Genomic DNA, 224,381 nt, shown 5'->3' with positions numbered 1-224,381 from the left:
ACTATCCCATTTTTATAGGTAAAGACATAGAGCAACACAAGGTGACCATAAGTCTGGAAACATGAATGGTTCATTGATATAACATTTCAATACATGGCACTGTGTGTATTGTGCTTTCCTTTGCTGGCAATGCAAGCTTGCAATGAAGAAGATGTGTTGACACATCGTCTGTGTCACTCTCTGCATTTGTATCTATGATGCACTGCCTCAGATAATTTGGTCTCTTGATTTCCAATGAATAAAACTGAGCTTTTGACAACCCCCAGAGGAAGTAACCAAGGGGCTTCAGATCTGGCCAGCATGATGTCTACTCCATATAACCATATCAACCAATCCAGTTTTGGAAATTATCATCCAACCAGTCCCTCACCTTTCTGGTTTAATGGGCCATGTACTAGCCTGTTAGAACCATTCCTGGTGTCCTTCTCCTTGTCCAAGAAATGCAGGCATTAATTGGCCACTTTACATGGTAAAATATATCTCACGTTCAGACACATTATTTCAAAGAAAATGTTCTCAAGACAAGTGCTTTCCACGAGCCGCACCACATCATCACCTTTGCCTTGTATTTGGGTGGCGGAAGCCCAGTGTGTATTGTCTCAATTGTCTTCTAACTCAACATCTCATGCACTGTATTGTTTACTTGTTTGTCTTTTTACATAAAAAGCAGCTTGGTCTCTAAACAGATAATGTCTTCAGAAAACTGGTGTTCTTAACCAGGAGATCTGAGCACCAGGAGCACATTTCCACACAGTGGGGATTATCCTCGGCAAAGCTTTGCAGGACTTGCATCTTGAACTGGTGAAAGGCACCTGTGTCGAGAATATTTTGTGTAGTACTTTGATGAACCCGTAGATCCTAGAATCCTCCTCGGTGAGCTGACTTTCTTTGGGCTGGCTATTATGCTCACAGTTACCTTTTCGTTTACCTCTTCAGAAACATTTATCCACAGAGAATTTTACCCAAAACATTGCCTATATCCTTGTATATGTGAACCAGTTCTCCAAAGGTGCTGTGGGAGACTGTCTGCCAGAAGTACATGCATTGGAGCGCTCTTTAGATTCACTGACAGGACCGGCCTTTGCATCCACTTAGAAGTAGCAGCTCATTGTGTTCATCTTTCGTTATTTTCAACCTGTAAAAAAATAAAAAAGTATTATCTATATTATTAGATATTACATCCAAGGTCAAGGATTAAACCAAACTCCATTTGTGATCTTAACCACTATACTAGTAGGTGCTATGCTAAAACAAATAATAATAATAATAATAATAAAAAATAATAATAATAATACTTTCAAAAGGCATATCCTTTTGATTTTTATCTCTTTTCCTTCTTTCATCATTGTATGAATTATAAAGGGACCAGCAAAGAGAATCAATTTCCTATTGACAAACTACACCACCACCACTCCCATTTGGAGGCACCTATAACTACAGTCACGTTTTTGTGTGTGCGTGTCTAGAATTCTGTGAATTCAGACACATGCAGATTTATATAACCACAACCACAATTAGGATACAGAACAGGTCCATCAGTCCAAAAAACTGCCCTTATAGTTACACCCTTTTCTCACCCTAACCCCTGGCAACCACTGATCTGTCCTTCATCACCATAGTTTTGTCTTTCCAAGAATGACATATAATTGAAATCAAACAATATGTAATTTTTGGAGACGGGCTTTTTTTCACTCAGCATAACAACTTTGAGATTCGTCTAAATTTGTGTACAGGCTTTTGTGTGAACTTAAAGTTTTCATTAATTTAGGGTAAATACCTAGGGATAGAATTACTAGGTTATATGGTAAAAGTATGGTTTTATTATAAGAAACTGCCAGAATGTTTTCCAGAGGGGTGCATGCACCATTTCTCATTCACGATAGAGTTCTAGATGCTCTGTGTCCCACACAGTACTTGCTATTGTGTGCATGTGTGTACACATGTACATATGCGTCTATATAAACATATGTATTTGTGTATACACACGTATTATCACCATTTGAATAGACGTGCAGGGGTGACTCATCATAGTTAATTTGCATTTTCCAAATGGCTAGTGATATTCAACATCACCTTTCATTCCTGAAGTTCCAAATTTCCCTCTAAGAAAATTCCTTTGTAAATATTTTTTGAGCAGATCTGCTGGCAACAAATCTTCTTAGTTTTCTTTCATCTGCAAGTGTATTTATTTCATGTAAATTCCTGAAGGATATTTTTGCTGGATATATAATTCTGGATTGCTAGTACTCTCCCCTTTTCTCTGTTACCTCAAATCTGCCATTGAGCCCATTCAGTAAGTTTTCCATTTCAGGTATTGTATTTTTCAGTCGTAAAACTTTCACTTGATTTCTTTTTACTCTCTTCTATTTCTTGGATGAAACAGTGTTTTTCCATTTGCTTCAAGAGTGTTTATAATTGCTTACTGGAGCTTTATATAATGGTCTCTTTAAAGTCTTTGTGATACAATTCTGATATTTGTCTTCTGGGGTTGTCTTTTCCCATGCAATTTGTGGCACTTTTATTTATTTATTTATTTATTGGGGGTATGGTGAGTTATTTTGAATTGGATCCTGAATATCTGAATATTATGTTGTGAGATTCTGGGTCTTGTTTCAATCCTATCGAAAGTGTTGATAGTTTTGTTTTAATTGGCAATTAACCTGGGGAGAATCAAGTTATAAGATCCAACCAGTTTTCTGCAAGCATCGGTTCAAATTTCAAAGTTTTTGCAGTGCTATTAAGGTTTTTCCTGTGTGTGAGCCCTGCAATGTCAATTTGGGACCTGGATGGTATTCTGTTTAATAGTTCAGTTATTATATAGATCAGATCCATGCATGAGCAACTCAGGAGTGAGCCCAGGAGTTCCCAAGCCCTTTGCTCCCCAGATCTCCCATTGTATTCTGGTTTTCTGGGGCTTCCTTCTTCAGACCTCTGCCCCCGAAGCTGGGACTCTAGTTAATCCACTCTCCTGAACAATTATGTGAATATGCTCGCATCTGGGCCAAATGGCAAGAGGACAAAAATTTTTGCCCCATCCTCCTGAATTTACTTCTTTGTCCTCCATGTTTTATCTCTTACAGATTCCTGTTGCATTGAGGCCTCTGCCCTAACTGCTGCTGCCAAGAGATTGCCTGAGGGATTAGAAGCAAGAAAACAAGAGAGAGGAAAAACAAACAAGCATGCAGGGAATTTTTACCCCCTTCCCACTCTCTGACCTAGAACTTCAATACCTCTTCTGGAGCTCCGTCTGCACCAGTGCCTGCTGTTGGGTTTCAGGCACTGTTGAATTAACTCCGAGAGATCCTGGAGGCGAATAAAAATGGTAAACTCAGTGCTACTTCAGGGGTACTTTGAATTCTGCTCTTCTTCCTCAAACCACCTACTATTATCAATTTTTCAGTGTCCTCAAATAGCAGCTCCACACATTCCATATAGATTTTTTAGTTGAGTTCAGTGGGACAGATAGGATGGAGAGCACTTACTCCATTTTACGCAGAACTAAAATCATTACTTTATGTTTTGAATGTTATAAATTTTATTTTCCTCCCTTACTCTTCTAAGGTCGTCTGTTCATTTCAAATTTTATACTTCTTGAGAAAGTTTTAGCAATTTAAATTTTCTTAGAAAATTGTCCTTAATTGAAATTCATACATTTAAAAATTTATTAACATCAAGATTTAAGTAGCATATGCATTTAATTATTGTATTCTCCTCCATAACTGTGGTGTTATTTAGTTTCTTCCAATATTAAATATTGGTAATTTTGCTTTTTTTCTCTTGCGTCCACTTGTGAACATTATATCAGTTTCATTATGTTTTTAGAGGACTGACATTTGGACTCTTTGTTTTCTGATACATTAATTTATGCTTTTATCCTGACCAATTTCTTTTGTACTTCCTTGACTTGAACGTTTTATTCATTTATTTTCACTTATTCTGTTCATTAAATAGAGCTTTTGCAGGTATAATTTCTCACTGAGTATAGCTTTAGCAAAATCTCATGTATTGTATCATTGCTATTTTTGAAACAACCTGTAATTGGAGTTTCACTTTCTTCTTTGGGCCAGAAATTATTGAAGTGGTGGTTTGTTTTATTTTATTTTTATGTTGTTATTTTAAGTCCAAGAGGTGTGTGTGTGTGTGTGTGTGTGTGTGTGTTTTGTTAACCTATTTTTAATTAATTCCCGAGTTTATTTTATTGAGGTTCAAGAACAGACCGGTACATCCTCTGTTTTCATTGAAATTTCTTGTGACCTAATATATGACATACAGTAAAATGTGCCATTAGATTTTGAGAAAAGTCAGCATTTTTTTGTTGTCATATAAATTCTCCTATCTTATAAATCAACTTTATTATATATGTTATCCAAATGCTTTATATACTTATTCACTTTAATCTATTTCATCTGTTTGAGACTGAAAGTATGTTAAAATCTGGTCAGTTTTTGATCATTTATATTAGTACTTCCAGGGCTTGCTATAAATTTTTTACGATATTTAAAATTTTATGCCTAAATGTTCATAATAGCTACATATTTGCTGTGAATAAACATTCATTCATTAACAATGTAACTTTGTAACTTCAACAGCATAAAATTAGTCTTTATCAGTTAATATGTTTATCTTGAATTCTACCTATGTCTGGATGGCACCTCAGCTTTATTATAATTATTACTATCATCATCATCATCAATGGCACTATTTTCATTTCATTCTTTTTTTACCCCCTTTCTTAGTCTCTCTTAGAGATTCATTAATGCATTCAAGTGAATTGTTATAACCGATATATTTGGTTTCCTGTCCTTTTACTCTAGTTTTCTGTTTTTATGCTTCATTGCCTCTCTCCTTTTGTTCCCTTCCATTTTCTTTGTGGGGAAGAATAGTCTCTCCTCCTCACTGCCATGGGAGGGATTATGTCACCCTCCTTGATTCTGGGTTCAGTTTTGTGACTTGCTTTAACAAACCAGGTGTTCGCAGAATCACACAAGCTTGGGCTTGAAATGTATTTGCATATTGAGCTTTCTCTTGTGCCTCTGTTTTTGCCCAAAGAAAAAACATGTTTGTATTAGCCATCAGTCCCAGGAGACAGAAGAGAGATATGTGGTGCAGAGTCAAGTCTCCACAGCCCAGCCCGGACTAGCCCACTGCCAGGTACACAAGGGACCCCAGCTGAGATGACAGTGCCCCTCCACCAAGTCCAGCCTATGAGCACACGAGCTAAATAATGCCTATTACTACACACACTGAGATTGGGGGGGGGGGTTGTTATCTCATTTTTTTTCTGTGTATGCATGTGTGAATGTGCATATCTGTATGTGAATATATATAGCACACAAATCGTACAAGTACAACGCTGAACTTGGGTGCTGTGGCAGACACTGTTAGTTGGCTCCCCAATAATCATTCCCACCCCCTTTACCCTTGATAGCTTCTTACTACTGCAGAGGCTGAATAAGCCAGAGTCTTATTTAACTTAGCCCTCCATTTGCAGCACACGGTCACGTGATCCAATTTGACCAAAGAGACAAAAGGGGAAGCCAAATGGATGCTTCTAGGAAAGGTTTCCACTCCTGGTCTAGACAGAGAGAATCAATGAGACCTTTCTCTCAGCATCCCTCCTCATTCCCTCTACATACAGACACCCCAAGTCTAGCTTTTCGGGGGCGGGCTGTGAGGACATGATGCCCAGAGCCGTCACAGTCAGCTTGTGACCTGAGATGGAAGGGCTCAGAATGAAAAGCTAACATGGCACCAGTTAGTCACAGAGCCAACCCTGAAATATTTACCTCAGGACTTCCTTAAGGGAATAGTAAATGTCCTTACGGTATAAGTATTTGTTAGGTTTTTTTGTCCCTTGCACCTGAAAGTTATTCACTTATTTCTTGTTGAATTCAGGACTTTAAAAAAAAAATCTATGGTCTGAATTTTAAATGCTACAAAACTTTTTCCCTTTCTCTGTCCAGTGGGATCTTTGTCCTCCTAAATGGAGAAAAGAAGGGCAAGTTTCTGAATCACTGGCTACTTTTAGGAAGAGGAAGGGTGTACTCGCTTCTTATCCTTGGAGCTCTCATTTGCACAGTGTCTTTGTATCTTTGTTCTTTTCTTCACTGTGGTTTCTGATCCAGTGTATTTTGGAACACTGGGTAAGGTCCCCATGGACAGACACCTGGCCCCTTGAGCAGCTTTCAGGAAAATGAAATTCCCATGAGGCTGTGTCATAGATCCAATCCCAAGCTTGGGCATCTGTCACTCAGCCTCTGCTGCAAGTCACTGCCCCTCACCCATGTGATCCCTGTTTGAGCCTGTGGTTAGCCTTCTGGGTATTCTCTGTTCCAGGGAGCCAACAGGTCAGGGCTGGGGTAAGGCGAAGGTGGTGCTGTGCTGGCCTTGAGCACAAAACCTCATGGGGCACCAGAAAACTCAGTAATCAAGATATGTGTAATGCAATATTTTAAAAAATCAAAACAAATGCAAATAAATCTCTGATGAACAAAATGTCAAGATTTTAATGGCAGTGTCTGACCCTGCACTTGCATGACTTGGCCTCACTCATCTGACCCTAACCCTGGCCATGCAAGGGGCATTCTCTCCCTAGGCTCTGCAGCCCAATTGTGCCACTCTATCTCACCTAGTGATGTGTGACCCATTCCTGGGACTGCTTCCTACTAGAAATGTAGATAGCATGGGCAAGGAGGCATCTACTCTCACCTTCAGTCACCCTGTCCTTGAAGGTCAGTATGGTGCCCTACTTGTCCTGTCAACCCATCCCCTTCTCATCCAATCCTTGGGTCCTATCATCCTATCTCAAAAACAGAGAAGCCAGAAAAACAGTCTGTATTCCCAGAGCACATCATCCAAAATCAATCTCTCGTGTAGAGGTGGAGAAGTTTTGACCTCATCAGCTAATATGCCTTTGTTTCTCAGTGGTCAGCACAGGGGTGTTCTAGAGAAGAAAAACAAAATGTCCCTTTGTAAATCTAGTTTTGTTTCCAGTCTTCTGCAAGTTAAGATTTTACATAGCATTCTCCTACAGTCACATATGGATATAAATACCGTACATATATATGCCAGCCACATCCTCACATTATTACCTATATAAAATAATGCAATGAATGTTTGTCAGCCAAAAAATATTAAATGATCTAAAGGGAGTTTAAAATGCCACAATTTGGGGGAGTTGTCCAGTTAGCACAGTTGGTTAGAGTGTGGAGTTGTAACACCAAGGTTAAGAGTTCGGCTCCCCATACTGGCCAGTCACCAAAAAAAAGAAAAAAAAAAAAAAAAGCCCCTGGGGAGTGGAGGACTGGAAGGAGCCAGCATCCCTACTGCTCCCTCTGGACTTCACTGATGTGAGATAAAATGCCACCATTTTTAAAATCACCCCCAGGAAGTTCAAATTATGTAATTCTTTTAACATTTTTAACGGCAATATTCACAGAGGAACTTATGAATCAAAATAAATACAAAAACAGACATACAAGAAACATTTTGGTGTTCCATTTCCTCCTTATCCATCACTTCTAGCCAGAAAAACTTTCAGGGTCCACAGGGAAGTCTGGATTCTTTTTTCAGCCGGTGTGACCTGGGCCATCTGGCCCCAGCACTACCGTGAGTAGCTCGGTGCTTTTATACTATTAGCCCATTTAGGGTTTCTCACGTTCTCATCTTTTCTGATTTTCTGGAGCGTGGACTGCATTTTTGTGATGGAACAGAAGAGAAAGTCTCCAGGTGACTGACTCTTGTTTCTCAGGGGCTGGTCCTCTCTCTTCTTCCAGAATGCACAACTTGGCACAAGGTAACCATAATTCCCTCTTCATACCAAACCACACACTGGCTGAGTCAGCTGTTTATAAAATTCTGTACCTATCTGCACAATTATTTATGAAATTACTCAAGGCTCGTGTGTTCTACCTTGTAAAATGAGTGATTTCCCAAGGTTATTTTACTTTTACCAGCAATGGGAAGACCATGCAGTAAGGAATAAGATCATCCTTCCAGTAGTCATCCCAGTGAACTGTGCATATTGGTAAAAATCCTATTTACCACTACTCTCTTTCCTCCCCCAACCCCAATTTCGGAGAGAGTGGGTTTGTCTGGATAAATGCAGAGAAAGTTCTTTGAGCCTTGGTTGCTTTTCACATTCTGCTGTTCTTCCTTGCACCTGCACCAGAGAGGCTAATCTGAGAAAACCTGAGGGCTGTGTTCTTCTGGAAAAAATAGAAGCTGAAGAGCCCTTACTAATGTAGACCACATAAGTTTTTAAATTTGACTTTATGTATTCTTCTTTAGAGACTGAGAGAGTTAGTTGAGGTGGACACAAGAGAGAGTAAGAGTGAAGCTGATTTGGCAATTCGACAATGAGTTTTGGGTTTTTTTGACCTTATTAGTGTATGCATATTAAGGAATCAGGGTTTGTAGCAGAGGTGGGTGACTCTTCTCACAGTCTACCGTGTTCTTTCCCTAGATCCAGGGCACACAGAAGTAGCACAGTACAATTCCATGCTGGAAAAACAGCAGAATACCCAGAAAATCCCGGAAACACAGGTGACCACCATCGCCCTGTACTGCACTTTTTTCCATCCCTGCACCAAGACAGAGGCTTAATTTTATCCTGAGATCTGGAGGAAGGGAAAGACAGAATAAACTAAACCCAAGGAAGTAAAAAAACAAAACAAAAAAACCCAACTTCATTTTGTCTCAATACAGCCAATCTGTGCCAATAGCTCAGATCCCACCACCTGTGGAGGTTTTACTTGGAAGATCAAGTTTCCCATATCCTGGGAGACAAAATCCATCCTCAATGCTGGTCACCTACCCCATGAAGATGCTGGCATTTAAGACATCTTGTCTCCTTAAAGGGAAATTAGCAGTTGTGGCACCTCCAGTTTCCAGGTCCTTTTTAATGTACTTTTTGTACTTTTGTACTTTTTTGGTCCTCTTTTGTACTTTTGCCTATTCTTGAAAAGTTAAAACCTTAATTCTCCTTTAATTTCCTCCTAGACCCTTGTTTCCTGGCACCACAAAATTCAATTGTGTGTGGGCTTTTCTTCACAAAAAAAGGCAAGTAAGTAAATTTCATGGTCTGTATTTCCAACAATTGCTTCATTTCCTTCAGATCTTATCCACATACTTCTCCAACACATCTGGAGCTTAGGGGTTTTCTTAGCTATCAGCACTTTCCAAGCCTGTGTCCTCAGGGGGTGAGGAAAAAGCAGTATGATTCCTTCCACGTGTTCCTGTGCTTTCAAGAGAGACACCAAAGATGAACCATCAAAAAAATGCCAGAGGAAAGAGAGCGCTCCCCAAGACCTAGGTATCCACTCATAAGGGACACAAAAATTCTCAACCTTGTCTGTAACATAGCTTCACCTGGGGTGTTCTTAAAAATTACCAACACCCAGAAAACATCCTAGACTAATTAAATAAGATCTCTTGGAGAGTTTTATTTTATTTTTTATTAATTTCCCAGTTTATTCTAATATGCAGTCATAGTTGAGAACCATTATCACAGTATGACAGACCAAAGCTATCCTCTAAGAAATCTATTTTCTCTAAGAAATCTATTTTCTCCTGAGCCATGTGTGGAACTTTTCCTTCTTGCAGTGGAACAAGATGGGCAGCTTTGAGTGCCCCCTACATCTCTCTAATCCTCCGTCAGAGGTAAGAATGTGTCTTAGTCTCTTTTCTGTTGCTTAAAACAGAATATCTGAAAATGGGTAATTTATAAAGCAACAAAATTATTTCTTAAATTCTGGAGGCTGGTAAGTCCAAGAACACGGTACTAGTATCTGGTCAGCTTCTGGTGAGGACCTCATGCTGTGTTATAAGGTGGTAGAAGGCATCGCAGGGTGAGAGGGGCTAAGAGGGCTAGCTCAGGTCTCTCTTCCTATTCTTATAAAGCCACCAGTTGAACTCTCATGATAGCGCACTAATCCATTAACGCATTAATCCATTAATCGATGAATGGATTAATGAATGAATGTATCCTCCTCTTAAAGGCCCCACCTCTCAATACTGCCACATTGGGGATTAAGTTTTGACATGAGTTTCAAAAAGGACAAACATTCAACCATAGCAGGGATTGTATCCTACAAATGTATTACCTGAATACCAGAATATTTAAGAATGTGTATACACAAATACATGTGCCCCATATTTGCATTATGTATATATGTGTAAAATATATATAACTAGAAAATGTCATTTTAGTCATTGAAATTAGAGGGAAAATATTTCATGTTACTAATGGCAGTAAAATGGTTTTTATCCATTTCAACTTCACTGGAAATAAAGCAGAGCAATTCTGAAGGAGTTAGAGAAAATGTGCTGACTTCTTGATGAAAGGGAAATGGGAAAATAATTCCATAAACTTCACTGTAAAATATTAAGAAAGAAATAAAAAATTAGAACTGTAAGTGATAAGATATATTCTTTATCACCTAATTTCAAAATTATTATTATTTCTACTTTTATTAAAAGTTTGCTATTCCTTTTTCAGGGAGAAGTTGGATGACTGTTCTTATTTGTTGAACATAACCCTAAATAATTTTATGAGCACAAGTCTCATGGAATTCTAAATGCAAAAATTCTGTTTTGGTGCTCCAGGTGGGACATATAATCTTTGGGACTTTCTCCTTAACATAAACTACTTTCTCATTTATAAAGAACTATATTCATGAAAAGTATTTTGGATTTCTTTTAGAAACACTCTTTTAGAAAAGATATGCAAAATGGCCTCACTACAGATATTTAATAAACTTTGGTAACATCTACATGTCCAGAGGCTCTTGCATTTCTGCAATCTTTTACTTACCCCTGTACCTATCTTATTGTGGGTTGCCTCCTTTTCATATACATGTAATGTACTAATTCTTTCTCTTTTTAAAGTATGTTCTAATCTGACAGTTTAGCTTTTGAACATAACTAATAATATTGACAAACTTTTAATAAGCCTAATTTTAAAGAGATCTAAAATATATATACATGTTTGAAGGCTGTGGGAGGAAAAAAATGAAGCTTTAGTTAAAAAACAAAAAATGATTGCTGCCTAATAAACCATCCATAAAGACAGTGCATTAAAACAACAACAGTGATTTTATTGTGTCTCATGATTCTAGGCTCAGGTAAGTGGCTCTTCCTTGGGGTCCCTCATGCTTTTGCATTTCAGTAGCGGCTGGGGCTGGAGTCTTTCATATATCTTCCTCTTTCGTTTATTTCTCAATGGGAGGAGTGTCAATGTTGTAAGAAGAGTGTGTAAAATGACTGATCTTGTAGCCATTTTGGAAAATACACTGTAACAGACACATGCATACACACACACACCCAAGATATAACCATGGATAAAAGGAGAGCTTTCAAATGGATGATATTCTGAGAAGTATAAATTATTAACATCAACTTAAGTAATAGTTCAGGGAAAAATTTAATAAAGTCAAATAAGTCTTTATAAAACATATCTATTATTTTATTTTTATGACAAAACTTTTCATTTTTTAATAAGCAACAAGAAACAAATTTCAAGAAATTCTCATGTAATATAACTCTTTCAGAGCACATAAAAAAGGAAAAATTCCCTTTCATTTTATGGAGCTAGCATAAAACTATATGGACAAAATCTAATTTAAAAATAACTTAAAAGAGGGCGGAGCCCATGGCGCACTCGGGAGAGTGCGGCGGTGGGAGCGCAGCGACGCTCCCACCACGGGTTCGGATCTTATATAGGAATGACCGGTGCACTCACTGGCTGAGTGCCGGTCATGACAAAGACAAAAAAAAAAAAAAAATCTTAAAAGGAAAACAATCTTCAGAATCTTTCCTGTTAAAAAGCTGAATTAAAAGCTAATATTCAGCAGTTTTTAACAAAATACACCATAATCAAATAGGGTTCATCCCAGGAATGCAATACTTGCATTAAGCTCAGACAATTTGTTAGTATGACTCACCATATCAATAGGTTAAAAGAAATATTTATTTTAATCATTTTGATATGTGAAAATGACATACATTTGATAAAGAACAACTATATATATATATATATATATATATATATATATATATATATATATATATATATATATATCCTTGCTTTAAAATTCAGGGCAGGGCTTCGCATGTCCTTTTCATTGCATAAACCTAGTGCTTGGCCCTGAGGAGTGATTTAATAAATATCCACTAAATGTATAAGCAGATTTCAGCCTGAAAATTTTCATCTTCTCCTTTGACATTCTCTTTACCCAACCTGTAAATGCCCAATAATGAATTAGGAATCAAACTCCCAATGTTGGCCTAGAAAATATAATGGAAGTGAAAGTGTGCACGTGTGTGTGCGTACGCACGTGTGTGTGTTAGGTTGTACGTGAGAGAGAGAAAGAGAGATATTAATTTTGTTTTTTGTCTTGGTAAAAAGAATTCCTGAATTGCATGGAAGCAGGCAGGAATTAAACTATCAGGTGATATAAAAGATATAAATATGGGCAGAGTAGGCAGTTAATTTTCTTCAGAGAAGTTTTAGTCTATGTATGGCTTACTTGTTCAAGGAAGCTGTTGTGTAATGATGAACAAAGGAGAATTCCACAGTCTCAGAGTATAAAGTGGGGAAGGGTGTATATGAGAGAAATTTACAAGCCAAAGGTTGGCAAGAAAATGTGCAGAACTCTGATCCTCTCATCATCTCTGAGATGAGCTGAGCAGGTAACAGACTCTTCGGACCTCAAGTGATCTGGATTTAATTATCAGCTGGTTGTAAGAGTTGTGTGTGAAAGTAAGCTACCCAGGGCCTAGAGACCTTGGAGTCCATGACAATTAGAGACTCTCTTGCCATAGGTCCAGAATGAGCTCTGGAGTCACTTTTTGATGATTTTGCTCTTTGCACCATAATAATTTGAAGGATAATCAATATTCCCTCTCAAACCTGTCAAGCCTAACAATTCTTTCCCATAAATCAATAAGCTAACAGAATTCTGCATTTCATATTAATTTCTGAATTTTATACATCAGTAAAATCTAATGTAATAAGTTTGAAAGTCATTAAATTTGACAAGTTATAGGCAACAAATTAAAAAGAAAGTTTACTGTTATGGCACATAAATAATTAAGTAAATAGATAAATTAATACATAAATGTAAAGAATACTATGTCTCTGATGCAAATATAAGGAGATAGATCAATGAAAGAGAATAGAAATTCCTGAAACTGATGCCAGAATAGTTAAGAATTTAGTACATAATAAAGATGACATTTAATATTAGTGGAAAGAATTATTTAATAAACATGCTAGATAATTGGTTAGTTATGAAAAAAATATAAAATTAGGTTTCTGATGGATTTAAGAGATAAATATAAAGAAATTAAATAATAAACCAGAAGGAAATATCAGATTGTAGGGTGGGCAAGTATGTTTTAAGCATGCACACGAAGAAAAAACCACAAAGAGAAACAATTTATTTGACCACATAGTAATTAACACTTTTATTCATCATAAAATGCCATATACAAAATTAAAAGGAAAGTGACAAACTGGAAAATGGCAGCAAAATATAATCTCATTATCCTTATACATAAAGCACTCTTATAAGTCTATATTAACAACTGTGGTGAATTGAATTATGTCCCTCCAAACTCACTGAAGCCTGAACTGTGTCCCCCAAGTTTTATGTATTAGAAACTTAGCTCCCACTGTGACTGTTAAGAGGCTGTGAAATCCTATTACGGTAATTGAAAGGTAGAGCCTTTAAGAGGTGATTAGATTATAGGATTAAGCCATAGTGAATGGATTAAAAATCGTGGTCAAGGGTGTGGTTCTGAAGGCTTTAAAAGAAGAGGAGAGTCTTTCTCTCTCTTGCTCTCTCTGCTTCCACCATCTTGCATGTGAGACCCCTGGGTCACTGTTGCCACCGCCAGATTGACTTTGGACTTCCCAGCCTCAGAAACTGTAAGCAATAAATTTTGTTTTCTTTGTAGATCACCCAGTTTCAGGTATGGACTAATACTGCAACACAATTGAAAATATGGACAAAGAATAATGGAAAAGCAGTTTACAAAATAATAAATTCAGATGGACACCAAGCATATGAAAAACCATTCAACCACATTTATAATTATGGAAATATGCATTATAACAAAAACAAGAAACTGTTTTTTTTTTTTTTTTTTTTTGCATTTTGTGCTGGCAAAAATTAATGAATATATACTCAGTCCTAGAACTGGCTAGCGCTGGGTTGGCAGACAAAAAACACATGTGCTTTCATGGTTCTCTTCTTCATTGAGGTTAAACATCACTAATTTACTTTAGCTTTCTTTGTTGCTATACCCAGATGTGGTCTTGCAGTCCTTCTCAAAAAGGAGTACCAGGTCACCACTACTGACTAATCAAAGCTGATATTCCAGGTAGAATCTAACTGCTATTTCTAGGCTAAAATTTGATAAAAGTAGAGCCTTTCTACACGGTTACCCTAGGCAGCCTGATTCAATAAAATGATTTTTAAGAAAGCTATGCTAATAACTATATCTTTTAGGTAGGAATCTTTTCTAAGAAAATAATCAGAGATGAGCACACACATTTATATATGAGGCTGGAAATTACACTAGTAATTATGAAAGAGAAATGTTGAAAATACTGAAAACAGCATTAATATATAATGACAGGATAATTAAATAAAGTATATTAAATATGTACAAAAATTTACATAGTCATCATGCTTATGTTTTTTAAAAATATTTAATGTTATAAAATGCTCAATACATCCTGTTAAACTGACATACACTTATGCAATGTAAATTTTTAAAAAAATATGCACATAGAAAAGATCATGAAAGGAAACTCAAATATGCAATAATGTTTATCTTAGGATAGAGTGATTAGTATTGATTGGTATTTTATTCATTATGTTTTAAGCTACAGAAAATAATTAAGCTACAAAATATAAATTTGTATCCACCTCCAGATAGACAGACATTATAAAATATCTATCAGTGGTATCCTACAGTTAAATAATTTAATATTGTAAACCTCCTGAAAAGTCTGTGTATGTAAAGGTGTTTATCAACTTCTGGCTTTATGTAAACATGGTTTCTGATTATCTATCGTGTAAAAACTATCCTAAAACCTAATGACTTAAAAGGATATTGTATTATTATCTTTCATGATTTTGTGGGTTGACTGGGATCAGTCAAGTGTTTCTCATTTGGAATTCCTCATGTAATTGCAATTGGATAGAGGCTGGGTCTGGCATTACCTAGAGGCTCAACTAAGATCTCCAGATGGCTTCTTCACTCACGTGTGTAAGACTCAAAACATCTGCATGTGGTTCTCTCTCCAAGAAGGTAGCCTGGACTTTTTACATGGTGGCTCACGGCTCCGAGAGGCAGGAAACCGAAACTGCTGGGTCTGTTAAGAGTGACGGCTGCAACTGGTGTGGCATTGCTTTTGCCAGATTCTCATGGCCAAAGCAGATGTAAGGCCAATTTAATGTACTCAGTGGGTCTTAAGCTGATATAAAGTCTAAAAAATAGAAACTTCTCTTTTATTTCACTTGATTCATTTAACTTATTTTACTTGATAAGGGACCAATTTGTAGAGGCTTAAAAGTTATTCCTTATAGAATGTGATTTGATCTCAGACTTACAATATTTGCAGACTTGAACAGTTTAAAATGAAGTAACATACTCCACTAACTTCTGTGCGTACTGTTAATCTGTGACTTATTTTCCTTCAGCCAGATGTTTCTTATACTTAATTTGCCTAACAATATTCAGACTAGGAAACCATTTTAGCAGTAAGATGATGCAGCAAACATGCCAATATTTATTTTCCATATCCTTGGCTCCTTCTAGAGCTGCCTTGCAATTCTCAACATCTTTAATTTCTATTGAACCCAGATGGAATCTATTTTTGCCAAGAAAGAAAGAAAACAAAACATGTTACTGTATTTTATATTCTTCCATGTTATATGGAAAAGGTCTGAAGACATAATATACTCCTCAAAATCATGCACACCTAGCATTTCATTTAAGATTATGTGTTAGGCAACTTCTAAAATGGCACCTAATTATCCCTGCCTTCTGATATTCATGCCCTTCTGTAATTTATTTCCTTAGAATGTGGGCTGGCCTTAATGACTCATTTCCAACAAATAAAATATGGCAAAAGTTTTGGGATGTCACTTTCAAGATTAGGTTACAAAAAAGACTATTTTCCTTTTTTCTCACTCTCTTTTACTTTCTCTTTCTCTGGTGCTCTGAGGAAAGCCCGTTGCCATGTTGAGATGTCCTTTGGAAAGGATCACATGGCAAGGAACTGATGTCTCTGGCCAATAGCCAACAAGAACCTGTAGCATGTTAACAGCCATGTAATGAGTTTGGAAGCAGAACTTCTGAAGTCTGTCAACAGCCGTGTAAGTGAACTTGGAAACAAATCCTCTCCCCATCAAGCCCTGAGATGACTAAAGCACTGGCCAATACTGTGAATGCAGACTTCTGGGACTCTGAGACAGTAAACCTAGCCAAGTGACACCTGGAATCCTGAACCACACAAAGTGTCAGATACTAAATGTTTGTTGTATTAAGCCATTAAGTTTGGGAGCAATTTACCGTGGTGGCAGCAATGTGGGCACATAAAGCCTGAAGAGAAAGCCCATCTCTCTGGCTAGAAGAACAAAAAAAGAGGTACCTGTGGTCCAAAGAGTGCGGAGGGAATCACTATTATTATTTTCTCTCTATCTCTCTTTCTTCTTGCTGCTTCATCCTGAGGGCAGTCTCAGTTGCACAGACCATACACAGAGTGGAAGGCTAAAACTGAAGGATACCCTGGCTTTCTAGTTAGAAAACCAGAAAAAGGGACCATAAGAACTAGAGGGTGTGTGTAGAAATCCCAGGGAGAAGAGAGCTGGAGAAAGAGATCCCCTAATTCTGCATGTGAACTGACACAAGTCCTCATCCAGGACCTACAAATGCATGGAAGAGACATAAAGAAATACAGTTTCAAAAAGTGAAGTACAACATAAACCACCACCTAAGTCCCAGACTAACCCAATAAGGTGCATGCATGGAGCAAATCCAAGCAGCATAGAAAAGGCTTTAACAATTAGAACTGCCACCTGCAGGATAGAATGGACTTGTGGTCTAAATCTAACTGGGTTGACTGCCTGCTAAAACAAAACAAAACAAAACAAAATTGACATCTTAAGAGGATTTTAACATGACCAAGAATCCCACAATATAAAAGTCAAAATATCCAGGACATAACCCAAAATTACTGCAAAGGAGAAGAAAAATCTAATCACCTTTCAAGGGAAGAGACAATCAATAGATGCAAATGCTGAAATGACCTAGATATATGAATTATCAGGCAACTATGTTAAAATCTATTATACCCAGGCCTCATAAGGTAAAAGTGAACTCTCTTTAAATGAATGGAAAAGCAGAAGTTTTGAGCAGAGAAACTACAAAAATGAACCAAATAGACATTTAAAAACTGAAAAGTATGATATCTGAAATAAAAAAAAATTACTAAATGGGCTCAGTGGCAGAAGGGTGATGACAGTGGAAAGATTCATTGGGCTTAAAAATAGATAGATAGAAATTATCCAATCTGAAGAACAAGGTATTAACAAAAAAAAAAAAAAAAAGACTGGGAAAAAACGAACAGTCTCTGGCACCTGTGAGACAATATCAAAGTTCTAACATTTGTGTCATTGGAGTCCTAGAAAGAAAGGAGAAACAGACTGATGCAAAAATACTTTTTGAATATAGGTGAATACTTCTTAAATTTTGTGAATTTAAGACATAAACTTACAGATTCCAGAAGTTCTGAGAACCCCACTCAGGATAAACTCAAAGAAAACCATGCCCAGACACATCATAATGAAACTATTGAACCAAAGATTAAACACACACACACACACACACACACACACACGAGGGAGAGAGAGAGAGAGAAAGAGAGAGAGAGAGAGAGAGAGAGAAAGCAGTCAGAGACAAATGACACATTATATTCAGGGGAACAACAATTTGAGTGACTGTGAATTTCTCATCAAAAACCATGGAGGCCAACAGATAGCAAAATAACAACTTACAGGTGCTGAAAGGAAGGAATTGCCAATCTCCAGTTCTATATCCAGTGAAAATGTTTATCAGGAATGATAGCAAAATAAAGACATTTTCAGCTGATAGAAAGCTAGAAGAATTAGGGGCGAGCAAGCCAGCTCTAAAATGAATGTTGAAGAAAACTCTTAAAAATAAAGAAAAATGATACTAGAAGGAAAGAAGAAACTTGAGGAGGAAAAAAAAAAGGAAGGACAAAAGAAATAGTAAATATTAAGGTAAGTAGAATAGCCTGTGTTTCTCCTTTTAAGTTCTTTAAGTAAATATAACTATCAAAAGCAAAAATTTTAACATTTTCTGGTGGGGTTTTCAATGTGAGTTAATGAATATATATCACAACTATTACTATATGTTTGTAAGGATTCTGTATTTCTACAATTAAAAAACAGATACTCGGATTTTTAAAACGATTCAGCTACAAATGTGTTGACTACAAGAAACCCACTTTAAATATAAATATATAGATAGATAAAAGGAAAAGGAAGATAAAAGATATACCACAAAAACAACAATCGAAATAATACTAGACTGGCTATATTAATGTCAGACAGAGTAGACTTCACAATAAGGAATATTAATAAGAATAACAAGAGATGTTACTGATAAAGAGGTGAATTCTCCAAGAAAACATAATTCTAAATGCATATGCCTGTTTAGGCATTAAACTACATGAAGCAAAAACTGAGAAAACTGAAAGAAGAAATAGGCAAATTAACAAATATAGTTGGGGATATCAAAATATAGTTGGAGATATCAAATACAATTGGGGAATACTCAGTAATCAATTGAAGAACTAGAAAAAACATCAGCAAGGATACAGAAGACTAAAACAATACTGATTGACATTTACAGAACAGTCCATCCAAGAATAGCAGAATACACAATCTTTTCAAGTGTTTATGGAACATTCAGAAAGATAGAACATATTCTGGACCATAAAATGTGCCTTAATCAATTTACAAGAAAGTATGTGCTGTCACTATAATGGAATTAAACTAAAAATCAATAACAGAAATACATCTGGAAAACCCCCAAATATTTGGAAATTAAACAAGCCATGATCCAAAGGAAAAAATCCCAAAGGAAATTAGAAAATATTTTGAACTAAATGAAAATGAAAATACAACATATCATAATCTATTAAATGCAGCTAAAACAGTACTTAGAAAAAATTTTATAGTATTAACTGCTCATAGTAAAGATGAAGAAAGGTCTCAAATTGATTATCTACTCTTTAACCTTAAGAAAGTAGTAAAAAAGAACAAATTAAACCCAAAACAAGCAGAAGGAAGAAAATAATGTGTGTAAGAGCAGAAATAAATGAAGTGGAAAACAGAAAAACATTAAAGAAAATCACTGAAACAAAAGGAAGTTTCTCTGAGTAAAACTCTAGCCAGACAGACCAGGGTGGGGACGAAGAACAGAAAGCAAGTTACTAATATCAGGACTGAGAGGGAGATATCACTACAGACCCCACAGATGTTAAAAGGACAATAAAGAGATGTTACAATCAACTCTAGACACATACATTTGACAATTTAGATGAAATAGACCTATTCCTTGAAAACTATAAACTACCAAAAGTGACCCAACACCAAATTTTTGGTGACCAGAGGCAGTTATCTCCAGAAACTTTCCAGGCTTTATTCAGGACCATCGCCTGCTCCCAGCAAAGCTTAGTTCTGAATCTTGGCTATATTCGTCCGTTTCTGTTGCTTATAACAAAATACCTGAAATTGGATAATTTGTAAGAAAACTAAATTTATTGCTTACGGTTTCAGAGGCTGGGAAATCTAAAGTCCAAGGAATACATCCGGTGAAGGCCTTCCTTGGGGGTGTCTTCAGCAACACAGGGTATCACATTGTGAGATGTCAGAAGCAGAGAGAGAGACTAACCTCCTCATTCACTCTCTTTCTAAAGCCACCAGAAACACTCCCATTATTCCAAGAATTGATCAATCAGTTCAGGAAGGTGCAGTCCTCATAATCCAATCACCTCTCCAAGGCCCCACCTTTCAACTAACGTAATAGAATGTTCCACCCTCTTAACATTGTCACAGTAGGAACCAAGCCTCCAACACATCAAACTTCAAACCACTGCATTGGCCATTGACTCTTTAATATAACCTTTTTTCCTATAAACCTCTAATTCTATCCCTCTACATTTCCCAGACTATATTTATTAAATGTGAGAACTGATATAACCTTCAGGAACACTGGACAGCTTAGGCTCTTGTAAAACATTTTGAAGAGTGTCTGACTAGCCTCTCTTTCTAGGAGGTTCCCTCCCCGTTGCCGCCCACCACAACTCTCAGCAGTGTGTGTGCTCTGTATTAATGCACATTCAGGAAGGTTCAAAGAAAGTGTCTGCTGCTCTCTATGGCCAAGCTCTCAGCCAAGTGCCTTTTTGCTCCCAGAATCATCACAGTTGCATTTGAGGCTTTGGACAGTCTCCAAGTGAGCCCCTCCCCTTCCAGGTCTTCTGTGATTTTCTGTCTTTTTTCTGACTCAGAACTTGACCACTCTGGCAAGCCTTTCTGTGGTGTGGCCATAGTCACAGCACAATATTCTTCTTCTATGGTTTTGCAAAACTATTCTTCAAATCAACCCATTTTCAGTAGCTTGTGACTTCTCATAATTTTATTTCCTGCTTCCAGGAGGAAATAAGGACCAAGAGTCCTCAGAGGAACCGAGTTCTTTGCCCAAATAATTGTGGCATGGTTAGGACACAAAAGGGATATCTGGTATCGCTCTTCCTTTTAATTTGAGGAAGAACTCAATGTGTTTTTATAGCTTATATCTGTAGATTCTGGTTTATGGATTAACATCTAGGGTAACTCCTTTCTTTTCAGCTTTCCAGGTAGTTTTTGTTCATTTCCAAGGTGGAAAATACATTTGCCAAAAGCATAGTTCTCATCTCTGTCTGAAAGTGCTTAAGTAGGTTTTATCAATTTCTTCTTATTTTGGAGTGGTATCCCCAGACTAATACTGCCCATGAGGAAAACATATATACTCCCAGTCAGCATTTTGCTAGTAGCTCAGGAGGCATGAGAAGAGTGCATTCCTGGCAATATTTTGAGAGAGTACAAGAGCAATTGATTGTGCAATAGATTCATTGGTTAAGCCAAAAAGTTATAATGTTTGAACCTCCCAAGAGCCACCCCCATATTTAATATGGATTTCTTTAAACCACCAGAGCTGGGCCTCATTCCTCTCCCACACTCCCTGGGAAATCTGACTCCCATCCAAGAACTTCCTTATGATTTAAGACCAGGAAGACACAGTCTTTGTGGTGTCTCCCAAACTGGACTTTTCTTATATGTTGACTCTTGGTTTCTCATCGACATGATCTCCAACTTGCCAGAAACCTGAATGCTCCCACCAATGTTTCTCTTAGCCGAGATCTTCCCCATCTTTTTTTTTTCTTTCTTTTTAACCAGAATTTCTTGCAAATGCTAGCCTTGCTTCTCCAAGGAAATTTGAGTCCTACCCCCGCCCCTCCGTTTCCTACCTTTCTGCAGTAAGCAGGCACTGTTTGCCATCCCTTGTTTCACATAATTACCCCCCTTTTAAAGCTCATCCCCTTTTAAAAATAGGTATTTCCCTTTTTTGTTCTCTTGTTTCCTCTTCTAACTCCCCAGGAGTATTAAGCTTAGGGCTTAATTTTCATTTTGAAATGTTTACCACATTTGTGGCACTAATGCCACGCAAGAATTTATAGTAGATGAAGTGAAGGAAAAAAACAGTGTGAGGTGAATGTAGAATGAAAAAATCTCTTGAAACAGATAAAACAAAATGTCAGTCAATGATTATGATTACTTTTGATAAATTCAATATTATACAATAATTTGTAGTCATTCTGAGAACTATAGTCACTTTGAGTCATCAATAAGATTAATTTGCTTCATCTTTTTTAGAACACTGATTTTCAAACTTAAATACACATAGGAATCACCTAAGGAATTTAAAAAACACTGACACCTAGGTCCCACCCAGAGACTCTGATTTAACTTGCGTGAATTGCAACTTGGGCATCAAGATTTTTTGAAGTTCCCCAGGTGAGTTTATTGTGCAACAAAGTGACTCTATTGTGCAGTAATTTTTAGTATCAGAATCACTGGAAGAGTTTAATAAAACATGGATTGCTAGAGTTTCTGATTCAGCAGGTTTGGGAGGGACCAGAGAATTTCTGTTTTTAGCAAATTCCCAGTAGAAGCAGATGCTGCTGTTCTGGAGAACACACTTTGAGAACCACTGCTTTAGAGCACTTTGATGTGAATGAGTCACCTGGAAATTCTGCTAAAAGGCAGTTTTGATTCAGCAAGCCTGGGATTGGACCTGAGATTCTGCATTCGTCATCAGCTCTCAAGGGATGCCAGTGCTGCTGACCCATGGACCACACTTTATACAGCAAAAGATTAGAGTACAGAGTTCAACTAAAAGCAGGAAGTACATTAAATAAATATGATTTTGTGAAAATACTGAGAAAAAAATTTAGTACAAAAGCACCGAATTGAAGGACACTTTTAACCTCATTTTCAATATCATGAAACATTTTACATAAATGGGATCATACAGCATGTGTTCTTTTGTGCCTGGCTTCTTTCATTTAATGTAATGTTTGCTCCTCCATTATATAATCATGTCAACATTATGTATGGATTATTTTTCTGGTGATATTTAAAAGTGAATATTCAGCTTTTACATCTGTGTATTTTTTATTTTTCAAGTGCAAATAACCAGTCCTAACCACGAATGTAATAGTAAACCAGTAACTCGCATTTCTGCTTTTAAATATATCACGAATAGTATCAGATTTGACTCTGGCAGTTCTGAAATGTAGAAAGAACACATGAAGATTCTGTTTGTGATATAATTGGTTTGCTATCAAACTGGTGGATCTTTCCAATTCTCTTATCTGGAGTAACAAGTTTATATGACTGCATTTTATTGAATTTGAACTTGTACAACTAGCACCTTACTAAAACACACTGCAATCCCTATTAAGGCCTGCCAGATTTTCTGATAATCCACTGTCAGGAAAGTTAATTTGGAAGGAAAATTCAAATTCTAAGAATGTTGAAATAAAGATGTAACTTTTTTGGTAGTTTTTGCAAATTAGTGCCTAAAAAGTGTCTATTATATAAGAATTAGGAACACTGCATTCATGAATAATTATTTTGTGGCCATTTTCACAAAAGAGTTCTAGTATTACAATTTTGTTTCTACTGACCACTTTGTAGTTTTTATTTCCTAGGCTTAAACTTAGTAGGCCTAGTTATTTTTGTACTCCTTCTACTTTGCAAGTGTTTATCCATTTTTATTTAAATGACAAATCAATTTCTGGATTTGCAATTTTGCTTAGAATTTTAGATACCTTGTATAGTGAGGGTCTTATGATAGGGTGGAGAGACAACATTTGGTTCCAATTGCATACTTTCCAAATACATTTTAAAGCAATGGCTTTAGTTTCAGAAACTTCTGAATTTTAAAAAATATTTGAATGTGAGATTTTTAAATTCCAAGACAATATGCAAATATCCAAATAAAATGGCACTTTAGTGCGATAGCTGAACCTTAGATTTAAGATTCCAGGTTTTAGACGAAAAAACATATAGAAATGGCAAGGAAAGGAAATATGAGAAAATATTAAAGAATTTAATATTTACATTAATGTATTTTTCCCTTAATTTTGATAATTTATAATAATGAAATAAGGCCATCTTTTGAAGCCTAATTGGAATAAGACATTTAGCAGAATTTTTAAAAAATAAAATCAGTAATATGTGGATTTCTCTCTTTCAAATTAGGATTATTTTTACCAGCCTGAGAGACCGTGTCTGCAGGTGTAGAAGCTATGGGTGACCCAGGCATGTGAACATAATATTTATTGGGTGAAAGCCCATCTGGGCTCTCTGTAAAATGAAAAGGTTCTACTAGACACTGTTTCTTAACCTATTTTGGAAGGGGATGCATAAAATGCTTTGAGAAGCTTATGAAAGCTATGGACTCTCTCTCCAAAAAAATTCAGACTTTTGCATATAATTTCCATAGATTTCAGATTCTCTGAAGTCCACTGATAGCTGAGGTTCCCTAGAACCCAGATTAATCATAGACTTGACACAGTACTTGACATATAAATTATAAATGTTGGTGATGATGATAATAAATAGCTTTGTTTCATGAGGTAGAGGTTGTTTTTATAAATGGAATTTTTTTTTGTCTTTTTGTGACCAGCCATACCGCGCTCAGCCAGTGAGCGCACCGGCCATCCTTGTATAGGATCCGAACCCACGGCGGGAGCACAGCTGCGCTCCCAGCACCACACTCTCCCGAGTGTGCCACGGGGTCGGCCCGATAAATGGAATTTTCATTCAGGTTAGCAATTAGTGAAAATTCTTTCCCGAATCTGGCAACAGGGTATAAAGAATCTGCTCTGACCAGGTCAGCTAAATTATAGTGCCTTGAGAGATTTAGGATAAGCCAGCAGTCCCATCCACCTCTCCTGGAAAACGTTATCATAAGACTATTTTACTTAGAAGCAGCCATAATGGTGCCAGAAAGCCATAAAAACTAGGAGAGCTTTCCTTCTATCTCCCCCACTTCTTGCGATTATAAAATGCTAAGCTCTGCTTACTCTTTCCAGAGCATATTTTCAGGGCTACCTGATCTATGTGTCTCCCCAGTTGCGACTGTTATACTGGTCAACAAATCCTTGTTACATTTGGCCTCAGTTTCTTTTTAGGTCAACATTTGGAGACCATGAAGGGACTCAGAGCAAAGTCCCTGATTTCCCAGCGTTCCTCTCAAGTTTGCACTTCAGGTACCAGTACTTGGTTCAATGCACCCTCTGACTGCAGAGGCTTCATTGGGCATAGAAGCTTGAGTTCTCCTGAATTTCTGACCTCCCTCTCTTTGGATGGGGTCAGAAGATCTACTGAGTTTTTCTTTTCTAATGCTCTCCTTTTCCCTTTGAGAATGAGTGTTTCCATCTCTATCCACAGGAGTTTCAGATAAAGGACTGCCATTTTTGCTCCACTGCACAGTGGGTGATTTAGGTAGCAATTTGGCAGCTGTCTCTGTTTTGTTTTGTTTCAATAGAAGAATCCAGCAAAATGGGAATCTGTCATGATACCGACAGGTAGAAGAACAGCAGTGTGGGTTAGTTTCATTTCTCAGCCAAGGGAAAATTGCATAGCATACTTAAACATAAACTACAGTAGAATCTGCCTTTTCATTCATGACTAATTCAATGCTAGCTCCCAGCTGAAAAACACATGAGGGTGAGTTTCCTGATTTGGTCACATCTGAAGGAAATTTTAAATTATGGGGAATAATTTTAAATAATTATTTATTATTAATTTAAAAGGGGCCTAATTATCCCTTGTACTGGTTTATGTAATACAATTCTTCTAGTCAAGAAGCCTAACGAGAAGGGTTGGCATTTTGCACAATATTGAAGAGCAATAAATAATATAGTGATTCCAAGACATTCTGTAGTACTTAATTCCATACTCATCTGGCAGCAGCAGTTCCCACCGAGAGTGAAATGTCCACTGTTGCTGACTCATGCAGCACTTTCTTCAGCATTCCACTGGACCCAAGTAGCCAGCTTCTAGAGGTGACGGAGTATACTTCTTAAGACAGTTAACCGTAAAGGGACATAAAATTTCTAGAGATAAACTTCGCTTTTGCCTAGAGCAAGTAAGATACCTAGGGTATCTAATTTCTAAAAAAGGGTTATTGACAAACCCGGATAGAATCAAAGGCATTGTAGTCTTCCTGAACCTTCTACAAAGACAGCTCCAGAGATTTTTAGGTCTAGCCAAATACTGTCAAAATTAGATTCCCAATTTTTCCTTAATTGCTCAACCCTTATATGCCCTGTTAAAAGTAAATCAGCCAGATCCTCTTGTGTGGTACACAGAAGGACTATCAACTGTAAAAACCATAAAAATGACTGCCCCTGTCCTGGGACACCCTAATTACAAGCTGCCCTTCCCCCTTTTGTACATGAAGATAAGGGAAATGCCCTACGGGTCCTAACTCAGAAGCAGGGAGACCAAAGTAGAACTAAAGGATCTTATAGCCAGCAATTAGATGTGGTGGCTTAAGGGTTGCCACCTTGCAAGAGAGCAATGTCAGCTACTGCCCTGCTTTTCAAGGCAGTTGAAGAAATTATTATGGGCTGCCCACTTCTGCATTTCGTGTTCTGCATTCATTGGAAGCTCTTTTACTTTTGAGCCACACACAGCATTACTCTGTTAATAGGCCTGCTTCTTATAAAGTCCTTCTCTTATTTTCACCAAACATTACCATCTCTCGTAACAATCCTAACCCTGCTACTCTCTTCTGGTTGCTTTCTGACAAAGTACCCCATGGCTGTATTTCCTTGACTGATCAGCTCTTCACCCCAGACAGGACTTATGAGAAACTCCTGTAGATCATGCTGATGTATTCTGGTTCACAGATGGTTCCTCTTTAAAGGATGAGTCTGGGAAATACTGAGCAGGTTATGTGGTTGTCTTTTCAAATGATGTCATTGAAGACAATCCTCTGCCAGAGGGGAAGTCAGTTCAGCAAGCAGAATTGATTGCCCTAACAAGAGCTTGTCAATTGGCAGAAAATAAAGTTGCTAACATTTATACAGATAGCAGACATGCATTTGGAGTAGCCCATGATTTGGGGATGCTCTGGAAACTATATGTGTTCCTGACCTCTTCAAGACAATCTGTCAGAAATGTGCAACAGGTCATTGACTTTTCAGAAGTTACTCAAAAACTTAAATCATTGCTTATCATAAAAATTCCTGGACATTCAAAGTTAGACATTCCTAAAAGTAGGGCAATCGTTTTGCTGACTGATGCTGCAGCCAAAACCATGGCTCTAATAAACAACCCTTGTTTGAAAACCAGCCATCTTGAACTGTATCTACAAGCATACGTCCCATTTAAAACCTTTCTGAAAGAGGCACAAGAAAAATTTCTAAGAAAGAATTAAGCCTGTGGAAAAATAGGAATGTTTTTTCCTGAAACACGTTTATGGTTCAAACCAAATAATAGACCAATTTTCCCTTTAGGACTCCAGCTATCCTTTTTTATAGTATGTTCATGATTTAACTCATTGGAATCCAGATAAAATAACAGCATGGGAAAAACAGTATTACTGGAGACCATCACCTACAGTTGCTCAAAAGGTATACTCTTGCTGTCCTGTTTATCCCAAATATAATCCTGGAAAACCACTCTGTGGATCACAGGGACATTTCCTCTTACCACGGGGACCCTTTGAGATATGGCAGTTGGACTTTGTCCAGCTGCCCCCATTGCAAGGATACAAGTATGTTTGGGTTTTAATCTGTGTGCTTTCTCATTGGGTTGAAACATGCCCATGCCACAGAGCCACAGCCCAACAACAGGTAAGGTTGTATTAGAAAAAAATTATCCCATCGTGGGGAGTTCCCTCTGAGCTTCCGAGTGATCTAGGGATAACATTTCACTGGCCGAATAATTTGGTCCTTTTGCTATATCTGATCAATAGTCCAGCATTTCCATTGCACATACCATCCTCAGTCCCCTGGACTTGTGGAATGCACAAACAGAATAATAAAGACTCAACTGGGCAAAATTAACAGAAATCTTTAACCTTCCCTAGCCAAAGGCTCTTCCATTGGTGTTGCTCAATTTTTTATCTACCCCATTTGGAAAGCATCAGCTGGGTCCCTTTGAAATAATAACAGGTAGACCTATGGGCCTAGATGAAGGAATTTATGAACCAGCCCTTCTAAAAGGTGACATTCTTCGTTACTCCTAAGGCCTTATAAAGTTTATCACGCACAAAAAAATCTAAATTACTAAAAGATTCCTTACACAGTGACCTCCCATAAGACTAAGACATCAAAACTTCATGGTCTCCAGCCCAGAGACTTTGTTTATTGGAAATGTCATAGAATAAAAACTCCTTCCAGCCACAATGGAAGGGACGATATCAGATACTGTTAACCAATCCCTGTGTAGCTAAGCTTAAAGGCATTGACTCATGGATTCAAGTTTCTCATTAAAAATGGCAAACCCACCTGAGTGGACCTTCTCCATTACTGGAGATCTTCAATTGAAGCTAACCCATGGTCAGACACCCCACTCTTCTAACAAGAGTGAGAAGACAGCATCTGGGCAGACAGCACTTTCCCAAGAGTTTAGACCAGACCGGATGACAACTCCACGATCAACACTGCTGAAAAGTTTTACTCTGGGGAGCTCTTTTCTTCCTAGGCTTTTGTCAGACTTTTCTCATCTCTTTGAGTTTGCATTTTAACCAAATTTATGCTACATTAAAATTTATCACCTAGTTTAAGCTGTAAGATGCCCCTAACTCTTCTCATTATTTTTTTACCATCCCATCCACTAACACCCTTGAAGGCAACCTATTTCTCCAGTGGGCACATTCTTTTGCCTGAGGGCACAACTTATCCCCATGTTGGACATGCGGACAATTGCAGCTACCCAGTTTTTCAGGGTTGCCATGATGGGTGTTACCCCTATGGGATACCGATTGGCTACATTTACAAACTTGGATACTGGAAGGGAGTAAAAGGCAAATTACATCAGATGCTTCTGACATCACTAGAAACAATATATACCAATGGGGTATAAATAATAACTTACAAAGAAAGGACATGGTTTCTCTTTCTCTTGAAATGCCACAATTACTTCTGTCATCTTGTTCTCACAGTAAGTAACCCCACCTGGCCACACTGTGAGACAACCACATGGGTTTACATAGACTTAGCATGATGGCATGTGGTTGACACTATGATTTGGGCATCTAAGTAGCAAAGCTCTTTTATGTTGGGAACAAACAAACCATACTAAGGATGACCAACCAAGCAATACCCATAACATGGGTTGGTTGCCTCCTGAAAAATGTAATCATACCTTACAACTTCAGGCCTCTAATTGGTTTGCTACTGATTGTTCCCAAAGCCCTGGCATTTATTGGGTCACTCCAAGTGGCACACATTGGCTATGTAGAACAAACTGGTGGCCCTGGTTGCCTCTCGGCTGGTTAGGGTGTTGTGATCTAGCTTTGCCTGTGCTCGGGGGCATGTCTTTAACATTTTAGAAGCCTGTGCCAATCTGCCCATTTTTGCTGTTGTTGTTTTATTGTAACACAGTTGATTGTACATATCCATGGGGTGCAAAGTTGAATATCAGTGCCTGAGTGCAATATGTAATGTTCAGATCAGGATAATTAGTATATTCAACAATATACCAATTCATCCCTTACTCCCCCACCCCACCTCTGGTAACCTCAAGTCTGTTCTCTCCTTTTGAAAGTTCAAAAGGGTTATTATTGTGATTTTTGTAACTTTCTTTCTTTTTAAAAATTTATTTGCTTATTTTTTAATTCCCACTTATGAGTGAGGACATGCAGTATTTCTCTTTCTGTGCCTGGCTTCTTTCTTTCTTTTTTTTAATTGGTTATACATATTCATGGTGTACAAAGCTGACCGTCACCACTTGTGCCTGAGATGTGATGGTCAGGTCAATACTATGAGCATACCCATTACCACAAATTGTGATTATTCCCCAAGTCCCCCACCCAATTAATCTCCAACCTCCCTCCTCACCCCACTCTGCAGCCCTAGGTATGCTCTGCAAGTTCAACACACCACTGTGGTCTTACTCTCCCTCCTTTCTCTCTCAGCTCCCACTTATGAGTGAGGACATGTGGTATTTTTCCATCTGTGCCTGGCTTATTTCACTTAACATGATTTTCTCTAAGTTCATCCATCTTGCTGCAAATGGTAGAATTACATTCTTTTTTACAGATGAGTAGTATACCATTGTGTAAATATATCATATTTTCCTTATCCAGTCATCCAACAATGGGAATTTAGGTTGGTTTCAACTCTTGGCTACTGTAAATAGAGCTGTGGTAAACATGGGAGTGCAGGTATCCCTTTGACATGATGATTTCCATTCCTTTGGGTATATACCCAGCAGTAGAATTGCTGGATTGTATGGCAGTTCTATCTGTAGTTGTTTGAGGAAACTCTGTACCATTTCCCATAATGGCTTCACTATTTTACAGTCCCACCAACAGTGTAGGAAGGTTCCCCTTTCTCCACATCCTCACCAACATATTGTTCTCTGTCTTTTTGATAACAGCCAATCTAACTGGGGTGAGATGATATCTTAATGTGGTTGTGATTTGCATTTCCCTGATGCCAAGTGATGTTGAGCATTTTTTCATGTACCTGTTGGCCATTTGTATGTATTCCTTTGAGAAACGCCTATTCAGCTCCTTTGCCCATTTTTCAATTGGATTATTTGTTTTTTTTACTGTTAAGTTGTTTGATATTTTGTATATTTCCTTGTATATTTTGGATATTAATCCTTTGTCACATTTGCATAGTTTGCAAATATTTTCTCCCAGAGGCTTCTGGTCAAGATAGCAGAATAGATGGTCCCCAATGTCACTCTGTCCCACAAATCAACAATTTTACAACTATAAAAATGCAAAAACAGCCAAGCTGGGGCAGCTAGAGCTCAGGGGAAGAGGAGGAGAGACCTACGGAGTTCATGAAGATGGGAGAAGCCATGGTAAGAGAAAGAAAAATCTGCTTGGAGTATTTTGGGCCATGTCTACTTTAAGGCTGGAGCTGCTGAGCAAATGGAGCAGGAGCCCAGAAGCTACAGCTGTGTCCTTCAGATGGAGTTGCTTGGAGGTGGCAGGGGAAAAGGACAGCAGGACAGCAAAACCACTAATAGGGTTCCCATGGACCTACACAGGAGCAAGGAGCCAGAACAACTGAAAAAAAGGAGCCATTCAGAGGCTGGTGAGTCACTGCAAGGGACGAGTGCACAGTCCATCCCATTGGAATTGTTTGGAGCCTAAGCAGTGGGGGATATGGGCCTACTGGGACAACACTGGGACACAGCAAAGACAGCCGATCTGCCCCCCAGTCAGCACAGGATCACTCAGAGGAGACTGGTCAGGAATATATTATTGCTTGAGGTGCAGTTTGATGAAAAGATTCAGGCCCAGATCAGAGTTTCTACACAGCCCAGGTGCACTGGGTCTCTGGAGAGCTGAAAGTTACCTATAGGGTCAACCATTAAACCCTGAGCTGCATAAAAAGCCTTCCCCAGGGAAACAGAAGCAAAACAGCAATTTACCTCAGCCACAGAGCTCAAGTACTGGTTCCCACAGGAATTTCCCCCATTTCAGAAATAAGCAAAGGACAAAAAAATAGTTCTGGCCCAGGCACACCACCAGTGCCTCGGGGCCTTCCTGGGACCTAAGGTATGGATCTGGGGACCAGACTACCCCCTCCCACAACCAGGCACACTGCTAGTGCCTCAGGGCCAACCTGGGGAGCTGAGGTATGGAGCCAGGGACTGGACCCACACACACACAACCAGGCACACTGTCAGCACCACTGCCAGGGGCCCGGGACATGGAGCCAGGGACCAGACCCCCCACTCCCACAACCAGGCACACCACCAGTGCCAAGATTCATGCCCAAAACATCATGTCCATGTGGGTGGTGGCCCACCACAGCCACCACAGTATCCACAGCTGCCGCAAAAGTGGCTAGACTTCACAACCCCCACACTGATGGTGCCCTGGAGTGCATTGACAGAAGGAGAGTCATGAGCAGAGACCAAAGAAGAAAAGAGGATGTCTCTCTCCACAAAGCCCATTCCAGAGTGACAGAAGAAGCATCTGCCCTATGATAATATTGGGGGACCTGAACACACCTTTCAGCATTGGACAGATCATCTAGGCAACAAATCAACAGAGTAACCATTACTCTTTCAGAAGGAGAGAAGAAATCTAGGGTTATCAGTGGTGGGAAGAGAGGGATTGGGAGAGATTGGACAAGGAGCATAAAGAATAAGTACAACTTGGAACAATATATATACTAGTAATATTGATTTGATCAACATATATCAACATCGAACCCCCAAAATATGTATAATCAATTATGATTCAATTAAAAAAAAAACAAGAGTAAAAAAATGGGAAAAAAAAACAAAAAAACAAGAGAAAAATTTTTTTTTCTCCCACTCTGTAGGTTGTTTTTAGCTCTGTTAATTGTTCTTTTGCTGTGCAGAAGCTTTTTAGTTTGATATAATCCCGTGTGTTTATTTTTTCTTTTGTTGCGTGTGCTTTTGGGGTCATATTTATAAAGTCTTTGCCCAGTCCTACTTCTGAAGTGTTTCTCCTATATTTTCTTTTAGGAGTTTTATAGTTTCTGGTCTTATATTTAAGTCTTTAACCCATTTTTGAGTTGATTATGGTGAGACATAGGGGTCTAGTTTGATTCTTCTACATATGGATGTCCAGTTTTCTCAGAACCATTTATTGAAGAGGTAGTCTTTGCACCAGAGTATGTTCTTGTTGCTTTTGTTGAAGGACACTTGGATGTAGTTTGTGGGTTGCTTTCTTGCCTGTCTATTCTGTTCCATTGATTCAAATGTCTGTTTTTATGCCAGTACCATGCTGTTTGGGTTGCTATATCTTTGTAGTATAATTTGAAGGCAGGTAGTGTTATGCCTCCATCTTTTTGGTTTTTTTGCTCAGGATTGCTTTAGCTATTCAGGGTCTTTTGTTGTTCCATATGAATATTAGGGTTTTTTTTTTTTCTATTTCTTTGAAGCATGTCATTGGTATTTTGATGGGGATTGCATTGAATCTGTAGGTGGCTTTGCAATCTGCTCTTATTAAAAGCTAGATATACTTGTGCTGTCTTCAAATGGTATGAACACTTTACAGCTGTCTTTGTTTCCTCTCTGGGTATTGAGGACGTAATTGTGCACATTGAAGCCGTTACCAACTTTACCAGACAGTCCTTAAATGACAGCCGACAGGATTTAGCACTGTTGAACTATGAAGTGACTCTAATGTGTAAAGCTGTAATGCAAAATCATATGGCTTTAGATATTTTAACTACCTCACAAGGTGGTATCTGTGCTGTCCTCAAAACAGAACGTTCTGTGTATATACCAGATGAACCAGCCAGTCTTATCCACCTTCTAAAACAGATGGCAGGGCAAATTGATGCCGTGGAGACGCTCTTTCCATCACTTGCGGAATTAGTCACTAAATGGGTTGTTTCTTAGGGTTCCTGGTGGCAACACTTTCTGATTATTCTGGTTCTCATAGTCATAAGCATTGTTCTTATAATACTGGTGTTCAAGATAATTATACTGTGTGTTCCTTGATGTTTTGAGTCTACTACTAAAACTAAAATCATGATAGCTTGATGCATAGAAATGATGCTTCACAGGACTAAGAAAGACCTGGCTGCTGTCCCCTCGCAACTCACATGTTGCTTAAAATTCAGACTGGGACCTAGAGGACAGAGCCTAATATTTTCCCTCTACATGGGACACGACTTTCTGAGAATGTGCCTTCCCAGAGATGAAGGTCCAAAATGTCTACCTGAGTAGAACATTAATGTTTTCAGATGAAAGATTTCTGATCAAAAAGGGGAAATAATGACAACAAAAGAAACTTCTCTGACCAAGTCAGCTAAATTGTAGCACCTTGGGAAATTTGGGATAAGGTGATGGTCATATCCATCTGTCCTGGAAAATGTTATCATATGTCCATTTTACTTAGAAGCAGCCATAATGGCACCGGAAAGCCATAAAAATTGGGAGCGCTTTCTTTCTACACCTCCCCTTTGATTTCTCTACCTTCTTGTAATTATAAAATGCTACAAGCTCTGCTGACCCTTTTCAGAGCACATTTCCAAGGCTACCTGACCTATGTGTATCCCCAGTCGCAATCACAAGGCTCAATAAATCCTTGTTATATGTGTAGAGGATTCCTAAAGCAAATGTACCTCACAGGGCTTGGTTTTCCAAAGCCTTACAATTTCAAATATTGACCTTGCAAAGGACAGGAAATTTCCCCCAGGGCATTGAGTCTCTGTTGCAAGATAAGAATCTTAACACAGCAAGGCTGCTGGTTCTAAGACAGACAAGTTACTAATGGATATGTAAAGTTACTAAAAAGCTGCTAGAGGGAAAAGAAATGTTGGCTAAATCAAGCCTTTGTTAGTGGATCACTTAATTGCCTAACAGAATGTCATCTGACTTGTTTTTACTGAATGTTACCAGCTTCTATTGTAAAACTTGTTAAACTGTACTTAGCAAAACCCCACCTATGTCTCTTCCTGCAACTTCTTGGTCTGGAGAATAAATGCAGGAAGAGAACCCCAATTCGTGGTTAATTTCCCAAATGGAAGGATGCCTCACGTTTGAGGGTCCTGGGATCTTATAACCCCTTTCTGGGACTTCTCACTGCTCAAAAGAGATGGGCTTTGAGTAATCTTTGGCAGTTCTGTCACCCAGGAGAAAAGGGGTGACAAATCCGTGGGAGGCAAAGCAACAATATGTATTTGGCCTTAGTTTCTTTTTAGGTCAACATTGTCAACATTCAATATCAGTGTTTGTTATTTTGAATGCTTATTGTTTTTTGTTTATAATCAGCATTTTTCAGCAATGTGGAAGAGGATCCATTTAGGAATTACTGACTATTTGTTATTTACTTTGTACCAAGCACTCTGATAAGCAATTGACCTGATTAGCTTATTTAATCCAAACACATCCCAGTAAGTTTCACTAATGAAGAAGTTGAGGCTTTTAGTAACTCGGATAGTCCTACAGGCTACTATGTGGCAGGAATGGCTTTGTTTCATGACATGAAGAATGCATAGAACACAAATCATACTTTTTACGATTTACTTTATGGGCTCAATAATTACTGAAAATTTCTTCCAGATTTTAGCAACATTTTGTTAATATTAACAGTCAGTGTTTGTTGTTTTGGATTGTCATTATAGTCTGGCTTTCACTGATATTTTGATGGGAACTCTGGACAGGATAAAGTAGGGACAGCAAGCGAGAGGCTATTTCAGCCCTTCTATCTACCGTTGTGACTAGGATTGTCATTTTCATGGCATAGCTCCAACATTGCCATTTGGCTTCCTCATTATCTTTGGCTTTGCCAAGAACCTGGTACCTGGATTATACACTTAACCTTATTTTATGTTCTATACCTGTATGCCTTATTTTCCTTCCCATTTAGCCTGGTTTTATTGCTAAATATGAAAGTGGCTGGAAAGTTACCTCTTTAAAGTATTCACTGAAAGGCTGTAAAGAAAAAAAATGATTATAGTAAAGACCATCTTTAACTCATAGTAAAGACTATCATGCCCATACTTATTTGTTAAATATTTGCCATTAATGTCAAGACGTAATGAAAACTGCTCACACTGTAATCATCTACTTTCTCTTTGTAATATTTTCTACATTTCTGCCTTCTCCTTCCACCATTTAAAAGCCACTTTTTTGCAGATTCCTGTTTTGGGACTCATGTTTTCATACACCATACATTCTTCTTGGATGACCTCATCGGTTCTCAAGTATTCATGCCAAGCAAATCTCCATTTCCAGCCTAGACCTCCCTCTGAATTCTTGATTTGTTTAATCCCTACAACGTGGATCCATCATTCAGTTTCCATGGGCATCTCAAACTCAACATGTCAAAAATGAAGTTAGCATCCCTGACAATCCTTTGATCTTCTGTCCCATTTACCTCCCATCATTCACCCATAAAGAATTAACTTCTGATGTTCTCTCCACCCCATAATGATCACCTGCATTAATTAATCCAAGTGAAATTCAGAATCACCTGCATTCAATGATCATGCAGTATTTTCACTCATTAGTTATCATTTTCTGCATATGCAGGGAAGAATAACATCTACTTATTCCAGCAGGGATTTTCTAATTATTTTCAGGCTTTTTCAAATACGTTTTTTTGTGTGATTAAAATGATGGAGATATTTGGAATGAATTTAAATATAGAATGCAAAATATTCCAACCTTACAAGCTTTTTACTTTTGGCTTAGGAAATATTAATATTTTTACTCAAGCCATCTGGCTCTTGGAGATATCGTGTGTTTTTGAAAATTATATGTGAAACATTTTTATTTTTAAAAATTACTTAATGTTAATTTTTTTCCTGTCTATTTTTCTGAAAACATATTGCAACTACTTTGCAATTCAAAGAAAAATTTGACAAGACATATTTATGCAGCTTTAAGAGAACATCACAGATATCAAATGATCAAACTAAAATATGAATTGCTGTAGATGACTCAAACATTTCCTTGACTTGCTGTCTTTTGTTTTGATGTGATTTCCTTCCATCTTTAAAAAATTCTTTAGCACCATCTGCTCCTATAATACTTTGGCATGCTTAAAAAATTTTTTATTTCCAGACTCAGCAGTTTTGAAACACCTCCATGGAAATTTCTTAAAGAAAATAAATTGGAAGAATTTCCTTTTCTGCCAGCTTGTTTCTTAATAAACAGCATAAGAATTACTCAAGAAACACAGAGCTGCGTAAATGTTTTGTTATAATCAGACATTTCTCTTCTTATTTTCCCTATGACCCTGTAGTTATATTGTGCCCAAGGAAACAGTATTTTATGTGTTATGTCCATGATGCATGCAATACTTTTCCTTAAAAATATGCATAACTAGTTTTACAATCTGAATTATAAATGGTAATGAATTTCTATATAGTCTCACATATTTCATGGATAAGCAAACATTCAATAAATGACTAGATTGCCCAGAAATTTTCAAGAGAAGTTGGTAGACTAAAGCAATAATGTCAGTAAAATGAATCCAATAAAGTGAATGGATTCTCCCTCTATGAAACTGAAGCATAAGCTTAGATGAAAATCAGACTTTTCCAATTTTTTACAGCGGTATGGAAGATTAAATGGCTTGCTTTTTCATTATGTGCAACTCTAAGTCACTGATATTGATTTAGAACTATATATAAGTGGTATTAAGATAGTGATGCTGAAATTGTGATAGAAGCAATAGCAATAGGCCAATAGTCTTCTCAGGAAAGTCCAAATATGAGTGTTACACTATTTATAAATATATTCATCCCTTCAGACACTATTCAAACACCTGATATGTCTAGATTCTATATTAGTTTCTGTAATAAATCAACAATTTTCTTATAATTCTTAATAGAACTTATCCATCATCTTATAGATACAACTGGACTCCTTTCCTCCAGTATTTTCTACTATATTCCATTTTTCACATACTAGCCAGAGTTAACTTTGTAAAGTTAAAATTGCATTGTATGATAAAGTTCTAGCTCCTTAGTATGGTTTACAATGTGCTTCTTAGTCTTACTTTTGCTTACCCCTTGTCCTTGCCTCTGCATGCTCACACTCTGGTCATCCTGAATTACTTCACTTTCACTCAAGAAGTCAGGCCTTTGCATGCTGTTTCCTCATGTTGCAAGCATTTTCCACAAATGCTTTTTCTCCTCTCCTTGCCTGACTTTTTTTTTTTTTTTCCTTTAGTTTCTGGCCTAACCATCTCCTCAGTGAAAGCTTCCCTAAGGAACAAAGCCTGGTCTGGTGAATGTCTTGTGAACCCCATAACACTCCATGCTTTCTACCTGGTAGCACCTAGCACAGAAGTTATTTACTTCTCTGTCTCTCCTACCAGACTGTATACCCCTCGAGGACAAGAAATACATCTTGTTTGCTCTGGAAACCTCATCATGTGAAATAGTGCTTTGGCACGTCTCAGTGAAAATTTGCTGAATGAGTAAGTGGAAGAGTGAACCATGTCTTCTTCCCATCTATTCTGGTGAGGTCATTTACAGTGGAAAAGTGTGTGATGTCAAGGGGATTGAAATATTTGATGGTAAGTGCAGACATGTAACCATTCTCTCTCTCTTTCTCTTTTTTCTCACAAAGCATTTTAATTCTGATTTACTGTTAAAATATTTCAGACTGAGGGCCGACCCCGTGGTGCACTCGGGAGAGTGCGGCGCTGGGAGCGCAGCAGTGCTCCCGCTGCGGGAGTGGATCCTATATAGGGATGGCCGGTGCCCTCACTGGCTGAGCGTGGTGCGGCTGGTCACAAAAACAACAACAACAAAAAAAAAAAAAAAAAAAAAATTCAGACTGAAATCAGTAATTCTACAATTTTTCTTATGAAGAAAATCAGATGGCTTATTCTTACTTTGATGCATTATGATGGGTCAAAATACAAGATAATTCCAAAATTAACTTACATCTTCTTTTGTTTGTTTTGGAAGCAGCATAAAGAAGTAAAAATCTAGAGAAATAAATATGCTCAGTACAAAGATGGGAATTATGTTTGGATAAATTGTTTTGACCTATACACTATATCATATAAACAGTACTGCACTTCTAAAAATTTTTATTTGTAAGTAAAGTTTCTTTAATTATTTATTGATACGGATATGGTACTATTTATATCAATGAATTATTATACGATTTTAAGCTTTATAAAATCTAAGATCAAATTTAAGATTCTAAGATTATGGGGTTCAAAAGGTAAGGATATTATTTAAGAAAGAAATTAGTAGATATGGGTGTTCTATGAGTTTCTTACTAGCTTTAAAATTCTATAATTGTATGAGTTCTCAATTGTGCTGTGCAAAAATATATAAATTTCAATCCATACTAGACACAGTAGGGATTCAATAAAAATATCTGTCAAATGTCCTTTCACAGTAGATAATTAATGAAAAAAATCACAATATGACTTTGGTCATAATTAAAGGTGAATGTCTTGTACACGGCAGGCATTCAGTACATATTAAATAAATTAATACATCAATTGGTCAATGATGGTTAACTGAAGTTTGTGTATTAAAATCCTGTCTCTGCTGCCCTCCAGTGGCTCATAGGCTTAACTCTGAAGGACTTCAAAAGAGAAAATCAAGTGCTTTTCCATTTCCAGATTCTCATCTGAGGGGAATGTGAATGCTCAGGTTTGTGGGCTTGGTGTTTCTCCTGGACAGAGTTTTGTAATTGTGCTCTTAGACACTGCCTTGGTAGATCCAGACCAAATTCCCAAGAACAAATACATTCATCTTCTCCACCAGCAAGTCAAACTGGAGCAATAGTAATAGATGGTGTCAAAAACCACCTACATTTGTTCATTCAGTTTATAGAGATTTTTCACTGTGTTATCATATAAAACTTATAGCAAGAAATAGTGGTGACAGTAATTGTAATTCTTTAATTTAAAATTTCTCTGGCCCCTTGTTAACATGCATAATAGGTGATCGTGTTGCTATTATCATTGCTATTAGGCATGAAACTTCACATAAATGATACATCCTATGAGCAACCTAGTACTCTAAACCTTCAAGTAATCTTAATGTAGTGATACAGAAAAATGTTAATTTAGTAAATATCATCGACAAGTATCTTCTGTAATCTAATGAACATTTGAATTTTATTTTTGTATTGTCCTGGCCTATAAGAGTTACATCCTGAATTCATTTGGTCTCTAGTATGGGAAGAAACCTTTTGATGTCCATGAAAACGGGGCATTTGACACTGGCTGTGATCTACTCCCAGGTCTCCTGTAATTCAGACCTCATCCCAGAGTTTTAAATAGTGATCTCCAATTGAATTCTTGTCTTAGTCCATTTTCTACTGCTATAACAAAATACCACAGACTGGGTAATTTATAATGAACAGAGATTTATTTGGCTCATGGTTCTGGATGCTGGGAAGTCCAAAAACACATGTGAGAGAGATTGAACTTGAAGCCTCAAATCCTTTTATAATCAGTATTAATCCATTCGTGAGCATGGAGCGCTCAGGACCTGAAAACCTTTTGTTAGGCTTCACCTCCCAACACTGTTGCATTGAGGATTAAGTTTCCAACACATGATTTTTGGGCAGCACATTCAAATCACAGCAGTTCTCTTCTAGATGAGTTCTTAAAATGCTTTACCTTCCCCTGTTCTTATACTTCTTTCAAAATATTTTTTTGGTTTTAGCCAAGCAAATCTCTCAATTTCTTCCTAGTCTGCCACTATACCTCTGGGTGGTGTGACTATTTCCATCTTGTGATTATTTGCAGTCTGGTTTTTTTGAATTATTGTCTCTTACTACTTAAACAACTTTTTCCTTTTTTGTAGTATGTCCAATTTGTCCTTCATAATAGTAAATATTAGTGTTTTTCTTATTCTCACTGAGACTACTGGAATTTTGTGTATTTTATTGATGTCATAAGCTCTTGGTTTTATTTAACAACTGTATTTTTAAAATATTTTTACATCACAGTAATTTTGCAACTGGTTTTCAATTAATAAAATACTGAGAATATTGTAAGGAAAATTTATTTTTAGAACTAATCCTAACAGAGTAATTGTCTCACCAAAGCATTTTTTATAACAGTAAAGTGTTAGAAAAAAAGTAAGTTAACTTAAATAAATTTCCAACAAGAGATGTATGATATAAATTCATTACCATCATACAATGCAATATTATTTAGTAATTAAAATTGTACTTTATTTAAATATTTATTTGCCGACAAGAAGTCTATGAAATATCAAGTAAGAATTAAAATTATGACATTTTGTAAGTTAAAAAATGAAAAATAAGGTAAGAAGTATATATGGTGTTTTTTCCAATTTTAGAAATGTACTTGTATGTATATACAAGGATACTTCAAAAAGTTCATGGGAAAGTAGAATTAAAAGATAGTGTGAATGCTTCCATGAACTTATTGAAGCACCCTCATATTGTATGTGTGTTTATGTGTTATGTATATGCACATTTAAATGCCTGAAAGAATATACTCTAAGCTACTAACAGTGATTTTATTTGTGGTGTGATTGTCGTTATCGGAATCTAAAATCAAAAACATCCCAACTCTCATTGTTTTTTATGAGGCCTTTAACCTAATTCAATTTCCCCTTAATCTTCAACATATACTTTAATAAAGTTTCCTAAACATTCCCATAAATGTTGTTGTAATGCAATAAAATCTAACACATTGTAATACCATCTTTATTCTACTATCTCCCATTAGTTATTAGCAGAGCAAATTTGAGATTACAACATTAAGATAATTTCATTAGCAATGAAATCAATGACCAGTGGGCATTACTGAACCAGGAGGAAATTCAGAAGTGGAAATACATTGTGTCATAAATTTGTTTCATATGGTTATGGCCTCAGCAAATATTTTTAGGCTTGACATAAGTTGTTTGAAACCCAGTCATCCTTTGCCCAGTTAAAACTTACCCCCTCCCCATGTGGTTGTTTACTAGATCGCTGCTTGTTCCTCATCTCACTGACCCAAAACTCAATATTTCCAACAGCTGCTGACCACGATAAAACCTAATGGCCAACACCAGATTCATGTAAATAAGTCCTTCCCTTTACATGTGTTTTCTTTAAACTAGCCAATTCACAACTCCTGCAGGAAGACTTATGGGAAAACACCGATGGACCTTAATATAGGCATAGACTACTACAGGGCCTCTCTCTCTCTCTCTTTCATTCCTACCTACTGATTGAGTTCTCTGCAGCCTCCAGATTTCCCGTAGACTTCTGCTTGGCAAACCTAACCTCTCTGGGGCCTGTGAGTAATATATTTTTTCTGTTTCATGAATTTTGGTTTCACCTCTTAATTGTGTCTCGCCTGACATACACACACCCAAACCTATTTTCCCCTGGTCAGGCCTCTCCTAGAGAGTGGCTGTCTTGGCTTATTGCTACTCTCAGGAGAGAGACCTCAAGACCAAGGTAGAAAGAAACCGTAACGATAGAAATCATAATACACTGCACTTGGAAAGTTGAGGTGAGGAAAAACTTCTTTCAAAACTCTTAGGTTCCCTGGCTGGGCCTGCCAAATAAACCAACATAAGACAGATTGACAGAAGAACAGCATACATGTTTTATTTAATTTTTTATGTGCACACAGGCGTCTTCATGAGGAAATTGATGACCTGAAGAAGCCATTAGGCCCCCAAACCTCTGTACCTTTATTAAACAAAAAATGATAAATTGTGGGATATGATAAGACAACGGGGCTTGGGCTGGGGGTAGTAAATTGTGGGACAGTGACTAGGAAATATACAGAGAAAACTAATGGAAGATAAGGATTATTTTAGTAGATTTGTTTGTACGGATTCACTTTGGCATCGACTCCGAGTCTCTGATGATAAGAATGTTCTTCTCTCCCTGGGATAAGGAGGGCACCTTTCTTATGAGAAATTTTAGAATCTGCTGTTTCTCAAGTGCCTTCAGCTGAAAAGAACCAATATGCTATAGCAGCATATTTTGGGGTGATATGTTCTGAACCCCTTCGGAAGCAAAAGACATGTTTTGTTTCATTAGGAGACATAAAACGAGATAAATAGATAAATTAAGACATTTGTCATTGAGACCTTATGAAAAGACACACATAGAAGGAAAATCAACCACACTCTGGAATACTTTTCATTCTTGTTGCAACAAAAGTAAAGTAACACAATGAAAATTTGACCTAATAGCATTAAAGTCTTACCCAAAGCTGAACAGAGCGTATAACACTCCCAATTGTCCTGGCACTAGGGCTCCCATTTCTATCACAATGGTATTTTAATGGGAATAAAACATGTCCAAATAAGATAAGCAATAATTAAAGGCTGAGTCACAGGCATTCTCCTTAGTTCCACTTTAAGGAAAGGTCTGAAGAGAAATTAAGGAGAAATTTTTGTTGCAGGCCAAAAATAAAGTTATGAGAAAATAATTTGCGTTATATAAATGAATGATAAAATTGAGCCTTTGTGCTTAACTGCTTCTGGGTAACATACATTTCTGTTTCTCCCAATGTCTTTGGTTATAGTGTAGATAGTGACAGCCACATTATCTTACCTGTTCTTCCCATCAGCATTTCAGATTGAAAAAAATACAGGGCCTAGAAAATGGCCGAAGCTCTTTCTTTCAGTCAATTCTTTCACTGGCCTGTGAAACTTGGATTGACGCTCTGCTTGAAAAAATATGATTATATCTATGTTTAAAACCAGACACAAAATAAAACGCCAGTTGCCTTAAATATGTAAAGTTAAAAATTAGGATTGTAAAATGATATATATGAAAAAATCTCCAAGATGATTATTTTTTAGAATGTTGGAGAGAGGAAGGCTTCTTTAACATAGCGTGAAACCAGTAGCTATAAAGAAAAATGTTGATGGATCTTAACTATACAATTAACAAAATATTCTTTTGGGATAATGATTCTTCATAAACAAAGCTAAAAAGACAAATAGTAGGAAGAAAATATTTGTAACATATGTGAGTCAGGGTATTAATATCTTGACAGACAAAAATAAATGTTTCAAATAAGTAAGAAAAGCAAAACTTGACAAAAATGAACAAAGGATAGGGGCAGGCAATTCACAGGAGAAATCCCAATGGTATAGGAACATAAAAAGTAGATCCCTTTCTCTAGTAACCTTAGAAATACACATTAAAACAGGAATGAAATTCCCACTTAATTAGTTTGGCAATGGTGTAAGCACAGAAGCATTTTTATCAGTTGTGACTGAGATGTAAATTAACAGAGCCTTTTGGAAGGACAGTGTTGCACCGTCTAAAAATATTTAAAATGTGCAAACTGGAGACTCAGTGATTTTACTTCGGGAAATTCAACATCTAAAACTAGGACGTACACACACACGCACAAATACACATGCAAATAGGATACAAACATATGTACAAGTTTGTTCACTGTAGAATCATTTGTGCAGTAGTGAAATTATAAACAATGTAAGGGTTAAATAAATTGTAATATGACCTTATTAATATTATACTATGATGCGATGTTTCTATTCAAAATGAGTTAAAACTGTGCATGCAAACATTGAATAATGTCTATAACACAGTTTTGAGTTACAACAGCAACTTGCATTAACATGTATATACACATATATATACTAAACTATATTTTAAAAATAAATTCAACATAATATGTCTGATGGGGTATATGATTCTTGAGTTTTCTAACTGTCTGGGTGTCACCATTTATTTCTCTGCTGCTCAGCAAACTGTGTGACTTTGGACAAGCTACCAAATCTAATTTCCTCATCCCTGAAATGGAAATAATTTAGTACCTATCTCTTACGGTTGTTGTGAGAATTAAATGAGTTAATAAATGTAAAGCAACTAATCTAAATGTAAAGTCTGGTACACTTTTCATTATATATGACATATAATATTGGTATTATTATTATCTAAATTAAATGACTTTAGCCCTTCATACAAGCAATTATGTCGCCATATGTACATGATTTTTTCATTCTTTCTTGCTGTTAGAACACTTATTTTTGTTCCTTCTTCATGCATTTCCTAGTATCTAATTGCTTAAGGGAAAAATAGACCCAATTCCAGTCCTAGGGGTTAAATCTTGATTAATATGAGTCATTGTTAGGCTTATTTCTGGCTTATAAAAGAAAATGTGAGCAATTTAGGCCAATGGGCTATGAGAGAAAGTTACCTAGATTTATGGAAAGATTTTTGAGATCTCAAAAAGAAGCACAAAGAAAAGACTTCCTTTTCTGGTTTTATTTTTTTACCTCCAGATGTTGGTTTGTGAGAATATGATGCTTGAAACTGTTGAAGTTATTTTGTGGGTGAGGGAAGTTAGCACCCACAGAGGATAGGGGAAAGATAGAAGGAATCTGTGTCTCTGTTGATATTTTGAGCAACTGAATTGACCATGCATAGAAGGCCTTATTATTATGTGAGATAGTAAATTTTGTTTTTTTTTAAATTATTTTGGATTAAATTTTTACTATAGTTGAATACCTTCTAATAAATACAGCCTTAATTTTGTATACTTTGAAAAGTCTGGCATCTTCCAATTTCTCCTCCTCATGTGCATGCTTTCCTTTATCTTCTTGAATATATGGAGCATATTTATAACCATTTTAATGTCCTTATCTAGTAGTTCTTAACATACGTTATTTGTGAGTCTGTTTTCACAGATTGATTTTTCTCCTAGTTATGGTCATATTTTCCTGATTCTTCGTATGCCTGGTAGTATTTGATTGGATGCTGGACATTGTTGAGTGCTGGATTTTGTTGTGTTCCTTTAAGCATCTGGGGTTTTTGTTCTGGGATGCAATCAAGTTACCTGAAATTAATTTAATCTTCTGATTCTTGCTTTGCTAGTGTGTATCGAAAGCATACATACTTTAGCCCTGGAATAATCTGGCCTCACTACTTTTAATGATTCTACTCCAAACCCTTTGTATTAAAAGATCTTTCCACTCTGGCTGATAGGAAGATGAAATATTCCCAACCATTTGTGAATTTTAGAAAATGTTCTCCTTACATCATTCTATTGATTTATTCTACTGGTTCTTTTCTTTTGGCATTGGATACTTTACTTATACACATATTAGGTCATTACTTGGTTATACAGATTGAAGGAGACTCCTCTGTTGTCCAGAGTTCTGTTCTGTGTAGGTCTCTTTCCTCTGGCATTTCCCCCAGCAAATCCCAGTCATTTGGCCTATCCAGACTTTGAACTCTTGTCTGCCTAACTCAGAGAGACTGCTGGATGCTTTTGGAGTTTCCCTGTACTCTCTGCAACTGGAAACTTTCTATAGACAGTAAGCTGGAAAACCAAGGGCTTACCTCATTTATTTTCCTACTCTCAGGGATCGCTGTTCTGTGCTGTCTCTTGTTCAATGTCTAAAAGCTGTTTTTTCATACATTTTGTCTGGTTTCTAGATATTGAAGTGAGAGATTTTCTACTTTTATGAGATGGGTACCACAGCTGTCAAGTACTCATTTGTGTAGTGTAATATAGTTTTTTCAACCACCTTCATGTGTATGAACATATAAAGAGTTTCCAGTACTTGCTGGATACAAACGATACTTTAATTAATGACCTTGTACATATGAGTTTCATACTGCTGGAGGTATGCCTGTAGTGTATATTCCTAGAAGTGGGATTATTGGGTCAAAGGTAGTTTTGTTAGATATCCCATAAGTGTTGTACCAATTTGCATTCCTGCCACCAGTATGCACATATGCCTGCTTCACCATAGCCTCACCAACTGAGTGTGTTGTTGTTTTAAAATTTTTTTGCCAATATAATAGATGAAAAATGGTTCCTCAGTGCAGTTTTAATTTTCATTTCTCTTATTATAAGCAAAGTTGAACATCTTTTCATATGTTTAAGTTCCGTTTAAATTTGTGTGTGTGTATTTGTGTATGAATTGTTGCAAATATTTTCTCTCGGGTTGTTTGGGGTTCTTTTTTTAACTTGTTTGTTGTGTTTTTTATTTTTTGTCATGCAGAGATTTTTATTTTTTATTCCTAGATAATCAAATGAATTACATCATATCAATTTTGAGTCATACTTAGTAAACCTTTTCCCTCACCTTGTCAAAACCCTGATTTCAGACTTCTTTCCTCCAAAACTGTGAGAAAATTAATTTGTTTTATGCCACTAAGTTTGTGGTACTTTGTTATAGCAGCTCTAGAAAACTAATGCAATTTTCTTAGAAAATTATTCATTTCTTCAAGTTTTTAGAATTTTATTTGTATTGACATCTATAGTCTCTTATGATTTTCGATTGTTTCTGTTTCAGTATTGTTTTCACTCATTTCCTCGTTTTATACTTTTTTGCTTTCTCCTTTTTTTCAGAAGTTACTACTATTTTGTCTATTCTTTTATTTGCCCCTCAAAATCTTATTTATGAATTAGATCTGTTGTTTTCTATTCTCAATCTCAACAATTCCTGCTTTTATCTTTATTATTTTTTTGCTTATTTCTTTCTTTGGTTTATTCTGTTATTTACCTGTGTTTTTTATTTTCTTCCTTGTTTCTATTTTTGATTTAATTTGTTCTTTTTCTTAAATGTTGAATGGAAATTTATTTATTTTCATTTTTTCATTTTTACTCATAAAATTGCTCAAGGCTATGAATTTTTCTCTGATCAGTACTTTAAAATATATTCAATAGATTTTGATATATAGTGTTTTCAATGTCATTGGTTTTCAAAAATTGTGTCATTTCAGTTTGTATTTCCCCCTTCAACCATTATGCAAAAATTGTTTAATGGAAGGCTTTTAAATTTTCAGCTGGACACTTATTTGTTGCTAACAATTGCTGGCTTTTGGTTTTCTGAAAAGAGAATATATAATATTTCTACTTCATGGTACTTACTGATGTTTTCTTTGTGACATGGTATACGACCACAAAGCCAAATTTTGTGACTGCCACGTGCACTTGCGTAGCTACACTCTCCATGATCAGTTTAAAGTTTTATATACACTTAAGATCTACCTTACTGATTATGTTCTTTAGATCTTTTATTTCCTTAGTCATTTTTTATTGACTTAATCTGTCTTATATGCAGAATGCAGTGCTAACGACTCTTCTTATGAGTGTGTTTCCATCCATGTCTTCTTGCATCCATTGTAGTTTTTGCTTCTTTGGGGGGATTTTGTGTTATTTTAGTGTATAAATATTCATAATCGCATCCTTGTTGTGAATTATGGTGCTTGTTGTTATAAAATATCTTTTTTTCACCTATATTGCCTGTACAATTGAATTTTTCTTTATTTGATATCAAAATTGCTACACCTGCTTTCCTCATAGGTTCCATTTGCCTGCTATGCCTTTGTCTACCTCTTTATTTTTAGCCTTTTTGAATCATTTATTTTAGATGTATCTTTTATGTGCTGATATAGTTGGCTCTTGTTTTGTGAACCAAATTGAAAATCTTTTTCTTTTAATATATGAGTTAGTTCTATTCACATTTATTGGCAGTTTTGATATGTCTATTCACAAGTCTATCGTATTGTTATAATTATTATGTATATTAAGTTTTAATTGCTGAGTTTCTTTTTATACATATATTTTTTTCTTTTTTACTTTTATAATTTATTTTGCTATTTAGGAAGTTCTAGTGATTATCTTCATCCTTATACAGTTTTTCAGTTGACAGATAAAATTGTATGTATTTATTGTGTACAACATGATGGCTTGAAAGATATATACATTGTGGAATGGCTAAATATAACTAATTAACATATGAATTACCTCACAAAGTTGTCACTTTTTGTGATGAGAACATTTAAATCTACTCCCTTAGCATTCTTCAAGAATACAATATATATGGCTATTCACAATAGTCACAATACCTCATGATCTCACTCATATGTGGAATCTGTCCTTATGCCTTTTTAAATACCCTTTGTCCTCTGTTTCCATATTTAACCTTTAATTTACCACTCTGTTAGCTTTTACGGCTATCCATTAACCTTTACTTATTCTTTATATAAAAAACTTAATTAAAAAAGTAATGAAAATTACTGTCCTCTTTTGCTTTCCCTTCTCTTATTTTTTAGTTGCATATTTACAATTGTCAAGGGTACAACACATAGTATATAATATATGCTATGTAAAATATTATTCTATCACCCTTTTCCTCATTTTTGTCTTAGTCTTCCTTAGATCTATGATTAAATACAGTAGTCATTTATCCACAGGGGATACATTCCAAGACCACCAGTAGATGCCTGAAACCACAGAGAGAACTAAACCCTATATATACTATGTTGTTTCTTACACATGCATACCTATAATAAAGTTTAAGTTATACATTAGGCACAGTAAGATATTAACAACAATAACTAATAATGAAATAAAACAATTATACTATTTTGCCAGCATCATTACTCTTGCTCTTTGGGGTCGTGATTAAGTAAAATAAAGGTTGTTTGAATACAAGCAGTATGATACCATGATAATCCATCTCATAACCCAGACACTACGAAGTAACTAATGGGAGGGTATAGACAGTGCCGATATGCTAGACAAAGGGATGCTTTACTTCCTGAGCAGGACAAAGTGGGGTGGTGCAAGATTTCATTATGCTACTCAGGAATGCATGCAACTTAAAACTTATAAATTTTTATTTCTAGAATTTTTAATTTAATATTTACAGATCATAGTTGACTTTGGGTGATTGAAACTGCAGAAAACAAACCTGAAAATAAGGAGGGGCAACTGTGTATTAAATGGACATTAATCTTTTTTCTGAAGTTTCACCAGTTGTAGCGTGGTCAAAAAAAGATCATTCTCTAGTATATTCCTCAAGAAGGGTTGCTGAGTACAGAATTTACTGCCATCTCACATATTTAAAGCATTGATATTTCAAAGACAACTTGGCTTTATAAAATTTTTCATTCACAATCTTTTCCTTGAATCTTTGGAAAATGCTGCTCCATATATGCCTATGTTTGTTTGTTTGTTCTAATAGTTTATTGTTTGTCTAATTATCTTGTCCTCATAACTTATTTGATTTTTTTTTAACATGACATCCCTGAGAAATATTTTTCTTCATATTTCAAGTCTATTAGTTTTACTAAGGTATATCACAGAGTTGATCATTGTGGGTCAATTCTCCTCAGTACCCAGTGGGTCCTTTCAATATGTAAATACAGGTCTTCTTTATTTTCAGAAAGTTTACTTAGATTATAATTTTAAATATTAGTTCTGTTTTATTGTTTAATTTTTCTTCTTTTGAAACTCCAATTATATGTAAACTGGCTCTTCTTTGCCTGAATACCATTTCAACCACTTTTCTTTAATCTTTTTTTAACTTAATTTTTAAAAATTTCTCTTGGTTGTTTTTCTACCTTTATTCATTGTCCTTTATTCAATTTTCATTCATATATTTTCTCTTTGAAGTGCCCTATAATTTTTTATTTCTTTTATAATTCCTGTCCCCCTCCCTGAATTCAATCAACTCTCATTTAATCTCCTTCTATCCTTGACTTTTGAATTTCAGATGCAAGGTGGGCTTTTGTTGTTGTTGTTTTCATATTCTCAAATGCTTGCATGAAAATGTTTAAATCCATTTGAAACACTATATTATAGTTTCCTTCTACTTTGCTTTTCTTCTGCTCAAGGGAAAAGTTCCTCAGATAAATTGCTTGATTTTAATTTCTGTTTTCCTTTAATAGTAAATTGTAGGAAGACAGTGTCTCTGGTTGGGCTCTTTTATAAAATTCCTAATTCAAAAAAGCATTCTTCTGTCAATGTAGCAAACTATAACGTCTTTCTCGATGATGTTTACTCTTTTTGTAGGGGATGGGGAGAATGATTGTGTGTCCTTTGATGTTTTTACTTCCTTTTGTCTTCCAGATCTTAAATTTCCCTCTCTTGCTTCTTTTTCTTATTCACTGTGAATTTTCCAAGGATTTCCTCTTCCATCTTTTTACTCCTTATCTCCCCCAAAGATTTACTCTTTTATAATTGCCTCCTAATATTCCATGTACATTTTTTAACTCTTTTCCATGAGATCAGTACTCTTTTTAAGTATTATTATGCTTAAGGTTGATTTTCTTTTTCTGGAAGTGATTTTTAGATCACTTTTAGATCACTTTTAGATTTTTAGATCACTTCTCCCCTTCTTTCTTCCATTTGGATTTTACTGGACTGTTTTTGCTCTCCATAACACTTCTGTCATGATTGTGAGAGATAGTGCAGTGGTATTTCATTTTTATTTTTATAATTTTACAGGTAATGTGAAGCTTCAACATTTTCTACTAATAGAAGCTGTTATGCTAAAGGCATGTGTTTAACATTGCTGTATTTTTTTTCCTTGTTGTTCTGACTTTTTTCCTTAGAGGATATGCTGGGATATTTGAATTTTCACCATGGCCACTGCTTTGTCTCCCCAAAATTCCCCCAATTTTATTTTTAAGTAGTAGATTTTAATGTATTATCAAGTTAATTAAAATTAACTTTGAGAATAATGTTATTTGTGTAAGCAAACAATCCCACAGATCTGCACGAGATATTTCTTATTAAATTCAGATTATAGCACACAGTCATGGATTAGGTCTTTGTTTGATGCTGTCCTGTGATATTAATGGAGGAGGGGAAAAAAGACAGAGCTACTCTGATCCAGTTATTTTTGTCTTCTCTGTAAAGGAGATAAATATTCAGCTTAAAATTCTAGAAAAGCATCTTTTTTTAGAAAAAGACTTAAATGGGCAAAGATGTAGAAAGAACACAGAGATAAATTAAACATGTTTAAATCTTCAGGCCTGTGTTTGAAGAGAGTTTGCTATTGAGATACAAGAATCACTGCTACTGATCTTTGGAGATATAAAGGGGACATGAGACAGTTGCCAGGAGATTGTAAGTGGGTAAATATGTTTAAATTTTCACAAAGTGAAAGGTAAATTATGTAAGACTATTATAGTAACTTTGATTTTGGGCCTAACTACAGTTATAGAATGTTCATTTTAGAAAAGACATATGTAAATATTTATTACATTATGTTACACTCTTCAAGTTTATGTTAATAATCATACATATAAAATGTATATGTGTTTCCCAAAGGATATTCAATAATATTTCTAAAGTCTCCAAATACAACTTTCATATCAATCTATAAGATTAGAAACACTCTAAATGGAACTACTTTCGGGAAGTACTCAGTGACACATCATTGGGAATAATCAACCAAAAGACCTGGCTTGGATGTGACAGATGGAATTCTTGCATTCAGTTGGAAATTGGGCTCAATGACGTTGAAGTATATTTCTGACTACTAAATTTACAGGAAGTTTTCTTCATACAGAGGAAAATACTGACAGTAAACTCATTGGCAGGAGGAGATATTTGAAATAGCCTCATTAGATGTAAGAAGCTAGCATCATGGCTCCTGGGAGATTTTGCATCATTATCTGATCAGTTGCAAAGAGAAATATCAATACAACTTAAGGAGAAAAGCAACTAAGAAGGAGCCAATTAAAAGAATTAATTACAGAACTACATGATTGTTTGCTGAGTATTTAGAAAAGATCAAAGTGCATTCAGAACTCTTATGTACATGTTAGGAGGACTCTTTTTTACAACAGCTAGAAGAAATTACTATGTAACAATCATCACTTGAAAGTACTTTATTGTTAATAAGTTAAACAACTCTATGGTAAATTTCTTAAAACTTAAATTAAGTCATAAAAAACTGAGTTCTGGTCAAGATGGCAGAGTAGTCAGTTCCTGGTGTCATGCTCTCCCACAGAACGACCAATTTCCAACTATTAAGGAGCAATGACAGAAGACTCAAGATCTGCACTGGAACAGGCAGGAACCACATGCCATGGGACTGCAGTTCAGTTTGCTCCCCACTGCTTAGAGAGACTTTAGAGCTTCTGGGTCCACATGCCCAGAGCCTGCTGGGCTGGAGAAGGCAGATAGGGTGGAACTTCTGGCCCAGGCCAGTCACTAGTGCCAGAAGAGACTTAAGAGGCTCAGGTCCCCCACACCCCAAGCCAGCCATCCCAGAGAAGGCAGGCAGGGTGGGACTTCTGGCCCAGAATGGCCCCACTTCCAGGAGAGACTTAAGAGCCTCAGGACCGCACACCCCAAGCCACCCATCCCAGAGAAAGCAGGTGGCATGGGACTTCTGGCTCAGGCTGGTCCTCACCACCGGGAGAGACTTAAGAGGCTTGGGGCTCACACACCCCAAGCCAGCTGAGCCAGAGAAGGCAGGCAGGGTAGGAATTCCGGCCCAGGCCAGTCCCCACTGCCGGGAGAGAATTAAGAGGCTCGGGACCCGCACACCCTGATCCAGCTGTCCCAGAACAGGCAGGCGCAGTGAGAACCCCAGCCCAGGATAGTTCCTGCTGACCAGAAGCAGCAGTCCCTTCAGGATCCAAGCTACACATCAAGGTGAAACAAGTGGACTGTGGTACCCCTTCCCCCAGCCACAATGACAAAACACCAAAGGAAAGATACCAGAAATATGAAAAATCAAGAAAGTACATCACCACCAAAGGAAAATAATGACTCTCAAGCACTAGATCCTATAGAACAGGAAGTCTTTGAAATGACAGACAAGGAATTTAGAGTAACAATTCTAAGGAAACTAAATGAGATACAAGAAAACTCAGTTAGACAACACAATGAAATACGAAAAAATATAATGGATCTGAAAGAACAAATGTACAAAGAAATCAATGCTTTGAAAAAGAATGTCGATGAGATTGTGGAGCTTAAGGAATCATTCAACAAAATGAAAAACACAACAGAGAGTTTAACCAGCAGACTTCAACAAGCAGAAGAGAGAATTTATGACCTTGCAGACAAGCTGTTTGAATTAACACAGTCAGACCAGAAAAAAGAAAAAAGAATCAAAAAAATTGAAGAAAATCTAAGAGCGACTATAGACAACCTTAAGTGCTCAAATATCTGAATCATGGGTATTCCAGAAGAGGAGGGAAAAGGAAATGGCATTGAAAACATATTCAGTGAAATAATAGAAGAAAACTTCCCAGGTATAGGCAAAGTCACAGATCTCCAGATTCAGGAAGCCCAAAGATCCCCAAACACATTCAACCTAAAAAGATCCTCTCTAAGACATGTGATAATCAAACTAGCAAAACTCAAAGACAAAGAGAGAATCTTAAAAGCTGCAAGAGTGAAGCAACAAGTCACCTACAAGGGAGCCCCAATCGGAATAACATCAGACTTTTCATCAGAAACCCAAAAAGCCGGAAAAGAATGGGGTGATATGTTCAAAACACTAAAGGACAAAACTTTCCAGCCAAGAATACTTTACCCAGCAAGGCTATCCTTCCAAAATGAAGGACATATATTATATTTCTCACACAAACAAAAACTGTGGGAGTTTACTACCACACGACCAGCCCTATAAGAAATTCTTAGGAAGTACTGGGTTTGATACCACAAAAACAACCATCACTGCCATGAATACTCAGGAAAGAACAATACCTACCAACAAAACAAAAATGCTAATAAAAGAGAAAAAAAATAGTTTATCTATAACCCCAAGAAACCAACAAATACAGAAGACAAACAGAAAATTAGAAAGGAACAACAGGTACTCAAGACATCTAAACAAAAATCAGTAAAATGCTAGGAGTAAATCAACACCTTTCAATAATAACTCTAAATGTAAAGGGACTAAATTCCTCATTCAAAAAACACAGACTAACTGACTGGATTAAAAAGACAGACCCAACAATATGCTCTCTTCAAGAGACTCACTTGACCTGTGAAGAAACACATAGACTAAGAGTGAAAGGATGGAAAAGATATATCATGCAAACAGAAATGAAAAACAAGCTGGAGTAGCTATTCCTATATCAGATAAAATAGACTTAAAGCAAAAACCATAAAAAGAGACAAAGAAGGCCTATAAAATGATAAAACTATATAATGATAAAAAGATCTATCCATCAAGGAGACATAACAATCATAAATACATACACATCCAATGTCAGAGCAGCCAGATTTACACAGCAAACACTTCTAGATCTAAAGAAAGAGATAGACACTAACACCATAATAGCAGGGGACCTGAACACCACACTCTCATCATTGGACAGACCATCTAGGCAAAAAATCAATAGAGAAACACAAAACCTAAATAATACTTTAGACCAATTTGACTTGGCAGATATCTACAGACCATTCAATCCAACAACCTCAGAATATTCATTCTTCTCATCAGCACATGGAACATTCTCCAGGATAGACCACATGTTAGGTCACAAAGCAAGTCTTAACAAATTCAAAAAAAATTGGAATTCTTCCATGTATTTTTTTCTGATCACAATGGATTAAAATTAGAAATCAATAATAAATGAAACTCTGGAAACTATACAAACACATGGAAATGACACAACAATCTACTTAATGACATATGCGTCCAAGAAGAAATTAAACAGGAAATCAAAAAATTTCTCGAAACTAATGAAAATAATGACACATCATACCAAAACCTGTGGGATACTGCAAAAGCAGTATTAAGGGGGAAATTTACTGCATTAAATGCTTACTTCAGAAGAATGGAAAGATAGCAAATAAACAACCTAACACTTCCCCCTAATGATCTAGAAAAACAAGAACAATCCAAACCTAAAGTTAGTAGATGGAAAGAAATAATTAAGATCAGAGCAGAATTAAATGAAATAGAAACCCAAAAAACAATACAAAAGATCAATGGAACAAAAAGTTGTTTTTTTGAAAAGATAAATAAAATCAACAAACCTTTAGCAAGATTAACTAAGAAGAGAGAAGACCCAAATAACAAAAATTAGAAATAAAAAAGGTGATATTATAACTGACACCTCAGAAATACAAGGAATCATTAGAGACTACTATAAACAACTATATGTCAACAAATTTGAAAATCTGGAGGAAATGGGTAAATTTCTGGATGCATACAAACTACCAAAACTGAGCCAAGAAGATATAGAAAATCTGAACAGACCAATAACAATAAAAGAGATTGAAGCTGTTATCAGAAGGCTCCCAACAAAGAAAAGCCCAGGACCAGACAAGGTTCACTGCAGAGTTCTGCCAAACCTTCAAAGAGAAATTAATACCAATTCTCTACAAACTGTTCCAAAACATTGAAACAGAGGCTATTCTCACAAACTCATTCTATGAGGCAAACCTCACCCTGATACCAAAACCAGACAAAGATGCATCAAAAATAGAAAACTACAGGCCAATATCCTTGATGAATATAGATGCAAAAATCCTCAATAAAATACTAGCTAACAGAATACAGCAACAAATACAGAAAATTATACAACATGATCAAGTGGGATTCATCTCAGGGATGCAAGGTTGGTTCAACATATGCAAATCAATAAATGTGATACACCACATTAATAAAAGCAAAGACAAAAACCACATGATCATCTCTATTGATGCTGAAAAAGCATTTGACAAAATTCAACATTCTTTCATGATAAAGACTCTCTACAAGTTAGGTATAAATGGAAAGTATCTCAACATAATTAAAGCCATATATGATAAGCCCAATGCTGATATCATCCTGAATGGGAAAAAGCTGAAAGCCTTTCCCTTAAAAACAGGAACTAGACAAGGATGCCCACTCTCACCACGCCTACTCAACACAGTGTTGGAAGTACTAGCCAGAGCAATCAGAGAAGAGAAGGAAATAAAGAGCATCCAGATTGGAAAGGATGAAGTCAAGCTGTCCTTTTTTGCAGATGACATGATCCTATATATCGAACAGCCTAAAGCTTGTATACAAACACTCCTAGAGTTGATTAACGATTTCAGCAAAGTTGCACGACACAAAATCAACACACAAAAATCACTAGCATTTCTATACTCCAGCAGTGAACATGCAGAAAAAGAAATCAAGAAAGCCTGCCCATTTACAATAGCCACCAAAAAAATAAAATATTTAGGAATAAAGCTGACCAAGGACGTGAAAACCACTACAAAGAGAAATACAAACAAATCAAGGGTGTTGGGGGAAGAAGACAAAATAACCACGCAAATTCCTTGAACTATTTAAGTCAAGTGAACAGATATGATGGGGGCCGGGGGCTGGGGGGAGAGGAGGGGTGGAAAGGAACAGGTAAAGGGCATGAAAATCAACTACAATGTATATTGAGAAGTAAAATTTTTTTAAAAATCCAAAAAATATCCTTTCAAATAAAATGCTGTGTGTTTTGTGTTAAAAAAAAAAAAAAGGTAGTTTGGAGTTGCTAAGATGAAGTATGAGTTGAACATGGGATCACTGTGAAGAAGTATTATCACGTTAGCTAGACTACTTTCTTTGACAGGATGGACAGATTTAGGAATTATTGTAAATATAATGCATCTGGAATTGAGAAGACATTTGATAAATATTTTATGACACCCTTGTGGGCAAAATGGAAAATACAGGCTGTATCATATCATTTATTTTTTCCTATTTCCTCTAAGCTATGAGACATATCTTTGTGTCAGATACTCATCTCACCATGAAAAAGAGGTCCATTAACACACTCTTTTCCACTCCCGTGTCCTAAACAATTTTCCCTCATGTGTTACCCCAACTTCTGACCTGATTCGTTTTCCCATTTATTGTTTATTTATTAAGGTATCTCACTTTACCTTGAGTCTTGGAACGATTGCTCATTACAGTTTACTGTCCAGCATCTATATTCAGCTAGAGTTCACATTTTCTGTTTGATTATTTCTATGGAAAGGAATGACTATCAATTGAAGATGATAAAACTGTAATGCAAAACGAAGAGAGAAAAGAATGGTAGTGTTTGTGTTCAGATTTTGAGAAGCATTTTAATGGCACCATACGTGTGTTAAACTAAGTAAACTTCACAAGATTTCTTTTTGTATATTCCACTTTTCTTTCCTGAATATTTTATAATGTTTAATTTTGATAATTACTGACTTCCTTAAGTTCTGAGCATTACATTTCTTGCTCTGAAGATACACTCCTAAGATGATCAGCAGATGGCACTGCTAACTTGAAGAACCAATTCTTAGATGGATTAAAAATTGGAGACATGATTTTTAAAAAACTATTAACTGTCACCATTTTCATTGCATGTAGAATGAGAAAATAAAGTTAAACAGATGGAAGAAATTTAAAATCATCCATCATCGCAGATGAAATGGCTATTAACCTTTTAGTGCATAGACAAGTTTTATACTCATATGTTTAACAAAAATGAAATATATCCTACAAGCGCTTACTAACTGGGTTTTAAAAATGAGCAATGTATTATCAACAAATTGCCATATCACTAAATCTTTCTTAGCAACATAATTTTTTATGGCTATGTAAATATACTGTGACTTAGTTAATCAATGACCTTTTGCAAGAGATTTAGGTTATTTCCAATTTTTTATTCTCATAAATAACACTGTCATGAACATCTTTGTCCCCAATTTATTAGTTATAGGTCATATATTTAATTGTTTCACAGAATAAATTCCTAGAAGTAGAAATTCTGTATTAATTTTTAAAATATTATTTTCAAATTGGTCCCAAGAAAGAATATCATAATTTTCACTCTCCTTTTATCTTTTCATTATATACATTGGATGTTACATTAAAAATCATTTGTCTCAAAATAAGTACAAAATATAACTTTATTTAAAATAATGTGCATTTAATGATAAATGTTTGAGGTAATGAAAAAATCAGTGGTTGCCAGTGTTTCAGGGGAGAAGGGACAGAGAGATGAACAGGTAGAACACAGAGGATTTTTAGGGCAGCAAAACTATTCTGTATGACACTATAATGGTTAATACATTATGCATTAGGCAAAACCCATAGAACTGTACAATACAAAGAGGGAACCCTAATATAAAATTAAGTTAATAATAATACATCAAGATTGGCTCATAATTATAATAAATGTACCACACTAATGTAACATGTCAATAATAGGAGAAATTGTATATATGGGTGGAGGGATGATATGGGAATTATCCGTACTCTCTGCTCAATTTCTTTGTAAAACTAAAACTGCTAAAAAAAAAAAAAAAAAAAAAAAAAAAGAAGAAGAAAAAGAAAAAAAAGAAAATTATAGGTCTTAGATTAAATATTTTCATACATTTTTATAGGTTTATGATCAACTTGATTTTTGTGAAATTTCATATTCATGTCTTTTACCCCTTTTGAAAAATAGAATAATATTTTCTATACTTATTTTGTAAGCATTTTTTTGTATATTAAAGTTATTGCAGTTAAGATTATCCTAAATATCCTAATGCCATTAACTCAAGTGTTATTTAGGACAGCATTATGTTACTTTAGAAATAGTATGTCTGTATTTCTTCCTTTTTAAGTTTATTGAATTTTCCTTTGAGAGTTATTTTATGGTTAATTTTAATAAATGTCTCAAAGGGGCTATGAAAAGGATTATTCTATATTTATATGACATAGAATAGAAATTTTACAACCCTGTTATATTTCATAGATTCTCTATATGATGTTATGTTTTTTTTGACCACTTGATTTCTCATGGAGAAGAGATGCTAAAATCTCCAACAATTGTTTTCTTTTCATTTACATTTGTTTTTCTTTGTATTTTATCATTATATGATTTGATGCATCAAAGCTTATAACTCATTTTCAATGTGATTTTTGCACTTTGATTTTCAAAAAAGCTCTCTGACCTATTTCACCTACTTCAAATTACACTTAGTATACTTCCTGATTAGTATATCTATTGATATACAATTATAGATCTATTAATTATATATCTATTAATATATTATATATTATACATCTATTAATATATTGATGTGTCTATTAATATATCAATTAATAGATGTATTACTATATATTGAGAATTAATATTTCTTAATATATCAATTAATAGATGCATCCAAAATGGTTGAAAAGTTTCATCTTTTCAATAGCTTTAAATGCTTTCCTCACAATGTTTTCTACCTTTTCTCAATGGCTTCCTTCAAATTGTTACTCAATCACAGGTCTATGTCATCACAGACTGTGGATTTATGGGGTCTGAATTCCATAATATAAATGCTATAAAGGAGCATGTTGAGTGTCTCTTATGCATTTAATGTGTAGGGAATTGCTTAATTGGAACAAAATATTTCCCATTTAAATTAGAGGATTTTAAAAAATAATGGTCATTCACTTAATGACCGAGTTTTCAGGAATAATTTAAATTCTTTAAGAAAGGGATAGGTGTATTGACTCATCAAAATATCCACATGAGGTAGGTATTATTATTGTTTTTATTATAACATTTTAGAGGAAACAGAGAGATTAACTGATTGCCCAATATGAGACAGCAAGGATTCAAACTCACACAGTAAAAACATCTAAGTCTGTGGTTTTATTCCCACAAGCATGCCAGAGAGAGAGAGAGAGAGAGAGAGGCCTGAAAACGAAAACCTAAAGGACTGATTTTATTTAAATCTCTGTAATGATGATATAACACAGCATTGTTTGCCACCCTGTGGCTGGAGTGTCCCGCGGTAACACCTAGGCAACTGCAGCAGAGATTATTTTTACAGCTTAGGGAGTATTAGAAGACTGTCCCTTTGGCAGGCCTCGTGACATTATTGCAGGGAGCAGTAAAAACAGTGACAGTGATGAGGGGCTCTTACAGCTGAGGTTTGGCAGGATGCCTCATTGAAGAGGCTGGTGCAAGAAAGTAAGATAATTGCAGATATGGCAGTAGTAGCAAGACTCAGTTGTGTATTCAAGTGCAATCGCCTACTCACTCACCCACCCCATTGGGGACTTTCAATGAATAAAATAGATTCTGCAAAAAGCCTGATGCTACATGAAACAATGAAGTTGAAAGCAGAAAATTTTGCATATTTCGTGACAAGTTGTCATCCTTTTGCATCTCTGCTCATATGGCCTAGAGAAAATATAATATTCCTCTACTAAGAAGAAGTGATCTTGATATGGCAAAGTCAGTGTAACTCACTTGGTGAGAATTATATCCAAGACATCAACTGGAATACAGTTATCCTCATTTTTAGTCAATTGGTTCTTTGACTAAAATAATCTGCAAATGATGAACACTCAACATGTCTTGGAAACTAATGTAGGACTTAGAAAGATTCACTCATGTGTTACGCATCATGGTTTTTTATAGATGATTACTAAACCAGTTGGAGTGAATATCTGTAATTTCACTTGCACGGTTGCAGTCCTGCCTCTGTCAACTGCCCTAAGCTTTGAGTAATCAGAAGGACAGCATTCATGGCCTCTAATTTTAATAATAACAAAACACCTTAACAGTAACTAGCAAAAACAAAACAAGACAGGTTACTTTCAATGGCACAAAGATTAGCTTTGCCTCAAATTTATATAATATTAAATGTCAGACAACAGTAAAGAAAGGTCTGTACTCAATTCATTGCCTTTTACAAGACATTTTTTGATATATAAAGCCTCCAAAAACACTACTATGCACCTCTTAAAAAAGGAAGAAAAATATTTTACTCAATAGAAAAATAAATCAAAATTGACAAGTCAAGATGATTTTGTAACACATAAGAACTGATGAGCACATCAATAATGTATAGAGTTATCTAAAGAGTGTTGTAAACAAAGCTATAAGATGATATAAATGTGAAAATTATATATAAATGTTTATTTATAAATTATATATGCACCTAGACATTTATTTTTTTAACATTTTTTTACTGGAACATAATTGATTGCACACGTCTGTGGGGTACAGAATTGAATATCAATGCCTCTATGCAATATGTGATGTCCAAATCAGGATAATTCAACTTTATACAGTGTAATCAATTTTTGTGGCCCTTTACCAATTCTTCCCTTACCCCATTCCCCCTCCCTCTTTCCTGCTTCCGGTAATCTCAGTTCTGTTCTCATCTTTTGAAAGTTCTGCTATTATTGTGATTGTTGTTACCTTTCTTTCTTTCTTTTATTTATTTGTTTTTTGTTTTTTGTTTTAGTTCCCACTTAAAGACATGTAGTATTTCTCTTTCTGTGCCTGGCTTATTTCACTTAACATAATTTTCTCTAAATTCATCCATGTTGCTACAAATGGCAGTATTTCATTCCTTTTCATGACAGAATGGTATTCTCTTGGCTATTGTAAATAGAGCTGCAATAAACATGGGAGTACAGGTATCTCTTTAACATGATGATAAACATTTAAAAGTAATACGTAATCATAGTGAATTATTTAGGGGATAAAAATGGTATAAAGAAAAAATTCATTTGTAATTCTACCTCATAGAGAAAATTCTTAACATTTCATTGTGTTTCTTCCTACTACATATATATGCATGTGTGCAAACCATACTATATAAACACATTTTATTCTTATATTTTAAAAGCTTAATAATGTATCAAAATTCAATATTCTGAAATTCTAAAAATGCGATTTTTAATATATCTGCATAATGTTGTATCCTATAGATATCCTATGATTTCAAAAAATTTCCTTTTGTGGGCCTTTAGGTCATTTCTACTTTTTTTTTTTTTGGTTACTGTGTATAACATAGATGTAAATCTCTTTTACATTTCTGCATTGGATAGAGTCCTAAATGTGAGATTAGATGGCCCAAAGTATTGTCTTTATGAAGGTCTTGATGAAAAATTTCTAATAAATTTATACAACCTTCAACTGTATATGAAAGTGTTGGTTTCACTGTGTCATCAATAGCAACAATTATCCTTATGAAATATAATTTCCAATTTTAAAAGCAAATGATGTCACTATATTTTATTCCATTTAGCCCCTGTGTCATCCACAGAAATTCAAATTGGGGTATTCTCCCTGGGATAAATGTGACTGCTAAAGGAGGCAAGGAGTCACATTCTAATCTCCATACATTAAATAAACTGTGTCTACATCCTAACTGCACCAACCCCTCAACCAAACCAGCCCCACTTCCTATCACCCCCATACACTACTCTTCCATTGCATTGTCCATCTTTCTAGTCCTGAGCAACTGTCATATTGTCACACCATCAACCATATAGACTGGAGCAAAGCAAGTGAGGGCTTAGGTAAGGAGCATGGAACGTTCTCATTGACTAACATTCTCCTACACTTTGCTAATTAAAGACAGGGAAACAATTTTTTAAAAATTCACACAATTGTACACATTTATGGGGTACAGTGATATTTCGATACGTGTATACAACGTGTACTTATAAAATCAACGTAATCACCTCAACATTTATCATTTCTTTGTGCTGGGACATCCAAAATCCTCTCTTCTAGCTATTTGAAAATATGCTATAAACTATTGTTAATTATAGTCACCTAATAGTTACTATAGAACACTACAACTTATTTTTTTTTGAGCTGTTAAGTTCGTATCCATTAACCAACCACTGTCTTTTCCTCCTTCCCCTTCATCTTCCCTTCCTTCCCCCTCATCTTCCCAGCCTCTAGTAACCACAATTCTACTCTCTACTTCTATGAGCTCAATGTTTTAGCTCCCACATATGATTGAGAACATGCAATATTTATATTTCTGTGCCTGACTTATTTCGCTTAACATAACGTCTTCCAGGCTCATCCATGTTGCTGCAGACGACAGGATTTCATTCTTTTTTATGGCTGAATAGCATTCAATTGTGTATATATACCACATTTTTAAAATTCATTCATCCGTTGATGGACACATGTTGATTCCACATATTGGCTCTTGTAAACAATGCTGCAATAAACATGGGGGTGCAGATATCTCTTTGTTATACTGTTTTCCTTTCCTTTTCCTTTTCCTTTTCCTTTCTTTTCCTTTGGATAAATACTCAGTAGAGGGATTGCTGGATCATATGATACTTCTGTTTTTAGTTTTGAGGAACCTCCATACCATTTTTCATAATAGCTGTACAAATTGACATTCCCACCAACAGTGTATAAGAGTTCCCTTTTCTCTTCATCCTTTCCAGAATTTCTTACTTTTTGTCTTTTTGGTAATGACCATTCTAACTGGGATGCAATGATACTCATTATGGTTTTGATTGCATTTTCTTGATGATTAGTGGTCATGAGCGTTTTTTCATATACTCGTTGGCCATTTATATGTCTTCTTTTGAGAAATGTCTTCAGTTCTTTGGCCCATTTTTTAATTGGATTATTTGCTTTTTTACTGTTGAGTTCTTTGAGCTCCTTGTATATTCTGGATTTTTATCCCTTGTTGGATGAATAGTTTGCAAATTTTTTTTCTCATTCTGCAGATTGCCTCTTCACTCTGTTGATTGTTTCCTTTGTTGTGCAGAAGCTTTTTACTTTGATATAATCACATTCGTCAAGTTTTGCTTTTATTGCATGTGGTTTTGAGGTCTTATTCATAAAATCTTTGCCCAGACCAATGTCTCGAAGCCTGTTTTCTTTTAGTAGTTTTATAGTTTTGGGTCTTACTTTTAAGTCCTTAATCAATTTTGAGTTGATTTTTTTAAATGGTGAGAGATAGGGGTCTAGTTTCATTCTCCTGCATATGGATATACAGTTTTACCAAAACTATTTATTGAAGAGGCTGTCCTTTCCCCAACGCAACTTCTTGGTGCCTTTGTCAAAAATCAGTTTTCTACAAATATGTGGATTTATTTCTTGGTTCTCTATTCTGTTCCTTTGGTCTATGTGTCTGTTTTTATACCAGTGCCATTGTACAAATTCTTATGCATTTAACTTTCTTGAGAAATAAAGCTTAATAACATTAGAAATTAAGACATTCTTGTAGTCATCAGTAGCTGACCAATACAAGGTTGTTACTTTTACTTCGTTACTGCAGTATTAGCTGCATATATGCAAAACGACCTGCTTTTCTCTCCTCATCTCCCAAGGTGGAGTCACAAATCTAAGAAACTTTGTGTATATATTAATGTTTATTATTTGTATTTCTTTGAATACTAATAAATTTGAGAATATTCATATAATTTTATTAGGTACTTGTAATTCTGTGAATTTTCATATCCTTTGTTTAATTTATTGATGGAATTTCTTTCTTCTTACTAGTTTATAGAAGCCTTGTGCACTGTAATTAGTAGCCAGATGTAAATCCTATAACAAATGTTCACACTTAAAACTCTGTTACAAAGAGAACAGTTCTACCTTGTTCCTGATGTTTATGTGTGATCTCTATTTGCATAAAATTCCTGATCATTTTCTGACCCGATTATCATTTTTCTCCAGGGAAGAAGCATCATCGTAATCCAATTGATGAGTCTGGGAGTAGAATCTAGGCATATATAGGCCAGCAACCTTTTCAAGTTTTTTCTAGTTTGGGGGCAAAACGTCCCTCCAGTGAGACAAGAGGGACAAGCTATGTTCTGCTCTTTCATATTGTAAGTTCAACAGAGGCAGGCCCCATACATGAAGGCCTGAGTCAGTCTAAGGTTGCCTGTGAGTAGATAGGTATATCTGTCTGATTTAGGGGCTCCATACTAGTCAACTCACTCGTCCACCACTGTCCAGCAACATTCTCCAACATTAGCTTAATAATAATAAATGTTATATTTTGGCCTCCATCCTATTGACTTAACTTTATTTTCCAGTTGGTTCAGAAGTTGGGCAGAGTAAAAGGATACTTTTTTTGGACCCTTGAATTCCAATAACTTGTTGCTTGCTTCTTAATGATGTTTTCTAATAATACGTTTTTAATAATACAAAATATCTTAATTTTTTCAAAGTCAAATCTCTTGCTGATTTTCTTTACTTTTACACAGATTTTATCCTTACAAAATCTTCCCCCATGCTAAGATCATTCATATTTATCTATATTTTTATCTAGCTATTACATAGTTTGGTTTTTTATACATTGCTTAATCTATGTGAAATGAACTTATGTACATGATGTAAAGTGAAGATTTCTTTTCCGAATAGTTAAGAAAATGCCCTGGTACAACTTTTCCAAGTAATCCTTTTAATTTAATTGTGGTGACTTTATCATGTACCAAATATGTATATATTGTGTGTGGCATAACAAATATATGTTATGTACCAACATGCACATACAAACATATATATATATGCATGTATGTGTGTGCATATATGTCAGTATATGTCATGTGTCTGGGCTATCAATTATATATTCTGTTGATTTTTTTGCCAAAGTTCTATTTTTCAAATTACTGCAGCTACGGTTTTTTAAAATCAGGTAAGGAAAGTTCTACTTTGCAAGATCTGACTATGTGAATACATGTTATAATAAAATACTATTTTTCAGCTATCAAGTTTGTAAGCAGATACTTTAATTAATTTTCTACAATAAACTTCTATTTTATATAAGTGTAATATTTAAACATTGCTTGTGTGTATAAGGAGTGAGAAACCTACTTCCTGTGAGTTAGGCTATGTACTATATTGTGGATTGTGTCACCAGCTGGCCTGTTGCATGACAGAGAGTGGTCTCCACCAGTCACAAACTACATCTGTTTATGCCTCTATTTGTTAGACAATCTGGCACCAGGAACAGCTGAGAAGAAAGATTTGAAAACAACTTGCTTGATTGATGTGTCTAGAATTATCTCTAAATCCAAATAAAATGTTAAGTGCTATCAAGAAATCATAAATCAGGCATGTCTCTCTTGGAGCCACGAGAAGATTTTGCTAAAGCTTTTATGACACCCATTTGTGAGAGATACAATTGGCATGTACTCAACAATAGAATTTAGAACTTCTTGTGCCACATAATTAATTAGGTCACACGTTTAACTTGATACAGCTGTTAGGTATAACGTAGGGCCTAGCATTTAAGTCATGATGATAAAAACGGTTGGAACTAGGGTTTTCTATCAGGCAAGAGGAATATAGCAACAACTAAGAATGCAGAAGGTGGTTGATACCAAGGAGTATCAAGAGAGCTTCTGTGATCGATGTGATCTGCTTTTGGGTAGTAAGACACCAACCAGGACAGACATAAATAATACAGGGTAGCTAAGCACCAGCCACTAGGACATCACTTTGGGGAGATCCCAGCACTGAGCCTTAATGTGTTATGACAAGAAAGTTTCACATTTTTATATCTGTGAAAATTCTAAATGCCCATGAGACAGTGCAAATGTACTTCATCAGGCAAAGCTCTTTTTTAACAAACCATTTCCTTATCTGTTGTATTAGATGTCACCTATTAATACCAGCTCTGCCTAAATTGGGCTGAAAAGGAGTTACTAAAAGAATATTTTGAAATTCATGGAATCAACAAGAAGGCTAGAAAATCTAATCCCAAAATGGTTAAAAACCAGGGAAATTTAGGCAGGAGGCATTATAGTCAAAGTCGTGCTCCAGGAGCAGATGACACGTTGTCATCAGCACTACTGCCTCAGACTTTGCTGCTGTTGTGCACCATGACATGAATTCCAGAGTGGCTTCTTTGCTTTTGCTTAGTCACTCAAGTTTCAAGGCTCAAGTCATGGTCAGGAGCATCTGACTGGCTGATCCTGGTCACATGCCTACCTGGCTTTGGCCATAGGGGAAGAGAATCTGGAAATTTAGGCTTCTTTAATTTAAGGCAAGGCCTTGACTCCTTAGCAAACCCCAGAGAGTAGGACGGGAGAGGGTCTGAATGTTGAGGAGTAAAAAATACACACACAAACATGCACACACACACTTATATAACATATGAATGATTTCATACCTGAAATATCAACCTTTTGAATACTTAGGTAATAAAAATTTGTTCCAGTTTTTTATAATTTGTTTTAAAAGTATGTTTTGTAAGGTCTGTCTATTCCCCCACTTTTGGTGAAAGAATTTCTTCTGTTTACTCATTCTTTTGATAAAGGCATATCTCTCTAGAAACAGAGTGCTTGGATCCCCCTTAACATTTCTCCATGCTTCACTTGGGTCTTCATAATGAAGTCTGGGCTCTAGCTCCTTGATCCAGTAGCCCAAATGAGTGCAGAGTGATCTGGAGCAGTGGCCAGTCCCAGCAGGTAAATCACATTTCTGGAGAGTTTCTCATTTCTGTCTGTCAAACCTTATACACTAAGTGCTGTATCATGTATGGCTGGACCTCGTTCCTGGTGTGGCACATGCAAAGCCACGGAAACCTGATGTAAATGTGCAGTCACAGGAGACCATTCTTCATCTCCATTCACCCCCATTTTTAGCCTTTTGAACAGTTAGTGGCCTAGACCTTGACAAAAGTTTTCCCATGTCACCCTTGCTAACAGCCTGTGACTTGATAAAGCCATCCATGGCTCAGACCTCTCAGGATAACAGTCGATTCCTGCTAGACTCCCCCTAAGCAACTACACTTTTGAGGGCTGATGAGCAGCAGCTGCCAAAGGCCCTCCAGAGAGAGAGTTTTCCTGTGATCAGATGGTCCATTTCCAACTCAAGCCCTGAACCATATAAACTAATGGTACTTAATGACATTCACAATTTCTTCTTATCCTTTGAAGGTTTCTGCTTTCTAAGGCAAGTGATTTGCAAGTCAGTCCTTATCGACTTTCTTTAAACAGGTCCTATCTGCCCTGAAATTAACAGAAATTCTAGCATTTGGATGATTCCCTAGTTTCCTATATGCATGTAGTTGTTTCACCATTTTCTGGGTGATTTCAGTGGTTGTGGGGAAGAAAATACTAGATATCTATTGTCAAATAGCCACCTTCCTCCAGAAGGCAAAGTGATCCCCATTGTTTTTATATATATTTATTTTTTTTCTTTCATTTCTTTTTGTTTGTTTGTTTGTTTTTGTTTTCGTGACCGGTAAGGGGATCGCAACCCTTGGCTTGGTGTCATCCGCACCACACTCAGCCAGTGAGCGCACCGGCCATCCCTGTATAGGATCCAAACCCACGGCCTCGGCACTCCCAGCGCCGCTGCGCTCCAGCGCCGCACTCTCCCGAGTGAGCCACGGGGTTGGCCTTTCATTTCTTTCTTTGAGTTATTGCCTTATTACTTTCTCTTGGCATTCATAGAAAGGTACAAGGCAAAATTGAATCAGGCAAGAAAAAAAAATAGCATGTTTTCTCATATCCCCACCTCTTGTAGAGGCTGTTTCCTGTGAGCTCTACCCCTCACCCTGCCCTACCATCTACCTAGTTAACAACTGCTGAGCTCAAATGCTATCCTCCCTGAGGAATCATCTCCGCCTGCCTTGGCCACTGCCTGACTCCCACAAGTGCCCATTCTCTGTTCCCTGGAGTGCTCTAAACATGCCTCTCTAACACTGCAATCTCTTAATTATTTATGTTGTCACCCATCTCCCTAGCCAGACTGTCAGTTCCCTGACTTATCTGTCACTGCATCCCCAGGGTCAAGTTGTTAGTTAAATGAATAAACAGGTTTGGAAAAGAGATAAGAAAGACAAGAAAGGTTTTTCTTAAAACCTCTGGATTTTTCCTAAATTCATAACATTTAAGATACCACATACTTTGGTTGACCAATTTGGGAGGACAAAAGTGAAGAATAAAGAAAGAACTGAATTACAGAGCTGATAACCATTTTTGTTTCTGCTCTGTTAAAAGCATTGTACATGTGCTGGAGGGTATCTTACTGGTTGTAAATAATTACCAATAGAAAATATCTATATAAACATATCTTTTCGTAATAGTTTCTGTATAATTCCCATTTCTTTATAATAAATGCACTATTCTGCATTGGTAGAAAAGCTAATTGTTCACTGTGAAAATTCTACCCATTAGCATCCCTGTTCCTAAACAATATACAGTCTTGTCTTTTATGGCTCTCAGCTGCACACTGCCTGGAAGATACATCAGACATGAGCCAAATTTTTACATCTAACAAATGCCCAGTAAAAGACACTTAGAATTCCAGTTGGACTCAATTTGCCCCTTCTCCAGAGGGCACATAAATGAATAAATACAAGGAAATCCCCTCCCATCATGCACACACACATGCACGCACGCAATCCTCCAAGCAGCTGTGTTGTATTATAAGTTGGAGGACTTTTTTGTTAGTTCAGATGTTTCAGGTCTGCAAAGGCACTCTGGAGAAGAAATAAATATTATGAGTAAGTCTCGTTTTCATGCTTGTAGTGGGGAAACACTTACCAGCACAGTTTACTACAGTTTTATACTAAAACAATCTCATAAAAGAATACCAGCATTACTCACTCAGCACATGACTGCTAAGACAAGATGGTGCCTGTTTTATTCCCTAAATATTCAAAACATGATTTCATTCAGACTCTTTCCCAGATGGACTTTCTTCTCAGTAAAACTAATCAGAATAATCACGAATTGTGTGCTCACTAAATTTACTCTTGTTTTTAAAGAACCATTCATCTTTTTTTTTCCACTTTACCAAGTATTGTACGTTTACAAAACTTCACAAATGACAAAGATCAGATATAAGCATTTGAACTGTAAAAGAAAAGGCAAGTCAGAGCTGGGTGGGAACTCAATTAGGAATCTAGATCATTCCATTGGAGGATCTGGTCTTCTGCTTTTAAGGCTCAGGATCTGAAGCTGACAAACTTGGTAAGGAGAGGATGTACTGGAGACTGGTATAAATGTGAATTTATTAATTTACAAGGGGAAAGGAATCTCATAGTAATCAAAATACTAAAAGTCTGCATGATCAGTGCATTCTCTTGTTATTGTTAAGCTGTGTGAAGCCAATTTATAATAAAAAGATTTTAGTGAGTACAAAGTTAGAACCAGGGGATGCACAGAATTATGACACTGGCCTGAGACAGATATGTCCATCTCCCTACAAAGGGATTTGAAACACTTTGTCATGCTCCTCCCAAGCTTGTTGCATTCTTTTCCCATTCTTCACTAACTTTTACTAATTCATCTAATGTCAGCTTAATTATCACTTTCTCAGACACACCTTTTCTGTCTTCTTATTTAAGAAAGAGCCCCTGGTGTATCCTCCAGAGCACCCTGTGATTTTCCTTCATAGCACTTACCTCAGTTTGCACTTCTATGTCTATTTGTTGCTTTAAGTGCTGTCCATCCCTAGACTGTAAGCTCCAGGACAGCAGGCATCATTGTGAGCCCTGCCATGTTCTTAGCCCCTAGCCCAGTGCCTAGCACGTCTACAAGTTTTCAGTACAAATTTGTTGAATGAATAAATAAATGCATGGAATTGTGGCTAAGAGCATAGGTGTTGGATTCAGGTTTCCTTGATTGAAATCCTGGATAAATCCTCTTAATAACTATGTGAGATGCAAATTACAAAATTAGTTCCCTTATCTGTAAAACAAGGACAGTGTTGGTACCTGCCTCAGAACATTCTTTCTTTTTCAAGAAATTTATTTTTAAGTGAAATGTATTGATTGCACATGTTTATGAAATACAGAGTTATATTTTGATACATGTAACAATGTGTGACAATCAAAACGGGTAATTAGTGTATTCACAATTGCAAAACTTAATTATTTCTTTGTGATGAGAACATGTGACATCTCTTTTCTGTTATTTGAGAACATAGAATAAATTATTATTAATCATAGATGCCTATCACTACTGTATACCACTAGAACTTATTTTTCATATCTAGCTGTAATTTTGTGTCCATTGACCAACCTCACAGCATTCTAATGATAATTAAAGAAGTTAATAGATATAAAATACTTGGGGCGGTGCCTGACAGAATAAGCACTCAAAACAGAGTTAGCCATTAATATAATCTTACAAAGGATAAATTAATTAAGATAAATTAAAAGCCTAATTGCTAAAATTCAATTTCCCTGGAATATTACTTGGATGGATACTATCAGTACTAACCTCTGAAAATATTTATTTGTCTCAATGGTTTATCAGAACCATGTTTTTGATCACAAAGTTCTTTAATTAAACATGTGAGCATATTAAAAGAGGTTATATCCAATCCCTTCCAGCCTGGAGGCCACTTTATCTTCCTTTCATAATATTTTATGTTTATGTTGTGGTCCATTATGTATGGACTTTAGAACTAACTCTGATGATGACTATATTATTCTTATTCTCAAGGTATTGTGAGACACATCTCTGTAACAATGAATTATGGACAACAGCACTCAAGTTGGAAATCTTGCAAAATTTAGAAAGGAAAAAATAAGAACATAACTATACACAGTTCTATAACAACAGAGGTACTCATTTTTTCTACTTTTAATATTGTCTTAAAGGCTTTACTGATAAATACTATGAGGCAAAACACCTTATTTAACAATTATATCTTATTTTGTAAGGCAAAACTTGCATGCTTGTTAGGAGTCTTAGTCCCTGATTCATTTGTTCAACATTTATTGAGTGCCCAATATGTGCCAGGCATTTTACTAGTGCCAGATTATGACATTTTCAGTTTCAACTAAAGAATGATACAAATAGGATTCTGCTATTTGATGAATTGATATTTTGGTCATCAAAAATTTTATAATAAATTTAAATTTTGTATATATTGCTGTCTGTTATTTTCAATGCTAAAATGCTGACAACAATAATGTGTGAAAATGCATTGCTAAAACAACCAAAGTGGAGGCAACCACTTTTTTCCCTTACCCTATATACATGTAAAGTGCATCCTCTAATCATTAGCTGTCGCAGCTATTCAAATAGCTTATTAAAAGGCACAATTGAGAATTTTCTACTTGAAATTAAAATACATTTATGTCAAAACATACCTTTTCCTTACTATTAAGGCCATTATGGTGCTAAACCCCGAATCAGGCCTTTGATTTGCCTTTCTATATTTGAGCCATAATTTGTTATGCTTCTTGTTTGGAGTCTCCATCTTCTTATTCTCTTACATAAGAGTTCTGCTGTTTTTAGCCCATAAGACAAGATTTTAGTCTGTGTTCGTAAGAATATCCCACAGACTAAACAAGGACATTGAATCTAAGAAATGGACCAAACTCAAATATCTTGTACAATTACTCATCTGTTGCTCAATTTCTCCTTACCAAAAATATATTTTTTTTACATTTAAATCATTAATTCAACTTAATTTCTAAGAAATTCTGCAAATTTTAGCTTTATATCTGTCAGGGCTATATTATTGGGTACATATAGCTACAATATATGGTAGTAGGTCTAGAATAAACAGACATTAATGAACCACAATGTATAAGTATAAAGCATATTTACTATTTCCCTCTCCCTCATGTGCTCATGGGCGACATCAGTAATAAATCATGGCACTTTGTTTTGGTCTTAAAGTTGCTCTAGAATATGTTTTCACATAGTGTTCTGTGCAATTCTCTTAATTGTCATTTGAGATAATTTCTGTTTTCTTTTCCCTGACTCACTATCTTGTTATCATAAAGTATAGAATATACTAAAAAGAGGGATTGAACATCCCATCAATGGAATGAATAAAAAGATTATTCAATAGATGGTGATAGAACGATTGTTACATCAAAAAATGATGTCATATTTTTACTTTCTGTCATATGCTAAAAACAATTCTGGATTGGTTGAAAAATTTAATGTAAATATAATAAATTCCTAGATTGTCTAGAAGAGGATGTAGGTAGTTTTTTGTCTATTCTTGGGATCCAGAGAGCTTTTATGAACATAAAAGCAGGGGTTGGGTACAAGGCATAGGAACTAGTTTGGTAGATTAGGTTTTATAAGAGTTAAAATCTTCTTTTTTTACAGTCATAATGGGAAAATGGAACAAATGAGAAAAAGATTGACAATGTATATAATACTAAAAATTCTTAACATAGAGAGAGATTATAAATTAAATAAGAAAAAAGCAAATATCCTAGATGAAAACTAGACTAAGAACAAACTCACATAATTTACCAAAAAAAAAAAAAAAGTATTATATGGCAATGCAAATATTAGAAAAGGTTACATTTCACATTAACAGCAAAATAACATGATACACATTTTTTTTACTCATCAATTTATCATATAGTTCAAAAATGATTATGTCCTGATAGAATGCACACTGGTGAAAATATCTGAAAGGAAATTTGAAAACATGGATCAAAGATCTCATAAATATTTACAGACATTCCATTGGTATATTTACCTGAAGGCTGTAATTAGATGATTAAATTTAAAAATGGATAAGAGATGCTGGGATTTTATTCCTAAAAGTTAGAAATCAGAAATAACTAAAATGGGTGAATAATTCCACAGACGATATCCATGTTTTAGAATAAACTTTGTAGTAAATAATGTATTTTGAATGTCCCCCTTTGGGAGGACATATTGAAGTCTGATCCCCATTGTAACAACGTTAGGAGAGTAAGAAATCTGACTATGGTATTTGAAAAGTGAAGTCTTTGGGAGGTAAATGGATTAATCCACTCATGGATTAGTGGGCTAATGGATGATTGGGTTATTATGAGAATGGGATTGGGGGCTTTATAAGGAGAGCAAGGGAACATGTTAGCACACTCTTGCTCCTTGGGATTTTGCAGAGAGTCCGCACATGAAGAAAGCCCTCACCAGAGGCACCCCCTCAATCTTGGACTTCCCAGCCTCCAACATGGTAAGAAATAACTTTCATTTTCTTATGAATTACCCAGTTTCAGGTATTCTGTTACAAACAATAGAAAAAAACTGACATCAGTGATGGTAGAAATGTACACAAAACCATGTGCAGTGTATTTCCAATTCTATTTAACATATATTTTCTTTGTATATAATATTAAAGAAGATGAGAAATAAATGTACATACATGGTAATAATATTTGTTTTCTAAGTCTTGGCACTACTGTTATATGATTGTTGTTTTTATTGTTTTCAAATGTTTTATGATTCTTCTCTTCTTATTGTTTTTACAATGAACAGCTGTAATCAGAAAAATATTTTTAAAAGGAAAATGTGAAAGAACAAAGAGTGCCTAAAAATCACATCAGTTCATGGCAGTCTCCAAACATTTCCTAGTCCAGAGAGATGGAACCAGCAACTGCTTCATCAGGCTATTGCCAAAGAAACATCTCAAAGTTACTTCACTTACCAAGATAGAAAAACCACAGAAAATGTCTTCCTGGGTACATATTGTAATAATACACAAAGGCCTATGTAAATCACAGCTCAGAATCTCCAGGACTTTCCCTAGTCCCCACGGTTCAATCTGGTCCCTGCCCTGGGCTAACCTAATGCAACCTCTAGTCTGGTCCATAGGCCACACACAGCTTTGAAAGAGGGCCAGATGCATGGCTGGTTTGCCTACCCTAATCCTGGTGATTATCAGAACACTACAAAAATAAATCTTATCTGTGGGTTTATATTTTTATTGAATTAAATCTCCCAAGAGCATCACAGTTATGCATAGACCACATTTATTAATTCTTGCATCAGCTCAAAGAAATTGTTGCAAAAATAGACTATGAATAAATTGACCATGTCATACTGGTTCACTTGTCCAGCGTAGTATTCCTAATGTTATTTTTTGCTGCTGAGCCACTGAGCTAGCGAGGGTCCAGATTGAAGGGTTCTCTTTCCCTAAGGTGGTATATTTTTCAAAACTGGAAAATTCCTTTCCAGGTAGCCTTGACATTAGTATTACCCACTTCTGAGCCCTTAATTACTCAGCATAGTCTCTATAAGTGTACTGCACTATTTATAGATGATGCTAGAAGATGCCATTATCGAATTCAATCACATACAGAAGCATTTTCATAATCGATGTGTGCAAATAGCAATTACAGGAAATTGAGAAAAGAGAAGGGAGGGCTGGTTGCATTCATTTTTGATCTTTCCATCACCTGGCAAGAAAGAGGGCTAGTAATTTGGGGCAGCAATTTGCAAAGCTACTTCAAATATGGTAACAGTCAAATATATTATGCTTTCATTTTCTGAAACTAGGATTTCATAAATCAAATTAAATCAAACTTAAAGTAATAGATGCAGAGATCTCCTAAGGGCTTGTCATGTGAAATGTTGTCTATAATCCTGTGTTTTTTTGTGCTCATCTAAACTCAAATCTAACAGGTATAAATTATTCCTGTCAAAGTCACCAGCTGGACAAATTTGATGGACACTTCCCATTCCTAAACTCCCCCACCCTTTCAGCAGTAATTGACCAAGTTGAACACTTCCTCCCTCTTGAGCAACTTTCTTCCCCTTCTTCTAACAAAAATGCACACACCTGGATTTCCTCCAACTTCCCTGGCAATTGTTTCTCACTCTCTTTTGTTTTAACCTTCTCTTCTTTCTCAATACAGCCTCTTAAAGTTGGCATTACTAAGGGCTCAACCCTGGGCCCTCGTTTTTGCTCCATCTGTACTCTCCTGTGACAATCTCTGTTGCCCCATGGTTAAACAACATCAACCTGTCCAAAACTCACAAATGTATGCTCAAGCCCAAGCTTGCTTTCTGAGCTGCAGACCTAAATTCAACCTGCTTACCAGACATTCTGATTTGGATATCGTACAGACATCTCAAACTTAATGTCCAAATCTGAAATCATGAGTAAGGACCTTTCCTTCCTTAAGCTTTTTTCCTTATCCACTCTTGCGCCTCTTAGTAAGTCATACCACATTCATCCAGTTATTCAATCCAAAATTCAGCACATCATTTTTGATTCCTCTTTCTGCCTCATTAGGTCCTATCATTCTAACACCCCACATGTAAGCAGCAGTTTTTTAATAACTTAATCTCAGAAGTGACATACCAGTACTTATTCTGCATTCTATTTATTAGAAGTGAGCCATTAAGTCCAGCCCACACTCAAGAAAAGAAGACTACACCGGGGATTCCACTTCAGTGCCATTGCAGAGGCTGCCTACCACACTCCACCACCATGAGGGCAAGCTTGGTGAGGATGCTCTCATCCTTCTGCAGTGCTACAAGCCTTGCCAAGAACTTCTCTCCTTGCATGGCCACTTGGCCTAGTGGGCCCAGTTGTCAATGTTTCTTTTGGATTCCTGTGTCCGGCACAGGGCCTAGCAATGATCTGCTGTGCTGAATCGAATTGTACAACCCTAAGCCATGGTCAGAATATGAAACAGTGCTGATCGCTGGGACTAAACTGAGACAGAAGCTCATGAAACGGGATGTTTCCTTTGGAGGTGATCTAGGTCAGTGTTTTCCTATTTTATTCCACAGTGCCCTAAACACATATCTAACGTTTTTGAAGAATATGCAGTAGGAGTGTGGAACACTACAGTTGATATAACAAAGAAGGAGGAAGGAGGAGACAGGCTGAGACACACAGGGATGAATCGTCATCCTGGTAGGAGTTCGGATGATGGTTTTCAGTCTACTCTGTGTCTCTCCATAATATCTTAGGAAATTCTGGATGAGGTTTAGGATTGAGGGTGGCAGAAGAGATGAGAATACAGAAGGTAGGTTTGCAGGGCAGCCAGTTCATTGTAAGAGAAACCAAAGAAAGATGTCGCTTACCACTGCCTTCAGGATCCTAAATGATAAAGGCCAGGGAATGCGCAAATCAAATCCACTCTTTTCCTGTATGCAGAGTATGCACAGAATTCCTACCTGCAATTTTTTCCCTAATGAGCTGGGAAAATAACATAGATAATCTCCATTTTTCTCTACCAAAAACACAGATTTCAGGTATCCAGAACTAAGTAACTCTAGTCCTTCTTTCTCTGCAGCACTGAGTGTGCCTCCAAACAATCATTTCTCCAAGCTGCAAAATGCAATTCTGTATGACTCTAAGAGGCAAGGAAAAAATAAGACCTAAGAGACTGAGCCAAGGAAATCCCTTATAATAATTTCATGACCCTATCAAAAGAATTAATCTCCAAGGCCTAAGATTCCTAAGGAGAAAGGAGGATATGGTTTCATTTATTCATTCTTTCATCATAAAATAGGCATCTAGTGCTACAATACATCAGAAACTCTGCTAGACACAGGAAACATGGAGATAAAAGACACAAAACCCAGCCTTCAGTAAGCTTACATTTCTGTGGAGAGAGAGAGACACATGAACAGGTAAGGATTATATTGTGGGGTGTGTTGTGAGTTAGGAGAGGTGAGCACAGAGTGGGTGCTCCTGATGAGAGCAGACAAGAAGACATCCTGCTTGGGCTGGCGCATCAAATGAGACTTCTCAGAGAAGGGAGAACCATCTGGAATTTTTTTTTTTAAAGATGTCCAGTAAGGGGATCTTAACCCTTGACTTGGTGTTGTCAGCACCACACTCTCCCAAGTGAGCGAACCGGCCATCCCTATATAGGATCCTAACCCGTGGCCTTGGTGTTATCAGCACCACACTCTCCCAAGTGAGCCATGGGCCAGCCCTCCATCTGGAATCTTGAAGGATGGAAGTCGTCGAGTAAAATAAACAAGGGAGGCATGTGTCGGCAAAAAGGAAAACATATAAAAAGTCATGGAGACCAGAAAGAGCATGATGATTTCAAGGAACTACAGTTATGCCAAGAACAAAGAGCAAGAGGAAGGGAAGATGAGAGAAGAGGAAGAGAGATAGAGTTTTGTCAAGCTAAGGAGTTTGGATTTATCCAAAACACCACCAAGAGTCATAAAACATTCTGAATAGGACACCAATGTAGCTAGATTTATATGTTAGAAGGTTCTCTCTGACTTAAGTGTAGAGAAATGACTGGCAGAGAGATCCATTAGGGAGCTATTGCAGCAAACAGACAATATATTAAAAAGGTCTTTGAGGCAGAGAGAGTGGTGGCGAAGGGACAAATCACAGAGGACTTCAGAATGTAGAACTGATAGGACTCATTAAATATAGGGTTAAAGGTAAAGGGGTGTCAGGGATGAGAAGCTTAGTAGAAGATGGTGATATTCACTGAAACAAGGGATTAAGGAATTCCCAGGTTTTGAAGAAGTTGATGAGTTTGGTATACAATATGTTGATGTTATAAGGACCTAGGACCAGTTTCCCCCAGTACGTAGTATATCTACCTTAATTTAAATTAGGACAGACTCTTTAGTCAGTAGAAATTTAGACCTCAGGTCTTGAGAGACTTGGCAAAAAGTTTTGAAACATTTTATCAGCTCTGAAATTATATCTTCCCAAACTGTCTCCAACAACTCCCCATAATAACTTCCGTATAGGGATTGGGGCAAGGAGGGAAATAAAAATGTGTAAAGGATGCTATTTGAAGGTACAGCTAGCTCCGGTCTGATACTATCTTACTCCTAAGAGCACATTAAAAACCTGTTTTACAAGAACTTAGAGACATGTCAATTTTTTTAGAATTCTGAGTTTATTTACAATGCATATTTATCAAACATGTTACATGTTCTATTCACTATTCTAAGGCACTTGCTTTCATTGAACTCACCAATAGGAGGAAGCATATATTCCCCAACTTTCTCCCACACCTTCATTTATAAGAGTCCAGTATCTGGAGGCATGTTAGTTTACGGAAGTGTTCTAGCTCAATGAGAAGAGCCCATTATGGAGATATGGCCTGTAATGGCATTTTTGTCTCAAAGAGTTCCTTACATTGATGGGGAGAGAAGGCAAAATTTAAAACTTTTAAAAGTCTTCTCTGATCTCACTGTTAATTCTAATTGAATATTAAACTTTTTAAATGTTAATTTAATATTATATCTTAACAGATGAGTTTTGGTTGCTTGTGGGACAGGCACGTAGGTGACCATACAGGTGTTTTCCAAGACAGATTTAATTCAGAGATATAGGTATGGGAGTCATACACATATAGATGCTATGTAATGCTGTAAAATGGTAAAACCACACTTAGAGTACATGTACAGTGAAAACAGGAGTGTCAAAGACTTAAATTTGGGAAAAATAACATTTAATTTCCACATGGGGGAAAAAGGATTTTGTGAAAGAGATGACAAAAAAACCAAGAAAAACAGAAATGAGCACTATCTGAAAAGCCAACTGAAAAACAGCTTTAAGTAAAAATAATTGGCCAGTATCACCATGTTGGGTAAAACTCAAGTCAGATATGTACTGAAATATTTATTTGCTTACCAATTTTTTTTTTCCATTTCACTTTTGGCAAATATGTTTTGTCAGGCATATTTTAAAACTTTACCTACTCAAGGGGGTAGCAGTCAAGATGGTGGAATAGATGGTCACCAGTGTCACTCTTTCCCACAAATCAACCAATTTACAACTATTAAAAAGCAATGACAGCCAAGCTGGGGACACTGGAGCTCAGGGGAAGAGGAGGAGAGACCTACAGAGTGCATGAGGGTGGGAGCAGCTGCAATGAGAGCAGGAAAGGACCACTCTGACCATTTCGAGCTCCATCCGTGTCCAGGCTGGAGCTGCTGTGTGCACAGAGCAGGAACCAGCAAAAGCCGCAGCTGTGCCCTTCAGATGAAGTTGCTTGGAGGCTGCAGGGGAGAAGAGGGACTTAGTGGCCCCCAGGCCAGCAAGACTACTAACAGGGTTCCGGTGGACCCACATAGGAACAAGGAGCAAAAACAATTGCAAAAAGAGCCACTCAGAGGCCATGAGTCATTGCAAGGGACCAACACATGGCCTGTCCCATGGGAAGTGGTTGGAGCATGGGTGGTAGGGGAGACAGGTCCACTGGGGGAACACTGGGGCACAGCAAGGACAGCTGATCTGCCCCCCAGGCAGCATAAGACCACTCAGAGGAGACTGGTCAGGAATATAGAACTGCAGAGGGTGCTGAAAAGACTCAGGCCCGGACTAGAGTTTCTACACAACCCAGGTGTACCAGGTCTCATGAGAGCTGGAAGTTCCTATAAAGTCAACCATTAAAACCTGAGCTGCACAAAAAGCCTTCCCCAGACAATCAGCAGCAAAGCAGCAGTTTAGCTCAACTACAGGGCTCAAGTGCTGGTCCACACAGGAATTTCCCCCATTTTAGAAGTAAGCAAAGGACAACAAATTAGTTCCATTGCAAAATTTAAGTGGTAGGAACAGCAAATAATCCAACACAGAACAGGAATAAAAAACAAAATACCCACAGACCAGAGACAAAGTTTGATATTAACTAGTGAAGGTCTCACATCACCAGAGAACACCTATAACACCTAGAAGGACCAGAAATCTCCTGAGCTACCAAGCTAGGGGGCTGGGGGTGCTGGGAGCTTCAGCCATGCCCCCTGACACCTGCAACTAGCCCAGCAATGACGAAGACACCACTAGAAGCCCCCTGGTCTCCCATGCAGGAATGAGGGGGGTGCCACGGGCCTCAACCCCACCTCTCCTCCTTCCTCCTTCTCCCACCCTATTTCCTTCCCCCTTCCGTTCTACCCCACCAACTGCTCCACAACATCATCACAGAATGTAAAAAAATAATATTAATAAATAAATAAACTTAATAAAAAAAAGAAAAACTTTACCTACTCAAATGTATTCCGCTTTGTATGGGTTCTAGGATTTGTGTCTTATGAAAGGCTTTCCCCACAACAAGATTTGAATATATTTATGTACTCTCACACACACACATAGATGCAAACACAAGGGTACTTCAAAAAGTTCATGGAAAAATAGAATTAAAATATAATACAAATCTTTCCACGAACTTTTTCAAGTGCTCTCATAAATATATTCTCTCTCTCTCTCTCCCTCTATCCCTCCCTCCGTCATACACACACACATACACACGCACACACACATTTTTTTCTAGTACTTTTAATTGATCTAGAATTTAACTTTGATGTAATATATGGTGTACAGATGTAATTAACTTTTTTAGATGGCTACCCAAGTGACCTAATAAGTCATCTTTTCAAACTTATTTAAAATGCCATTTTTATCATTTATTTAATCTCCACTGATCTATGTATTTATAGTCTGGTATTACACATTTCAATTATTATAGCTTTACAATATGTTTTTAACATTTGGTATTCTAATTATCTCTCTTTTTTTTTTTTTAAAAGATGACCGGTAAGGGGATCTTAACCCTTGGCTTGGTGTTGTCAGCACCATGCTCAGCCAGTGAGCTAACCGGCCATCCCTATATGGGATCCGAACCCGGGGCCTTGGTGTTCTCAACACCGCACTCTCCCGAGTGAGCCATGGGCCAGCCCGTAATTATCTCTTTTTGCTCTATTTTTTCCCACAAAATTGCTTGATTATTTTGCTTATTTAGTTTCTGTATGTGCTTTCTAAAATCAGCTTTCCTAGTTCCCAAAAAACTTTTGGAATCTTATTGGGATTACCTTAAATGTATAGACTACACTATCTCAGGAAACAATGGTTCTGATAAAACTATGGCTTGCCATATTTTTGACTCACATACTGTACAAGGAGCTGGTTGGAGAAACTGAAGTATAAGTGGAACCTTGCTACAAGTAGCTATCCTTTAGTGTCTAGATCTCCAGCCCTAAGAAAGATTTTGTAAACCCAGGTTTGATGGAAAATTGAGGCCCCAAGGGAGGAGGGAATATATTCCTCTTTTTGTTAAGGAAAAAAAGGAAACCCAAACCTTCTCCATAGGTTTTATGCTTTCCCAACATCTTAGGTGCTGATACACCAAGACAGCCAGATGCCCAAAAAGTTCATAATGAGTTTTTTTTTCTCCTAATTGAAATTTTGTGTCCTCTGACCAACATCTCCCCAACACCCACGCTCCCTCCTCACCCCTTCCCGCTGGCCCCTGGTAACCACCAGGCAATTCTCTACTTTTATGAGTTCAACTTTTTTTTGATTCTACATATAAGTGAGATCCTGCAATATGTGTCTTTCTGTGCCTGGCTGTTTTACTTAACATAATATTCTCCATTCTCACTTACATTGTCACAAATGACAGGATTTCCTTCCTTTTTAAGATTGTATAGTATTGCATTGTGTATATATACATCATTTTTTTTATCCATTCATGTGGTGAATAGTTAAGTTGATTCCATATCTGAGCTATTATGAATAATGCTGCCATAAACATGGGAGTGCAAATACCTCTTTGACATACTAATTTCATTTCCTTTAGATATATACCCAGTAGTGGAATTGCTGGATAATATTGTATTTTTATTTTTAATTTTTAAAGGAACTTTTATACTTTTTTTATAGTGGCTGTACTAAATTACATTCCCACCAAGAGTGTGCAAGCATTCCCTGTTCTCCGCATCCTCGCTAACACTTATCATTTGTCTTTTTGATAATAGCCATTCTAACAGGTGGGAGATGATACCTCATTGTGGCTTTAATTTACATTTCTCTAACAATTTTTAATTTTGAGTATTTTTTCATATACCTATTGGCCTTTTTATGTTTTTGTTTGGAAAAAAATGTCTGTTTAGATCCTTTGCCCATTTTTTAATCAGGTCATTTATTTCCTTGTTATTAAATTAAGTTTCTTATGTATTTTCAAATATTAACCTCTTATCAGATATATGGTTTGCAAATATTTTCTTCTGTTCCATGGGTTGTCTCTTCAGTCTGTTGATTGTTTTCTTGGCTGTGCAGAAGCTGTTCAGTTTGATGTAATCCCATTTGTCTATTGTCACTTTTGTTTCCTGTGCTTCTGGAGTCATATCCAAAAAAATCATTGCCTGGACCAATGTCATGGAGATTTTTCCCTATGTTTTCTTCTAGTAGTTTTACTGTTTCAGGTATTACATTTAAGTCTTTAATCCATTTTGAGTTAAATTTTATATACAGTGTGAGACAAGGATCTGATGTTATTCTTCTGCATGTGGCTGTTAGGTTTTTCAACACCATTTATTAAAGAGAATGTTCTTTCCCCATTGTGTGTTCTTGGCATCTTTGTCAAAAATCAATTGATCTCTCCATTCTGTTCTGTTGGTCTTTATGTCTGTTTTTATGCTAGTACCATGCTATTTTGGTTACTATTTCTTTGTAGTACATTTTGAAGTCAGGTAGTGTGATGTCTCCTGCTTTGTTCTTTTCACTCAAGATTGTTTTGGGTATTCAGTATCTTTTGTGATTCTATATGAATTTTAGGATTTTTCCTTCTATTTATGAGAAGAATGTCATTGGTATTTTGATAGGGATTGCATTAAATCTGTATATTGCTTTGGGTAGTATAGACATTTTGACAATATTAATTCTCCCAATCCATGAATATAGGATATCTTTCCATTTATTTTTGTCTTCTCCAATTTCTTTTATCATCATTTTGTAGTTTTTAGTGTACAGCTCTTTCATCTCCTTGGATAAATTTATTCCTAAATATTATATTAATTTTTGTAGCTATCATAAATGGGATTGTTTTCTTGATTTCTTTTTTGGATAGTCCATTGTTAGTGTATAGAAATGCTGCTGATTTTTGTATGTTTATTTTATATCCTGCAATTTTACTAAATTCATTTATCAGTTCTAAAAGTTTTTTACTAGAGTATTTAGGGTTTTCTGTATATAAGATCATGTAGCCCACAAACAGGGACAATTTAATTACTTCTTCAATTTTGATTTTTAAAATTTATTTATTTTGCCTAATTGCTCTGGCATAATCAATATTGATGACAGTAAGCTAAGTATATAAAATTTGGTAATCAAGTCTCCCATTCACAATCCTGTTGATGGTAAAAGCAATTGGTGAACATAAATAATAGCAATTAAATGGTGAAATCCTCACATTTCTAGGGAAATCATTACCTCCTTCATTTCCATAGCCTACTGGAATAGTCTTGGGGATGAGGTTAAGTTTGAAGTCAGTAGGTTCCGGGGTTTCTCTTTTACTAGGCACCCAGGAAGCAGAAGGGGACAGTGGCTTGGATGAAAACCCAGCACAAATTGTCTGGTCTCCTAGTTCGGGAATAGTAAGATATGCTTTCTGAAGAAGTTAATCTTGATCAAGAGAAGGAGACGTACTTACCTACCTTCCCAGATTTACCAGGCAATGTCCCACCAGAATCCTAACTGACCTCGTCAGTAGACATATGTACATAGTGGGTCATCATCTAAACCTGACTTCTTGCCAAGATTGCTCACACCAATTTGTAAATAGGTCTGGATAACTCATCCACATATGGCAGGCCATGTCCAATGTGATCTTTTGATGGCATTCGCTATCCCCATTCTCCTGCCAGAGGCACTAAATAACTATGTTTGCTATTTCCCTGATTTCTTAGTTATACCATTACAGAAGAAGATAAAAATCACTATATACCTTGACTAGTCTAACTTTTCAGCTGGGTTGGCCATTACAACACCCTTCTATAATATGATGTGTGTATTTGTAATGTACATGCAGTGATTTAGAGGGAAAAAAATTCCACTGAGAAGTCAGACCTGCATGAGAAATCTGCCTCCATCATTTATTAGTTACAAGACTTTGGGCACATTTCTCAACCTTTCAGAGCCTTAATTTTCTTGTCTAAAAAAATAGACATTCATTAATGAACAGAGAATGACTCAGGTTAATTTAAGAAAAAAGGAATTTATTGGAAGGATATTGGGTAACTTACAGAATCCTGGAGAACACTGGAGAGCCAGACAGGAACAAAGGGCAGTCAGGTGTCTAGAACTATGACCAAGATTTCAGCAGAGAAACAGCCTGGTCAGAGTGACACAGCTCTGCTGCTGGATTCTGGGCACAGCCACTGGCACTGCCATCACCGGATACTGGATACTGCTGAGGGCACTACAGTGATTACACACTGCTGTTGGCACTATTGCTATTGAACACTTGACGCCACCACCACTGGAATGAATCCTAACTATCTCCTTCTTTGTGTCCTTTGTTCCATATTCAAAGTCCCAGCAAAGGCATCTAGTTGTCTGAGCTAAGGTCACTTATCCATACCAAGTTATCATGATTCAGAAGAGTAATTATTCACTTTTCTTGGCTTTTGTAGTGAGAGCAGGGACCTGACTTCTACCAAAACTCACACAAACATATGAACAGGTTCAAATACTGAATTAAAAAAAATTTACTCTACAGTAGAATGCCTTACTTGCAAAGATATTTTTATGATTAGTACTTGGTTATAAAATAGCACCTGTAGTTGTCATCGTTTTCAAATTACTTTTAAATCCCTTGGCAGCAGCATTGTGAGTCCAGACAGCCTGTGGCAGTAGATTGTGTCAAGGCAGATGAAGCCTGTGAGAATAACAGCAGCATCACAGATTTCTCTAGCAGGTGGCTAATGAAATCAGCATCCCCGGTAAGCAGAGAGGAGGGCTTCTTCCCTCAGTACTATGAAGCCAGAAGTGAGAACCTTCGGGTCTTCCAACTATTAGTCTTAGAGTTTTCCACAGAGTTTTCAGACTTATATCTTGATGTTGTCAGTAGGGCTGGTTGAACAAGGAAGAAATGCTGAATTCAGGGACATGACCAACATGTTAAAGGTCTCAGAGAATAGTTTTGTTTCATAGTCTGGAAAAGCCAGAGAAGCAAGCCCATGGTCTGTAAAGTTCCCCATGATACATTGGTATCACAAAGATGTACTTCAAAGAGGCAGGGGGTGGTATCTATAATAAAGGAGCAGTACAGTTAACCAGTCTTTGGGAACAAGTAGCGAGGTGGATGAAGGTGTCACGTGTTGATTGAATGATGCATACAATAATTGTTGCAATGAAGGGGAGTATTAGCTTGCCTTTCTTATCTGTGTTTCGTCTGCTCCAGAAAAGGCTGGGCCTCCCTGAAGAGGCTGCCTGGGGTGGCCTTCCATGTGTCCTCCAGATCCATTTTATTCTTCTTCCCCTATTCTGTACCTATGGAAACTAACCTCTATGAACTTTATCAATGGGCTTTCTTGTCCTCTAATTTCCTGTTGGATTTGGCCAATGGCTAGAATACCAGAGATCAAAGGTGTCTCCATGGGCTGAATCCCTCAACCAAAGGTCTTAGCTCCTATTACAGTGCTCTCTCCATGCAGTCATCTGTGCTTCTAGGTTCCAGTCACTGTTTTTCTGCCCCTTCTACCCACAGGCCTAGAGATGGTAAAGAGCAATTGTTAGTGGCTCATAGGTTCTACACTAATATTTGTGGTTTCTCCACATCTTGCAACTTTGTATATCTCCCCTAATTCTATTTGAGTGGCCGTCGATTTCCTTCTAGAACCCTGGTGACAGCCAGGACATGCAGGATATAAATGGATCCATTTCAGTAGGCAACTTTTCGTTCTGGAAGTTCCTGCTAACATAAAATCAAATACTTCATTTTCTACTTTAAATTGGAAATCAGGCATTCATCTTGACTTTACGACCAAATTCTTCTGATTCTCCTTTCCATATTTGTCTCAAATCCATCCTTTTCTCTCCACCTGCATGATTACAACCTCATTGTCCTTCATGAACAATAAAAATTGTCTCCACTCTGAGAAATGAGCTTAACTACATTTAAGCAAAATGGTCTCAATATTACCTCCTAGATGGGGTCAAACCCACTCACATCTCTGAACCATTCCCTTTATGGTCCTTGATCCTATTGTCCATTTTCCTACCTTCTTTGTCCTGCCAATGTCATCACCAGTTTATCGACTATCTCTGTTCTCAATTCTTTCACTTTGCTTCCTAGTATCACGTTTCATTCTCTCTTCTGGAACTCTGCTTCCCCAGACTAATATATCACTAACAAATACCTTTTCCTCCCCCAGCCCCTAAAATAAACCAAACCATTTTACATCTGTCATTTGGGAAGCTGAGAGGTGCTGGAGAAAAAAAATCACACCAGGGTATGTGAATATGAGTATGAATATCAGCATAACTTTATAGTCAACAACCTCAACTGTGTGCTCTCTTACTCTCCAGAACAACTGCTTTAAACCGTCTTAGAACTTGCCATCTACTTTACAGAGACAATGGAAGCCATCAGATGAGGACTTAATAAACTCTTTGCCATGCTGCCTACAAATTTTCCTAGTTACCCCTTCCTAATCATTTTTTAGATACCGAGCACAAGACCCAAGCTCCTCCTGCCTTCCCTGAGACCCTAAACTACGTATTCTCTTCTCTCTCCTGCATCTTAACCTCCTTCTCTCTACAGGATCCTATATAACACACTTCCAAAATAATTTTTTTAAGAATTCTGTCTCCAACCAACTTCTTCCTCCAACACTGCCTAATATTCCCCTCTCCTTCAGAGTCTCTTTTCTTGAGTAATCATATTTTCATAATATTTCCATTTCCTCATCACCTATTCAATGTATTCATTTTTAATTGATAAATGATAATCATATATATTTATGGGGCACAATGTGATTTTTGATCTATATATACATTGTAGAAAGATTCAGTCAAGCTAATTAACATACTTATCACCTCACCAACTTATTGTTTTTTTGTGGTGAGAATGTCAAAAATCTATTAGCAATTTAGAAATATTTAATACATTATTATTAGCTATGATTAGCATGCAGTACAATAACTTCCAGTCTAACTAAAACTTTGCACCTTTGATTAACACTTCCCTTCCCATGTCTCTCCTCCTCCCCAATAACCACCTTTCTACTCTCTATTTCTATGAGATTCACTTTTTTTAGATTCCACATATGAGTATAAGTGAGATTATATAGTATTTGTCTTTCTGTGCCTGGCATTTTTTTACTTAGCACAATGTACTCTAGGTTCATCCATGTTGTTTCTAATGGCAGAATTTTCTTCTTTTTTAAGGTATTAATCTCTTTGTAAATTTCCTCCTTCAGATCTTGGATTTCTTTTCTCATTTCATTATGTTGTCTAACTGAGTCTTCTCATATCTCAGTGAGTTTGCTTAAGATTGTTGCTCAGAATTCCTTTTCAGTCATTTAGGGGGTTCCTGCTCTATAGGGTCTGGTATTTGAGAATTACTGTATTCTTTTGGTGGTGTCATATTTTCTTGTTTTTTTGTATTTCTAGTATCTCTTCATTGATGTCTGGTCATCTGGTAGAGCAGTCGCTTCTTCTGATAGTCTGGAGTGGGTTTTGGGGAAAGAGATGTCCTCTTCTTTTTTAAAGCAGTATAGTATTTCATTGTGCATATATGCTACATTTTCTTTATCCATTCATTTGTTGATGTACACTTAGGTTGCTTCCTTATATTGGCTGTTGTGAATAATGCTTCAATGACACAAGAGTGCAGACATGTCTTTGACATACCAATTTCAAGGTTTTTGAATATGTACCCAGAAGTGGGATTGCTGGATCATACAGTAATTCTACTTTTAGTTTTTCAAGGAACCATCATACTATTTTCCAAAATGGTTATACTAATTTACATTCCCATCAACAGTGTACAAGGTTTCCCTTTTCTCCATATCCTCATCAACACCTGTTATCATTTATCTTTTTTGAGTCTCCACTGGTGACTCATTGTGTCAGTGCAGTTGAGTTTCTGGTGGGCCACCTGCACAGTGGCTGTGGCTACTGCTGTGGTACCAAGCCACTTTTGCGGCAGCTGTGGCTATGGTGGTGGCTGTGGTGGGCCACCCATGCAGAAGTGGTGTTTTAAGCATGCTCCTTGCCTGCTTCCAGACGAGGGATGCTACCCTTAGCTCCTGCCTAGGACCCCAGGCATGCTGTGTTTTTTGCCTACTTCCAGGTGGAGGAGGCCACCCTCAACTCCTGCCTAGGATCTCAGGCACACTCTGTTTCTTCCATCTATTGATATAATCATGTGATTTTTTCTTCTTTGGCTTTTTGATATGATGGGTTATGTTAATTGATTTTTGAGTGTTAAACCAGTCTTGTCCATCTGGAATAAATGCCACTTGGTCATGGTGTATAGTTATTTTGAATTTTTAAAAAATGCAATTCCCAGACATCTTTTTGACTTCCCATGTTTTCTGGAATGGTTAATCAATGTAGCATTTCTGACCCATTGTCTGCTGACAAGTGAGGCAGAGAATTAGGTCATTGACCTTTGCAATAATTAAGAGGGACTCCTTGCCAAGCTTCTCCAAATGTATGAGTACATGATGCAGCCCAGGATCACTAACTTGGTGATGTGCTGAGTGCAGCAGAATTAGGGCTGGTCTCATCAGCTGCTGTGCAACTGTATTCCACTGTCAATTTTAATGTAGCACAAAATGGTGCTACTTGCCCTATGAGCCTACTTCCCAAAAGTCGTGGCCAGTTTCTGAGATGAGGAAGCAGAGATACCAGCGGTGGGGAGGCAAACTTAATTAGTGGATAAGAGTATTTTATCAAAGTGAAACCTGGCCATCAGCCCCGTGTACTCTCAACATGTCCAGAAAGAAGCCAAATAACCAGCTGGCACCCAGTCTCCCCTCTCTGTGGCTGAGTGAGCCTGTGTTTGTAAGGAATATGTTTTCTTGTAATGTGGATGGAAGGCCATTTTGTATATGGGTCCCAAGAACCTGCTATTAGGAGTGAAACTGGCTGACAGTCTCCAGCTGCCATACATTGGGGTCAGCTGCAGTTGACCATGCTCTCCCTGGGCTTCTCCTGGCAGATTCATTTATTTAATCGGAATAAATGCACAGAACATAAAATTTAATATCTCAACCATTTTAAAATATGTGGTGTAGTAATGTCAACTATATGCACACTGTTGTGCAAAAGATCGCTAGAATTTTTGCATCTTGCAAAACTGAAACTTTACACCCAGTGAACAACACCCCATTTTCCCCTTCTCCTCAGCCCTGGTAACCAGATTCTACTTTCTGTTTCCATGAGTTTGACTACTTTAGATACCTCATACAGGTGGAGTCCTGCAGCATTTGTCCTTTTGTAACTAGCTTATTTCACTTAGCATAATGTTCCCAAAGTTCACCCATGTTGTAGCGTATGACAGGATTTCCTTCTTTTTTAAATCTACCATTCTATTGCATGTACACACCACAGTTTGTTTTCCATTCATCTGAATGACTGATTCATTTTGTACCAGCACTCTCCCTCAAATTCTGGCTTGATTTTTCCCTCAAACAGTTTTGTTTCCTCTTAGATCTAAACGGTACTGTTGTCACTTTCAGGTCACGGTGGAATTTGATGTATGGCATAATTTTCTGGGTTCACTGGTCTAGAGGGCACAGTTCCTGTTGGATTCAAAATGGCTATCATCAATGTTTTTCCTATATTTTAGGGAAAAGGGGAAAGAGGATAGAGAGTGTTCACTCAAAAATTCTCCTCTAGAGGTTTGAATGAAAAGGGCCATTGGGTGGTTCACCTTCATTGATGGCTGGTACTGATCCTGAGCTGGACTTTAGCTCACAAATATGTGCTCACTCAGATTTCCAGAGCCCTGTGCTTTACCTAGTGCCACTTATGCGGATGACAGGTAGCCACACTGCTCATTCCACTAATGTCTACATTTCCCCCCCAAAATGTGGCATTTGCAAGATATTCTCAGAACAGAAACCTGATCAGATCTATATCTCTTCTATTAAAATTGTTAGTGTCTTAGTTTGTGCTTCTATAACAAAATACTGAGATTGAGCGATTTATAGGGATAGAAATTTATTTCTCATAGTTCTTGAGGTTGAGAAGTCCAGGATAATGGCACCAGCAGATTCGGTACCTAGTGAGGGCTGCCATCTGCTTCCAAGATGGCCTTATTGCTGTGTCCTCACACAGCAGAGGTGGAAGAGTAAAAAAAGGTGAAAGGATGGTCCCTAGTTCCCTCCAGCCTTTTTATTAGGTCACTAATCTCATTCATGAGGGCTATACCGTCATGACTTCCTAAAGTCCCCACCTCTTCATACTATCACATTTAAGGAATCAAACTCATATTAGCCAAGCCAAAAAAAGTTATTAATTTAAATAACAAGGAAGTCCAATGGCTAGACCGAGCTTTGGGAAAGCAGAACAAAATGGTTTACGCATTATTTCTTATTAATGGAGCATGGAGATCTCCAACAACTCTGGCTTGTCAGGTCCTCACAAGTGTTGATCTAAGAAGAACGAGGAACCTATTTTGCATTAGCTTCAGTAACAGACCAGGGGGGCCTTAGACTCACCAGCTGGAGCCATGAGTCCCATCTCTGAGCCAATAATTATGGTTTGGTAGTAGGTATGTTCTACCTAAAAAAATATTTGCAAAATGTATAAGAGAAACATGACAAATTATTTATATCCAGAGTACCAAAAACTCTCATAAATCGTTTTTTAAGTGACCTAAGAGAAAAATAGACAAAAGCCACAGGAAAGGAAAATGCATAACAATAAATATGTATGAAAAGTTCTTATTGCCAATAGTATTCAGTGAAATAAGTGTAAATTACAACAATGAAATGTCATCCTTATTCTATTTAAATACATCAGTTCAACGGTATTAAGTGTTGATAAGAGTGTGGAAAAAGGGTTTCCGTCACACATTGCTGTGGGGAATGGTAAAATTTAGCAGTTTGGATGTATCAACTTTTACAACTTAAAATTCCTTAACTCTTCATTCGAGTAGTTTTAATTGTCGGTGTTTCCCTGGGAGAAATTTTTGTACAAGAACAAAAAAAGCATTTATAAGGATTTGCACTGCAGCGTTGTTTGTAATAGTGGAAGACTGAAAGCAATTTCTATCCCACTGAAGCATTCCAAATGCCCATCAATAGAGGTGTAACTATACCATCATACATCCATGATTTAGAAGTTATGAAACCAATAGAAATAATGAGGTAGTGCTGTGTCTAGGTATAGTATGGTAAAGTGTCCAAGACATATTGTTCAGCGGGAAAAGGCAATTTGTATAGTAGCATGTCGTGGCAGCCATGGAGTGCACCTTCAGGTGTGACTTCAGGAGAACCTGTTGCAAGGAATGTAACAGGCTAACAGTTCCCAGCCGGCGGTGTTTATTCCAAAGCAACACTCTCCCTGGGTTTGTCCCAGCCAGTCACTGAGCACAGAGGGAGCTATCAGAGCCCCACAATTTGTGCAGAGTGCAGAATTCCCCTAACAGGTAATCTTTGCTCAGCAACTTCTCAAGGGCATAGAAGAGACTTTCTCAGAGCTGCACTGAAGTCTGAGTCTCTTCCTGCCCAGTGCTGATTCCTTTCTTCTCTCCTTTCACAGGTGTCAGAGCTGTTTAAGCTCATCACCCAGATACAACAATCAGCATTTTAATGTTGATTTATCATTTTAGATTTTTTTATATATAGTAACATATGTATACTATTTCCTTGAAATATGATAATATATGTACACATTTTTAACTTGCTTCTTAAACTCACTTTTTATGTATCACAATTATATATATACATATTTTAAAAAGTCAAATCATTTTAGATAGCTCGTTATGAAAAACAAAAGTTGCACATCTTCTCTCCCCACCTTTCCTGCTCCTTATAGGAACCACTTTTAAATATCTCACCTTTTTTTTTTTTTTTTGGTATTTACCTGTGCATGTATTTCTACATAACGTGCCCATATTGCTATTTCTTGATTTTTAATAATAAAACATGTACTAAGCCAAATCACCCTATTAGGAGAATGGGAGAAGGGAAGAATGAAAAAGATAAATTCTTGTCTTTTACTGTAGAAAGTCAATAACTAATAACTAAAACGGAAAACTCAAGAATTGACAAAATAGACATGCTGTTTAGAAAAATAGACGTTAAGGACAAAAAGGAATCAGCTAAAAGAGCTGAACGTTTTTGCATCTGGAGCTTCCAGACGCATCTGTTACTACCAATTCCTGAGCCTTTGAAAGTTCTGTAAGTTGGTTGTTTCTCTTTCTCCAATGGCGGCTTAGGTTTCAGCGTTGTCAGTTCTGCGGGGTCCGTTCCTATTCAGCCCTGTTCTTGTTAGCTTTCAACACTGTTGCTGTTGTCTTCTATACTGTTCTTTCTGTCTCTGTGAATTTACCACTTAAGGAAAAAAATCTCCTTATCCTAGTTTTAAATATTTTTAATGTTCCACCATCTAGAAGTAATATAATGTACTTAACTTATCCCCCTTGTTGTATATTTCCATATCCAATTTTTGCTATCAAAATTAACAATAAAATTAATATTCTTATGGCTAAAATCCTATAAATTGACTCATGAGACCAAAGAATGAAGGAGACACCAAGCCAAGTGGAAAAAGAACTCAAAACCGTGGGGTAAGTGCAATGACAGAGATGTGCACAGTATATCAGAGAACCCCGAGGTGACAAGCCTATCACAATTTTGGGGAGATATGGGATTTGGGGTCTGGGAAAGTTTCCAGGAGGAGCTGATGATCAAGCTGAGATAGGTGTTAATGCGCTGGAGAGGAGGGGAATGGCATTCCAAGAGGAGGGAACAGGATGAGCAATTCATGGAGGCGGGAAAGCTGCTCATAGGGAGCCACCAGCAGGTGTGGAATGTGATAAGAAGCACAGATTGTAGAAGGTGAGGCTAACAAGGCATATGGACTCCAGCAAGGCCTCGTATGCCATCTTAGGGAGGTTTGAATATATTTCTACGTGATGAGGAGCCCCTGAAGGCTTTTGAGCAGGAGGGGCTCTCAAAAAGCGATTAGAGGACGGTAAGATGCAAGACAAGGAGAAGATACAGGAGGCAGTGACTGCCATTCAGAGAAGCTGACGGTCTGAGAAGGAGGTGGGAGAGCATGATACTAGTTTGAGTAAAAGGAGAAGACTTCAAGGACTATTTAGTTGGTGAAATCTGTAAGAATTAGAATGGGTTTGATGTGGAGGTAGAGTGTGCTGAGAGATGGGGAGGTGTGGAGGTCAGATACTCACAGGTTTCTGGTTTGCATGCAGGAGAGATGGTGGGCTGAATCAGAAGATCAGGAAATCTATACAGCAGGGAATACAGTGATGGTTGCAAAAGGCATCTGGTATTGTCCTTCTGCCACTGTCTTAAAAGGGATTCTAAAGGGATTTTCTTTCCCTTGTTCCTCCAGCCCTACACTTGCATTACTGGCCTAAGTGGATACTCACCAGCTGGCTGTGTCCATCATTACAGCCAAGTCTGAGGATTCCTGATTATACTTAGAGCTCGTGGAGCTGCTGACACAAACAGTCATTAGCAGACAACCCTTTTGTAACAAACTATGCTTTAAAATGTAAACTGTGGGGGGCATTTTCCTTGCGTTGTCCAGAAAGAACTTTCTCCTGCCTGAGCCTGGATTAATCATGAGAGAGTTTGTCAACATTCCACTGGTACATATTCTTACTCTGGTTGCCTTCAGCGGGACTGAGAAACTTCCAAAAGGTTGGTTTGAGCAATCCTGTCTTCTTGTTGCCTTGTCATAGGTCTAATATGTGTGTGTGCTCTGATCACGACTGATTCATAGTATGGGGGGTTTGGGTTTTACTTGGTGAAGTAGGGGTGGAATGTATGGAGAGGGAGGAAACTATACACATAAGCAATTGGTTGATGGATATTCCCCTCCTAAGTTCTGCAAGAAAAAGTTTAGCCATACAGTGTATCCAGAGCCCTCACTTCTAGGGGAAATGTTAGCAGGTAGACTACAGATTATTAAGATCTGTTTTGTTTATGTGTATGTCAAACTTCAGGGTGGTCTAGATGAATGATCAAAATGTTTTCACATCAGATTTGCCAGGAATATAATTAACCCCACCCCAAGAATGTTTGCTTCTGAACAAAAATTATTTCCATTTTCAGTTTTAGTTTTACAAAACTTTTAATAAATATTTTAGTTGCTAGAAGTCGAAATTAGAGAAAGACACCCAATTTCTGTATATAATAAAAGCCTGAAGGTTCTCAGTAACTTTGAGGCTGGAGACATGGTTAGGCTTGGCAAGAGACTGCAAAAGTTTTTTCAGAGCCTTTGGAATGTACCGGAAATAACACCACCTCGGGGGAAAGGAAAGCAACTTAAGAAACTGACAAACACCTGTTGCAGTAGCAAGAATGTCCACAGTGTATGGTTTCTGGCCAGTGTACTATGAAACTGAGACCAGTGTATTTCAAATCAGGAAGACTGGAAAATACATGATTTGCAAAGTGACTGAGGGCTTCACTGAAATCTTTATAAAAAAGATATGAGAAAGCAGATTGAATGGTATCAATTAAAATAAAGAGTTTTCCAATTAAATGTATTGCAGTAGAGTAAAAAGAGTTCTGTGTTTTAGGACACATTAAAATTAATAATTTTCCCTTTCTATTACTTCATCAAAGTACTGAAAAAGTTTGTATTGTGTAGATAAATGAAGGTAGCAACTGTATGTAGATGAGAGACAAATCTTTAGATTTTGTGGTTCACTAAAAATTCTAGCGCCACAAGGTCAAGGTTCACAAGCAAATAAGATATAGCTTACTTCCCAAACAATCTGATTTCATGGATTTATTATGTTTTGTTGATTTTTTTTTCCATTTTTCTCGAGCAGAATCTTCAAATGTACTTAAGCATTCAATTGCCAGTACTTTAAGGTATCTTCAGATAAAAGAGAATCTAGATCTTTTCAAACAGCTAATAATAGCCAGAAAGACTTAACATTGGCTTCAGATTATTTTAGTACTTCCTGATCATACAACGGATGTCCGGTAAGGCAGCACCTGGATGTTTGGACTTATGGATTCTCAAACATCTTGTTCGTGTTTTCCTAAACCATGTAGTAATATAAAAGTGACATGGGTAAATACAACCTAGTCTTATAAGGAGCAGGACAATTGATTTTGATGGTCCAAATTAGAATTAGGCACACAAAAAAACAAAACCCAAAACTTTTCTATATGAATAACTTCTAATTTATATTCTAGAAAGAAATGATTTTCCTTTTCCAAACTTTACAGATAAAGCCCTTAATTCAAAAACACACTATCTCTATTTTGAAAGTTTCAAAATACAGTGACGTAGAGGTAACAAAGCTAAACATCCTGGATGTTTTTTTGTTTGTTTTTTTTTTGTCTTTTTTGTGACCAGCCACACCGCGCTCAGCCAGTGAACACACCGGCCATCCCTATAAGGATCCGAACCCGTGGCGGGAGCGCTGCTGCACTCCCAGCGCCGCACTCTCCCGAGTGCGACACGGGCTCGGCCCTAAACATCCTGGATTTTTAATAAAATAATCAGATCATTAATCCAACTTTATTTCTTTTAATTTATTTACCCCTATATTTAGGTTTTAAAAAAAATTTTTAAAGCAGTATTTTTCTCTTAGTCTACTGTGTTTATTGTAAAATCTAAGTCTACTAACTTATACTAGGATTTAACATCAACCTTAGTCAAAAATACCATTTCTAGGAGAGCAAACAAACATTTACTACATGCCCCACTTCTGAGAATAAATAAAATATGAAAACACAATTCTTAAAATTTTAGATGTTGAAGTCTATAAAATATATTGGTAGAAAACAACCACAATAACATGTTATTATTTTAATACTGTTGAAAGGAATTAAAATGTTCCCAAACCATCTCATTATTACTTTCTCTATTCTTGGCAGGAGGTAATAAAAAGAGTTGTTTAGAGGGTATACTTTTTCCTAAGTCTTTAATTATGAATGAATCAAGGAAACTGTACAATAATGTATTACAAAATAAGTTGACATACTTAAAATAGTGCAAGATTATGCAGAGGATTCTTTCCTAACTCTGCACACCATTTCCTCAATTAAATGAATAACCGACTTCATGGAATTCATAGTTTATTGTTTTAATTTTAGTTTGAGACACTTAATGTTCAACGATCAGGGGAAAAGTCATTTTCTTTATGAACCATTTCAACTCGAAATGATCAGATCAATTTCATAACCCCAAATAGGAAAATTTTACAAACTGTCATATATGAAAGTAGCCAACATTTGATTGAATACTTGCCTTAGCTACATGCTTCACAACATTTAATACTTTATCCAAGAGTATGGTAGGGTATTAAATTCTATGTGAGTGTAGGAGTTCATGTAAGGAGTACTGGCTTTATTTAATATGCATGAAGAATTTCTGTCAATACCCCACTTTCAAAATTTCCCCATTTACTACCACACCTAGAAGTTTTTGAGTCTAAGTGATTTATCTTTAGACATATTTGAGTAACCTCCTCTTTAAATAATATGTATACAAGGATAGGATTCAGAGATCCAGCATATGACTAAGTCAGTACAGACACAGCTGTCATTGAAATCCAGGACACCAAGTCCTGGATGATGTTTTATACTGACGTACATTGAAAGAGTTACTCATTGTGTGTTTGGGGAAACACAGTTGCTTTAAATATTATTGACCTTGAAGAACAGGAAAAAAAAGCAGAAATGTCAAGATTTCTTTAATCTCTACCTGATTTCCAAAGGTGAAATAGGCAACTTCTCAGCAAAACAGGACTTGAGGTCATTGGCAGAAGAGGGACAAGTGAGGGGTGGGAAGGGGATCTAAAGGGAGTGGTCCCATTTAGGAAGATGAGAGAAGGATTACATGGGCCATGCTGAGGACCCAGCTGGGGCTGGGGACTGCAGCTGCATATTGGCCCTGGCCTGAACAGTTGTTGCACTTTATCCAGAGGTCCTATATGAGCATAGGGGTAATGAGCACAGATGGTTGGATTACTTCAGGATTAGTGCTTTCCAGGGTCAGTGCAGCTAAAGAACTAGAGAGTAAAAGGGTTGGTTACATGGCAACATACCAGAGAGCATATGTTGGATAAAGAAGAGAGCAAAACAAGGGCATCTGAAGCTTGGAAGAAAATGTTGAGATCACATTTTCTTTTCCTAGTCCCCAATTTCTTTGTATGTGTCTGTAGGGAAAGCACATAGTATCTGTGACCCTCAGTTTCTTCATAAAATGAAGAAGTGACTAACAGTACTCAACATACATGGTTACATATTATGCTGAGGATTTTCAGTGATTGATGTAATGATTACTCCTGAGATATATGCATGTTTTAGATGGGTCCCTATGAGACCATGTCTTAACCCAAAGGAATGCCCCCAGGGGAGGCAAATTTCAGAGCATCTCACAGGCTGAGAAGAACCTCTGTCTGCCTGTACCCAGTGCAATTTCTGATGGCAAGGACCAAGAGTGTGTCCTGTGGCAAGAATTAAAAATACAGCCTTAATGAGTGGTTATTGAGCATTATTATCAATGAACCCTACATGTTACAAAGACATCATAATAAAAATAACTTTTACTTTATTACATCTTCAGTTAAATAAATGTGCCAGTTCCTAAGATATGCCATATGATGAGCAATACTGAATGTCCTCTTTGGGGGATTGAAAAATCTCCAACATCAAAGTGTTTTCTCGTACTGAAAAAAACAATACTGCATTCATGATGTTAGAGAAACATGAATATTATTCAAGTCTGAGCCCTAATTTTGGTAAAACAGAAAGGAGCAAATACACCTGGCTTCTTTGTGTACCCAATCCTTTGGTCATGTCAATCAGAAGTTGATGTGTCAATGGTTATGTGCTAGAGCCCATAAATACAAAGGAAGGGGTAAATCATGTCCTTCACATCGAGCAGCTCGTATTCAAGTTAAGCTACTCTTTGGGTCCAGCAAAGTGTTATGTTCATTTTCATGTATTTGTTATTCATGTAGTTTTTGGATTGAGAGAAGAGAGACTGCCCTAGTTTAAACAGGCTCTGGCTGAGATGAAAGCTGGATAGTGGAGTGAAAGTAAACAAGAGACCATTTGCTGAGTCAACAAATATCATTAAATACAACTATGGGATTGTGTCAGTAAAACTTTGAAACAGATTTAAATGATGTTGGAACATGGGCAAAGTGAACTTAACCAACTACATTCTGCCTTTAGAAAATGAGGTTGATGTAAATCTTCCTCTTTTTCCTGTCTGTGTATAACCAGTAATATCCTAAAGACACAGTATATCTTTGAGTTGAGACAGAAACTCTACACCAAGCTTAACCTTGAAGTTCAGCCCTATCGTTCCTACTTTTGTGATGTTTAGACAAGTTATTTCATCATTCTTAGCCTCCAGTCCTCATCTACAAATGGGAATATTAATAGTATCTACTTTTATGTTTGCTGTGATCAATAAATAATATAATGAATGAAAAGTATAATGCATGGCACATAGCAGGTTCTTAATCAATTTTAGATACTAATATTATTAAAAACAGAGTCAAACCTCATGTAAGATTGTCATGTCACTGAGCATCATGGGAAGGTGTTAATAAGGTTCTTAGTAACATCTCACGTACTTCTCCATGTCTAAGTTTTTCAAGACATTCTGAGACTTCTTTGATCTCAACTGATCTCAACAGTTTTTGTCACCTTGTTGGAAAGATAATATTAATAATAAACCTGTTAATTAATAATAAATCTGCTACTTCTGCATCTGTGTATTGACTAAAAAGGAACTAATGAATAAAGTTTTTTTTTTTTTAAATAACACATGATGTTTAAGATTGATTTTGAAAATACAAAATATACAACGTTTAAAACAGGAAAAAGTCACCCAGACTTCCAGGACTGTTAACATATTGGTATATTTTCTTCCATTTTTTTTTCTATGTATCCTTTAAAAAAGTGTGGTGATAATATTCTTTATACAATTCCGCTACCTGCCATTTTTACTCAGCACGAAAGCATAAGCATATTCTACATATTCACTTTAACACATCATTTGCAGTGACTGTATAAATAATGTCCTGTTTAGGTAACAATGTGCTGGTATATGTTTAATATCCATCTCTCTGAGGAAAAAAAGGGCCCCAATCTGTTGCACTTATTGATTTCTGTAGTGCAGATACTCCAAACTACTGCCAATTTTAAGCTACCAACAAACACTGAACACTGAGTTGGGAAGTGCTCTGTGTAGTAGCATCATTTATATACTGTCTACTATCATCAGATGTAAATAAACTCAAGAACATATTTAATAGTGAAATGCAGTTAAATAATTAGGAAGGGATGGATTTTTAGTATTATTTACTTTGTTTTAATATAATTTATTTAATTATAAACTTATACAATTCAGTTTTTAATATTGGCTGTATTTAACAATCATCTCAAAAAATTCCTGGCAAATTAACAGTTTGCTCTTGCAAGCCAATACAAACCAGTTTCAGCAGACCAGTCAGAAGATAAAACTATATGTGTGCCTAACTCTTCTTCCACTTTACTGCAATTAGTATAATTTAGTACAATTAATCTGTTTTGTGAAGTGAAATTCACCTATATGCCTTTCTTTATGTGAGATTATTTTCTTGGGATAGATTCACAAGAGATAAATATTAATGGTACATTTGAATGTACTCCAGAGACCAGAAGAACAACTGAACAGCGTGGGTTTCTGCTTCTAAATCATGGAATTAAAAAGTACTTACACAGTGTCTCATGTAGACCAAGGGCAATTTTAAATGCTTTCCATATATTCACTGATTTTACCCTCATGACAAGCCTTTGCGGAGGCTTTTTTATTATCTCCATTTACAGCTGAAGACACCGAGGTTAAGATGGGTAAGAGACTTGGCCAAGCTGGAAAGTGATAGAGCTGGGATTGGAAGTCAAGCCCTGTGGGAACTGCCACTCAGCGTCCAGTTGGTTCATTTCTTTTTAAGCAGTGAAAGCGTTCAACATCATCAGCTCACCTTTAAGCCCGTCATTACCTGCACTCCACAAGTTTAATATAATTTTATTTTTTGTTTCCTGTCTCTCAATATCTATGTGATTACACTATTGATTGCTTCTTTTACTTATCAGTTGTTTAGAAAAGTATACTTTTTTTCTTAAGAGGCTCTCTCTTTTTCAGACTTTATCAACTACATGTTTGCTTCCACTGCATTTAGAAAATTAACATTTCTGTGGCATTCTGATTTATTTGCTGTAACTACTTTTTTATTACAAAAGTCATATGTACTCATTCTTTAAAATTCCTGTAAGATACAGCAAAACAAAAAATAAAATTACATGTAATGCTCATACCTCCCTAGGTATTGGTAAATGGTATTCATTCATTCCAGGTAAATGGTATTCATTCATTCTTCCACTCTTTCTCTTTCTCATATATACATAATTTTCTTTACAAATTTAGGGGCCTATTACTTTATTGAGAAAAGAGAAGCATTTAGACCAGAACCTCTCTCTTCAGCTTCCGACCAGCAAATGGAAGAACCTGCCTCTCTGTGTCCATCCTTTCCTCTTTCCCCCTCTCTGAGCTTCAAGAGGATTCGGTCCTCCAATTCATGCTTAATGTCTCTTCCCTACTCTGAATCCCACATTCATCTGCTTTCCCAGGGACCTGTTTCCCTCAATTATCTCACCTCGTTCTCCAGTAGCCAACATCTTCTTTCTACCAGATGCTTCCAGTCAGTATTTAAACCTGCCTTTGTCCCTATACTCATCTTCTTGTGCCATCCAGCTTCTCTTCCCTTCCATATTAAACTTTGCTGAAAAACAATGTCTCCCTTCTCATAGTTTCCACCTCCTTATCCCCCACTGACCCCTCACTACTGCAATCTGGCTACCACTGCCCAATGGCAACTGAATCCACGTGCACCACAATCAACGTGATCTCCTTGTCAGGAAACTCAGTGAGCACTTTTTGGTCCTTATTTTACTTAAGTTCTTGGCAGCATTTGCTTCTCCCTCCTTCCTGAAACACATGGTACTCTTGGACTCTGCCAACACCCTCTGCTGGCTCTGCTTACGGCTCTGGTTTCTCTTCCCGTTCTCTTTTCTAAGCCTCCATTTTCCTGCCTATTCCTCCTAAATGTTGGTGTTTTCTTGTCATTGGCTTAGGGTACCAATCTGCCTGGAACACTCTTTTCTCCCCTCCGTGCCAAGCCAAATTCAAATAGTCCTATACGCGTGAGTGTATGAATGTGTGTGTGTGTGTGTGTGTGTGTGTGTGTGTGTGTGTGTGTGTGTGTGTGTGTGTGTGTATGCGTGTAGTCTTCTCATTTCTATTTTTATCAACTTGAGTGGTTAAGAAAAACTCATTATCATGTTAAAGAAATACTATTACATTCCTGCTTTACTAGCAGTTTTATAATGGGAAATGGATAGTAAGTTCTTTTACTACTTTTTTGACATTTACAGATATCTTTTAAACTATTGCTGTAATAAATCATACTTAAGGGGCTCTTGTAATACATTATTCTTACATTTTTCTAAGGATCCTTTCTGCTTAAATGTATAGTAATAATTTTAAAATATATTATTAGATTTAATTTGCCTTTTTATTTTTTCTGATTTAGGGTTTTGCATCTTGTTTGACTTACATCAGCATTATGTTGGTCCAAAGCTTGACTTGGGAAGATTTCTATATCTTATATTCCTGCAGCTTTTGTGTAACATGAGACTTAATTCCTTTTTAAAAATTTGAAAGAACGTACCCCAAAACTTCTGGGGCCTCATGTTTTTTTCAGAGGGGTGTTCTTTGATAATGTAATCTCTTTCTTCTGTTTGTCTAGTTGACCATTTCGCCCCAACATTTACTAAGTTCTGGTGTGTAGTTTCTAATGATAGTTTCCCCCTCCAGAAGGCTTTTACTTGCAGTTTTGATTTCCTTTTTGATGTTAGAATTATTTAACAAAATTTTGTTTTTAAAATTGTTAATTATTTGAATTTTGTTTTTTAAATACATTATTCATTAATGTTCAGTTTTATCAAACTGTGGTCCAAGAAGGTGACTTGTATAATCTATGTTTTTGAAGTTTATTTAATTTTTAGTTTTTATGGACATTTGAAAAGATGTGTCATGTATTATGGTTTAGAGTTTGGGGTGCATATCTATTTAATCAATTTTATTATTTCTGTTTCACTATGTACACATTTATATTTTGGGGTTTTTTTAATCTATAAGCAGGATGGGGATTTTTTTTTTGTTTGGTATACTATATTTTTATTGTTACTTTCTTACAGATTTTATTACGGTTAGGAAATACAGTCTGTATGAAATCAACTCTTTGAGGTAGGTTAAAATTTTGTTGGTAGTTTAGTAAATTTTCAGAACTTTTGAATATTTCATCTGTGCTTCTTTTAAAAATGTATTTCTAATTCTTGCATTAAGTGTTTTATAAGCATATTATATTGAGGCTGTTCATTTTGATGTTTCTATCTTCCATATCTTTACTATTGTTGTTTATTAGTTTCTGAAGGAGATGGGCTAAGGGCTTACACTATGCTAGGACATTTCCCCATGCATTCTTGTGATTTTAATTTCACTTTTGGCTTTATCTATTTTGAGTCTATATTTTTAAGTAATTGTTTCATGACTGTTGTATCTTCTTGATGGATTGCCCTGTTTATCATTAAGTAGTGCTTTTCTTTTTCTCTATAATTGCTTATCACCTTATATTGTATTTTTTCTTATGTTATAACTGCTACATCACTTTGTTTTGAGTAGTATTTGTTTTATATATATTTTCCCTTCTCTTTGTTTCCAACATTTCTGTTTTATTTAGGTATCTTTTGTGTTTTTCAATCCTGTATGACAGTGTCTGTCATTTCATGGGTCAGTTTATACCATTGGCATTTACTATGATTTCTGATATAATTGGGCATATTTCTTCCACAATATTTTACGTATTGTGTTCAACATACCTTTTCTTGGCATATTTAGTGCTCTTTTTCTTCCTGTTTTTTTGTTTGTTTTTCATTTTTTTAACTGATACAATTTTTCTAGTCTCTCTTTTTCTTCTGCTGTTTTGGACGTTTTGCTTTTTAACCTATTCTTTTAATGGTAACCATTAATAAAGTTTTAACATGTGCATTCAACCATAGATTTTTTTTTTCTCTTTGTTTGTAGTTATTCAGTATTTCTGTCACCTTATTGTCTATGGCAAAGAGCTTAGCATGTTTTAACTACCCACTGAACTTTTTCCCTGAACTTTCATCTTGTAATTGTTTGTCTAGAATTTAATTCCATTATTTTTAAAACACAAAATTAGTGTTTTTTAATCAATTTTACTATTTTTAGACAAACACAGTACTCAGCCCTATAAAGATATTAATTCATTACCAATTGTTGTTGCTGAATAATCTCAGGTCAGCCTAATTGCTGTTCTTATTAAGGAAACTGGTTTTTTCTTTCTAGTGGGTTTTTAGGTTTCTTTTATTTTTAATTTTCTATAGTTTTAATCCAATGTATTTATGGATGAATTTCTTTTTGTTGTTGTTTGTTTGTTTGTCTTGACATTTAGTGGGTACTTTCAATATAAATATTCATGTTTATTTCTCTGATTTTGAAAAAAATAATCAGCTATTTATTCCTTTATATACTGCTTCTAGGCCATTCTCTCTATTTTATTTTTCTGAGACTTCCAATAGCAGTACATTGTGACTGTCATTCTAGACTTTATATTTCTCAACTATCCTTTAATAGTGTTCATCTCTTTATTTCTGTCTTGCATTCTGTATATTTTAATGCTTCTTTTATTGGAAAGTTGGGAAAGGGGCTCCCTGATGCCTACACTTTACCTAAAAATTCTTCTTTTATTTCAACTACTCTCTTTCAATCTTTTCATTTATCCCTTTTATAAAGGCTTCAGAAATACAGTTCAGTTTATTTAAACGGTACATCAGTCACTGTACTAACCCTGGGGATTGAAAGAGGTATGAGACATGGTCCCTGATCTGAAGCTCAAGGTTTTTACGATTGAGTAAAAGACATAAACAGATGATTTTAATAGTGTCTGTGTGACAAGTGCTTTAAGAATGACATACAAAGGATGACCTAAGGTTAAGGAAAAGGGCATCTGGTTCTGTCTAGCAAGTTGGGGAAACTGGGAGGAGATGATGCTTAAACTGGGTCAAAAAAAAAAAGAATATCATTAGCGAAATTGATATGGGCTAAGTAAAACACTCCTACTCGCCATTTTCCTACACTCTCAGCAGATCAGCTTGCCTTTGACTTTACTGAAAAAATAAGGTTCATTCAGAAAGAAGCTGTATCTTTTATGACCAAACAATGGGCCAGTCTGTTCTAGTCATTTTATAAGTCTGCCACCAATTATCCCACCTCTAAAATATTCATGCTACTTACTTGGCTTTGATAGGCACCTTGCATTTGTAGCTAAAGTTAAATATAATTATTAACCATATAATTTATTGTTCAAGTGGAGGTATTTTTGGAGCATAGGGGACACTATTAATAATTATGCTGGAATAGTAGGCATACCTGACTATTATAGTAGATCATTTTATGTATCTCTCCTACCTCATCATCTGGATTGGGGGTCCTTATGAGGCAGAGATGCACTTTACGCACCTTTTTGCTTCTCATCCAACCTAGTGCCTGTTACATGGAAAACAGTAAATAAATCTCTGTTGAGTAGTATTAATGATAACACAGTAGTGATTATGATAATTTTTTTTTCATTTTCTTGGTCAATCTGTTCTTTGTTTGTTATTTTATTAACACATTATCTATTATACATATTTGTGGGGAACAGAGATGAATATCAATACCTGTGTGCAATAAGTGATGATCAAATCAGGATAATTCGTATATTCATCATTACAAAACATAATAATTCTTTGTGTCCACCAACTAATTTCTCACTAGCCCTCCTCTCCATCCTATGATAATTATTTTAAATCAGACTTGGCAATGGGGTGGATTTCCACTCACCCAAATACAGATGTTGGCACTTTCTTTTCCATATATCCCAGCCCTTGAGATGACCAGGATCCCATCCACTTTATCTTGGTGGGATTCACAGGATTCCAGAAGCATTGAAGAGGAGGTTATCCTTTCACCAACTCACTCTCATCCTTCTTAACCTCATTTTCCTCCCCAGCTCTTCTAATCCAGGTAACCATCATTTCATAGAGGGGCGGGAAGAGAGAAGAGACCATGTCTACAGCCTCTCCTCCCATTGTCTTTCTTTTTGTAAATCAACCAATCAATCAATCAATAAGATCATTGAGCAATAATTCAAATACCATGCACTTTACCCATTAAAAGTGTACAATTCACAAAGCCATGCATTCATCATCATAATCAGTTTTTGAATATTTTCATTACATCTAAAGAAATCCTGCCTCCCTTAGCCATCACCCCCTAATCCCTCCACTTCTTCCTTTCTGCCCATTCCTGGGCAAACACTAATGTATTTTTTTGTATCTATAGATTTGCCAATTCTGGACATTTCATATATATGGAATCATACAGTGTGTGGTCCTTTGTTACTGGTTTCTTTCACTTTGCTTGTTGTTTCCAAGGTTCTTCTATGTTGTAGCATATAACTGTTCTTCATTTATTTTTATTGTCAACTAATAGTCCATTGTCTGAATACAGTATATTTTGTTTATCTGTTTACCCGTCAGTGGACACTGGGTTGCTTCCATCTTTTGGTTATTATAAATAATGCCGCTATGAACATTGGTGTACAAATATCTGTGTGAGTCTCTGCTTTCAATTCTTTCAAATATACACCCGGAAGAGGAATTGTTGGATCATATAGTGATCCTGTCTGATTTTTTGAGGAACTGCTATACTCCTTTCCACAGCAGCTGAACCATTTTACATTCCCACTCGCAATGCAGGAGGGTTCCAATCTATCCATATCTTCACCAACATTTGTTAGCCTTCTTTTTGATTATAGCCACCCTAGTGTGCATGAAGTGGCATCTCGGGGTTTTGAGTTGCATTTCCTTAGTGGCTAATGCTGTACAGCATCTTTTCATGTGCCTATTGGCCATTCGTATACCTTCTTTGGAAAAATGTGTATTCAGATCCTTTGCCCATTTTTTCATTTGGATTATTTGTCTTTTTTTTTATTGAGTCTCTTTTGATTCTACTCATACACAGATGTGAATTCTCTGTAAATCTGATGAAGTTTAAGCTTCAGAATCTCTCATTTGCAATAAGCCCTTCTAAGACCCTCAGCGGGCTCTAGCAATGTGCTCATTTGAACACATATTTTTACAAAACTTGGGGGAAAATGCTCTTAAACAATAATTGCTAAGAATGCTGTCCTTTTCTACTCTGATTTGCCCTCAGATTCATTTCCCTTCATGTTGATAGGTGTTGGCCATGGAAATTTTGTATTTATATGTTTATGGTTTTTTCTTTAAAGAGAGCATTGAAATTATATAACTTTGGCCCCCACAAAACCTGAATCTGCCTCTCCTCATGTAATAAATTCTAAACCCTACTCTCCTGAGAGCCTTCTCTTTTGATTCTCCATGCCTAGTTTGAAAGTAGAAACAACATTCTCTTCCTCACTTTTGGCAAATTTCTTCCCTGGGGAAGAATAATTCTCCTTCAGGTATATGATAGCTTCTGACTGTTTAAGGGAGGATTAGTAAACAACATTCTAGAATGTTCTCATTTGATTTCTCCTCTCCTTTCAGCTCCTGTCATCACCACTCCTCTTGAAACAGTGGACGCTTTAGTTGAAGAAGTGGCTACTTTCATGTGTGCAGTGGAATCCTATCCCCAGCCTGAGATTTCCTGGACAAGAAACAAAATTCTCATTAAGTAAGTATTCTGCCTTTTCCTGGTAGGAATGTCCACTGTTGCCTTGCACTTTATCTCTGACATAAATGCAACCGCAGCTCTTGGCAGTGCTAAGGTTCACCTTCTAGAACACGTAAGATGCAAATTTACTCATTTTATAAATGTAAGATCTGAATTTCAGTGAGCTTAAGAGAATTTCCCAAAGCAAAACAGTGATTTAATTGACATGGGGAGGGAGGGCTATTTCATGGCTTATTGATATGGGGACGTCAGGGAAGCCCCCAGATTAGAACCTTGAAGGGTGTTCACAGTAATTAGGAAACTCCCTGATATCCTAAGTCTGGGGAGATGTGTTCCAGAACACGCTGGGGAGTTAATAAGGACCAGCCTCATCTATTGTATTTCTAATATCATATGAAAGTAAAGTATGTTGTCTAAGAATCTGACCTTTTCTTTTCAAAGTTAGAAGGGACTCCTGTTATATAGTTATACAGTTAGGCAGCCACTCAAACAGTTAAAATTCCCATTTGGCAGATAAAAGTTATGCTATCCTTTCCTCATTACAATAGTTATATTTGATTTTAAATACTCTAAAAAAATCTGTAACAAAGTGAACTATAGGCTTTCTGGCAAGCATTATAGCTTGTGTTAGGGCTGAGTGCTGTCTTAATCCATTTGGGCTGCTATAACAATAGCACATAGACCGGGTGACTTATGAACAACAGTAACTTATTTCTCCCAGTTTAGGAGGCTGGTAAGTTTAGGTTCAAGGTGCCAGCAGATTTGATGTCTGGTGAGGGTCCACTTTGTGGTGCATGGATGGTTGTCTTTTCGCTGTGTCCTCACATGGTGGGTAGGGATGAAGGAGCTCTCCTGGGTCTCTTTATAAGGGCACCCACTGCACTCATGAAAGCTCCACCCTTATGACCTAATCACTTCCCAAAGGCCCTGCTTCCTAATATCATCACATTGAAGATTAGGTTTCAACATATGAATCTGAGGGGGACATAAACATTCAGTGTCTAGCAAGTACTTAAACTGGTATCCATAGACCAGGGTCCGTGACCTTGGATGGGGAAAAATGACATCTTTATTTTCACTAACGTGTAATTGAAATGTAGTGTTCTCTTCTATTATACATGTTGTAATATGGGAAATTCCCCTGTGCTGTGGTACTCTATCAAGAAGCTATCTGAGAAGTTCTGGAACAGGAAGGCTCACAGACCAAATTAAGATACTTGAAATAGTTTTTAGCGTCTTTTGCAATCTGGATAGGCTGAGAATTCCCCAAATATTTAAGTCCTGGTTTCTTTTTTGCTTAGCAGTTCTTCCCTCAAATTATCTTTTTCCTCTTGAACTTTTCTATAAGCAGCCAAAAGAAGCTGGGCCACAGCTTCAAAACTTTGCCTGGGAATTTCCTCAGCTAAATATCTGAGTCCATCATTTACAAGTTTTGTTTTCCGTACAACTGCAGGACACCATTTAGCTAAGCCTATCTGCCACTATATAGCAAGCTTTCCCTTTCCTGTGTCATCCAGCAATGTACTCCTCATTTCTGTCTGAGCCCTCAACAGCAGTGCTTTTAACATCCATATTTCTACAGTCTGCTCATGGTAATTTAGATATTCTCAAAGATGGCTTCGATTTTCTCTACCATACTCCTCACTTCCTTCTGAGTCCTCAGTAGCAGAATCATTAACATGAGTATTTCTACTGACAGTCTCTTCAAGGAAATCTGGGCTTTTTCAATCATGCTTCTCAAAATTCTTTCAGTTTTACCCATTCCCCAATTGCAAAGCCACATCCACACTTTCAGGTATCTGTTGCAGCAGCACCACACTTCCAGATATCAAAACCTGTATTTATTTTCTATTGATGCTATAACAAGTTACCACAAACTTAGTGGCTTAAAACAGCATGAAAGTATTATCTTATAGTTCTGGTGGTCACAGTATGAAATAAATCTTGCTGAGCTAAAGTGAAAGTGTTGGCAGGTCTGAGTTCCTTCTGGAGGCTCTAGAGGAGAGTCTGATTTCTTGTCTTTTCCAGCTTCTAGAGGCCACTTGCATTCCTTGGCCGCTTCCTCCATTTACAGAGCTAGCAATTCCATCACCCTGACCTCTGCCAATGTTGTCATACTTGTTCTGACTCTTCTCCCTCCTCTGACTCTTCCCCTTCCCTCTTTCATCATTTAAGGACTCTTATTATTACATTGGGCTCATCTGAATAATCCAGAATATGCTATTTTAAGTTTCTTAACATCTGCAAAATCCCTCCTGCTGTGTAAGGTAACATATTCTATTATCCTGCTTACCGCACATATTTGGCATAAAGAACCCTTATTTATTATTATTTTTTTAATAGTAACTAAATAGCAGCTAAAGATGAAGAAGCACATTTCAAAAACCCAGCAATCCCACTCCCAGGTGTATACTTTATTAAAATGTGTATACACATATACAAGGAAATATGTACACAATTAGTCACTGCAACACTTTTTGCAATTAGGAAACATTGGAAACCATCTAAATGTCTGTTGCCAGGAGCAATAATAAACTGAAGTTTATTCATACAACATAATACTACCTACAGCTTAGTTAAGATCTAAGAACTAGTGATACATTTACCTATCATCCAGTCCTCTATCTCTTAACCTCCCATTTAATTATTTCTCTCTTTTACCTTCTTTGATGAATTCAGATCTAGTTTCCTGTATTAGTTAGGGTTCTCCAGAGAAACAGAATCAGTAGGATATATAGTCACTGCATCATGACATTTCAGTCAACAATGAAGTGCATATACAATAATGATTCCATATGATTATAATGGCTATACCATATAGCCTAGGTGTGCAGTAGGCTATGCCATCTTGGTTTGTGTAAATGCACTCTATGATGTTCACACAATGGTGAACATTTCTAAGGATGCATTTCTCAGAACATATGCTGTTGTAAGGCAATGCATGACTCTCTCTCTGTCTCTCTCATATATTATATATAAAATACAAAAGTGCTTCAAAAAGTTCATATTTTCCATGCACTTTCTGAAGTACCATAATATTATATATATTATATACTGTATATAATATCTATTTGTGTTTTTTATTGGAATGTAATTGATAGTACATATCTGTGGGGTACAGCATTGAATATCAATACCTGTGTGCAATACGTGATGCTCAAATCAGGATAATTAGTATATTCAACATTACATGATGTAACTGTGTTTTGTGGCTCTTCACCAATTTATGCTAACCCCCACCCCCACCCTTTCCCACTTCTGGTGATCTCAGTTCTGTTCTCTCCTTTTGAAAGTTCAAGGAGTTATTGTGATTGTTGTGTCTTTCTTTTTTATTTTATTTATTTGTTTCTTTTAATCTCACTTATGAATGAGATAATACAGTATTTCTCTTTCTGTGCCTGTCTTATTTCACTTAACATAATTTTTTCTAAGTTTATCCATGTTGGTGTGAATGACAGAATTTCATTCTTTTTCATGGCAGAGTAATATGCCGTTGTTTGTATATACCATATTTCATTATCCAGTCATCTGATGATGAACATTTAGGTTGGTTCTAACTCTTGACTATTGTAAACAGAACTGCAATAAACATGGGAGTGTAGATATCCCTTTGACAAGGTGACTTCCATTCCTTTGGGTATATACCCAGCAGTGGGATTGCTGGATCATATGGCAGTTCTATCTGTAGTTGTTTGAGGAATCCCCATATTGTTTTCCCTAATGGCTGCACCAATTTACAATCCCACCAACAGTGTGGGAGAGTTCCCCTTTCTCCACATCATTATTCTCTGTCATTTTGATAATGGCAAGTGTAACTGGGGTGAGATGATATCTCAGTGTGGTTTTGTTTTGCATTTCCCTGATGCTTAGTGATACTGAGCATTTTCTTCATGTATTTTTGGTCATTTGTACATCTTCCTTTGAGAAATGCCAATTTAGCTCCTTTGCAAGAAGCTTTTTTGTTTTTTGCTTTTTTGCAAATAAGGATTTAGTAAAAGAAAAAAACCTCATATTTATGTTGATGCTTCTCCTCAAATTTTTTTCCGTTGCCCTAATTCCCTTCTCAATGAACAATTTGTATGTAATTAAATAGATGATATATGTAAAGTGTAAAGTTTTAGAGGTTGAAGCTGTTTTGCTTCCTTATATATCCTGAGTAACTAGGACTGGGCCTGGCACTTCTTAGGCACTCAATAAACATTTGTTTAATGAAAGAATAAGTATTAAATTACTAGTTAGTTACTTTTATAAATGTTTATCACATCTATATGTGTCATGTTCATTACTGGTTGCTTTTTCCCAGTAATAATGGGGAGAAGACTAATCTATCTTGGTTATAATGTACTTTCCTGAATACAGTAAACTTTACACTTTGTCTTATCAGTTGACATTACCCTTTGAAAGCATTTTTGAAGCACTCAGTGATGCTTTGATTATTGAAGCATAGGAAAGACTGGAATATAATATAAGCTTTATATTACCAAGTAAGATTATTCTATTATTCAGAACTCACTCAAGCTTCTTCTCACCTTTATTCTGCTTCATTGACAAGTCGGTTTGATCAGTTAATCATAGCTGAAAAAGCACAGATGACTCATTAATTTGCCATTTTCCTCTGTGACCTACAGGCTCTTTGACACCAGGTACAGCATCCGGGAGAATGGGCAGCTCCTCACCATCCTGAGCGTGGAGGACAGTGATGATGGCATCTACTGCTGCATAGCCAACAACGGCGTGGGAGGAGCTGCTGAGAGCTGTGGAGCTCTGCAAGTAAAGATGAGTGAGTGCGGAAGGGAATCACCTACTGATTTCAAAGTTAGCTTGGTACACTTTGAAACAGCCAGTAAATACAGCCTCCCTCACACCTGGAGGTTCAGCAGCAAAACAAGTTCAAGTTCAGAACACAACTTTGAGGCCAGTTAATTCCACACCTCTTATTCCTGTCATCAACCACCACCCTAAAGCATGCCTCTGAGTTCTCTATCCTCTCCCATTTTCTTGCCTTCACACAGTTCTTTATTTTTTCCACTCTGGCTCCTTTCACTGGAGAACCTCCTTCTGAATCCTTTACCTTGTGCCTTTGAAACATAATTTCCTTACACCAAACACCCTTTTATCTCTAACCTCGATTTTAAAAAAAATGATTATGCATATTCATGGGGTACAAAGCTGACCATCACTGCCTGTGCCCAAAATGTGATGGTCAGATCAACACTATCAGCATGCCCATTACCACAAATTGTGATTATTCCTCATGTCCCCCACGCAATTAATCCCTGACTTCCCTCCTCCTCCCCTTACCCTGGCCCCCAGCAACCCTTGGTATGCTCTCTCCACCTGCAAGTCTGATGCACCATTTGCACCACTGTGGTCTTTCTTTGCCTCCTTCTTTCTCTCTTATCTCCCACTTAGTGAGGACATGTGGTATTTTTCCCTCTGTGCCTAGTTTATTGCACTTAACATAATTTTCTCCAAGCTCATCCATGTTGTTGCAAATGGCAGAATCTTATTCTTTTTTTATGGCAGAGTAGTATTCCATAGTGTATATATACCACATTTTTCTTATCCGATCATCCATCATGGACATTTAAGTTGCTTCTATATCTTGGCTATTGTAAATAGAGCTGCTAACATTTTTGCAGACACTTCTACTCTTTTGCATTCTTTCAATTGATTTTCTTTTTTTTATTATTATTAACTTTTTTCAAAATACCTTAACATGTAATTGTATATATTTGTGGGGTATAGTATGTTGTTTCAATACATACATATAAAAATTGATTTTCTTATAAGTGGATTTCTGCTTAGGTGGAAGCTGTTCAGTTTTCCCCACCTCATGGCTATAAGGCTAGCAAGTACTGATGGTTAATCTCCAAGCCCTCGTTGCTGCTTTTAAGCCATTATGTTTTGTATTTCTGTGCAAAACCTTTCCTCTCATGAAGGCTTATGCCATGTGACCCTTCTCTTCTGTAACTATATTCATTGTGTCATCTACTCACTTTTAGGCATTTCCTTTTATTTATCAAAGACTTTGATTCCAGACTCATCATCTGTCTATCCACCCCTACTCCTGCCATCATCCTAAGGGATTTTAACAGTCATGAAATAGAACCACTAGCCACTTCATCCTCACAGTTCCTTAACCTCTACCAATCCAGTGACATTTGTCTTAACTCTTTATCAGCCTATCCAGTCAGTGACCCACACTTGGCCTTGTTACTCCTTGTACAAGTTTGCATTTAAAATCTTAAGCTCCTGTATATCACTCCCTGACCATGGATACTTCTTTGTCCAGCTTTGTCAGATGAGGAAAACAGTTGACCAAGTACAAGGATTACTTATCTCCAAGTAGAAGACACAAACTCCCACTGTCACTTTCTCAGTTAACAACAGTGTCTAAGTGTCTCTTCTTATTCTCTCCATCCTGCTACACACAATCACCAACATAACCATGTTCTGCTGCCCTTCATTCCTCTCTGTTCTACTTTCCATTAACTCCTGATCAGGATTCTATTTCCTTCCATGCTTAGTTCTCTCTCCTACCTGCTGGTGTATTATCACTTTCTTACCAACATCCTCAGATCTCATGACCTCTTGCACTGCACGCACTTGCTGCTTGCGAACTGTCAACCTTGCAATGATGTAACCTTTATTTTCTCTTCTCTAATACCACACTATTGAAGGGGAAAATCATGTAAACCTACATATTGGCTCTGTACAAATTAGCAGAATCCATCTGTAACTGAGACCTTTGTTTATTAGGTTTTTGTGTTGTTTTTCATCACTGTTTCTTATCTTGTTGTTTTGCTGGAAGAAATCATCGGGTACTTTTTTCAGTGTGTTTTCTGAATCTTTGCATGGCTGAAGGTCTTTACTTTGCCCTCCCCTTTGAATAGTAATGTTGCTGGTATACAATCAGAGTTTAAACATTCTTTTCCCTTAGCTTTTAGTAGACAGTTATTCACTATCACATGATGTAACCTATGTTGCAGATGAGTCTTTATCTTATTTCTTTAAAGGTAAGTCACGTCTTCTTTTTAAAAATTCTAGGATGTTTCTGTTTATTTCTGTAGTTCACAAATTTTACTAATTAACAAGAAAATGTTAGGTGTTTGTTTTCTTTTTTATTTCTACTCAGTTTTAGGTAAGCCTTTTGATCTAAAGACCAAAGATTTTTTCAAAATGAGGTACATTTTTTCCCTATCATTTCTGTGTGTCTTCATTCTCTCTGTGCTCTTATTTTTGAACTCTTAACAAATATCAGGTCTCCTTTTTCAATTGTTCATGACTCCAGATTTTTTCCCTCATATTTTCTACATCTCTTGATATTCTCCCTTCTTGGAGATTTCTTTAACTTTTTCTTCCATATTACAAATTTTGTCTTCATGATGACCATACTGTTGTTCTGCCTTTCTATTGAGTATTTTGATCTTAAAAACAATATTTTTAACTTCTAAATATCGCTTTTCCTCAGATTTCTCTTTTGTTCAAAGCAAACTCCACTTCTTGTATGACACAATATTCATTCAAGCTTTTCTAAGGATATCACTAATGCATTTTTTTAATTTTCTTTTTTTCCTTACTTTATTTTTATTTCCTGCAGAATAAATTTGATTTTATTTTAGATCATGGATTTTATGTGTTTTTTTTCCCTCAGATGTCTGTTAATCTGTTATATTTGGTTATGAACACAATGGAGTCTTAGATTAATTAGAATAGGAAGCTAGTGAGTGAAGTGGGACTTTGCAGGAGGGCTGATTTGGTACTTATTGTGAGTAAATAAGTGGGAGTGTGCCCACAAGCAGACTTTTTCAGCACATGGAGCAACAAAAGAATCAAGTAAGGTAGCTGGGATAGTCTCATTTGCTAAATGATGAAGACTTGATACTGAGGACGAAGCACCTTTAAGTATTTCCTTGCTTTGTAGCACTACCTCTCTTTTGAATGCCACTAGTATTCTCTCTGGCACGAATGTTCTTGATCTTGATTTTATATTAAATCATCTTTTCTTCTGTTTTTTCCACCCTCTCCTTAAGAGACCTCACCCATCCATGTGGGTACACACTAGTGTGGCCATCCCAATTGTGAATTTTTTGGAATGCTTTCACTCTGCTTGGAAAGAGCTGCTTCATGAAACCCCCAAGATTCCCCACCCCCATCACTACTCTAGCTATCCTAGGCCCTCCCTTGGGAACTTATCCCCCTCAACTTTCTTATGGTTCATCAACTAAGGGCTCAGTGCTGGCACAGTAGGACACTTCCAGCTTCTGTTTAAAAATGACCAATTCTGATTGGTCAGTACTCATGATTCTACCATGAATCGTGTTCCCTTAGTGGGGATTCATGACTCATTCCTACTCTACTGTATATTCAATTTCCTGCAAGGGTTCTTCTTACCCCTTAGCTAACAGATGACCAAGACATCTATTTCACTGAGAAGATAGGAATCGTTTGCTTTAAACAAAGGTCTTCCACCTATGATATTATCTGTGACTCAGGTTTACCATAGGGATCTTGCTCAGGGAGCTCAATATAAGAGATAGATAACACTCTCTTTGACGGTCACAAAAATATCAACTCCTAAATTAAGCTTTTGACAGTTGTATGACAAGGCAACCCAACTGAGGTGCCTGGCCAGTTTCTAAACATAGGTATTTACCATTGTTGATTAGATAGAAGGCAAAGTGACAAAGCTGATATTCTCCTATAACATGTTTTAGAGCTGGTCTTGTATTTATGCCAGAATGCAGGACTGTACCAACTCTAAATCTAGGCCATAAGTGCCTAGATTAAAAACCAATAGGCCATGTAGTCTTTGCAAATGTCACTTACAACCACCACCAACCTCTTCCCCACACTCCTCCCACACACAAAGTAGAAGAAAAAATAAGTCCTATTTCATGCTGTCTTCTGCTGAAGTAACAATTGGTTATGACACATGACCTGAAAGAAATAAAACGCACCCATTTCTCAGTAGTCTCTCCTGCAAAGATAGTCCTCAGTTCTGTATCTGTAACATGAGATCCCTAAGGACACACATGTAGTTTTACTAATTTTATGAATATTTCAAGTACTAGAATAACTGGCATCTCAAACATCAATCCTTCTGTATATTAGATTTAATAACTTCTTCCTTCAAAAGCTTCATATTGGAGAATAAAAATTGGCTGACATAAACTATTTCTTCTGAAAGAGTAACTTAAAAGTGACAGAACAGTAAATTACACAAATTTGCTTTGCAGAATTGATTTCCTACAAATTGTATGGCAGAATTTCTTCTGATAACTAATATAACATCTGGTTTGCTTTCTAGAGGATAAATGAATTTTATTATTAAACGTCAAATTTAATAGTCAAGTTAAGATGGAAATTAAAGGGAAAGGTCATAATTCAAAAGTAAATAGAAATATCCTTATATCAAAAATTTCTTTTCAAATGTTTTCATGTCTATCAGTATGAATTAAATAATTTTGAATTGTTATGGTGATAGCTTATGTTAATCAACTTTTTATTAACTATCTTTCTAAGTGAAGAATGTTATGGTAACTTTACACTCCTAATATGTTTTATAAATTTATATTTTGTAAATAAGATTTTAATAAAGCAGAGATAACCTGAGCTTTTTAAATGAGTTTCTGTTTGAGATTCACTAAAAACTTAGCATTTAGTGAATTTTGTAATATTATATGCCTAAAATGATTCTTTAAATGGGTATTAAATAGAAAGTTAGAAACTCTAAGTTTAATACAGTCATATTGCTTTTTTAGTTTTGAATTTTTATTTCCCTTTAGAACCTAAAATAACTCGTCCTCCCATTAACGTTAAAATAATAGAGGGATTAAAAGCAGTTCTACCATGTACTACAATGGGCAATCCCAAGCCATCAGTGTCCTGGATCAAGGGAGATAGCGCTCTCAGGGTAAGTATTATTGTGATAAAATATGTATATAAAACATGTTTTAAAATACAACAATCCTTTGCATGCTTAGTTACATGCTTACAAACTTCTAGCATAAATTTTTTTTATATACATTTTAACCAAACTTAAATATTTCCATTCCCATAATTGCAAACTGCAAGACATTCCGGTTGGGGCTGACTGGGGAAAAGAGGAGATGGGAACCAGAACTGCTGGGAGTGGAAAAGAAGGCAAGCAAAAGCAAAGCTGGAGCCTTTATTGTTTGTTGGTTGGCTGAATCATTTGGGTATTTTTAACACTGAATTTTTGAGACTTGGGATAAAAATGATGACACTAAAATCCAGGCTTTACAACTGGCAGTTGGAGGAGAAATGAGGTTTGGAAGAAAAGAAACAGGAACATCTAGAGAGAAGTTAGAGCAGGAAGGCTCCGGACTGGGAAACCAACACCTTGACAAATGCTTCCTCACTCAGAAGAGTAGTCAAATTAAAAGTTTATTCCTCATATGCTGATTTTTTACTGCCTCTGTATCTTCCCCACATTTACTGATAAATTATTATACAGCATAACCATTGTCTCTTTCCATCTTTGTATCCCCTGAAGGTGAGATGTCAAACTATGTTTTTCACCTGACTATGCCCAGCATATTCTGTGGGGAGTACATTGGCATTAATATATATCAATTAATTGAAATAAAATATAAAATTGATTGGCTTTGTTTTATTTAAAATAAAATAAATAATGCTAATTTTAACAATAATCCTTGTAATTCTCTGGCTTTCCTTTTATTATTAATCTTGGAGCATTTTCTACAATGAAAACAAGGGTGGCTCTATATATCTTACTGAAGTTAGAGTCCAAAAAGAGAAGATAAATGTAATATTTTAACTTCAAAGAGCAACTTTTATATTAATTATGAAACTATCCAGCTTTTCAAGGGACATGTATTCTCCTAAGGAGACTGTATAGAGTGTGTCATAAATACAATAGATTTATAATACAATGCATTTAATCAAAAAGACTTGGGTGTGACTTCTAGGAAGTCAGGCATGCTCTATGTCCCCATGTGATGAAAGGAAATAAAAATAAACTCTATCTCAAGGGATCATAGTGAAGGTTAATTAGATAATAATGCACCATCTCATTTAATATTGTATGTTATATGTAGTAAATGCCCAGTAAAGATTAAAATAATATTTTTGATGATAACAGTGATGATGATGACTTGATGAAATATGGCAAATATATCCTCAATAGAGCCGTGGACATTTTCAAGTTCATATTCCTATCTCTGGCAGGAAAATTCCCGCATTGCAGTTCTTGAATCTGGGAGTTTAAGGATTCACAATGTGCAAAAGGACGATGCGGGACAATATCGATGTGTGGCAAAAAACAGCCTTGGGACAGCGTATTCCAAATTGGTGAAGCTGGAAGTGGAAGGTAAGGAGCTGCATTCCTTTCCAGTACAGTGTGATCAGAGGTCCTCGCATTTTACTGTGAAGACTGTGCTTTAGCTTGAGGGAGAAGAGATGTAGGTAGTACAATTCCCTTAACTGTTTAAGACTTTAGACCCTAAAGTCGAGACTATGAGAATAGAAAAGAAAAGTTGAAAAAAGAAAGAAATTTTCACTGGTATAAAAGGCTATATTCTATCTATTCCCACAATCACTGGTAATTCAGACCAACAGACTAAATTCACTATGATATTAAAACAGTAGGACACCGTTTTGGAACTTCTGCCTGGTGGGGACAATTCGCTCTCATTTATAAATTTGGACACAATAATTCTATCATTTTTAGGATCTAGAATGACTTTTAAAAAGATACAAGGGGAAAAGGTTACTTTTTTTCAGATTGTATTCTGTCACAAAGGTTTGAGACAAATAAAATACTAACTCAAAGTATATTACCAAAAATGATCTTAGTTCTATGAGTTATGTTGTCAAAATATTTTTAAAATTTTTCTTTAAAACATCAACTAATTCAACAACTCAGCGTGAAAGGTCTTCACTGAGAAATCAGACTCCAAACAGGTCTAGTTGATGCGACATATTTAGTAAAAACTAAAATTGCATCACATTTTGCATAAAAATAGGAATGACCAGCACACTTGTACTGGGTGATTAAACTGAGCACAAGACCTTTCCCAGCTCCTCTTGTTACAGGCCATACAATCAACACCTCTGGTTCTTAGTTTTCTCATCTGTACAGTGGGGTTTGTTGTATTTAATGAAGTAAGGTGTTCATAGTGTTTAGCAGAGTGTCTGGTACTTTGTACACACCCAATAAATGTTGGCTATAAGAATTATCACCTATTTTTTCTGCTTTCTCTTATCTGGTTGATAGTGTCGGGCTATCGCATACCAGCACAAATTGTAGTACAAGCAGAAAAGGCTTCAAGGTTTCCCCACATCTTACTTTGATCCCATCCTACTTTCCTTAAGCCAGAATCTATCTTTTTCTGCACCTTTTCCTTCTCACTCACACAGTTTTCTATTAGCTCCTTAAAGATTTTTTTTATTTCTTAGATGGACCTTCCTCTCACAGCTTTAATGATCTCATTTCCCACACTTGTCCCTAATTGAAGTAGTATTTTTATTATGTCATTGCATTGATCATTCATAAAATTTCCACTAACTCATCACGGTAAAGAATGAGGTTGGTGGGAATAGTGGCTGTCAAAATATAAAGATATATTAGTATTTTCAGCATAGTTGTTATAATTTAATATCTTCTAAATCATCAGTGCTACTTAAAGCTCCGTATGCAACAACCAGTTGATGTGACTTAGTCAGTGAAAACTACATACACATACAAGCACACTCAGACATGCATTTAGACACATTTTCTACCCAGATTCAGTGTTTCCTTGAGCTATCTGAGGAATGATGCAGAATTATGCTATCCATTTGTATAAAATACCACAAGGAGTTTTCTTCTTCAAGATATTCAGTTACAAGCCCTTTAATTATAATACTGATCATTTAGGTCACTATGTTCATAGGTATTAAAACAAGTTGTTTCAGCTTTGGCCTAGAGAAAATGATCAGACTCTCAATTAGTCGGCTTCCAATTACACAGTTTGGTCTTGCCTTGCCCTTTAATTTTATATCATGCCTATCAGTACAACTGACTTCTGCCTTCTCTCTTCCTAACGTTTGAATGCTCATCCTCATGGCTTTAACAGTTAATATATGCTAGAGAGTTTATTAAACTTGCCAGTTCTGAGAGCCCATAATATCATTTGAAGTCACTCTAACAGTAAATAAGATGATCATTTTACTGCACATGTCCATTTCTACCCCCATCTAATTTCTATTTTAAAAGCCAAACTAGGGCCGACCCCGTGGCTCACTCGGGTGAGTGCGGCGCTGGGAGCGCAGAGGTGCTGGGTGCGCCACGGCCGTGGGTTCGGATCCTATATAAGGATGGCCGGGGCGCTCACTGGCTGAGTGCGGTGCGGGCGACACCAAGCCAGGGGTTGCGATCTCCTTACCGGCCACAAAAAAAAAAACAACAAAAAAAGCCAAACTATGTGACATGCTTAGCATAGTTGCTGGTCCGTTATAAGTAGTTAACAAACATTGTCTAACATAATTATTATTACAATTAACATATAAAAATTGCAGCAAATCTGTTTTGGCTTTGGAAGCTCTGAAGGGTTTGACTCCACTTGAATAAACAGTTGAGTTATTTCCACAAGATATATTGCAGACATGACCTATTTAAAGGAAGGGCCAACTCAACCTACCTCTCAGAACAAGTGAGAAAGCAAATCCATGTTCTCATATGTGGGAGCTAAGAAAAGTGAGCTCATAGAAGTAGAGGGTAGAATTGTAGTTACCAGAGACTAGGAAAGGTAACAAGGAGAGAGTTATAGGGAGAGGTTAACAGATGCAGAATTACATCTAGACAGGAAGAATAAGTTCTAATATTCAGTAGTAGTTCTAGCTGTCTATAATTAACAATAATTTATAGCATATTTTCAAATGGCTAAAAAAAAGGAGTTCAAATGTTGTCATCACAAAGAAATGATAAATGTTTGTGTTTGTGGACTAATTAGCCTGATTTGATCATCACACAGTGTATACATGTATGGGAATATTACTCCATATCCCATAAATATATACAGTTATTATATGTCAATTAAAAATAAAATTTAAAAAAGGTTAAAACAGTGACATATAGAATTACTGATGGGACTGTATATCTCATGCATGGTCCAGCATGGGTGTCATTCTTAAAAGATGAGCATTGGGATGGCTAACATTTTAAAATCTACCATTGATGCTAAATGCTTTACATGGATTATCTTGTTTAATCCTCACTAGGGGGTCTGTGAGGAAGGTCGTGTATTGTGCCATTTTAGGAAAGTGAGGAACAGAGAGGACAGCTAACTTACACAAAGCTGCACAGATAGCAGCGTCTACTGAGAAATGTGGAATATTGTCTGTTCGATTAGAGAGCAAGACAGTCCTGCATGACATAGTCTAGAGCAGCGTCAGAATAGAAGTGAGGGAAGAAGCCAAAATTCTGTAAATGAAGAAGAAAGTAGGACTTTAAAGAAAAGAGATAGTGGGTGTAGACAGATTTTTCAGTAATTTTGACAGAGAAAGCGAAGGAGTCAAAAATAGTGCAGTAGCTGAGGTATACACAGCATGTAGGTAGTGTTGTTTTGTGAGATTTCTCCTAAAAGACTAAAATGTTAAAAAATATTGAAAAAAATTAATGAGAAAAAGCCCTCAGAGAAGGAAAATTTAAACATACAGAAGAGAGGGGAAATATTCTAGGAATGTGGTGCTTGAGAGTGCTCAAGGGGTGTGTGTATTCACGGTCCAAGTGAAACAATACACTTTACACAGAGGATGACCACAGGGCCTGGTTTTCCCAGGATGGTTCTGGTTTACACCTGTTGTCCTGGAGTCATTATTAATAGAGTCCCTTTTTTACTTTCAAAAGCATCCAGGCTTCCCTGATAAATTATAGTCATGCTCCTTAGACAGGAGGAGAAAATTTCCTTCCCGGTCATAGGAAGAAAGGAGAGAAGGGGCATTTTCCAGAATAAATCAGTTCATAAATTTGGTGGATGGAATTTGAGAAAGCTCTGTTCTCATGATCTCTATTTCCTCTAGGATGTAGAAAGTAAGGGTATCTTTTGAAAATACTATTGTAAGGGGGCTGAGGGAGGAGGTGGGGATGAGAGGAGTGGAAAGGTTTTAAAAATAACTGTGGGATGGAAGCGATGACTCACAGGAAAACTAGAATTGCGGGCAAGTTAAGGTTTTAGTAGAGGACAGGACCGCAAATATGGAGCGTCATCAATCTGCATGGTTGCAGGGGATTTCCCCCCAGTGTGGCTCTGCTGTACAGGTAGATGTTCAGAAAAAGTAGAAAACTAAATTCAAAGTCAAGGCATAAGTGTTGAAGTTTTTCCAGGAAGGAAAACAGAGCAAAGGCTTTGAACATATTGCAAGAGAGTGATTGAAGCAATAAATCAGGGACTCGTTATGTACCAAATACACCTACGATTTAATATTTAAATACCAAATATCCTAGGATTTAAACCTGGGATTATACACTATAGCTCCAGCAAGAGGACAGACAAGGTAATATGAAAGTCTTCCTACCACAAACACCCAGAAATTCAGGGTTAGTCATATAACTCATAAAAATAAAATGAATAGTATTCCATGGTGTATATATACCACACTTTCCTCACCCAATCATCTATTGATGGACATTTAGGTTGGTCCTGTATCTTGGCTATTATAAACAGAGCTGCAATGAACATGGGAGTGCAGGTATCCCTTCGACATGATGATTTCCATTCCTCTGGGCATATACCCAGAAGAGGGCTGCCATAAAAAAGAATGAAATACTCCCATTTGCAACAACATGGATAAACCTTGAGAAACTTACGTTGAGTGAAATAAGCAAAACACAAAGGGATAAATACCACATGTGCTCACTCATATGTGGGAGCTAAGAGAGAAAGGAAGGAAGGAAAGAAAGACCACAGTAGTGCAGTGGTCTTACAGAGGGAGGAGCATTCCTAGGGCTGCAAAGCGGAGTGGGGAGGAGGTTGGGGGACAATTGGGTGGGAACACAGGGTATAAAAGCAATTTCTGGTAATTTGTATCTCATGAATATTCATAATAATAAATAATAAAATAAAATAAAATGAATACAAGAGCCAGAAATGAATAAGAATTAGGGGTAGGAGAGGGGAGTAAGGGAAGAATTGGTAAAGGGCTATAAAAAACAATTACATTGTATAATGTTGAATATACTAATTATCCTGATTTGAACATCACATACTGCACACAGATATTGATATTCAACTCAGTATCCCACAGATATGTATGATCAACTATATTTCAATAAAAAAATTATTTCAAATGAAAAGTTAAAAATATTATTTTTCAGATTTCTTTTAAATTGACATGTAATAATTTCTGGGGTACAGAGTGATATTTTGATACATGTATACAATGTGTAATGACCAAATCAGAATTAGCATATTCATTACATCAAACATTTATCATGTCTTTGTGTTGAGAGCATTTGAAATTCTCTCTTCTAGCGATTTGAAAATATGCAATGAATGATTGTTAATTACAGTCACCTAACAGTACTAGAGAACACTGGACCTTATTATTCCCACCTAGCTGTAAGTTTGTATCCATTAACCATCCTCTCCCAATCTCCCCTCCCCCCAACTCTTCCTAGCCTCTAGAAACCACAATTCTACCCTCTATGAGCTCAACTATCTTAGCTCCTATGAATGAGAGCAAAAAAAGTAATATTTTTAAGGTAGTGCCTTTTTTATTGAAGGTCCTCTTTCAGTATGTTGTTTCAGCTATATGAATATACATTTTTTTCTCAATAGAGCTTTTTGTTTTCAATTAAAAATGCAAATCACCTTTAAAAAATGAATAAGAATTGAAAAAACAGAACAGTAAGCTAATGGGCTGGTTCCCCATAGTCCTGGAGGTGATGGGAGTGGCGCCCATCTCCATAACCTGGGAAATTTGTTTTACGACCTTTAAAAGGGCAGGAGACAATGTCTTGGGCCCAAGTGAAGTAGCACTGAGACACTTGTGTAAAGCCAAGAACCACAGAAGTGCAAAGATGAGCCAGAAAAAATTCCATCCATAGGCACAAAAAGACAATACAAAGGCTTGTCTGTCTTTATCTGAGTTCTAGCTGTGAGGGAGAAATAAACAGGTCTTTTTATGAATGAATATTCAACACTCAGGACTAAACCTCACGTAGGTTTGATACTGAATTAATGCCATCACCACACTCTGGTAATCCCCAGATGGATAAAATAATATAAAAATTGGTCCCAGAGATGGATGTATATGTATTAACTTCTAAAAATATCCACCATACCTGTGACTTGGGTCTGTTGTCCATCTCTGAGCCTCAGTTTCCTCATCTCTAACACCAAGATAAAATCAGCACCTACCTCTTAGGTTGTGATTATTAAATAACTAATATAGACAAAAAGTAAATACTATATAATTATTTGCATTTTTATTATTTATTTTATTTACTTAGTATTTTTATAGTGTTTACCATGTATAAGGTACTGTTTTAAGTGCTTTAGAAATATTAATTCATTATCAATATAATATATTCATATTCATAAGAGAAAAAAGTCAATTAAAGAGCAGTATATGTTATATATTATATATTAGAGAGTGTGTGTCTGTATATACATAAGTATATGTATATATTAAATGCTTAATAGTCATCATCTCTGCATATAGAATTACATGGGAGTTAACTTCTGCTTTATACTTTATATAGCTCTGTATTTTAGAACCTTCATAAAGAGACCTTTATAATTAGGAAGAATTAATACATGCATTTATGCTTTGGGAAAAATATTTCTTTCAAAAATTATACTATTTTGATAAAGTGACATGAACCTTTCTTTTCATGGGTTTGACGTGTTATTTTTGCAGTTCTGTTGCTCTATTCTTCTCAGGACAAACTCAGAGATGGGAAAAGTTTTGTCAAAGGCAATTGGTCCCCATGTTGATTAGGTATTCGTAACACTGGCTATTGACTGAGGAAAGTTAGGGGTGGGGACACTGATGAACAGCACATGGAACATCCCATCTCCTTAGGGATGGAATCGACTCACAAAGACAGTAAGCTTGAGGCCTGCAAGATGAAGTAAATGGAGCTACCTAGATGAAGTGAAGGGGGTCAGAGAATGGCAGCTACTGGGGGATTCTCTACCCATTTGACTCTTTCTGACTTATGGGCATAAATCTGGAATTTATGATTCTACAGTGGTTTGAAAGGGGAGAGATTGGATAAGGGGCATAAAGAATAAGTATGATTTGTAAAATGAAGATGCTAATAAAAGTAAAAAAAATTTTTTAAATAAAAAATAAAAAAAACCTTCTAAATCAAAAAAAAATTCAATTTGGGTTCTGATTTCTCAGTGAACATTTTCTGCACTTCTTTGGGTGCTATTGACTTATATAAAGGGAAGAGTAAGACAAAGGTAAGTTTTCATAGAAAAGTGAAGCACCGCTAAGTGAGAACTGTATAGGTATTATTGATTTGATGTTGGCAGGGAAGTCTCTGTTATTTCCCAAATTCCATAGTCATCTGGAATGCAGAAAAGAGTTGTGAATCTTGCAACTGTGGAGGCTTTTCCTTTGGAAAGATTGACCCCTGTCTCCGGTACTTCTGCAACAATTGGCTTTAGGATAGGTTTTATGGCCAGATATAATCAGGGGACATTGTTTTGTCTGATGTCACCAAAGGAATTTACCTATCATATTTCATACATTCTAAGATGCTCCTTTTTTCATATTTTACCATACCTGGATTGCACCTCAGAATCATCGGTTTCTTGTGATCACCATTAGCTGATTTTTTTCTTTGTTTTACATTTTAATATCTCTGAAATTGAGACTTTTCTTATAGGTGCTAAAGGCAATCACACCTGGTTTGTGGCTTCTGCCCTCCAGCTAATATCATTCTAGAGAATGAATATACAGTGATAAAACAGAGATAAACCAACCATATTGATTCACAAAGCTTTCCTTATTTTTAACTAGAAATATTCCTTCTGCTTGAGATCATTTCTTTTAATTACTTCCTTACAGAAATTCTCAGTAGGATGATTCCATGTTGGATTTTTCCTTCAAAAAATTCTGTTTGCTGAATATTAGTTTTGTTAGGTGGAAAACAGAGACTAAGTTTTTTTAGGGCCACCTAAGAAGGAATCCTGTTCTAAGAGACAGTCTTGTCTGTTTCGCCAGTCCCCTTCATGCTCTGCTTTAGGTAGCGTCTGTATCTGAAGAATGATCCTTTATGTATCTGAAACAGTTTACTCCTAGTACCTCTAAAGTCCAGGAAGACAGACTCTCAGTGGCAGAGGGACGTGACACGGAACGAGCTGATTTGAATGGTCGGGCTGGAGTTTTCATGGAGAGGTTGCTATTGTGATCTCTTTAGACAACCTCTGAAGTGCAAGTTTCTGACTTTTCTTTCCTGTTCTTGACTAGAGCGTATGCTCCCTTAAATACATTATAGATATTTAATGAACACTATACCACAGAAATTAAATCTTTTTAGTATGATAATGTAATTCTTCTTGTTTTTATAGATGAAGGGGTCTTTGTTATAAGTTCTATAATCATTGGAAAAGACCCATTTAAAATTTACAACTATCTAATTTTCTTCTCTTATATTCTGTGATTTAACGATTATAAAAGAACTTATTTATTTGGGGCCGAATGTGGATCTTACTGCATTCCGTGAATATCATATTCAGATGAATCCTGCTTTGTGTATCGAAACTGATCGAGCGTCCAATACTTGAGACTCAAATTGAAATAGATTTGTTTATCCTTGGTGCTCTAAGCCAGTAAGAAAAAGATTGGGTAGAAGTGAAGCTGGAGTCCAGAGAGGACTAGCAGTCAGCAATCACCAGTGGGAAAAGGTGGCTTAGCCGCATTACAGTGCAGCCAGTGAGAGCCAGACAGGGTCTAGAAGCAGAACAGGAACAGAGGGCTTCTAGGTGGAAGGTTATTGTAGGCTTTCCTAATGTTTAAACAACTCATTTTCACCAGGCTTTGAAGGGTAGCATCCTGTCTCAGCACATGAGGGAGGCATTTTCGGGAGTAGGGAGGGAAGGCAAGTCATACAGAAAATTGAAATGTCCTCAGTGCATGAGTCTCCATCACTCATCACGGCATCCTAGTGCTGTCAGTCCAGATTCTTTGCAGTCTGAAAAGCTTCGCCATGTACCCTGAAGGCTGACCAATTCTATTCAGAAGCTTTTTTCCTGAGGATTTCTTTTTGCAGACATATGCATATGTAAGACAAGTAGAATTCCATACGACCAAAAAAAAAAGTTCATATCTATCTATCCATCTATGTCCCAGAGGTAGATGTCAATGGATATAATTATAAGAGATCAGCACTGTTTTTAAAATGTTAGACTTCTGGCTGTCTTCTTTCCTAAAGATCAAATTTCCTTGTTGCATCTACAAAAGTAGAAACAATCATGTAACGTTTACACTACATTTGATTTGCTTTTTCCTTTGTTTATGCTGCAGCTCTTAATATGACAAATGCCACAGAGAGAGGTATTTAAAACCCCAACGTGTGCTGTGCTCTCATTGATTGCAGTTTTAATAAAATTTGCAGTGGTCCTGTTCCCGGCATCAATCCTACTTTGTTTGATGCCACTAACAGGTTTGATTTGCTGTCATGAGTACGTTGTGTATATAAAAACCAAACCAAAGAAAAAGTCATAAATCATTGCTATCCCTGGGGGCTGTCATTGGGAAAATTAAATCTGCATGATTTAATAGAGTGCATGCTCTAAAAGAAGAGTTTGACCCATTGACTTTGACGTTAGGGGATATTATGTTGCAGTTTCATCTAAATAGTTCTGTAGGTCTTCCAGGGAAGAATGATAAAGTTGAAGAGCTGTCACTAAAGTTCTATAAGGAAAAAAAAAAAGTTATATAATAATTATAGAAGTGAACAGATAATGCTTCAAGTCAAAAATCAGTTATGACACCTTCAATTGCAGTGTTGAAGAAAATGTGCTTTAAAATAATTAAATTATTTAGTATAATGTTGATATTATAATATTTGAACTGAAAGGTTACTGTGACCTGAACTATGTATACTCTAATTGGAGTGAGCTTTTAATTTAATTATTCGGGTATTAACATGAGACGCACAAGTTCAAACATACATACACAGAAAAGAAACATTTCTTTGTCTTTAATGCATTAATTCATCCAACAAAGATGCATTGAGCAATGTTCCCGGTACTGTGCAAGACAGAGAAGGCCATGATTTCACTGGGATTAATTTCAAAATGTAACTGTTTTGATTCATGCCAAGATGATATGGAAAGCTATAGGATTCTGTGGCAATGTGGAGTTCAAATAATTTTACATTCAGTTATTTTCTTTGGATATTAAATATATTACTTGGAGATTTTAATTAGTATATTCATTTCCATGAATGGGAAACCATACAAGGCATAATTTTTTAAGAGAAGTTAATGTACTGATTAATAACATGGACTCTAGCCTCTTGAGAAAACTGCATGGGCTCTAGAATCTAGAGTAAACTTCTTGAGTTCAAATTCTGTCTCCGCCACTTGCCACCTGTGTAACTTCCAGTAGGATACTTAATTTCTTTGTGCCTCAGTTTCCTCACCTATAAAATGTAGTTAATAATACTATGTACCTCATACATTGTAGAAGGCTAATTTTTTTTTTTTTTTGCTTTTTAATTAAACTTTTTCACTGAAGTATAACATTCACACAAAAAAGTGCATAAATCATAAGTCTATCTCTCAATGAACTTTTTCATAGTTAACACACCTGTGTAATCACCATCCACATAAGGAATTATGTCATTGCCAGTGCCCCAGAACCCCCCTCCACCATTATGATACCAGCAAAGTTAACCATTAAGAAGGGTAAACTTAGATAATATATTTATAGCTCTTACAAGAGTGATTGGCACAGAGTAATCATTCAACATAATACTTATCAATGTTAATTCTAGGGCTAATGTAATTTTTATGCAACAGAGCAGTGATTTAAGCACTTGTGAAAAAAATACAGCTCTTTTTTCCATGCATCATAGAAGCAATAATGTTTATCTTAGTCCATTTGTGTTGCTATAACAGAAATACCTGAGACTGGGTAATTTATAAAGAATAGAGGTTTATTTGTCTTACGATTCTGGGACAACTGCATCTGGCATGGGCCTCAGGCTGCTTCCACTCATGGTGGAAAGTGGCAGGCAGCCGGCGGGTACAAGCAGATCACATGGTGAGAGGGAGCGAGCGAGCGAGAGAGAGAGAGAGAGAGAGAGAGAGAGAGAGAGAGAGAGAGAGAGAGAAGGTACCAGGGTCTTTTAAGCAAACAGCTCCTGCGGGAACTAATAGAGTGAGATCTCACTCGGGGCCCCCACCCCCAAGGGAGAGCATTAATCCATTCATCGCCCCCATGACTCAAACAGCTTCCAACACTGTCACATTGGGGATCAGATTTCCAAATGAGTTTTGGGGGGACAACACGTCCAAACTCTGTCAATGTTCAATGACAAAAACTGAAGTTTTGTCTAAAATAGAGTTTATTTTTATTAACTTTGGTTCTACTAGAAGAGTGATCGTAGACTTTAAATCTGGAATGGGACCTGAAAGTCTTATACTGTAGTTCAATCCCTTATTTTTCAGTTAAGGAAACCTGAAACCAAACAAATCAATACTTTGCCCAAAATAGCAAAGGAGCATGGACGTCTTCAATCCTAGGTGAGGATGTCTTCCATCAGCAATTTTTGATTCTTTCCTTTTCTTATATTTATGTTGTACAGGTCAGTACTCTGAAGAGTTCACATGCTTTAGCGCCAGATAGACCTGGGTGCTAATGCTGACTGTGTCACTTCCTAGTTATGCCACATTGCATAATTTACCTGAACTCTGCAAGTCTATTTCCTCAATTATGAAATGGGTGCAATATTACTTAGAGCAAGGAGTTCCTACAATGAAGTAATATAGCATATGCAAGTGTCCACATGATAGCTCTTTGATAAATATTGGCTATTGTTGCTATTGTCATCTGTCATTTACATTGTTATAAAGCTGGATGACTTCTACCCAGAGAATACTGTTAGGCATCTCAGATTTCATAAGGAGAATGTCAACATTACCAACTGCTCATCTGGTTTCCAAAGAACATAAATCTGCCCTCAATCAGCAATGCTTTGTACCTGCATTCTTAGTACTTGTTAGAGATTATAACTTTGGTTTGTCCCCATTGTGACAAGTGATGCAGGGAAGCTTATCTGAGAAGCTGTACGAAGTTGTGCCTTTGAGGGTAAACTAAAAGGAGGCTATTTGGAGTCAACCTGTCAAATAAAAATTGCACAAAAAACATGAACGTGTAGGCAATCTTAGGGTATATCCTGAGCTTATATCACATTTTATTCAGTACAGAAATAAACATTTGTAAGAAATCTTGTTGAGAATATTGATCTTTCTGTCATTCATTGCTCCCAAGTAAATCCCAAGTGAAAAATTGCTAATGTACTGCCTGGGGAAACAAACAAAAAGATCTCCCCTGAGCAACTGGCATCCTCTTCCTTCCTGCAGTGAGTATATGCTTTATTTTCTTTTACTTTATATTTTGCTCTACCTGGTATGTATTTCAGAATCCAATTTGAAGCTTAGTCATAGTATCTGTTGCACTAAACTGACCAGAAGTAGCCTTCTCACTGATACTAATATGCTGTTATTTCATTTAATTTATGGTTATGTCATTGTTTATACCCACTTCAAAAACCTCTGTGGAAAGAGATAGAAATAACTAAGGTGATGGATTAATGCAACTCTTCCACCAAGTGGTTCTCAAACACTGTACATCAGTAGGTACTTGTGTATTAAAAGGCATAGCTTCACGATGCATTCCCCAGAGATTCTGATCCTATAGGTCTGTGTCAGTGCTCTTTAACAGCACTCCAAAAGATCTGTAATGCAGATGCCCATGAAACACATTTTGAAAAACACTCACTTAAGAATTTCTACTTGCAATGTTTTTATTCCCAATGAATCTTAAAAATTTAAGGAGAAAGTTAGCTTATCCACAAGTGGTAGAACATGTATTTTAGGATGATAATTCCTAAGGATACACAGAAAAATAAGACAAGCTTTATTTCTTGGAAACTTTTTTCATTTAGGGAGGAAGATAAACATGCAAACAAGTAGTCACAATAATTAAAGTGCAATATATTTGCAATGACAGAAGTTTGGGTCAGATCCATACACGGGACAGAGGAGGTGGTGAGAGGCAGGGAAAGCTTTAGAGAGGTGAGGGCCAACAAGGCTTTGATTGATGGAGAGCAGCTCATGGTACAGATCATATCACAGTGAGGGACGAAAAGGAAAACAGGGAAAAATGCAGATTTATCATCCAAGCATAGCCTGATAACCAGGGAGAAGAAGGTTTAGAGTGTTTGGGACAGTATCTATTAGTGGTGCTATAAAAAACAGAATGAACTGTGATTTGATTCACAGGCTAACATTGAGATTACTCATACCTTCTACGGTATCGTCTCTTGAACATAATTTTTAAATGGGTAGATGGCTACCATCTCATCAGACAAGAACCTACAGTTTGGGGAGAATGGCCTTATTTGGCATCTAGAATCCCATTGGAAAGGCCACAGAAATGTTCCCAACCTGAGCTACTTCAAGCAACTAGGATACTCTGGTGTTCTTTAAGATTAAGGTTATGGCTCTTCTTTCTTTTTCCAGCTGAAAAATTAGCTAGTTTAGAAAAAAATTCTTGTTCTTAATACATTTCAGCTTATTTGACTGCTGTCAGAGTGCACATATCTTCCTGAGTTTAGGTCAAAAATATCATTTAAAAGTAAATTAAGATTTTAATACGTGTACCATGGTTATATGAGATATTAGCAGTGGGGAAGATGGGTGAACACACATGGAAATGTTCTATATTATCTTTGCACCTCTTTTCTAATCTAAAATTATTTCAAAATAAAAATGTTTTGGAAAGGTAAACTAAGAAAGACTTCTGTCCTGGTAATTAAGCAGTTTAACATCTCCTCCCATTAAAAACAGAGAACAATTTTTTTTGTTTAAAGAATGAAAAGTGAATCAAAATTGAAGTCCAACTTTTTAATTAGCCAATAGTTAAATTCCTGATATATTTTCAGAACCAGTTTAACAAAAATATTCTCAATAGTTGCTCTATCTACCTCTAGGACTGAAATAAAAACAAGTGAGTTTCATGTAGCTCTTGTCTGATTTCCTTGGTAAACATTTCTTGCTCATAGTCATTATTTACCATCCATATTTACAAACTAGAAAAATGTTATTATCTCAAAGGCCACAGAAATGTTCCCAATGCAAGCTGCTTTAGAGAATCGCGATATCACAGTGGCAGGCAGGCCTTACTTTGAGGACTGAGAGAAAAGTCAGTGTTTTGGAGGATGATGTGTATGTTTTCTAAACAAGCTTGGGTTCTGATTCCTTCAGAGAAGAAGCCACAGTGGATAAATCCCCTCATGCATTGCTCTGCTTCAAAGGGGACAAAAATGTAAACAGTGACAGCACACCAGGATCGGGTTTCTTTGCCGTAGCTACCAAGAGTCAGGAAAGAGAAACAGGTATTTATTTAGGCTTGCCATTATTATTGCCAGATTTTCTTTTAATTATTGGAAAACAAAAGAAGAATCTGTTCAGAAGCTAAGTACCACAGAGGCTCCATATGATTAATTTTCAACCACCCCTGGACCAATTTTTTTAAAAAGTAAAAAATAAAAACAATTGAAATAAACTTATTTTTGTTCTTTGAAGTGCTTCTCTTCTAAAAGGCATCTCCAACTCAATAATTCTTAAAATACTATGCTAGATGAAACAAATAGTCTACTTAAGAAGAGAATTAAATAATCTGTGTAGGTTAGCATCTATGTTTTAATAACATGCTTTTAACACTTAGAAAAAGGGTCCTCAACATGATCAATATCCAGAAAGCAGTCAGCTAAGTCAGGCTGAGATTTAAAAATAAAATAAAACCTTCTCCCTTTGAAGTCAGTTGAAGGAATCGCTTTCACGAGTCAGAAGATATCCTAGAGATCAAAATAGCTTGGGGGGTAAAAAAAAAAGGCTAGAAGACCTGGCTTCAGAATTTGCCTCCAGCACTTTATGGTTTTGAGTTAGGTGCTATATTAACTATATTAACTACTTTATACAAATCATGTCATCCTAATCTTTAAAGCTATCACCAAATGAATTCTCACAAAGAAATGAAAAGCTCAAAAAAATTATATTTGAAAATAAATTTAGAGGCAAGGACAATTCAAACTGAGCATTTATAAGTTTCTATTTTTAGAAGTTGCTTTGTAGCATTTATAAACTTTCTACTTTAGTTTTCTATTTTAATAAATTTACACTATGCCAGAAAACTAAATTTCATTTAGAATTATAGGGAAGAATAGAAGCAACATTTATTTTTCCTATTTATTTATGTTTGAAAAAAAGTGTGACCTTCCCTTTTGAATGTTGACCTTGTCATCTAAAATAGGTGATTTGCCCTTCACAGTGGAAAATCACAATAAACTCTCAATAGAATTCTAATTGGCAAAATTTAGCATTATGATAGTGGCTTTTCTTATAATGTCTCCTCTTAATTCTTAATGTCTAATTGGGCTTTATATATTTTGAAATTATATTGTTAAGTGCATGCATGTTAACTATTTTTGTAGCTCCTCTTTTGTGGATTATGTATTTAACCTTGGGGCAATGTTCATCTTCATCCCTATTAACGTCTTTTTCATAAACTCTATTTGCTTAATATTAATATTGCTACCACAGTTTTCTTTTGTTTGGTATTTTTCCGTATTAGTCAGTGTCTGTTACTTATAACAAAATATCTGGAACTGAGTGATTTATAAGAAAATGAAATTGTTTACATTTTTGGTGTCTGGGAAGTCCAAACTCCATGAAACACATTTGATGATGGCCATGGTGGTAACAGTGACACAGGGGGCTCACATGGCAGAATGTGGAGCAGAGAGAGAGAGATATTCATGTGCTCTCCTTTTAAAGCCCTCAGAACCACATCCCTGACCACCATTATTAATCCATTCACTATGGCATGGTCCTACAATCTAATCATTTCTTCAAGGCCTCGCCATTCAATTACTATAATATTATTTGCCACCCTTTTAACACTTTCACAGTGGGAACCAAGCCTCCAACACATTAAACATTGTGGGAGACACAATTTGATCCATAATATATACCCTTTGATATTTTTCTATTCCCTTCTTTCCAACCTTTCTGCTATTTGGTAAGTAGAATATAGCAATTTTTTTAAAAAATTCAGTCAAAAAGACTTTTTTAGTAAATAAGTTGAGGTCTTTATATTTATTCTGAAAACTTATTTTTATTATTCCTTACATTTATTTCTATTGTGTATTCTGTTTATTATGCTGTTTCTTTTCTTTCTTTTTTTAAAAAAAATTTCTTCTCTGCTTCTCGATGGATTGATAGTTATCTTTTAAATTCTCCACTTTACCCCAACCCCACAAACACTTTGCTGATTTTGAAATTGCAGATCACAATGTTGTATTTTGGAAATTATTTTTATATTTTTAATATGCATATAAGATGCTATAATGTTAAGAAGGTTTAAAATCATGTAGTATGTTGTACAGTCTTCTCAACCAAGGCAAGAATCTTATCATTCTTTTTTTTATTTTCATTTTTTATTCTTTTTTTATTGAAACATAGTTGATTATACATTTTTGTGGGGTACAGAGTGACTATCAATATCTATGTACAATGTGTAATGATCAAATCAAGATAATTAGCATGTTCATCATTACAAAACAATCATTCTTTGTGTCCATTAACGAATTTCTTGCTAACCCTCTCTCCCTCCCACTTTCCCACCTCTAGTAACCACAGTTCTCTTCTCTCCTTCTGAAAGTTCAATGTATTATCATGGCTTTTCTTTCTTTCTTTTTTAGCTCACACTTTAAAGTGAGGACTTGCAGTATTTCTCTTTCTGTGACTGGCTTACTTCACTCAACATAATTTTCTCCAGACTCATCCATGTTGCTGCAAATGGCAGAATTTCATTCTTTTTTATGGCTGAATAGATTCTATTGTGTGTATATACCACATTTTCCTTATCCAGTCGTCCATCAATGGGCAGTTTTGTTGGTTTCATAACTTGACTACTGTAAATAGAGCTGTGATAAACATAGGAATGCAGGCATCCCTTCAGCATGATGATTTCCATTGCTTTGGGTATATACCCATTAGTGGCATTGCTGGATCATATGGTAGTTCTATCTGTAGTTATTTGAGGAACTTCCAAACTGTTTTCCATAATGGCTGCATTAATTTACAGTCCCACCAACAGTGTATAAGGGTTCCCCTTTCTCTGCATCCTCATCAGCATTTGTTATTCTCTGTCTTTTTGATAATAGCCAGTGTAACTGGGGTGAGATGATATCTCAATGTGGTTTTGATTTGCATTTCCCTGATGATCAGTGATGCTGAGCATATAACTGTAACTCTTGGCCATTTGTATGTCCCCTTTTGAGAAATGTCTATTCAGCTCCTTTTCTCATTGTTTAATTTGATTTTTTTTATCTTGTTAAGCAATGTCCCATCTACATCATCTCCTCTTATCTCCTGCCATCTTCTTTGGTATTATCCAAAATTTTATTTATCTTAAAAAATGGAATTGTTTTATAGTCCATTCTACCAACATAAGCCAACAATTTCTGTGTTCACCATTCCTTTTTCATGTCACTTTTTGATTTTGTTTCCAATTTCTTATTTCTGAAATATATTCTTTATTAGTTCTTTCAGTGAAGATCCGTGGATAGTAGGCTCTCTTTCTTTTTTTTATTTGTTGACCTAAAAAAGAAGCTGAGGCCCAACACCTATAGCAGGGATTTATTGAGCCAATATGGCGATTGCAACCAGGGAGACACATAGATCAGCTCGCCCTGAAAATTTTGCTCCAGAGAGCACCAGCTGAGGTTAACATTTTATAATCACAAGAAAGGAGTAGGGTCAAAGGAGACTCAGAGAGAGAGACAGAGAGAGAGCACCCCACCTAATTTTTTCATCAGGTTTTCTATTGGTTGTACATGACATATAGATTTGGGATTTTTACTAGGTTACATCCTACATGCAGGGATCTAGGGTAAGGGTAATAAGTATTTTAGGTTATTTTATGGCTTTCTGGCACCGTTATGGCTGCTTCCAAGTAAAATGGTCTTATGATAACGTTTCCAAGACAGGTGGATGTGATTACTGACTTATTCCAGATCTCCCAAGGCACTTTAATTCAGCTGACCTGGTCAGAGCAGAATCTTTTGGTTATCATATTTTTGAAAAGGTCATTATTTTAACCTGATCATTCAGATGAATATTGAAATCTAAGTTGACAGATATTTTGTCTCAGCATTATCCTGTGTCTTCTCGCACCTGCTGATGAGAAGTATTCTTGTCATTCTAACTATAATTTTTTGGTAGGTAATCTATCTCATCTTTCCGGTAACTGTTACATTTTTCTCTTTACCATTAACAATTAGTACTTTTACTATAATTTGTCATAGTGTCTGTATTATCTATTGTTGTATAGCAAATTACACAAAAACTTAATGACTTAAAACACCATGAGTAGTTATCACTTCAGAGCTTCTGGGAGTCAGGAATTCCAGAGTGGCTTTGCTGGCCTCTCTGGATTGTGTCTACAGTCAAGGTGTTGGCCACTTCTGTAGTCACCTGAAAGCTTGACTGAGGTGGAGGATCCAGTTCAAATGTGGCTTACTCACGAGTTGGTGCAAGTTGATGTGGGCTGGTAAAAAGCCTCCATTCTTCCCCATGGGGTCCCTTCCAAGGCTACTTGAATGTCCTCACAACATGGTATCTTACTTGCCCTAGAGTGGATGATCTAATAGAGAACAAAGAGGATTTAGTAATGTTTTTTATGGCCTAGCCTCAGAAGGCCACACACAGTCATTTCTGCCACTTTCTATTAGAAGTGAGTCATTAAGTCCTGCCCACCTCCAGGGAGAGGAATTATACTCTACTTTTCCAAGGGAGGATTTGTACACACATTTTAAAACCACAACAATGTCAAGTTATTTTTATTAATCTTCCTATGCACTCATTGCCACGGTGGTTTATAGTCCCACTGCCCCTTGGAAACACCAGGCAGTGTTCCACTTCTGCAATACACAATCCCCAGGCCCCAAGCAAGAAATTTGGATTCAGTAACCTTGGTTGTGTTGCATTTAATTGTTTGTTTGTTTTTTAAGCTTCACAAGTGATTCTGATGAATTTCTAATTTTAAAAAGCCACCATTTCAATGCATCTGGGGATTCAAGTATTTCTTCCAGTATGGAAAATCTCAACCATTATCATTTCAAATATTGCCTCTCTGCTCTTCCCTCTTTTCTTTCTTTCGTACTACTGGAAAAATATGTTAGAGCTTCTAACTCTTTTCTCCCTATCTCTTAGTTAATCTTTCATGTTTTTCTCTTTTCTCTTTGGACCGAAGGCTGTATGATTTCATAAGTACCATCTTCTGATTCACAAATTCCTTGTTTGATCTTGTCCAAGTTTGAGCTTATCATATCTGTGTCTGTTCACGTTCAGTTATTGCATTTTTGATTTCTAGCATTTCTACTGTTTTTTCACGATTACTTATTTGTGTTTCAAGTTCGTGTGTTTGTTTCATAATTGCTTGTTCTTTTTAAAATAGATACAATTATTTCATTTTTTGACACTCTTGTGCTTTCTTTTTGCACTGCTTTATTTTCTTCCAAAGTAAATTAATCTCCCAATTACTGAATTCATTGACTTTCTTAGTATTCATTTTCCTGATGTGCTTTGAAATTATGATATGCCACTGCAAATCTTATTATCCTCTCTCTGAAATAATATTCTCCTTTTCCAGTAATTTTTAAGGTTGCCTTTAGGAAAACTTCCAGTCCCTTCATTCCAAATAAGGTGTTACAAAGTAGAAGTTTAGGGCCCCCATTCAGTAATGTTTTGAGTTCAACCCAGATCGAGTCACTAAGACAGCTGAAAGCATAACTATGTTCTGGCTACAATACCATGACTGCTTTTTTATTTTTGCCCCTTTCGCAGAGAAGGAAGTTTTACCCTTGCCCATTGGTTTCAAGCAGTGAGCCTTCAATCTCCCATCTCAGGTGATACATTGCTAGAGAAATCAAACCTCAGGCCCCATTCTCCCTGTTTAGAGAACCAGAGTTCAGCAGCCCCTGCTTTTTTTTTTTTTTTTTTGGTAAATAATTTGTTTATTATTATGAATAACATTTTATTTTTCTTATTTATTTTTTATTATGCATACATGTGGGGTACAACATTGACTTTCAATAATTGTGTAGAATGTGTGGTGGTTAGATCAGTATAGTTAGTTTATTCATCATTAAAATATGCAATCATTCTTTGTGTCCTTTGACCAGTTCCTCATTAGTCCCCCTCTCTCTTCCCCACCCTTCTCCCTCCCCTCTCCTCCTCCTCTCCCCTCCCCCTTTCCACTTCTAGTTTTCTTCAACATATTACTGTGATTGTTGTTTCTTACTTTCTCTCTGTCTCTCTTTATTGTTCATTTGTTTATTTATGGATTCAGCTCCCAGTCATGGGTGAGAACATGTGGTATTTCTCTTTCTGTACCTGGGTTGTTTCACTGAGAATAATTTTCTCCAGGCTCATCCATGTTGTTGCAAATGTAGAATTTCATTCTTTTTTATGGTTGAGTAGTATTCCATTATGTATATATACCACAATTTCCTTATCCAGTCATCCATTAATGGACATTTAGGTGGGTTCCATCACCTAGCTGTTGTAAATAGAGCTGCAATAAATGTGAGAGTGCACGTATCCCTTTGACTTGATGTTTTCCAATCCTCTGGATATATCTCCAGGAGTGGGATTGCTGGACCATATGGAAGTTTTGTCTGTAGTTGTTTAAGGAACCTCCATACTGTTCTCCATAATGGCTGTACTAATTTACAGTCCCACCAACAAAGCAGGAGGTTTCCTCTCTCTCCAAATCCTCGCCAGCATTTGTTATTCTCTGTTTTTTTAATAATAACCAGTCTGATACGGATGAGGTGATAATCTCAAAGTGGTTTTGATTTGCATTTCGCTGATGATTAGTGATGTTGAGCATTTTTTCATGTACCTGTTGCCCATTTGTATGTCTTCCTTTGAGAAATGTCTATTATTCAGCTCCTTTGCCCATGTTTTAACTGAATTATTTGGATTTTTGCTGTAAAGTTGTCTGAGTTCTTTGTATGTTCTAGATATTAATCTCTTCTCAGATGCATACTTTGCAAATATTTTTCCCATTCTGTAGGATATCTCTTCACTATATTGATTTTTTCCTTTGCTGTGCAGAAGCTTTTTAGTTTGATATAATCCCATTTGTTTATTTTTTCTTTTGTTGCCTGTGCTTTTAAGGTGTTATTCATAAAGTCATTGCCCAGTCCTAAATTTTGTAGTGTTTCCCCTATTTTTTCTTCTAGGACTTTTGAAGTTTCAGGCCTTATATTTAGGTCTCTAATCTATTTTGAGTTGGTTTTGATATACGGTGAAAGGGATGGATCAAGTTTCATTCTTCTACAAATGGATATCCAGTTTTCCCAGCACCATTTATTGAAGAGGCAGTCTTTTCCCCAATGTATGTTCTTGGTGCCTTTGTTAAAGTTCAGTGGGCCTTAAATATGTGGGTTGATTTCTGAGTTCTCTATTCTGTACCACTGGTTCACATGTCTGTTTTTATGCCAGTACCATGCTGTTTTTGTTACTACAGATTTGTAATACGGTTTGAAGTCAGGTAAGGTAATGCCTCCAGCTCTTCATTTTTTGGTCAGGATTGCTTTGGCTATTCAGGGTCTTTTGTTGTTCCATATGAATGTTAGGATTGCTTTTTCTATTTCTGTGAAGAATGTCATTGGTATTTTAATGGGAATCGCATTGAATCTATGAATGGCTTTGGGTAGTATGGACATTTTTACTACATTGATTCTTCCAATCCATGAACAAGGAATGTCTTTCCATCTCTTAGTGTCTTCTTTAATTTCTTTCAGAAGTGATCTGTAGTTCTCATTGTAGAGGTCTTTCACCTCTTTGATTAGATTTATTCCTTTATTTTTTTTTGAGACTATTGTAAATGGGCTTGCTTTCTTGATCTCTTTTTCTTCTAGTTTGTTGCTGGAGTATAAAAGCACTACTGATTTTTGTATGTTGATTTTGTATACACAATCATTTTGTTTTTGAACATGTCTTTGTCTTTTTAGGTAACAAAAAGTTATATCTTCTCTATTACTGCTATGTACTTTTTCCGGCTAGATGACTTTGAATAGTAAACTCATAGCACCATCTTGATTAGTAGTCTTCATGCTATAATTATTATATATTATTATATAAATTCGATCTAGTGGAATATATAAAGAGTAAACATGTATATTATTATTTGAAAAAAGTCAAAAGTATTTATATTTAAAGGTAATATTTATATCCATCTAGAAAACACAATAGTATCAACGCCAATGCTGCTTTAACTAATATGATAATTGAGTACTAATACAAATTAAACACACACCCTTGTCCACACATATTAATAGCTTTCCTATATAGCAGATATCCTCTATTAGAAACTAATTGCACAGCAGGACTTATAACCAGGCAGCTACATCCAGAGCCTGTTCTCTTCACCTTTATGCTATATGCCACTACATGATTTATTACTTACGTTGACTTGGTCCTAATCGTTGAGATAAGAAATGGACTAGTATACTTGGGAGCTCTCTGGAATGCCCACGTTCAAAGGAGCCCCCTCAAACATTTCTCAAATTTTTTTCCTTCATAACTTCAGTATTTGATTATTGCTTAAACCTTTCCAAAACACCTCTCCATCACTCTCCAAAGATGGAGCTAGCCAGATCATATTTGGCTTCACTTCCAGGTTCAGTTTACTTATTTGCATGTTTTTTCTCATGATAACTCCATTACAGGAAGGAGGAGGTCGCAATGCCAACCAACAAAGACCAAAGAATGTGCAATTACAGCCTCCTCTGAGACATCAACTCTACCTAGCCAAATTCCTATTATATTCTTGGCTCCGCCCTACTCTTGTGGTCAAAAGAATGCAAACCTTTCCACTGTTCTGCCTGTTTTCTCCCCTGGTTTTGTCTCTTTCTCTCCACAAGGTCTACATGTCCTGTATGATTTTACTAAATGTATTTCTTTTCTTTTTATCCGGGAATTTTGATGGCTTTTTCTTCTCCTATATAACAATAGATTTCCCCTCCAAATTCCTTCTCCAATCAATAATATAGTAAATTGAGTATAAAAATTTATTTTATTTTTCTTAGAATCAAATCTCACACATGCATGTGCATGAAAACATTCACATCCAAAACTGGGGAAATATATCTCAATAAGAGTAAGAACAAAAATGTTGTTTAATATTCATTATTTTCAATAAAAATCAATGAGTTAACTGTATTATACGACTGCAAATAAAAACTTATGCAGGTTTATATTCACAGAAGTAGAGCATTTAGAAAGAGTCTTGCTGTTCTTTGAATGTGTTAGATTCTAGGTATGTGTTTTAGTTCTGAGTATTACAATATAAAAGGAACTGATAAGTTGAAAAGTGAGCAATCAGAATGGTGAACTGTTGCTGTCAAGCTTGGAAACATGAAAGTATTTGATGGATTTTTTAAAGATTATTGTCCACTGGATAAAATTAGGAAATAGATCTTGTGGGTGACAATTATAAAAAGACTGGTTTGGGTTTGGTTTGGTTTGGAAAATAGTCTTTTTTTTTTTTTCTTTTAAAATGGAATTGATCAAAATAGATTGCTATGATGGTATGAGTAAATAAAAGTATTCAATAAAATGTTAGATTAGTATTTAACTTGGATGTTGGAGTGAATAGATTGTATCTCAGACTATTCCAATAAAAGCAGTCATTGATTCTCTATCCTAAAGGTCCTACTGGGTAGTCCTAGGAAAGCAGAAGAAAATGTATCACTAATCCAACTGGCAAAGAACTTTTTTTTAATGAAGATTTTCTTTTTTCTACAACAGACTGCTGGACTATAGGGGAAAAAACAACAAAAGTCCAATACTAACCCCATTATGAGTCTAACCCTAACTCCCCTAAAGAAGATTACAAATCAGATTGAAAGACCAGACCAATGCATTACATATTAAGTAGTTAAATGAGAATTTAGCAATTAAATGGGAATAAAGGCCATAAAGCAGAATATTTAAAATTTGATAAGTGGTAAAACAACAATAAGTTCAGAAGTCAAGAGGGATCATAGTAAACTAGGCCAGTGGGATACATGAAAACACTAGGACTACAGTTTGACCGTGAAATGACTAACAAATTTATACACTGAATGAATATACACAAGCTTAAGTAAAGTTTACAGGTTATTCTTGAATAATTTTCCCTAATTTAAATTAACTTCAATTGTGTGTGCATGTGTGTGGATGTGTATACATATGTATGCATATCAATGCATAAGCAAATTTAAATATGTATATATAAAGATGTATATTTGCATTTATGCATACAAAGAAATTTTGATTGTCTATGCATGAAAGTGTAATTTAAGCTTTCTCCTAGGAAAAAAACAAATCATAGACATTATTTCATCCCTTAAGTTGGTTCTGTTTATCTGCAGTGGAGGAAATATGTGTATTCTTTCAAACCTTTGCACTGATTTCAATCCCAAACAAATCAAGCAATATCAACAATAGTAACAACAAAGTGAAAAATATCAAAGGAAAATCAGCAGTGTTTAAAACTGGGCCTATGCTCAAAGTATTGTTCAAATACCATCCGGTGAAAGATCAGTGGGGCAAAATTGAGTGGAGACTCAGAATCGACCTGCAGTTGGTCTAGAACCTTAAAAAAGAGTAGCATAAGAGAAGAAAATGACAAATGAATAATATTCTCAAAATTTACTGATGCTCTTCAACTTTAGCAAAAAAATTTTTATCTGTTTTGTAGATACAACAGCCATGATATAAAGATACTTAATATTCCCATAGAAATCCCATGGCCATCCCAACCACTCATAAATACTTTTAAAAAAAATTTTTTTTTCCAACCTCAGAAACAAATAGGTTATTCTGAGGAACCAGAAAGACATGCCCAGCCCAAAGGCTTTCAAACACAATTTTTCAGGCCTATTATGGCCTAACTATGGACCTTCATTTATTTCTTCTGGTTAAGGTCTGTAATGCAAACAGGGAATCTGCAGTTTCCAAGTGTCCAAATGACCAGTTTTAAGTATGGAAGAAATTGATATTTATATAATGCCTATGATTTACTGTTCAAAATGTTTTTAGAAAACAGTTTCTTTATTTACAGGTACATTTGACAGACAATCTCTAAATCTCCTTTTAATCACATATATTAAATCTAGAAGTTTTAAGTAGTCTTTGACCTTGATACTTAAGCAAAATAAAACAAGAATGTGCTACTGACTTAGTTGGTGGAGGTAGGGAAAGATCGGACAGAATAAAATCTAAAAGGGAAATGATGAATTCATTTAAATTTTGGGGGACTGGGTGTTAAGTATAAAAATGAGACCTTCTCGCTCTGATGCTAGGTGAGAAAAGAAAACTCAATATCTGAAAACAAGGTTGAATTCTTGACTCTGCACCTGTGGCAAATCTCTGAGTCTCATATTCTTTGTCTGTAAAATGTCTGGATAATATCTGGTTTAGTCACAAAGATATGGTGAGAGCTAAATGAGATAATACACAATGTGTGTGAAAATATCCATAATCTGTGAAGAACTATGCGCATGTATTCTTATCATTAAAAATTGTTAACAATAGGATCACTACTTTTTACTTATAAATAAATATTACAGTTGGCTTATCACTAACTCTGAGAAAGGCCCTAACAGAGATGAACAGATAAACCTTCAGGAAAGAAAAATGGAGCTCCGAGCGGGGTCTACATCTGCTATGGTAACTTTAAACATTTTGGGACAATTAATTTGGGTTTTGTTATCTCTCTTCCAGGATTTTTAAAAATTCACGAATTCTCAATTTTTTCTACCCTTTTTAGACAGTTTTACATTGTCCTGTGTAGCTTGCTTCACTGGTAGTTTCCAGAAGATAATGATTTGCTCCTCTCTGCTCTCTGAGCCACCTCTGGGTGTTGATACAGTTACGGATCTCTGTTGGTAGTAGGCTCTGTTCTGCAGAAACCCCCTAATCCTCTGTTTACCACAACATGAATCTATTGCCATAGAAATGATAGCTGAGATCCCAGATTCAACATCACTGACTTCACAGCAGGGCCTTGTAAGAGGAGAAGCCAAGCTATGAGAGGGAACACAATTTATGAGAATAGTAGGCACTCTGTGGCCTTGAAAGAAAGGGTGATTGTCAACATTAAAATAAAAATGCATGAATGAGCAATGTTGTTGAATAATCTGCAGTTTATTTTCTGTATAATATTGCCTGACTAAAAGCAATAATTTGAAATCTTACGTCATTTAATAGTTTGCTTGCAAAAGGTCAGCAATTTCCCCCATTGCATTTGTTTCTTATTATAATAAGAAACAAGCATATTCTAATTAATTTTGTTGCATAATTGATGTTTCTGTGGTCATTGATTTCCCTTTTCATGATGTATTGTTTTGTTTGTGTGTTTATTGTGTGTGTTTGTTTTGTCTTGTTTTTATTAATAGAAGAAAGTGAACCTGAGCAAGATACTAAAGGTATTTTTTTCTTTCTGCACTGCTTCTTTTTAAATGTGTGGCTCTTTTTATTGTTTATTTATGCTGAGCTTATAGACAACTCTAAGTGCCATTATTTTGTTAAGAAATAACAATGTATGGGAAATATTGTCACAACATTTAACAGAATGTTAGATGAACTGCTTTATTATGTAATATGCTTATTGACCATTTACATTTCTTAAGAAAAGACTGAGTCAACAGAAATGTTTAAATTTGATGTTCCAAACTCTGGAAACACAAACAAAATGAAATGAAATAAATGACCAGGAGAATTTAAATCCCACACAGGTTGAAATAGAAAGTTACCTTTTGACTAAAAATCGTCTTTTTTGGGTGAGAGGTTTACAATTTCTAGAGAAATGTTAAAATGTCAAGGTGACAACTTAGGTTTTTGTTGTTGTTATTTCAACAGGATGAGTAGAATCATGCAATCACTCCAAATAAAAAAACAAAATTACTTCATTTTAATTGCACACAGACATATATTTAGTAGAATCTATTTAGAGGAAAGTGGCTGGAAATCAAATGTTTGGGAGAATCCGTATTGCAGAACAAGAGTATTCTGTCAAAAAAAGTAACTTGCATCCAGATTAAGCCTCAAACTTTGTGCTTTTCTAACCTAAACACTGATATTTGAGTGATAAAATTCACAAATTCTCATATAATACAGTTTGACTCTAGAGATTAATCTCAGGCCAGTATTATTTAAAACAGTACCTCCTTATCTTAGTATCTTCAATAAATTATTTGAAATGTTTTTCTGTTTATAAATACCAAGTTGCTTACAGCTAAATTCAGGTAAAAGCATTTCACCTGATCCTATGTGATCTTTTTTTTTTTTAAGCTAGGTGTTTAGTTTGTTTGTTTGTTTCCTCTCCACCCCGCCCCCACCTCCAATTTATTCCTATCAGTCATTGCTGGTTTAAATCATGTAACCTAAGAAAGATCTTTAAGGGAAGGTAGAAAATAATAAAGAAAAGATCAAGAGAAAATAAAATCCATGCAAGCACATTGTGCTCTTTGAAATAATTACTTAGAAATAGAAATTGTTGAGACAAGTGTTCCTGTGGCACTGCTCTCCTATCGAGAAAAGAGAGGTACTTCATCTCCAGCCAAACTGCTTGTTAATTTGGGTCCCCTGTCCCCTGAGCTTTCCATTACATCATCCATTACGCCAGTGCAATTTCAGAGTGAATAATGGATTTATCTCCTTATACGTATTATCCCTTAAAATGACAATCAACAATGAAACTGATTATGTATCTGAAAGTGCTTTGAAAGATGGAGAGAGAGACAGAGAAAGAGAGAGAGAAAGAGAATATAATACAGAATATAATATGATTATGTTAGGAAGGACTTTGGAATTGCTGGCTGCCTAAGCCCAATTTTAGGATTCTCAACCTGCAGTCAGCACTGGAATCCTGCTCAAGAGAAATTAAAGCCCAAAACTCATGAATAAATCCCATGAGAGAAAAACCCAGGAATAAATATATTGCCTGTGTCTATTTTCATGTTGCCTATGAACAATAACTTGCCTGTCTACAGGAAAGTAAGTGGGAAGGAGTTCACAGTGCATTGGAAAATAATGGATAAAACTATATACAGAAAGAGGAGTTGGATAATATTATTTTCTTTAAAAATCTATACCAAAACAGTTATAAATATTTTCCAAATTACAAGGTAATTTCATGCCCCTTCTGTTAAGCAGCTTAATTGTTTACAACACTTTTATATTTTCTTTCATGCAAATAAAATGCAAAATAGGGGTATTTGATAAAAAACGTATCTCATTATTTTTTAAATTGATGACCTAGAATGTATTTTCCATTTATGGCTACCACTGAAATAATGGGATTTACTGTTGAGCTGCATCCAAGTTTATTATTGTAGGTGTATTATTATCCATGGAAGTTAGTCTGGCATTTATTTTTAATTGCAACTGACTTTATTGTTTTAGATGCTTTATTAATGTGTTGGAATTTCTTTTGCCACCGCTTCACTTTTTATATTTGGAACTGGTAACAAGTACAGATGGGTAAAAATATATCAGCTTTATGGCTAATAAAGATAAATTGAAAAATAAAGCTTTCTACTCTAAGAGTTAGACTAACATAATGTCTGTTTCCTAATCCTCCTCACCTTCTACCCTCTGTTTCACGTTTCACTCCCAGCTGAAAGATGAAGCCCTGACCTGGTGAACTTACCTAATGCACATCAACCCCATTATCCTTTCTTTCTTCAGGATAGCTGGGAGATTGAAAGCCCAGAGAGGGCTGAGATACACATAACACATGCAAGTCCCTTACCCCACTCTCACCAGAGAAATCACTCTTTGTTTCATTCATTCATTCATTCACCAAATATTTATTGAGTGCTTACCATGTACCATGCAGAGTTCTGGAGATAGAGATGATTGATTGATAGCTAGATGGATGGGTGATAGATAAGTCAGCCTGTGTTAATGAACCTTGCCCTTGTGATGCTTACATTCCAGGGAGAGACAGATGAAAAACAAATAAATCAGCAGTTACAAGATAGTGGTAAGTGTTACGAAGACACACAAACAAGGGTGAGGGGATGAAGACAAGAGAAAGCATTATAATAAGGAAAAATTTGTGTAGAAAATCAAGACATCTACACCCTCCTTCTCAAAGGAAGCTACCTTTCAGTATTTAATAAAGGGGGTTGAGCTTCCATTTTATCTTTTGGAGAGAATATGAGGTGCAGGAGAGACCAGCTTCCCTTTAATCCCTGGCCTCTTTTTTCTTTTAACCCACTGCACTTAATAAAACCCATGGTCAGCCAAGAGAATATATGCCCCCTTCTAGGAGGAGACCAGCAGTTTATGAGCACAGTCTCACATTCATGAAGCTACCTGCAATGCAAGTAGTATTCCTTTATGTACCCTGTTGTGCCCCACTGGAGCCCCCAGAAGGTTCTGATACAGGCCCGAGTGGTATATTAATTAAGTTAACTTCAAAGTAACGTTGAACTCTAGAATGATAATTGACTCTGTTTTATTTACTATCTCACATTATGCTTAGCTTTGTTGTGCAATATGGATCATCAAAGGTTTTGCAATGGGCCCAAATGATTTTCCAAATAAAGTTATGCCAGCCAAAGTAAAAATAAAAGCTGTAAATTAGAATGAAATAAACCCTCCCTGATTACTAAATTTCCAGGGAGAATTTAAAGTCCCTAAATTAAAATTCTTGCTTTTATAAATTAAAACAGAAAAAAATAATCTAGATTTGATTCTTGTCCAATTTTTTATTCTGCTCATCTTCAGCCAGAAAACTTTCACTCAAGTTCAAGGGTCCAGTCAATGTTATTAGAACACTCTTCCAGCACTGATGAGATTGAAATGATCCAACTCAAATCTCTCAAGGATCCTGCTTGCTTCAGATTCTCAGAAGACTCATAAAATGATCACTGCAGTAGCCTCACACAAAACATTTAGGACACACAAGCATAGCCCCAACCCCTACAAGAGTCATTTCAGCCAAATGATGAACATGGACTCAAATATGTTGTGCAGTCTAGGTCTTCATTATTGTTACCAGACAACATTAGAAAGAACGGTACTGAGTGCACCCTTGCTGGGATGCCAGTTTGTGTTAGTCGTCGAGTCTACTGTAAACTTAGACTAAGTTGGGAGAATAAGAATACAAACAGAGCTTCACATTGCATTTGACTGATATGGCTCTCAAGTCTCTCTCTTAATCTGTAATAGATTTTTCCTTTTTATTCCTGATGCTACTTATTTGTTGAGGAAACTAAATAATTTGCCTCGTTAAATTTCCTATATTCTGGATTTGATCGAATTGCATCTCTATGGTGCTTAACATGTTCCTCCACATCTATTTTTAGTAAATTGGCAGTTAGACTCCAGAACTTACCTAAAATCAGGCTCAATCTTGGTTTGGGGGAGCAGGTTCAACCGCATTTTAAACATTTGATACCATTTTTTGTTGTTGTTGTTTTAACCATTTGATTCCTTGAAGGCAATACCTTTCTTGCTTTTCCTTTTCTTCCTGGCTTTTGGGCCCAACATTTATTTATGTATCTAAAATGTTCTAGATTCCATCTCTTACAGTCCTCAATATCAAAAGATAGAAAATCAGATTAATTCAAAAAAATTCTGAGAAAAGCATCCAGTTGTTAAACAAACCATATCTTCCTTTATCTCCTTGAATTATGTGATCCTTTTTAAGAGGTTTTCAACAATCAAAACAACCTCTAACACAGCTCTGGACTTGATCTATTATTGTCTTCATATCTCCTGTCTAGTATATACTATCTCCCCATGCTTTACTTTAGAATTCAGACTCCACAAATTTCAATTATATAGAAGAACTAAACTTCAAAGCACTGTGTTAATTGGGACTTCATACTCTACTATTGTGGTCTGTGCTTAAGTCCTAGATAACAAAAGACAGGAACATAAAATATTTACAGTATAATAGGCAATCAAAAATAGTTCATAAAAATCTTAAAGAAAACTAGATTTGAAGTCAAAAGATCGTACATAGTCCAGGTTCCTTGCTTATCGCTCTTATTATCTTAGGAAAGCAACATAAACTAACTTGGATTTGGTTTCCATATCTATAAAATGAAAGCAGGAATCTAGTCGATTTCTGAAATGTCTTCCAAGTTTCATAATTCTGTGATTATAGTTATCTTTCCATTTCTTATGCATTCTGAGCCTCAATCCCACTCTTTAGTTAAAGGTAGAATGTCTTTTCGCATCAAAAAATTTAATCAGTGGGGACTCGGTCTCAGAAAGGAATATAAACTACTCATTTTCCTGTGTACACTTTACCTAAAATATTCTTTTCCTTTTTTTGCCCAATATATCATCTCAGTCTCTGAAAAGTCTGACAGATTGTCTGTCCTCCCAATATTATACTGTTAAGGGTATAAACATTGATTAGTTATTTCATTAGTTCAATAACATACTATTCTGTGCTTTCTCTGGTCAGAAACTCTTCTAGGTACTGAATACAGTGGTGAACAAAACAGGCAAGGTGTTTGGTTTCAGACAATCTAATAGGGCAGGGAAATAATAGACAAGTAAAAAAAAATAGATAAGATAGCTTCAGATATTGGTAAGATCTGTAAAGACAATAAAATAGGATGACAGAAAAGTGGATGGGTGGAGGGTTACACTTTATGTTGGGTGATTGAGGTGCCTTTCAAAGGCAATGTCACTCAAACAGAGACTTGAATGATCCAAGGATCCTGCCACATGAAGATCTGTGGGATGAGTGTTCTAGACAGAGAAATAGCAAGGGCAAGCTCCTGAGTTGGGAACAAGTGCAGTGTGTGCGGGAGTGGTGAGAAATGCAAGATCATGGCATAAAGAGGGCTTGGATGCTGGGGCATGGCATTTGATACTATCCTCAGACAAAGGGAGACACTGAAGGATTGCACACAGGGAAACATGGTCTGATTTGCAGTTTTTAAAGACCCCTCCACCTTGGCTACTTCTTGTAGGAGAGTCACTCACCACTTCTGTCTTCCTAACAGTTTTTGCCAGAATCCTGCGGGCTCCTGAATCCCATAATGTCACCTTTGGCTCCTTTGTGACCCTGCGCTGTACAGCAACAGGCATCCCTGTCCCCACCATCACCTGGATTGAAAACGGAAATGCTGTGAGTGTCATATGTATGGGTACTCATCTGGGGAAGACCCATTGCTGATGAATTTCAGGATAGATCATATATTTGTTGAGTTACCCTGATCTCCATCATTGGTTCTACCTGTACCGTTTTTTGAAGCTTTTCAATATCTTTGTCCTAGAAACCACTGCCAAAGAAATTGAACTAGAGGAGTTTGCTTCTTTCCTTGTATCATGGGGAATAGTAGAAAATCAAATCCTTTCTTTGTGCCTTTGTGTAAAAGGAGACTAGTAACAATTCCTTCCCACACAAGTAAAATAATTTTCGTAAAACTAATCAGTGAAAGATTAGTTCACTGCTGGAGCCTGCTTTGATGAAAAGTAATTCAGAATTAGAATCCACGTCTGTCAGTTCAATTTTGTTCATTTTTAATAGTGGTAATAATATCTAATGTATATCGATTATTTTGAGCCAGGCCCTAAGCACTTTACATATAAACATGTATTTATCCACTCTACAAAGATGTACTGAGCATCTGGGCATGAAGCACTATTCTAGGTCCTGTGGATACAGGAACAAACAAAACAGGTAAAGTCCCTTGCCCTTAAAGAGCTTCCAGTCTCAGGGGGAAAGGCAGACAATAAAATCAAACAATAGGAAAATATATATTTTATGTGGATCGTGTCAAATGATATGGAGAAAAATAAAGCAGGAAAAGGAGACAGAAAGTTTGACATTAGGAGAAAGATTCTATTTTCAACAGAGTGGTCAGAAAGCCTCATTAAGACAAAGACATTTGAACAAAGTTCTAGAGGATATGAAGGAGGAAGCTATGTAGATAACTGGGGGAAGATAACTGGACAGAGTCTTGGAGATAAGGGTGTACATGGTATGTCAGAGAAATAGCAAGGAAGCCATTGTGAGTAAGCAAAGAGCAAAGAGGTAAGGGGTGTGTCTAGGCACTGTGGATCATACAGGCTTGTACAGGTCATTAAAACAACTTTGGCTTTTATCTGAATAAGATGGGATGCCACGGCAGGTCTGTTTCTATTGTCTGTTTTCCTGCTGAAGCTTGTTCATTGTGTTTTGTTTCCTTGCGTGCCTAGTTATCTTTGATTACCTGTTATTCATTGCATTGAAAAAAATTGTCAGGAACTAATTTGAGGTCTAGATGTAGATACTTTCATCCAGAGAGAATGTCTGCTTGTTTCTACCAGGGACCAGGGGCTACTAATAATGTTGGACCACCTTAAAACAAGCTCGAGGTTTGAGGCTCCTTGGACATCCCAGATAATTATAAAACGGGCTGTATTCTTTATGTGGGCTATTTCACTGTAGTTCACATTAATATCTCCCTGATACCTAGTTCTTCAAGATCTTAATTAATGGTATCTCATTAGATTCCACACCTTTATGGGTTTTAATTTGTCTCCTCACACCTTAAGGCCAACCAAAGGCAATTTCAAATTTTCTGGGATTGGAAAATTCTCTCAGGGGAAATAAAATCTTCTAAATTAAATCTATCCAAAATATTTTTTTCAGAATTTTAATTTTTTTCAGTGTGAGCATTGTTCTGAATAACCTAGCTTATAGGTATCTGAAACAGAAACCTACCATGGATTATTATTATCATATTTAATAGATTTTAACCACTTATCTATTTATATTTGGTTTGTACCCACCTACTAGTTTCTGATACTCTTTAAAAGGTTAAGAAAATTTATTTTTATTCTTAATTTAATAATTTTTCCATATAAGTATATTTTAGAGGCAGTAAAACACCTTGCCATCAATTGTATCAACTTTTTGATCAACATGTAGTTTTCTACTTTAAATTGCAACATTTCTCTTATGTTGGGCCATTCTTTCATTCCTTGAATACATTTCTTTTTTATTGAATTGTGTCATTTCAATTTGCTGTAATTTTTATTCAGGAATATTGCATCTATTTTCAAAAATGGGAATAGTTGCCTATCATGATCAGGTTTTGTTAACAGTATTTTGCTAGCCTTATAGAATTGATTGGCGAGTTTACACACTCTCCTTTGGTACAGAGCTTGAGGTGAGAAAGTTAAGATGCAAATCTCTCTTAAACTCAGAGACATTTCCTCTACTATACCTTTAATTATTGTTTCTTTATTCTTTACATTCTCTCTACTTAGACACCTGTTAAATGGGTTTCTCTCCAAACTTGTGAATATTTTTGTGGAAGGACAGAGGAAGCCTTACTTAATCTGTCAATTTTTTTCTCACACTTTAATGGTCATCATAATCATCAGCTACAGGAACCTACAACAGAAAACCTCATTCACTATCTCCAGCTCACAGGCAGATGCCTCAACCCAGTGCCGTATGCATACATAATAGCTCCCAAAGTTCTTCAATTACTTTACTGACTTTCTCAAAGTCTGCTCCTACTTATACCCCTGCTATGTGAAGTCTGGAATTTTCCCTGACTCTGTTGGGAAAATTTATCCATTCTCCTTTCAGTAAATGTCTTTTTTTGAGTGTTAGGTCTTAGGTACTTAGTTGATATTAATATTTCTACCAATCCAATCACACCTCTTTTTATTTTGTAGAAATTGCTGAAAATGTCTGGTTCTTTGGTTATGACACCCTTCCATCTTTCTATGAATTTATTTTTCCTAATTTTAGATTTTATTTATCTCTTGGGAATTCAAGTAGAAAAAGAAGAGTTAAACATGTGAGCTAAGGTTACTATTATAATTCAGGTGTTTGAACAAGCATGACTTGCATGTAATACAACCTTATTTAGTGTTTTCTCTGCCCTTTTAAATTAATTCAGCAGGGTGATTTTTTTTTTGCCACCATCAGAACCTTCCTCAAGCAAGCTCTGTGATTTTTTTCTACTTACTATAAGTTGATTTTAAATCTTTAGCTTCATCTCAATTTAGTCATTTTAACTGTCTAGTCCTAAGTAATAACCAAAGCATCCAATTGCATTTCCAGGAGAGACTTTTCCCTTCCCCCCTCTTAGAACTATTGCAGCCATGCTACCTGCCTTCCCCCCAAAAAACCACATGTGTTGCTAAAAAAACTCATGCTCACTCATTCTTCCCCCACTTCCTGACTGCTATGACTCTTACAGGATTGGGGTGGGAGGAAGGGAGTAGCAATAGTTGGAGCAGAGCTTTCTAATTGAACTGACACTTTCATAGGTTGGCTATACACCCTTCATGCTTTTCACTCTTTCCCTCATGGACATAATCATGATTCTTCAGAGGTCAGGGAACACTCAAGATGACAACATGGACTTTCCTCAGACTGGCCATCTCCACTTAGCTCCCAATTTGTTAGTTGATGAGAAGCCTTTCTGTGGGGGTCCAATCAATTCCTCAAAAGGTCCTCCTGGGAGGATTGAAAATGATTCCAAATCAGGTGTTCTGTAAAATCTTTATGTTTACAAACTGGGAACCCAAACCATTGAACAGAACTGCCTTCTCTTTGTGACTTCCATTGGAGCTGCTAGGGAAGCCTGACTCTGCCCTTTAGACTTCATAGAAGGGAATTAGATACTGTCCACAGTGTCTTTAAATTACAGGTGGGTTGTGGTCCCCAAGAGCACTTTCATGTTTGATGACTCATTAGAAGAACTCACAGAACTCAGAAAAGCTGTTATGTACTTACGATTATAATTTATTACAGGGAAAGGATACAGATTAAAATTATAAAAGGGGAATTGGTTTGCTTCTCCTGGGGAAGTTGCATGAATAGTATTTAATTCTCCCCGCAATGATGTGTGGCAACAGGTACAAAGTATGGCTGTCAACCAGGGAAGCTTACCCTAACCTTGGTGTCTAGAGATTTTACTAGAGGTCAGTCATAGACATGAAGTGCTCACATGACTGATCTTAGCAAATCTCCAGCCCCTCCATGGTACAGCATGGCCTAGGGTCCCATAACTCACATTATTGACAAAAACTATCTGGCATGACCCAAGGTCTCAGGTATACAAAGATACTCTTATCAGACAGGGATCAGTGGTTATCTCTCAGGAGCCAGTCAAAGGCTGGACCTTTCTTTGGAATGTGCAGGGTTTGAGCACCTCAAGCCCACTGAATTAACTCTTTAGCCCTTTATTGAACGGTTGGGGACATATATCGACTCCCCAGGTGATCTTGTGGAGGATATTCTTTCATGCCTTAAGGAGATGGCGTGTATGTTCAAACCAGTCCTCTGGGTAGGGTAAAAATGGCTCTCAACATGACCAAACAACCCAAACCTTGTTAAGTTGACTAAGGGCTGCTGAGCTATTCTTATTTTTCATATCCTCCAGGATAGTCTCTCTGTAACTTCTTGATAACTTGACTGTAGTGAACATATATAGTCATTTTATAATATATTAACAATAGCATTTTAAAGCCAAAGGGGTATTCCAAATTATGTTTAATGCAAGCATCATGAGAAGAATATGGGAGACTTTTTTGTTTCAGGCAGGCAAAACCTTATGGTATAATTCAAATTATTTTAAGCATTAGTTCTACTCAATCTGAGGCACATTCCTTCATGAACTTAAACTATTGCATATCCTCACAACTTTCTCTTCTCCAGGATTATGTTCGTCTTCTAAGGCGAACATAACAGAATACCACTGGGTGGCTTAACCAACAGAAATGTACTTTCTCACAGTTCTAAAGACTGGAAGTTCAAGATCAAGGTGCTGGAAGGGTTGGTTTTCGGTGAAACCTCTCCTCCTGGCTTGCAGATGGCTTCACATGGCCACCTCACTGTGTCCTCACATGGCCTCACATACCATTTTTAAATGAAGTTAGACAAGCTAATGTTTCTGAAAAACAGAAGGGAAGAGGGTTCAGAAGGCTGGCAGTGAAGTTGCCCAGACGTGTTCCCTTATTCAAGGGCATCTCAACATGGATGAACCTTGAGGACATTATGCTAAATGAAATAAGCCAGACACAAAAAGACAAACACTGCTTGGTATCACTTGTATGTGGAATCTAACACAGTAGAACTCATAGAAGCACAGAGTAGAATGCTGGTGACCAACGGAGGTGAAGGGTGGGGGAAATGGGGAGAGGTTGGCCGAAGGGTACAAAGTTTCATTTATGCAAGATGAATACATACAGGAGATCTAATGTACAGCATGGTGACTATAGTTAAAAATACTGTGATGTATACTTGAAATTTGGTAGGAGGGTAGATTATAAGTGTTCGCACCACACACACACACACACACACACACACACACACAAAGGCAACTATGTGAGGTGATGGATAGGTTAACTAGATTTATTGTGGTGATAATTCCACCATGTATATGTATATCAAAACATCAAGTTGTACGTCTTAAATGCACAATTTCTATTTTTCAGTTGTACCCCCAAAAAGCTAAGATAAATAAATAAATAATTAATTTAAATTTTTTTTTAAAAAGGAGTCTCAAAAAGCTAGTGCTCTGTTCTCTATTTGTAGCCTGTCCCACCCTTGCCCTGCAAAGTGGCATGTCCTAAGAAGACTGATTGGCTGTCACCCTGAAAGATGAGAACTGGGACCCAAGACATGGGAAAGGGAAGAAGGGCAGAGGAGAGAAGGATATAAAAAACAGAGTGTGTCAGTGTATGAAATTCTGGTGCATGTTGTAAAGTAGGAAAAATAAGCAAATTCTATGGCTACCCCAGTAACAAAGAATGTCTTGTTGCAATAGCACCCTCCAAGGCTTACAATTTACTTATTGTTGTTTTCACTATTGTTTTTGCTGAAGGTTTTTTTCTTTTTCTGATACTTGAATAAAACCATTTTTCTCATTATTTATTAAAATTGGCTCATCTTATCTTTCCTGCATCCCTTCAAAATATAGTAAATAAACAAATGAACACCTCTTTATCAGCTTATATAACTTGAGGCATGGTAGAATGAGAAGTTATGAGGACTTGGAAGACTTAAGTCATAAATGCCCCTCTTCAGCTAAGGTGACTTTGGGGAGTGCATTTCCCACTCAGACACTGATTTTCTCATGTCTCTAATGACACAGATGTGAGGCAGCTGTCAAAGATGATCTCTAATACTACATCAGGGCTGATGTTCTCTAATTTTGTTAAGTTACAATAAAGTAACTTGTAGTCCCTGTTTTTCTTTACCTCTCTAATTAAATTTCAAGTGTCATTTAAAATTTGAATCCTATTTGGCAATATGTTTTGTGGCTCTTCTGTGGAAGACGTAGCTGTCTTAAGCCTCACAAGGTAGTATAAAGATATCCTAGAAAATTGCAGGGCTGACGATATAACTTATGGAAAGACATATGCTTTTTAAAAATTCATTGTTCTCAAATGGCTCATATGAGTTTAGAACTGGGAGATACATGATTATTCTCTGTTGGAGTTCAAGAATAATAATAAATAATAATATATTTTAATATAAAAATTATATTAAATAATAATAGTGAATAGAATAGTTTAAGTTAGTTTGGGTCTTAATTGAGAACCCAACTTAATCATTCAAGATGTGACTCAACAAAATGTAAAAGGAAAAATAGATTCATCACCACAGATTCTAAAACAGGAATCAAACCAATAGTGACTTTCCTCCAGGAAGAAAGCAAAAGGACATCCGCAGTTCTTCTGGTCAAGAGTGTGTGCTGCTCTTCGAGCCAAGTTTCATTCTTGGCAATGCTACCCAAGTCCAAAAACGACATCGAGATGACTTTGCCCGTACTGACGCAAGGCACAGGAAATAGAGGCAGTTTCAGGCATTTCATGCTATTAAAGTAGCAAACCAGAAAGTCCATTGAGGAGAACACTCAGGAGCCCAGCTCCAATATCATTTTTGGTGGACTGAATGAAGACATTGCAGAGTTGGGAGCTATTTGGCTCAGAATAAAAGAGAGTTTGAACTAACTTCTTAACGCATTACTAAGTATGATAACAAGTCCCCCCCAAATGTACCCGTTTCTCCTTTGCTCACCACTCTGTGAACATGCCAGTAACTAAAACCCTGAACACTTACAGCTAAAGAGCAGGAGAAAGTCAAGCAACATGCCCCAAAGTGATTAAGAAATATTTTCCTTTCTTCCTATGGAAATGTCATTTATTTTTCAAGGAAATTTATAGTCACAGATGAACTTCAGAGTAAGTGGTAATATTCCTTTTGTTTTACAATATCGGAAATAGTTTGGTGTAGACAGAGCACAGCTTCCTTTTTTAAAAGAAAGTTTCTTGTATTTTTATAACCGGACTTTTAAAGTTATACCAATACTATTTCTGTTATTTTGGCATTCAACTACAAGATGAAGAAAAATTGCATCTCTCTTGATTTGTCCTATAAATACAATTCCTAAAATATTTTAAAAGTCAAATCAGTTTAGTTTATTGAAGAATTTTGTAAAACAAATAGCCAAATTGTCTATATTTTATGCATATTTTGAAGAGGCAATATTTTTAGTTAAAAGGACATGAGCTTTGGAGTCATTTGCTGTGTGAACTAAAATAATTAGAAATGACAAGTCTTATGTGGAATGATTTAGCAACCAACTTGAAAGAGGTCAACATTGATAGATATTTTAATCAGAAACAATATGGAAATATCTCTCAGTCCATTATCCCTTTTTCTATGATGCATAGAAAGACATTATCCCAACTCCATGAGCAGGGACCCTGCTGGGCCGCACCTCCACAGTTCCACAAGCTATTCCCAGCCAGCTGGAACTCTTAGCAAGACAGACCCATTGAGGCCAATATACCTGTCGAAGGTCTTCCTATGCTAAGGTCAAATCATGAAGTTACCAGGTTATCTATAGCTGGAGGGAGATTATCTCAGGACAGCATTATTAATGTATTAATGATACATAAAAAATACTTTAGAGGCCCATACTGCTTTACCACCTTCAAAGAGTTTTTATACACATTATCTCAAGTGTGAATTATTATTCCTATTTGCTAGAGTTTTCTATCCTACTGCCTCTTTTTAAAAATTTTTATTTTATTATTATTTTTACTGTATATATTTAAGGTGCACAACATGATGTTTTAATATACATACACATAGTGAAATGTTACTACAGTCTGCAAATCAACATATCCATCTCCTCGCATAGTAACTCAGAAGGACAGAACACGACACCCAGGGCAGAGAGCTGTTTGTCCATCTCCTTCAGATCAATATGCTTGTGTGACTTGGAGAAAATAACATATGTACTGTAAATACCAGATATAATCACCTCAATTAAGAACTCTCTTTTGCTTTAGGCATACCTTGGTAAAAGCTCACAGTAATAATCTGGACTCATCCCTTGGATCTTTTAAACCTGAGGGGCAAAAAGACCACAGTGGAGGGCAGAGGGGTGTTTTTATATTTAGATCATCAAACATACTAAACTATGGGTCAGGATGATCCATGAAAGAAGAAAAACAAATTCAAACGATGACTAACAAGGCCTGCTGTGCATGAGTCACAAGCTGAATGAAGCAAGGCCTCTGGAAACAGGAGGAAAAGCACTTAAAAGCCACATCACAATCGAACCACGAGCCTCGTAACTTGTCGGTCTTTGAGCTGAACTATTTCAACACCTGGATGAAGTCCAGGAGAAGAGAAGTTGGGCAGTTTCTACACTGCTTCTCTTTCCTACGAAGGATGTTTTCAGCGACCTTAGGAGGTGTTTAGGAATGACTCTTTCGGGTGTGAACATGAAAATAGTGGGAGTTTAGGCAGAACTTGGGGCATTACTTTTTCCTAAGTTGTCTCCAAGGCATTGCACTATCTTCCTGCTTGAAGTAGGGAACCAACTCTGCAAAGGAGGGACATAACGTTCTCTACAGATTTCACTCATACAAAATGGAAAGGGATTATATTTATAAACAAGATACAAAACACATAATAGCATAAAACATGCTGATTGAGCATAGAAGTTTGGGGTTTTTAGCTTTTTTCTCTTATTGCTTTGTATTAAAATCCAGAGAGAGGGCTGGCTGGTGAGCTCAGGTGGTTTGAGTGTGGTGTTGTAACACCAAGGCCAAGGGTTCAGATCCCCGTATCAGCCAGTAGCCAAAAAATAAATAATAAAAAAAAAGTCAGGGAGAGTCCAAAATGATATTTCAAATTGCTCCGTCCTTCAGTCTAACTTGGATACTCACATCCATAAGACACTGCACTTGTGATAAACATAATGATGTTGAATTCATTTTGAATTCCTAACCAAACATTTGTCTCTTACATATATTTTTCTCTGAGCTTTGTCAATTTCTTATAGAGTTCAGGCTGTTTATCTGAGGAAAATGCTACAACACTTGATCTGACCTGGGAAGTTTCCCCAGTTAAGGGAAATTGACACTCACATGAAACGGTTTTTATCAGAAGGATTGAAACTAGTAGTGAAGGTGGAGATTAAAAAGCAAAGAAGCCAATTGGACAAACTTTCACTGCCTAACTGCTACCTAGAGTGCTTGGTGACAGGGACGGCCCACCTCCCCGCAGCTAGGAAAAAAAGCTTGTCTCACCTCTGGGCTCCCCTCCCCTTGTTTGTCTAGCTGAGAATCGTCCCTCAAGCAAAAGTCAAATAACTGGCTGGAAATTTCTCATTCCCAGCCTCATTCCCTACTACTGGACTGAGGAATCACAGCAGCCAAGCTCAGGCCAGCAGGGTACCCACCTCCTCTCTTCCAAGATAAGGTCAAGGCGTACCATGGGCTGAAACATTCATTATTATTCCACTCAAATTTCCCTCAAATTGGCATCATTTTTACCTCATATAAATAATGATAATTAAATAATAATTACTGAAAAGATGGTATAGTGCTCAAGAAAACAATGAAGAAAGAACCAGCATTTAAAAAGATGCCACCTCCTTAACAATGATATTTGTCAGACATTTATTTCGTTCATGGTTGGCTGATTTGTTAAGGTTATTGTTACTGTTCTCGTTTTCTACTGATTCTTTATTTGTTCTTTCTTCTAAGACTACAAAAGACACTGTAACATAATGATTAAAAGCACAGGCTTTGGTGTCAGACAAACCAGGGTACAAATTTAACTCTGCAGCCTACTAGAATGTGCTGGGCAATTGTCTTTACCGTAGAGTTAGAATGATGACTAACAAATAAGCATTTATTTAAATTAACCTTTCACTTTTATGCTAATATTGCACTGATATCCTGGCTCTAACAGGATGTTTGATTTTTTGGTTTAAGTACAGCGTTATGTATGTCATGCCTCCAAGACAGACTCAGCTTCGCAACCATTTTTCTTGATGACCATCCGTCTATCTGATATGTATTTATGGAGAACAGGACAGGAGTTATGAAATAAGTTCAGAAGTTTGCAACCCCTTATACTCGACTGGCCCTGTTTTCAGGACACAGAGGATAGATCTTGGAGGATCTACACAGTATATCTTTCATATTTTACATTAGTTATCTATTGCTGTATCACAGCCAGCCCAAAGCTGAGTGACTTAAAACAATAACCGTTTATCAATGGCTCACAAGTCTGTGGGTCAATTGGGTGATGTTGCTGATTTGGGCTAGGATTGCCTGATCTTGGTTGGTCTCACTCTTGTGATCTGCAGGTTGACTGGATACTGGTGGGTCCAGAATAGCCTTATGTATATGTCTTATGTATAATTGTTGTCTCCCACCTGGGGCAGTGGGAATAAATGGGCCGTGTGTGCTTTATCTTCTAGCACACTGGCTCTGGCTAGTTCACAGGAGGCCACAGGTTCCAAAAGCAACACGAAAGCAAGCCACAATGCAGAAGAACATTACAAGTCTCTGTTCAGTCCTTCTGAAACTCACACATCACAAGGCTAATCCAGATTCAAAGTTTGGAGAAAGATGCTACCTCTTGAGGGAAGAGCTACAAAGCCCCATTGCAAGGGTATGGGCATAGGGACAGCATGTTTTTTGGATATTCTTGCAATCTACCACCTGCCTTTTATATAATCCTTATGCTTTTCTCTTAGTCTACTGATGCAGTATATTAGGAAATCCCTAGCCTGGTTCTATCTTTTATTTTTCCCCTACTCCATCAGGTGTCTTCAGGGTCCATTCAAGAGAGTGTGAAAGACCGAGTGATTGACTCAAGACTGCAGCTGTATATCACCAAGCCAGGACTCTACACATGCATAGCTACCAATAAGCATGGAGAGAAGTTCAGTACAGCTAAGGCTGCAGCCACCATCAGTATAGCAGGTAGGATGGCCCTGCACGTTTGCATTGCTCCAGGGGAGGGGAGAGCTGGCACTGTTCCACACATCTGACACTGGGGAAAATCTCCCTTTTCTTTTATCTCTCACTCAAGTCCCCTTTGGTCTATTTTCTCGTCCATGGAAACACGCCAGAGGTGACCTAGATATGGATTTTTGGCTGATTTGTTGCCTTGAAAACTAAATCTTCTGTAGAAAGATAGGAAGGATAAGATCTCATGTTCTATAACAATATTAGAAGACTACAGCCAACAACAAATTACTGTATAACTTCAAGTAGCTAGACGAGAGGTGTTGAATGTTCTCAACACAGGGGTGACAAATGTTTGAGATGATGGATATGCTAAGCACCCTGATATGATCGTTACACACTGTATGAACACACCAAATATTATATTGTACTCCACAAATATATCCAATTATCATGGGTCAATTAAGAAAAAATAAATTAAAAAAAAAATCGCAGACAGAAGTAAATTAGAGGTTACCAGAAAGTGGGGAGAAGAAACAATGAGAAGTGACTGCTTAATGGATACAGAGTTTATATTTAGGATGAGGGCAAGTTCTGGAAATAGATAGAGGTGGTGGTTACACAGCACTGTGGATGTAATTAATTCCAAGCAATTGTACACTTGAAAATGCTTAACATGGACTTTCTTATGTTATCTATGCTTTACCACAATGAAACAACAACAACAACAAAAAACCCTAAAACCTCAAATATATGCCCAAGTGATGGGTATCAGCCTCCAGGAGTTCATTTCTTTCTTTCCATCTCCTTCTTTTCTTTTCTTACTTTCTTCCTTTCTTTTCTCCCTCCCTCTCCCCTTTTCTGCTTTTCTTTTTTCCTTCTTTCCTTCCTATTCTCTCTTTCCTTCTTTTTCTCCTTTTTTTCCCTCTTTGATTTCCTTTCCCTTTCCCCCCTCTCCTTTCTTTCTATCTCAGGGTTAATCAAACTTTCCAAGGGTCTCAAGGAGTAAGTTGGCAGATATTTAACATGGTTGTGCCAATTACTCATGGCTATTTCTTGAGGACATTACCTATGAGCATGACCCTGTGGTCTTTCCCTTTCCAGTTTCATGAAAGTGACAGCGAAACTTACAGGTGTTTTTAAGGAAAAGGCTGACACATAGATTTCTAGGACATTTGCATTGAGATATAAAGGTTTATTTTTAAAATTTAAATATCTCAAAGGCTTCTGAGAACATTTATGGAATTCCTAGAGAAGGAAATAATCCCTGCATCAGGAAATGCCAGGAATATTATATTCATAGCTTGCCTACTGCCCAAGGATCAGTGGAGAGGTGGTTGGCCTGACATGTAAGGCAAGCACTGGTGAAAACTATGCCTGGGCCAGCTCCCCAGAATCTGCTGTTTCTTATTACAGTGCCACTTCTTTGATCTTCCCTGATGGAGACCTTTCCACTAATGTCTGTGATTTTTAATATGAGGTGAGTAGAGGTCACAGAGAAATATACAGGGAGCATTAACAAGGTTGGCCCTCAGGGACATGCCCATGGAGGAAAGAGAAGACTCCAGAACTAAGGCTCCCTTCTACCTTCTCCTCCAGGAATGTATCTGCCTACAGTGTCTTGAGACACCATATCAGTTACTCTAGCATTTCCATAGGCAGGAAATCATTTCTCCCAGAAAATGGCAAGACTCCTAATAGTAAATTCAATTCGGTTTAACAAATAATAATAAAATGATTACTATTTACATAGCACTTTGCTGTTCACAAAGCACATTTACATGCATTTATTAAATACACTGGATGTGGGCCATTGTGTTAGGTAAAGGGGTGAAAACTTAATTAGTAAGTGGGTCCTGCCTTTCAAGGACTCAATCTGGAAGGGAAGTCAGTCAGCCACATATATTACGGCACAGGCAATGCTCTATTGCAGAAGCATAGAAAAGTACAACAGCAGAACAAGAGGGGGAGAGTTTAAGGGAATCCTTGGGAAAGAGGTAGCATCTGAACAGGAAATGTGGGTACGAGATGCATAGGCTTAAGGGTGTTCAGACAGCAGCAAGTCAGTGGGCAAGGATAGAGCATGACAGAGGTGGAAGTGAGGAGAATAGCAGGAAGAAGGTTTGAGATGTGGGCTCTAGCCAGGTTAGGAAGAGCCTGGGTAGGTTTAAGGTATTCTTCCATCAATGGGAGGTCATTTAATTATTTTAGAGAAAACAAGTGCTATAGTCAGATATATCCTCTAGCAAATTAAGAGGATTCACAGCTGCTGGGGTGTCAAGAGGTTGGGAGGTGAGACAAGCCACTCAGAGACTCTGCAAGGAGCCTAGGAAAGTGCTGACAGTCTGAGGAGCAGCTGTGACTGGTGCAGAGAGGAGGAGAAATGCATGGAAGCTATCAGGATAGAAATAAGATTTGTAAGAGCCTGAATGTGGCAGTGGGTAGAAGGATGGGTTAGTGTGTGTCTGAGATGTTGAGGAAGGTGTCTAGGACAAACAATAGTATATAAACATGAGAAGGTCCAGGAGATAAGAAAATAACCAAAATTGTTGTCTTTGATTTACCTGAATTTATTGTAGTCTCACTGTCTTTGTTTTATTTGCTATTTGATCAAGACCTACTGTTAAATAATATACGTTTATATAATTCATCCATATATTTATATAACATGTGTGTATATGTGTGAGAGAGTGTGCATGCATGTGTGTGTGTCTGTGTACAGAGAGAACATTTACATATGAATACTCAAATCTACACCTCCACTGGGCAGGAGAGAGAAATTAATGTTGCCAATCTTGACAGTCTAATTTCAGGTAATTATTCAGTCATTCAAAGATAATACCTTGCCAAAGCTCTTCCTCCCCTTCCTCCTTCCATCTCTTTCCCTAGATGGCAGGGGTAAGAGTATTCGTATTTATCTAGTGGTGTCCTCTGGACTCCCCTTCTCTCTGGTGAAGTCTGCAGCTGGAGAACTGGTGATTTCATCTCTTGACTTGGTTAGGACCCAGACTCTGGCTGGCTCAGCCCCTTTGAGGCACCTTCTGGAGCAGCAGAGCCCTCTGTGTCTCAGCCAAATCCTTCATCAAGCTCCTGACTACAGTCTGCTCTGCAGCCTCTGCATCTAGGTTACCCTGTCTGTTCCTACTGTGGCCCTATGGGCATGCCTGCTAAATTGCAACTCAGTTCCTTCCTTATTCCACATGGAACCTGAAGAAATTTCTGGATCACTTTCAAGGTATATAAAATCCAAGAGAGATTCAGACTTGCTAACTCAGTTCTGCTGTCTAACCAAACATGTCATGCTATCATTTCTTCACTAATGTTGCCACCCCAATGTCAGGGTAAGGGATCTCTATTAGGTGTTTTGCTTCTAGTATTCCAAATAAGAAGTTGGAGAAACGCTCTCTGCTTTTGACTTTTTCCTTAGTTGATTAATACACCTCTGTTCTAGGATTTAGGTCCAGAAAAAAAATCTATAAAATGTGCATCCAAATTCTTAATCCCCCTACCCTCCTCTTTTCCTTTCCCCTACATAGCAAGCTGGAAGGACTGGTCAGGGCTTCCCCTGTTAGTGTGGTAACCGTTAGAGCTCACGCATTATAAGTAGGAAGATGGATGAGAAGGCAGTACTATGACAAATAAGGTAGGACACCTAATAAAATGGGTATATTTATGTCACACTAAGGCAGATTCATCCCATAGACATGATCTTTAAGATGCTGAAAGGACTACAGAACACGATCGTTACTATACTGTATACAGCAACATCATCTCTTCATCCTTATCCTGGCTGAAATGAGAACCTGATCCAACTCCATTACAAATGGAATATACTAATAGAGAAATCTGTAACCCTAAAAAAAAAAGGCATCTTCTGGTGGTAGAAAGAACCTTAAGGTGTGAGGCAGGCAGCCTAAGAAGGCAATGTTGCAGAGTGCAGGGAGATGTCATCTTAGACATCAATGTTGAGAATAGATCAGAGTGAGGATGTGGACAACCAGCAATGGCAGCCTGGGGAAAATAACTGGAATTTGCATAGGAAGAGATGGCAGGAGCAATTAATGGACTGGCCAGTAGCAGCACAGCGGGGCTTGCAATCTGCTGCAGCAGCAGAGTTAAATGCAGATGAAGAGCAGTCACCTCAGTAGGGGCAATGGGCGTGTAGACTGGGACCACCTCTGACCTGACTAGTCAACCAGCCTGGCAACAGCACTGGTATGCAGGTCAGCTTAAGAGTGGGGGCAAGTTGGGGGAACTGGAGGTGGGACTTGAAACCACTCTGGACAGGGTTATTTTTATAATAGCTGTTAAGGGGTCATCAGGGAACTTGGATAGAGGCAGAGCAGGCAGCATAAGGAAGGAGTTAACCTGTAAATGGGACCTGGGACCTTGCCTTCTTCTGAACTGCATGAGAAACACTTAAATCTGTCCATATACAGAATTGTAGTATCGCAGAATGTCAGGGGTCAAGTAAAGAAATGAGAGCTGCTAGTCAAAAACTGAAAAAAAAAAAAAAAAAAAAAAAAGGAAAAGACCATACAGGTCTAGAGTGAATAGGATAAATCAGAAACGTGTCTATTAGTTGGAAAGTTGCTACACATCTAGTGGTATTCCCTGTGCAAATGCATAAAAAGCAACAAGATCCTTTGTTCAACCCCCAATCTGTTTTTCTGTTTGGGTCTCACTGACCATTAGGGGTTCTGGCACTACCCCACTTTCCACAAAATTTCCCCTGAAGACGGTGTCTCATGAGTGCAATTGAATAAGACCTCTGAACCCCCATGAGACAGCTGCCATTTTCTCTCCCTCTCTTTGGCCTGCTCCTGTCAGTTAGACCTGCTAGATGCCTCATAAGGATCCCTCTGGAATCACTGAGGAAACTCTCTCTCAACCGTGGGGTGCTCTCTGGACCAGTGTTACAGGGAAGTAAGTCCGCTCATGAAAAAGGGATCCTTGGAGCCACTTGAATTCAGGATCATTTCAAAGAAGCACGGTCTCATGCGCCCCAGATCTCCCAGAGCTTGGATGTGATGCCTGCTTTTCCCATTTCTGTTTTCAGCCCCTCTCTCCTTTGACCTCCAAGGGGGCGGCCAGAGGTCCAGAGCTTCAAGTCAGGCATGGCATCTCCCTTTGCCATTCTGCCAATGCTTTCTTACCCCAAACTCTGCTGTCTCTAACTTCAGCCATCCCCCTCCACCCCTCTCTGTCACATTCCTTGTGTTTCACTTGGAAGCTTTTACTCCATTTTTGTATTCATCCCAGCAGGAAAACTACAAATGGAAAACTGATCTAGTGCTTAGGATTATGTCTAATGATATTTCTAGTGTTGGAAGGACAACCCAAAATAAAGATCAGCCTTTGTTTTCCCAAAACCCTTCCATGTGTCTGCCCAAATCCTTATGCATTGTTTGAGAAATGTGATATACCTCTTTGTGACTCATTTACATTTGTCGTTGGCCATCAAAAGGAGTCAGAAAAACTTTTGGAACTGCTGCCTGTGAGCCAGGAAGTTGCATTTTCCCTCCAGTCACAACCCCGAAAGGCTCAAATTGCAATTTAAAGTCACCAGGATGCCGGGTATTTGGCAAGATGCCTGCTCTTTGTCATCAGAACCCTCAGCCCTGTGGCAGAGACCAGCAAGACAGACCGTGATCCCTGTAATGAGCATAGCCCAGGAACAGCCAGAGGCCATCAAAATAAAAACAAGGATTCAGAAGAGGAAAATATACATTTGTATTTCCCATTCTCAATGGTGCTAGTTGGCCCTTCATAAGAGAGTGAGGTCCAAAGTTCTGTCCATGCTTATCCAGGGATGAGTCTGTGGTCACGTCCTTCCTCTAATGTAAGCCACTCCTCATTCTATCAACACCCCCCACCTTCTGTGATGCCCATTCTTTGGACTGACCTTAGGATCTGGGCCTTCTAATCACTAAGTTTAAAATTCAAATTAATATATACAGCAACACCAAAAATGGGCAGTAGGGAGAAGAAATCTGATGTGGAAGTATTAGAGATTTCCACTCTCCAAATGGACCACATAGTTTTATTTTTCATATTTCAAAAGAGTTGATGTTTCACACTATTGCAGAAGAAAATAGAACTCTGAGTTCTATTTTATTACTGATATAGCTGATTGAACATATTGCCATGTCTCATGTTCTTTCTCATGTCTGATAGTCACACTCCTGTTTCCCCCAAACGTTTGAAATAATTTCTGAAGTAGCCTCAACACACAATCCCCTTCAGCCCTCAGTGCTTCAAATGCAATAGGTAGAGGGTGTCCTGATCAACAAAACAGACAACATTCTCTGACATTTTGTGGTTTTCAATGGATTGAAGGTATTTTGGTTTTATTTTTAATAAAAGGGAAAAGAATAAATGAGGAACAGCCAGTAGCCACACTAAATTGCTACCAGCTGTTCCGCAATTAGGCATAAAAGGTAAGTGTTCTTTACCCAGTAGATTTCTTGTATTAGAGTAGCTGTATGTTTCAAAAGAGGACCAAAATTTTATTGACTTTTACAGATAATTTTAAAAATACTACAAAAATTGGTAACTGTTGAAAAATTTGGGAATTTTTAAAAATCTAGTTTTGAGATAAAAGCACTTTATAATTGCAAGGTTCTTGGATCCCATCCCCATCTCACTACCACCACCACCACCACCAAAGGAAAAGAATATGTGGTTACAGAAATTTCTTATCTAAGCTTATTATCGCCTCCCAAATACTAAGTCTGGATTCTCTTTGGCATTGGTTCATCTCCAAATTATTGAACCTTCCTTTTGCATCTTAAAATGAGGGCTCTTTCATATACATAACCTTAGCTCCCTCCCATTTCAATAGGTCTCCATGCTCAGCTGCTATTAGAATCTGCCTTTACCCCTCCAAATTATATACCATTTTCTCTGGAAGAATTTCGTATGTCTCCCTTCCATCATTCTATCTGCACAGTGGCAGAATTGCCATGAGGTTTGGAGCATGTAGGTGTCCCTTTTCCCAGAGTTTGGCAGTGATGTGGAGGTTTGTTCATCCTATTTCATATCCTTTGGTCATTGTCAGTGACTAAGAGATCTCTGCAGGCCTTTCCCCCAGTTCAGTAAAATTAAGTTCTAACTCTAATTTATAATTTGTGGACTGCATTGGCAACATCTCTCAGATGATCAAAATGACAGTCATACAGGCCAACCTGCTTATCTCAACAAAAGAGAGGAAACCTACTATATATTTTTTAAGAATTGAAATAGGTATAAAATCTATGATGTTGGTGTAGCTATTGTTCAGCAAATCTCAGACACATCTTGACATTTCCTTCATTAGTCACTCCAGAGTCTGTTGGTTCTTAGTTCTAATACCACAAGGGAATCCAGATTGTCTCACTGTTAGAAGGATATGGACTTCTGTCCATGAGCAGAGTGACCCATGTGGAGAGGGACAAAATTTTGGAGTTCATTATTGGCTAAAACCCTAATTTGTACCAAAAGCTTTTTTTGTTGTTTCTTTGTTCGTAAAGTCCATTGTTGATTGCAGAACAACTTTGAATGATTCATAAATTAAATAGCAGCCAGAGATAACAAAGTTCTTAGATTACATGTATAACCAGTATATCGAACAATTTAAACTTGACAGGTACACCGAGAAAATGGTGTTATCTTTCTCCAATCACTGGGGACCAGGGATTATGTTTTCTACAATCTCCTTTCCCTTTGGGGAGTAAATCCTTTACAAGCATTTAAGCAGATTCCATAATTTCCAAGTAATGTTAAGAGATTAAAAACCATAAGCTGACCCAGTTTAAAACTCCACTCTCTTATCTAATTTAAACCTCATCTGCTTCACTCTCCCCACTGACAGCCCGTCTTTCATTCAGAAACTTGGAGAGTAAATGAAATGAGGTTTGCTGCTGTTGTGTACCCTTCCCTTCCTTCTCTTCTCTTCTCTCTGGCATGTTGAAGGAGAAGAGGATTTACAGGGAAGGAAGCAAATGTCTCTTCTTCAATTGGAGATGTCTTAGTCCTTCGTCTGTTGCTTGTTGCTGCTTTTCTGAGTAACGATAATAATGCTAACAATTACAAAGTACATTCCCAGTGCCAAAGCTTTGTGTGCGTGTGTGTGTGTGTGTGTGTGTGTGTGTGTGTGTGTGTGTGTGTGAACTTATTTAATCTGCACAACTTGATGAGTACTTTTATTATCCCCATTTTACAGATGACGAAACTGAAGCTTGGAGAGGTGCCCAAGCTCACATGGCTAGTCAATGGCAGAATCAATATTGAAATCCAGCATTTGCAGTGGGCAGGCTTTTAATGCCTTGATGGGTTATTAATGCCACTGTGTTGCAGGCATATGAATACTGACTCTTTCATAGGACAGTTCTTTGTAGAGTCCTTCAGAGGCCTCTGCATTGCATAGTTCCCTGATGTGAGAGATTCTTCACTGGTTCTGCCTCTTATAATCCCCAACCCTTTATCTCAATCCCTATTGGGGTAGCCCACAGTTTCTTACTACTGGGGTTCTTATGTCTGGTGGCCAGTCCTCTTGGTAACTTAGCTACCTTACACGGTGTCCATTGGATTCACAGAAAACTCATATGTTCCTGCTGTCCCAAATGGTGGGAAGCTCCATTGCTAGGTCCTCTCTCTCTGTCCTCAGACCCTCATGGTTGTGATTCTTTTTAGAAAGTAATATTATTTTTAAAATACACACACAAAAAACAAATCCTTTCCTTGGCTTTGGGTCCTAGAGTCTGAATTTAGACAGTTGAGAGAACTTAGACATTTTGTAATCATCTATATATTATTTTATAATCATATGCATATCATTTTATAATCATATACATATCAATGATATACATCTATATATCATTCAAGTATGAGATCAAGGGAAATAATTCATCTCATTTCCTCTTATTCTTACTGAAATGCACCTCCCCACAACCTTTATTTGAAGGCTGAAAACCAAAGCTATTTCCCTACTTACTGGAACAAAGGATGGGGTGATTGTGCCCTTCTGGACATCTCAAGGAAAAATGTCAAGGGGTGTGTGTGTGTGTGTGTGTGTGTGTGTGTGTGTTTACATATTTCCTATGTCATTTACCTTAGTCATTGAGAGCATGCCAACTGCTGGTGAAAAAAAAATCAAATAAATACGAGGGGCTCCATGCTGTGAGTGGAATGAAAATACCAGCATTTTGATGGGATGAATAAAGTAAATTTATAATACCATAATCCACCCAAAAGCAGTTCACCTAAAACCAATTTGCCTAAACTCAATTTACCTAATTTCAGTTACCCTGTTGACAACTGCATCTAATATTTAAAATTCAGAATTAAAAGTTAAACACTTTCCAATAATATGCCTGAGTATTTCTGACTTATTTTTATATTAATTCTTCTTTTATCACATATTATGAACAATAAGATTGTTATATATCATTGTATCTTTTTCTATTTTATTTAATTTTGAGCACTTGCAGGGCTCTTTAGCCAATTTGCAAAAAAAAATGACTATTTCTTTACATTTTTGTGTTTCTTCCAAAAATATTTAGTGGAATAAAATTTATTCTATTAGAAATCACCCTGTTGATTATTCTTGCCTCCTTGCTGCTTTCCTTTTTTGTAAGGACCTATGAGCTCTCTATGTATGTGTGTATGTACATATATATGTGCATTTACCAAATTAATACACTCTGTTTAGTGAGATATTACTGTTTTAAGAGTTAGAATGAAGAAAAATGGGTCCCTCTTTTGATCACAGTGCCATGTTATTTATCAAGATTAGAATTGGTAAAGTTTTAAAATGCAAAATGATACAAGATTTCAAAATAAATTTATAGTAAGAATAATAAAACTTTGGAAAAGATTTCTGGAAATACCACTGGACTTTTACCAAGTTAATACATTACATGACTACTTTTTCCATTCTGCCAAAACCTAATAAATCTCCATTCCTTATGGAAGTAAAGAGATTGTTTTTTAAACCTCTCCTACAGACTCATTGAATAAAAAGTCCATAAAGTTTTTAAAAGTCACATAACCAAGGTTACAAAAACCTCATAGTCACCAACTCCTGCAAATTTAAAAGGGAATGATTAGAAATACAAACTCATTATATTTCAAAAAAATTGAGTTCTCAGAGGAATTTGTTTTAGAACCCTTAAAAATGCCAAAAGAATAGCACCTAAATGGATCTAAAACCTTCAAAAAAAAATAAGACCTCAACATTAGAAAAAAATTCTAATATGTCAAGTTGATTTTAGACAAAGCGTTATGTTTTCCTTTTTACTTTTATAATGGGGCTGGGGGACAAAGAGGAAGAAAACCATAAAGTGCTTGGTAAAGGGTGTGAAGTTGTAAGTTTCTCATACAAAAAGAAGATGGAATAATGCAGAAATGTTGGTCATACTATACCCTTCCTAGGGCTCTCCTGCCTTGGGAGAGTTTGAGTTGCAGCCCTTCATGCTGGGAGTCACATGACTCAAATGAACCAAGTAAGAGGATGACAGGTCGTGCTGATTGCCCAGCCATGCCAGGAAAGCAAAAAACAGACATTTTTATAGTATTGTTAGTCACAGTCTCCTCAGAGCCCTCAAATTTTTACCTCTGTGGGCACCTGCTACATAATTTGCAGGGCCCAGTGCAAAGTGAAATATGAACTCCCTTGTTCACACAAATACTAAGGATTTCAAAATCGCGACAGAAGAGCATTAAACTAAGCACAAGTCCCTTCTGAGTGTGGGACCCTGTGTGACTGTGTAGGTCACACGCCCATGAAGCCAGCCAGGTCTATGGGAATAAGTTTTCTAACCTCTCCCCTCTTGCGTTAACCTCCACATCTTGGTTTCTTAACGCAGAGTCCCTTCGTGGTTAGTGGAGGGAAGTTCTGAGCTGAGATACTGCCTGGGCTAAAGATGCCCAGTTTGAAAAGAATACAGTTCCTAGAGACAGTATTTTCTTTTTCTTTTTTTTCTTTTTCGTGACCGGCACTCAGCCAGTGAGTGCACCGGCCATTCCTATATAGGATCCGAACCCGCGGCCGCTGGGAGCGTCGCCGCACCCTCCCGAGTGCGCCACAGGCTCGGCCGGAGACAGTATTTTCTTAATTTCCTTCTCCAAACCTGCCTGTTAATGCAGTATCTGGCCTGCTAGTAGAAGCAGAGAACTTTTCAGAAACTCAGCTATTAGTGGTATCCAACCATAAGATGAAAATGTACTAATTTTCTTTTCTTTTCCCCTTTAATTTGATTTCCTGTGGAACTTCCTTTCCTATTGATAGAATGGAGGTAAGAAACTATTATACCAATGTTTTGTTTTGTTTGTGTTTTTACCATTATTATTATTATTATTATTATCGGACATGCCATTTATTGAGTGTCTACTGTGTGCTGAGCACTGCAACCTTTTAGATACTTTCTAATTTCTAATGCTTTTAATGCTCTTACGAGGTGATTATGATGATGAAGATAAACATGGGTAACATTATTGAATACTTATTATGTATCAGGCACTGTGCTAATTTATTTAAATCTATCCTCAAGATAGCTCTATGAAATAAGTATCATTATTATCTCCACTTTACAGAAAAGAAACTGAGAGTTTCTTTGAACTGAAGAGTTCAAGTGGCTTACACAGATAGGAAATGATGGAGTTGGCAATGGAACCCAGAACTGACTCCCAAACTCTCCCTCGTAGCTTTATCCTGTAGATGAGAAAGTGTCACCTTGTAATATTACATTTTTTGCTTTTATATGCAGTACACATTAAAATGGGTCTTCATAAAACCTCTATGAGGTATAATAACTATTCCTACCTAGTTTCACAAATGATGAAGCTGAGATTCAGAATGATTCATTAATAATAGGAATAGTGACAATTGTACTAAGTTGTGGTCCATTGATGACCCCACTTTTTTCATTTTAACATTTGAGTGAATTTATGGGGCAAGAACTATTATTATTCCAATTTTTTATATATGAGGACCAAGAGTTGCCCAGACTATATAGCTAGCAAACTACAAATCCTCATTCTGAATTCAGGTAGACAGACTCAAGAACTCAGATTCATAACTACTACACTAACCAGCTTTACCCAGGTAGCACAGTAACTGGGAAGGATCTAGAACCCCAGCCATTGATTCAGATTCATGGAACAAAACAATCCAATGCATAACAAAATTTGGGTTATTTTCAGTCTTGTCCCAATTCACATAGCTTTGATGCATTTGTTTACCTGATGTATAGTTACTGACTTATCATGTGCTTATCATAGTTCTAAGAGACCGAGTACTGATCCTTAAGGACTCTGCCGTGAAGCTGAATCTCTGCTGAAGGGAGTTACAACAAAAACATGGTAAAAGTTAAATTAAAATATAGGCCGCCAATGGAAGAGATACCATCTTTCATTCATTTAGCCTTCCCTACTCATTTTTAAGCCAATCACTCTATTCCTGGCACTGTTTTGGAAAATAGAGAAATAAATTGTACATATTCTCTGTCCCCAATGAATTTATATCTTACTAGGGGACACACACACACGTAAAGATTAATTATAAGACAACATAATAAGGAAGCATGTACAAAATCCAAGGGCTTAAAGGACAGACATAGATCATTCACACGCAACTCAAATAAAAAGTTTATACTGATTAGTAGTAATATATGCTAATTAAAGAACAGTCTCATCCTGGAGAGCATTAGGCAATTTTTATTATACTAATCACTATTAAAATGATTGTACCTATTGGCTGAATAAATCCACTTTTAGTAATCTATCCTAAGGAAATAACAGGAGTTGTGAACAACAATATTCAAAATAGCGTTATATTCATTAGTGAAACATTATATTCATTAGTGAAACATATGATCAATGTAAATATCTACCAATAAAGGAAATTGATGTAAGCAATTAAAACCATGTTTTCGAAAAATAATTAATGGCATAGGCAAATGTTTATAATATCATACTAAGTAAAAATACAGGATGCAGAAAATATATCTATAGTATAATTCTGATTATATTTTACATGTATACTGATTACAACTCATGTATGTACAAATATATATATAAAGTATGTATATATTCAGCTAATTAATTTTTAAGTTTTTTTAAATTAAGAAATTTTCTTTTTTACACCACCATTTTACACAATAGATAGGTATTCATTTTAGTGAGAAGAAACACAAGAGGTTTTTCAGAGGTCATGTCCTTCTTATTGAGGACACTGGGTTTGGCATTTTAGAAAAAAATGACATTCCACCTGTATCTTAGAGCAGGGGTTAGCAAACTTTTTCTGCTTAGGGTCAGATACTAAATATATATAATTGTGAGCCATAGAGTCCCTGTTGCAACTGCTCAACTCTACCGTTCGTAGTACAAAAGCAGCCATAGACAATGAATAAACAGGTGAACATGACTCTGTTCCAATAAAACTTCAGTTATGGACATTGAAACTTGAATTTCATATAGATTTCACTTATTAAATCTTCTTTTGATTTGTTTCAACCATTAAAAACATAGACACTTCCTAGCTCAAGACTGAGTATAAAAACTGACAGCAGGATACAAAATTTCAGGTAGTAGGAAAAAGTTTAAGCGAGTAATTGTACAACGTGGTGACTATAGTTAATAACAGTGCATTCTTGAAAATCACTGAGAGTAAATTTATTTGTGTTCTCACCACAAAACAAGTATGTGACATAATGCATATGTTAATTAGCTCAATTTAGCCATCTCACAATGTATACATATTTCAAAACATCATGTTGTATACGATAAATGTATAAAACTTTTTGTCATTTAAAAAAAATAAAATTTTACTTTAATAAAAGAAAGCCTAAGAAATACCATATGGATATAAATATTGCTCTGAAAAACAGTGAAAATCATGATATGTGTTATAGGAAACTTTAAGCTAGTTTTAAGTATCTGTGATAGTGATTTGTCATAATTTACCACATTCTAATGTTTTAACATCGTATCAAAAATTCCTTGTTCATTTTTTAATCTAAATATTGCTCTAAGAATTTTTGTTGATAATTTTAGGAACTATTGCCTTAGCAGGGTAAAATTAATCTAAATTATTATTAATTAAAATGCCATTTAATAAGAACTCAAAAAAATATATAGGCAGCAGGCCGAATTTGTCCTGTGGGTTGTATCTGCTCACCCCTGCCTTAGAGAATGAATCATATATAAAAACACTAGGCATAAAAGAATAAAAACATTTCCAGTCTGCTTTGGAGGTTGGAAGTGGCAGAGTACCTTGGTCATTACCACATGTTGGGAAAATTCAAGGGGAGATAAGGCAGTTCCTATACAAAGGAAGAAGATTTGTCTGTACAAAGAGGTAAGTGAGGTATCAAGTTTGCCTCCACGAGGGAGGGAGGAAAAAAAGGTGTGGAGTTTCCACTAGAGTAGTGGGGTTGTTACAACTTGGACGTGCCTTGTCTGGTCATGTGGATATAACCTAGGACAAAGTATTGTGTGTTCAAAGGGAGTAGGCATCTGCCTCATAGAAACTGGAAGATAACATTTTAAAGTGTTCTACTGAATGTGACTCATACATGTTAGAGAGAAGTAAAAGGACTAAGAGGTGTAGTGAGAATCCCTTAACTATTCCATTTGACCACATAGAGTTGTTACTAAAAGTTAAAAGGAGGATTTGGGATCAGATATCCTTGGTTGCCTCTAAAAACAGGAACTTTACAGAAAGAGAGGTCAGCCAGGTTTAGTTTGCCAGGAGGCAAGAGAGGGGCTGGCTCCATATGCAATATTAACTAGTACTTTTAGAAGATAATTCAGTAGGTCATTCCAAAATAACCAACATTCTGTGAACAGATCCCTGTGTCCTCTGCCCCACTGTTGGAGTGACCAACAGGACCTGCTGCCTCTAGTGTTGTCCCATCAGCAGTCCCAAGAACTGCATGCAGAGAAACACAACTTTAGCCGGACGTGGAGGGGTCACATCGCCTGCAAAAGACAGCAGAAGACACCAATGGAAATTCTTTGAATTCATCTTGCTCCCCAGTTCTTCCTATGAGCTTCTTCTAAAAACCATTTTAAGTGATAGGATTAGGAAGTTGAGAGACAAATGGCCTAATTTGCCTCCATGTCTTGTGTCTAAAGTTTGATCACTGAAAAAAGTTTGAGGTTTGTACATCTCTGTGAAAGAAGAGAGAAAATGGAAAAAAGGAAGTGGTTGAAACACTGCCTATGACTAGGCGGTCAACAGATATATAGACATAGATGTACATATAGATACAGATATGTGGTCTTGTATATTCCTTACCTTGTGGAGCTAATCCAAGCTTAGATATGCTACCAAACCTAATTTATTAATGCTCCCAGGAACACCATAGAGACACAGAAAACTAATAATTATGTACTTTGTATTTGTGTGGTTTTTCCCAGCATGTAAAGGGTTCTCAAAGGCTAGTGGTCATCAAGATTTTAGGAAGAAAAACCAAAATTAAAGCCAAGATCTTCTCATTTCTATTCAAAACATATTCTGCTTATTTTTTTCTTTTTTTATAATTTTTTCTTTTGCATTATGTAGTTTATGCTTCAAAACAAATGAGGATTCAATACTGTTAAGCCACACTGAGGTTGTTCCAAAGATTTTCTAGGGCTTTTATTCAAGGAAAGAGCAGAAATCCAGAGAGAAGGATTGATTGTTAATAACAATATAATAATATAATTATTGTATTAACAATTATTGTTAATAATCCTTATCTCTGAGGTGATTTTCATTAATTTTTTTTATATACTTTTTCTTAGTTTCCAATGTTTTTTAAAAATGTGTTCTGCTTGTATAATCAAAGGAAAAATTATGAATGCTTTTTAATTTAAAAAATACTCGTGGACAAACGAAGAACAGCATCATTCAATAGTTAGCGCATGACTCCAGAACCTGGATAATAATTGTCAGCTCAGAGACACTGTGGGAAATATTTAACTTTTACATGATGCAGTTTTTTTCTAAGTGAGGTCACAGAGGCTCTTATACATTCTACCTTTTTACTGAAATATTATATCAATATGTGAGACTATTTGGTAAACCAGTTAGAGCTATTTCTAGTTATTAGTTATTATTAAGTATCTTAAAGCACAGGAGCCTTGCTTCTCTCTTTCTTAGTGTCATCATAGATTGGGTTCCCTTGTCATAAGTTATTTCTCTGGATGTTTTCCCACCCTTAGCTCACACAAGTCTCCATGGGAATTTTGTATTTTCTTATTCAAGGACTTCATTTTTAAAATCCCCAACAAAGAAATTGATATAGTAAAAATCATGCTGGCTAATTAGTAAAGGCCGATATGAATTAAAGGAAGATTCTGTATTACAAAACATTATTTTAAAGCATAGCTGTGTTTCTTAGAAGTTTATTGTTTTCCCCAAATGTGTTATATCTCATTCTAATGGATTTGCTTTAAATAGTACCCAATGATGATTTGTAATCAAAGTATTAATTTTTCAAATTCAGATGGGGAAAAATTTCCCCAAAGTTCCAGTTTGTTTAATTTTCTTACTTTAAATCCTTTATATCAATATAATGCAGTGTTGAATTTCAAAAGTTGTACAAATCTAAATGAGAATACAACTTGAGTTTTCCGTCATTGCTAAAAATATAGATCTAATGGAAGGAAGGCAAAGGAATATATTGAGATCATCACAGTGCCTACACATAATAAGTGTTCAATAAGTATTTGTGAGGTGGGTATATGAGTTATTGTTTTAATTCCCAGTATTGCATGAAGGGGACAAGTGGATGTGTGAATATAGTACCAGCAGCATCTTCCATTCTCCCAGTAGTCCTCTTTAGTTGTTATAACAGATTAGCTTTTAATCTCATTTTTGTGCTAGCACTACAGAATTTACAATTTTTTCCCCACATAAATTACCCATTAACACACAACAATCTGAGTTCAGAATAATTACTTACATCACTCTACGGAGTAAGATATTGGGTCACTAAGTGACCGGTTGACTTTCCCCAAGAAATGCAATGAAAAAATTAGGAAAGCTAAAGGTGCTACTTAGCTCCTCTGAAAGCCATATCCATTCCGTGATTTCTCCTCCCTACATGGCTTTCTTTTTCTTTAATGGAATTCTGGAGTGTGAGTGAGAGAATATGGAAGGGGTTGCAAAGATGTATGTGTTGTGCAAAATTCAGGTACTTGACTTTCACAACTTGTAAACATACTATGTTCATAAAGCTGAAAGTTTTTTGCATCAGAGCAATTATTACTATGCTCAATCATTTGTTAATCATCACAATGAATATGTTTTCAGAGGCATTTCTTTGCTTATATTAGCTATTTTGCAAAAAGCATATGAGGTGGCTTAACTAAGTGTGGTCAAACTGTATGTATAATGTAAATAATAAAAATATCCAAATCTATTCAGTCCTTGATAGTTCTCAAAGCTTTCCACACCCATTGCCATATTTGGACTTCATAATAGCCCTCTGGAGTAGCTAGAGATGATATCATTGCAGCTGGAAATGAATACAATATTGAGATGGGGCATTTTAACCAATTGGTAGTACAATTTTCTCCTATTTCTGTGATGCAAATGTGAAAAAAAAAAAAAAAAGCAAGATGAATGCCAAGAAATAGCATGTGATTGGGAATGTTGTTCATTGCTTTTTTCAGTAAACCACAGAAAGATAACAAAGGCTACTGCGCCGAGTACAGAGGGGACATGTGTAATGCAGTCCTGGCAAAAGATGCTCTTGTTTTTTTCAACGCCTCCTACGCAGACCCTGAGGAGGCCCAAGAGCTACTGGTCCACAGTGCCTGGAATGAACTGAAAGCAGCGAGCCCATTCTGCCGGCCAGCTGCTGAGGCTTTGCTGTGTCACCACGTCTTCCAAGAGTGCAACCCTGGAGTAGCACCTACTCCTACCCCCATTTGCAGGTAAAATTTCAAAACTAAGTTTTTCTGCCTTCAAACAGGAAGAGTTTTCCAAAAAGGAATTGGTCATGTGCAAAGGTAAAAGCTGGCTTTCGTCTAAAATAGGAACTAATTAATTGAACAAAGTTCCTACCACGTAAATCACTGATGATAACCTGTACTACAAAGGCTATGAACTTCTCGAAAATGTCATAAACAATATAATATTGCATTACTCATTACTGTTCACATTGTTATCATATTTTAAAATATCTCTGCTTTCTGTCAAATAAAAAGAGAAATCCTAAACTAACATGGATATCATTAGTAAGCCAAGACAGAGAAAATAAAGACTACACAGTTCAAGTGTTTCAGCATTCATAAATGAGATCATGAGGAGCATTTCAGAATATTATTTTAAAGCAGATACATACCATCCTATATTCTAAGTACTGACACTCTTGCCTCATTTGGGCAGGTTATAATAGATATTTCTTTAAAACTCCCATACTCTTTAAACATTGAAATGTATAAATCCATGTCCAATAAAATTATCTTTGCCTTTATTTACTTCTTATGTAGAAAAGACAGGAATCGATCTGTCTTTGAACAAAATAGAACTAAATTCAAATACTGTTAGTTCTGCTTGTAGATGTATGTGATCTCGACTAAACTTCAGTTTCCGTACTTGCACAATAGAGTTGAGAGGTTAAAGGATAAATTGCACCCATGGAATATGTCAGAAACTGGATAGATATCTTTCTTCCTAAATTTTCTTTTGAAGAAAGCACATGAAAACTACCAACAGCACATTTCCTCTTCTATTTTGATAAAACCAGGACTATTTAAATATTGAATTAATTTTAGGTACGCTACTTAGCATAAAAAGACTACAGTAAGGTCATCAAAATAGAGTGCTCTATTCCTCAACTTACTGCAAAATTTGAGAGTTTGGAGACGCTGAAAGAGTAATGTAATTTATTTCTTTACCTAAAAAGATTGTATTTTGATCAGGCAAGGCATCTAAAAAATCTCTAGGGACTCCACTATTGAAGGAATAAGAAGGGGAAAGAGTAGAGAAAAACTAAAGCAATTGCCAGAATGAAAATGGGAAAAGAGTGGATGACAGAAAGTAAAAATTTGTCTTACTGGAAGTTAGGAAATACTGATTTTGGTTTCAACTGCACTTGCAGTTATTTGAAGAAATGGTGCCTTTGTTTATTGCCACTTCTTTAGTTCAGATTTCTGTTTCCTGGGCTTCCTTATGGGATTTTCCAAAATTGTACATTGACGTACTGCTCAGTAATGAAAATCCTTTAACTAGAAAGTAGCACACTTATAATAAATGAAAAATAACCAGCAAAATAATGTGACAGCCCATTCTGTCAATCCTGTCCTCAGCACTACTTATGTAATCTGTGGTGGCCACTAGAATAGTTATACTTATAGATTGACACAGGAGAATCAGCTCATTACTATGAACAGAAGTTTGAGAGGAATAATACTTAGATTAAAAATCTGGGGTTTTTTTGTGACAGCCATTGTGATTTCTGATTATAAAATCCACATGATGCCATCATATACTAAAAAAATAGAATATGCCAATAAATCACAAGAAGAAAATAAAAATCTTAAGTGCGCTCAACAATTTTAGGTCTTTTTGTGAATTTTCTGTTTATAGCCTTCACCCATTTTCCCACTAGATTGCTCACGGTTAGATTAAAATTCTAAGATTATAATCACTTAACCATTTACTTATCATATGTTTTGTAAATTATGTTTCCCAATACAAAGGGAACCCTTGATTTCATTTTGGTTTTTTATATTTTTTAATTATGGACATTTTCATATGCATATAGAAGTGAAGATCATGGTACAACAAATGCCCATGTACCTATCCCCCAGCTTTAACAGTTATCAAATCATCGTAAATCTCATTTCATCCCTATCCACCCAGCCCCAGATTACTTATTCTGAAGGATATCGTAGACATCATACTATCTCATCTATTAACATTTTGGTATCTGTCTCTAAAGGAGGAAGAACTATTTCATGTAGGTTGTTTTTTGAGGCACAATTGTTAACTTTTTCTAGTCAGATCAATCAGTCTCTCTGTTTTTAGTTTCTGCTTTTGTCATTATGTTTTAAAACATGTGCCTAATCTTGTTAGAAAGTTTTTCTTCTGATTTCAATTTAAGAAAAGTTGACTCTTTATTCTATAGAGTTAACCAGTTCCATTGTCACATATCAAAGTTTCTACCCTTTTGATTTAAAATAATGCATTTATCAGAACACCAATTAGTCATGCCTCAAGAGCTCTCTTTACAATATTATGCATGCTAGGTTGTTCTTAAACAGCTGAGTCATAGTTGGCTGATTGACTATATGAAACTGAGTTCTTCCATCATGAGTTTCATACTTATCTTCAGTTTTATGTAAAACTCCACTTAGCTCACCATACTTTTATAAGCTTTGTCATCATATCAGACTAAAATCTCATCAAAAAATGGAGCTTATTTAATAATATTTCCAATCTGCCCTAACTTGCATAAATTCCAATAAACCAGTGATGAACATCAGAAATTATGTTTTATTCATATGATACAATTAACAATTATGGACAGCATATAAAGATGAGTGTATAAAATAATTAACAGATTAATTATTAAGCTTTTTTCCCTTAATTGTAATATCAAAGTTGTTCTATTCATTATAATGGAATTAGTAATGCATATTTAAATTTTATGCATGAGCAAAAATTTTTGAATCAATTGCATTTGTGGAGTGAGGATAGGGTGGCCAACTATCCTTATTTGACCGGGATTTAGGAGTTCCTGAGATGCAGAACTTTCAATGCTGAAACCAAGATAGTTGGTCGTGACTGAGGGACGTGTTTGTTTATATTTATTTAGATCCGTTTTTCTGCACTTTAGATTTTATTTCATGGATGATTTTTTTCTTTTTGTATTAGAAACATTTGGATTGAATTACTGTGTCTATAATTTATTTTACATTTTGTACTAGGATTTCATCTTTTAAAAAAATTATTTACTTATTATGCAATCATTTTCAAATACAAAATTTAGAAAGATTTTTGTCAACGTCAACATGTAAATTTCACTTGAAATTTGATTAGAATGACGCTAAGTTTATAGAATTAATTTAGGGAGAAATGCTATATGTACATTATTGAGTATTCTCATCCAGGAGTATGGTATGTCATTCCTTTAATTCAGATTTTATTTTATGCCTGTTAGTAAAGTATGGTGATTTCTTTCAGATAAGTGTTTCTTTTTCTTATCGAGTTTACAACTAGGTGTGTTTTATGGTCCTTGGTATTGTGACGTGAGGACTAATTATAAGATGGTTGTTACACTGGCCTATAATGCCCACAAAATATAGGAATTCAATTACTTCCCTTGTTCTTTATTTTAATAAACCATGCTATTAATTTCCTTAGAATATTTAAATTTTACAGTTGAGCTAGGTAATTTGGGGGATTATTTTAATCTGATTTTTTAAAAATGCATTCTTTTATTAAGTTATTTAGCTGGTAGAACTATAATTTATATACAAAAAAAACTGTACTCTTTTTTAGCATGTATTTCAGTTTTGACAAAGGTGTACAACTACGTAACCACTACCCCAATCAAGACATAGAATGTTTTCACCATAAAGTTTCTTTATGCTTATTTCTAATCAATTCCCCCTTATTTCCAAAGACATCTGCTGTTCTTATTTCTCTGACCATAGATTAGTTTTGCTTGTTGCTGAATTTGATACTCATGGAATCAATCATATAATGTGTACTGTTTTGTACCCGGGTTTTTTTGTTCAATATGTTTTTTATATTCATCCATGTTGCTTCATGTAACAGTGGTTTGTTCCTTTTTATTGCTGCTTTTACTTATTGGGGTGGCTGGGGTAGGAGTAGGGTTAGGTGAGGGAAAGTAGGGGTAAGTTCCATCTGACACTTTCTAAGATTTTTAAAGCAATTAATTTGAACTGCAGTAGCAAAAGGAAAGCTATTATAGAAATGTCAGGCAAGATAAGATTACTCACTTACTAACAACAGCAAAAACTCAGATACCAGCTTTAGGCACAAAAGAGAATATATTCCTGCAATTCTTAGTTTATCCCAATTTTATTTGATATCCTAATTCCTAATCATTAAGAATCAAGTCTCCTAAATCATAAGTCATTAATCTTTGTTTCTAAATCATAAATCATTAATACTTGTCAACAAGCAGGACAATTTTTCTACTGTTTTCTAACAAGTTATTAATTGTACGTAATAAAGCTACTGTATTTTATTATAGTTATATGCATCAACCACTGTACAGAATTCTATTAGACTTTTGGTTGATAGTCTTATGGCTCTTCTATCAGAAATAATATGGTCTACAAACAATGATAGGCCTCTTTTTTAAAATAAGATCTTCTATTTCTTAGTTAAAATAAGGGAATTTTTACCAGAACTAAAACTGAATTTTATCTTTGTATACTAGCACAAAATACATTTATTGAGTAACTTTCCAAGATTTATGTCCTACATCAGATTACATGAATGAGCCACAGATGTTCTTTTTAAGACTGAAAATAATTTACCTATTTTGTTTTTTTAGGAAAAAAATATCTCTTTCATTGAGTTTCAAATTTATTGGAAAAGCGTAGTTAATTATCTCCTATATTTGTAAGTCATGTGTGGTGTTCTTTTTAAAAATATTTTCCGAACAATAACAAATTCCAGTTGTTATTTAGATAAATATTTTTATTGAAAATTGTTTCTATTTTTTAAAATCCTGATAGTCAAACATTTTATTCCCATTGGAATCAGAAAGTATAAACTAAAATTTTTACATTTTTATATTTTATGGAAATTTTCTTTTCTCTAATATATATTTAGTAATTATAAAAAAGTAGACATTTTAAAAAGTCTCTTAAGGTACAAAATTTATATATACTGTATTATGTAAATATTAGTATCATCAATAACTAAAATGTTCAATTCTACCTGCTCTTAAATGAGTTTTGTCTGTTTGATCTGATAGTTCAATAGTGATGTATTATATTTTTTCACAATAATTGTTTTTCTAGGGATGTTTCTTTGCACTTCTGACAATATCTGCTTTTTGCACCTATAAAAATTGAACTTATTGCTAATAATTGGTAAAATTGCTCTTCAGATCTTCTCATGTTATGCTTCCTTGTTTTCTATGTCATTTGTAAAAGTTTCTGTTTACCTTTATCCATCAAAGTGGTTCAAAGGTTTTCAAACATTTTCCATTCTACTTCTAGTTACATGTGAGATTTTTAAAAGCATACTATTGCTCCTGGTTTTCTAATTATAAGGTCTTTTGATAATGTGTGTCCCTTTTCTCAAATGACAAGGAATATCATTTATTCAACAAAAATGTATTGATCTCCTACTGGAATCTAAGCACCACTCTAAGCATTTGGGATATATCAATGAACGTAATAAATAAGTAACTTATAGATAATTTTAGAAGGTGTTAAATGTCATGGGAAAAGAAAAATAAGCACTAGGGTGAGGGAGACCAGGAATGCCAAGGACAGGGGAGAAAGCTGTAATTTTAAAAAATAGGGTGTTCAGGGTAAGCCTAAGTCAGCATAATTGTACTGAATCCTCCACACCTTTTCTTTAAAATTTTATGTGGAATTATAAACCAGAGTAGTAGTATTCAATTATATTTTCCATGCATATGCTCAATTTTTGGAACATTAATTTTAGCTTTTACATTTGATTTTATAATTATATATAAACAAATAGCTGAAGGGGCTCTCAATGTTACTTATTCTTGATGCTTACTGTCATTCATGTCATAGAAAGTCTTATTTTTAAATTCACAATTTTCATTCATCTCATCTCTTGTTCAGTTTAAGTAGATGTTTTTTAGATTACACATAAAATTCTTTTCTATAATCTTACATATATATTTATCTCAAAACACATATAGGTAAGATTATGTATAAAATATATTTTTAAGTATTTAAGTCTTGCGTTATAATCAATTTTCCTTAGATACTACACACTATGGCCAATTATTTTTGGCTGTGTTGTAATGAAGAGGCAGAAAGCAATCTTGACTTTTGTTTCTTCATTAGAAACACTTTTCTCTTGCCACATGAATTGTAAAATTCATTTGGAGATAGATTTCTTTTTATTGTTTTATTTTATATAATATAAGTAACATAAAAATAATGGATAATATGCTTTAACCATTATGTGCTTTTCATCTTAAAAACGTTTTCTAATAGTACGTCTTTGATTATTTTCTACTTTTTATGTGCTCTGGTATCATTTGATTTCTTCCTTGCTCCTCCCTATCAGTTCTCTCACCCATCACTTTCATCTGTTAGTCCCTTTTTCTGCATTGTGTTGAATATTCAGTTCAAATTGAACACTTGTTCATTTCTTACAGCACTATTTCCTTACTATTTTCAATGAAGATTTTAAGTCTTTTAGTGTTGATTTCACTTCTTTCTGGTCTTTATATTCTCCAGTTACTACCATGTTCAAATTAATGTACTTTTCATTCTATCTTTTGATTTCATCCTGATTTTTTTTTCCTTATGAGAATCTCTGCTATAGAGGGCATACTTTATCACATGGCACTCAACACAAAGCAAACCAAAAAACCATTCTCTAATGTGTTCTTCCATTTAGAATAAAAAAATAATTTTCCCAGGTATTGGGAAAATTATTCCTCCACATAATGTAGACTGCAGAATTTTTTTTTCATATATCCCATATGGTTTTTGCACAGTTTAGCTGTGTTGTCTGAATGCAAAAAGAGGTGCTTGTGCAAGCCAATGGTGGGCCCAGCCATACGCTATGCAACACTCTCGGGTTCTTCAGCTTCTCAGTTGCCTCGAAAGCCCCATTATAACCCCTTTTTATTTTAGACATACCAAGAATTATACTCATGACCCACATTGCATGCCCTTTCGTTCTACACATGTTCGATTAGCCATATTGGCAAGTTGGGAAAGCAGGAGTGTAGGCATGAGTATTATAAAAAACCATTGTGGCCTATATGAAGATACTTCAAAATTGTCATGGAAAGATAGAATTGAAAGATAATACAAATCTTACTTTCCTTTTTTTTGTTTTGTTGGTTTGTTTTTGAGCAGCTTGCTGGTGTGAGGATCTGAACCCCTTGGCCTTGGTTTACAACACTGTGCTCTAGCCAACTGAGCTACCCAGCCAGCCTCATAATATGAATCTTTCCATGAACTTTTTGAAGTACCCTCATACATGTATATGTATGTGTATACACACACATAAACACACACACACACACACAATTTCCTCCTCTCTGAATCCTTCAGGTACTGAATGAAGGACAGTACCTGAAGGATTTAATTTACCTATTATTTAATTTGTTTAATGGTTTAATTTTCTCTTATTTTTAGTCCCAAATAGCTTAATTTGGAATTGACCTAAAAAGAAACTGAGACCAAATATGTACAGCAAGTATTTATTTAGCCAATATGACGATTTCAACCAGGGAGAAGCATAGTTCAGGTTGCACTGAGAAGTCCTAAAGAGGGCCAGCAGAGCTTAACATTTTATAATCACAAGAAGGGGGAAGGGTCAAAGGAGAGAGAAAAAAGCATAGCCTCGCCCAATTACTTTATCGGGTTGTTTATTGGTGTACATGCCATATAGATTTGGGATGGTTACTAGGTTACATAGGAGTTATAAGAAGTATTTTATGTTATTTTATGACTTTCTGGTGCCATTAAGTCTGCTTCTAAGTAAAAATGGTCTTATGATAATGTTTTCCAGGAAAGGTGGATGTGACTACTTACTTATCCCAGATCTCCCAAGGTGCTATAATTTCACTGAACTGGTCAGAGTAGATTCTTTCGGTTATCACAATTAAATAGGTTTCTCCTATCAGGCTTGAACAAATATTAATTCACAAAATTCTAACTAGTCTAACTACTCTCTCTTTGGCCCCTTTACTCATAACACAACATCTAGATGAACATAACAGCTTCATCTGGCTTTCTCAGATGGAAGCTCATGCAGCAACGGGCCAGGACTCCACATCTCCTGGGTAAGGGCTCGGGGAGGACCCACATATCTCCTGTGAACTGCCAGGGAAGTGGTGTGGTTCTGTTTTAGAGAACAAAGCACGCAGAGGTACAGACTGTTCTCCAAGCCCTCCTCATGAGCCCCCAAATTATAGAAAAATCTCCCAGGCTGAAAAGTGATTGACAGTGATCCATGAATTTTAGTATGTGTGTCTTTTAAACTCTGTGTATCTTATTTCTGTACCTTTATAGTTATTTTAATATTAAGTTAAGAGAAGACATACCAGGGATTCCTAGTCTCATACCTTTAAATTTGAGAGTTCCTTTCCCCAGGAGCATTAATTCTGTTTAAAAAAACAAAGCAAGATAGCACTTCATCTCACAGGATAATACACTATATTTCATAAAGTCTCACTTTATTTATAGTAAAAGGGTCCTTTCAAAAACGTTTTTGCAAAACAGTCGATGTACTATGATGATGTTTTGAAAATACAGAATTTAGGCTCTGTTGCAAATTTGGCTTTAATGTGCCATGATTCATCAAGTTTTGTTCTCCGTACGATATTTTAGAGAGTACTGCTTGGCAGTAAAGGAGATCTTCTGTGCAAAAGAATGGCTGGAAATGGAAGAAAAGACCCACAGAGGACTCTACAGACCTGGGATGCATCTGCTGTCGGTGCCAGAATGCAGCAAACTTCCCAGCATGCACTGGGACCCCATGGCCTGTACCAGACTTCCATATTTAGGTAACAGAGTTTCTCCCAAGACTTTGGAGGTTAAGAGAAATTTACTATTTTGAAAAAACTAAGGTGTGAACTTAAATCTCCTAATATTTATAGGCGTTTCTAATGTTTTTCTGAGTTCTGCCTTTCTTAGATACCTAATAGCAGAAACCTAATGCTATCCTAAATGCACAGACTAGTATAGAGATTTATTTTATTTAATCTAAAATAAATTAAAGAGCACTTTTATCTGCTTGAGATCTTACCTTATTTCATAGTGGATCTTATGAGAGCTTGTGACATTTTCTGGTATGTGCAGAAAAAATGGCTAAGAAACATCTCATTTTGTCAGAAGAGTAAAATAAAGGAATAAAGTCCTCTTTCTTAGCCAATAAAGCAGTTTTTAAGCATGCAAAAATAAGCCACATGTTTGGAAATGTTGATCTCACAAAACCAAACTGAATTGCTGCATGTTGCTTTAATGAACTTCGTTTGCAAGGAACTATGTTCTTATCCCTAACAGTTGGTTTAATTTCAAAGATGCAATTCTTTCAAATTTGAATGCAAAGAATGTTTTCCAGTGGTGTATTAAAAAGCTGAAAGAGAACTTGCGTTTCTTACACTCTCTCACAGAGTATATGAGATATCTCGATGCTCACTTAAAACAAATTTTTTATCCTTTCCCCCTCAGATTATAAAAAAGAAAACGTAACAAGTAAGTAATTTTGTTTGTGCCCTTGAAACCTTACGTGTATGTAATTGGATTCATGCATGCATATTTACACTCATACTTCATGACTCCAGAAAAAATCTCTCTCAAAGGCTTTCGCCATACTCCTCCAGGGTACACCATGAAGGAAGATCATTGAAGGTCTCAGCTTAGAGCTTCTTCTCTTTTTTTTTTTTTTTAAATTTATTTTATTTATTGAATCAAAATCGATTATACATATGTTGGGGGGTGAACATTGAGATATGTTGATTAAATCAATATTACTAGCATATATTGTTACAAATCGTAATTATTCTTTATGCCCCTTGTCCAACCTCTCCCCATCCCCCTCTCCCTCCCCACTCCCACCTCTGATAACCCTAGATTTCTTCTCTCCTTCTGAGAGAATAATGGTTACTCTGTTAACTTGTTGCCTAGATGATCTGTCCAATGCTGAGAGATGTGATCAGGTCCCCCAATATTATCATAGAACAGATGCTTCTTCTGTCACTCTGGAATGGGTTTTGTGGAAAGAGACATCCTCTTCTTTTCTTTGTCTCTGCTGGTGACTCTTCTTGTGTGAATGCACTTCAGTGGTTGGTGGACCATCTGCGTGGTGGTTGTGCCATCTAGCCACTTTTGCAGCAGCCATGGTTATTGTGGTGGCTGTGGTGGGCCACCTACATGGAGGTGCTGTTTTTGGCATGCTCCTTGGCATTAGCAGTATGCCTGGTTGTGGGGTGTGTTTGGTCCCCTTCTCCATGCCTCTTGTCCCTGGGCAGGCCCCAAGGCACTGGTGGCATGTGCCTGGTTGTGGGAGGAGGGTCCGGTCCCCTTCTCCATGCTTCATGTACCCAGGTGGGCCCCAATGTGCTGGCATTTTGTGCCTGGTGTGGGAGGAGGGTCCAGTCCTCTTCTGCATGCCTCTGGGCCAGGAGGGCCCCGAGGTGCTGGCACAATGTCCCTAGTTGTGGGAGAGAGGTCCAGTCCCCTTCTCCTTGCCTCAGGTCCCTAGGGTGGGCCCTGAAGCAATGGCTCAGTGTTACTGGTTGTGGGAGGGGGGTGTCCAGTCCCCTTCTCCATGCTTCAGGTCCCCAGGCTGGCCCTGAGGCACTGGTGCAGTTTGCCTGGAAGTGGGAGTGGGGTCCGGTCCCCAGGTCTAAGCCTCCAGTTCCCAGGCAGGCCCCAAGGTGCTGGTGGTGTCCCTGGGCTGGAACTAATTTTTTGTCCTTTGCTTCTAACATGGGGGAACTTCCTGTGGGAACCAGTACTTGAGCTGTGTGGTTGTTTAAATTGCTACTTTGCTGCTGTTTCCCTAGGGAAGGCTTTTTTGTGCAGCTCAGGGTTTAATGGTTGATCTTATAGGTACTTCCGGCTCTCCAGAGACCTGGTGGATCTGTGTTCTGTAGAATCTCTGATCTGGGCCTGAGTTTTTTCATCAAACTGTACCCCATGCAATTCTGCATTCCTGACCAGTCTCCTCTGAGTGGTCCTGTGCTGATTGGGGTGCAGATCAGCTGTCCTTGCTGTGTCCTAATGTTCCCCTGGTGGGCCCATCTCCCCCACCGCCCATGCTGCAAATACTTCCCATGGGAAGGGCCCTGCGCCGGTCCCTTGCAATGACTCACCAGCCTCTGAGTGGCTCCCTTTTTTCAGTTGTTCTGGCTCCTTGCTCCTGTGTGGGTCCACGGGAAACTTGTTAGTGGTCTGCTGGCCTGGGGGCCACCAAGGCCCTCTTCTCCCCTGCCGCCTCCAAGTAACTCCATCTAAAGGGCACAGCTGTGGCTTCTGCTGGCTCCTGCTCCATGTGCTCAGCAGCTGGAGCCTTAAAGCAGCCGCAGCCTGAAATGCTCAGAGCAGTTTTTTCTTTTTCTCATCGTGGCTTCTCCCACCTTCATGAACTCCGTAGGTCTCTCCTCCTCTTCCCCTGAGCTCCAGCCGCCCTGGCTTGGCTGATGTTACATTTTTATAGTTGTAAATTTGGTTGATTTGTGGGAGAGAGTGACACTGCGAACCGTCTATTCCACCATCTTCTAGAGCTTCTAATTAGGCCATGGAGAACAACATGTTTAGTTCATGATACAAATATTCTTGCACCTCAAAGTGTTAGCCTGCTTTATCCCTTATATGTCTATAAAATAAGCCATATTTAAAATATCACCTTTGCATTTATGATTTTGTATTATCTGATTATTTATAGATGAAAACAAATATTTATTTCTTCATTGAACTTATGTTCTACATTTGTGATGATAGATCCTTCTTTTGGAAGATGGGTGTTTTTTAAGACAGTTGATTTCCAGGATAAAGTTTTATAGGGTCAAATCAAATGGTTTTAAAAGCGTCATCATAGAATCTCTAGGAAAGAATTCAAGAAGGTTGCTTGAAAAGGGATGTCCTAGAAACATGTATCAGATGGTGCTTTTAACCTACCGGAATGCAGAAATCCTCAGAATGAAATTAGAAAAGTTTTCATGTCAATTAACTTCCTCTGGTTTGTGTTCTAAGGCTTAAACCACATCCACTTCCTGTGATACATATTCCAGGCCTAATCCCTTCTGCACTTGGCTAAGTGCCAGGACTTGATTTACCAATTTATTTAAATGACTGAGATTTAAAGTATTGAAAGAAAGAATGCTACAAGTCCCAATTGAATCACTCACCATTACTAAACAAAAGCAGTTATGGAAAACCTAAAAATCTATTATTCTGGAAGCCAGTCAAATTGCTATTCTCAAATTGAAAGAATGACAATGTTTCAATTCTTTATCATATAAGCAGCCAAAGTTTACTTTGGTTGGACTTTTGATCAATAACCATGGTCTTTGTTATCCTTCAGTTGTTTACCTGCTCATCCATACAAGCATTCACGTAGGGTTTATTGTGTGGCAGGTGCTGACCTTTCATCCTAAATTAGAAGGGAACAAAACACCAAAAAAGCACCCATGTTTCTGCCTTTTACACTGATTATAATGGAATTTTGTGCAGCATAAACTGGCTAGAATAGCTTTCCTAGTCTTTAAAAAACACCATTTTGTGAAATCTTTGATACTTATAAGAAAATGAGCTCCAAATGTCGTAAATGAATCATTTCGTCTGACCATGTTGTAGGTAATGTCTTTAAGTGTGCTAAGTTAAATGCAATTATTATTAAAAATAATTGACTTTAGCTTTTCAGGTAGGTAAATAGTTGGGCAAAGAAGGCATCCTTACTAGGCAGTGTCCCCTATCCTATGGAAGTGTGTAAAGCCTCCAAATATTTCTTGAGTTTCTTGATTTCTATGTAAAGTCTAAAGGATATTTATTTTAAGGGGTGATGGAGGATTATTTTTTAAATCATTTGTTTATCTTTGCATTATTTTCTTTTTTGAACACTAGAACTAGTATTTCAGTAGTTTTTATTTTTTACAACTTGTTTTGCTGAAGTGAAATAGCTTTTGAGCATGTTATGCCTTTGTGCTTGTCACACTATTTGCTAGGCAGGCATTGCACTGTTCCTCTCTTCTGTGGGACGTCACATGCTTTATGACAGAAACTCTCAGCCTTGAGTCTGTCTTCTCCTGTTTCAAAGCTCCTGTGGGAAAAAAAGTATACTCTGGCTAAATTATTGGAGTGATAATTTGCTTTTCTCTTCAATTCTTTTTCCTCTTCCATCTTTACTCTCTCCATACATATATGTAAAGAGAAGTGTGTGGGCAAATCCAGGCAAACTGATCAGCGTGTTCTACGAAAATCACTACTACGAATGTCCTCCATTTACATACAAGTCAATTTGAGAAAGAGAGATTAAGCGACCTGCCCAAATTTACTTATCTAGTAAAGGTAGAGCCAAGATTTGAACCCAAATCTGTCTGATTCTGGCTCTGTCTTTAGAGCCTCATTTCTTAACTGTTACATGTGATGCCTCTCTGTTATGTTTTTTTTTTTATTTCCAAGACATCATTTGTAATAAAGCTTACCTGATTGTTTATCCACCTAGATATCTTATTCTTGAATCAATACCACTACCTTTTCACATTCTATTTTAATTGATTATTCTTAAGAAGATCCAGTTGACAAAAGTTTTGTTGTTCACAGTTATAAATCACTTAGGCAACTTGATGATTTGATTTTTTGCCAACATTTAGATGAATATATGTTTTGTGTCCAAAACTTATTTTTCCATCATGTTCAGTCACCGTTTTGTCCACAAATGAAATCATAAAGATTGTGTGTGTGTATGTGTGTGTGTGTGTGTGTAAAACATTTGAATTATTTAACTGTTTGAAGTGCTGGTTGGGTAGTTTTTGTGGTAATATTAAGGTTACAAGTCCACAGAAACTTTGAGTTGAAAGTGACTTTAATAATTATTTAATCCAAACTCTCTCGCAATTAAAGAATTTCTCCCACAGTGAAAGAATCTTTTCTAGAGCATCTCTGACAGAGTCATTCCCTTTCCCTACTTGAATTCAATCCTTCATTCCATTGTAGAATATATTAATTATTAGAGCAATTTAGCTATGTACAACTAAATTCTAGTCCTCTATAACTGATTATTACTTTACTCCTTTGATCCACCTTCTATAGAACAGCCCTTAAAATATTTGGACAGGTACCCTATGTCCCTGTAGTCTTCTCTTCTTCACATTAAAAAGCTCCAATATTCAACTTTTTCTTTTGCACCCTAACTTCCAAAATCATCACCTCCATGTTTACCCTTCACTGGCTGTGTGTGAGCTTGAGAAATTTCCAGAATTAAACAATGCACAGAACATGATCTGATCAGAATTATAATGCAACCATTATTTTCTGTGATAAAGGCCTTATTCTTTTATCAGTATAGAATCAGCTTATGCTAGCTGTCTAATAATTACATTACCTTAATAGATCCTCTTCTTATATTGACCCTTTTACCAATGTAAAATGTCACTTGTCTTATTTTAGTGCTTTTAACTTTAAGTTTCTGGTATTAATTTGGTAATTGTTCCTTCTTTGTATTTATGTTTGTCTGGAATCTCTTTATCTGTCTCTTTCATTTTTCTTTTCTTATCAACAACATGTACCTGAGTTTACTCCAATCTCACAGTCATTTTCTTTCAATAGGAGTATTAGGCTGTTTATATTTTATATAACAACTGATGTACTTGATTTTATCTATACTAACTTAACTTTATATTTTCTATTTTACTTTTTTTTTCTTTTTTTTTCTTTTTTTTACTTCTTGCTGGTTATTATTTCTCCATTGTTAAGCGAAATCCACATACCAACTCTTTCTGCACATTACAGTGCTCTGTTTAGTCCCCGTTCCTTCCCCACCCCATGGGACTTTTAGCATCTTCAGTGAGATCCTCAGAATGCTTTTACCTTTTTCTTTACCTCCCCCAGTACTATTAGGTTTCTCTTTGCAGAATGACTCTATTGATTCTCATTTAGAGAATGAGACAAAACTCCTAGTCATTCCATCATTATCTATTTAGATTTAACGTATTATACACACCATACACACACACACACACACACACACACACACACACACACACAAACACAATCACCACTCATTATTCTTCATCTTGAAGTCCCTTTCTGATTCAGTTGCTATTTAGTTAAGAGTCCCACCATGTATTTCCTCAGAAGGCATCTTGGTGATAGAATCCCTAAGGCCTGCATATCATCAAATAGTCCTCTTTTACTTGCATAGCTGAAAGTGTATTAGCTGGATATAGAATTCTTTTTTCTCAGTAGTCTGTAGATACGATTTCACTCTTTCTAGCTTGTATTTTTGGAAATGAGCAATCTGATGTGGGTCTGGTTGTTTTTTCCTGTATATAATCTGCTCTTTACATCTAGATAGAAACTTTGGATTTTCTCTTTATCCGTGGTTATCGGTATGATAGAAATCCTATACAATGACATGCTACTGAACATCTCTTTCCAACTCTGCATTCAGGACTGCATGTTGGTAGCTTGAAATCAACCACGATTGGGTTATTTATATGATGGAAGTCAGGGTTGCAGCCAGGAAATCCTTCTAATGCAATAAGTTGATCGTGCTACTCCAACACTTAAAACCCTCTAATGATTTTCTCCATTTGCTGCAGAGCAAAACCGAAATTATCTAAACTGGTATGCAAGGCCTTTTATAGCCTAAACCTGGTATCTGTAGCCTTACCTGTAGATACTCTCCAACTCAAGCAATGCAACTTTTAGGTGCACTTTTAGGAAAGTATCACAACTGCTTGGTTCAGACCCTGATACATGCTATGACCTCTTTGTCCCCAACCTGATTCCATTCCACTCCCTTAATCCCTCCAACCACACACATACACCTTTGTTTGGATGGCTATAACAAAATATCATAGACTAGGTGGCTTATGAACAACAGAAATTAATTTCTCACAATTTTGGAGGATGTGAAATCCAAGATCAAGGCCTAGGCAGATTTGGTGTCTGGTGAGGGCCTACTTCCTCACAGACATAACTGTCTTCTCACTGTAACCTCACACAGCAGAAGGGGTAGGGAAGCTCTCTCTTTTGAAAGGTTATTAATCCCATTCATGAGGGCTCTGCCCTCATTTATTTAACATACAGATTTTGGAGGGACACAAACACTCAGACCATAGCAACCTTCAACTGGTTATTGCCTGCTCAAATTTAAGTTATAGTTACTTACTTTAGAAAACCTCTCCAGTGTGCCTAGACCTGGGATGGTGCTGCCTCTGGATGCTCATATGTATCCTGGTCTTACTAACTTATAAGCTGACATTTTATTATAATTATCTATTTGTTAATTTGTTTCCCATCATAAGCAAAGACTTTTCATGTCTGCCACGGTATTCTTGATGTCTAACAATCAATATTGACTTACTGAATGCATTAACATATGGATGAATGAGTGACTAAGCCCCCCTGGTGTTCAGTGGAAAAGGATGAAGAGATAAAATTGATGAGAGAAGAAAAAAAGATTTAAAGGATGATAATGGTGATCCATACTGGTAATTTGGATCCAAAGAGATAATTGGTATAGCTCTAAGGGAAGACCAGAGCAAACAGATCAGAAGTGATAACCAAGGAATAATAAAACTATCTGGAAAGGAAGAAATATTTAAATCTATAGAGCAAAATTATTCAAACTGTGTCACTTCTTGCACTTTTAAAAATAAATCTTATTAAGTCGTCATGGATTTTTCTTTTAACATGCCATTAAATTCTATTTTCTGACACATTTGAGAAAAATTACCTTTATATTTACTAATGAGATTACATTACCAACTTTACAAGTTAGATTACATTGCCTCACATGTTTTATATAGTATGAACTTCTCTGTAAGAATCAGATACAAAAATAGTCATTTCTCCATGATTTTTAATAATTGCTTCTACTTTATTATAAGCAGGAAGCATACCTCTCCAATTTAAGTCCCCCTCTCCACTCATCTCGGATTAAGAAAAATAGGGATGACTCAGTCCAAAGAAAATAAGACAAGTTTTTTCACACAAGAACCCGGAAGTCTGTTAAGTCCATCACTACTGTGGTGATTGACAAGGCAGGCTGTCATTGGACCTGTGCAGATGTTTGATACTATGCTGATGTTCTTTCAGTTCTGGGTGCCGGCCTGAGTCACTGTGGTTACTAAGCTTGGCCTCCACAGGCTTTGAAAACACTTGCTTAGCCACCAGTGCTCAGGGCATAATCACTGTGTCCACTCCTAGACTAAGAAGTCATACATGGGCACCCTTGTAACATCCACTTTTACAAGTGTCTTGTTTCAAATGCCTTTCAGCATCTGCTGCAATAAAGGTTTCCTTTTGACTTTATAATATGTTATATTAATATATTCCCTTATACTAAATTATCATTCTCTTACTATATTGCAGCCAAGTGCTAATATTTTATTTAGGATCTTTTAAATCTATATTCTACAATCTGTGTGTGCACTTTTCTTTTGTGCTAACATTTCTAGGTTGCAATATTAGTATTCTAGTAATTTCCTAAAAGAATTTAAAAGATTTTTCTCTTACTGGAACATATTATAAAATATGAAAATTTCATCTTTTCTAAGACTAAAAGAAATAATTCTACAGTGACATTTAGAAATAATTTTTTTCTTATGATTATATATTCACATTTCTAATTCTTCAAATTTAGTAATTAATATGTTTCTATCATTTTCTTTAAGATTTAAAAAATGTAATTACATGATTATATATTATTTCATTGCTATTGACTTTTGAATCTATTGTCATAAATTCTTTATCTTTTCTAATTTTCTATGTTTCTGCCCTTCCCATCTTTTTAAAATTAAAATTCCACTAATTAGACTAATTTATAAATATTTATAAAACCAACTATTGACCCTATTTTTCAATTCTATCATTTGTGGTACTAGTATTCTAACATTAATTTCTGCTTGTATATGGCCATAACTTTAATACCTATTTTATTTTGTTTTCTGTAGTTATTATTTCTTATCCAAAGTCTAGAGTTAAATGTTCCATTCTTTCACTTTTATTGTTTTTATCTAATGGAAGAAGATAACACCATAAGTTTATCATTAATCATAGCTTTGGCAAATCTCATACACACTACTGGGAAGTTTTTTTCTAATCTGTAACTATGGCTACTCTTTACTTTTTAATTAAAAGTTATTAATTTTTTTCTCTTTTTAAATGTCCTGTTGTATTTAATTTAATTTATTATTAACTGTATCTTGGTCAAAGACTAGATCTGCATAATTTCTTCCTTCAAAATTTATTGAGATTTATCTTTGTGGCCTGAAATAAGATTATATCTGTCATTATTCCACAAATATTTAAAAAGAAGGTTTATTCTCTCCATTTAGGGTACAAAGTTTATTCTTAGCTATTATAAAACATTATTGTTTATTATATTATTTAAATGCCCTGTCTCTGTGTTTTTACTCAATCTATGTCTTTACTCAATCTATGAAGAGGATTTAAAATATAATTAATAAGGTTGTTTTAATATATATATGATGGACTTTGTACTCTACAGACTATTATGAGTAAGGCATCTTCTGGTTTCTAGCAGTAATGCAGATTTTACTTGTATTTACATTGCATTGGCGTTTTAAGTTGGAGTTTGACAGGAGTTTAATTTTTAGATGAATTCACTTCTGCTCATTTGTGTCCTAATATTTCCATTTTTCAGTTTCTTCCATTATTTTTATTCTGTTTGTAAACAGAGTAAATGTGTATGAAAGTTCAATTCTAGACAATCCTGTCCTCAGGTATAATTACACTAAAATATTTTATTTAACAATTTCCTTGATTATTGTCTGTTCATCAACAATATGACTCAGTATAAAGAGCTCTAGCCCAGGATCTGCATTTGTCTTGGAAAAAAAAATTTCCTCTCTCTGAGAGTCATCTTTAAAATTCTATGATTCTATAAGCTGGATTTACTTATAACTGGACCTTAATAGAGACTTACAATTGGACTTTGTAGATATATAACCATGGAGAACCTAATAGATAAATATAAACTTAACATTAAATTTAGTTTACTGATTGCCTGAGTACAAAAATTGCTTTTTAAAGGTTTGAGAATGAATGAAAAAAATTAATGTTTACTTACAGCATTCCCACCAATGACATCCTCAAAGCCGAGTGTGGACATTCCAAATTTGCCTTCCTCCTCCTCTTCTTCCTCCTCTGTCTCACCTGCGTACTCCATGACTGTAATAATCTCCATCATGTCCAGCTTTGCGATATTTGTGCTTCTTACCATAACTACTCTTTATTGCTGCCGAAGAAGAAAACAATGGAAAAATAAGAAAAGGTGAGATTCGAATTTAAGCTAATCTCATGTAATATTTTAAAACCTACGTATTTAAAACTGGAATTGGGGATGGGAAGAGGAATATATATCACACTGCCAGTCTCCTAATGGCATCTGCTGTGGATTGATTGAATTGTGTCCCCAAAGTTCATGTATTAGAAGCTTAATTCCCACTGTAACCATTGAGGGTGGGAAATCCGTTATGATATTGAGAGGTGGGACCTTGAAGAGGTGATTAGATTGTAGGACCATGCTGTAGAGAATGGGTTAATAACAGTAGTCAGGGGTGTGGTTCTGAGGGCTTGAAAAGAAGAGCACATGGGAGGTTAGTCTCTGCTCTGCTCTGCCATTTTCTGCCATCTGAGACCCCTGCGCTGCTGTAAAGCCACCACCAAAGAAGACCCTCACCAGATATGTTTCCTGATTTTGATTTTCCCAACCTCTTAAACCATAAGCAATAAGTTTCATTTTCTTTATAAATTACCCAGTTCCAAGTATTTTGTTATAAGCAACGGAAACGGACTAATACAGCATCCATAGCCCTGCTTTAAAATTAAGCACCCCCACAATGATTTCTAAAATGCCAATGATTTTTTTTGCATGGGATCACATGTCCTGAGGTTAATGTTTCACAAAAGATAGAATCTAAATGATAATTTGAAAGAAAATGGCTCTTTCTGCTCTGCATCTTCCCTCTTAGTCCCATTGCCAATGCCCATTTGGATAGTGGTAAAGTTCCAGAGAAAATTCTAGAGGCTTTGGGCTCTAGACCAAAAAAGTAATGATAATTCATTGCTCTCAAACTGAAGGATCTTTGACTGCATTAGTATAATTGGTTTTGTTTACTCCTAAATGCCATATCTCTTCGAGTCTGAGTACAAAGCTCTTACCTGCTCCTGGGCTCATTACTGACCTTGCCTGTCTTACCCGCAGAGAATCAGCAGCAGTAACCCTCACCACACTGCCTTCTGAGCTCTTGCTAGACAGACTTCATCCCAACCCCATGTACCAGAGGATGCCACTCCTTCTGAATCCCAAATTGCTCAGCCTGGAGTATCCAAGGAATAACATTGAATATGTCAGAGATATTGGAGAGGGAGCATTTGGAAGGGTCTTTCAAGCAAGGTAAAGTTATCCTCAGAAAAAAAGAATCTCTCCACTAAAATACGTTATGTCTGAAAATTTACCAGACCAGTAGCTTGATGTATACATACTATGTAGTATAATAGTTATTATTAAATTAGTTAATTCTTTACATCATTAACCTTATTTGTATTGCATACTACACTTTAGATCTTAATAATTTTCCCTCTTTTCTGTAAAATAGGAGTGTATATGGAGAAAATATTTTATTGCATTTAAAAGTAATTTATAGAAAACCTAAATGTATTTTTATTTACATCATGTTCAAATGATAAGAAATTAACAATAGTTTAATCATATTTCCTTTTTGTTTTTTCTTTATATTTCCTTTTTGAAAAAGAATCTATCATGCATTTTTAATCATAATTTCTTTCACTATTTTTAGTAGACAATTCTCAAATTTACTTCTCTTCCATTTTCTATTGCTATATTCTCCATTTTATTTAAAGTTTACTTTGAACTGTTGTTTTGATTTAAAAATTTAGAGTCTGACATGTATGGATATTAAGTAGACATTCATGGAATAACAAAACAGGAGAGGGAAAAATAACACAAAAATTTAGAAAACATTGAGCTCAAGAAAGGAGTATATATTAAGGCCAACACTAGCCCATTTATCCCCTTTGTGTGCATTGGAATAAAACACCCTCTTTTCATGGATGCAGCTCCATTGACACACAGCTGGGCCAGAGAATGTGGGTTTGGTTTTAATCACCAATTGTCACTTTGGCATGGTACCCTTGGGCAAGAGCACCTTACCTCCACTCATGGTGGCCTTGGTCTAGAAGGTACACGAATAATGAAAATCTTGTGCAAAGACTTATTGGGGACTAAAAATATGCAAGGTGCCACTTTAAGCTCTATTGGGGATATAAAGATGACTAAGTTATGGTTAGTAACTTTTTTCAAGGGCTTTAGATTCTGGCCAAATTTTAAGGGGTTAGGATGGCAGTGATAATCTTATTGGGTCTGTGCACTTTAGAATTTCTGTAATTTATAAATAATACATTTTTAAAATGTAATCTATGTTGAAAATAACCACAACAGTTTTTATTAATTGGAGTCAAGGAGCTTTAAGTATGACCTACTATTGTCCTTTCTTTGATTTTGTGGCTCTGGGAAAGGCTGTGTAAGTGGGAGGATATGTATAAATGTGGGTTGATATAACATGCATGCATATAATATTCCTGATTTTTAGTTTCTCCCTCAATAAATTAATCTCTCAGGGCTCCAGGTTTACTTCCCTGTGAACCTTTCACGATGGTGGCAGTAAAGATGCTCAAAGAAGAAGCTTCGGCTGATATGCAAGCGGACTTTCAGAGGGAGGCAGCCCTCATGGCAGAATTTGACAACCCTAATATTGTGAAACTCTTAGGTACGAAAATATAAGTGAGAAAACTTATTTAATCAGAAAAGAGAGGCTTTCTAAGTTTTCTTCCTTTATACTTCATTTAATTATGCTTTTTCCTTCACTTCTCGATCAGTGAGATGTCTCTATTCCTTTCCAAGGTTAGCCTCTCACTTAAGTGCTAACACTCATTCGATCCTAACACTGTAGGATGGATATTCATTGCTCATGGATTATTTCTTTTTATTTTTTCCTCTGACTTTGCTGCCTTCCATTTATAAAAACGTTTAAAATGTCCCCACAGTAACGAATCTTCCATTGACACTGCATCTCCATCACAGAATTTATCAATATTGAACAGTCTGTACATTTTACTTGTTTATTTTGTTTCTTCTCTTTTTTTCCCTGACTAGACTGTCATCAGGGCAGGGAATTGTATGGTTTTTTGTTCATTGGTGTGTTCCCCTTTATTCACAGATTCATACATTTCACAAAAATTTAACAAATATTTAGTTTGTATTAATTGTGCAGCAATGGACAAAACTTTCCAAAATCCCTGCTCTCATGGAGCTTACATCATATTGGAGGAGACAGGTGATAAAAATAAACACCTAAAAATATGGTATGCTGAATATTAAGTTCTAAAGACTTTTTAAAAAATGAAAACAGAGATGTTTTTGGAGTGTGAGCTAAAATTTTTGAAGACTTCAGCGAAAATGTGACATTTATATAAAGACCTGGCAGAGGAAAGGGAATAGCTATGTGGATATCTTGAGAAAAAACATTCCAAGAAGAATGAAAGGCATTTGTAAAGGTCCTGCAGCAAGAGCATGTCTTGTGTGCTTGGGGCACAGCAAGGAGATGAATGTGGCTGGATCAGAGTGGAAAAGGGGAGAGTTGTCAAAGACGAGATCTGAGAGGTAATGGGGGAGGTGGGCAGATCCTGCCAGGGCTTTCTAAACACTTTGGTTTCTACTCTGGGTAAAATGGAAAGCAAATGGAGGGTTTGAGCTGAGAAGCGACATGACATGACATGACTCACATTTTTTCAGTACTTCTCTGATTGTTTTCTTGAGCATAATCTGAAGGGAAGCAATGAAAGCAGGGAGACAGTAAAGACGTATTGCAGTCATGCAGAAAGAGAAGATGGTGGCATGGACCAGGGTGGTGACAGTCAGGATAATGAGAAGTGATTGGGATCTATGTGTAATTTGAGGGTAGAGCCAAGTAATTTGCTGACAGACCAAATGTAAGATGTGCAGAAAAGAGAGAGAGCGGTCAAGGATAGTTTCAAAGTTTTGGGCTGTGCAGCTGAAAGAATGGAGGTGCCATTGACTGAGTTGGGAAAGACTCAGGAGGAGAGGGTTTCTTTAGTGGAGCGAGTGGAAATTTATTTTAAAACATGTTTGTTTGAGATGCTTATTCAAAATCCAGATGAAGTTAAGGAGGCAGGTAGATATGGAGGCCTAGAATTCAGGAGGTTGATCTAGTTGTAGATATAAATCTGAGGTCATTAGAGTATACAGAGTATTTAAAGCCATGAAGCTGGGCAAGACACCTAAAGATGGAAAAAAGAAAGCCAGAAAAGGGAAGAGGGCCAAGGACTAAACCCTGGAGCATTCCAACAGTTAGGGCAGGAAAGAAGAGATGAACAAGCAAAACAGACTGGAAAGGAAAAGCCAATGAAGCAGAAGTAAACCAAGAGAATGTGGTGTCCTGGAAGCCAGATGAAGTATTTCAAAGAGGTGAAAGTGAACACGTTACATGTGATAAGTGAAATAAGAGAAGGCCTATAAAGTGACCTTGGATTTGGCCAAGTGCAGGTTCATTGGTAACCCTGATAAGAGAAGTTTCTGAGTTATGTTCAGAGAGTTATTTAGTACTTAACAATTCATCCTGAAAATATTTCTTCCACTTCCTCAACTCCCAAACATTCATCTATTCAGTTTTTATCACCCGACACTCTGAATCTGCCTTCTGCCCCTCCATCCTTCTTATTTTGCTTTCTCAAATATTATACATTTATTCATTAATTTATTAAACAAACACATACACACACATTGAAGTTCCTCAAGCAACTTCTATTTCAATAAAATAATCTATTATCAGCCTTCCTCCTGATCAATTTTCTGCAAGATTTGACACTGCAGGCTGCCCTCCTCGTGAAGCTTCTACGACCCATCTCTCTCTGTGATTCTCTTCCACCCTTAGTCTTGCTCCAGGGCTCCTTTTTCACTCCCCTCAACCACTCCACCAAGAGTCAGTATGCCCAAGGATCCTGTTCTCACCCTTCTTCTCACCCTACACTCTTCCTTTGCACAACTCCTCTTGGGCAAGCTCATACCTTCCCCCAATATTTTGATAGATCAAAAATCAAAATCTCCACTCTACTTTCCCCCCTAACCTTCAGATACACATTGTCTATTGCTGGCTAAATATTTAAACTCAACTTCAAACTCAACTTTCACAAAACTGTAGCTGATAAACTAGCTGGTTTGTTTCTGGGTCTCTGTTTTAAGCATTCCCCCAAACATTGTGAGCCAGAAATATCAGGAAGATTTGAAGATTCATGAGGAAAGCTGAGTCCCCCCACCACACTCATTTTGAGATGCCTGTGTAACAACTGTCAGGCATAGAAAATATAGTAGTAGAGCTTGAAAGAGATACCGAGAGACAGGTACTCTTGCTTTTTGAATTTTTGAAAGGCTGTGAAAATGATCTGCTATGAGCACAAACAGATATTTTCCTATTGAGGAATAACTTGTATTGTTTCTTAAAATGTTGACTCTGCATTCATATATAAATATTTGCAATTTTACAACATCCTGACCTCCTGGGATTGATTTAAACACAAACGATGTACAATTTGCAAATTTATGATTACTGTAGTAGCATGTTTATACATCACTACTAAGAGTTTTCTCTCATTTTTATTGGCCAACAAAAACTCAGATTTCTATTACCATTTGTTAAATGATATATCTAAATTCCATTTCAATATCCATGAACACAGGGTCTGCTTTCTATCAAGTACATGTAAGCAGTAATGATTCATGCATGTGATTCCATCACTTTCATAGTTTCTTGAAAGTTAATACCATTTAAATGAGTTGACAACAGTGTAAGGGGAATTGGGAAAATCCATAAAATTCATTTCCAATAAAAGAAATCTGCTTTGTTTCAGACATTTGGAACATCAAGCACTTACTAAACACATTTGTATCTTAAAAACTGATTCCCTTTTATTGAAATCCTAGTGCATAAGAGTTTTATAATCATAAATTGGGAGAAATGGGTATAAATATGGGGATATGCAGAATTTTAGAATAGGAAGAGGCATTAGAGATCACAGACTCTTACCCAATATTCTGGCTGTTGAGGAAACAGTGGACAATGAGTTGAGATGATTTGCTGAAGATGTCACACTAAAGTTTAAAGACATGACTTGGACTAGGCATGAGGTTTTCTTACACTCATGCATCCATCTATCCATCCATCTACCCATCCATCCATTCATCCATTCATTCACAACATATATTGAAAACCCATAATGGGCCATGTGGAGTATCAGGCCTGAGGTTACAAGATGAATAAAACACAGTCCTTCCCTCAAGGATTTCATTCCATTTTGAATTCCCAGGAGTTGGGTTAGAGTTATTACAATTTGTAAAATATTTAAGCTTTTAAATATATATATATTCACATACTTGATTGTAAATTATATGTGTATACTTATACATGTATAATCACTTTTCATGACCATCATAAACTGGAAATCTTCCATATAATATTTTCTGTATCAGGGAGTGGAACATTTCATTAAATAACCTCAGCTTAAAAATTATTTTTATGTCTCAGAGAAATATGTTGTTATTTTTTTTTTCTAATATAAGAATTTTTTTAAAGAAAAAAGAATTCTTTTTAAGTCAACTCAACTAGTGTAACTATGGTAAAGCCAGTTGATGAGATAGTTAAATCTCTGTTAACTAAAGATGATCCAAAGAAGATCCTGTAGAAGAAATTTCTAAGTATGACCCAATTGGTATTTTAAAATTTTTCTCTTTAGAACATACATATGCTGATTGCTAAAGTCCCTAGAATTAAAAATTAACCCCCAAATAAATAAGCCAAGATACCAGTATTCCTTATTTCTCTTCGTTTTCAAATGTAGACTTTCTAATTTTTGCCTAAAAGTAATCATGAATCTAATTATCTATTTTATAGTGATATAAAATTGTGCCCATCTGATCTAATATTCCAAGTTCTCCAGTTTCCCTGTCAAATATAGCAAAATTTTAAGATTTGTAAATGCCGTCCTGGCATTGAATCTAAGACTCTATTTATACTAACTTTTTTTTTTTTGTCGAAAGAAAATCATAAAACCTTAATTTCAAAATGTTTTAGTGCCCCATCCTAAATACTTCGTGTAACGATCTTGGATTGTTTTAGCTATTCTTTCCAAACTGCTTACCTCTTCCTTATTATCATTCGTCAGAGAATTAAAAAGAGCACAGAGCAATTACATGACATACTCAGAGCAAACACCAATTCATAATTTCATTCACCAAACATTATCAAGCACGTGCTCTGCCGGTAGCATGGTAGGCATGGGGAATTTAGAGAGGAATAGAACCTGATTTCTTCTTTCAAAGTGCTAAAACGTTGAGAGAAACCTCAAATGAACAGATGATTATAAAATAGGATGGTAGGTACTACGTTACAGGGTGACAGAAGGAAAATCTAACTGATACTGGAAGGGTCAGGAGCTGGGATACCCTGAAAGAGTGACAAATAAGCTGAATCTCAAAAGGTCAATAGGAGATGTTAGACAGGGTCAGGGTTCAGCTATGGAGCTGTTAACAGCAACAGCAACAAAAACCAGAGCCCCATATTTTCTGATCCGGTCATTTGCTTTTAGAGTGTCCTTTCTACTGTGTTGTTTTAGTAACCAAGCCTAACCGAGGATGCTATTTGGGTTCCAGGCGTGTGTGCTGTCGGGAAGCCTATGTGCCTGCTCTTTGAATACATGGCCTATGGGGACCTCAACGAGTTCCTCCGCAGCATGTCCCCTCACACGGGGTGCAGACTCAGTCACAGCGACCTCCCCCCGAGGGCTCCGCTCTCCAGCCCCGGCCCCCCGGCCCTCTCTTGTGCAGAGCAGCTTTGCATGGCCAGGCAGGTAGCCGCCGGCATGGCCTACCTGTCCGAGCGCAAGTTTGTCCACCGGGACTTAGCCACCAGGAACTGCCTGGTGGGCGAGAACATGGTGGTGAAAATCGCCGACTTTGGCCTATCCAGGAACATCTACTCAGCAGACTACTATAAAGCTAATGAAAACGACGCCATCCCCATCCGCTGGATGCCACCCGAGTCGATTTTCTATAACCGCTACACCACGGAGTCTGATGTGTGGGCCTATGGTGTGGTCCTCTGGGAGATCTTCTCCTACGGCCTGCAGCCCTACTATGGGATGGCCCACGAGGAGGTCATCTACTACGTGCGAGATGGCAACATCCTCTCTTGCCCTGAGAATTGCCCCCTGGAGCTGTACAATCTCATGCGTCTGTGCTGGAGCAAGCTGCCTGCAGACAGACCCAGTTTCACCAGTATTCACCGAATTCTGGAACGCATGTGTGAGAGGGCAGAGGGCATCGTGAGTGTCTAAGGGTGAAAATGTTCGGGTAAAATGCTGAAATCTCTCAGACTCTGTGAGCCAGAGGAATTCTACACCGGAGGCCCAACGAGACCCAGATAGGAAAGAACAATCGTAGGCACCAGTAGCCTGTTGTTTGTTTCCCAAGAAAAACAAGGGCAGTGCAGAACCCACGTGGTAGACAGACCCATTGAAAGTCGGTGATTGGGAACAGATGTAGGCTAGGAAATGTGTCAGATGACAGGAGATCACTAGTCTTCCTCATGGGGAATGTTTGTAATGCACATCGTACAGGAATGAATGTCATCTAGTTCAGTTCCTGAATTAGCTGGCAGCGGAGTGCGGCTCTGTCCTGTTAAATTTGAACACGAAATGGGATTCAGAGCTTTGTTTTTAGCAGAGTTAATTCCTGTCCATTGTGAAAGCAGTGTATCTTCATGTCAGAAATTTAGGTAAAGCACAGAAAATAAAAAGAAGGAAAAACGATTCATTCTTTCACCACCCAGAGATGGGTGTTAGTTTTTTTTGTTGAATTTCATTCTTGCATTTAATGCATAAACTTATATTTGTATTACAGAGTTGTGGCTCTACTTTATTGATAGAGGGTTTCTAAGGAATAAAATGACGAATAAGCGAGGTTTTATTCTTACTGTGATTTTTATTCCTTTTTCTGTCTTCATGTTCCTCCTTCAGAAGTTTTCCCTTTGTGTGCATTTGTCGTGAAATTAATCTGCTTATTTTATTTCTACAGTTTTTCTAAAAGAAGTTTTTATATCTTACCAATTTACCATTTTCTTTGAAAATTTTATTGGTACCATTTCTTTGCTTTAATTTTTATTTTGTCCTCTTTCCATGCCTTTCTGTCCTTTTTTCGGTTATTTAGCTAATTTTTTAAATTTTATTTTATACGTACAATACACCCTGGCAGAAATAATAATTTTTAAATAACACTGTAGATGTTATTGTAGGTGGATATGTATATATCTTTTGCAAAGTATTACCATTTTCTTTTGTATGTACCTTTGAAGCCACACATTTCAAATTTGGCATTTTAAATTTTATTGCCATAGTTTATTAAATCTTTTAAACCACAGTATGCGATTTCTCAAGGTTTTCTTATGGCTCCAAGTTATTTCTAAACTAATGTTTTTATGCATTCTGACTTTTTTTCCTTTTAGAAACCAATTCAATTGGCCACAGAATTAATACAGTGTTGCTTAGCAAGTTTCTGCATGATGTATTAACCCATCTTGTTATATTTTATGATTTTTTTAAAAAACTCTGGAACTCAGATTTCTGGTGTTTAATATTTCTCGGTGGAGCCTCACAGAATATATCTTTATCTAAGTCCACCATAAATGATATGAGTTTATTCCTAATATAGCATGACTCCAGATTCTCCTGACAAATAAGCAGGGAAGGGAAAAGTCTACACCCGTTTACTTCAATTCAAACTAATTGGTAGTTGGGGGCAATAGAAAAATGATCTGAATTCTTGAAAGGAGATTTTCAACTGCCTGCTGGAACACTGTACCTAAAATCTGCAAATCTGCCCAATGCAGCAACTTGACATCATTGCTGGAAAACCTGCCTTCCCTTATTCATAGGCTCTCTAGGCAGCTAAGACAGAAATGTGGAAATTGCCCTATACTTTGCCCTCTTCTTCATCCCCCATATCCTATCAGTTTTACTTTCTGAAATCCTCCTGCTCACTTCCCCTTCCCTTCAATCCAACAGCTCTATCATTGCCCATCTATTATCTGACCTTCCTCCCACTTCAGGCCTGAGCAGATTCCACCGGCCATGACAGTGATAGGGAGGAGCTTATTCACAGTTTTCATTCATAAATAGTGAAGTCAGAATTTCGGACTGAGACCTGGAGAGGTGCTTTAGATTAAAGTCATGATTATAAATCCAAAATTGATACTGTCACCCAAAGGGCCAGATGAAGAATAAAGTTGCAGTATGAGTCCAAAACAAAGGATCAAGAATCCAACAAGGCAGAAAAAGAGAGGATCACCAGCAAGTCTAGAACTTTGGTGGAGGTATCCATGGCATATTTTAAATGACTCACGGATGTGTGACACATATGGTCTGCAAAATTCAAAGATGTCTTTGGGGTTCCTCAGCTGATAAAGTTGTATTGTAAAAGAAAGACACAGAAGTCAGGCCAATAGGAGAAGCCACTTTACTGAAAAGCGGGGCCAGAACGGTTGCTCAGAGGACCTACCACGTGGCTTGTGCTCCAGGTATGTCGCCAGTCAGAACCAGGTTTCCATAGCCTCCGCCACTTTGAGCTCCCTCCACCACTGCTAGATAACTGCCCTTCCTTCCTGTCTCTTCACAGCTTCTAAAGTGTCATGGATTCTCTGTATTTTCTAGGCTCTGGTATTCAAGATTCCAAAGAAAAAGAGTCATAGAAATATAGGTAAATACATGAATGAGTGAGCAAACAAGTAAATATTATGAAAACCATTCAATTTTATTAAATATTTAAAGTAACTGAAAACAAAAATAATGATAGAGCTCTCATCTATCCCAATATAGTAATAGTAGTAATAAAAATTATACTATCAGCTAGTTTTTATTAAAAGCTTACCATGTATATTCTAAGGTCTTTCAATGTATTAATCTAAACCTCACAACATCCCTGTGATGTTGGTACTATCATTATGCCCATTTTTGAGTGAGGAAACAGGCACAGATAGATTGTGTAACTGGCCCAAGCACACAGAACAATAGAGTCTAGTTTATGACCAAAAAAGGCCGAGTTCTCAACCACCATGCTCTGTTGCTTCCACACATTATAGAGAAAACAACTGAATCTGGATGACTATGTGGAGGTCATTTTAATTTGCAAGTAGTTTCAAAGAAAACATTATACGCCTTATATTATTAATTTCCCATCTAAGGCTTTTTAATAAATAACAAAAAAGTGTATTTAGCATTGTCAAGTTAAATTAATCAAAACGTCCAGTAGATAGCATGCCTATTTTTTTCATGAGTTCTAATTGCATTTTCATGTTAAGATCACTAACTTACTTCCTTAGTTCTCATCCTAATATTCTGTATTGCAGGAACATGAATGCATTATTTACCAATATTGCTTTCTTTTTCGAATGAAGATTTTTCCCATGGTAGCATCATTGTATAAATTCAAAAAAGGAGAATAGAGAGAGATACTCTTAGTGCCACTGTTACCAAGTGCTAGAACACACTTCAGTAAGGCACCAGTGAGTTGTTTTAAGTGGTCAAATGTCAAACATGGCAAGAGTACCAGGGTATTTTGCACATGCCACCAAAAAGCACATTCTCTGGTATTGTGATAGAGCAGAAAAAGAACATTTTCTTTTCACTTTACAGTACATTATTAATCTATTCATATCATTAATTATTCTTCTAAAAATCTAAGTTAATTTCTGAATAATATTCTATTTTTAGATATATTGTAATTTAATTAATCTTTTATTTCTGAACATTTGAGTTTTCTCTGATTTTCACTATTACTAACAATACTATCATGATCATCCTGTTTACATATGTCTGTAATTATCTCTGTGGAAATTCTGAGAAAGAGAAAGTCTGGGCCAAATGGCTTGCACAATATTAAGACTTCTATTATATATTGTCATATTCTCTTGAAATATTTTTCCCATCTCTGCATTGTACAAGAGATCTCATAGCCCTAAACATTCACTACCGTAGAGAATTGATCCTCTGTTTTTTTTCAAAGGCTTTTGTCTCTTTGATTATAGAAAAAGAGAATTTCATTACTAAAGAGGTTGAATTTTTCCTGTTCCTAGGCCATTTGTAGTTTTTAATCTTGGTGATTGTCTACAGCTCATTTTTTCTATTGTGTTCATTTTCTAACCAAATTGTAAGACTTATTTTATAAAAAGCATATTAAACCTTTTTCGTACTTTACAAAAAAGAGAAATACATACTCTTACCTTAAAATAACATTTGGTTTTTGCTTGCAAAAAGGAATACTTTATTTTTTAACAGAAAAAAATAATAAGCAATAATATACAATACTAATATATAATGTGCAATAATAAAAAGACAGTAATAAACATGAAAAATATACTGGTGGTAATTAATATTAACGTCATGATAAATATTCTTCCAGCATTTTTCAGATAAATAGGTAGGTGGGTAAATAGATGCACAGATGACAGATAGATAGATAATTTTAAACAAAAACAGTAGCATACAGTTATATAGTTTCAAGCCTTGCTTTTATCATTTAATTTATTTTAAACATCTTCCATATCAATAAGTATTCATGTGCAACATTACTTTTGACAGTTAAATAGTGCTCCATGATATGGATTTATCATAATTTATGTAACTATTATTCTATTGTTGGACATTTGGTTTACTTATATTTTTCATTATAAAATGTAATGGTTTTATAATCCTGTTGCTAAATTTTGTGAGCCCCATTTAAGTGATTTATTAGATATAACTCCTAGAAATGGAATTTCTAGACCAAAGGATATATGCACTCAATGCTTTTTAATGCTCATATAGTAAAAATTACCTTTCTGAATGATTTCATCAGTGTATACGTCTTCTGTCCAGATAGGAGAGCCCATTTCTCTCAACCTCACCAATACTGAGTATATTAGCATTTTAATCATTGCCAACATAATAGCTTAAAATTTTTATTTTGTAGCTTACACTTTTATTTCTTTAATGACTGATGAAGTTGAATATTTTTTTCAACGTTTTGGGGACAATTGATTCATGATATGCCTCCTACTGTTATTTTTCTATCAGATGTATCTTTTTCTTGTTGCTTTGTAAAAGCACTTTATATGTTAAGAAGTTAAATGTCTTCATACATGTTTCAACCACTTTTATCATGTTAAAAATGCATACTTCTATTTGTTTTTCACTGTAAGTAAGGTTTTATTAATCAGGAAAAAATGCTGAATTTTCGATCTATTCAGATGATTGTGGCTTTTCCCCTACTTGCTCTGTTAACATGTGCAATTGTATGAACTGATTTCTCAATGTTGAAATAGCTTTGTGTTCTTGGAATAAACACTCTTTGAGTGTGTCACATCAATCTTTTACTACCAAAATCTGTTTTATTAACATTTATTTGCATCAATATTTCTACACCCATAAATTTAAAAGTTTACATTTTCTTTTCTGTTAGAGTTTTGTATTAGCATTACAATAGTTTTGTAACTTAGGAGTTTCATTCTTTATGATCTTGGTTAGTTTCCTTTTTTTATTTATTTTTTCATTTTTTTGGGGGGGTGGCAGCTGGCCAGGGTTAGTTTATTTTTAAATAATTGTTATTTACTTATAAAAGCAGTAAATACTCGTAGTTTTAAAAACAGCTTCTAAGAAGGATACAAATAAAAAAATTTAAAAGTCCCCTCTTCCTATTCATCACTAGTCCCAGCCTAAGGGCTAACCACTTTAACTATTTTTAGTTTTAGTTCTTCTGGTGATTATTGCTGCAATTCTAGCAAATATGCTTACATCTCTCTTTCTTAATTGGTCAAATAAAAAATGTATGAAATATCTTCCTTCATAAAAGATGGGAAGTTTAGAGAATCTTTACTCAAACGCCCTTTCCATTTCCTGACATATGTTAACTTATTATCAGTTATATTATTTATCATAACTTTCACAAATACACTTAAACAATGGTTACCCATTGATTCTGGACTATGTAAAATAAAATTAGAGCTTCCAGATTTTTCTATACCACTTCTCCCTCCTCTACCCACGACATTAGTCAGCTATTCATCTACTTCTCTGCTGTCAGGGTCTATTATATTTGCATTTTGTTCTGCAACAAATTAAGATTTGGGTGCTTTGACTATAGGTTGATTCTAAACAAACAAAAAACCCCACAGTATGTACAATTATGTAATCATGTAAACATGTATGCATTGCCAAACAAGAAATGGTATTCCATTATTTTAATTTGATAATATATGTAATATACATTATTTTTATTTCCTCTATTTTGGAGATGAAATATCATTTAGAATATTACAGAATTTTTATATTCTCTTCTGTTTCTTATATTGTTTTTTTCTCTCTTTCTTCTGCCTCCCCTCTTATGCTTCTGTTTTCCACAAATGTCTGATGATCTTTGATTTATCATACATAATTACAAATGAAGTATAGTTTTGATTAGCATTGGTAGCAGGAGTGGGGTTTCTTGGAAGTTTTGTCGGTATGTTTACCCAGAATGACATCTCTTCACTGGGACAGCTACATGTGAACCCTGCATATGTGGTTTGTGGGGAGTCAGAACCCCCATAATTGCCAAAGTGATGAAAGACTCTACTCTGAGGACATAACACTTTGGTGTATTTCACTCCTGGGGAGAGCAGTTATTTCTTTACCATTTCCATTCTCCAAGAGAGTATGATATTCCCCATATTCTATGCTGCCTCCCTACCTAGATTCAACACTTCACCAAGGACCCTGCTCAGGAAAATCTTCTGATCTACTGAGAGAGTAAGTCACGGAGCTGCAGCTAGCGGCAAAGCCTCTCGGTCCACCTTTTCTGGATACGATCCTCTGGTTGACCATCCTGATTGACCACCCACAGCCCGCCCCTGCTCTCTGAATCTGCTGACTCAGAGCATGGAGCCTTTTTGCATATGAAAGCACTTCCCACTTCGATCGACACCTGGTGTGTGTGAATTGCAGACTGCAGCTTACTATTTCCTGTGTCCTGTGTTATACATAAATAAGAACATTAAGATACTTTCTGCTTTCCGATTATCTAAGTGATGGCACTTAGAATGTACATCGATTCTTATTCATATACATTTGCTGTCATATCAGTGAAACATTAGGAGGGAAGGAAAGGTTCAGTCTTTTATCTTGATCAAGAAGCCTCCCTAGAACAATTGAAATACCTTGAAAATTACCTGTTCACACCTCCTTAGTCTTTTTTGTTGGTTCCTTCTTTTCTCCCTCTTTCTCCCAGCTTCTTAATGTCAGAACATCCCACAGCTCAATCCTTGGGCAGCAGCTCAATTTTATCAATACTCACCCTGAGGGATCTCACCTGCTTGTATGCTACAAATACCACCCATATGCTAAAATTTTTATCTTTAGCTCCAACCTCTCTCCCCAGCTTTGTACTCATATTTCTAACTACGTGTTATGGATGAGAGCTTCAAATTCTCCCAAAGCCAGTTCCCTTCTCTGTTTCTATGCTCGATCTATCTAGGAGCAAAGCTGAAAACTGCTTCTCAGCTTGGCGTTCCTTTCATGTCAGGGAGGAGACTTGGAACCTTTCCAATAGGAGTATACACGTGCAGTGTCCTGGGGCTGCTGACTTATGTACTTATTCTCAAGAGGGTAGATTGTGTCCATTTTAATAGATTCCAATACCCTCACCCATTCCCATTACAGGTGGCAGAAATTCTGCAGCTGCAAATGAGTTGTATTTATCTGTTACCCATTCCTGATGGGCAGCACTGAGGCAGATGTTTCCTTTTTAACATGGTCTGTGTGTCACTCTGTGAGAACTAGGGAGGGGAGAACTTAATACTATGTTTATTCCACCATTTTAACCAAAGTCTTCCTTACTGTGGGGAGGATGTTGCCCTATCCTGTGGATTTAAATCTTTACAGCAAGCATATTTCAGGTCACCATTTTTCACTTGTTTCAGATTCATTTAAGTAGCACAACCACCAAGATATGTGCACTTAAAAGCCTCTACTTTGGTACAGATCACCATAGAAACTCACACGGTTTTCAGTACTGAGTCATTACATATTGGAAGGGTCACAAACTATACCAATAGAAAAGACTCGTAAGTTTGAGAGACTGGTTTAAAAAAAAAAAAAACAATCTTTGCCAGTGCATTTCTTATCATGATAAACATAGATATATGTGTGTCTAGATGTTTGCCTTTCCTTCTGAAAGATCACGTCATCTGAATGTGAAGCAAAATAAAGGTGGAGGAAAATAGGTGACTTCTAAGCCTTTACATGTCTTCTTTACTGGAAACTTCTAAGAGATTCAACAAGGATAATTTATTTTACAATCTTCATCATCATACCTATAATTACACAACTGGCCATCATTACTCTCCTTTCAACCCACAGCCTCTGCAAAGGATACACCATATTTAGGATTTTGCCCATAAGAAGAGATACCACCTGTACTATCTAAAGTTGTGTCAGAGAGATGTTAACCACAAAAAACACCAGACTTCGATATACACTATCATTTTCTGGGTGTGCTCCTGACTATTTAGAGCTGTGATTAAAATAAGAACTGCTGGTACGACACTGCTTTCTGACTTTCTTTTTTAGAAATGTTGGCACTGTGGAGGTGAGTGTCATGCTTCTATTTCAACTGATGCTTTACCAAAGTACGGGCTAAACATGAGTTAAAGTCAACTCCACTTTTGCCATCTTGGGTTTTTAAATTATTGGGATGTATTATACTTAAAGATCTTAAGAAAGTCCATGTATTCATTTTATCCTCACTCATTTAAGTCACCTTCTGACTCAGAGAACGCCTTCTCGGGAGACTCAGAATTATCCTGTCTCACACTGCTGAGCTCAGGTTGCTTTGTTTATGGCAACCTAAAAAAGGAACCACCATAATTTCAGTCCATTCCCCAAAATACTCTCAGAAGTGACAGACAGTAAGGAATAAAATGATGAAAGAAAAGAGAAAGACTTACAGAGGAGTGAGAATGAGACAACAAAGAACCACAGGGAAGTTCCGTTTCTAAGAAGAAAGCCAAGAAGACTGGGAATGTCTGAGGAGACACCATTTTTAAGACAGTTTTTAATAATAAGCCTCTAAAATTTTAGGGAAAACATTTTTTATCTCAGTTTCTGTAGCTGATAAACCCAGTTTCCAGTTATAAGATTAGCTTTGCAAAGCTACACACGGAAGAAAATTTGAAAGAAAATTAGGCATCTACTCACCCAATTTTAGAGAAATTTGTAGAAATTCGATTTTTCTTATGAAAGATCTCTTTTCTTATTTCAGTATGTGTGGATTTATCTGGCACTTGCCCAGATTTACCACTAATAATAATTCATTATATTTACAGCACAACCAACAAGATGACTCCAGGACAACACAGCTCTAAAGAAAAAACTCGGATTCCACATGTTAAAAATCTACACTTAGATCTTTTTTAAAAGAATTTTATTATTTATTATTAGCATATTCATTATTACAAATCATGATTTTTCTTTATGCCCCTTACTTGACCTGTCACTTCCCAAACCCCCTCCCTTCCTCCCCCCCATCTCTAGTAACCTTAGGTTTGTTCTCTCCTTCTGAAAGTTCAACATATTGTTATGATCTTTTCTTTCTTTCCTTCCTTCCTTCCTTCCTTCCTTCCTTCCTTCCTTCCTTCCTTCCTTCCTTCCTTCCTTTTTTCTTAGCATCCAGTTATGAGTGAGAACATGTGGTATTTCTCTTTCCTTGTCTGGCTTATTTCACTTAACATAATATTTCATAATATTTCATAATATTTCAGCATCACTAGTCATCAGAGAAATGCAAATCAAAACCACATTGAGATGTCATCTCACCCCAGTTAGACTGGCCATAATTAAAAAGACAGAGAATAGCAAACACTGGCAAGGATGCAGAGAAGGAGGAACTCTTCTACACTGTTGGTGGGACTGTAAATTAACACAGCCATTAGGGAAAACAGTATAGAGGTTCCTCAAACAACTACAGAAGGAGCTACCATAAGATCCAGCAATCACACTACTGAATATATACCCAAAAGAATGGAAATCATCATGTTGAAGGGATACCTGCACTCCCATGTTCACTGCAGCTCTATTTACAATAGCCAAGATAAGGAACCAACCTAAGTGTCCATCAACAGATGACTGGATAAGGAAACTGCGGTATATATACACAATGGAATACTACTCAGCCATAAAGAAGAATGAAATTCTGCCATTTGCAGAAACATGGATGAGTGTGGAGAAAATTATGTTAAGTGAAATAAGCTACACTTCAATCTTTTTTCCAAGATTGCCTATTATTTATTTAATGGTTTTCCATTCATAATAAATTTGGAACTTTTTATATTTTAGATATAAAAATTTCCAACATTATTTTCATGGCTATATAATAAACCATTATATAGATGCAGCATAAGTGCTATGTAGACAGACAGCAGACAAAGTGGGGAAATGTATGGACTCAGTAGCTGACTCAAATCCCAGCAATTTACTAAATCCATCTATGCCTCAATTTTCCTCATTTATAAAAATGAAACTAATAGTAACACATAGTTCATAGGATTAGATGGTTTAATGTGTGAAAAATGCTTAAGATACATAATAAATACTGGTAAGTGTTTTGCTAACATAATTGTGTCTAATTATTAACTATTATATAGAAAGCTACCCTGAACTATGTACTATAGCTAAATCATTACACACATCTTTTTTCTATTTCCTAGGATATAGGAATAGGACTGAAGTAATTGGGTCAGACTCAATAAACATTTTTAGGAATTTTAATCTATGTTGCAAAATTACCCTCCAGAAATCTTGCAAAAATTTACACAACCGATAGCAGTGTATGAAAGTGCCCATTTCTCATACTCTGGCCAACAGAATACCATCAAATGTAATTAAGTCAGTTTGATAAGGAGAAACTATTATCTCTGTTTTGATTTGATTTTTTTATTCATGGAGATACTATTTGGGTTTTTTTGTGGGGGAGGTTATTTGTTTGCATTCTGTGAATTGTTAATTGTGTTCTACTGTTTCTCTACTACTGATTGCCTTTTATTGGTTCAGGTGTAGATTTTTTTGGAATTCCTGTTAGAATGCATGTTCTGGGTCTGCCCTTCATATTCCTGATCTTTACTCTTGTATTAATTTTCTGTCACTTTCCTCTGAGATTGGGTCAATGTCTGAATCTGTTATTCTAATTCATTATATCTCTTATCTAAGGGATCCAATCTCCTTTTTACTGTTTCCATTGCTTTATTTTATTTTTATTTAATTATTTTTATTCATTTATTTTGCTTTATTTTTTTGGTGACTGATTGAACCCTGGACCTTGGTGTTATCAGCACCTTGCTCTAACCAACTGAACTAACTGGCCAGCCCTATTTAATTATTTTTAATAGGTAATATATTCACCTGGATCAACATCCAAAGGTTATAAAAATCTATACAGCAGACTTCTGCTTCCAGGGATATGGGGTGCTTTTCCTTCTCTCTTCCCACTAAATATAACCAAGAACCCTGAACATTATAAATAAAACAAACATAAGAAGGCTATGAAAGGTGGAGAGAAGAAGGTGGATAGTCTAGGAAGACCCAAGGAATGACACTCTGGGAGTTCTCTAGGTTTCCTTTTCATCTCAAATATTTCTGACTTGGAGCTGAAGAAGCAGTCAACACAGAAATGCCAATGGGCATATACCAAAAAAGCCTCAACTAAAACCTCCTATCTTTTGCCAAAGAACTAGGAAAAGGGCAGCCTGCATAACAGAAAACATTTAGACTATAATTGCTGTCCTCTAGCCAAACACCACGGAAAAACTGGCCTCACCTCCAGGGGTGTGTGGGGATCCTACACTTCTCTCTTGCCAGGCTGTAATAGGAGGCTCAACTCTCCACAGGTGTGACGTCAGAAGAGTCCTTTTCCAGAGCTGGGACTTTCATGTCCCATGAATTCTAAATGCGTGTAGAGGAAATATGTAAAGCAATTGTATTGTAAATAGGGGAGGCTAAAAAGATGCAAAAGAAGGTCTTTATTCAAACTGGTAAATAAATGTCAGCACCAGTAGACTGTGATAAGTTACATATATATAAAGTAATACCTAGAGCAATCACTAACAATGTAAGACTGGCCCAAAAGCACGAATCTTATTTGTTGGGAAGGCTCATCTCGCAAAGACCAGGAGACAGAGATCGCTGCAATCAAGCAAGAGGTTTTTTTATTCCAGCATGCTGGGGTCGCTCCGTCTTCAGGACAGAAGCGGCCCCGAGCTCTTAACACGAGCACTTTTTATACAGTTTGGTAGGCAGACTTTGGCAACAGGATGAGTTGTATACAGCTTATTGGTCACCTGAGGTGACTTTTAAATTCATTGGTGGCTTTCAGTGGGGTGGTATACAGACGAGGAACTGGGGAATTGCCCAACAGCCCATCCCTTGTGTGGTTAGGCCCTTCCCGGAACTGGGTGAACTTTGGGCAGTTTGGGAAGTCCTTTATCTGCCCTTACCAGAAAGTCCCACCCACAGGGGCTTGTAAAAGCTTGCACAAGCTAATTACAGAAGCAGAAAAGCTAGTCAGTTAATATTCAAGGGTGGGGGAAGGGGTTCAGGTCCACAACAAAGCTCTACAAAGAGATATACTTAAAATCTTTTCTGTCTGCTTCGTAGGCAGTCTTCTTTCATGTGCCATCAATCCAGATTCACCTACTTACACCTTGCAAAAAAAAATCCTCAAAATTTCCAACGTGTGGAGGAGACCCTTCCCTAGTTTCCATTACTGATAAAATATTCCCTTTTACTCGATGTTCTGATTGATCCATTGGAATTTGGAACAGGGGAAGGGGTTAAAGGGTTAAGTATGCTGGAATTACCATCTTGAATTCAACTTCCAGACTTTCAGTGTGAAAAGATTCCTTATTGTCTGGCTTATTTTTACAGATGCAGTCCTTTTGCTAAGGAATAGTGACACACTAGCCTTATATGTAGAAGAACTGCCTTACCAGTCTAGCAGATATGGCAGAAAGCACAGTCACAAAATCAGTTCCTCTTGGTTGGCCCAGGACCCTGCCTGCCTTTGTTGTTGAAGAAGCAGCTGAACTTCAGAGAAAAGAACAAACTTTCCTAATTTAACCTTAGCTGGCTACAAAAGGAATAAGATAGGAACTACATATTCCACTCTTTCTCTATGCAATAACAACAGTATGTATTTAGTCCATTAATTTAGTCTTCCCTACAAGAAAGCTTATTACTTATTACTTATTATTAGAAATAGAATGTCTGCATTTCTCTCAGGATTTTGGAGTCCTCAAAGTGTCACAAAAGCTAAGAACAGACCAAAAAAAAAAGAGGAAGAAAAAGGAGCAAAAAAATAATCTTCTATTCCTGTTAGTGTTTACAAACCATGGCTCATCCCTAATTTCTCTCATGGCTGCAATCTGGGTTCTCAGCATTTGAGAAAAAAACTGAGGTTTTTCTGTAACTCTGATGAAGAGCATTCTTGGAGGCCTATGCCTCTACGTGCTGGAAATGAAAAAAGGGAAGTGTCCCAGTTGGAGTTTGGTTAACTGTAATTCTTCCTGTTGTCAAGGATTTTACATCTTTGCTCACACGTGGGAAAGTTCTCAAAGGAGATTTGACAATATTTTCCAAATACCACAAAAGGACTTGCTCAGCAAGGAAAATTCCAAGCTTGGCACTAAATGATGTAATCTATCAACTGGTACCAGTAAGCCTCACTTGGTGTGAATAATCCACAGGGCAGACCAGTACCAATCCTGAACCTGGGCCAGAGGGGCCCTAACTTGAGCACTGTGATTAAAAGGACTTTATTCTGGTTCTTCTCCAGCCATGATCTTCCTCATGTGGTGAGCGGCCCATGGGGACAAGGGGACATGCCTACCTAGAGCCTGTATCCCTCCTTTTCAACCATGTTCCAGATGTCAGGGACCCCAGAATTTGAGCTCCAACACAGGCCCTTTCCTGAGTCCCTCTACCTCAGGTGGACAGTACCTCTGGTGTACACACCCCTAGGCTGGGAGTTGGCCAAGGTACAGTTGATATAAGGGAAATGACCACAAATGTGTTCCCTTCATGTGCTGGGAAGAGCCAGAGGTGGGGAAAAAAATTATGAGGGTCATGACCCAGCCCATCTGCCATCACCATATTCAAGCAGAGAACTCTGAATAGGCCTAAAATGATACATGTACAATACACAAACACAAGGGGTCTTCAAAAAGTTTTTAAGATTCATATCATCTTTTAATTCCGTTTTTTAATGAACTTTTTAAAGGCCCTTCATGTGCATATATATATATAGAGAGAGAGAGAGAGACCTAGACGTAGATATAGACATAGATGTAGCCATGAATATATAATAGCATTCATTTCAGATAATAGTAGAATTACTATGAGACAGGCACTGTCAGGACTGGCAGCCACTATCCAGAGCACCAAATATATAAATTCACTTAATTTTCATAGCAACCTTATTGGATATATGCTTACAGGAAGCATAACCTGCATCACAGTAAGTGGTGGGCCCAAGACTTAATCCCATGCAACCTGGTTCCTAAATCCATACTCCTAACCATTTCCCCATTCAAATACAGTTTTGGATTCCTCTGTGAATTTCCAGCTTGGACAAATTTGACATGCATCAGAATCGTCTGTGGAATTTGTTTTTTTTAAATCAGGCTTTTCTGGAGAGGACAACTTGCTTAATTATAACAACAGGGTGGGTCACGTGCTAGAGAGCACATGAGCAAGAGCACAGAGCAAAGTGGACTTAACCAGACCATGGAGTTCAGGAGGGCTTCCTGGGGAGGACAATTTCTGAAGTAAGTCTTAAAGGATGAGTCCAAGATAGTCAAGCAGAGGAGAAGACAGCAGGATAGTCTATTCTAGCCTGACATTGGACACAAGGAATAATTAATTTTGTAGTGATGAACATGCTAATTATCATGATTTGATCATCACACATTGGCCACAGGTATTGACATTCAACACTATACCCCACAAGTATGTATAATCAATTATGCTTTAATAAAAAAGTGGAATAAAAAAAAGAGAATAAACTAAAACCAAAGGGGAACAGGGCTCTTTACCTTACAGGTAACTCACTGCAAAACAGCCTCAAGACAAGAGTGAGGGGAAGGTGAAGGGACTAGAGCTGAAGGGTTTATTATATTTCTAAGTCCATGGCTTTGGTCCAAAAAGCCTCCTCTGAAAATGTATCCTGAGGCAATGAAGAACCCATGTCACTCCTCTGAAGATTCAGATTTTTAAATATTCAAAGATAGAATTATAGAAAATAGAGATAAACTTACTTTGTGAGCAAGAAAAATGATTCACAAAGATGACAAGATCAGTAGTTGGCACAGTCATGATCTTTTGACTCAAAGCAGAAATTCACTTTTATTGTTAGTCTTTATTAGACCTTCTAAAGCCTGTCAGAGTGGATAATGCAAAGGCTCTGAGGTCTTAAGCGGAGCATAGTATTTGGGATGGATGTTCTAGGTTTGGGTTCCACTGGCCACCACTGAGATGCCCATAGTTCAAGTCTATTTAATCACTTGAAGTTTGGGACCTTTGCCACTTTCATGCCACACCTGGGCATCCAAATCATCATAGAGTCAGCCTAGGAACTCCTGTGCCTACAGCACAGTCTCGTTAGGTGCTCTAAGCAAACATTCACCCTGAGGGTCATGCCATCTCACTAAGGCACCTACAGTGTGGGTTTCTGCCAACACTGGAACTCAAAGACCTCAGTCCCCTTCTCAGCCTGAAGAATTATTTCTATTCTCTTGCTGCTTTCATACCCCACTCATCAAAAAAAAAAGCATTTTCCTCTCTCTACTCTCTCTTGGAGACATTTAACATAACCTCCTCAATCATTTTAGGTATTCCCAAGTGCCAAGAAAAAAGTTTGTGTTCAAGCAACTCAGATATGCACTGTGAAAACATCTGTGGCAAAGGAAACAATGGTCTTAAAACTAGGAACAAATTCTAGAGGGAAGAGCATCTCCACAAAAGTTTTCCAGCAACAAAAGAAAAACCCAAAGAAATGCCTAAACAAATGAGCATGTACGATGTTGAATTGTTATACATTTTGCATCATTTTAAATAATGCTGTAAAAAAAAATCCTTGTATAGTACCTGTATTTTAGGGATGAATTTCAAATAGCAGAAACAGGATACATCACTTGAGGGGCCCTGCTTAGTTAAGCAAACGTAGGATGAGGTCATTAATTTCATGGCTGAAGGACAAAGGAGAACCTTTCTGTCGCTTGACAGTCTGTTTTTCCCATAGATACCTTAATATACCCTGAAGGTGAGTTAGAGCAATTTTCAGGAAGCCAGTGGTTTCCTGGAGGAAATTCAACTCCTTATGCTTGAGATTCAAAGTTAAGAGAACTTGTCAGAATGTATTGTGATGGTCCAGCCAAGTTCTTCTAGCAAGAAAGAATAGCAAAATCCCTGAGAAACACTCACCAGAAGGAAAGGGAAGTTTCAGATGGTACTAGAGCTCAACACAGGGAATGAAATTTGGGAGGGGAGGCTGGTCCTGTAGCAACGTGAGGCTTGTAGTGGGAAGCACCTCTGGACCAGTGGCCCACGAAAAGGTTACTGGTCCAAACCCTCACCAAAACACAGACATGGGTTTTGACTAGCAATGACATCACTGTAAGGGTGGACAAGCAAGCACTGGGCTGCGCAGGACAGGTCTCCATCAGCAGCACTGTTGTGGACAACCACTTCAGCAGAAGAGCTGGTGCCATGATCCCTCCTTCCAGTTGCTGGTCTCTTCTGGAATGTCAGAGCAGAACTAGTCCCTTTTGGCTGGGCCCCTGGTCAATCAAGGATACAGAAGAAGAGAACTCAAGGGGAAGAAATTGTGGGTGTTTGAATTAGTAAAAAGTGAGAAATATGAATACATTTGTATTCCAAGCTGGAGAAATAGGTCATTAAATACATATACTATCAGAGTTCACAGATTTCTTCACAACCAGAGAAAAATACAGAAAATGGAACACCTTGTTTCCTCAAGTATTTCCACCTGCTGCAGAAAGAGGAAAAATACCTTTTAGTTTACTAATTTAAAGTTCATCCAATATCGTTATTTAAACAGTTCCCTAAGGAACTCAAGTCACCTCATATGAAATTCTGTGGCTCTCAGATTCTCAGGATTGACCCATCCTCTATCCTTCTTCAGGATGGGATCTGGGCAAGTGGTAAAGGCATTACTTGGCCTCATGAAGGGGATCCAGGATTGCATGTGGTGTCCCTGGATCCTCACTGATCCCTACAGAGAAAGCTCCTCTGTGTGTCTCCTGGACTGTGAACACTGAGACACACATGACTGGTCACATACTAGTGTGTACAATCAGAGATCATGGTCTGAGCCATTTGTTCCCATCCCAAATTTTCTACCTTCTACCTAATGTAGACAAAAAAGTAAAATAGTTCAATTGAAATAATATAGTTTACTTGGAAATGGCTCAAAAGTTGAGAGATATTTAGGGTACAAGAGTGCCCACAGAAGTATAGTAATTGCAGTGTTCATATAAAGGCCCATTTAATTTAGTATATATTCTTTTCTTCTTTTGTATGTACTGGTTAATTGAAATTAACA

At 36.5% G+C, this 224,381-nt stretch overlaps 1 protein-coding gene across 3 annotated transcripts; it reads left to right on the top strand.

The window, feature by feature from the left end:
- Positions 1-93,799: 93,799 nt before the first annotated feature.
- On the top strand, positions 93,800-207,667 carry MUSK (muscle associated receptor tyrosine kinase). 3 transcript variants are annotated; one of them, XM_063082209.1, is made up of 15 exons: positions 93,800-94,036; positions 107,054-107,180; positions 111,809-111,960; positions 116,972-117,099; positions 118,398-118,539; positions 150,499-150,623; positions 161,587-161,746; positions 173,001-173,007; positions 179,375-179,638; positions 188,249-188,424; positions 189,092-189,115; positions 198,686-198,887; positions 199,821-200,012; positions 201,257-201,405; positions 206,361-207,667. In XM_063082209.1, the coding sequence occupies exons 1-15, from the start codon at positions 93,958-93,960 to the stop codon at positions 207,041-207,043; spliced, it is 2,610 nt and encodes an 869-aa protein (XP_062938279.1). In that variant the 5' UTR covers positions 93,800-93,957; the 3' UTR covers positions 207,044-207,667. The 3 variants fall into 3 exon arrangements, with proteins under 3 accessions (XP_062938279.1, XP_062938278.1, XP_062938280.1); XM_063082208.1 differs by lacking the exon at positions 189,092-189,115 and adding an exon at positions 144,919-144,948; XM_063082210.1 differs by lacking the exon at positions 189,092-189,115.
- The last annotated feature ends 16,714 nt before the right edge of the window (positions 207,668-224,381 follow it).

The sequence above is a fragment of the Cynocephalus volans genome, chromosome 17, assembly GCF_027409185.1.
Source record: "Cynocephalus volans isolate mCynVol1 chromosome 17, mCynVol1.pri, whole genome shotgun sequence".
NCBI classification, from domain to species: domain Eukaryota; kingdom Metazoa; phylum Chordata; class Mammalia; order Dermoptera; family Cynocephalidae; genus Cynocephalus; species Cynocephalus volans.
This window is presented reverse-complemented; position numbering and strand designations above follow the sequence as displayed.

Coding starts and splice junctions, on each gene's coding strand:
- MUSK (XM_063082208.1), top strand. CDS start 93,958: ATGAGAGAGTTTGTCAACATTCCACTGGTACATATTCTTACTCTGGTT. Junction 118,540..144,918: donor GGTGAAGCTGGAAGTGGAAG/GTAAGGAGCTGC, acceptor TTTTATTAATAG/AAGAAAGTGAACCTGAGCAA. Junction 200,013..201,256: donor GGAAGGGTCTTTCAAGCAAG/GTAAAGTTATCC, acceptor TTAATCTCTCAG/GGCTCCAGGTTTACTTCCCT.